This window comes from Schistocerca serialis, chromosome 3 (genome assembly GCF_023864345.2).
Source record: "Schistocerca serialis cubense isolate TAMUIC-IGC-003099 chromosome 3, iqSchSeri2.2, whole genome shotgun sequence".
Lineage (NCBI taxonomy): Eukaryota > Metazoa > Arthropoda > Insecta > Orthoptera > Acrididae > Schistocerca > Schistocerca serialis.
In genome coordinates this window covers 431,328,257-431,572,049 of record NC_064640.1, presented here as the reverse complement: position 1 = coordinate 431,572,049, position 243,793 = coordinate 431,328,257, and the positions used below count along the sequence as shown (strand labels likewise).

General features: G+C 43.7%; 1 protein-coding gene across 1 annotated transcript; it reads right to left on the bottom strand.

Annotated features, from left to right (window-relative positions):
- Positions 1-300: 300 nt before the first annotated feature.
- LOC126470316 (uncharacterized) lies at positions 301-220,169 on the bottom strand. The gene is made up of 5 exons (XM_050098092.1): positions 219,992-220,169; positions 114,784-114,834; positions 23,697-23,927; positions 10,848-12,206; positions 301-2,984 (listed from the first exon to the last, which is right to left on the bottom strand). Exons 1-5 carry the CDS (start codon positions 220,058-220,060, stop codon positions 2,637-2,639), a joined length of 2,058 nt encoding a protein of 685 aa, XP_049954049.1. The 5' UTR covers positions 220,061-220,169; the 3' UTR covers positions 301-2,636.
- Positions 220,170-243,793: the final 23,624 nt, after the last annotated feature.

The following is a 243,793-nucleotide window of genomic DNA, read 5'->3' as shown; positions in this document are numbered from 1 at the left end:
TTATGACAGTTATTTCCTTATCATTATTAAGAAATCTCTAAACCTCTTTACTGACTGGTCAGGAGCAGAGTACACTGAAGCTGTCAGACTTGAACGTGTATCCGTGCTATTCACGGCAGAAGTGTCACGTTTATTAGTCAAACTATGTAGATTGCAAATTTCTAATTTTTTAATTCATAGATTGACAGTCTCTTAGACAAGTAGACTTTCTTATCCATAGTTACACGTGGTACACAAATCATTCGTGTAAATTAGACGAGGCAGTAGGAATAACTTTGGGAAGGCAACTAAAATCAAACATATTTTGGACGTAGTCTTTATTTATATATTTTCATCAATGTGACAGGTCAATTACTATCTGTCGTGAAAAAACAACTGTGATGGCATATTGCCTCTGAAGGTGCGACCACTAACTCACTTCTTTGTGTAACAGTGATTCAGGTAGATATTCTCTTTGGATAACAGTTTTCACACTAAATTCTTTTTAACAGAACACACAAAAATAATTCTCTTACATACAAGGTATCAACGAACTGATTATCATACATATTTACAAAACGATATTGACTGACTAATTATTAGTTACATGTTCATACAATGTAGCATTAATAAATTCCGAAGAACGTGCATTATCTAAAACTCTACTTATAGAGCAGGCAAAATAGTAATTTTCGTTGCACATCATTTCTAAGATTATCACCTACGGGTGATCAAGAGATTTACCAGACAGAACTTTCTGTCCCAAGAGTAGTTTTACTGATGCTAGAGTCAACAGAAATGTTTAGATTTAAGTTTAGAATGATGTCAATAAGCGTGTTTTTCACGCACACTATATAGTTTGTTCACATTCATTAAATAGCACACGGTAGTGGTTCGTTACATAGCAGTAGTAAATTATCTTGCCCGTAATTATGCTTTCAAAACTTTCAGCACCTATTGTATCACTTTCCTCAGCTTGAAAATCAGGAAATATACTTGTATTCGAGTACGAGTGACCGTATTGGTCTAGCGGGTAGAGTGTTGCAGTGCAGTCCTGGAGGTCCCAGCTTCTATCCCGGGTAGAAGCGGGGAGTTTCCAGTCTCTCCAGGGTGGTCCCAGATCCACTCAGACTGTTACCAAATTGATTACGGGGAAGCTTTCTCGGGTGGGTAAAACGCGTCCGGGGCGACGGGCTCGTCACCCTCCACCTTATAGTTCCGCAGCGAACGAAACGGTGCAGTGAGACCAGGAACACGTTCACGGGTTTAGCCCCACAGATTTTACCGTTACTTGACTAGACAGACAGTATGGTGACGATTAGATTAGTTTCTTAAGATAGTTACTCAAATCTGCAGCCAAGCTGAGTCGTCCAATGCATGAGATGTTTTAGAAACTGTTGCATTCCAGCCGATTTAAAACATAGTAGCTGGTCTAATAATAGAAGATAAACAATGTGTGTATCTGGATGCTATAATAGTCAACATAGGAGCCAGGTTTTTTTTTTTTTTCAGGTGGCGATAAATGACAGCAACCAGCCTGTCTGGAATTTCGTTTCAAATATCAAATCAAAGTCAAAAAGTACCTTCTTTTGAAAAAACACTTTTCTACGATATATTTGCAAATGTGCTTCTCACCAATTCTGTTTGGTATTAAATACCATTAATCAGGTATCTACACAAAGGAACAGTGACGTTTTTGCAAAGCATACGAGAGAAGATTACTGTAAAGTGAACCTCGTTAACTTCAGCAATGGCAAGTGAAAAGTCTGAGCTCCCTAAGAGGGACAAGCGACCATAACCAAGGCAGAGCACTTGCTACAACCACATTTGTCATAAATAATGTTTGCTATTATAGTAGCTAATGTCTCAAACTCTTTTTGCCAGAAAACTGAAGAGGGTTCAGAGTCATTTTAATTTTATTACAAAACGTGCATTAACTGCGTAACAGATATAAGATATTGAAATATTGTTATGTAACCAACAGGGGCAAGTGCTAATATATTACGATGAGAATGTTTGTGAAAAAGCAGCGACAGTAGCAAGGACACGCTTCAGAATGATGTGAGGGGATGTCTGTAGTCATGTTATGTAACCAACAGGGGCAAGTGCTAATATATTACGATGAGAATGTTTGTGAAAAAGCAGCGACAGTAGCAAGGACACGCTTCAGAATGATGTGAGGGGATGTCTGTAGTCAGTCTTAATAACCTCTACTGTCCGTAAGCTTCATAGCAGCAACACCTCAAGAAAATTCGCAACATTGTTTAGGATGTGGAACGACCGGCTTGTAGTGTATTCACAGACATACTTGCTCATCAGTACGTAAACATTTCTTTGAGTAGTAAAATGTTCAGAAACGGTAGGGAGGAGGGCGGAAAAAGTAGTCACTGAAACTTCAGCTTATGACTGTTTTGATTCATTCTGTGACCTAATGCACCAGCATTTCCATTAAAGAACGTGCAAGTTGTAAGCTTCCCTTCGTTTAGCTGAAGGAGGGTGGAGAGTGATACAGAATGGTGCTACAGAATCAGTGGCAGTGCCTACCTATCTGCAGATGGAGCTACCGGTAGCAGTTTTGGTCTAGCTGAAACAGCACAGAACTCGGGAACACCGTTGACTCAGCTGAAAGCACTTGTCCGCGGAGGCCAGGCGGGAGTTCAGAGGAAGGGCTCGACCCAGTAGCGCACGAGCGGCGCCGAGTTGCGGTCGCCGCGCAGCACGCGGCTGCGGTGCTTCACGTCCTTGGGCTTGAGCACGCTGCGGTGGTTGGAGAGCAGCCGGCTGGGAGTGAGGATGGCCTTCTGGCTGAGCCCGGTCGCCTCCAGGAAGCTCTCGTACGAGTCGCGCTGCTGCTGCTGCAGCTGCGCCGGCGACGGTGACGGCGGCGCGCGGGCCTCCTCGGCGCCGTCGCCGTCTGCGCGGCCCACGTCGACGTCCACCTCCTCCAGCCGGAACTCCTCGAAGTTGCTCCGCAGCAGCGAGTCGTCACCCACCATCGCCTGCTCCTGCCGGCACACACACACCAATCACATACTTGGCAGACAGTGTAAGCTTTCTCCCGAGAAAATTTGCACGTAGGCTGGATAAGAAGTAGTGACAACACGGCCGTCACGTGATGGATGGGAGTCACACGGCATGCCCGCTCTCTGTAATTGATAGCAGGAAGTCAGCTGAAGTAGTGCAGTGGGCGGCGACGGCTGTGCGAGTCAGCTGCTGCGTCTGAAAGTGCGGGAGGGCAGTTCAAGCGCCGTGACAGTATGTTTAGGAAACACGAATAACGTGCGTGATCAAGATTGAACTGGCACGTGGTCACAGCGCGCAACAAGGTTTCCTTCTGGCACTGCATCCCATCACGCATCGTGACAATGGACTTTTGCACACGACGAACCCCGTGCAGAAGCTCCTGCGTGTGTGGGGGTGGGAGATACTGAAACATCCACCCCATTTACCCGATATGAGTCTGTGCTATTACGACCTGTTCGCCAAAATGAAGAAACCGCTACAACAACAGAGAAGACGACATCCGTGCCATGTTATGGTTTTAGGGCGCAAAACTGCTACGGTCATTAGCGCCCGGTCTGTGTCTTAGGAAAAGGTAAAAAACCAAACTGGAAACCAGCTACAATGGGAGCGAAACTAAAAAAATGGGGAAACTAAAAAAGGAAGGAAAGCTTAAAAAAACACTAGAAGGGGGGCTGTTTGTCCCCAAAAAGAGCTTCAAATGACTGACGTCATCTCACACTAAAACTCGAGAACGCGATCGGCTGAACGCGTGTCATCTGCTAAAATGGAAGATATATCATGCGACAGCTGTAGACGGACGCGTAACGGAGTAAAATAGGGGCACTCAAGTAAAAGGTGTCTCACCGTCCACAGTTGAGAGCAATGGGGACAAAGCGGGGGAGGATCGCCACTTAAAAGATGTCGATGGCTATAAGGACAGTGCCCTATCCAGAGTCCAGTTAAAATTATCTCCTCCCGACGACGAATTCGGGAGGAAGAGGTCCAAGTACAGGGAAGAGCTTTCATGTCCCGCAATTTATTATTGGGAATTGTCGACCAATGTGCATGCCATAAAAGAGCAACACGACGACATAAAACACTCTGTAGATCGGCGAAGGGAACCATGGGAACAGCAGGCTGAAGAAGAGAGACTGCAGACTTGGTCGCTATATCGGCCGCCTCGTTTCCACAGATCCCAACATGTCCTGGGATCCAGAGGAACGCCACAGAGACGCCCCCCAAGTGGAGCAAGTGGAGGCAGTCCTGAATCCGGTGGACCAGAGGGTGGACAGGGTAGAGAGCTGAGAGAATCTGAAAAGATAACATACTGTATCCGCTGATGGCGACGGATGTATTGGACAGCCTGGAGAACAGCGTAAAGCTCCGCAGTAAAAACCGAACACCGGTCGGGAAGCCGAAATCGATTAGGGGTGTCGCCAACAATATAGGCGCTCCCAACACCAAATGATGTTTTTGAGCCATCAGTGTAAATGTTTCATCCTTCATTTGTGCGCATAGAGCAGCAAATTCCCGACGATAAACAAGAGAAGGGGGTACCATCTTTGGGAAACTGACAAAGGTTACGGAGCAGGCAGGTCCGGGGCAGGAGCCAAGGCGGTGCTGTATCCCAAGTTGTCAAGAAAGTTTTAGGAAAGTGGCAGGAAAGAGAACGTAGCAGTTGACGGAAGCGGACTCCCGGTGGTAGCAGAGAGGAAGGGCGGCCTGCATACCCTAAATCCAAGGAGGCGTCGAAAAAAATGTCATGGGCCGGATTATCAGGTATGGAAGACAGATGGCTAGCATAACGGCTCAGAAGGACAGCTCGCCGACTGGACAGCATAAAGGCTTTCCACAGGGCTGGTGTAAAAAGATCCAGACGCTAAACATAATCCACGGTGGTGGACAGAGTCGAGACGCCGGAGAATAGACGGCCGAGCAGAGGAGAGGAGAGGAGTAAACTATGCTTCCATAGTCCAATTTCGAGGGCACTAAGGTGCGATAGAGGCGGAGAAGGACCACTCGGTCCGCTGCCCAGGAGGTACCATTCAGGACACGGAGGGTGTTGAGGGACCGCATACAGCGAGCCGAAAGATAGGAAACGTGGGAGGACCAGCACAGTTTTCTGTCAAACATAAGACCCAAGAATTTAGCGACGTCCGCGAACGAAAGGTTGACACGGCCTAGATGTAAGGAAGGTGGAAGAAACTCCGTACGATTGTTTACTTCTGTCTTTGAAAGTGTGAACGTGGCAATGATAATATTGGGGAGTGAAAGGTTATCTATGTTCTTGGAGATGAGCTCTGTCTATGCAACTAAAGGAGAAGTTTTTTATGCCATACCCATGTCACTTTTTTTTATTTGTGAGGCATCTTCAGTGGTCTGAGCAGGTGTTTATGTATATAAAAACTACTTTATCTATTGATTACACATGTTACAGTGTCACAGTTCTTTTTCTTACTGTTATCTCAGAATCAATCTTATAGAACTTGTGCTCTAGATGTTATTTGGTTCTACTAATGATTTTTGTAGTATTTCCATATGTGTCGTTCGTTCTACAATGTACTCTGTTGGCCTGTGTACACCACGTTTAGATTATAGGCGTTTTCGCACACATTTCTTGTTTTTTCCATTCGCCTTTCGTTTATGTTTGTATGTAGTGTGATATTGGAAGAATTTTTTTAAAAATTTACGTGCCTGTGATGGTGAGGTATTACTTATCCTCCCACCACAAACACTTAAATCTTTCATTGGTATTCCCTCCACTCAAAATTCTCCCCTTTTCGCGGAGCAGGCCTCACTCCACACTAACACATGAACATACAAATAATATCGAACTACATAAAAAACACAAAAAAGGCGAACGAAAAAACACTAACTACATTATATACAGCGTATTCGCATAATCATCACACGTTGAAAGTGTTGTTTTCAACTGAAATGTGTACGAAAACGGCAAAAAATCTGACATCTTGGCGTATACAGGCCAACTTAATACAACTTCATGGCGATACACATGAAATATCACAAAACCGTAAGTAGAACGAAATATTAGCTCAGACTTACGAAACTTGCTCCAAAATTTCTTTCTTACGCAACAGTAAGAGTAACGAAACACTAATATATTAATATACACGGAATCATTGTATAATGCAGTTATACACCAAAAAAAGACCTATGTATTATAGGTCACTGCACACGCCTTACAAACAGAAAGAAGCGAAACACGTATAATACAAGACAGACTTATTTAATTGCATAGACGGACCACATTTCCAAGAACATAGAAGAAACTAAGGATTAAGGAGCGACGGGGAACATGAAGAAAGCTGTTTATCTGCAGTTTGTACAAAAAACTTACTGCATTTGGAAGAGATGAAGGACACGAAAGGAAATCGGTAGTTTAGAAGGGATTGAGACTTGAATGTAGCCTATCTCCAGTGCTATTCGATCTGCACATTAAGCAAACGACATTTAGGAAGAAAGTAGTGTGAGAAGAAATTAAAAGTTTCAAGTTTACTGATGACGTTGTCATTATGCGTGGGACAGCAAAGAACAGTTGAGCATAGTGAGTACTATCTTCAAAGGAGGTTATAAGATAGACATTATCAAAAGTAAAACAAGGGCCATGGAATGTAATCTAATTAAACCATGCGATACTGAGGTAATTAAATTAGGATATGAGAAACGAGAAGTAGACGACTTTTGCTGATCGGAAATAAAAATAACTGAAGACGCCCGAAGTAGAGACGATATAAAATGCAGACAGGTAATAGCAGTAAGAAGTTCCTGAAAGAGAGAAATATATTAACATTGAATATATGTATTTAAATGTCCGGAAGTCTGAATGTATTTGCCTGGATTTTAGCCTTGTATGGTGATTCTGAATCGAAACGGGGAGAAAAAATTTATGACAACTTTACTAAAGTAAGGAATCTGTTGACGGACACATTCTGAGGCGTTAAGGAAGAACAGCTTTGTTAATGGAAGTGAGAATAGTGGCTAAAATTTTAGCAAGAGAGCAAGGCTGTAATACAGTAAGCAGATTTAAGTGTGTGTGTGTGTGTGTGTGTGTGTGTGTGTGTGTGTGTGTGTGTGTGTGTGTTGTATCAAGTTATGGACAGGTGAGGTTTGCATAAGCTGGACAAGTGTGGAGGGCTGCATCGAGTTAGTCTTCCGACTGCAAAGGTGGTGATGACCGAAGTTTTTGATAAGCCTTCGGCAGTGTAGCTAATAATTTAAACCAAGTACTGCACCAATTGTCTTTTTTCATGCGTAGTACGACGTGTTTCAGGAATTTATACCATTTATAAGTGTGCTGAGAATTTACGCTACTATTGGATGTGACATCTCCATATGTGTCGTTGTGCCTGTTTGCCGAAGTTTGGATATGGTCAAGTATGTTCCATTTTAGTCAATTATATCTGTAAATAGGGTGATTCATTATATTTGTAAACAGGATGATTCATAAGGGTTAAGGGATTGGCAGACGAGTCGAAAGTCAAAAACTTCCGAATAGGAACATTTAGTCTTTGAAGTAATCCTGAGCCAATGACAGTTTTGGAACTTCCCGAACAACAAGGACAATTTACGCACACGCATCTCCATGTCATTGGAGATCATGTACTATTTACTCAACAATGTTGTGCATTATAGGTGTTCAAAATAACCGGCACACAATTCCGGCATTGAAAATTCTGGTGCGACCTACTGATCCATCACGCATCGCACGAACGTCTTCAGACCCTGAAAATGTCCTAGCGAGAAGAGTTAGTTTCTGTTTAACTGGTGTCACGGATACCAGGGGTTAACCACTAAGTAGTTTTGGGTGCACAGAAGCTGTAAATCATGTTTGCTCAACTAAAGGGTGTATTCATTAATTGTCTTTTTTGTTCGGGACATTCCAAAGCTTTCAGTGGCTCAAAATTACTTTTAACACCAGAAGTTCCCATTACAAAGTAATAGCATTTCGACTCTATCAGCTCCAATTTGCGCACAGCCTTCGGTATCACGCTGTATACATTAAGCTGCCCCTTCATTTGGTTGCCAGTATGGATCTCCATGGTGCAGGTGACTCGTTCGTTCCTTCTTTCCTTATTAGTTGTTTAGAGCACACGGGAAACCTTACATAAACAAACAGTGTCTTTAAACCGATTGCGGCATCGTGCAGTGCTTTGAGCAGTAGAAGGTGCAGAGATCAACTTTAAAAATCAGACCGCATAGTTACCACTAAATCGCGCCTGCCGAAACAGAACGGAGAACGCCTTTCGTTGGTGTGTCATACGGAACAAGCTAGCTAGGTAGCTACCAGGGATACCCGTACTGGAAACCACACCAACCAAAAACCACCCACTCTTCCTCCAACCCCACCTGAACACCCCACTTCTCTCATTCTCTACAGCTGCTGTGATCTCTCAGTACTGAATCATCTGACCAACAAAATGTTCAGTTTACTGTAGTATAAGCTATGTGCAGAGATGTTTTTGAATGTGGTATCAGTTGGAAGAAACTTGTACTGTGTGCATTTGGTACAGAAATAACCCATGGCTGCAAAAAATGCAAATAAAATTAATCTAATTGTAAAAAACATCATAATGTAGCTCTAAATACAACATATTTAAATGAACTGCCAAGAGTCACTAGCGAGCTATCAAAATATGTGGAGTGCACTTTATTTTTATCGTAGACAGCTAAAAACACCTCGGAGGAATAGGTGAAACGTGTCTGGTACACAAATAAAATAAAATCAATAACTGGGGCGAAATGAATGGAAAGGAAACGGGATGGGAAAAGAGTTTGGAAGGAAATAATGATTTCCAGCCCCACAGGGCATTGCGGCAATGCAACGGCGGGAGCTCAAAATTTGTGCCGGACCGGGCCTCGAAACCGGATGCTCCGCTTCTCTAGATCGGATGGCTGCCTTGACCGCCTCGGCCATCTGGACAAGCTTTCTGTCAGACCCAAATTCCCAATTTCTCGCTCGTTGCACTTCAACGGCCTCGGCCCATAAACCCTCTGTTCTTAGATTTCTGATTCCTGTAGGAGTACGGACGTTGCTTGTGCATCCGCACTGAAAATTTTTCATCTAACAGCGTCGCGCACATAGAATCACTATAGATATGAGTGGTGTCTTTTCTGTCTGATACGTGCGTCCGAACTCCTAGCGGAATCGAAAATCTGCGGGCAGGGCGTTAATAGGCGGGAGTCGTTGCGGTGTGGCAAGCAGGAAGTTAGGAATTTGGGTCTGACGGAAAACGTGTCCAGATGGCGGAGACGGTTAAAGGCAACCGTTCTAGAGAAGCTGAACATTCGGGTTGGAGTCCCGGTCAGACAAATTCTGAACGCTCGCCGTTGCATTGCCGCAATGCCCTGTCTTTCCCATCCCGTTTCCTTTCCATTCCTTTCGTCCAAATCATTTATGTATATGTAGTAGCTGCTTCACCGCAAGTGTTGGTTGTTCTGTCGGACACGCTCGGCACCGCTCATATGTATAATTCTCTTGCAACTTTCAGTTGCAAGAGAATTTTCTTTTTAATACACATGATAAAGCATATCAATCAGCAACTGTGGGGGAAAATGCCTGCATGTCTTAATATGTTTATTTACAAGTTTAAACTTTTGAAATAGGACTTATCTTTTTGGGGCACTGATTTTTAATATCCACAGAACAGTACAGCAGAACTACGTCGAATGATAAAGGGAGTAAAAGAAGACGTTAATTACGATGTATTAAAAAACTAAAAACCCGCCTCGATTGCGAAAAAAAAGCACCTAGTGTTTACCCAGCTTTCGGCGTAGATAACTACACCTTCCTCAGAAGAACAATAAAACCCACAAGTGCCTAAGAAGACCTTTGTCAATGACTAAAAGAACACCATAGCTATACAGTTATAAACGAAAAAGAAAAGGAAAACACAAACAGTACATATGTACAAAGTCAAAACCACTACTTAACTTAATAGTGTACGCTCCAACTCACACCGGCCTATGTTCGATGGGCCATGATCCGCCATAAACCGCAGCTACAAATGGTCGCTCACTTACAAGCACGACCCGCTACGTATGCGTATGCGCAAGACAAATGAAGTTACTTGAATGCGCATGCGCATACGAATACGAGAAAGTTTATACATGGGTCAGGGGTAAATAGCCCATATATTCCCAACCGTGGATAAACGTATATCAAAAAATGGAATTGATAGAATAAGTGACGAGCTAAGTTGGAGATGAAACCTAAAAATAACCGCACCCGGTTGCTCATGCTAGGAGGTGTTCAACGGGCTAAAATCACTTTCATCGTAAAATGAAAATGAGGATAAAAACAAAGATGAACAGCTTGACCAACCGCGCCCTGACCCATGTATAATCTTTCTCGTGTTCGTATGCGCATGCGCATTCAAGTAACTTCACTTGTCTTGCACATGTGCATACGTAGCGGGTCGTGCTTGTAAGTGAGCGACCATTTGTAGCTGCGGTTTATGGCGAGTCATGGCCCATCGAACATAGGCCGGTGTGAGGTGGAGCGTACACTATTAAGTTAAGTAGTGGTTTTGACTTTGTACATATGTACTGTTTGTTTTTTCCTTTTCTTTTTCGTTTATAACTGTATAGCTATGGTGTTCTTGTAATCATTGACAAAGGTCTTCTTAGGCACTTGTGGGTTTTATTGTTCTTCTGAGGAAGGTGTAGTTATCTACGCCGAAACCTGGGTAAACACTAGGTGCTTTTTTCGCAATCGAGGCGGGTTTTTAGTTTTTTAATATATTAACCAACGATTGCCGACGCGCTGCGATGTTGAAGGTTCTTTAATTACGATGGGCTGAGTGATTTACATATTGATCATATGGCCCAAAATGAGCTGCAGTTACCTGGGCTTGTCCGCGAGTGAGCTCGGTGACGATGCTGCCGCCGGCGGAGCCTGTGATGAGCGAGGAGACGGAGCAGCCGACTCTGATGGCCGAGACGTCGTCCGGCGCCAGCTGGCGCGCAGGCCGCGCCGCGCCAGCCGCTGCCGCTGCCGCTGCGTCGTCGTGCGCGCGCGCCACGGCCAGGCTGCCGTTGCTCAGGATCTGGCGCTGAAGTTGCAGCTGGCGAGGCGCGTAGTAGTCCTGGCCGTATCCCTGCGACATCCCGACGCGCGCCGGCCCCAGCTTGCCCTGGCGCCGCATCAGCAAGAGACTGCCCAGCTGTGGCGGTTTCGGAGGCAGCGCCGGGGGAATAGGTCTCTTGGGCAGCGCCGAGGTCGCCTTGCTGTCCTTCAGACTGCTCGAGCCCGTTTTCTGATCGACACAGCTTAGCTTCTCAACCTCTTTCCGTCCACTGTCTGCCGCCGGGCAATCGTTTGCTACTTTTGTATTTTCTTCCTTCAGAACAGACTTACCCACTTCCTTTTTAAGCGTTTCGACGGACTTCTCATCAATTTGGCGAGCTTCGTTTTTGTCCACCTCTTCCAGTTCCACATTCCTGACCAAAGTGAGACCTTGACTCGACATCATTAAACAGGCTTTTTCTTCCAGATGCTGAGCTTTTGTAGGGGGCGACGGTGTCTTCTCCTTTATTGCCCACCTCATCTGTTCGAGCTTCAGTTCGGTAGCCTTCTTGTGCAATGCTGCTACTTTCTCCACCTCCTTCACAATATCGAATTCCTCCTCATTTTTCTTCTCTGTCAGATTTTCCAGCGTTGCAGCTCCTACAGGTGCCTGAGACTTTTCATTCGCGTTTTCCATAACGCCATCGTGTTCTTCCTGGTCTTCTTGTTCTTCTTCGATGCTGGAGCACGTATACGTGAATTTCACCCTCCTTTCCTTTTCATTCAGCTTATCCCTGTTAGAGAATTTGTATTCGTGAGCGTCTCCTTCGTCCTGGTCACGAAGTAGTATTTGATTGACACATTCCAGGACAGGATTGTGATTGTACACTTTGTACAGATCTCTGTCCGCAAAATCCTCGTGCCGCCCGAGATAGCTGTGATCGTGCTCCTCCGTCTGGCAACTCTCGTCGCGTTCTTCTTTCAGAATACTGTTAGTAGGCTCAGCCGGTTTAAGGGCAACAGCAGTGTCACTTTCCGACGTTTTTGAAGAAAGGGACTCCAGTGAATCGTGGTGTCCATTCCATTTCGGAGATTCTTCAGTGGCTAAGGCGGAGCCAGGCGAGTTGGAATTTTCGATGGGTAAAGATAACGTCTTTGTTCTTCTCGCTGCTCTACGTAGCCTTGCAATCTCTAGCGCCTGTAAGAAAGAAAATACATTTATTCTCATAACTTATAGAATTACTGTATCAATAGCCATATGTAGTACTGGCAAATGACTGTGAATTACACAAAACCTCCCGCTGTTCGAACCATTACTTTTGAGTAAACAATCAACTGGACAATACTAAACTGCTTCTTACTCTGCCCAGATGTGTCATGAATCCGTACTTTTAGTACTGACAAGTGTGAAGTACCATCTCAAGTAGTTCTTCCTTGCCACACTGTATGAAAGGAAGTATATATATCCTCTATGGTACGGTGCTGTCATAGCCAAACACGTGGAAGTGACCCTTTACTGAAACTGTACGTTTCATTATACTCTCAACCGAGTCTTAAAGGAAAATATTTATGTACAACTGGAATTTCTCTGTCTCTGACTTAAAATCTTGCAATGGAGACTGTTGAAATTTATTTCTTTCTGCACATTGTTATCTATCGTCCGGATTTAACACATGAGCTGCTAAAACGTCTTAGTAATAAGTTACCAACTTACTACCGTAGAAGATAAGCTGTAAAGTACCGTGATTTAGAGTCAAGGATGCTGATCAGAAGGATGCAGTCTGATCGATCATTCAGAAAGGATGGAAAGATTGTCTTCATGTGGGATGGATGTATTCTGGACATAGAGAATGATGTTCAAATGTTCAAATGTGTGTGAAATCTTATGGGGCTTAACTGCTAAAGTCATCTGTCCCTAAGCTTACACACTACTTAACCTAAATTATCCTAAGGACAAACACACACACCCATGCCCGTGGGAGGACTCGAACCTCCGCCGGGACCATCCGCACAGTCCATGACTGCAGCGCCTGAGACCGCTCGGCTAATCCCGCGCGGCATAGAGAATGATAAGGCTGTTCAGAGGTTCATGTATTTCAGCTAACACTGTTCCTAGTCGAAGATAGATTACACTGTTACTTCAGTAATTCTTCCCATAGTTTCACATTTTCAATTCGTGATACGTGCAAACAGATTAACCCGACGAGATTCTAATCTTTGACATTTTATCCGCATAGTATTTCCAATAAATTATTCATCAAATAATTACTTATTCAGATGAATTGTCTGTTTACTCTCAGATTGCAGAGACAATATTACAGAGTATCTATTTCTAGTAACTGCGTCTGTTCTGTTAGAAATGCTGGAAGACAAAGGAACGCAAATCAAAAGTCAAGGACCTAGTCCTGTAATAAAAATATTGCAAGGGATACATTTTCCTGGACTCGAAAAGTTGCGAAAATAGCTTCTGTAATTACGGACAATGGACAGGGCTGACTCGTAGCGAATCAACAAATTCTGTAGTTTTCTTTAGCGAACTATAGAATAAATCACATTACAAAATGATAAACGCAAATTGCTCGCTAATTTATCGCCATTGTCTGTCTTTACAAATGTATATGGAGAATGTATTAAAAGTTGTGATTGCAGTGCAGATAGGGTTAAAGTGCCCAAATTATGACGTCATCAGTCTCTCCTGCCCATAAGCGTCAAGCTGGGGAACGTCCCCGACAGTAAGGACACAGTCAAAGCCTGAAGAACCCAATAGTAACAGAGTATCAATAAATCCGCTAGACAGAAGCAAGAAGTAGTGAGAAAGCGGTGAGTGTGTAGGTGGGTGAGTTGCTCCGCGCAGAAAGCAGCTGGAGGCCCCTGGGACATGTCATGTGATGTGAGACGCATCCTCTGAATTCGACCAGTGTTTCCTCACTCTCCATTATCACAAGAAAAACTAGAATGCAAAAAGTTAATGTAATCTCAAGAGAGATGACAGTAACAAACTACAGACGTAAAAAAATAAGAAGAATTAGAGGTGGGAAGAGCAGGATCAGGCCGGGCCACTGGGCAACGGCAACCATGGGCCCCCTGGGTTGGAGCAGGTGACGGGGAACCTCAAAAGGATGACGAGGGCAATGTGTCCTACCTCACAGAGAGGAGTTTAAACATGGGAAAAACGTAAAACTCTAACAGCTGGTGTGGCATCGTCCGCTAGCACTAGAGGCAGTGTGTCAGCAAGTTGAAGGTTTCGCTGTAAGGTGATCAAATTGGGACAGTCGAGTACGACGTGGGCCACCATCAGACAGACGCCAAACCGACAGTGGGGTGGTGCCTCATGTCGCTTGACTTGACTGTAGGCGAGCTTTTTGTGGCCAATGCGAAGTCAATTAAACTGTAGATTTTCTATGAAAAATCACGAAGGGAATACTACCAGTGGTCGTGGTCCACCTTCCTGCTAGTAGTACAGAGAAACCAGGGCACAGCTATTCGTGTTCCGAGCCTCAAACTGACGAAAGGTCTGGTACCAGAACCCCAACCTCCTAAATTGACATCCTGGTAGCTTACGTGGCTAAATGGTCAGGTCGTTCGTTCCCTACGACCCTAACGTGACCTGTGGTCCAGACAAAGACGACCGACCATCCAGCTTGATGAAAATCAGACAGGAGATACTGGATGGTGACAACCATTGGGTGTCGAGTGTAGGAACAGTCGATAGCGAGAAGACTACTTTGGGTGGGACGGCCGATTAAGAATGTACCGCCAGTGCAAAAATCAAGAACAAAAGTGACTGAGGACTCACATGATGTCCAACAATTCTGCAGTGAAAGCACTGCATCCGCTCGACAGGGAAATTAGTTCACTGTACCTTGCACTTGTCGGCAAAACCAGTTCGTCTGTCGACCATAGAGCCGTCAGTGTATACCACTTTGTAACCCAGAAATGAAGGACAGCCAGGAACAAATGGCGAGAAACCATGGGGTCAAATCAGCCTTTTGGTTCAAAGAATAGGTCGAGACAGATCCGATGTCGCGGTACACATCCTGAGGGTGCACGCGATTGTTCAAATATGGTTCAAATGTCTCTGAGTACTATGGGACTTAACTGCTGAGGTCATCAGCCCCTAGAACTTAGAACTACTTAAACCTAACTAACCTAAGGACATCACACACATCCATGCCCGAGGCAGGATTCAAACCTGTGACCGTTTCGGTAGCGCGGTTCCAGACTGTCGCGCCTAGAACCGCTCGGCCACTCCGGCCGGCGCACGCGATTGTTCCCTGACAAGAGGTGACAGGTGGGACAGGATCAGAGCTTTGTGAAGTCGCAAAGAGGTAGAGTGGTCTGCACCCCTGCTTATGTTACTGACGCAGCGAAGTGTACTAAGGTGTGACCAGCACGATCACCTTAGTTGGCGAAGTGACATCTGTCGGACATCGAATACCAGTCCCAAAAAGGCTGAAGATTCCATCACACTGAGCAGTTGATCATCGAGGTAGAGTTCTGGTTGTGGAAGGACAGAACAATGGCGACAGAAGTTTATGATGCATGCCTTGGTGGCTGGAAGCCAGAAGCCATGGGTGAGGGCGCAGGACAGCGCCTTTCACATGGCACAGACAAAAATCAGGAGTGGACCATGTGGTGTCTTAAGCGTTTTGTAAGCTGAAGACGGTGATGTGTGTTGGCATTGGGCAAAAACTGACCTAACAGCTGATTCCAGGCAGACGAAATTGTCACAAGTAGAACAGCCTTAGTGAAAACCACCCATGGACGGAGACTAAAGACCCCAAAACTTTAGGTACCAACACAGATGTTGGCTCACCATGCATTCGACCAACTTGCAGAGAACATTAGTAAAAGACTTACTGGGCGATATCTGTCCATCTCAAGGGATGTTCACCCAGTTTCAGTACCAGGACGACCACGCTCTCTCACCACTGACATGAAAACACACCCTTGCTCCACATACATTTGAAAATGGCAAGGACGTGAAGTTGGCTATCCACCAATTGGTAGAATTGAGATAACTATTAAAGATCGTCTTATTAACACCATGAGTTACGCTTTAAATGTTTATTTGTCGAACTGGTAGTCGCGTAAATAACTCATCTACTGCATGTGACAGACAAAAACGACAGAACATACATCAATTTCAACAGTATATACAGTATATACAATAGCAGAAGTATGAGTCTACTTACATTACGTATCTCTACAGAAATGAAACATATGTCAATGAATATGATAGGATAGAATATGATATCCTTCCTAACTGACATGCATGTCACTGCTATAGAGTTACAAGATGTACGTGGGCTTTTATTTCCGCTATTATGTATACAGTAGTTCTGTTGTAAAATGTATTTACATATAGTTGTTTGTTCCTCTGTATCAAATGCCACTGACTATGGTCTACACACCTAAATACAAGTTGGAAAGTAAATATTTCAAGTGCAGCCCATAGTGTTTAGAAGGTATCCTTTATTAAACACTGTCATGTTTTGCTGTGGGTGCAGTCTGACCCTTGAGCCGCGTAAGGGCGAAGGGATAAAGGGAAAAGGCACTAAGGCATTCCACTCACTGACCGTAGTGTTATATGGCGCTAGGTAACATGTAGTGAAACGAAGTGGGTTCACTCCATCTGCAGTTTGAGGACACGAAATGTAAGCTGATAATTATCAAATGCAGAGGCTTGAGCATAATGCAGAACAAAATGTTCAGTATACAGCATCTGTGTCGGTATAGACAATGACATTAAGGGAGACACTGGGTGCACTTGCGGGGGACTGGTGTCCACAGAATAATCGGCCTAGTAACAAACCGTTCCCAGCATTCTTGTTTCTGTCGTTTTATTCGGTGATGAACCCAGGGACAGATCTGTTTAAAGGCACTGGGGTGCTACATTGATGAATGTCTGCTTAGGCTGTAGGATAGCCCATCTGTGCTCTCTAATAGGTATAGCGATTTCTGAAGTTCATCAAGGTACAAGGTACTGTTTTCCAACTGGAGGTTGGCGGTGGGAGAATACAAAGAGAGAGGGGACTACTAACTCCGCTGCCGATGGAATGGCTGCAGTTGTGCTCTTGGCAGCCACATCAATACCTCCACTTGGTGGGGTGCAAAGAGCGACAGCTGAGGCAAAGGCATTCCATTCAGTGTTGTTGAGAGACCATCTCAGGTAGGTGATGCTCAGGAAGGGACAGGTTGATCGTAAATTATCACAGTCACACAGGTCACCGTGGACTCCAAGATGAATGGAGGGAAGAAGACCGGGGTCGAAAATGCAAAGATCAGTTTCGATAGATTTACAACCATCACTGGTTTTAGTTCCAACCCACAAAGGGTTGTGGCCGTTGAAGTTACCCAAAATGAGGGAGGGGGGAGGAGGAGGAGAGGGGGGAGGAGGAGGAGACGAAAAAGCAGTGCAGATAACATTCTGTGACAGTTCACTGTCAGTGAGAGAGATACACATTATTAACAGTAAAATCCAGACATTTCTTCACATGAACAGCCACATCCTCCAAGGTTGTGTGAAGTGACTTGTTGACAGTAGACCATACATGCAAACACCCGATGTTCTGTCATAGTCAGCCTTATTATTATAGGGTTCACACAATGCTGGGAACTAAGGGCAGTGCATAAAGCTAGGGAAATGCGTAAGAGATGTTGCAGCTCAGTTGGGTAGTGGAAGGAACTGCTATAGGTTCACTGGAGTATCATGCTGTCGGTATCTCTTGGGGGTGTGAAGGGTAAGAAGCAACAACAACCTGGTTGATTAACCATCGCTTTGCGTCCCCGTGCCCTAGCCACGAAGGGCACAGACGCCTTCGTGTATGTGTGGAGTTTTACAGGTTACGCACCCATAGTACGACCCTTGTGTGGGCAGGAGGGGGGGGGGGGGAGGGGGGCACCGCCGTGCAGATACTTTACGACTCCTCTCCTCCCCCCTCACAATGGGATCGTCACCTGTGATATAAATTAAGGATGTGAAGATAGACAAGCACAAAAAGAGGGATGTACACCACGTTGGGCGACCTCCCCTGCACGATCCACTCTTCCTTAAGATTTGGAAGAGGAATCGTATATCCAACCCAACAATGGAGACTGTATAGCGAGAAGTGAGAAGTTGTAGAAAGTGTCTGAGGACAGAACAACTTAGTGCCGATCATGTTTTGATTTTGTTAATGATTTTGGATACGAAGACCATCCAATTACAATGCAGAGGGGGAAAAAAAAACCAGGATAGACTTGCTACCACAGAAAGGGAAGTAGCACTGCAAGGGCCGGGACACCCTGGGGGAGCGAAGTACGCTTAAACCACGATGATAGACGTGTGATGATCTTCCGCATGTATCACCTGCGATGCTAATAATCACAGCATTTTACGCACGAGCCATTCGGCTGCAGCATTTAAATGGTTATGTTTTAAGAGAAGATGGAATCTTCTGAAAACTTTTTTCTCCTCTTCGATTGGTGGCGTATTTTACGATGTATCCGAAATCTGTCGCAACATACCAGAGGATACTGTTTTTCCTGCAAAGTCCCTTCCAAATAATGATTTGCTTCTCGTGAATGTACACGGAGTAATGCTGAAGCATGTATCAATTAGTTATCAAGAGCTCCTGTCCTTTCCCTTATATTTCACTCTTTCTTCGAATTCCCTTCTGCCTACAATTTTACCATTTATCGTCCATCTGTTTTCCTCTGTTTCCTGGCCTTATCCTGCGTCTTCACGGGATGGGTATGTTAATCCGGATTTGGCAATTTTAGTGGAGGAGGATGGCTAGATGCTATTCCTGTCGCCATCTCGCGATGGCGGAGGCCGGCATTATTGTCTTCAGTATTTCATATTAATTTTCTTTGTCTTTGAAGAGTTACATTACAATACGATTCTATGTTGGTTTGAATCTGAACAAGCGTTTAGCTTTGTGATATCGACTTCCCTTTGTGAACCCTACTTCCTACAACTTCTCCTATGATCAGGTGACTCTTAGTTAACAAATGTCATCACGAATATACACTCCTGGAAATGGAAAAAAGAACACATTGACACCGGTGTGTCAGACCCACCATACTTGCTCCGGACACTGCGAGAGGGCTGTACAAGCAATGATCACACGCACGGCACAGCGGACACACCAGGAACCGCGGTGTTGGCCGTCGAATGGCGCTAGCTGCGCAGCATTTGTGCACCGCCGCCGTCAGTGTCAGCCAGATTGCCGTGGCATACGGAGCTACATCGCAGTCTTCAACACTGGTAGCATGCCGCGACAGCGTGGACGTGAACCGTATGTGCAGTTGACGGACTTTGAGCGAGGGCGTATAGTGGGCATGCGGGAGGCCGGGTGGACGTACCGCCGAATTGCTCAACACGTGGGGCGTGAGGTCTCCACAGTACATCGATGTTGTCGCCAGTGGTCGGCGGAAGGTGCACGTGCCTGTCGACCTGGGACCGGACCGCAGCGAGGCACGGATGCACGCTAAGACCGTAGGATCCTACACAGTGCCGTAGGGGACCGCACCGCCACTTCCCAGCAAATTAGGGACACTGTTGCTCCTGGGGTATCGGCGAGGACCATTCGCAACCGTCTCCATGAAGCTGGGCTACGGTCCCGCACACCGTTAGGCCGTCTTCCGCTCACGCCCAACATCGTGCAGCCCGCCTCCAGTGGTGTCGCGACAGGCGTGAATGGAGGGACGAATGGAGACGTGTCGTCTTCAGCGATGAGAGTCGCTTCTGCCTTGGTGCCAATGATGGTCGTATGCGTGTTTGGCGCCGTGCAGGTGAGCGCCACAATCAGGACTGCATACGACCGAGGCACACAAGGCCAACACCCGGCATCATGGTGTGGGAAGCGATCTCCTACACTGGCCGTACACCACTGGCGATCGTCGAGGGGACACTGAATAGTGCACGGTACATCCAAACCGTCATCGAACCCATCGTTCTACCATTCCTAGACCGGCAAGGGAACTTGCTGTTCCAACAGGACAATGCACGTCCGCATGTATCCCGTGCCACCCAACGTGCTCTAGAAGGTGTAAGTCAACTACCCTGGCCAGCAAGATCTCCGGATCTGTCCCCCATTGAGCATGTTTGGGACTGGATGAAGCGTCGTCTCACGCGGTCTGCACGTCCAGCACGAACGCTGGTCCAACTGAGGCGCCAGGTGGAAATGGCATGGCAAGCCGTTCCACAGGACTACATCCAGCATCTCTACGATCGTCTCCATGGGAGATTAGCAGCCTGCATTGCTGCGAAAGGTGGATATACACTGTACTAGTGCCGACATTGTGCATGCTCTGTTGCCTGTGTCTCTGTGCCTGTGGTTCTGTCAGTGTGATCATGTCATGTATCTGACCCCAGGAATGTGTCAATAAAGTTTCCCCTTCCTGGGACAATGAATTCACGGTGTTCTTATTTCAATTTCCAGGAGTGTATTAACGCGGTGTTTCTATGTTATGGTGTTCCCGTTGCGCGCAGTGACCAAGTTGTTAATGGAATGTTGCACAACAAGCAAGGGTTTGTATTCTGGTGACGAGTGGGTAGCGCTCGCAGATTTTTATTTCTGAGCTCTCACCATTAGTAACTGCAGTTCAGTTTCATACTGTTAACTCCACGATAACGCCCGTCGCCAAAATGTGAAGTACTGCCGCAGTATTTCCGGTGAGGATATTTAGCGCATTCATCTTACTATCTCAAATCGATGGACTTTCTTATAGTTACGGAGTTTAAGTAATGTAAGAGTGGATATATGTTCCCAGACATCACTGAAATTTAAGTGCTGAAGGAAGAATGGTGGAACATTAGCACAGCGTTTGAATGAAGAATTTTGTTGCCTGTTTCACGTTAGTAGTAATTGTGTTAGAAATGGACTGCACGAAACCAAGGTAATACAATACAAACCTTCAGAAAAATTCCAATATTTTCATCTCCACTTCCTGATACACGTTATACATGAAGCAGCGGCTTAACTAGGTAAGTGGCGCCCAGGGCAAACTTCGACTTAGCACCCCCTCCACTCCTTGCCCATCACACGATTTTACAGTTAAGTAAAGGGTATGCCGTTCTTTTCTGTGCGCTACACACCAAAACATGGCACAACACGATGTTCAAAGTAGCGTTGCTTGGAACAAAAACGCGATTCCTTCCATTGTCAGTCAATGCAAAACTGTAACCAAAGAAAACCACACTTTATGCTTTCGTCGCTTTGGCTCACTTGGCATAACGAAAGTGGTCCATCTATTAGCTGAAAACAACAAAACAGCATATCCGTACTAGCGACACTTACGTCCTACGAAGCAGTTGCTCAACACAGTCCACTAAGACTCTCTTCATTGGTTCCCGCAATCTCAGTCCCCTTTTCCATTCTAGTGCTCTTCTCCTTCATTTTCGTCCACTAATTCTACTTCTGTCTTTCTTCACCCTCTTTATTCCATTTTTGCATTGCTCGTTTGTTCCGCCTGTCACAAAACCGTTGCCCCTTAGGGTAGTAGCGATGAGGGCACGCAATGGGCCGCAAGACCCTGGAATGATTCCGCTATAATTTCCATCTTCCGTATATTCTGTTTTTACGTGGCTTCGTCTCACAAGCAAACTTTACTCATATCTGTGGCACACTGATGGACTTTCGCATATTGACAGCTGCTTCTGCTGCACGAATGTATGTGGCTGAGCTCTTAGAAGCGAGAGTTGGTTCGGCCAATGTGTAGTTATGGCGTGGTCACCGCACGTGGCTTGCCAGTTTGGCAGGAGAACAAGGCGTTCCGCTTCAGCTGTTCCGTTTAGGCTATTTTGGAGTGAAGTTGTGCTTTGATCGTTTATGATATGGTGTGCCTTTGAGGCCGTATTGCATTTACACTGAGAAAGATGGAATGCGATAAATAGAAGCAGTTTATAGTTTGTACTCACGAAGTGGTACTGAGACTCTACGATAATATTTTCTGTACGGCGACTCCTGACCACCAAGTAATTTGTCTGATTATTTTACGACTTTGCGAGCTGTGTCGGAACTGTGCAGTAGCTTAGGCAACATTAACGGATGAATAGCAGAGTGGCAGTTGCTATGATAAATATTGGACAGATTTCTGTCATTTTACTGTTGTATCTTCTATATGACCGGTTTTAGCGAGCTGGTATTTCAGTTGCCAAATAGGTTGTGTGTTTTACATGATTTTCAAATGTATTTTGAAAAACTACTCTTTTCTGGGTGTACTGAGGACAGCATGTGTTTCACGTAACTTGTTTGCTTGAAGCACAATCATAGTCCAAATCTGATACCTTTACTTCAGTTCCATATTCTTCGTGTATTCAGTTAAAGTGCAAATTCGTGAGGTAACAGAGGTGAGCTACTTCACGGCCTTGCATGTATGCCTGTTCGTAAGTAACTGAGCGAAATACTTCCGTGACTAATTCAATTAGTGTTTTACTCTGCATCGGTTTTGCTCGTAACGACTATTCAAAAACAAGCACTCGCTGCAGTAGTAAATTATAAGTTGCGTTCAGTGACTAACGCAACATTTTCCTGAAAGCAGATTGGTTTTATTCAGGATTCCAATACGTCGAATTATTCCCCCCTCCTCTGGCAAAAAAACCATATTTTTTCAACATAAACTCCATTCGATGCGACTGCCTTACGCCACCTTACTAGGAAGGCCTATATTGTACCATTCTACAGGTCGACGTCGAAGTCGAAGTCTTTATGCATCAAAAAACCTCCCCATCATCCACGTACTGCTTCCCGCGGAGTGCATCTTCCATTGGGCCAAACTCTTTGCTCATTATGGTTTTCTGTTAGGCTCCGAGGAACCCGGCAGGTACGCACCTTCGAGTGCACCAGTGTCAGCACTACTAACAGACGTCCATTTGAGCAGCGAGGCGTTTGTCATCCGTCTATCACCTTGAGTGTGCGTGTTCGCACGTTCCAACACTGTACGAGTCACCGCCGTGTGTGGCCGTCCAGCACGCGGGATATAGGACAGGTTTGTGCGACCTTTTTGCGATGACAGACTCCTCGCCTAAAGACTCACGGTGCTTTTGTTCACTGTCTGGTCTCCACAGGCATCCTTCTAGCGCCTATGAATATCTGCATTCTTTTGTTTTCCGCCAAAAGAAACTCAGTGACAGCTCTCTGCTTGGAACGCACCTTCTTTATAGACGCCATTTTGAAGTAATGTGTAGCGCTTCCACTGATCGAAACTTCATGAAACTGTAGGGGCTGACGCGGGAATATTCCACGATGTCCCAGAATAGATCCTACATTTTTTTTATCAGACATTGATCGAGAAAAAGATGTGTTGCATTACTTATTGATAGCGCGTCGTATTTTCAGATCTCGGAAGGTAAGCTCGCCTCGAGAGCTCCAGGGCAGCAGCTGTTTCGTCATCGAAATTATGTTCTATGACGTTACATAACTTGGTCGCAATCAACAGATGATTTTAGATGTCAAGAGAATTTCCGTTGCGTTACTTATGCGTGTCTAACCAACCCGGAGGGCAGTTAGATCGCGGGATAATACGTTCTTCGGGCTTTAATCACTTTTCAGAGATATCTTAGATCAGAGCTATTTAAAGCGGAAATTTGTGTCCACTGCTACTAGCGAAGTCACATCTAATTCAGGCAGACACCATACAACCCTAGTTACGCCACCGGCATTAAGTGGCAAACGTTGAAGAGGTAATGAGCAGTACGTGCCTGTTGTCGGATGAGGTTGTCCCTGGCGGCGAGCTGCGCGCGGATGCTGGCCTGCTCTGAGCGCAGCCGCCGCTCCAGCCCCAGCAGGGCGGTGAGCACGGAGTTGAGCTGTCTCCGACGCAGCCTCGCCTCGGCGCTGAGCAGCTGGCGCCAGCGGGACTCTTGCGTGCTCAGCGCCAGCCGCGCCAGCGACAGTTCGCGACGCGTCTCCGCGCAGCACGCCGCATCTCCCTGAAACACGTCGACCTTACGTCAAAACACGAAGCTTTAGTATAGTAAACAACTAACACTTTATAGTCAACACCCCACCAGCGAATACACCATCTACTCACATTAACACGACCAACGCCTATGTTCGACGTGAACGTGCAATAACCACTCACGGACGGCAGTTGGCAGCACTAGCAGTATAGGGTATCTAATGTGTGTCTGGGGGATGTGGAAAACAGTGCAGCCGTTGTAATACTGAAACAGAGCGATTTATCTGACGTCCAAAAGGGCATGATCACAGGCTTTCGGTCATCTACATCTACATCTACATTTATACTCCGCAAGCCACCCAACGGTGTGTGGCGGAGGGCACTTTACGTGCCACTGTCATTACCTCCCTTTCCTGTTCCAGTCGCGTATGGTTCGCGGGAAGAACGACTGTCTGAAAGCCTCCGTGCGCGCTCTAATCTCTCTAATTTTACATTCGCGATCTCCTCGGGAGGTGTAAGTAGGGGGAAGCAATATATTCGATACCTCATCCAGAAACGCACCCTCTCGAAACCTGGCGAGCAAGCTACACCGCGATGCAGAGCGCCTCTCTTGCAGAGTCTGCCACTTGAGTTTATTAAACATCTCCGTAACGCTATCACGGTTACCAAATAACCCTGTGACGAAACGCGCCGCTCTTCTTTGGATTTTCTCTATCTCCTCCGTCAGACCGATCTGGTACGGATCCCACACTGATGAGCAATACTCAAGTATAGGTCGAACGAGTGTTTTGTAAGCCACCTCCTTTGTTGATGGACTACATTTTCTAAGCACTCTCCCAATGAATCTCAACCTGGTACCCGCCTTACCAACAATTAATTTTATATGATCATTCCACTTCAAATCGTTCCGCACGCATACTCCCAGATATTTTACAGAAGTAACTGCTACCAGTGTTTGTTCCGCTATCATATAATCATACAATAAAGGATCCTTCTTTCTATGTATTCGCAATACATTACATTTGTCTATGTTAAGGGTCAGTTGCCACTCCCTGCACCAAGTGCCTATCCGCTGCAGATCTTCCTGCATTTCGCTACAATTTTCTAATGCTGCAACTTCTCTGTATACTACAGCATCATCCGCGAAAAGCCGCATGGAACTTCCGACACTATCTACTAGGTCAAACGGTGGAAACGGTTAAGTTTCGAAACTGTTAGCGTGCAGCCGTGGTTAGAATATACCGTGCATGGCAAAATGGCGTTTTCCTAAACCGGCACAGAGGGAACTGTAGTTCACCAAGGTCCATAGAAGACAGGGGTGAACGACGGCTGCGATGTGAACGAGCGAAAAGACGTGCAGCTTTCGAGCAACTGTGCACGCAGATAAACCAAGGGGGGCACCGATATTGTCTCCTCAACGAGCGCAGCAAGCACCTGGTTCATGCACCTATGCCGATTGTTGTCCATCGTTGACGAAGGCTGGAATTTGCATGCCAGTACTGCAACTGGAAGCCACTGAGTGACTACAGATGGTCTTTTCAGGTGAATCACGTTTACTGGACAGATGGCCGTTGCCGTGTACGGCGTGAAACGTCCTAAAGCAAATACCCGGAAACAATCGTCGAAAGGGTCAGGGCTATAGGGAATTCTCAGGCTGATGTCATTCTGGAAGATACAGTAGATGAACACAAGTATGCCTCTATCCTTAGGGAGCATGTTCACCCCAACATGCAGTTTGGTTTTCCTCTTGGCACGACAGAATCTACCAGCAGGACAATGCAACGTCTCGCACAGCTCGCGGTGTACATGCGTGGCTCTAAAAGCACCAGGGTGAGTGCATCGTACTCCCTTGGCCACCAGGCTACCCGCATTTAAACTAATCGAAAATCTGTGGGACTACGTCAATCGAGATGTTCGTGCCACAGATTCTTAACCGAGAAACCTAGTGCAGGTGGCCACGAAACTGAAGCGGCATGATAACTACATCCCTGTCGCTACTCACTGACACTCCCTGAACGCCTCGCAGCAGTCCGCGCTGATAGAGGTAGTTATGCAGGCTTTTGACAGATGATCACATGTTACTGGAGAGTGCATTATTGTATGAAAGATGCTTGCGCGCTAACAAGGTTACGTGTCGAGAGCAGCACTCGCTGCCATTACAGAGAACTTCGCAGGAAGCTAATTGTACCGCATTAACTTACTATCTGTCGTGGAGCAGCATTTTTTTCGCAACAAATTTCGTCAGTGTGTTTTGAGATAGACGTCTCAAAAACCAGTGTTAACGGTTAGAATATTTTAAATCGAGCTGTTACAACACCTGACACAGAACAGCTGCAATCGCTTCTGATGGCGAAGCGCTGCATGGACCCAGTGCTCCACAACCGCTGCTAACTGACCCAAGTATGGTATAAACCTGAGAGTTTCCCACGATGTAAAACACACACACACACACACACACACACACACAATAAACGAGTGAGTGAGTGAGTGAGTGAGAGAGTGAGAGAGAGAGAGAGAGAGAGAGAGAGAGAGAGAGAGAGAGAGAGAGGGGTGGGGGAGACCTCATGAGGTGTTCAATTCAACTAACACAGGAAGGGTATTAATTAGAATTGTTAAGTACATTATACTGCGATTCCAACGGATGAACACAGGCAAATTGCCTAATTAATTAAGTCACTTAACTTAATCTGCAAATTTACACATTGTCATCAATTTTCCTAAGCCATCTGGAGCCATCTGTGTGTCGTCTGGGTACAGAGTCATGAAGGCATTGTAATTTTTGCAACCGCCAGTAAGTTGAATTAAGAAAGCCACAAGCTGGCGTAAATCAATAAGATTCGAAACAGCTGCCTTCGAACCTGAACCGCAGACACGTAGTTGCGGAAGGAGACGGTTTTCCCGTTTCTCGGGCGGGTCATTGTTCTGCTTCCACATCAGGTTACTCAACCCAAGCGCGAGGTGTTTATCTCGACCCTCCGGAAAATTAGCCGCAGGAATCGTCACAACTGCTGCCACTGCCGCTCCTCTTGAGGTTAGCTGCAGGAACAACATTTCTCTCCGAGTAGACACACCACTGAGGTGTCCCCGCAGCCATAAAAACCACGGCCATACGCTCTCCAAAACCGTTCGGACATGAGATGCTCGTTCATTTTGTTGCTAGCCTTAGACGATGCTTGTTCGCGACAGTATTGCTTAATAAATAGTTCGGAAGTTGGTACCATCCTTATTAGACATGAACTGGCTCCCATTGCTCTAGAACCAGTCTTGTATAAAATCCGAGGAGTAACAGATTGCGCCACGGAGACTCCACGTGCCTACTGCATCAGCCATAATCGCGTTGCAAGTTGCTTGTACCGTTCACTGGTCGATGCTGATTTAATAATTTTCTTGCGTCCTGCCCTTTCTGTCCATATCACGTATTTCCCATGGCCAGCCACTCTATCCCTTACGAGTTAGTAGTTACTTTGATTCTTCAACAAGTTTCACTGGATGGGATTCCGTAAGGACTATCACTTATTGTGAAATGAGATAGGAGTCTGAGGTCTCCGCGATCAACGGACAGAAGATTATCTTTAGCTGCTAAGAGGGAAATTTTATCAGACACACAGTCAATACACATACATATCTTCGTAATACAAACGCCAGATGACATTTTATGCATACAGTTCTTAGTGCTGTAGATACTCTGAGGAGGATTCAAGCAACTAACAAGATTAAAGTTTTGCTAAGCCCCGTCGAAAATAAATTTAACTTTTTAACGGCAAGTTAATATCATAATGTCTTGTCTCTTTCTTTAAATCCCAACTTCAACTAGCTAATTGCTTCATGCTCTGTAAGAGGCCTCCTACTACTACCTAGCACATGCACTCTAACAGCACTTTTCTAAAGATATGAAACACGACCTGTTTGGAATTTCACGCTCGTGTACGAGAATGCCTTTTTGTCGGATTTTCGTATTGAAAAACTAACTTCCTGGCTCTCTAAGGATCGTTAACTCCTGGCTTCAGAAATATTTAACACTTTTGGGAACATCCCCCACTGAGATGGCCCACAACGTGCCTCCTATACCAAAGAGGTTTGCAGTCGACTTCGCGTAATTCAAGAAACTCGTGGAATTTTACTAACATTCAAGCCTTTCAGCAGGTCATCATCATGAGCAGAAGCTGAATGCACGCAGTTACATTGGTCACTTTCTGGTTGCACTAGCAGACAGAACAACCCATGTGGAAGGTGCTCTTCCCTGTCAGTGCCCTTTGGGAATGCATAAAAGCACCTGTTCTCATGGGTAAAACTCCAGCCCTTAAGCCAGTATAGCAGGGACGGCAAAGAAAACAACCACATAACACGGCCAAGAATGATGCTGCAACAGTTTTCTTGAAGTATTTGTCAATTCAGGTTTCACATGTTAGACTCTTTTCGTGATGTGTAAGAACTTACCATCCGTGCAGCTCCTTTATACAGAATCAAAGTTCGGAACCACATTGGAAATCGTATTCTATTGAGACGAACCCTTACTCTACTACAAAAGCAGTGAGCTGTACAAACACGGACTCTTGTCAATTGTCAGTTAAAGTCTTAAAATAGCATGCAATGAAATAAGGTAATCGTATTCAAGCAGTAAACCTGTAAGTACAATGTTGCATTTCATCGTCTGTCGGAGAAATTAACGGTAAACTCTTGGCAAAAGTAACAAGGAAGATACCCATTCTACAACTGCGCTGACCCGAAAAACCACACGACCGAAATGACCAAGAAATTTGTACCTCTTGTCTCATATGAATCGTGGACGTGTAAATGAGAAGATCCACCAAACTCCCTCGCTAAATAACTGGCTGGCGAATTCGTCCGGCATTTTGTGTTGTCTAGGATGTTTTTTATAGCTTTCGCAAAAATGTATAGAATTTCTTGGAGTGATGTCATTTCGAGAAGAGCTCTTGCAACAACTTGTTCTTGTTCCTGTGGAATTTTATATGCGAGCCTACTCGGCTGCTACCGAAAGAAGTCATTCGCAACGAAATTTCCAAAGTTGAGGGAGCTACATTCGGTAAAAAAAAAAAAAGAGAGAAAAAACTAATTCTTATAGCATTCTTGGCTGGGAGACTCCGGAGCGCAGATTCAGCAGCCTAATTGGAAATTTTTTTTCTGTCCTCCGCGCACAATGGCATCTTTCCTTCGTAAAGGTCAAAGTTACTTTTTTGTGTATGGTAATTGTATGTGACTAATGTGCGTATATAGTGTGGTGTGGTTCCATGCTTTTGTTGGATTATGGTGAGGGGGGGGGGGGGGGGGGACGGAGAACGGGGGCGGTGTCTACACACAGCCTACTCTCTAATAACACCTGAGTGTAGTAGACCTCTAGTGCCACATACCTCCGGAAACCAACAAAGGATTTTTCGCTTCAATACCACGCAAGATCACTGCTGTATTGCGTTCCGCTGAAGGTGGACCAGCACAGTATTAAGCAAGAGGCCACAAGATTTTGGCTCGTCAGTATAACTAATTTCATGCCATGATTTTTTTTCTTCTATTCGTAAGTACGCTATCGTCACCATTTTTCTCTGTAGGATTGTTATCTCTATGATTTAGAAGAACTTTCATTTGCAATCCGACCGCACGTAAACTATGATTTCTTAGCACACATTACAGCAACATATTAATTGGTAATTTTCTATGTGCACTAAACGCGGAGCCTCAGGTTTTTCTATGGTCTGTAATGTCCAAGTGGTATCAGACTGCGAATAGTCAAAAAGAGTAGGCACATAGCTTAAGTATTCTAATGAAACAGAGACCAAATATCTGTTATAAACATGTGAAGTTTTTGTTAAAGGTAAGTCACAAAGGTTCACCTGGAGTCCAGTCTGGTAACCACGTTCGCGATCTGGACCATAGTAACATATTTACATAAACAGACAGTTAAAGAACGGAAATTCTCATGCCGAAACCACAGAACGTCTGCTAGCTTATGACTTGCGGCTGGCAATATGAACTTGTTCCGAATGAACAGAAGCATCCATTCCGCCAACACAAGGGAGACGATCTGTGTTTTGAGCACATCTTTAGCCACTATCTGGGGAAGTGCGCAAATTCATGGAGCGTTCATTTTCAGCTGACAATCACAGACGTTGGAGGCTTCCCTTCAATGGCAAGTTATCACATTTGCCACAGGAATATTTTAGGTCAATTTAACTTCGATGTGGAGACATAATTCGCTGCAAAGGGTAGACCGTAGTCAAACTCTACTCTTAAAAATTAGTACCCTAGGTTACTTGTGGTATAGTATCTACGTCACTGAAATGCGTTGGCAAGTACGGAAGCTGTTTTTGCGTAAATCGGATACAAACGTGCTTGTTTGATTCAGTTATTCAAATTTTTATTTTTCACTACGATTTTCATACAAAATCATTGCAGACAAATTCTAGAATTATATGTATTGATAGCTTTTAGTCGATACATTCCAGTTACACTTACTATTTGAGATTCTAAGAAGTAAGTCAAATTTTACAGGGTGTTTTCTTCTACGTAGTGTTGATTCTGGAATTTCACAGTTATATTTTATCACCGTTTTGTTTTAATGCGGCCTCCGTATGTTTTAACTCATTCTGAGACTCTATCGTCGGTACAGAAGTCCAAACGAGTAGAAAGGAAGCAGTGAGTAGCAGTAGCAGGAAGCAGATCAGAGTCCGCCTTAGTATGGTACGCGCGCAAACGCCGGTGAAGGCCGGCGCAACCGCTGCATGCAAATGTCGTAGGTTGCTCGTTTCTCAATCACGGGCCCCCGCTACAATGTTCAAAACTTTACTAATTCAGGAACCCCTGCGTAAATCAGTTCCACGCAGCGTTTTTTTACAGTTGAATTAAACTTAATACCGTTTAAAAGTATTTTCGGACTGCACCTGTTCATTCGTTCCTGTGGATCGTTTACACTACAGAAAGGAGTTTGCTCCGCCCTGGAGGTAATGGACCGGTATTTTCCTAATCCTCCTAAACGGGTAGTGGTCCGGATGCACCAGGACGGATCAAGATCGAGTGTTTCCAACACTCATTGCAGAGGAACTTGTTAAAACCCTGTCAGGAAGCAGCAAGTTACGGAAGCGCTAGCAGCGAGAACAGAAAATGGCCAATGAAAATACCTGCATTCTGCTCCCGGCTAGGTTCCGCTGGAAAGCCTAAATGTTGAAGCATTTCGTTAAGCGGTATGGAGCCAGCCGACAGCCCTCAGACGCAGGTGTGGTGTGCCCTTAGAAGCGGAGGGACTGTAGCGAAACTTCTTTCTGGACTCAATTGTTGTTGATTCTGAGTAGCCAACGAAGTTCTTCCAGCACTTCAATTCTACAACAACCTCCAATGCGTTTCCGTGAGCTGGTGTGCATTCCTGCTTAGGCACTTCGAGGTTTTCTAGGCGATTTTTGCCTCTGAGTGAACATGCATGCGTCCGATAGGCACACCCCTTGCATAAGATAGCGGAGCCAGAAGCTACCTCGACGGTTGGTGGTTCACTAAACAGAACAGACTTGGTGACGTTTGATTGAAGCAAAGAGATTCGACCGCTTCCGTGGAAATTTGACAGTGGTTTTTGTGACACTTTTTCCTTTATTGACACTAACCTTTATTTCAGTTTTGTTGTGTGGGTATTATTGGCGGAAGTTGCTACGTGTCAGTTCGAGTCCGTGTAGGCACTGCAAACGGCGTACATCTTACATTCCAGTGGTCGGACCTGGGAATATCTCTGAAAGTAGCTAGATTGCTAAAAGCCTCTCGTGATTGACACTGGATTAATGGAAAGTTTAACCCTCTCTCGTGGATCAAAGCGAGACTGGCTTATTTAGAATGATTTTCTTTTGTGTAGCAGGCAGCAAAATTAATACGGTTCCGACAATGAACGTCCCCAATTAAATCCCCGGAGTAATACGTCGCTTTGTCTCATGCGGTAGCATCACCGAGAGCACTTCGATTCAGGCTGCAGCTGCGAGTGTGAAGCAGCGCTACGATACAGAAGCTCTGAGGAAAGGAAGATCTAGCTGTAACACAATTTGAACGCTCTCGCCTTGAAAGAGATTAACGTACTTGGTTTCTATGAATCATCTAAAAAAAATAATAAATAAAAAGCTAGGTTTGGTTCCGAACTTGTGTTATTGTCTGCCAGTGTGTATAAGGGGCAGTCAAATAAAAATAAGACAGATGGAAAAGTGAACCGTTTATTATCTCACTGTGAGACAAGACAGTCAGTGACATCGAAAAGTGATTGCTGTTGTCTACTGAACTAAGAGTGTACCCAGGCTTGCACGTATTCGTCCGAAGGTAACCGACGACCACAGATATATTTTTTCAAGGCTCCACAGACATGAAGTCGGGGCTGTATCGAGACTGTGTAAGGGCTTTCCAGTGAAACTTCTACAGGGTATTCTAAACAGTCTAGAGAAGATGTGGAACCGGTGTAGAAGTTTCAATGGGAAAGTTTCATATCGTACACAGTATCCCGATCTCTTCCCCATGCGGTTTCCACATTAATGGAGCCCTGAAGAAAGACATTCGTGGCAAATTTGCTTCCGACGAAGAAGTACATGCCTGGGTACACTCATGGTTCAGCAAGCAATCGCAAACATTTTCCCATGATTCCAGAATGAGATTTTCACTCTGCAGCGGAGTGTGCTCTGATATGAAACTTCCTGGCAGATTAAAACTGTGTGCCGGACTGAGACTCGAACTCGGGACCTTTGCCTTTCGCGTGCAAGTGCTCTGCCATCTGAGCCACCCAAGCACGACTCACGACCCGTCCTCACAGCTTCAATTCTGCCAGTACCTCGTCTCCTGCAAGGTTCGCAGGAGAGCTTCTGTAAAGTTTGGAAAGTAGGAGTTGAGGTACTGGCAGAACTGAAGCTGTGAGGACGGGTCGTGAGTCGTGCTTGGGTAGCTCAGATGGTAGAGCACTTGCCCGTGAAAGGCAAAGGTCGCGAGTTCGAGTCTCGGTCCGGCACACAATTTTAATCTGCCAGGAAGTTTCATTTTCCCATGATGTTATGGACCGTCTTCTGTCACAGTGGAGTGATTGTATTAACAGTTTTGAAATAATAAACAATTTACTTTTCCCATCTGTCTCGTTTAATTTAACTGCATCTTATATATGCTTGTGACATTGCTTTGCACATTCTTATTGGATGTATAATAAGCTACGCCTAAATTAGTTCATATTGGTTTCTATTATTTTGTTCTTGTTATACACCTTAATGCTTGTTATTTGCCTCTCAGCTTACTCGGCAGCTTCCTTTGAGTGTCAGCTAAGACTGGAACGTGTCAACTGTAGGTAGGAAGGAAGGAAGGAAGGAAGGAAGGAAGGAAGGACCGTTAGGGTTTAACGAGCTATCTACGTGAAGATCATAAGAGATGTAGCACATGCTCGGATACAGGGAAAGTGAGGAAAGAAACAAAGCGTGTTCTTTTGAAAGAAATCATTGCAGCATTTGGTTTGAGGGAGTTAGGGAAACCACGGTAAGCTTGAATTTCTCCGGCCGGTCGGCGATTTCAAAGGCTATCCTCCTGCGCGTTTCCGTCTCGCTCGGTCGTGTCGACTCTAAACTACAAAACTTTAGTTCTTTTTGTCCTCGAAAAGCATTTTTACTAAATGTTTTGGGAGTATATTTTAGGATTATATCGGTAGTTATGTCTTTTGGCCCTCTCACATAAATACTAATTTTAAGTAAACTGAACTGGTGAACTACAGCTCACAAAGGACTTAATACGTGTGTGCCCCATTCCTGGAAAGGAATTTAGGATACCACGTGAAAATGAAAAATGCTAACCGACAAGGAGAGCACATGGCTGATTTGATTATACTATCACATCAGGTATGTGCTCTGGGTGACTGGTTTCAGTATGTTCTTCCGTCTAACCGCCGTACTCTCGCACCGATTGCAGCACCATTTACCACGAATATAAAAGAACTAAAGAACTGGTTCGGATAAACTAGATATTTTTTTGGCATACAATCCGAATCCGCAAAAAAAAGTGGGTTTCCACCTGAAAATACAGACTACTACTCCCCTGGGGGGGGGGGGGGGGGGGGACGGTGTGGGTTAGGGGGTGACCAGTATTAGCATAGACATATCTCCTCTGTAAACATCTTTTCATCTTTTCATCTGAAGCTTTTTTCATACGATGCGTATTTTTTGAGATATTTAGTTGTTCCAACACACACGCTTAGTGAAGACCTAGAAGATTTGGGAAATTTTCTGAGAGATGCAAATGTTTCTCATGGCTTCGAAATGGGGTCCACAGCGTGAACCAAGTGATCAAGTAAAATCGTTTTCCTTTATTTAGCTGGAATCATTTCAGAATATGCAACTGATAGCTCCATGTAAATATGTACATGTAATCTGGACTTTAAATGTTCCTATTCTGAGTTATTCGTACATACTGATCACTTGAAATTTACCACAGTTGTCGATATATGCTGACTGTGTGACATATTTCTTTGTTTAGTAATTATAGCTAAATAGATAAGGTCACGTTAACAATTTCTTATTTACCAATTGCTACTTCTTCCCTCATAGACCTCCCGATGAATCACCATTTGCTATCCACTGTACGTCTGTACTCGCAACAGAAGAGAACACGATGCACTCTCATCAACTATTAGCGAATCCGTCGTGAAATAGAAACGATAGAGTGCCCACAACTCAAAAGTGATCATCGGCACAAAAAACCCAGTTTAGAGATTCGTACTGCGCTGAAAACGGAATGAGAAAATGTCTTTACCCCACTCCAAACCAAGGAAACACTGTATCAACGCCTATGCCTTGTACCATGTTTCGGCAGGTAGGGAGTAAACTTTTCTCGCCAGAACACCTGCACGCAAGGCATACATCATAGTGATAAATGCTGGGCGTTGTCCAACGTGGTCGAAAGAGAAACACCACGGGGCCACGGAACCGTGGAGATGCTAGTGGACTGGAAAAGTTTTTTGTATCATGTAATGTGTCCGATGAAGTGTGTGGGTTGGCAAAGTCTGATGAACGGTGTGTACTGGCGCATTTGACTAAATAATGTGGCACAACTACTATCATCGAACAATTCTCAGACACCACGTCGGCGGCTTATCTCCACAATTTGGGTGAATACAGCTGCAGGTTTCCCACCTCAAAGAAACCAGAGATCGATGCTGGGATCCGAATCCAGGACCTCCATTCAAGAGAGAATGACTAGTTATTAGACTACCGCTCGACTAGGTCTACTGTTACAGGAGCAGATATAATTATAGACTGTTGGTTTCTCAGGGAGAGGGTTTCGCGCTTCTTGCTGCGCAACGTGGCATTGTTTAGGATGAGTGTTACAACGGAATTCTTATAATTTCTTTGATGTGTACAAGCAAACAATGTTCTGGAAGCTACGTTTGTAAACTCAGAAGACTGCACCAACACCGGCGGGGGGCTTGGGAGGAGGAGGCGGCGGCGGCGGCGGCGGCGCGGTTTCTGGCCCCCAGCTTATTGGTTATTAACTGTCATAAGCAGAATTCCGATTTGTATCTAACTTAAATTTTATACAAAGAGCAGCAGCGCTTACTTTATACTCAATAAAAGATGGATACCGTTAAATATCTTAGTTCATTTTCGAAAATGAACTACCTTAGTTCGTATCTGGCGAATTAGTACACCCGCGTGGATCGTGGTTGTTAAAATTAAAGATCCGATCTTCTCCGTTGTAGCAAGGGCTGTCTGACGAACAAGAAATCACCAACCGTAGTTTAACGTTAGTGCTTTGGTGCAGTTGTTATACCAATTCTTCATAGGAAGATTTCCAAGGGAGAGTAAAAGAATTTCAGCTGTGAATGTAACTATGAATAATTTATTTTTCAGTAATTGTGAAAACAATTACCTCTCACTGGAATGAAACGCTTACTTAATTATACCATGATCGATTTACAGACTTCTAAACCTTATCACATCTACCTGTTCACAGTGAGATACAATAAAATGGTGCAATAATTCCTTTACATATTATGTGTGTGCTAACAAATTTGTTAACATCTCCCGGTCATGAGATTAACGAGTCTTACATTAATATTAAGAATGTGTATAACCTACGAATGTTTTTAATGTCTGACAAGCGACGTGTATACCGTGATGTCTAACTTACGTACTGAAGGATAACCTGATTGTGTAGGCAGTTTGTTTATACCATAAATTAGCAGAACAAAGTGGGAACACCACAGGTTTTCTTAAATACGTAATTTAGACAACATCATTATACCGATCTGATACTGATTTGAGGGTCGTTAATCAACCACCGGAGGTGGTAAAATTTGTTAGCACATACAGAATATGTAATGTTATGTAGTGCACTGGTTTGCTGCATACCACTTAACAGGTACATCTGATGAAACCAGTAAGCATCGAAACAAATTATGCTACAATAGCATTTAATTGCAGTTTGAGACGATCTCTCTTTTCCTAACTGATCATACCTGCAGCCCCGATCAACGACACGAAGTTTAATTACATGTATTTCGCCTTCACACTTTCATCGTTCTCAGTATTTACAGTCAATTTCTTCCGACTTGCGTCAGCATGCGTGTCATTTCAGCAACGCCTTACTCACGCGAGGAACCACGAATTTCTTAAAGCGGTTTGATTTGCCTGAAATTGGCTGCAGCACGCGATCGCGCCACACGACTTGCCGACGACCTTGTCCTGCCTTTGGGAGTGCAGCCTGCAGCATGTATCTGATGAAGTAAGCGACTGCCAGGAAGGCCGTCCACAGCAGCTGTCAGCCGCGTGGGGGCGACCTGTGTCCTACCGGATAATGGCTGTTGCTGCTGCTGCTGCAACTTATCTGATCTCAACTGCCTCCAGCCGGAAACACAAATGGTCCGCCTGCATCACGCACACTGCCAACGCGTACTCTAACTTCCGCCGAGACAAAGCGAATTGTCTCAATAAGGCTAGCGGGGAAAATCCATTGCAGAAGATACTGAAGATACTGGCTGTTTATCTAAGAGTCATTTTGAAGGCGGTTTCCCCAAGTCCATCTAGGCAAATGATGAGCTGGTTCCATAATCACGCCTCAGAAAACTCCAATAGGCAACTGATGGACTGCCGAAGTTCTTCGTAGGTGACGCCAATGCAACAATGCAGCTTTCCTGTTCCAAGTTTTACACTTATGCAAGCCCATTGCCACTTTTTGTTAATGCACATTTCTCCGCCACATAAAGGTACAACGGATTGAACCATTAGCATGTGACTAGAAACCGAACGTCTGTCTATAGTGGATTGCGGATCGTAATTGTTACCAAACAAATTATTTTTCCCGATGTGCTGTGGAACTGTTTCGACGCGGAAGAAGTGTGCGCGCATGTGTGTGCGTATTCCAGTGCCTTGCAGCGCTTCCATAGGTTTCTTCTCTCATGGCTGGTATCCATGGATGATATAAATAAAGCTAGTAGGATTTTTTTTTCGTTTGAAGTTTACTGCTGAAGAACCGTTTAACAATTTTTCATCATGACTGTTTTGCTGCACAATACGATTTCTAGCATAACAGTATAGCTTAATCATTTACGAACACTACGCCGAGCATTCAAAACCAAAGTCACGTGTTTTAATGTGTTACAGAAAAAGAACACTGGGAAGTTAGAGATATTATTAGCTTTCTCACATATTAGTTTACTGAAATTCATGACCGATTACGGGGCTGCAGTCATTAGATCCAATGAGTACAGCAGCGACACGTAGACAAGTAGTAAATACATTGGCTACGATTTAATGCACCGACTATGCAGCTGTGTGTCCCTGCTGCACTTTGATCGTGAAATGGCTGCAAAGGAGAAACCAACCATTAACTTTCCGTAATCAATATGTTACAAGGCACTGAATTCTATAGGGTAATCCGTTACAAACGTTATGTTTTCCCACCGCCCTCATTTCGCGACAATGTCAGTAAAACGTGAGTAGCTTAGTCTAAGGAAGCTAGCTAGAATTATTCCTTCAAAGAGACACTAATGTATGTATAGTTTGAACATCGCACTATTGTCTGTTCTATCAATAACATTAATGGAAACATGGGTTTATTATTTTTCCATACTGGACTCCGCTGATTTATTGAGTGTGCATCTGTTCTACACATAAGGTGTTTTATGTAGGATTACAAACACGGAGTTATCAGTCTGATCAATATTTTTCTCGATTCCAAGGCTGAAAGTACGATTTCTCAACGTACTCTCATCGGAAACACATCAGTAGTAACCTTTTTCAAGTATGGTTGCATAATAGGATTACGATTGGAGAGCTAGCTATCAGATGCTGTAATTGTCCGTTCTGCGCCACGTGATAAGAAAGCTGCTACACAGACTTCATTGGTGACGCCTACAATCAGACTGCTGCTTCAAATCACTTTTGTCACGTTTTAGTTCCTTGTTATTTATGTTCCACACTTATCTATTACGATTCTGTTAGTTTTGAGACATCACTAACGTTATCTATATAAATCACACACACAGTATTACCGCAGGTCTAATAAGCCACGTTCGCCACTTGTGTGGTATACTATCGGCGTAACACTCTTGCCCTCTCGCCTTTAGACTTTGTTGCACCTGAAGCACTTCCGACAAACAGCATGTCAGCAGGCTCCCTGGCGGCGTGGCGATTGTAACAGTTCGGCGTGTCACGTGACGTAGTCAAACCTTGTCCCGACCAACGGCAAGCCGATTGAGCTCAAGATGAGCAAAATGTGCGTCTTCAGTGCATTTGATCGCGGGTGCCCGACACAGGGGAAGCTTTCACCGAGGTCATGCACGCACTGGACCTTCCGCTTGTGAAGAGTATACCGTGATTACCTCGATTCGGAAATTAAAAAAAATTTGCAACAATTACAGTCATCTGCTGTGGGTAACTACAAGTTGGCGACAAGGGCCACTGCCGACTACCGCGGACTATAGCGGTGGAAAGATGGAACACAGTGCGATTTATCACAGTGCAACAAACAACTCGCTGGCTCCATGCTGGACGACGACGACGACGACGACGACGACGACGACGACGACGACGGGTCATACCATGACTCGTAATGGGGTACAGGCTGCACTGGTCCAAACTTGTACCTCTACTCACCGGACGCCACGGGTCAGAGATATTAGCGTGTAGTCAGAATATCGACGAATAGCTTGAGAAACTGAGGACACAACTAACGAGTCTTAAGCGTTTGTATTCCCCCATGTTAGGAAGTAGATTTACTTTAAAGGAGACTTTTGGAGGCGATGAAATCAGACACTTGTTGAGTCTACGATTGTCTAGCCAACGAACGGTGTAGAAACCTACTCTCTATTTGTATGCGTCCGTTGGTTCGCCTTCGACACTTCTCAAGGAACCTATAACTTCACCAGGACATTATCCCTTCGTCCCCAGTTGTTAGAACCGTTTTAGCAACACATCGGGTCACGCAAGCGAAGTGTCCCTGGTCACCAGATTACAATCCTATACTGCGCATTTGGGACGCTACAGGGCGAGAGGTGCACACCCCGTTCTGACCGGTCGGTGAAATATGGGCGGATGTGACAGGTCGTAGACTGGGATATCTACCACAAGCTTTCGGCGCTTCGAGGAGTGCATTCCACGGTGCGTCGATGCAGTCATGATTAACGCAAAAATACAGAAAGTAGCATCCTGTGATTACAACGTCAATGAGTCACAATTGGAATCAGTACACTTTTACAAACACCAGGGTCTTGCAACTCTTAGTGATATTAAATGGAATGATCACAAGGTTCAGTCGTACGTAAGGCAGGAGGCAGACTACAGTTCATTGGTGGAATGTGGGGAAAATGCAGTCAATCTACATTTACGAGTCACTTGTGCGTTCTTTCTTAGGAGACTGCTCTCATGTGTGGGACCCATATCAGATTGGTTGATTGGCGACTCCATGGAGTGCTGTGTGCACAACGACCATATATGTTAAATTAAAAGAAAGGTCAGCGTTGGCCGTAATATTGATGTTTTATTGATAGCAGAATCGATTTTCGATCACATAGTGATCATCTTCAGTGCTGTACAAATTAAACTCAGACACTGGTATCAAGTTATCAGTAACCAAAACTGTGATCGCTTCTCAGTTTTGGTTATTGATAACTTGATACCAGTGTCTGAGTTTAATTTGTATAGCACTGAAGATGATCACTATGTGATCGAAAATCGATTCTGCTATCAATAAAACATCAATATTACGGCCAACGCTGACCTTCCTTTTAATATCAGATTGGACTAACAGGGTGTAGTAAATGTACACAAAGGGTGGCACGAATGGTCAGTTGCTTTTACTCGCAGGAGAGCGTTGCGGAAATGTTGAAAAACCTGCTTCGGAAGAGACTTTGAGATATATGCGAACCATCCCGCAAAAGCCTACTTACAAAATTTAAAAAACTGTATTAAGTAAATTATCTACTCTTCAGCTTCCTACGTGTGAAGACTAAGTCTAATAACAGCAAGCACAGTAGCTTTTAAGCATTCATTCTTCCCACGCTTCATGCACGATTGAAACGGGAAGATAACATGTGGCACCATTTATGTATCCTCTCTCGTGCGTTTCATAGTGGTTTGCAAAGGATGGGTTCAGACGTACTTGTAGAGTGGAAAGAGAGGCTAAACGCTATTTGGTAGGTGCCTCTTATTTCAGCTGCACGTAAGATTTTACCATACCGTGATTTGACTATACAGAAGCGCCGCAGCAGCTGTTATGGCTATGTTTAACGCTTCCTCTTACAGGCATTATGTAATGAAATCCAAATTGCTGCTACAGGTGTTTAGTGTTTCTACTGCGAATGAGCCATTATGTTCGATTGCCAGCTTCATATCATCTGCGAAAGTTACATAATATTTTTATTTTGTTTTATTATAATGTTGTTATCGTATTTTTAGATACACATACAAATTTTGTACTTACGTCCACGTAACATCAGTGGTCGCTGTCACTATATTCTGTAATCGCGTGGTGTAGATTTAGGACTTATGTCATAAGAAGATTTGTGGTTTGCTGCTGTTAATCGCCCTTTCCCATAATTTTTATAATTTGACGTTTAACAGTCAGATTTGACAGATTGAAAGGATCAACAGTTGGTCAAAGATTCTATGCGTTATAGTTGCTATGGTAAGTTTATATCATTTTGGGCTGCATGTATGATCTTTTTAATCGGTGTGTATGTAGGTTGTCGTCTGTCTCTATCCGTTGTCTTTGGTTAGGTATTCAATAAAATTTTGTGTGAAATTTTTATGTTTTAAATCTGTTTGTTAATTTAAGATATAGTCAGGAAATTTAATTATTGGACCTTTAGATAACATATATGAAATTTTCATTGCTAACTTTATTTGTTCTGCTTTGCGGTTATTGTTCTTTAAGTAGTTTAAGAATGTAGACGGGTTATTTTCAGATACGTGGATGACACTTGCCCTTATAGATTGACATCCAACATATCCATCAAGCACTAAATAAACCACTTCCTAAAATGCACTTCAACATGGAAACAGGAAAGAGAAAATCAATTTCCAAGACCTCAAATCATTATCAATAATTCACACATTTTCGAAATTTACAGAAAGCACACAACAACTGACAGCATTATAAATGCTAATTCATGCCACCCAAAGGCACCCAAGCTCTCATACTTCCAAGCTGCCATACAGAAAGAAGTCTGTATATTACGTTGTATAGCACAACAAAATGGTTTCACCCCGGACGTAGTAATGCAGACATACAGAAGAAAAACTACACATACACAACCAAAAATTCGTCAGGACATAAAATTATCTAGTTAAACACGAAAAAAGGCTACACCAACATACATACATGTAAAATATTTAGGCACGATATCAAACAAAGTAGAACCCAAGTATCCAGATCGCATATAGAACCAACAACAGTATCCACCATGAACTCCACTCAGGAAAAAACACATTACAAATATACACAAAACCAGGCATATACATAATCGAATGTCAGGATTGCACTGCATTTTACGTAGGACAGACAGGGCGCAACTTCAGTTTAAGATGTCGACAGCACAGGATAACCAAAACGCAGAACGAATGGAGTTATCAATGAAAATTTTGTACACGTTACCTAAAGATCTGATAATGAAAGTACTTTAAGAGCTAGAAATTTGCATACTCTTAATTCAACGCCCTGACGATGTTTAAATTAACAAATATAAAACGTAAAAATTTCACACAAAATTTTATTCAATAACTAACCATAAATAACGCATTGACGCAAACCTACAGCCACACCGGTTATAATGATCAAACATGCAGCCTAAAATGACAACATCAACATCAACATTAATCTGTTTAAAGATATGTCACAAGACAAAATTCGTAAGAAATTTGACAATTTGTGGCAGCGCTTTGTTGCCTGCTATCCTTGTTTTGCGTACAAAGTGTGTAACTTGATCGGCTCATTCGGAATTCTTTTGGATTGCTTGATCCAAACATAGGGGCCTAATCATTTTGTTTCAAATTCGAGTACGTTCCAGAATACTATTGCAGATCGAGTGGTATATGAAAGCAGCTCTGCAGCCCATTTCTGTTGTATTTTATAAACTGGTGCAGCGTGTACTCTTTTCTGCCGGCATGAGTGGCCGAGCGGTTCTAGCGCTACAGTCTGGAACCGCGCGACCGCTACGGTCGCAGGTTTGAATCCTGTCTCGGGCATGAATGTGTGTGTTGTCCTTAGGTTAGTTAGGTTTAAGTAGTTCTAAGTTCTAGGGGGACTGATGACCACAGAAGTTAAGTCCCATAGTGCTCAGAGCCATTTTTTGTACTCTTTTTCTCGCTTTAGGAAAAATCCCTTATTTGAGACGTACGCGTAAAACTGCTCTAGAAGTGGTTAGCCTGTGAGGCTTAAGACCATGGAATAAAGAATTTTACACACACACACACACACACACACACACACACACACACACATACATACATACATACATACATATATACGTCGTTCTACGTAACTGATTTCATATTACTTGGGTGCGAGCGGTATTAAATAAGACACACTTCTAGAAAATCAGCAGTAGGTCTTTAGGAAAAGATTGAAGTATCATATAAGTTGTGGACAACAGCGTCTTCTTGTGTATAGCACAGTTATGGATGCGCATCACATCCGACCAGATTCTTAAATGCAGAAAAGTGCCAAAAGAATAATCATACTGCCTGAACAGTAAACTCTCTCACACTTCGGTAGAACCAATCAACTAGGACATTCATGGTAGCGATACAGTTATTTGAACGTTATGAGAGTGGAAAATAAGTTTAATGCACAGGAGAAACCGAAAGATTAGAGTTTATCATCCTGTAGACAATATCATGAAAAGGGGGAAGCTCCGATAAGACAAAGAAGATAGCAGTTTAATTTTCAAAGGAAACGTAATTCACTGTGACTGATATAGGGAGATGATGGTAGGATGCGGGTTTCTGCTGTTCCAGTTCAATTCGAATCCAATGTCTAAACACTGCGTCACCTCGTATGCTTTGAACCCACACGTTTTGGGAGATTACAAACTGGACACTAGAGCGATGAGTCATTCCATTTAGAGTTCAGTGACTTACTGCAGGGCAGTAATCCAACGGCGGAAGGAGGCACCGACCTTTCAGCCAAAGACCTACCATTAACTGTCGCACACCTGTGTTCGTTGACCGCGTTCACTAAATGGCCTACCGACGATACTTAAAGCTTTCCCGCGTGGGTCGTTAACGACCTATGGAGGACTCTAAGAAAGAGGAGGCTTTCGAGGCTTCGAAAGTTCATTTAGTGTTAATGTGTGAACTGTAACTATTTGAAGGGACAATATTGCCAAATTCAGAACTACAGTTCGAAAGTCAGTCTTAATTTTCGAAATTTTACTGTTGTAATACCTGTATGTTTCCCTATTACTGTACGGAATACCGTCACAGAGTGTGGTGGGTCCTATTCAGGTCGGCCATTCGGAAACTGATCCTATAGTGTGATCTATCATTTTCAGTGCAATTGATGCATTTCATAATTCTGTTATGTCTATATATAGAATATGAAGTGTAACATGTGTTCAGAGAACTTGTGGAAATCTCTAAGACGATACAGTTCTTGGGAAAATCTTTGGGTTGAGTTTAAAGACTACGGCTATGACAGCGACACCAGAGTCGAAGGCACATGCCGTCGTCTCCGTATCCCTCGCTTCATATGCGAACGGTATGCTGCACAGAGTTGCTTGGCTAACTTGGTTGCAAAGTATGTTGGCCACCGCTGTACAGTGCCTGGCTGTATGTTACACACAGCTGCTGAACGACATACCGACAACGTGTTATTTGGGCACGGGAGAATAAGTCAATGGCTTAAGACCGCATTTACATGCAAGGTTAGGAACGATACAATATTTAAATGACAGTAGACCAGAACTGATTGTGGGCTCCTCCAGAATTAGGGCCTACCGTTCCTGTGCATCACTTTGCTTCATAGCAGATACTGCACTAAAGAAAAGACAATTTACAGGGACAAGAATCGAACCAATTGTGGAATCTTTTAGAAAATTTAAGAAGCTTCTCGACCATCAAAATTAAATAACTTTATATTTTTTATGACTACGGTTTCCTCGGGAACACAGTTTATTCACAATCAAACACGGCTTAGTCCACTAGATCGACGAACTTTGTCTTGCTACCCATTAGCTCTGCAACGTAGTAACCCTTGTGTGTAAACATACGTCACACTTTACATAACACTAGCCTTCGCGAACAGAAATCACGTTAATATCAGGTAACCATAGAACAAAACTTAAATTTTTCATTAACGATACACGCTTTAAACGCAACTTCTCCAATCTTTGTCTGAAGACTTGTTACTCCAACCCGCCCGAACTCCTACGCTAATATTACGTATTTAAACGTCGACGAGGCGTACTGTACTTTCACGTTTCCATTTAGTATGACTGCTCTTCATTGATTAACCTCTGTCTAACGAGATCTTTCCGGTATTTTAATATAGACCACTGTTGGACCTTGGCGAACGCTGTCTCTCTACAGTCTGAATCACTTATCGCTGGTACATTGTTCTACACAATTTTAGATTTGGGTTCATTCGGGACTTCGACTGCATGTTATGATTTTAGCCAACTTCGGAGTACTACTTTGTAAGACAATAAAAGTTTCGTATCAGATACAGACTACGTTTTCAATGCTATTGAAATCCCTGTTCTTATAACGATCATATCAGCTGCAATAGTTGCAACGGACTTTTGATGTGCCAATACAAGTTATGTACAAAGCTTCCGTGTAATTTTCATCACATTGGTTGTTACAAACATTGTAATCTCAACTTAGAAGTGATACGCCAACGATGCACTAACTGTAAATCTTCATGACGAGTTCTGCGGATCGATAGCTACGCCGTAGGATGGAGAGAGTTCAACCGTGTACCTTTTTATTTGTAGTGTTGTTACCTCATGCTGTTGTGGTGGCAAGCTATTTCAAGTATCGGAGGAAGGCAACTGCATGCTCTTCCTTCCAGCAGAACAATGGCTGGTGAAGCATTGTGGTTTCCAAACAAATCTTCTGAATTGATATTTTTTTGTTCTTGGGGCCCACAGTGCAAAATATGTCTTGTATCGACATGATTACGATAATGATATACGAGTTACACGTCTTTATATGAGTTTTATTGCGTAAATGATAGTGAGCTCATTTCGGCATGTCTCCATCAACAGGTGTTCCGTAAATACGTTAATAAGTGATAGTCTTAATATTGAAAACCGTAAATATGATCATAAAAATATTTTACATTCCATTGGCGTTTTTACCTTAAGTGCAATATCTGTGTTGCCACATAGATTCCTTATTGGAATTTGTATTTAGAGGTTAATTTGGACGTTCGTTATAGATGTTCTGTTATGTGATTTTTAGATATAGATTAGTCAGTTTTGCGTGTTTTTCTCTCTTGACAGCTTGGTTGACAGTGAATGAGCGATATCAATTGTTTACATAGTCACCACTAGAAGTAATGCGTGTAAATTCGGGTATGTTTTGATTGTTTTCTTAAGTTTGGTTCTGTTTATGTTTTTTACCTGAAATTTCTTCTGATTTGTGTTGAGATTATTATGTTTTATTTTTATCTTTATGTGTTAATTTCTAGTAGTTTATAATTTGTGATTTGTGATTTTTTATAGGTTAGTTTTACTGTACGTATTCAGTAAGTATGAATGTGTTACTTAGTATCTCTGGTTTGTTTATTTTACGCTTTTTCCTGCTTTGCCGAAATGAGCTCATTGCGATTTACCCAATAAAACTCAAAGAGCAATGTAACTGGTATATGATTACAGTAAACTCTGCGTTGCCGTCGTCTTTATCGTATGCATACGCTACTACTGATCTCCAGTCGTTGCGTATTCATAAACGATAGCGCGGTGTGTTGACTTATTACAGAAGAGTTAAAATGTTGCTGAAACTCATTTTTGACACACAGAAACAAACTGTCAGACATGACGACAACGTTTTACATAGTTTATTTGTTTTCTATTGATTCATTAGTCATTTTTGTCACGAGTGTCAAACCTTTATATCGATACAGGTGTATCTAATGTCTTATTTATTGGTTTATTTAACCTGGCAAGACGTGTACGGATGACGATTTTAGTTCAACAATTTTGTTTTCTAATGTGACGTTTTCAAAAATGGCTCTGAGCACTATGGGACTTAACTGCTGTGGTCATCAGTCCCCTAGAACTTAGAACTACTTAAACCTAACTGACCTAAGGACATCACACACATCCATGCCCGAGGCAGAATTCGAACCTGCGACCGCAGCAGTCGCGCGGTTCCAGACTGTAGCGCCTTTAACCGCTCAGTCACTCCGGCCGGCAATGTGACGTTTTGCTTCTTGGCGAGTACAAACTTTCTGACCGTTCCTAATTCCGTCAGTCCCAAGATTTTTTTCTGTTATTTAATGTGGCTGAACCGTTGCAGTACTTCAAGTTAGAGAGAAACTCCGATTCACGCTCGAAAGTAAAGTGCCAGTCCCTTCCCCCACATAAATGGTTCGATGAGCTTGTTCTCTGCACGGAGTTAAGCAAGAATATATCATTTCCAACTGGACCAAGCGCGGGAAAGCAATTTGCTGTTCAAACAGGCTGGAGCATACTTTCGATGTAGATGTTAAAGCTATTTGAAGAGATCACGGCTTATTAGCATTCGTAACCGCAACGTGTTTTTTAAGTCCGTTGTCAGCGAGACGGCGAGGACTGACAGTGACCTCGGGCCCTTCCCGCTTTGATAATCCACAAGATGGCGGAGAGTTTCGCCGGACAATGCCTCAGCAGACCGGTTCCCAGCCGGCGCCGACGCCACCGCGGCCGTAATTTATAGATAATTCGGCCGGCTGCAGTCCCACTGTACGCCGGTTCCCATGGCGCGCTCCTCGTTACTGACTGCGCTGTCGGTCTCCGGCCGCAAATAACCTGCCGATATGCTCCTACTGACCAATACAGTGAGACAGCGGTAATAAGCTTTTGCTGCTCCGCGTTGGACCCGTGTTCCTCCTTGTCTCTGATGTGGAAGGGGTTGGGGGTTGGGTTGTTTTGGGGAAGAGACCAAACTGCGAGGTCATCGGTCTCATTGGTTTAGGGAAGGACGGGGAAGGAAGTCGGCCGCGCCCTTTCAAAGGAACCATCCCGGCATTTGCCTGGAGCGATTTAGGGAAATCACGGAAAACCTAAATCAGGATGGCCGGACGCGGGATTGAACCGTCGTCCTCCCGAATGCGAGTCCAGTGTGCTAACCACTGCGCCACCTCGCTCGGTGATGTGGAAGAAATGGCATACTTTATCGTATCTTCTCCTGCCATCCCTCTATCATACACAGCAACGCAAACCTTTTTCTTAATTTTAACAACGCGAGTCAGTGTGTTCACCATTTTATTGCCTAATCGTGTAGGTTTTATGTGATGTGAAGTTCGGGAATGGGTAAGCTCAACCTCTCAATGTTAATTGAAGCTGCGAAAATAAATAACCAATGACACTGGCAAGCCTGAGTAGTGGCATCAGTTTTACACCTTTGTACAGTATGATGAGACAGTTAAAGACTTTTTCATTTACACCGAAATGAGGCGTTACGAGATGAATACCAAAAGTAAAACGAACGTAATGGCATGTAATATAAACAAGTCGAACTATGTTGAGGGAATTAGGGTAAGAAATATGACAGTAAGAATACTAGATGAGTTATTATTTGGGCTGCGAAGTAACTGATAAGGGCGGAAGCTGGGACTATATAAAATGCAGGCTGGCAACAACATGAAGGGCGTTTCTGAGAAAAAGAGAAATTTGTTGACATTTAACACAAATTTATGAATAAAGAAGTCTTTTCTCTCGGTATTTGACGTTAGTGTAGCCTTGTCTGGATTGTTAATCATCGGCGTTTCAAGTTCATGGAAGTAGAGAATAGAAGCATTTGAAATTCTGAAGGTTATGTAAGTATATCGGATAACAAACCAGGGAGAACTGAATCGAACTAAGGAGAAAATAAATGTACGACGCAGTTTGCTTGAAAGAAGGGATCGGTTGGTAAAACACATTTTGAGATACCAAGGAATTAATTTGGTTATTGATTAAATTGTGGGGGTTGGGGTGGGGGTGGTAAACATTTTAGAGGACGAGGGGGAGCAAGGCTTAAGTACAGTGGACAGGTTTCAATGGCTGTAGGTTGCAGCAGTGATAGAGAGGTTTGGACAGAATGTACTATCGCAAGGAGCTACATACGGAAATTTGGCAGAAAGGATATGGTGCTGAACGGATTAAAATACTATAAAAACTAGGTAGGTAGAGCGAAAATAGCACCAAATGTACTTTTGCAGTAAGTGGACATATTACAAGGGTTTTCGAGTTTTCTTGATGCATGAAACGAATGTCAGTGTCAAATGTTTGCTTGTGCTTTTGGGTGTTGGTGAGTATAACTGTAGCCGATTAGAAAAGAATCGCCGACTGACTTTTTTCCCTAGCAGATCACTCACCTGCAGGGCTTCTGTCCCAGGCGCCAGATTTCGTTCCTTACGGCAGGCGTTTCATCTCCTAGTAATGACTATTTACAAAAGGGGCAATAGGGAAGCTACAGACAACGAAAGTCGAGATTACGTGGGAAACATATATTCAAAAATGGGCACATAAATGAGAGGTAGCACTGTCACAATTTTCCAAAAATTTTCACTATCAGAATGTAGAGGCCGGGCGAGTAATGGACTTTATCTAGGACAAGTTGAAAGTATACCGGCTGTCACAACAAAACCGTCTTCATTCTGAAGACCAGTCCCCAGAGAGAGGGCACAGAAATGAAATAATGGATATCACTGTAACAGAAGAAACTAACCATCGGTCTGTCTCACTGTAACAGTAACAGGGGGCCGGCCAAAACAGCCCACCACGCCACATGTCGACCTGCAGCGCCAGTACCTTGCGGCGCAGACGTAGCGGTAGTACAATCGCAACCATTGTAACTGCTAACTGCAATTTTCTTAGTAACTCTAAACAACGTAAGTGGTTCGCTGATGACTATCCTAGGCTGTTCCCAACGTAACAAGAAGCAGTAGCCACTAAATGGCGGTAACTGCCGCACACCGAACCTCGCGATGTTGACATCTCTAGCAAGTGGAACGGAATGGGCTGGAGATCAGTTCCCCAGGTTATTTATAGGCTCGGTCGATGAACTACGGAAGAACTCCGCGGTACACGAAAAGGTCCTTGTATCCGAAGTAGCAGGGGGGAGGAGGGGGGGGGGGAGGTGGAATCGTTCTTGCTGTCTCGGCCGCCTGGAGTGACCGAGTTTCGGCCGTCAAGTTGGGTGACCTGAACTGGCGCGAATTCTCAGAACGTGGGAAAACTGTGTGCCTCCGCCACCGCGTGGCTTCATCGAAGATTCGAAATAACACCCAGAAAACCAAGCTAGATTTCACCCTCTTTGGCGTTTCTGTGTTAACTAAACGGGGAATGTTAAATTTGCCCCGCCCCTCAAACCGATGGTCTTCTATGTAGACAATACCTCGATTGCTTCTGTGGAATTGGGAAAATTAATTTAGTGGTATAAATCATTAAGTTTGGTGAACTGTTAATTAATCGACTGGTCTCAGTTAGGAGTCATCTTAATCGGAATTTTATTTGGAGTTCGAATGTGATCAGGATTAAAGGATTAATTTTATTGCTCTCTCTTCCTTTGTGGTGAGGTCTGGTCTGGACAGATGTGGCCTTACCAGGTGTGTTTTATCCTTTAAGTCACTGCCTTGATGCAGTCAGTTATTTCATCAACACCCTGAAAGTGGGATTTCCAGCTTTTTTCAAAACTCACTTCAATAGTTTGATCTCTTCGAAATATAGCGTTTCTCGCAACTTCATCCTGTGCCACTGTTTTAGTTTCCGAGTAACCCTGTTATGGTCTAGTTACACGTGTCTTTTTTATTGCCATTCAAGTATTAATTTCAGATATAAGTGAGAAGAAATATTTTGCCCCACTTTATCTGAGTGACGGGAGAAGGGCAGTAAGTGGGGAAGAATCATTTTATTAGATTTTTTTCAATAAATCTGTTTCGGGTTTTGAACCAAATTTCCGAAACGTCACCGAACTTCGAGTTCCAGGGAATGTAGTACCCGAAAGAACATGTGAATACGTCGAGCGACTAGTCAGACAGCTGTTGCAATGCCGAAACAAAAAAAAAAAAAAAAAAAAAATCAAAATGTCTACTTCAGTCTTCGTTTTGTATCCATTTTGGCTGACATATTTATGGTTGCGTCAAGCTAAGGCGACTTAAGTTCACCAAGCAGTTGTTTAACAGCAAAGTTTAATATTACGATGCGCAATACCTGTAATTTTTTTAGAAGACTTATTTAATTTTTTCTCAGTACTTCGCTTTCATTTACTAACTAAATGAAGTGAAAGTGAGATCGTTTTCTTTTTAATTAATTGCAGAGTGTGCAGTTTCTTTATATTAGTGACTACTGCGTGAAGCTGGAAACATTCATTACTCTTAGTTTTATTAGTTACCATTCTCTGGAGTGACGCCGGAGTCTCGGAACATTGTTGTTTGAGTCAGATGGGTAGTCTACAGCCCCAGTCACCTTTATGCTGATAAATTAATATTCCCATGAGATTCTGACTAAGCTCCTAATGGCGGCTGCTTACCCGAGTCAAATTATACAAAAACTTTAATTTTCAAATTTTACCTCCTTCACATTATTAGAGTCCTGAGCCACTGCAACCGTTTCCAATCTCCGTACTAGATTCTAGTTCAAAACATCTCCGTGTAGTTGGTTAGTGTGAATTGCATCGGCACCAGCACCAAACAAAGACGTTACTAAACGCACAACCTTATTTGGCATGATCACGTTACACGTCAATTGGAAAGCAGGCCTTTTTCGCACATGACTGATGCTGACTTGCACCGTGGAAAACCGCAACGCATCCTGCCTCCGCATCTACGGGGATGTGTGTCACTACCTTCCTCCTACCTAGTTAGTATGCTGGTCTCTCCCTGTCAGTTCGATGGACATCCAGTCTCATGAAAGACTTCGGGTACAGGTTACACTAGACCTATCTAGAATTATAATAGGCGCAAGAACTGGGCTCACTGATAGGGAAGCGTTAACCGAACACCGCATTCGCCATACTACTTAACTCTGTTTTATTCTTCGTAGTCATTTATGCAGAAAATACTGACATGCTTCCTCAGATGGACACTGCCAATTCCTCCGCCGTATGGTTAGTACTACTGAGACCACCTTCCAATACCACGCGTCCTACATCCTCCCCGCTCCTTCGATCGACCAGCACGGCTCCTGTATGCAGTGACACTAACCGGCAATATTCGTAGGATCAATGGGCGTATCAGGAATATTGCCGTTCAGCTTCCAAATTCTCCAGACATTATTAAATTAAACGTCGTATGGTATTGTTGGCTGGGATTTCCCTCGGGGTGGGCTCAGCCGCCTGGCAGGAGGGGTTCTCTCTCTCTCTCTCTCTCTCTCTCTCTCTCTGCGTACAATGGTCCTTACTGTTATGTGATAGTTGGGTGTGGGTGTGAGCGTGCAGTTTAGTGCCACCTCATAGGCGACCACGACTACGGAGATGAGTTGTCCGCTTGACAGATTTTAGTGAACAATCATAAGAAACCAAGAACTGAACGGATGGCGCAGTGTATATCTGGAAGTCAGAGGAAATGTACGTATAAGTCATTTTTTAGGACGAAAATAGACGCACGGTGCGACTGGGGAACGTCAGATCATCTGAGTATCAAGTAAATTTTGTATTACGGTAGGACAGCACCAAGCAAAGACGTTACTAAACCCACAACCGTATGTTGGCTGGCCACACCAAAGCGCACAATTAGATTGATTTTTTACGGCCTCAGATTTTGTTTTTGCGTCAACAGAATTCCGAGGGTTACCCGGAATAAGTCTAGATTAATGCGAGTTCGGTTTCTCAGCAGGTGTTCGAGTAAATTCTTTGCTTAGAATCTCTCTCTTCAACTACAGTTTAAAAACTGTACTTAATGAGACGTAGCGCTGAGCAGACTGAACTGCTCCCAGACGATTTTGGCCTGTTTCGTGCACTCTAAACTTAAGGAAAGCAATGTTCAGATTCTGATCTCTTTCAACGGTAATATTCACAGAATTTAGCGCCTCTGAAACCCACTTATCCAACGATGCAAAGAAATTTGTGGGTAGCAGTCGTTTCGGGTCCAGTGAATAGGGTGAATAGATGACTTCTCAGAATCTGCAGTTCAGGAATTGAACGTATTCAGTGTAGAAACATTAACGAAAGAGGAACTACAGGGACTGCTTTAAGATACTTTGTTGAAGGAAGTCATTTTCCTGAGTGGCTGTTTCCTGTTTGGAACTAACGTTCTTGCCGATTAGCCGTTTTCAATCTCTTGGGCATTACTTATCAAGCAACATCAATCAAAAATTACATTGTCAGCTGTATCCATCTACATAAAATCACAGAATTTAAACTGAGTGTTCTTGCTTGACTTCAGCAAGGCGTTTGATACAATTAAGCACTGCTGCCAAATGAACAAAATACGGGCGTGCGGAGTAGCAGACCAACTGTGTGACTGGACTGACGAGTTTCTAGCAAATGGAACACACCACATAGTTTTCAACGAAGAAAAATCTTCGGACGCACCCCAGGTCCATTACTTTTAACTAATCTACACACACACACACACACACACACACACACACACACACACACACATACACGTGTGTGTGTGTGTGTGTGTGTGTGTGTGTGTGTGTGTGTGTGTGTGTATCACATAGTAGACAACATCGGAAGTTCCACGAGGCTTTTCGTGAATGATGCTATTGTAAACAGAGAAGCCGCGATGCTAGAAAAATTGTAGCGAAATGCAGAAAACTTGTAAAGAATTGACGCCTGGTGCAGGAAGTGACAACTGACCCTCAACATAAACAAATGTATAGCTTACACATAGACAAAGACCTATCATTGTATTATTACTCGATTGCAAAAGTATCGTTGGAAGCATATACTTTCATAAAATATCTAGATAAATGCATACAGAACGATTCAAAGTGGATCGACCACATGAAACTAATCGCACGAAAAGCAAATGCCAGACAGATTCATTGTAAAAATACTCAGGACAAAAGAGGCAGCTTATAAAACCCTTGTTCAACAAATACTTAAATATTGCCCGTCAGTATGGGATCCATACCAGATACGGTTGATAGAGGAAATAGGTAAGATCCAAAAAAAGTGGCGCGTTTTATTTCAGTTTCATTTATTAACCACAAAAGCATCACGGAGATGATCAACCAACTACAGTGGCAGACGCTGCGAGAGGCGTTTTGCATCACGATGTGTTGTGCTGTTAAAATTCTGAGAGTATACTTCCCTAGAAGAAACAAAAAATGTATCGCTTCCTCCTACGTGTATCTCGTGTAAAGTCCACGAAGAAAAAAATTAGAGAGAATCGAGCCCACACCGTGTCTTCCCGGCAATCTGTTTCCTTTCCAAGAACCGTTCGCAACTGGAACAGGAAAGGGGGAAGTGACGGTGGTACTCACAATAAAATGGTTCAAATGGCTCTGAGCACTTTCGACTTAACTTCTGAGGTCATAAGTCCCCTAGAACTTAGAAATACTTAAACCTAACTAACCTAAGGACATCACACACACCCATGCCCGAGGCAGGATTCGAACCTGTGACCGTAGCAGTCCCGCGGTTCCGGACTGCAGCGCCAGAACCGCTAGACCACCGCGGCCGGCAGGTACACACAATACTTTCCGCCACACACAGCAAGGTAGCTTGCGGAGTACAGATGTATATAATGCCCAGAGGGCTGAAACTGGCTAATCCCTAATCAAACAATGAGATTTTTAAAAATAAAAACAGCTGAACACAAAAAATTACTTATTTAAAGAAATTTAATGCAGCCTCTAACATTCGGCCCAAAAAGTTTTCCTCCTACCCTTGTATGCTGCAAAAAATAAGAGGTTGCGTTTTCTCTGGGTATTCTTGGTTCTCGGGAAAGTAACTCCAACACTAGCCCGACTGTTGAGTCGACAGCAACCTGTAAGATGTGGGCTGCTATGACCCCTTCATAGCTTTAAAGTTTGGGCGCCAAGTTCAATGGACCTTCCGTTCAGGTGAAGCAGCTGCTTATCTGACTCCAGCGTTATATCAGTGCAGTCATAGGACATGTTGTTCTAGACACCACATGCAATTACAATTATTCAGCTGCATTGTAACACGTCACCACCGAACGAGGTGCCTTAGTGGTTAGCACACTGGACTCTCATTCAGGAGGACGATTCAAACCGCGTCCCGCCATCCTCATTCAGATTTTCAGTGATTTCCCTGAATCGCTTCAGGCAAGTGCTGGAATGATTCCTTTGAAAGAGCACGGCTGGCTTCCTTCCCCATCCTTCCGTGACCCGATGGGTCCGATGATTTCGCTATATGGTCCCCTTCCCCGAATAAACCCCAACGAATCATAACACGTCATGAAATTTTGCGCTCAGAAAAGAAGCCTGAAAACTGAGGACACGACTTAAAAAAGCAGCATTTTACAGCTCCAAAAATTTGGGTGTAAGTTGCTGCAAATAACAAAGCAAAACTTGAGAATACGTCCAGACTTCTCATCAGAATTCATTATCAATGGACAGCTGTCATCCGTTACAGCTCATAACTTAAGAGTCACAGATTTACGTACCTGTTATAGAGAAATAATGAACTGTATAATATCTGTTGAAGAAATCCGCCAGAAAAATTAGAGTTTGCTAGCAAGAAGTCCGTATCTGGAGTTCAGCATATCGTGATCAAATCTTCATTAATTGTCACGAAGTGTATCAGGGTGCCAAAACAAATTATTTAAGAACAATAATCTAAAGCGTACCACTCATTAAATTTATGTTTTACGCACCTTTCTTAAAAAGGTGTACTGTACGTACAAGTACATCGTAACTGGTGGCGAATACGAAAAACACTGGAGAACTAAATACAACGATTTAATAATCTCATTTATCATCACACTTGTTAGGCAGCTATGTGATTGTCACCATGCTCCTGTGGAGTTTCATGTTTGTGTGATCTCGTATTTGTTTTCGAGAACTATTTTCTCGTAGCTCGCGTGTCAATTGCTATGGTAAACTGCAGAGGACCTGCTTTTATTAAGGAAATGACCCTTAATAGAAACGAAAATTCACTCTTCGTGCGTAAGAGACTACCAGAAACGAATATACTTTTCGAACTTCCTAAAAAAATCTTGGAGAAGTACTACATCTTCTGTATGAATGATAATGTTTCGCGTCGCGTTTCTGTGTCTGTACGTGAAGGCTAACCTCAGGAGCTACTGAGAAGGGTTTCGTCACAGGATTCATTGAGACAGACCGATTCACAATGAAGCTTTTTATACATAATATATTACCGCTACGCCAGACAAGTCGCCAAACTAAAGATACTTAGTGTTATCCCTGCGAAGTCAGAGCAGCTCTAGTGTTAATGTGTTTGTTTTGTCTGAAACCGATCATCCACCTTCGATTAATGTTATGTTCTTTGTCGAGGAAATTAACTGTAATAAACGGTGACAGTTACACAGTAAATAATCGTAAGGAATCCAGTAACAGTGAAATGATTCGAAAGTTAGTCAAGTACGATGTGGCTCTTGGAACAGGGCTAGTTGTAAATTTAAAGTAATTACCATTATCCAGCACGGCTCTTTATCAGTATCTCATCCTCGAACTACACCTGATCTAAGATTTTTCGTTTTAGATTTTAATGTAACCCTGGTCTTTGAGCCAGTAGCTCAAGCTGGCCTAGTATAGCTAAGAAACGGAGTTAAATACCTGTCACCTGAAACAGATTCAATGGAGTAAGGAAAAAATCTACATGGCCACCGCCGATTCCAACCATCTTCCTCTCTCAGCTGACCAAGTACATCTAATGAGTTCAATATCGACGAGCCGGTAAATTTTAACTATCCTTTCTGCTTTTAATCACTATCCAAATTTATTTAATTTATCGAAAATTTAGAGACACAGTGACAGTGTGATTCACTTTTAATTCATACCTAAATTATTTTTGTTGGTGGAAGTGTACACCTCTTCCGTGCTGCAATCTGTTTTGTGAATGCCAACATGTAGATTTACTTCGCCCGCTCTCGACAGACTGTATGCAAAGACTTCTTTAATATTAGGATGCAGGTTTGGCTCTGCGATGCTGTGTGTCCAACGGTACGAGATAAGCTTAACCTTAGTCTTTGACGACGTTTTCTGCCAGTGTCACAGCCCAATATTAGAAATAAGGAACTAGATCATTAACCTAGAAACCATTCGCTTTTAAGTCTAGTAGTAAGGCAGTCTTGACGATGCGGCAGCTCAAACGTGTGCTTGAATGTTGAGAATTCCACCTAGCGATGTGTTTTTGTTGAACCGATCAAGTAATTAGGAGCAAATTAGATTTTAATGTTCCCAGAGAAAGTGGTTCTATGAGTCACGTAAGAGGTCGCCGACTGCATTCTGTTGCGGTCGACAACGACTAACATCAGAGGAGTTGACACTTTAATGAATTTATTATCTGCACCAGATTTCTTTCAACCCAGGTCGCTCACCGCTACTCTTGAGAACAGATAATTTCAGTGATCGTCTTTACCACTGGAAGAATGCAGTTCAGCTGGAAACGAGAGGAAAGCACATTAGGTGGAAGATACAATGTAGATAACGTCCTTGAGAAGGATATCCCGCAGCAAATTAGTTGTGGAAGTGGTAAACGTGTGTGACTTGCTCTATAACATACGAAGAAACACCACGGGTTCCAATGAAAAACTATCACAAACCTATTATTGAATCTTGTTTCTCCCTTTGTGCGTTCATTCGCAAATTAGCATCTAAATTTAGTAGTATTTGTTGTCCAAAGACAGCTATGCTTCTAGATAATTACGTTAGATTATTTCGAAAAACAACCATCTCTTAAATTATTTGCGTTTAGCGCATTCTGAAGAGGGAAAGAATACAGTTTACGACCTCAAGAATGTTGCCAAGTTTCTGCAGTTGCTCACATCGCTTTGATATCTTACTATAATGCCACAGCCATTTAAAACGGATGGAAAGCGTGTAATCAGCAGTAGGGGTGACGGATGGAAGACATTGATTAAGGAAACTACATACAAGGGTTGGTTGGATTGTTTTGGGGAAGGAGACCAGACAGCGAGGTCATCGGTCTCACCGAATTAGGGACGGAAGGGGAAGGAAGTCGGCCGTGACCTTTCAAAGGAACCATCCCGGCATTTGGCTGGATCGATTTAGGGAAATCACGGAAAACCTAAATCAGGATGGCTGGACGCGGGATTGAACCGTCGATCTCCCAAATGCGAGCCCAGTATACTAGCCACTGCGCCACCTCGCTCGGTAAACTACGTATAAGACTATATGAAAAATGTAAGGCGCTACTCCTGTATTTAGAGTGCTTATCAAGTAGTTAAAAGAGCAAAGACCGATCGGATTCATTGATGCTCTCTTATTTGGTTGCAACAGGTAGGTACACCCAAAACGAGATGCTCGGGGAACTGAAACGGAGAATATTTTGAAGATAAGCGACGTTCTCGCTTAACACTGTTGCGGTATATGATGAATACCGTGCAACAATTCAACTGCCTCCACATTTATTTCATGTACGAACAGTGGGATTAAGACGAGAGATTAAAGTAAATACGGTGGCATAACGAATTTTATTTTCCTTGCTTCACTGACGAATCAAGGAGGACAGAATGACTAACAATGGTACGACATACCCTCCACGAAAAACTGTTTGTGGGCTTTGCGCGTACAGCCCTAAGCAATGGATACTAAGTAGTATGCTGTACTGACGGCTGCAAAGGTGCATGAATTTCACAGAACGAAAACGTCTGGATGACTATTTAGAGCTACCCAGAATTCGGCTCAGCTCACGGAGATTGGCCGCAGCTGAGTACAATTTGCGCTCGGTAGTAGCTTTTCTGTTGAAATTCCAGAGCGATTAGGTGGTGCATTGTCTTTCTGAAAGCGTGGGTGATATTTAGAGCGCTCCGACAGCACATATATCGGTGATTCATTCCTCTCATGCGAATATCCCCCACACGATAACACCAATGCCATCTGCCTGAACAGTGCCCTACTGAAGGGGAAACTTTCGAACAGGTGTGTGTGTGTGTGTGTGTGTGTGTGTGTGTGTGGGGGGGGGGGGGGATAACTTCTACATCGCATAGTGAGGTGGTGGTTCTGGATGGTACGGCTGATTATTGTTTACCAAAGACGAAATGGGGAGCTACTTACTGCACTGTGGTCCTACCATTCGCTGTTACTATTTGTTATAGTCTGTTGCACATGTCAACGGCACGATAACGTCCACTGCAGTTTACTCTGGTAACTGCAGTTTTCCTCAAACTGAGGTACTCGTAGCGCACCCTTGACACGACGACACGTGCAAAGTCCTAAGGCAAATGACTGCACGGTTATGGAGATGGAGTGATCCTGCATCTGAAATGCTTGCTCTACAGTAGCGCTCTCGTTCCGAAACAACAGAAATAGATCTAAGTCAGTTCCTCACCTGCGAATATCTATAGATTTAGGAAAATAGTTTCAACAATACAGTTAGTGTCAGATATTCAACAGCTATAACCACTTCAGCTTACCAAAAGAAAAAAAGGAAAAATCTGCAGGTGACGTTTGAGGTTTGGTTGTTTACACACGATAAATTTTTTTTTCCGACAGATTTGACAAGATGCTGAACAGCGATACAGACCGTGTTTTTCAATACTCATAATGTGGTTTGAATTAGTTGGCACCAGACGAATACGGGCCAAAGTTGCGACGTTATCGCAAACCATGAAGCCACATCGGCGCTCCCCTCTGCGGCGATGGATAATCGCTTGAAAGTCCATACTTTACAGAAATCAAATAAAGCCGAAATTCGTGTGTCTATGCATTCCAGAAATCTGCTCTTAATTTTAATGGTGGCAGAAATTGTTTTACTTGAAACACAAAACTGTCACATTAGGAAAAGTTTCCCCCACCTGAGAGCTAATATCCAAATGCTTTTCGCGGCGGAGGTGGTAATATAGTGGTAGGCGACGATGCCCGACTGTCATTGGTGTAGCAGCGAAGCCAACTCACTGTCAAATGGCAACTAATTTAAATCAGTCTATACAGCCAGTGATCAACGAACTGTCTGCAGCGACAGCGCGGAAGCTAGAACGCACTGGATGGTACCGTTGGACATTTTATAGAGGCTGTCTCTCCTAAGAGTCATCAGGCACCTTTCCTCTGGTCTTTCGGCAGATATATCCAATTCCGTTTTTTTCAGCGTGTAGTTTGAGTCAGACCAAACAAGTATTACTCACCACGTCTTTCTTGCAGCGCCTCGTATCGTAGTGAAGCGTCGGTTTGTCTCGCTTTACGAACAAAAGGATTTTTTAAAGCGGAATTTTGGGTGCTCATTCGATAGCGCGGTCCCAGATTAGTCTAACGCGATATTCTTTTTATCGATATGTATTAACAGGGGCAGTACAACACGAATAACAGCCAGTACTCCAACAGTGACATCTGTCTCTGCCACCGCCATGCAGCAGTACTGCCGGTCAGGCGCTCCTTAAGTTAGAATGTAGTAGGAAGTAAATAGCCTAATTTTTCCTTCGCTTCATTCTAGACTGAAGGTCTCCGAGTCAATTCCACCAGTTTAAAAGTGACCAGATAAGTGAATGAGTTAACGATGATTTACAATATCTTAGCAGACTACATTCTCTTAATACGAATAAAATTGAACTGAGTTGGAAATGAACGGAAGTTCTCGGCACAATAAACTGATCACAGCAATGAAAAGCGTAAACAAGAATGTACTAAGTAGGAGAGAAAGTATGTTTTCCGAGGAAAGAAAAACAGTTTATGGTTCAAATGGCTCTAAGCACTATGGGACTTAACTTCTGAGGTCGTCAGTCCCCTAGACTTAGAACTACTTAAACCTAACTAGCCAATGGACATCACACACATCCATGCCCGAGGCAGGATTCGAACCTGCGACCGTAGCGGTCGCGCGGTTCCAGACTGTAGCGCCTAGAACCGCTCGGCCACTCCGGCCGGCTCGGATATTGGGAAAATGCAGCGAGTCTACTAAGGTGCTTGCTTACAAATCGCTCATGCAACCCATCCTGAAATACTGTGCAGTTGTGTGAGACCAGTACCAAATAGCACATATTAAACTTATGAGTAGGTCCTTGGGCTTCGGGACGCGCACAGCTTCTGAAAAACTTGATTTAGCAGACGCTTGAAAATATACGCCAACTATTTCATGAAAGCTTACTTACAAAATTTGAGGAACCAGTATTAAACTAGAAATTTTGAATACGTAGTACAACTCCCGTTGTACCACTCCAGCAGGGACCAAAGAGACGCGACTAGAATGGATAATAACGCGCACATCCGCATTGAAGCCGTCATTATTCCTGCGCTCCTTACGGGGGTGCAATTGGCAGTACAGTTTGCCCCACATTTCACACTGGTTTGCAGAGTATGAGTATAAGCAAATGCAGATAAAGTAGTGAAAAATATTTACAGCTATAAGGAGCGATCAAAAAGTTTGCATTTGAGGGCCATTGTTGCAGCGTATATGCAACGTAGTGCGATTCCGAAGTGGTTCTATCAGCACCGACATGTAGACAAGGGATTTGTGTGGCATCCGTCTCTTTCGGCGTGTACGCCGTAAATGGGAAACGTCGACTACGGCGACGTCATTACAATGTGCGTCCAAACAGGACCAACGTGCCGCTGTTCTTTTCTTGGCTGCTGAAGGACAAACACCGGTAAACATCCATCAGCTAATGAAGATATAAAGCTTGCATTTGGTTAAAAAAATGGTTCAAATGGCTCTGAGCGCTATGGGACTTACCATCTGAGGTCATCAGTCCCCTAGAACTCCGAATTACTTAAACTCAACTAACCTAAGGACATCACTCACATCCATGCCCGAGGCAGGATTCGAACCTGCGACCGCAGCGGTCACGCGGTTCCAGACTGAAGCGCCTAGAACCGCACGGCCACACCGGCCGGCCATTTATATCAGTACGGTCTATCACTTTTAATGATTTCGTCACGGCATTGCACGTTTCACCGTCAGTGAAGTGTATGCAAACCGGCTCGAGCTTGGGAGCCGCTGAGAGTGGCGTTGCGCGGGAGGAGCAGCTGGCCGAGGGGCGGGTATGACGCAGCCGCAGCGGCGGCGGCGGTGGCGAGGAAGCGGGCGAGGCGAGGCGAGGCGTCTGGCAGGTTAGCAATGCGCCCGTGTCAGTGGGTCAGAGTGCGTGACGCGGGTACAGTTAGCCGCAACCCGCCTCTCTCCAGCCCAGTCTGGCCACCGTAACCCTCTTTCCCAATATCAGGTCGCTGCACATCACATTTCCGCTTACGGGATGCACTAACCGGGAAACCACGTGGCAGGGACAGCGCGTGGACCGAAATCCGTCACGAAAATCTTTGTTCTACCACTGAAGTAAGATCGCAGACGAAAAGGCCAGATATACGACACAGACCATCTGACACACTACGTGTTAAACATTTTCTTTACCAGCGTTAAAGTCTTCGTTACAATTATTTTCGCAACATAGGCACAAAAAAAAGAGTGCTTTATGGTATTTTCGTAACATTATCAAGTGAGACAACTTTGTCATCCGGGATAAACTGTAACCGTTTTTGCAAACTATTTTATTTGGCCCTCTATCTAGTTCCTCAACTAACCAAATAGCGGTGTCACTGAGCATCTTGACGTTTTAGCTTCCAAATAATTGGTACGTAAAATTTTTGAGAGTGCAGCCTCAGAATCTTTATTTCTCTTTGTTATACTTCGGTCGTATCCCTTACGGCCATCATCAGAGTGATACATCGATATCGCAGTATTTGTCTACACACTGTTACAGATTCACTTTATGAGTAATCCATGCTGCTTATTGACGTCTCTGGCGCTTCCACGTGGTTGAAAACGACGAGAGAGTACTGTAGCTTCCGTCTGTTGGCTCACTCTCAAAGTGGCCAAAAGGTGTGTGCCGAAATACTAGAACAACGTAGTTTCGCCGGCCGTTGTGGCCGAGCGGTTCTAGGCGCTTCAGTCGGAAACTGCGCTGCTGCTACTGTCGCAGGTTCGAATACTGCCTCGGGCATGGATGTGTGTGATGTCCTTAGGTTAGTTAGGTTTAAGCAGTTCTAAGTTCTAGAGGACTGATGATCTCAGACGTTAAGTCCCATAGTGCTTAGAGCAATGTGAGCCAACGTAGTTTCTGTGGCTGCACTCCCAATAAACTGAGATGACTGAAGTCATGGGATACCTCCTAATATCGTTTTCCTCAGTGTAGTGCTGCAACACTCCGTGGCATGGACTCAAGTGGTTGGAAGTCTTGCAGAAATATTGGACTATGGTGCCCCTATAGCCGTCCAATACTGCGGAAGTCTTGTTGAAACAGGATGTTGTGCACGAACTGACCTCTCGTCTTTCTCACATGAATGTTCGATTGTATTCATTTCGGGTGATCTGAGTGCCCAAATCATTCATTAGTTATGTCCATAATGTTCTTCAAATGAATTGCGAACATATGCGGCCCGTTGAAATGTCGCACTGTCATCCATAACAACTCCATCGTTTTTTTGCGAATACCAAGTCCACGAACAGTTGAAACTGGTCTCCAAGTAGCCGATATAACCAACTGCCGTGAATTACCGGTGCGGTTGGACCAGGGGACCCACTTCATTCCATGTAAACGTAACACACAACATTATGGAGCCACCACCAGCATGCACAGTGCCTTTTTGAGAACTTGGGTACATGGCTTCTTTGAGTCTACGCCACACTAACTCTACAATCAACTCTTAATAAATGAAATCGGTACTCATCTGACCAGCCCACGGTTTGCCAGTCGTCTATGGTCCAACCAATATGGTCAACGAGTCCAGGAGAGGCGCTGCAGCCGATGTCGTGCTGTTAGTAAAAGCACTCTTGTCGGTCGTATGCTGCTATAGCCCAAGTAACGTCACATTTAGTCGCACTGTCCTAACAGATACATTTGTCGTTCTTCCCACAATTTCTGCGGTTATTTCATGCAGTGCTGCTTGTCTGTTAGCCCTGTAACTCTGGACAAACGCCGCCGCTCTCGGTCGATAAGTGAAAGCCGTCGGCCACTGTGTTGTCCATGGTGATAGGCGATGCCTGAAATTTGGTATTCTCGGCACACTCTTAACACTATGAATCTCGGAATATTGAATTCCCTAATGATTTCCGATATGCGTCTAGCTCCAACTACTACCCCGCGTTCGAAGTTGTCAATTCCCGCCGGGCGGCCACAATCACGTCAGTAACCTCTTCACAAGAATCACATGAGACCAAACGACGGCTCCTCCAATGCACTGAAGCAGGCCGGAGTGGCCGAACGGTTCTAGGCGCTACAGTCTGGAACCGCGCGACCGCTACGGTCCCAGGTTCGAATCCTGCCTCGGGCGTGGATGTGTGTGATGTCCTTAGGTTAGTTAGGTTTCAGTAGTTCTAAGTTCTAGGGGACTGACGATCTCAAAAGTTAAGTTCCATAGTGCTCAGAGCCATTTGAACCAATGCACTGACCTTTTTTCTGCCTTGTCTGCACATCGCTATCCCGTGCTTGTCACCTCAGCGAATATACAAATTATGACGATATTACTCTGCAACTTGGTGTCTCTGTAGTGATTTCAAAGGTAACTTTACCATCGCTGTTTGGTGTTTTAAGGTATTAATGTTTTCTTACTCCACGAGTCTGGTGTGACAAGGAACGATATTCAGCCAACCAAGGAATACTTTTCTATATATCCAAGGTCTCGTTTCAGTGATCCAGTGCCCACTGGAATCTTTATTGATGATGTTGGGTCATCATGGGAATACGCAGGGGTCGCCTGGTACGGAGACCTTCGTCCAGTAATGTACGTTGAATGGTGCAATCTATTTTCAAAATGATCTACTGAGGATTAATGTATGGTACAGGCTGAGGCAGTTTATCTTAAACGTAAATGCGAGTAAATGAAACATATTGCGCATACACAAGAAAAGCAATCCACTACTGTGCAACTACACTATTGATGAAAACTTGCTGGAAATAGTATGTGCTGTAAAATATTTATGAGTACCTATCCAGAGCAACCTGAAATTTAATCATCGCACAATAGAAAAAGCAGATGCCAGACAAATTCGTAGGATGTACCTTAAGAAGATTTTACTTATCCATGAAGGAAGTGGCTTAAAAAGCGCTTGTTCGATCGATTCTAGAGTACTTATCATCAATTAGATTTCTACACACACACACACACACACACACACGACAGAGAGAGAGAGAGAGAGAGAGAGAGAGAGAGAGAGAGAGAGAGAGAGAGAGAGAGAGGACGGACGCTACAAGAATTGTATTTTGCCTCACGGGGAGGTTTACTATTTAGATTTCCAGAGGGTACTTTCCTGGAAGAGTTGGACAAAATGTTACTTCCTCCAACATACATCTCGCGAAATGACCACGATGAGAAAATTCGAGACATTAGATCTAATACAGAGGCTTACCGACAATCATTCTTCCCACGCGCCATTTGTGAGTGGAACAGTGAATGGGGGCGGGGGCTTGGGGGTGGGGGAGGGTATGGAAATCAGTGGTACCGGAAGTCACACACCATGAAGTGGCTTGAGGATAACTGACATAGGTTCAAAATTAAAAGCATTTGTGCCTGCACCAGCGTTGTATTCTGTCAGTGGATTTGCGACGGACCGCCGCCCATCCTGCCTTACACAACTGGCATACCTCCGACCTCCCCATTCTTTGAAAGTCTGATACCTCGTCACCCACACATGGTTTCAAAAATGGTTCAAATGGCTCTGAGCACTATGAGACCTGACTTCTGAGGTCATCAGTCCCCTAGAACTTAGAACTTCTTAAACCTAACTAACCTAAGGACATCACACACATCCATGCCCGAGGCAGGATTCGAACCTGCGACCGTAGCGGTCGCGCAGTTCCAGACTGTAGCGCCTAGAGCCGCTCGGCCACTCCGGCCGGCACGTGGTTTCACCGTCCGACCATTTTCCATTTATGATCACGACAGTGGCACGCCTATAGCCAACCAGCTTCGCCGTTTGCGAGACGCTCGTTTCCAGGCACCGGCTCATAATAATCTGCGTTTGTCGAAGTCACTAAGTAAGTAGTGTTTCCCATTTGCGGCCCGTATCGTCGCTATCAAGATGCTCCTTTCGTCACTGTTTCACTTATACACTTCTCTTAACCGCGTCAAGTACTCCACACCACAAAGCGGCATTCAGTCTCGCTGTGGGCAACGGTCGTAATGTTTTTTCTAATCAGTGTGAGGAGAGAAAACGATATTTGCTTGACCTTTCTTACAAGCTACATACGATTATATTTTTTAGTACGAGAAATCTGGTAGTAACGCAGTACAAAAAAACTTTAAACCAAAAACACGTCAACACTTATCAGTAACCGAGGTTCTATAAATTTTATAATTACAAACCAAAAGTAACTTACACCCTGCGGAGCACACAATAAGATATGACTTATGATGTTAATCGTCAAGCGTGGAAAGGCGGAAAATGAGTGAACTTCGGCACTGAGCATTGCGTAAGGCTATTGCAGGTCAGTAGGTACCAGTAAACAAAATGTTTCTTGGAACATACTACTCTTAAACAAAAACTCTAACATATGATTCAATTTTGATCAGATGATTCGATTTTTAATTCTCTCTGTTGGGGCGAGGTTTTATTAATAGACACCTGTAGTAAGTACGACCTCTCCATGTATCAAATTAGCGATGACACGGAAGTAACAATGTATGTACCTTATTGCGCAGTTTGTGCTTCTATAAAAATTTTGCAGGCTAAGCACGTTTTGATATTTGCGTTACTGTGAACCTTGTCAACTTTAATCACGGCTGGTCTGAGTGTGTATATTGGAGTCTTAGTTTTTCGTATTTGCGTGGACCTGTAACTTGGCGTTAAACGGATATTACATCATAACCGAAGCTGCCTTTTTCTTTTCTTTTTTGCCGACATGCTGATGAAATCCAAGAGCACATACAGAAAGCTGTCCTTAAACCGAGGAACAAGGGAGCCTAGAGATGTGCTGCTCTTGTTATGCAAACGAGTGGAACGCCGAGTACTTGACGCTACATTCCTGACAGACGTAACTATTAGTTTACTAAGAGTTAGGAGGCCTCTAGTGTTCCACAGGCTCTCCATATATGAACAGATTTCGCCTCCATTGTGCTGAACACATCTCTTAACTAAATGATATGTTGTGCGCATAAAGGATTAGCAAACGTATCGATGTTAGAAAGTGCTAACGGTTTACTAGCCATACCTCGCTAAGCGTTTCTGGAGACAGAATGTACTTCCTCAGAAGACGTGGGCACCGTGCGAATTGATGCAGTTCGTAACCAAGTTTATTTTAATGCAAGTGTGTTTTACGTACGTTGATCGTTTGTCGAAGAAAATATTCTAGAACGAAGCAGCTGCCAACATTTTTGAGTAATCTCAAGTCTCCAATACCTACCCACTACTGAAAGTTACTTAAAGCACTGACATATTTGACAAAGCCAAATCCAAATCTTAACAAGCCGACCCCGTGACGATACAGAAAAAAGGCGAGGAAAATAAAGGTCAATCTAGTGAGTTGGTTGGTTCAAATGGCTCTGAGCACTATGGGACCTGACTTCTGAGGTCATCAGTCCCCTATAACTTAGAACTACTTAAACCTAACTAACCTAAGGACATCACACACATCCATGCCCGAGGCAGGATTCGAACCTGCGACCGTAGCAGTCGCGCGGTTCCGGACTGCGCGCCTAGAATCGCGAGACCACCGCGGCCGGCAATCTAGTGAGTTATCAGGATATTCTTGTTACTGTACAAGTTGTCATTTCACTGTGGCGAAAGTGCGGTATCAGTCATCCATAAACAAACTGGGTTTCATATGTGGAGAGTACCTTCCTCCATTCACTCTTGTCAATCCCCATGTTGGTGATATACAGTAAGCATGGATAGCCATAGATGTACAACAGTGAACTGACACTCACTTGTAAACTTATGAAACAATGACTAACATCCACTCCTTAGTTTACTAAGCTCTCCAAACAATTTTATTCCCGACATTGTTGGATTCTGTTGTGTGGTTAACGCCAGGTATACATCCAATGGTTGATGTTACTTTTCGTCTATGTTCTGGAGACCACGGTTGATATCCCCGTATTTCGGAACCGGTATCAAAGGTGTGAAATGTCACCGTAGCACATTCGTCATTGCCAAGATCGCGAGCTAATCAGTTGTGTCAAGATGTCCAGAGATTGTCTTGCAGAACATGATCCACATGGTGTCTTGATGTACACTACATACTGTCGCAGTTACACCACATACACTACGAACAATTGACTTAACGAGTGCAACTTCTTACTTCCATTTTTTAAGTCTCGTTTCTATCTGAAGCCGTATTCCATAGAAACACGAAAATTCTGGTGTGTTGTTAAACCTTTACTTAGTTTCAGTGACTTATGATATTCTAACTATATTCCCCTTTTTACGATTATGCTTAGATTTTTAGGGCTTAACCTGAATGAGCTGGGTTGGCGCGAGAGAGCAAACTTTATGGTGAACGAATGGTACTACGAAGTACCGAGGTGCAATCCAGTGGCAGGTAACCATGTTTTAATAGTACGTGTCGATGATGATGCGCCGGCCGCGGTGGTCTAGCGGTTCTGGCGCTGCAGTCCGGAACCGCGGGACTGCTACGGTCGCAGGTTCGAATCCTGCCTCGGGCATGGGTGTGTGTGATGTCTTTAGGTTAGTTAGGTTTAAGTAGTTCTAAGTTCTAGGGGACTTATGACCTAAGATGTTCAGTCCCATAGTGCTCAGAGCCATTTGAACCATTTTTTTGATGATGATGCACACTTTTCAGCCGGCGAACGATGTGGCTGTGCGGCTCCTTGCTTATAAAGGCAATTTTGCCTATAGTGGCGTGACCAGATGACGTAGTGGGAGCACCGCCTATCGTCAGTTGCCAGGTTCAAAAAAATGGCTCTGAGCACTATGGGACTTAACTTCTGAGGTCATCAGTCCCCTAGAACTTAGAAATACTTAAACCTAACTAACCTGAGGACATCACACACATCCATGCCTGAGGCAGGATTCGAACCTGCGACCGTAGCGGTCGCGCGGCTCCACACTGTAGCGCCGAGAACCGCTCGGCCACTCCGAGTTGCCAGGATCTCGCAACTTCTCTACTTGCATAACGTCAATATTTTCCTCAGCGGAATCGACGTCACTATCCGGTCTAAGTACTACAAACATTGTTTACTTAAAATTTTGTTGGCATACGTCTTTCTGAAGATACGTGGGAACACCGAACGTAAAGGAGCTGGCAACTAATGATACATGTTAGACAATCACTTGGTACATTCAAGCCACGATTTGGACGTATTCGTTCACCGGCTTACTACAGTTACAAGACTTGCTTAACTGTACTGTTGTCAGAAATGTTTGTGGTGAGAATTCCGAATAAGATCATCTTATGCCACAATCCGTTCAGTCCGTTTGCAGTCTCCACTTCGGGCATGCTACATCGAGCGCTTCATGTGCCACTACAGGAAACCATTCAATGAGGATGTGAAGACCACGCTACCCGACTCATCTGCCAGAATGGCTGCTGAATTTCTGGATGATATCGTCGAACCACATGACGTTTCCCCTAGTTATTCCTGGGTTTCCACATTGAAGCCCCAAATAAACTGGTATAGGCATGCGTATTCAAATACAGATACATGTAAACAGATTACGGCCCTGCGGTCGGCAATGTCGATATAAGACAACAAGTGTCTGGTGCAGTTGTCAGGTCGGTTACTGCTGCTACTATGGCAGGTTATCAAGATTTAAGTGAGATTGAATGTGGTGTTACAGTCGGCGCACGAGCGATGGGACACAGCACTTTAAATGTAGCGACGAAATGGGGATTTTCCCGTAAGACCATTTCACGAGTGTACCGTGAATATCAGGAATCCGGAAAACATCAAATATCTGACATCGCTGTGGCCGGAAAAAGATCCTGCAAGAACGGGACCAACGACGACTGAAGAGAATCGTTCAACGTAACAGAAGTACAACCCTTCCGCAAATTGCTGCACATTTTAGTGCTAGGTCATTGACAAGTGTAAGCGTGCGAACCATTCAACGAAATATCATCGATATGGGTTTTAGGAGCCGAAGGCCCTCTCGTGTACCCTTGACTACTGCACGACACAAAACGTTACGCCTGTCCTGGGCCCCTCAACACCGACATTGAACTGTTGGTGACGAAACGTCTTGCCTCGTTGGACGAGTCTCGTTTCAAGTTTTATCGAGCGGAGGGAAGTGTACGGGCATGGGGACAACCTCATGAATCCATAGACCCTGCATGTCAGCAGAGGACTGTTCAAGCTGGTGGATGCTCTGTAATTGTGTGCGGCGTGTGCATCTGGAGTGATATGGGACCCCTGACACGTCTAGGTACGGCTCTGACAGGTGACACGTACGTGTTAACACCTGCATCCATTCGTGTCCATTGTGCATTCCGATGGGCTTGGACAATTCCAGCAGGACAATATGACACCCCCGATATCCAGAATTGCTACATAGTCGCTCTAGGAACGCTCTTCCGAGTTTAAACACTTCCGCTGGCCACCAAACTCCCCAGACATGAAAATTATTGAGGATATCTGGGATGCCACGCAACGTGCTGTTCAGGAGAGATCTCCATCCCCTCGTACTCTTACTGATTTATGGACAGCCCTGTAGAATTCGTGGTGTCAGTTCACTCCAGCGCTACTTCAGACAGTAGTCGAGTCCATGCCACGTCGTGTTGCAGCACTTCTGCGTGCTCTCGGGGGCTCTACGCGATATTAGGCAGGTGTACCAGTTTCGCTGTCTCTTCAGTGTAGAAGTTTAGACTTATTATTTTTTTTTTAGGTAGTTGAGATGAAAGTGTTGTCTAAACAATTACGGTATATCTGTAAACCTGTTGGGCGACCTTAGGTAACACACCACCAATTGCCAATGAATAAAATTCAGTCGTTTATCCTATGCCTGACGTGCGCATGTTAAATCTTATGCGACGTGTTTTTCATATGAATGAAACGTTGGTGGAGAAAGAGAATGATTTAGCTGAAGATGAATTAGTCGTGCATACGTAAATCTTCGATGATGTGCGTGCATAAAACATACGAAGGAGATTACGCCTAGTCACAAGATGAAATTTTTGGTCTATGTTAGTTACAGCAGTAAAGATTGAGCGTAGGTTTCCATAAAAATATACTGCTTGGAAGTGAATTGATCCAGTTGCGTCAAGTGACACCATGAAGTGTATATGCCACATGTTACTTCAATAATGAGCCTGTTTCCTTTTTAACGCCACTACAGTGAGCTGTCTCAACTAAAATATAATAATGAAAACTAAGTATTTCCGAAAACTATAGCCAGAAATTTGTTATTACTGGTACAGAACGTTTATCACGACATTTAATAGAGCAACATGAGACTAACGTTATCAGACTTCCAAATGATTTTTCTGTTACACATCCCATGTGGTGACAGCTCATTTCTTCAAGCTTACACATTTTGTCTTTGAGACCCAGTCCTTCCTCCCTCAAACCACAATTCTATTTATTTTGTTTTTAAGTACCACTGCCTTAGCATGAAACCACTGACACTACGAAAGCCTTTGCATCGGTAGTTTCACGCTAAAGACACTGGTTCTTAAAAATAAAACTAATAAAATGGTGGTTTGAGGCAGAAACCACTGGGGCTCCAAGGGATAAGAAGCCAGAGTGAAAAGGCAGCTACTACGCTGTCGTTCAGTGGAAGCTTCATATATATATGGTTCATATGGCTCTGAGCAATATGGGACTTAACTTCTAAGGTCATCAGTCCCCTAGAACTTAGAACTACTTAAACCTAACTAACCTAAGGACATCACACACATCCATGCCCAAGGCGTGATTCGAACCTGCGACCGTAGCAGTCGCGTGGTTCCGGAATGAAGCGCCTAGAACCGCTCGGCCACCCTGGCCGGCAGTGGAAGATTCCGTCTACATCTCGGTTCTACTAAAATCATTACAGCACAAAGACTTACCACGCTTTAAGAGGTCTAAAGGTTAGTAACATTTTAAATCATCTCCGTAAGACACCCAGCAGCGAAAATAAAGTAGCTGGTGATGACTAGCTTCTCTTGACACGTTACTTTCGTCCTGGCCTCTGTGCTGCTGTGGCGTCGCACCGAGGTAAACTCGCGCCGGTGGTCTGAAACCACCCACTCTCTAAGATGCGCGAAGTGGCAGACAGATTAAGCGACGTACTGCTCTCCGGATTTAATAGGAAACATGTAATGGATTAATTCTCTACACTCATAGACTATGAAATCAATGTAAATCAGACGCCAGCCTTGATTTGAGCTGCCGGACAGGGTTAAAATTCTCACTACTCCAGTGTCAATAATTGCAGCCCTGTATCAACCCACCTATGATGAAAATGTTTCTGAGATGCGACAAGTTGACTGGAAAGTACACGGAATGAGTGGGGGTGGTGGCGGGGGGGGGGGGGGGGGCAGAGAGGGGAATAATTGGGTATACGATACACTGAGGTGACAAAATTAATGGAATAACTATATGCACATGTACAGATGAATGTATTATTGCGTACACAGGTATAAAGGGCAGTGCATTGGCGGAGCTAGCATATGTACACAGGCGTTCCACGTGAAAATTTTTTCGAACGTGATTGTGGGCGCACGTCGGGAATTAACAGACTTTGTACGCGATATGGTAGTTGGAGCTAGACAAATGGGAAGTCCTATTTCGGAAATCTTTAGAGAATTCAATATTCCGACATCCACAGTGTCAAGAGTGTGTCAGGCATTACCTATCACAAGTAACACAGTGGCCGACCGGAAGGTGCGGAGTTTGCGCAAAGTTGTCGATGCTAACAGACAAGCTACACTAAGCGAGAAATAACCACAGAAATCAATGTAGGACGTACGACGAATGTATCCGTTAGGGCAGCGCGACGAAATTTGGCGTTAATGGGCTATGGCAACCAACGACCGACGCAAGTGGCTTTGCTAACACATCGCCTGCAGCGCCTCTCCTGGGCTCATGATCATATTTGTTGGAATCTAGAAGAATGGAAAACTGTAGTCTTGTCAGATGAGTCTCGATTTCAGTTGGTAAGAGCTAATGGTAGGGTTCGGGCGTGGCGTAGACCCTACAAAACCATCGTCTCAGGCTGTCAACAAGGCAGTATGCAAGCTGGTAGTGGCTCCATAATTGCGTGGATTGTGTTTACATGGGTCTCTGGTTGGGAATCGTTATCTACGACTACTTTGAGACCATTTTCAGCCATTAATGCATTTAATGTTCCCAAACAACCATGAATTTTTTTATGGATGTCAATACGCCATGTAACTGCGCTTCAATTGATCACGATTGATTTAAGAACATTTTGGGTAATTCGAGCGAATGATTTGGCCACCCAGATCGCTCGACATGAATCCCATCGTACATTATCGTGAAATAATCGGGAGGCCAAAATGTCTTCCTTTGCACTCTGTGTGGTTCTTTACTCGATACGGGAACGAGGTATTGATATCGTTCATAAACAGAAAATTGATATATTAATTTATTCTTCGTCTAATATCAAATAGCAAAAATAATACATGTCTTCGTTGCTTTATTTGCAGCGTCAGTTGCTAACAGGAGAATGTCTTCGTCTAATATCAAATAGTAAAAATAATACATGTCTTCGTTGCTTTATTTGCAGCGTCAGTTGCTAACAGGAGAATGAATGTAGAAATATCTACGGATACAAAAGATTTATAAATCTGTCACTCTTCAATACAATGTATTCAGATGATGTGGGGCCCTGGTCACTATGAAAGTCTGTAAATATTATTCAGCTGTCAAACACAAAATGGAGCTCAGTGCATAAATGTTCGAACGTAAGTACACCGGCCGCTGGAGTCCCGGAGAAGGGACGCTTGCCGGCCGCTTGGGCCAAGCGGTTATTGGCGCTTCAGTCCGAAACCGCGATGCTGCGGTCGCAGGTTCGAATCCTGCCTCGGGCATGGATGTGTATGATGTCCTTAGGTTAGTTAGGTTTAAGTAGTTCTGAGTCTAGGGGACTGATGACCTCAGATGTTAGGTCCCATAGGGTTTACAGCCATCTGAACCATTTGAAGGGATGCTTGCAGCTCATTGGCAGCGGCGCAATCATTCGTAGCAACGCTGTCGTGCCGCTGAAAGTGCAGCCGACCGGATAACGGCCGATACCGCATTAACAAGGTGACCACGCGGCAATCAAATTTTTAAATTTTTTATAATTACGATACGTAAACTTTAGTATTCAACTAATGATCCCCATAATAGTTCGTTTTAACTCAAAAGTTCTCGAGAAATTTTAATTTGAAGTTTTCCAAACGTCTTCAGTAAGCTAAATGAAGATCAATTTTTATCGACAGGCCGTGTGGATGTGTGATGGGTTACACGCCTACCACGTAGGCTGATGTAAATTTCCAAACAGAGGTGCACATTCAACTAGCAGTTTCGTGAAGTTTAAAACACAATTCGGTCACTTTTGTTTTTATCCGTATATTCGAATACCTACGACATTTAAATACAAATGTCATCATATACATGTCAGCTAATATATCTAATTACGATTTTTATGGAAAATGTATTTTATTTCTAAATAAATACCACACACAAAAATCCAGTTTTCATTGCAAATATAAGTTCTTAATTACTGGGCTTTTGTAAACGATTGTTTAAATTTAAAAAATTAAGTGTCTCTTTCATCCTTACGTCTTTCATGCCTCATGAATATGTTCATGCAACGTGAACCGTTGCTTAAAATTTTCACAGGATTGGGAGTCTGACCTGTGGCGAGCGCTCTGTCGCACAGCCATACGACACGTCTAAATAAACTGACCATGCTTTAACATATTAAAGACGGTCGGAATACTTCAAAGTCTATTTTCTCGAGAATGTTTGACTGTTCTATCTATTTAGGGATAATTAATATTTGAGATCGGAAATTCACGTCCTACAAATTTAAAAAACATCCAAAAGCCGATTGCCGTGTGGTTCCCTTGTCATTATATACTTACGTAACGGCTGTACAGTCAAGGCTCCAGAAGCTGATTAAGAAAAAACGTTTGTTAAACTACTTAGATTCTCAGTCTCTAATGCTCAGACACTAACACAGCACCATCAGGAGCCACATAAAGCATTCTTTCAATGTATCACATCTGGACCGTACTGTGCGTTATACTAATCTTATTTCATTCACATCTACTCATTAGTTTCGAACTGACTCCCAGTTTTAATTGCATCTGTTCTGCACACTTTTTTTTGTCATCAGTCTACTGACTGGTTTGATGCGGCCCGCCACAAATTCCTTTCCTGTGCTAACCTCTTCATCTCAGTAACACTTGCAACCTACGTCCTCAATTATTTGCTTGACGTATTCCAATCTCTGTCTTCCTCTACAGTTTTTGCCCTCTACAGCTCCCTCTAGTACCATGGAAGTCATTCCCTCATGTCTTAGCAGATGTCCTATCATCCTGTCCCTTCTCCTTATCAGTGTTTTCCACGTATTCCTTTCCTCTCCGATTCTGCGTAGAACCTCCTCATTCCTTACCTTACCAGTCCACCTAATATTCAACATTTGTCTATAGCACCACATCTCAAATGCTTCGATTCTCTTCTGTTCCGGTTTTCCCACAGTCCATGTTTCACTACCATACAATCCTGTACTCCAGACGTACATCCTCAGAAATTTCTTCCTCAAATTAAGGCCGGTATTTGATATTAGTAGACTTCTCTTGGCCAGAAATGCCTTTTTTGCCATAGCGAGTCTACTTTTGCTGTCCTCCTTGCTCCGTCCGTCATTGGTTATTTTACTGCCTAGGTAGCAGAATTCCTTAACTTCATTGACTTCGTGACCACCAATCCTGATGTTAAGTTTCTCGCTGTTCTCATTTCTACTACTTCTCATTACCTTCGTCTTTCTCCGATTTACTCTCAAACCATACTGTGTACTCATTAGACTGTTCATTCCGTTCAGCAGATCATTTAATTCTTCTTCACTTTCACTCAGGATAGCAATGTCATCAGCGAATCGTATCATTGATATCCTTTCACCTTGTATTCCTTGTATTTTAATTCCACTCCTGAACCTTTCTTTTATTTCCATCATTGCTTCCTCGATGTACAGATTGAAGAGTAGGGCGAAAGGCTACAGCCTTGTCTTACACCCTTCTTAATACGAGCACTTCGTTCTTGATCGTCCACTCTTATTATTCCCTCTTGGTTGTTGTACATATTGTATATGACCCGTGTCTCCCTATAGCTTACCCTTACTTTTTTCAGAATCTCGAACAGCTTGCACCATTTTATATTGTCGAACGCTTTTTCCAGGTCGACAAATCCTATGAAAGTGTCTTGATTTTTCTTTAGCCTTGCTTCCATTATTAGCCGTAACGTCAGAATTGCCTCTCTCTTCCCTTTACTTTTCCTAAAGCCAAACTGACCGTCACCTAGCGCATTCTCAATTTTCTTTTCCTTTCTTCTGTATATTATTCTTGTAAGCAGCTTCGATGCATGAGCTGTTAAGCTGATTGTGCGATAATTCTCGCACTTGTCAGCTCTTGCCGTCTTCGGAATTGTGTGGATGATGCTTTTCCGGAAGTCGGATGGTATATCGCCAGACTCATATATTCTACACACCAACGTGAATAGTCGTTTTGTTGCCACTTCCCCCAATGATTTTAGAAATTCTGATGGAATGTTATCTATCCCTTCTGCCTTATTTGACCGTAAGTCCTCCAAAGCTCTGTTAAATTCCGATTCTAATACTGGATCCCCTATCTCTACTAAATCGACTCCTGTTTCTTCTTCTATCACATCAGACAAATCTTCACCCTCATAGAGGTTTTCAATGTATTTTTTCCACCTATCTGCTCTCTCCTCTGCATTTAACAGTGGAATTCCCATTGCACTCTTAATGTTACCACCATTGCTTTTAATGTCACCAAAGGTTTCCAGAATGAGATTTTCACTCTGCAGCGGAGTGTGCGCTGGTATGAAACTTCCTGGCAGATTAAAACTGTGTGCCCGACAGAGACTCGAACTCGGGACCTTTGCGTTTCGCGGGAGAGCTTCTGTAAAGTTTGGAAGGTAGGAGACGAGATACTGGCAGAAGTAAAGCTGTGGGTACCGGGCGTGAGTCGTGCTTCGGTAGCTCAGTTGGTAGAGCACTTGCCCGCGAAAGGCAAAGGTCCCAAGTTCGAGTCTCGGTCCGGCACACAGTTTTAATCTGCCAGGAAGTTTCATACCAGCGCACACTCCGCTGCAGAGTGAAAATCTCATTCTGGAAACATCCCCCAGACTGTGGCTAAGCCATGTCTCCGCTATATCCTTCCTTTCAGGAGTGCTAGTTCTGCAAGGTTCGCGGGAGAGCTTCTGCAAAGTTTGGAAGGTAGGAGACGAGATACTGGCAGAAGTAAAGCTGTGGGTACCGGGCGTGAGTCGTGCTTCGGTAGCTCAGTTGGTAGAGCACTTGCCCGCGAAAGGCAAAGGTCCCGAGTTCGAGTCTCGGTCGGGCACCCAGTTTTAATCTGCCAGGAAGTCTCACCAAAGGTAGTTTTGACTTTCCTGTATTCTGAGTCTGTCCTTCCGACAATCATATCTTTTTCGATGTCTTCACATTTTTACTGCAGCTATTTCGTCTTAGCTTCCCTGCACTTCCTATTTATTTCATTCCTCAGCGACTTGTATTTCTGTATTCCCTATTTTCCCGGAACATGTTTGTACTTCCTCCTTTCATCAATCAACTAAAGTATTTCTTCTGATACCCATGGTTTCTTCGCAGCTACCTTCTTCCTTCCCAACTTCTGTGATGGCCCTTTTTAGAGATGTCCATTCCTCTTCAACTGTACTGCCTACTGCGCTATTCCTTATTGCTGTATCTATAGCGTTAGAGAACTTCAAACGCATCTCGTCATTCCTTAGTACTTCCGTATCCCACTTCTTTGCGTATTGATTCTTCCTGACTAATGTCTTGAACTTCAGCCTACTCTTCATCACTACTGTATTGTGATCTGAGTTTATATCTGCTCCTGGGTACGCCTTACAATCCAGTATCTGATTTCGGAATCTCTGTCTGACCATGATGTAATCTAATTGAAATCTTCCCGTATCTCCCGGCTTTTTCCAAGTATACCTCCTCCTCTTGTGATTCTTGACCAGGGTATTCGCTATTACTAGCTGAAACTTGTTACAGAACTCAATTAGTCTTTCTCCTCTTTCATTCCGTGTCCCAAGCCCATATTCTCCTGTAACCTTTTCTTCTACTCCTTCCCCTACAACTGCATTCCAGTCGCCCTTGACTATTAGATTTTCGTCCCCCTTTACATACTGCATTACCCTTTCAATATCCTCATACACTTTCTCTATCTGTTCATCTTCAGCTTGCGACGTCGGCATGTATACCTGAACTATCGTTGTCGGTGTTGGCCTGCTGTCGATTCTGATTAGAACAACCCGGCCACTGAATTGTTCACAATAACACGCCCTCTGCCCTACCTTCCTATTCATAACGAATCCTATACCTGTTATACCATTTTCTGCTGCTGTTGATATTACCCGATACTCATCTGACCAGAAATCCCTGTCTTCCTTCCACTTCACTTCAATGACCCCTATTATATCTAGATTGAGCCCTTGCATTTCGCTTTTCAGATTTTCTAGTTTCCCTACCACGTTCAAGCTTCTGACATTCCACGCCCCGACTCGTAGAACGTTATCCTTCCGTTGATTATTCAATCTTTTTCTCCTGGTAACCTCCCCCTTGGCAGTCCCCTCCCGGGGATCCGAATGGGGGACTATTCCGGAATCTTTTGCCAATGGAGAGATCATCATGACACTTCTTCAAATACAGGCCACATGTCCAGTGGATACACGTTACGTGTCTTTAATGCAGTGGTTTCCATTGCCTTCTGCATCCTCATGTCGTTGATCATTGCTGATTCTTCGGCCTTTAGGGGCAATTTCCCACCCCTAGGACAAGAGAGTGCCCTGAACCTCTATCCGCTCCTCCGCCCTCTTTGACAAGGCCGTTGGCAGAATGAGGCTGACTTCTTATGCCGGAAGTCTTCGGCCGCCAATGCTGATTATTTATCAAAATTTAGGCAGTGGCGTTCATAATTGGCTGATGGCGGCAATCCGTTTTAGGACTTGATGCGTCCAGATATACTGAGCCTGAACGTTATACCCAGTGCATGGAACAGATAGAGGAGATATAGAGACAGAAACTGTCGGCGACATGCCTTGCTCAGGGCGCCCAAGGGCTACTACTGCAGTGGACGACCGTTACCTACGGATTATAGCTCGGAGGAACCCTGACAGCAACGCCACCATGTTGAATAATTCTTTTCATGCAGCCACAGGACGTCGTGTTACGACTCAAACTGTGCGTAATAGGCTGCATGATAGGCAACTTCACTCCCGACGTCCATGGCGAGGTCCATCCTTGCAACCACGACACCATGCAGCGCGGTAGATGGGCCCAGCAACATGTCGAATGGACCGCTCAGGATTGGCATCACGTTCTCTTCACCGATGAGTGTCCCATATGCCTTCAACCAGACAAACGTCGGAGACGTGTTTGGGGGCAACCCAGTCAGGCTGAACGCCTTAGACACACTGTCCAGCGAGTGCAGCAAGGTGGAGGTTCCCTGCTGTTTTGGGGTGACATTATGTGGGGCCGACGTACGCCGCTGGTGGTCATGCAAGGCGCCGTAATGGCTGTACCATACGTGAAAGCCATATTGGCGAGGCATTCGTCTTCATGGACGACAATTCGCGCTCCCATCGTGCACATATTGTGAATGACTTCTTTCAAGATAACGACATCGCTCGACTAGAGTGGCCAGCATGTTCTCCAGGCGTGAACCATATCGAACATGCCTGGGATAGATTGAAAAGGGCTGTTTATGGATGATGTGACCCACCAACCACTCTGGGGGATCTACGCAGAATCGCCGTTGAGGAGTAGGACAATCTGGACCAACAGTGCCTTGATGAACTTATGGATAGTATGCTACGACGAATACAGTCATGCATCAATCCAAGAGGACGTGCTACTGGGTATTAGAGGTACTGGTGTATACAGCAATCTGGACCACCACCACTGAAGGTCTCGCTGTGTGGTGATACAACAAGCAGTATGTGGTTTTCATGATCAATAAAAAGGGCGGAAATGATGTTTATGTTGATCTCTGTTCCAGTTTTCTGTACTTGTTCCGGAACTCTCCGAACCGAGGCGATGCAAAACTTTTTTTGATGAGTGTATACGCTCGTACGTTCTTTAACAGCCTGTAACATAGCACCGTGTCTAACGCTTTCCGGAAATACAGAAATATTTAATCTGCCTGTGGACCTCCTTCCACGGTTTGCTGTGTATCATGTGGAAAAAAAGGGCCAGGTGCTCTTCTTACGAACGATGCTTTCCAAAATTATACTGATTATGGAAATAAGCTTCTCGGTCTCAAGAAAATTGTTGGTACTCTTCAGCATTTCTTGCAAATACGTCGACTGCATACATATTGTCGGTATGGTATGTGAGATACCCTCTCACAGAAATACTGTATACATCATCTCTCATTTTTTGGACAGGGTCATCACCATAGTCCAATCTAATACAACCCGCTAGGCCAGCGCCCTCTGGTCTTTGGCGGTGTTTTCAGGGCAACAATTGTTCGACAAAAGCCGTCATGTGTTATTTAGACAGATTTGAAACCCAAGAGCGAACTATCCATGTGCCAACACCACATGAAACGCAGCGAGCGCATGCCTTTAGAAAAACAACTAAAATCGGCTGGTCGGTGGGTGACATCGACACTTGACTCGTTTCAACGTCAATCACAAAGTTATTTTAATCGAAGTATAGCCACACGACACACGTCACTTAATTCACAGGTAGTGGTCAGGTAGTCATCTTCGAGCCCAGCCGTGTGTGGACAGGTATTCTCTATCATGTGAAGCCCAGTACAATATGCAACGCAGAAAGTATGTACATACCGTTACAGCACGTTATCCCTACAAATGTCAGCTGTCAGAGTAGTCCTAGGAAAATCATGCAATGGTCTACATGCTGTAAACAAGGCACTGCCCCACTATTCGTGAATTCTTTTTTTTTTGGGGGGGGGGGGGAGAGACTATGTGTTTATGGAAGGGTACCACCCACCCTGATGTTTTTGTTTCCATTTGGAGGAGTTATATGCAATTCGGAATCGTTCGCTGTATCTAATGGTGCTACGAACCATTATGCCACGTGTTCGTTCCGTATGACTTTGGATAACATGGATGCGTTTTACGGACTACCGTGTATTACTGTAATCCATAGCGTGAGCTGGATTAACAGTAACAGACTGTTGCCAAGCTACACACTCCACCCTAGACTGAACCGTATAATGTCAGCGATATCTTGAGCAAAGTCGTAAGCGTAGCAGTTGGCTGCGCACTAAAGAGACAAACAATGGAAACACATGGCAGAGCAGCAAATGAGGTGGAAGTTTATAGTCCCCCACTACCTCGCTTAGGCCTCTTCCAGTTTTTTGGCTCGTAGCTGCCACATTTGGCGTCGACGAGGGACTGAATTAGCATATTAGGTTTGCAGCTGGCAGAGAATATACAAAGATTCTTCACAGCCTTTTACTTATCTTACTGTAGCTATTCAAATGATTTACTAACAATGGAACAGCTATTGCTGTGTATTTCGAATTTGTGTCTAAGAAAAAAAAAAGTATTCTGAAACTTCTCGGTTCGAAATGTAAACGAAATATGACCTGTGTTTTGTTATAAAGGGTCCTTAGGGACTAATGAGACTAATATGATCGACACCCCAAATTTATTCCAACCTAAAACACACGTGACATGTTAACGTGCTAGGGAAGTACGCTACGAGCTACCAGTTACGTTTTACCTATAGCACGTGCTGCGAATAAAAAATCCCTTCTTGTCATGTTACTGGAAATAGCTTACAAACGAAGATTTGCTCGGAGCCTGGATCCTATTTAAAATTTAATGCAATCTTCATAAGGAATTGTGCAAACTCCTAATAGGTCTGTTTGGAGTATCTACGACGGAATGGATCGCAAGGGACTCCAAAAATAAAGCTTAGTAAGGGAAACTGACATGGGCAGTACCACATTAGATACTGGGACACTTGATTGTGGCTGAAACAGAATCCCATGATTAATTCTCTTCCACTGAGTTATTTTATTCTCTTGTGTAGAAGTATAGTTTACAGATTTGACTAGTATGAAGCAGAATGAATAATCATCTTGCAATTAGGAAACAAAACGGATTTTTAGAATTGCTTCTGAAGAGTCTTCTCACATTCTCCATGAAATACTAAATTACGTTAGCCTATGTGAAATGCGTAATTTTCAGACACGAAAACAATTTTAAAATCTTTTCATTTATTGGACCGTATACGCTGCAGCGTGAGAAGAATACGCTACTGTAGCCCATTTATTTTCAACTTTAAATTTTGGAGGTGCTTCTGTACTTAGAAAACATTCACTAAAATGTGGACTACGCTTTCGCTTAAAGTATATTCGCGTACTTACAGCAGGTGTGCGTTTGGGCACAATAGAACCGCTCACGAAAAAAGGAATCATTTCCATCTGAACAATGAGAGGCACACAAACCTGAAGACTAAGAAATTTATTGCCACACGTAGGCTCCGAATCAGACATATATTTTAACCTATGGATTTTAATACAGTTCCATAATTAGGCATTACCTTCGAATCCCTCTTAAGATGTGATCACATTTCAGGTCAACGGAACTTTAAGCTGGCAATCAATTGCAGAGATCCTAAGTATGATCAACAGAATGAAAAATCACTAAGTCAGTGACTAAGTACAGAGAGCACAGAATGAAGCTAAGCATTTAATTACTTGTATTAAAAATTGTAATTACTTGTGTCCATCTTTAACACTGTTGACGTGTCTAATGGATGACCTTTATTCACTCTAATAAGGTGTCGCACAGAACTCTACATCACATGACTGGACAATATTAAGGGGTACTAATGGAACACCAATTTACGTAGTTTACATAATAAACTAAATGATCCCCGTCCGGAATTTAACAACAGCAACTGCACCGCCTTCAGCTCATAATTGAATGACTTAGAATGATTATTCCTTGCAGATAGATGTACGATGATACATTATCTTGCTTTAGTTGGTATTGCGTGTTCCACAATATTCGGAGCTGTGAACTTTTACCTGTTCTTGTACTGTTGACAATGTCCAAATACCTTCAAGACCATGCACTTTCATTTTATGCGCTACTCCGCATGCCTGGTAATTTTCACATCATTGGCATTCTTTTTTAATTATCTCAAGTTTAACAGTAATGCTGCCGATTTTGGTGTCTGTGGGACTCTCCTTTAACATTCCTGGGGTCCGAAGTGTTCCTTCACACCTGCCATCCATTTCCTAGGCAGTAGACCTAGTTTCCTGTTTCCTTCTGGGATCCACCTTCACATCATCTTTGTCTGGATATTGTCAACCACTCTTTGTAAATGGCCATACCATAGTTACCTCTGCCTGTCCACAGCTATTATGTTCCCTTCCAATTCGATCATTTTTCTTATTTCTTCGTTTCCGATGTGGTCCAATCTTGAGACCGCAGCGCTTCGTCTTCACTGATCCGTTTCTACGGATAGCAATCTGTCTTCCCTATTTCCTGTCTATGTCCATTGGTAATTATTTGTAATTTCTCTGCTAACACATAGTAATTCATCACGTTCATGCACAGTTCATTTAATGACATTTTAAGGATTAAATTAAAATTACAGTTTCAAAATCAGGGAACCACATTACTTTAAAATAATTTTCAGGTAATCTAGTAAGACAGTGTCTTTTGACTGCACCGAGTTATCGGAAGAAGATTTGGTTAAACTTTATTGTACCCCAGGTGTACGCGGGACGCCGACTGACCGCTGTTTAATCCTCTACCGCCGAGGGACCATTGGAGGTTTATGTGGTTTGTATCTTGCTCTCCTTGTTAACGTCAGCTTACTGTATCAGCCTCACTACTACATGACGTAAATCAGTGGTCTTTACGAGGCTGATTGAGTCCTATTCCAGTAAAAAGTAGTAAAAACCCTTTGCGCTATAGGATACCTCTGCACGGTCCCCCGCGCGGCGATAAAACGCTGAACGCTCAGCAGCTAAGGAGAGGAACATCCTTACAATAGCCCTAAATTCAAATACATTATATTTCCACCATATCAACGAACCTGTTTCTTTTCCCACTCTTCCCCCTCCCTCCCATCCCATCCCTCTCCTTCGGCGATGCACGTTACGTGCGCCCGGTGTGTAACACTTCAGATCTCTAGATGATAATCCCTGTCTCAGCCAATCCTGTAGATGACCTGATACAACGTTCTCCTGTAATGCCCATTTCACTTCTGGCATCGTTGCTAGAAGTGGAGGAATGTGAACTTAGTTCCTTAGCGTATTTCGTGTTTTACAGAAAGAAATCTCACACGGATCCAGGTAGCGAAATTGCCTTGTGCAGAAGATGATGTCCAACGGTTCTTTCGGACTAAAACGTTTTGCGACACACACACACACACACACACACACACACACACACACACACACACACCTTATCGACCCGGACCCGTTTGTTTGGTTAGAACTGCGACAAAGCAGTATTTCTAACGTAAATATCTAGACATCGTCTCTATTTTTTTGCAGATGTCACCCCACCCCTTACCCACATTCTCACAAAATCTGCGTATTTACAGGTTTGTGCTGCAGGTATTGAGGAATCTACTGAATTTATTTCAGTACATCCCTGATGTCAGTTCATGACACCCGCTACCGGATTTATACTACTATGATTTTTGCGGCGGCTCCATTAAGAAGACTACCTTCACTTACACTTCGTCTGCCAGTGTGTCCTCTTTTACTACAGGTGCATTCTCTGACTTAAAGTTGTTCGTATGGACTTCAAACGAGATAGAGATCACTTGGAAATTGCCTCTTAAACCCAAACACCAACTGCGTTCAGTACGTATCTCGTTACATGTTGTTATTCATTGAATTTTTATTTAGTTGTTTCTCTGTGTCACAGAGAAAGAAGTCAATGAAAACGTTATCAAATATCCATTGAATTACAGTTTGAAAAAGAGTAACTGTTGAATTACAAAATTAATAGTGGTTAGAGTAGGCAAGCTATCGGACATGGCCTATTTTATCCAACATTGTCTAAACTTTAAAACATAAACAATCTTTTGAGATGAAACTTCCTGGCGGGTTAAAACTGTGTGTCGGACCGAGACTCGAACTCGGGACCTTTGCGCACACTCCGCTGCAGAGTGAAAATCTCGTTCTGGAAACATCCCCAAGGCTGTGGCTAAGCCATGTCTCCTCAATATCCTTTCTTTCAGGAGTGCTAGTTCTGCAAGGTTCGCAGGAGAGCTGCTGTAAAGTTTGGAAGGTATGAGACGAGGTACTGGCAGAAGTAAAGCTGTGAGGACGGGGCGTGTGAGTCGTGCTTGGGTAGCACAGTTGGTAGAGCACTTGCCCGCGAAAGGCAAAGGTCCCGAGTTCGAGTCTCGGTCCGGCACACAGTTTTAATCTGCCAGGAAGTTTCATATAAGCGCACACTCCACTGCAGAGTGAAAATCTCGTTCTGGAATCTTTTGAGATGGTGGTAATGTGTACCTCCAGTGATGAAAACTGTTAGAGGTTTTTCCTTTGTAGTTTGTAGGACAGGAACAGGGAGCACTCAGCTTCTTGATACCGTCTGAGGTGCTATTTGACAGTGTGGTAGAAGCTCCAGATCATGAAAACTAACAACGGCGAGGAGAGCGGCGTGCTGACCCTCGCCCCTCCATAACGCATCCAATGACACCATTGGCAGATGATGACGCGGTGGTCGGTTGGTACCGACGGGCCGGCCAGGGCCTTTGGGCGCCGTTTATGTTTTACGACCCTTTTTATTACAGTCTTCGGTCTCAAGTCACACACGTCAACCTGTCTCGACTCCTTAGTAAGTCACCAGACTTTTTTTTTTAATGCAGTGAAGTAGTCCGAGCATAAAAATCAAACTACTACTATACACCACTATACGCGCCTTAATACTCTACAATTAAACACACTGGGAGAGGTGCCTGTTCAGTTGTACTTCAACGAGTTAATAGGGGAAGTATTTCAGTGCTTACCGTTGTGAACAGAAATTTTATTTTGTAATTTAGTTTCCCAGTATTTCAGTATATTTTGTCTTTCTGTTTGGGTAGTTCTGGTGACTTGCTAAGAAATCTAAACCTCTTATGACTATATGTGAGAGATGAGGCAGGAAAATATATTTTTATAAAATTCGTTGTCAAGACGGTCACAAGGCAGTGTGTCTAGCCTGTACGTCCGACATCTTTTTTGCACGGAACCATTGGACAGTAATGCTAGTATCTTACTTGGTAGACAAATATTTAGCGCACTGTTTTGCACTACACTTATTACGCGTAGCCAAAACGTTGCAAGTGAAACTACCTGCCATTTGACCGACAAAGTAACTGCGTCAACACGTGAAGGAGAGTAATTTAGACTTCCCACGCTTTTCACAGTAACTCAGTACAGATGAAGCAGGTATAGACCCACAAGCAATCAGGGGAAACATCGAAGTCAAGTTGTTCTCAGTTACACTTCTCGCTGGCCACTAATTGAGGCATAGGTGGCTCGGCCGTGTTGTGTGATTAGGAGCGGTATTGTGGACGAGGTGGCGGCCGGGACAATGGCGGGCGCTGTGACTGCGGCCGTTTGTCTAGGAGGGCGCACGGCACTGTGATGCTATCGCCCCTAACAGATGAGCGGCCCAGCGCCGGCTGCGCCTCTTCACAAAGTCGCCGTAAATATTCTGTCGCAGTAGGTATCAGGTATATTTCAAAATTAACAACGCTTTGACTCTTGAGACATTTATTGCGCATCATCTGTCACTTGAGCAGGAACATTTCTTTCCAGCTCGATTTCATTGTACCCGGATCGTTATCGGGTGATAGTGGGAGATCCACTCTGTTAACGCGCGCTTACGATGTTCTGTCTAAAACTTATATGGTATAGTGAGTACAAATGTGCGTGGGCGCTCCCATGCAACGTATCGGTTTGGTACGCCACTATTACGAAACAGAGCCCACGAATTTTTCAGCGTTCAGGGCCACAAATGACACCACGTTATGGATGGCTAACGTAAATGGCACGCCTGACTAGTATGCGTGGTTAAGACTTTTGTGGAAGTTTGCTTGAGGCTAAGTTCACGCAGACTGCTTGAAGCTTGATCAATTTTTATCCACGCAAGTCAGCAGAAATTAAGGTTGAAACACATTCTTGAACAAGTGTGTGAACTACATTTGGACTTTTAACAACTCGTAAATATGCTAAGCATTTTTCGTAGCTTCATCGCTTAGCCCTATCTGAAGCAAATCAGCTTCGCACTGTCAAAATAGATTATTCGAATGAAGTCAGTCTGATCCTGGACTTTAAATCTAATTACGCAATAAGGGACGCTACATTTAGTCTGCTTTAACAAAATATGAAGCACTTTACCTATGAGACAACTAGGAGCAAGTCGCATGATTAATATGAAAGCTGAAAACGAAAAAGTTTGTCAATAATCGTATAGAAAAACATTTCTCACTGATAGAATTTGATGTTCAAATGACCAGAGGCTGAGTACGACGAGAATAATGTACTAGAAACATCGAAGAATGCAGCCGCTGGTGTGACTGTATGGTGGTTAATGTGTGTGTTCAGCACAGGGAAATTAGTCTCCATTATAGAGGGTGAGTCACTAACTATTGCTACCTAGAGTAATTCCCGAAGTATGATAATAGCTGAAAAGTTTGTGGGACAAATGTTGCATGGGACAACGGGGACCATAATATGACGTTGGTTTTTTGTTGCTATGTGGGGTCGCTTCAGACATATGAAGGTCAACATTGTTTTTTTAAATGGGATGCTATAGCTTGGTACTTATTTTCTGATAGCGGCTATCGAGACGAATCCAATTATGTGTAACAGTAAGGTCTTTGAAGGTCAACGCAGATAAAAAAAAAGTGGCATGAACGTCCATTTACAGAATGTGTTCGAAGTACTGCAATCTTCCTATCATGGATCGAGGGATATTCCTCATCACTTCGGCAGTTATCGAAGCACATGCTCTCACAATTCTCTCTCGTATATCGTGCAAATAGTAAATATTCGCCGAATACGGCGTATCCATCTAACGTGCCATTGGCATTTAAACACCATTCGACGGTATCGCAATATAACACTAATATTAACGGTAAGACTAATATCATCGAATAAAGCGAATGTAAATGACGTATTCCTTCGAAGAACAAGTCAATATTCTTCTCATTTACGGAGAATGTCAACGAAATTCAGTGAGAGCTGGAGACTTGTACGCTGAAAGATATCTCAACGTACTCACCCTACACGTTGTGCATTTAAATGTGTGTCTGATAAATTGAGAACGGATCTTTAACGCATCGGAAACATATACGGCGCAGGAATGTTAGTAATAAGGAAACTGGTACTCTTGCCACTGTGGTTCGAGATCCTTGTGTTAGTTCGCGTCAAATCGCAAGGGAATCTGGCATGAGCCAGAGTAGTGTTGTTCGGGTTCTGCATCGTCATAAATATCATCCATACCATATCAGTCTACACCAAGAATTAACTGGTACGGATTGTATGCATCGCGTTGAATTCTATCGATGGACTCAACTTCAGATTCAGAGGGATGACACGTTTATTACGTAATTTGATTTTATTTACTGACGAGACTACATTCCCAAACCATGGAAATGTTGATTTGCCTAACATGCACTATTGGGTAGCTGAAAATCCATGCTGGCTGCGGCAAGTTTCACAGAAAAAACCGTCGTCGGTGAATGTACGGAGTGGGATTCTGGAGGACAGTATTATAGGCCCCTATTTCATCGAAGGAAATCTTAATGGTAGGAAGTACACCACATTCCTGCAAGAAACATTAGGTCTCTTATTGGAAGAAATACCTTTAGGAACAAGGTACAGAATGTGGTAACAACACCAATGGGTGTCCGGCACATTTTTCGCTGATGGCTACAAATGAGTTGCAGAGACAATTCCCACATCGCTGGATTGGACACGGAGGAGATGTGTCGTGGCCGGCTCGTTCGCCAGACTTGACGCCTCTGGATTCTTTCTTGTGGGGATTCGTAAAAGACTGTTTATAAAGACGTTCCAACTTCACCTGAAGATATCAGAGAGAGAATTGTCAGATGCCGATGTGATAAGGAATACCAGTCAATGCATGATAAGAAGCCGGCCGGAGTGGCCGAGCGGTTCTAGGCGCTACAGTCTGGAACCGAGCGACCGCTACGGTCGCAGGTTCGAATCTTGCCTCGGGCATGGATGTGTGTGATGTCCTTAGGTTGGTTAGGTTAAGTAGTTCTAAGTTCTAAGGGACTGATGACCACAGCAGTTAAGTCCCATAGTGCTCAGAACCGTTTGAACCATGATAAGAAAATTGCAGTACTGCATTGATACCAATGGTCATCGCTTCGAACACCTTTTGTAAATGGACGTTCATGCCACTTTTTTGACCTCCGTTGAGCTTCTAAGACCTTACTGTTACACATCATTGGATTCGTCTCGATAGCCGCTATAATTTGATACTTATTAGTATCAAATTATAGCATCCCATTTAAAAAGAAACGAAGTTGACCTTGATATCTCTGAAGTGACCCCACCTAGCAACAAAAAACCAACGTCATATTATGGCCCCATTGCCCCATTCAACTTTTGTCCAAAAACTTTTCAGGTCAACTTTGGAAGTTGTTCTTGGTGGCAACAGTTAGTGACTCACCCTGTATAAACACCGATCACATCCTTTGTTTTAAGAAACAAGGACGGAGAAACAACAAGCTCAGAGTATAAGATTTCTACTTCCAGGAGGACAACCATCTCGAACGTAAGACAATCAGCATGAGGCTGCTGTTTAATGCCCTATTTTTTCATAGTCTCCAGATGCCATCTTCGTCGAAAATATATGGAATGAGCTCTATAGCCGATTTCGAAGGAAGTACTACTACGAAGGAAGTAGGAATCAGAGGCAGGCATGGAGTATTGTCCGTGACATTCACCGAGCGAGGTGGCGCAGTGGTTAGCACACTGGACTCGCATTCGGGAGGACGACGGTTCAGTCCCGCGTCCGGCCATCCTGATTTAGGTTTTCCGTAATTTCCATAAATCGCTCCAGGCAAATGCCGGAATGGTTCCTTTGAAAGGACACGGCCGACTTCCTTCCCCATCCTTCCTCAATCCGATGAGACCGATGACCTCTCTGTTTGGTCTCTTCCCCCAAACAACCCAACCCAACCGTGACATTCACATATAGCGGCCGGACCTAACAGATTTCGTTGTATTTCGCGAGCAGACCTTATCTTAGTCTGTAAACACTCAGTTAAGCACTGACAACGTAGATTCCTGAAAAACATGGTTGCAAATGGTTCAAATGGCTCTGAGCACTATGGGACTTAACATCTATGGTCATCAGTCCCCGAGAACTATCACACACATCCATGCCCGAGGCAGGATTCGAGCCTGCGACCGTAGCAGTCGCGCGGCTCCGGACTGAGCGCCTAGAACCGCTAGACCACCGCGGCCGGCAACATGGTTGCAGAAACTAGTTTAAAATTACCTTCAACTTCAGCGTAACCCTCCGTTAAGTGTCCATTCACATCCAGTACTGTACATCATTTGCTTTAAAGGTAATCCTTTAGAATTCTTTTTACTACAAGCGTACAGTGAATGTCATGAACGTTACGTCTTGTGGAACAGAGTAATGGTCGCGAGCGCTTACTTTGTAGTACCTGGTGCTTTTATGTACTCATGCGAATCTTCGTGAAGAATAAATGCTTTAATAACTCTGGCGTAACTTTTCTGTAAGCATTATGGACGACATACGCAATTATCTCTATTATTTGCTAAATAGTAGTCTATTAACAGTCAAATGTGTTTCTTAATTATAATTAGAGTGGTTTAATCTATCAAAGTGGCTTTCGTAGGTATATCTGTACTGCTGTTAAGGCCATTTATAACCTTTTACTAGATTCTTTACTGGCAGTTTTAGAGCCAAGTGACCTTTACTAACTATTTATCTGCTGCAGATGATTTGTTCCGCCCCTAATCCACAGAGTCTGCTACCCATAGGATTAATGACAGAGAAATTAAGTGGTGCGCACGATATTATGGCTTCAACTGGCGACAAGAAAATTTTCACACGCGTTTGCTTTGTTTTACGACATGACGAAACAGACTGCTTGGAAACACACCAATCGCCTGCCATCCGTGTTGAGAGAAGCACGTCGGTAACGCTCTCGCGAATACTGAACAGATTTAGGACAAAATGTATTGCTCTTCTCTGCTTTTTTTCGTCTACTCCAGGGTACCAGGTTCAAATGGCTCTGAGTACTATGGGACTTAACATCTGTGGTCATCAGTCCCCTAGAACTTAGAACTACTTAAACCTAACTAACCTAAGGACATCACACACATCCATGCCCGAGGCAGGATTCGAACCTGCGACCGTAGCGGTCACGCGGTTCCAGACTGAAGCGCCTTGAACCGCACGGCCACACCGGCCGGCTCCAGGGTACCAGACTCTCTACCATTGGTCAGTTGTAAGTCAACTGATGGTTTGGTAAGCAAGCTCTATCGTGAATGTATTACATTTGGTTAGCACTCCTTCAAGTAATCTTAATCTTCCCTGCGAGTAGTTTTTGCGACTGCCCTATTTAAAATCTTTGGGGTGCACTCAGCCTCGTGATGCCAATTGAGGAGCTACCCGACCGAATAGTAGCGGCCCCGGTCACAGAAAACCATCGTAACGACCGGGAGAGCGGTGTGCTGACCACACGCCGCTCCTATCCGCAGCCTCAGCTGAGGATGACTCGGCGGTCGGATTGTCCCGATGGGGCACTTGTGGCCTTAAGACTGAGTGCTATTTAAAATCAACCCAGGTGTGTGCTCTGATATTTAACTGTATTGACTGAAGGTAGTGACTAATGAATGATGTGATCAGTGAGCTGCGTATTTGCGGGCTATACATTGCATTTGTTTATTTTGTCGGCCAATTGGAAATCCCTGCACGAAGTGGAAGCATGTCTTCCAAAAATAATCCTCCTTTGTGACTTCCTTGTATACAACAGCATCATGCAGTAACAACTTCACCATGTTTAAGTTTATAGTCAACATCAACGGTTCCGTAACACTCCTCAGGGGACCACCCGAAGCTGCTTATGTAGCTGACTACATTAAGAGTGGAAATATTGTGTCAGCTCTCATTTTTAAGGAAAAATCAAAGAACGCATCTTTTTTACCTAACTTATTTGTATCAAAAGCTGATGTTATCTGATAATACAGAATTATGCTGCTCACCTCATCACTGCAAAAAATAATGAAACTAATTATAAAATAAACGATTTGTTGAGAACCTTCTGAGTGCCATTCCAAGAATCTGACTAGTTCTAAGTGCTAGTAAGAAAGTTTTTGTTCGAAGTGCCATTAATACTGAGGCCTCAAGTTTTATTTGTGATAAAACGAGAACAAAAATTCAGCAGTAGTGTTTTAACTAGCATAACTGCAGTCAACAAAAACCGCTTCTCTGATCTTTTAAATTTTTTGTAAGAGATTAACAAAATTAAATTGAAGAAGAAATTTCTCAGTATTAACTCCTGTTTCTTTCACAATTACTTTTTTTGGGTCAGATGTTGCAAAGTTTACTGAAGAGCCCTTGTCCTACAGAGGAACTCTTGTCTCATTTTCGTAACTTTTACAGACTTTGTCACTTCTCCAGATATTTTTGAAACCCAAATTATCTCCTGTCATTGAAGAAGCTGCTTTACTGATGCAAACAGGAGCTTAAATGCGCTCTGCTTATCCCACAAACCTTGCATAAACTAAATGGAGGAGACCTCGACGCATGGCACTTTTAAACTCCAGCGGGAAGCAGCGCTTGGCACAAAGATCGTTCGCCATCTATCAATGTTTGGAACGTTTTCTCCACGATACGATACTCTGGACAAATCATGAGACATGCAACGGAGTATCGAGAACACAATAGCTCTTAAAACGCCTTGTGTGAAAATATGGCACTTAGAACGTAATGAACGTTGTCTCCACTGCCGTCACAACCAATCTATTTAAAAATAAATGCGGAAATACAAATCTGTACTGCGGATCTATATGATTTTTTTTTTATGACTTAGCGGTCTGACAACTAAATGCAAAGGAGATTATTTCGCTACCATGAGTACTGTACTCAAGTACTGTACTCATTAAAACAACGAAATAGTAGTGAGACTAACGACAGAGTTTACCAATCCAGACCACTATCTCAATAACCTTTGAAATTACTGGTCGACTACAGGATGGATGGCACTGACATTTTAGTTACACGTGCCTTCATTACTTGCAAATCAATACGATAGTGAAACAGCGATACATAAAGAAAATAAATCAGATCATTAGTATACTCTCCGATTCATTGTTTCATTGCTTTCACACAATCTCTCTTAACCATTGATAAGTATCTGCCACAATAATTAGACTGATCCTTAAGAAAGCAATATAGATGGCTGAAACTAGTTACAGCTTTTGAACTCTATGAGAGTTATCTCGACAATCTCTGAGAAATTTGTCATTAAGCGATAATGATGAGGGTGCAGTTGAATAATTGTTTCTTAGAGGCCATTTTAAAGCATATATCACCTGATAACATTTTCGTCGGATGTTGGGCAGTCTCCATCGTTCACATCACAGACCTGTTTTTCGATCTTTAGCCGATTATTCCGATTTTCCTCCTCTCATTCCGTTCATACTCAACATCAGGTATTTCCGATGGTGACATCTCGGCTGTTTGGGCTTTTTCACATCTATGTATTTATAGATACGTCCTTGCGTCACGCACCTGCCAAATTATAGAATAAAGTTCTGTACCCTCATGTAAATTACCCAAGAATGCACATCGTGACAAGTCAGTACTCAGTTACATGATAAAAAATTAATAATTCAATTCAGAATCATTTTTTACGTGTTGTTATGAAGTTAACAGTTTTCCCTAGAGGGAGCAGCACAGACTAGACGCTACTTTTCTTTCTATAAAGATTATACAGATTTCTCTGCAGGTTCAAGTAAAAGTACAAGTTTGTACGAAACAAAATTCGTATCCGTGGAAATGGAAGCCTGTATCGTTACATAATTTTCAGTCGATCCTCTATTCCGTGAACCCTTATTTTATTCACTGGGCGACAGTGCAGAGCTGCATAGGAAGCCTTCCGCAAGTAATACCAGAGTATTCCTTTCACTTGAGACGTAGCTCACCCAGCTGAAGGGGGAAGAGTGTAAAGCGTAGCAGACTGTCACTGTAACATTGAATAAAAACCGCGGTGCTAATTGGCATCCTTCATATTCACCAAGTGTGACAAAGATACGATAGCGTTCTAGGAATGGAGAGCTTCCTTTCAATTAAGAATTTGATACTATTAGTAACTATTCCTAACGACAGCTTCTAACATGCTAACTAGCTACACATGCAGACTGAAATCTACATGAAAATTTGATATGAAGTCTAGGTTATTCTTTCATTCGTTTCGCACAAATGCATCTTAAGTAATTGACAAGTACAATGTTTGCTTAAAGGCTCAAACTATTCGAAAAATATATAAAATAAATTTTAGACTACTTGTTACATATTGCTGAACTATTATTAGAACTGAATACTTTTTTAAAATCAAATCCAAATGTTCACCTATTTTCGAGGTTGCAGTGGTATCAGCAAGCAATTGATTGATTTTTTTGCAGCAACAGGCTAATCGCAAAGGAAGACTCCATGAGTGGACGACTGAGACACTTAACGAATTTGCTTTTGTTTTAGTTACTGACTGCAATGTTGCTCAAAGGTGAAACTATAAACTCTTAACAATTTTTTGTAAAGGCAATTTACTTTGAAACCTTGACAATGCGTAACGTAATCCGATATTGTATCTTAATTTACTGATTTGACACACTAATCCCAACTGCCATGAACGTGTTATCGAACCAAATCTGAAGAGAGATTCAGTCTAACTTTTTTGTGACAGTTCGGAAGATATTTTCAAAATTGACGGCGTTTACGTAGCTTTGGCGAAAACGGACCGTTAATGGGGCGTTTCATTTACAGCTGAGATTTTTTTTGTTCTGATCATCAAAACGTTTTGTATTTTTTGTTTGTCTGTCCAGTATACCATACACTGCGTGACTAGAAAAGTGTCACCCAGAAGACACGGTCGGATGTCAGTGTGAAGTGCAGGTGCACAACAGTGGCGGCTACATAAATGATGGGAGTAACCATTTTCTGTAAAAGGTAGAAACGGCCACCAGAATGCATTAGAGTTGTTCGCATTTGGTATTGGTATCAGACCTGGTAGGATATGCAAAGGATGTGTCAGATGTTAAGTGATCACAGAGAAAGGGATATAAATGTCGCATACTTTAGCGAAGCAGCATTATCACCACCTGACAAGTCCAAAGAGGCCTTGTTTTGAGTCTCCATTTGGTCGACTAAACGAATCGTGCAATATGCAGCTTCGTGGGGCATTCCGATGTGACAATGGCCGGATGTCTGACAGTATGGGAATGGGCAAACATACTCGTCATCCAGGTTCCAGCCGACCACGTCTGACCACCACAAGCGCGGACACCTGTATTGTGCACCAAGTACATCTTAGTCCTTTCACATATGTGCTTGCCATTCGAGCACAAGTCATCAATCCCTGCAACACACTGTCACCCCGCCCTATGGTTCGGAGTCCAGCAGCAACTGCACTAGGGAATTACCGTCCCATGCGTGGTCTCCTGTCAACACCACAATGCCAACAGCCGCGTCTGGAATGGTGGCATGGCTGGGAAGTATGGACTGCTGATGAACAGCGTCACAGAATGTTCAGCGATGAATCTTTGTTCAGCATTATCTCGGATGACAGTCATCGAGTATGCAGGCGACTTTGGGGGAGATCCCATTCTTCCAATGTTAGTCTTGGCGTCACGGTATGGAGAACCATTGGGCATTGACTACGTCACGGCTGGTAGGGGTTGAAGGAATCGACGGCACAACGGTCCGTTATGAACAACTTGTGACCTCTTGTGTTACCCCACATGCGACAGTATCGTGGCGTCATTTTTCAACAGGACCATACATGGCACGTGTCTCTATGAACTGCCAGCGTGATTTTGAGGTGCATCTGTGGACAACAGAATTCCCAAATCTGTCCTCGACAGAATATGTATGAACCAGCTCGGACTTTCCGGTACTAGCATCCCAGATATTAAGGACTAAATTCATCAGTTGTTGACCATCTTGTCTCAGGAGAGGATATAATGGCCTTAGCTTAAGACAGCCATACAAACGTAGCCAGTGTAGGCATCCAGACAACGTCCATGGAGTGCAACATCATAATGGTAAGTGGACTCATACTGCCAAGTTCTTTGTAAATTTGACTCGATTTTGTAATTCTTGTAGTAATTTCGCATACCCACGCAACCTCGAGTTTTCATTTTGTTTCCTCTTTTCCTTCTGGGTGTTTCACTTTTTTTGTCAGGTAGTGTATGTAGTTATTGGGGTGACACCGGTATCTACATGTAGCACGTACAAAGGAACGCCTCATTAAAAATACACCTGAGACGCTACACAAACCCGCAATCTCCGCCTTGCGATGCAGCAGCGCTACCCCGAGACTATGGAGGCCGGCCATTCTAACTTGGTACACAGCCTGCTCCGGAATTTGCATTCCGCCTTGAGACGCACTTCCGGCCGGCTTTCCTGTTTTGCAAGTCGATGGCGCCTCCTTCCTGCCACGGTCGACCACGTTTGTCGGCCAGCGGCCTTCCTTGACGTACCAGACGTGCCCGGCGCCGCAGCAGACTGCGTCCCGTTCACTTCGAGGTTAATTGACGCGTAGCATTGTAGCGGCGTGGCTACCGACATTGACGGCTTTGGCCGTGGCCTTTGCGAAGAAGCAATCGAGCCTCTGCAACGGTGCACCTCTTACAAGTAGGCCCGTTTGAACATGAAGGCCCGCAAACTGTTACCAATCAAAATATACTTTGTGCATTCAGCTGTCTTTCGCAAAGACATCATTTTCTGAATATTCCCCATTCTATAGAAAAAAATGTGGTTGACACAAAACTGATGGCATTCTCTCTGTTCAAGGCCAAGAAACAACAACTTGGCTAGATTTCGAAGTGTGGAAAAGCATGTAGTGGTCATCAGTCCGAAGGCTGGTTTAATGCAGATCTCCACGCTAGTCTATACTGCATAGGCCTATTCATCCCAGCCTAACTACCAAATTCTACATCCGTTTCAGCCGGCTTATTGTATTCAGTCCATATCTTCTCCTACAATTTTTACCCCGAAACTTTCTTCCATTACCATATTGAGAATTCCATGAAACCTCATGATGTCCCGCGCACGAGCCGAGCCCTTCTTTTAGTCAGGTTCTGCCACGAAATTCTTTTTTCCTCAGGCCGATTCTGTACCCCCTCAATTTTTATTCGATGTGCCCATCTAATATTCAGCGTTCTTCTGTCGTACCTCATTGCAAATGCTTCTTTTCTCTTCCGATCTGTACTGCTAATCGTCCACGTTTCACTTCCATAGAAGGCTAGACTCCAGACAAATCCCTTCAAGAAATACTCCCAAACACTTAAATCTATATTTGATCTTAATAAATTCATCTTTTTCAGAAATTATTTTCTTGCTACTGGCAGTTTGCGTCTTATATCCTCTCTACTTCCACCATGATCAGTTACTTTACTTCTTAATTATCAAAACTCATTACTACCTTCAGTTTCGCATTAATTTATACCTCCAGCACAGCCTGATTTAATTCTACTACAGTCCATTACCCCCGATTTCCTTTACACCATGATCAATGTAAAGACTGCATATTTTCAGGAAGTGGCAATAACCCGTCTTACTTCCTTCTCAAACACAGTTTCCCTTTCATGTCCTTGACTCTCCTAACTGCAGTCTGGTTCTTGTACCTAGTTCTAAACAATCTTCTGCTCAATGTATTTTATCCCTGTATTTTTATCTACGAGTGTACTCCATTCTACATTGTCAAAAAACTTTATCTAAATCTACAAATACAATAAACGTAGGGTTGCCTTTCTTCAACCAGTCTTCTAAGGTAGTTCGTAGGGTAAATACTGTCTCGCATGTTTATGCTCTACAACTGGAAGATAGGCCAGGTTGAGCACATACGGATACAAGGCTGAATTATTCGCAAAACTAAATTTGATATAGAAACTTGCCTTCTTTAAAGCCCACAGCATTTTAAATGCAGAAACTATTAATTTACTAATTAGAGCAAACACATGTTCCGTTTTTGCAGCAATTTAGTGGTCTCTCTAAAGAAGGAAGACGCGTGTGAGCGGCTAGACAAAACATATTGTCCTCATAGATTTTCTAAACCACACCAGGCGAATGCTGACATTAATATAATACCTATCAAATATCTGCGTTCATCTTTGTTCAACAGACTTGAGACCTCGACATCGTCGGTGTATTCAAATTTTACATGAAAACTATTACAATACTTCTTAGTTATTACAATTAAGAGAAGCCGCATCTATTTAGCTTCCTTAGAAACATTAAAATATGTGTAAATACTTGTACTTAGATGCAGTCAGTATAAATATGTCAGATATGGGAGGGAAAACACTTGTATGGCTTAATTTCTGCCACGACAGAGCTTAATAGAGTTAAGCAGCAACGACATTTCATACGAGGGACAGCTTAAGTATTGAGGGCATTCTTTTCTCGATGCATTGGAACTCCGTGGAACGTGACAGTAAGCACAACTTATACGGTTGCCAACACGAATAGGAAGCCAGAAGAGATTTACTGAAGCCGTAATTCAAGTTGAGGATCCGGAGGAAACCGAAAGCCGTACGAGCGCCATGGCGGTGCAAGAGGACATTGGGTGCCGGTGTGTAAACTGCTGTCGAAAGAAAACCGGTCGGCTACAGCTCACTGCTTTACTGCACCTCCACTCTCCCACTCCACAGCCAGTGACCTAGTACTGAGCCAGCAACAGTCTGTATGCACTCCGTACCACGTTTTTGAGCCGCTTATCACAAGAATATGAGGGGGACTAACTCCATCCTACCGAGTCTTTATACAGTCTGGAAAATGTGAGAAGTACTCTGCTATTGACGAGGTCTCTTAAGGTTAAAAGGCACATTTATAGAGGTAATTCTTTTTATGTCTATCAACTTCGTGCAGTTATTTTTTAATAACGCTGGCATTAAACTTGCCGGCAGATGACAGTCTTCGTCTTTTTTTTTTTGTACACATGCAGCAGCTTTCAGCAACTTGTTTCATTGTCACTCCTTTCGGCTGTTATCTGGAGGAGCAAATAACGAATTGGAGCACAAAAATTAGTGCTCTTTAAAAAAAATCCAGGTTATCAGTAAGAATCGTGCACCGGTAGCGAAGTGAGGGCAGGTTTGGAACTTTCTGCCGGACAAATACTCTGCCAGGCCGGGACTCTGGACCCGGAACCTTGTCTTTCTGAAACAAGCCACGACTCACGACCCACCCTGATGGCTGTACTCGCACCACTATCTCTCTCCTACGTTCTGAACTTTGTAGATAAGTGATCAATAGTATCTAAACAGCTATTAGTGGACATTGTATGGGATGTGTCCACCCTTCACCTTCAAGACGGCTTCAGTTCTGCTGAGGACATATTCAGTGAGATGTCAATGTCTGATGGAATAGACCATTCTTCACCAAGAGCGAAGGTAGTGATTTAGAACTCGGGGGTCTGCAGAGAATAATAATTTATATGTCATTCCAAAGCCCTTTCATTGAGTTTAGGTCGAGTCTTTGCGCAGTCCAGTCCATTTCAGGAACGTTACTATCCACAAATCGTTGCCTCACAGATGCCGTTTTATGACAGGATTCATTGTCATGCTAATACAATCAATCATCTTTTACGAGTTGTTCCTCTTCTGTACGCCGTACACTGTGTTCATATCCGTCCACATTTATAGTTTTCACTAGTACTGTAATCACGATGAACACACGCATGCCGTACCACCACCACCACCACCACCACCACCACCACCACCACCACCACCACACTATCACACTTCACTTCACTGTTGGTACTACTCATCATAGGTAAACATTTTCCAGTCGTTCATCAGATCCAAAACCTTTCATTGCATTGTCACAGGGCATACTATGATTCATCACTTATCACTCGTTTCCAGTCATCCTCACTCCAATGCCATCGCTCTGAGGAGCTGTTCGACCATTGCACCCCATTCTTTTAAATCTCTACACACCTTCATCAAGCTATGTGGACCGCTAGTGGCACTTTGGAACTCACGAGTTTCAGCCCTTGAGGGATGGACTGCCATTCCACCACAGTCATTCAGACACCTCATTGATCGTGTCCCCAGCAGAATTCAAGCCTTTATGAAGGCGAAGGATGGACGTACCCCATATGAATGTCCACTAATAGATACAGGGATATCTTTTTGTTAAATAGTATGTCACTAGCAACAGCTCACAATTACTTTTCTCCGTTTGTGTATTTGTCCACTCTAATACTAGGCACAAAATCCTTTATTGATTGAATACACGATTGGTGATCAGTCACTAGAAACCGTCATATGCCTAAGAGCGAGTGTCTTGAGCGATTTAATATAGATCGTCAGCGAAAAACTAGTTTTATTAATAGCGGTTGCCGGGCACAGTGAAACTATCAATCTCGAGGAAATTATCTTTATCTAAGAATGAATTAGCTTACAGAACATCCCTACGACCACCTCATACTGCTCTTCAGTATGTTGTGCATACCTGATGGGATACGGAAGATACAGAAACGTGCAATACATTTCTTCTTTTAGCAAGTGCGGGAGTGCCACGGAGATGCCCCAATAACTCTAGTGGAGGATGCTGCAAATTCTGAATATGTCACTGTAGATTCCTATTAAAACGCAAGATCATACATTCAGAGAGCAGTAGAGGAACTTACTAATTCTATTTGTTACTTCTCGAGAAATAAATGACGATTGTAAAACAAAACATCTTCAAATCGCTACTGAGGGTTGTTTACAGTCGTTCATCCCGTGCGCGATTAGCAAATGGAACAGCAGAGAAGGAGAAACTATAATGGCACGCGTAGCACCCTTCGCCACTGATCTTCAGGAGGTTGGCAGAGTGCAGGGTCGTAAACTGTAGCAAACAGATTCACAGGTGGTGCGTATTACCTGCGCTGTTGCCACTGCAGAGGGACAGCTGTAGATTATACGCGAGTAGTCACCACCCCATTTTCTACACATCGTGCGTCAGCACCTTACCGCAACGTTTCATAGGCGATGGATTGGTCGAGGAAGTCTGGTTGTACGGTCTCCTTCACCGGGCCTGAATCCGTTGTAATTTTGGCTGTGGAGAAATTTGAAGGTATCGTTTTATGCCCAGCCCATCGATGATGTGCATACGTTACAGAACACTGCGATAAATGTATGTGACTCAATTAGAATGGAGCCAGGTGTATTTGAAGAAGTGTGATTCACTGTCGGGATGCGTGATAACCACATGCAGCAGTGTCTCTAGTGTCAGGAAAGAAGTCAGTTTGGTCCATATATCAACATGTGTGTCTCCAGACACATGATTACAGGAACCTTTGTGCTACTTTTGACCAATTATACCTTCTGTAGGAACATGAGACTCTTCACATTCCGTATGGCGTTAATGTTGCAGCCTGTGGCTCCCTTTAACTTTTGGTACTTTGACATTAGAAGCTGAGTTGTCAGCGTGGCTGACTGCCATGCGGGGGACCCAGGTTCGATTCACGGTATTTCCAGCGATTTATTCTTTGGTGGGAGAAGTGTAACGGGGTGCACTCAGCCTAATGAGGCCAACAGAGGAGCTACTTGACCAAGTAGCGGCTGTTCCAAGGTCAAGAAACCCGACAACGACCTGGAGGACGGTATGCTGACCACATACCCCTCCATAACACATCTAATGATGTCATGGGCAGAGGATGACATGTCGGCTGGTCGGGACCGATTGCCCCGCCTATGGCCAGAGCGCGGAAAATCCAAAACTAATGAACTCCGTATGCTTTCTTGAATACTATTACACAAACACTGGACAAATCAGTCTCTCAGAATTTGCAGATCGTACCTAATAAACAGTCGAGGCGCATAAAAGGGAAGCAGTGGTTCAGTGGGGAGTGAGAGAGTGCTGTAGCCTATCCCCAGTGTTATTCAATCTGTATATTGAGCGAACAGTACAGGAAACAAAAGAAAAATTTCGAGTAGGAATTAAAATCCATGGAGAAGAAATAAAAACATTGAGGTTTGCCGACGACATTGGAATTCTGTCAGAGACAGCAAAGGACCTGGAAGAGCAACTGAACGGAGTGGACGGTGCCTTGAAAGAAGGATATAAGATGAACATAAACAAAAGAAAAACGATAGTAATGGAATGTAGTCTAATTAAATTAGGTTACGCCGAGGGAATTATATTAGGAAATGAGGTTCAAATGGCTCTGAGTACTATGGGACTTAACATCTGAGGCCATCAGTCCCCTAGTCTTAGAACTACTTAAACCTAACTAACCTAAGGAAATCACACACATCCACGTGCGAGGTAGGATTCGAACCTGCGACCGTAGCAGCAGCGCGGTTCCGGAATGAAGCGCCTAGAACCGCTGGGCCACAATGGCCGGCAGGAAATGAGGCACTTAAAGTAGATTAGTTTTGCTGTTTGGAGAGCAAAATAACTGATAATGGCCGGAGTAGAAAGGATATAAAATGTAGACTGGCTACGGCAAGGAAAGCGTTTCTGAAGAGAAATTTGTTAACATCGAGTATAGATTGAATGTTAGGAAGTCTTTTCTGAAAATATTTGTATGGAGTGTAGCCATGTATGGAGGTGGAACATGGACGATAAACAGTGTAGACAGGAAGAGAATAGAAACTTTCGAAATGTAGTGCTACAGAATAATGCTGAAAATTAGACGGGGGAGGTCACGTAACTAATGAGGAGGTACTGAATAGAATTGGGGAGAAAAGGAATTTGGGGCAGAACTTGACTAGAAGAAGGGATAGGTTGGTAGAACACGTTCTGAGGTTTCAAGGGAGCACCAATTTAGTATTGGAGGGAAGCGTGGATGCTAAAGATCGTAGAGGGAGACCAAGAGATGAATACACTAAGCACATTCAGAAGGATGTAGGTTGTAGTAGTTATTCGGAGATTAAGAGGCTTGCACAGGATAGAGTAGCATGAAGAGCTGCATCAAACCAGTCTCTGGACTGAAGACCACAACAGCAACCAAATTTACAGTTCATTATAATTCTGAAACAGAATAGCTGGTCGAGATACTGAAGTGTTTACAAAATTAACATTGAAATGCAGCGCCTCCACTAAACTACAGAAATGGCAGTTCACACCAACAACACCACATTATTTCAGTCTAGTAGTTACCAATAAGGTTTTTAGAAACTGACTGAGCATTGCGTAACTAATACTGCTTCTATTGTAAATTATGTATAATCACTCTGTTGTTCTAAACTGCCACGAAATCTAATGTACAATTGCTTATCTTTATACTGTAGGTGCGCTAGAAATACTCCTGACAGTTCGCTGTACTCTGCAACTTGTGCAGTCCTGGGGCTCTTGTCTATTTTCCTAGGACATACACAAGAATTTCAGCTCATACTGCGAAAATTTTTCTTTATGTTTAACTTAACGTATTCAGTTACAGAACCGTAAGCGCGTTAACTCATTCTGAATGGTTTTTACTGACATTACGTCTAAATAAAATGCAGATGTGATTACAACACCAATTTAATATTTTGATATTTCCTTTACGTTAGTCAAAAGACGCGAAGCGTTAAAATGTATGGCAAGTAACAACAAATTCAAAGAAAGAAAAAGTGACCTTAAAGGTCATAGCTCATGCTCTCCTGCGCAAGCTGTTAAACGAATGAGATAGAGGTGGAGGCAGTTGAAGTACAGTTGAAGCCCCGATTTAAATGAAGTTATTTCTCAGATAATTCAACTATTCATAATTTACTGGTACTGTTTCTGCAGCCGTTGCGAACTTTTTGACTGGGACGTACAGATTTCCTTACGATCGCTAACTGCATCATGCTTATTCAGAGAAGTTATTTGACTCGTGTTTAATCCTGGCCACAGGCGCTGTAATAGCTAATTAGTGACTAGATTACCTGGAGTGGGTTTCTAGCACTAACGTCATACAACAGCCTGTTCGGTATACGTGTAATAGTGTTTCTGCAGTTTTCTTTTGGCCGCCTCACTATGTAAGCGTTTCGCCATCGCAAACTGATGTAGGATATCCTCTTCCACTTGTCACGGCTATAGTTAACAACCCATGCCATTACACTTGACAGAAAAACAATAACAGACTTGGCTCTCAGCCCGATCAAGTTAATCTTTGCTTTAATCACCCTTCCATCGTGTCCATTTCTTCTTAGCTTTAAGGTGATATTACTGTAATTTTCAAGGCTTACTTGCCGAAATGTTTGCAACAAGAAATCCAACTAAATAATTCTAATTTTAGGTAAAAGCTATTCTACACAAAAAAATTTCCTTTAAGATACCAAAATATGGCATGTTTTCTTGACTAAGTGCTCCATGAATGTGGCTTGCTGCGAACGGTCACATCCGGTGCCAAGTATGAGTTGCTTAAGATCAGTTAAGAACGATTTGTTCATTTCGTCTGCAATGAATGCGAAAGATTTAACAGCAGTGAAACATCTCCATACATTTCTGAATGAAGAAAATGGTCACGTTACTTTTCAGTACGTCTTCAGAGCACTTATGCAAATAAATAACCGAACAGGAAAATCGTTTTACAATATAAAACCGGTTCTATTAATTTACCCAGCAGGCTTGTCTGAATAACGTCGTCTATAGTTCAAGAATCTTCAGTTATGACACTATCATGTGTCTCAATACAGCGTCTTTCTTCATTAATCTTAGAGGTAGCAAACATTTAATAATACGAAAGACTTCCTCAGAATTCTTTAAAGACTGAATTACAGCGTTTCTCAACGATTTATCTGCGATTACTTACTACAATTAATTTACAATTTACTACGTCAACGCCACGATATTGGGAAAAAAAGCATATCCAAAGCGAAGCTTGGAACGTCAGTGCATGTTTTCCAGTTTGACAGCTTTTACTCTGCAGTAAATGAGACTACAAGGATTTTTTTTTTTTTTTTTTTTTTTTTTTTACTGTTTGTCACAGAGACAATCATTTAAATAGTCAGTTCATCTTTGCTCGAGTACCAGCGACACTGTTTTTCGTTGCATATAATTTTTTTTAGGAAATATTGTGAAATCTGGGAATATGAGAATGAATATTACACGTACGTAATATGATCTACCACAAATTGGTAATCATGTCTGAATATATTGAATAACTGTCGAGTCAAGTAACACCAAACCCTTATTAAAGGGAAAGGTTAATGAAGTGCAGCGTAGATTTCTTTCATAGTGTCAAAAACGGACTATCCTGCTTCCCAAGGAGGTTGTGTTCACTAGCTTACTACCACTACCACTACTACTACACCATCACCATCACCATCACCATCACCATCACCATCACCATCACCATCAAGTCTTCATGCAATAGTACTTGCAGCTTACTAATTATCACCTACTTGTGTACTCTATCCAGGAAACCATAGCATGCGAATAGATGAAAAAGAGAACAAGAAGTTCTAAGCTGTGTCAGGTCTGATGACTTTACCCTAACTGAGTGCGAAACCCGTCTGTCTGGTCTAAATCACTAGTACGTCGCCACGCTTTTTAACACAGAACGGATCAATATCCTTCGTTAACTGACTAAAAAAGTAACAAAAGATGAAAAACACCAATCATTAATAACGTTCACTCACATTGTCATGCGTTTCTATATTTTACAGCTTTATGCAACCTCTTCAGAGATGAAATTGTGTCGAGATACAAATTTTGGCCATACATACATTTTGCAAGCGCTTAATGACGTAAGCGTGTTACATAATTCCTTTAAGAATACGGTTTAGTAAGATTCAAGACACCACAACAGTTGAGAATAGTAGTATGAAGCTACATTAAAAAAATATTTCGCACGAAAATCGGAGTGAAACGATGGTCTTTGGAGGTGACGTCGAAACTACACTGCGGTTTCGTGAAAGGTAAGATTCAATCCGTACACAACAGGAATTGCGCTCTAGCGCAGCGATAATAAAAGTACTCGGGACAATGGGCTTCACATGTATTTCGGCTCTCGCAACATCGCTGTCCCGTTGTAAAACTCAGGCAAAGAGAAACGCGAAGGCATCTAACGAAGTGACGCAAGCAACATGCAAGAGGCAAACCGTGGTAACCTCTTGCTGAAAGTTTTTTCCAGGAAACATTTGGACTGACTAGTCTGATCAATTGGTCCATTACATACTTCTGCAGACAGCGCGAACCTATTCCGGACAATCTGCAAGTCCCCATCCTGTCATCCAGAGAGGCTGATTCCTTTAATCCCAGCACTCGAGTGTTAGGAGCCTCGGAAAAATCCCCAAGTGCCTAGTTTTTCGTATTCCTATGCAAAATAGCACAGGAACGTTTTTGAATTTGCATATTTGTAATCTCCGATTCGAACACCTCGCTACACGTTTCTAGAATATATATCGTCTAATAGACAGTGCCCTTTTTATGGTTATAACTCTGCTATATATACGAGTAGTTCACAAAGGACAGGAACATCATGATTAATCATCTGTTATTTCCTGTTATTTCATTTTACAGTGTGTAAGAGGAATACAGCTGAACACGTTCAAATGTATCGTCTCATCTCCGTTATAGCTTGTCGGCAGTTCATCTCCTATGAGATGATGTGTGCGTTACCTCGCCAGAATTCAGGTTTACGGAAGTAGTACGCAAGACATGTCTTCATTTCAGTTCGTATAATAGTTATTTCATTTCCTAGAGATTTCTTTCCTGCCCTGCGCCCGGTATCATATTTACGCTACGTCATCAGCAGGCTGACGCTATATTGTATAATCAACATTCCACAATAGTTTTTATTTATACTTTATACTCTCGTGATTAATTTTTAAGAGCAATAGTAGTTACTGTGATGTAAACGATACCGTTACTTTTCTTTACCCCCAAAACTCCAAGCAGAGGCAAAGCAGTATCGTAAATGTGAATTTAACACTTACATAAAGGCAGTTCGGCATTCTCAGAATGTGATATCAAACGTATAGCTATACAGCAGACATATTACAATGTATGTGATTCACCGACATCTAAAATACATTCTAATAACCAGATGTATCGATTGCATAATCTGCTGCAAAACTTTACTACTAGATCTACCACAAAACAAGCTTTAAGAAATCTAATTAAGGAGAATAACTGCTCCACACGTAACGCTCGTAACTATTGAAGATCCATGACAGTTGATTTTATGCATTTCGTACACATCAGATACATTTTACAAACTAAGTCCGCTGAAAGTTGTTTCATTACAGAGTGAGGCCGGTCGGAGTGGCCGTGCGGTTCTAGGCGCTGCAGTCAGGAACCGCGTGACCGCTACGGTCGCAGGTTCGAATCCTGCCTCGGGCATGGATGTGTGTGATGTCCTTAGGTTAGTTAGGTTCAAGTAGTTCTAAGTTCTAGGGGACTGATGACCTCAGCAGTTAAGTCCCATAGTGCTCAGAGCCATTTGAACCATTTTTGAACAGAGTGAGGACTTCAGATGGGCTACAGTAAGGAAAGAAAGGGAGATCATAGGAATCAAGGAATCACCCCGGTTCTGTTCATTCTTGCTTTGCCATTGGGGGGTGAGGCAGAGGAGGGGGCGGGAGGGGAGGAAGAGGGTGAGGGTGATGGGAGGGGAGGAAGCACAAAAAATCCGGATGGAGGTGGGGTTGGATGAGTCTCCGCTTTAACAAAAGAAGCATTTTAACACACTAGCCATTTTTTAGTATTCTCTCTTGAGAGTATGTCTCGGCTGAATTGAATGTCTGGTACGTGTTAGATTGGTCCCATAGCAGTTTAATAGCACTTGCAAGTTTGTGCAGGAATTCTGGTAGTACGCACAGATGTTCGGTTCAGGTCAGGTCAGAAGCTGGAAATTTTGGGGCCAGGGAAGTAGTTTTGAAACGTTGAACGCGTTGTTACAGACATTCGATGGCACTTGTAGCCATGCGACAGGAGACAATGTCTTGCTGCAAAATTCCGTTCTCAGGAAAGACTACATGTACAGGAAAGCCTCACATTTTAATGTTATAGGAAATACCATGAAAACATTCTGACCACAACGCTGTCGCAACGCGTTTTTTTCTTCCCCTTGGGTTATAAAAGGCATTTTCTGAGATTCGTCGCTGGCACCCCAACTGCCATTCTTTATGTTAGGCAGAAATCGTGATCCGCCGGTCAATAAAAAGCAGTTATTTCCATACAGCCCGTTATCTATAGGATTTTGAGTCCCGCACACACAAGAGTTCGCTGACTTCTTTGACAGGAGTCGCACTGCCCCGATTTATTCGAATGTTTACCTGATTCACTGTAGCATTCTGACTGACATACACGCACCTACGTCATCAACATTACCAGAAGTAGATCATGGAGCTCAGTTGTTTGTAGTATCACCACTGGTACCACTAGCCCACTCACAGCACAATTTTACACAGAGACTCCCAGCTCTCAGATTTCATTGTTCCAAAAACACTGTCCCTTTCTCAAGAAAGCCGGCGTTTCTTTTTTTCACCTCTGATGAAATGATTTATTTACTAATGACAGCAATGAGAAAATTTCTTACCGGCTACCTGTCCGTCCCGTTTTAAGCTAATTTTGCTACCGTACATCAAGTGCCGCAAATATAAGTATACGCTGCAACCGTGGCACATCGATGAATATGGCCATAAGGGAATTCAGATTGGTATGAAAGATTATAGAAGTAGAAATAGTCAGGATTTGCCATTTCTTTAAAGGGAAAGTAAGGAAGGCAATTCCTCAGTGGAAATACCAAAAGACGGTGAGGAAGATACACTCCTGGAAATTGAAATAAGAACACCGTGAATTCATTGTCCCAGGAAGGGGAAACTTTATTGACACATTCCTGGGGTCAGATACATCACATGATCACACTGACAGAACCACAGGCACATAGACACAGGCAACAGAGCATGCACAATGTCGGCACTAGTACAGTGTATATCCACCTTTCGCAGCAATGCAGGCTGCTATTCTCCCATGGAGACGATCGTAGAGATGCTGGATGTAGTCCTGTGGAACGGCTTGCCATGCCATTTCCACCTGGCGCCTCAGTTGGACCAGCGTTCGTGCTGGACGTGCAGACCGCGTGAGACGACGCTTCATCCAGTCCCAAACATGCTCAATGGGGGACAGATCCGGAGATCTTGCTGGCCAGGGTAGTTGACTTACACCTTCTAGAGCACGTTGGGTGGCACGGGATACATGCGGACGTGCATTGTCCTGTTGGAACAGCAAGTTCCCTTGCCGGTCTAGGAATGGTAGAACGATGGGTTCGATGACGGTTTGGATGTACCGTGCACTATTCAGTGTCCCCTCGACGATCACCAGTGGTGTACGGCCAGTGTAGGAGATCGCTCCCCACACCATGATGCCGGGTGTTGGCCCTGTGTGCCTCGGTCGTATGCAGTCCTGATTGTGGCGCTCACCTGCACGGCGCCAAACACGCATACGACCATCATTGGCACCAAGGCAGAAGCGACTCTCATCGCTGAAGACGACACGTCTCCATTCGTCCCTCCATTCACGCCTGTCGCGACACCACTGGAGGCGGGCTGCACGATGTTGGGGCGTGAGCGGAAGACGGCCTAACGGTGTGCGGGACCGTAGCCCAGCTTCATGGAGACGGTTGCGAATGGTCCTCGCCGATACCCCAGGAGCAACAGTGTCCCTAATTTGCTGGGAAGTGGCGGTGCGGTCCCCTACGGCACTGCGTAGGATCCTACGGTCTTGGCGTGCATCCGTGCGTCGCTGCGGTCCGGTCCCAGGTCGACGGGCACGTGCACCTTCCGCCGACCACTGGCGACAACATCGATGTACTGGAGACCTCACGCCCCACGTGTTGAGCAGTTCGGCGGTACGTCCACCCGGCCTCCCACATGCCCACTATACGCCCTCGCTCAAAGTCCGTCAACTGCACATACGGTTCACGTCCACGCTGTCGCGGCATGCTACCAGTGTTAAAGACTGCGATGGAGCTCCGTATGCCACGGCAAACTGGCTGACACTGACGGCGGCGGTGCACAAATGCTGCGCAGCTAGCGCCATTCGACGGCCAACACCGCGGTTCCTGGTGTGTCCGCTGTGCCGTGCGTGTGATCATTGCTTGTACAGCCCTCTCGCAGTGTCCGGAGCAAGTATGGTGGGTCTGACACACCGGTGTCAATGTGTACTTTTTTCCATTTCCAGGAGTGTATAATGCACGTAGGCAAAATAATATACTTTTCACCCACGAAAAACTGAATGTTTTCTCATAAGATGGTATTTAAATTTTACTAAAAAATAGAAGACACAAATGTAATTTGCCGTATATATTTATTACTTCTCGTATTTGCTCTGAACAATAACGTACTAATCGTATTTTGACTTCAGCTCACGTGGTCAACCATGCAACTCCAGGACATTTCAGCCAGACTGAGGGCATTGAGGATTAATCAGTGAAGAGTTTACCATCATAATGTTCATTGTACGTGACGAATGAAAGTTTGATCAAGCAAGATATGTATTGCTTTTTGTACGAACTTGTGCTAACTAAGAAAAAAAAATCTGGCAAACATGTCTGTGATTATATCAGTGCTACCAAAGATTAACAATCACTTTAGAATACTGCACGCAATCTTCAGTCATTCACTAGTGTCTGCAATAAATGTCCCAAGACCTCAAGTATTCCGTCTACAGAAACCTAATCTCACCTCGCGTTGAAGTTATGGTGCTGGGAATCGAGTCGTTCATTGTCGCGATTTGACTAGGTCTATGGTACAAACAGCACTACTGTGAGGTTTGGAAGGTAGGAGACTAGTTACTGGCAGAATAGAAGCTGTGAGGCTGGATCGCGAGTCGTGCTTGGATAGCTCAGATGGTAGAGCACTTGCCCGCAAAAGATAAAGGTCCCGAGTTCGAGTCTCGGTCCGGTACACAGTTTTGATCTTCCAGGAAATGTCAGCTCTAGGAAGGGCTCTACACTTGTGTGTTAATACACATGAGTGGCTGGCTGACAAGAAATCGCTCCGCGAAGTGCTTGAATTAACGTTCCTTGCTTTCAGAAAGACCTTTACGTTACTGCTTTATCGTTCTAGGACTGCAGATCGACAGTCTAGAGTACAATCAACGACTGGACGTAATTTTTGAGATTTTCTTCGGGTTAATGACGGTATATATTACGTTCTGGTTTCGAGGTGTCGGGTGACTCCGTTACTATGCCAAACATTTTCCATGAAGAACTTCGTTTCCATCAAGTGCTGCGAGCTGTGGTTTAGTGTACTTTCTCTGCTTAGTTTTAAATGTCAGATATTGTTTGTGTCACGCTCCTATTTATAGAAGAGTTAGACTGTTTGCTACTCTATTTCATGTGTGTTTTTTACACGTTCACACCGTTACGCCGTAAAATCCAAATTCCTGTAGTGTTTACTAGATCTGCCTGATGCGATAACTAGCGAAATAATGGACTGAGCTATTCCAAGTCTCGATTAAATCGAATTCATTATCCCTGTTCATGTTCATGGATATCCTTACTTAGACTAACTTATTACACAGCTCTTGGATCACGATACAGATTGTAATATTGGTATTGTTCTAGCACATTTCACGGTAATATTCCAGGCAGTCTCACATGCGAGGGGTCACACCGGCATGGGATGTGTTATACATACGGCTGTGTGATCTGAATCGTCTTCAACAACAAGTATCAGACGTTTCATCGTTGATTGCGGGGGTTACAGTGCAGCATTGGCTGGGGTCTTCCCGTGAGAGTATACCAATTTTTTACAGAGACTGTATTAGCAGAGAGCAGCTAAGTGAATTGTGGAGGAAGACATAGCTGTCTTTGAGCGGCACTGATCTGACGAAATTTTATGAATATTTGGACAAATTAATTAATACGAGGTGTGATCAAAAAGTAATAGGAATATTTGTTTTTCTTAAAGAATCTTTATCAACATCAACTTTGACGCCTCCAAAATAATCTCCGCCATCAGATACAATACACACCTGTCAGCGTTTCTCTATTCTTGGAAGCACTTGTGGAACTCACTAATCGTCATGGCGTTCAGTTCCTTCAGTGACTGTTTCTATCTCATCAATGGTGGCAAAATGACTTCCTTTCGTGATTCTCTTCAGCCTTGGAAACAGAAATCACAGAGGGCCATGTCCGGCGAATAAGGTGGCTGAGGCAATATAACGGTTTTGTTTTTGCCAAAAATTCACGAACAGGCATTGAGGTGTGGGAGGGATCATTGGCGTGATGTAATTTCAACGACTGGTTTTGCCACAATTCTAGTTTTTTCTTTGGATTTGTTCACGCAAGCGACGCCTAACTTTTAGGTAGCACTCCTTATTGACCGTACGACCACAAGGCACGAACTCATGATGTCATGATGGACTATCCCACAGTAATCGAAAGAAACACAAGAACATCCACATGTGCTCGAACTTATCTACTTCTTTCGGTCTTGGCTATGTCCCATCGAGCAGATTGAGCCTTTGCTTTGACGTCATACCCGTACCACATGCTTCATACCCTTTTACAGCATTCTAAAGAAGTTCTGGATCGTTGTTGACTTCATTCAGCAGTTAGTGAGCGACTTGTACGCGACGTTTTTGGTCGAAATTCAACTATTTCGGAACACACTTTGCTGCTATACGTTTCATGACCAAAATATCCGAAAAAGTTCTTCAGCATGAGCCAAAGGATATGCCAGTATCATCAGCAACATCTCTGACAGCGATTCGGTAATTTTCCAGAAGCATTTTCTTCACTTCTTCCACAACGTCGTCAGTAACTTGTGTGCTAGGACTTTACGTCGTCGTCATCTTTGAAACGTTTATACCACTCGTAAATACTGTCTTAATCACAGTAGATTCGCCAAAAGCCACAATCAACATTTCGAATGCAGTATAGCACTTTACTCGATTTTTGGAGCAAAATGTAATGCAAATTTTTTGATCCATCTTTTTCGAAAGTAAAAATTCGCCGAGCACTCGGCCGAGCATCCTTTTTGACTTAACAATAAATAAAATATTCAAAATAACTGAAAATGCAATCATACATCAGGAACACGTGTATCAACAAGATAAAAAACACTTTTAAAATCTGATGTATAAAGCCCGTGAAACGAAAAAAATTCCGTTGCATTTTAATCACACGTCGTATGAATATAAAAGAAGTAACAGCTTGCACAGTGAACTGCACTCAGGAGGATCTGGCTTCAAATCTCCATCTGACCATCCAGATTCAGGTTTTTCGTTGTTCCGCTAAATCACTGAAGGAAAATACCTGGTTGATTCTTTTGAGAAATAGATTGCAGATTTCCTTACCCACCAGTATTGTTCCTAAGGTTATGCATTCCGTCTTCTGACCCTCGAGCCGGCCGGAGTGGCCGAGCGGTTCTAGGCGCTACAGTCTGGAACCGCGCGACCGCTACGGTCGCAGGTTCGAATCCTGCCTCGGGCATGGATGTGTGTGATGTCCTTAGGTTAGTTAGGTTTAAGTAGTTCTAAGTTCTAGGGGACTGATGACCTCAGAAGTTAAGTCCCATAGTGCTCAGAGCCATTTGAACCATTTTTCTGACCCTCCGTCACGAACGACACAAACCCCTATCTGCATTCCTTACTGCTGTCCTTTAAGACGATAGTACCTCGTTATCTTACGTCAGTTGTGGGGTAATGCTTTCCGATAGCCTAGTCAAAGACGAACATTTAATGACCAAAATCCGCAACAAGGGAAGTTCTTTGCAATTTATTCTTAGATTTCACTAGTCGGCAGAGAGTGCGGCAACATTGTCGGGCATGGCGTGCGCGCAGCAAGGTCGCCGCCCAAATTACGGAGCGGGGCGAGCAGGCCGGTATTAAGCGAGGCACGCGAGTACGGCGCCGTCGTTGCGCAACCCGCCTACTGTGGCGGGTCGTCTTTCTGGCGAGGCAAACACACAGTGCGCTGACGTCAGGCGGGCGACGGCAGGCTCCTAATTGCGAAAGCTTGCCTTACACAGAAAGCGCCAGGCGAGCCAAAGGAACCGCTCATTGTCACGAGCGCCGCAGCCCTACGTAAACACCCTCAGCGGAAATAGCCACCTCGGCCGACCGTCATGGCTATTTGTCTTATTCGACGTTCTTTATCCTTTTTTTTTGAAAGATGACTAACGCCGCCGGCAGCGGTGGTCTCGCGGTTAAGGCGCTCAGTCCGGAACCGTGCGACTGCTACGGTCGCAGGTTCGAATCCTGCCTCGGGCATGGATGTGTGTGATGTCCTTAGGTTAGTTAGGTTTAAGTAGTTTTAAGTTCTAGGGGACTGATGACCACAGAAGTTAAGTCCCATAGTGCTCAGAGCCATTTGAACCATTTTTTTTTTACTAACGCCTTGCGTCTTTTTGATAAACGAAACAAAAGCCTTCGAAAGTAATTCAATATCGTTTGGTCACTTCGTGAGCAAAATTTCCCGGAACCGGCCTCAAACGTTCTTGAGCAAACTATGCTCCATAGCTGATGAGTTTGTTAAAGCTGTGCTTGTGGTGAAGAAGGAATCCAAAATGCACACGGTGAATTTCAGGGTCCTCTCTAAATCAGTATCAAAATTGCAGGGACGAGGACTTAGTGAGATTAGCGGACTTTATGAAATTTACGCACACATCTGTTCCCAACGAGAGAGCCATTTATTCTGTTCTGTTGTATTGCTGTCGGTATTTTATTACTATGACGCATGTATATGAAGTCTGAGAAATTCCGCAGACACAGACGTACGGAAAAGCGATGGCCCAAAAATTTTGAAGACGAAATCGAAATGAGAAATATCGTTTTCCTATTTAGCATATATTCTAAGAACTCGAAGTCTGATCTGTAACCGTTTAAATAACTAAGCTAAAAATTAGGAGTTGACACTCACCCTTTGGTTCCTTGCTTTGGTGGGCTCCGTCTCTTTCTCCGGTAGTTTGATCTGAAACAGGAAAAAAAAATTCTCATTATCAGGGAACGACATGCATTACAAGACTCAACTGGACTGTGTTGAATTCATTTCCTAATGAAAGAAAAGCAATAACAACAATTATTTGCGAATACTAGTGACCATCAAACAATCTACTTCGTTATTGGACATATAATTGTTATGTTTCTTCTTCTTGAAGCATTAGGAATAACTGCTATATATATCATGACTATTAAGGTAAATACATTGTTTGTTCTCTATTAAAATCTTTCATTTGATAACTATGCCTATCAGTAGTTAGTGCCTTCCGTAGTTTGAATCTTTTATTTAGCTGGCAGTAGTGGCGCTCGCTGTATTGCAGTAGTTCGAGTAACGAAGATTTTTGTCAGGTAAGTGATTTGTGAAACGTATAGATTAATTTAGTCAGGGCCATTCTCTTGCAGGGATTACTTAAAGTCAGATTGCGTTGCGCTAAAAAAAAAAAAAAAAATAATTATATATATATATATATATATATATATATATATATATATATATATATATATATATATATTGTGTGTCAGTTTAAGCACAGTCATCTATAATTGTTCCAAGGGGACGTTTCAATCTTAAGACCACAATACCAATGAGTCACAATGAAAATTAGTCAACTCAAACAACTGTGTGCAACAGATTGTTGTGCTATTAAATATAATGATTACGTGGACTCAGTCGTAGATAAAGCTAATGGCGGACTTCGGTTCGTTGGTAAGAGACTTTGAAAATGTTGCTTTAAGGTAGACACCAACTATCCCGCGCGATTCATCTTACTAGAATTTAATGAGGAATCTAGGAACACAGAACAACTATGTTGTGTTTCCGCAGGGACCGCCAAGGAAAGATTTGTCTAACAACATCGCATACAGAAGCATTTAAACAGAGATGCATCCTCTGCTCCCCTTTTGACTGGAACTGGGTGAAATCCGAATCCGTGGTCTTCTGCCAGATATTTCACAGCCGTTTGCAGAATACAGATGCAGACGTAAATGTAGACTTATTGAAGATCTGAAGACAGTCATGTGCTACAGTTTCAGGACGCTGCGCATGAAATGTATTCGCAGTTGCGAGTATGGACGGACCACCATCAGCTGTATAATAAAGTGACAATGAAAAATTTTGCCGGAGAGGGACTCAAAACCAGATTTCCCGTTTATGGAGAGCGATCGCCTTAGCATTAGGCTATGCGAGAACGACTCAGGGCCAGAACCAAACTTTCACATGTCCTGAACCACGTGTCTACTATCTGCACTCTTACATCCATGTGTATTCCCGTACAGGGAAACATTTTAAATTAAAGTCTCTTGCCCAGTGTCGGCGGATAAATACGACATTGCAGAGTGTGTTTTTCCTAAGTACGATGCAATATTCCTTCGGGAATAATGGGCTGTGCGTAACGAAGTGCAAAAGTGTAGCTTGGGAGTAGAGTTCCCTAAACACATGTACAGTGTTTCTATGTGCATTTTCACAATAGAAGGGCACAGACACGAGAAAGATTACTTTTAAAATAACTTTTTTATGACAAACAATAATGTGAAGCAAGCAAGAAGGTAAAGAGGGTCCTACAGAACCCAACAATGTTTAAAAGAACTACACACACAACCATGGTATGTGTGAATGATATCAAGAATAATAGCTGGCAGCCACTGCTGGAGAAACTGTCGCTGGAGCTGTTTCCCCTACAGTGCGTGGGGCCGACGCGGCATTGACCCTAATACTGGCTAACTGGCTGCGAATTGCTTGCCATGTCTGATGGAGCCACGTCCTCGGAACGAAGGCAATTGGTTTCTACCCGCACAATCAGCAGGAAGGCTGTGTATGCTACCCGCATACCCGGACAATTTATCGCGAAGTCCTAACGGTGTCTGCCACCGGTCGCTGCGTTCTTTGTGCTAAGCAAGCCGGAACTCGCACCTATCAAGTTGAACGTAACTATCCATAAAGAGAAACATACCGGATGTAGGACGTAGGCCATTCTGGGAGATGTCTGCCGCAGAACAGTGCAGTCCCGATGAATTCTTCGTCTGAATTTTTGGAAGTGCCTGATTTGTCACCTTGCAACAGATCACACCCTTATATATGTAAATAATTTATATAGCTATAGACTGTCTTACCTGTACTGAAAACGATGTGATGTTAGTTTAAGTTAATTGAGTGAGGTGGAGGGAGGGAGATTATATATATATATATATATATATATATATATATATATATATATATATATATAGAGAGAGAGAGAGAGAGAGAGAGAGAGAGAGAGAGAGCGAGCGAGGAAAATCGGCCCTATACTTTGACTTTTGAAAGCAGCCGTCCTCCAAAGTACAAGTCCACTGTCCTACTTCTGCACCACTTCGCCAGGTAAATTTATCCAGGTCTGTTGTTCATTCTTGCTTATATTCTGCATTTTAGAGTCCTTCCAAAAATGATTTCGAATAGCTTTATTTCTTACAAATCATCTTTGCTACTAACAAAGAACCCCTTGAGTGCGAGGTCGCTGTTTTGGCATTTGACGCCTCCACATATTGTCTGCCATTGGCTGCTAATGGCAACAGGGGGCGGGACTGGAGGTATCCAGTGGGGAGCACAGCATCAGGCTAAGGAGCCTAGACGATCTGCTTAGTCGATGAGTGACTTACAATAGTACACAGTGCTAGTGGTGTTGATAAAGCAGAATAGCAAACATAAACAAAGCAAACACTGCATTATGTCTGCAACAGCTGCCGAAGATGAATTGTCGTCAGAAAAGATTGGTTGGTTGGTATGTGGGATTAAAGGGACCAGACTGCGACGGTCATCGGTCCCTTTTTCCAAAAAATTAAAACCGCCCAAAGAGAATAAAAACGAACAGCAGGAAAGACGTCAGACGACACGGGACTAGAAAGACTCCGACATAGATCAGACAAAACAAATTAAAACACACAGAGTGTGACGGTGGTTGGCCGACCATAGAGAAAAAAAAGGAAAAGCCAACCACCAAGAACACATTAAAAACTCAGTTTAAAATCAGAGGCTAAAAGCCAGAATCAACACTAAAAAACATAAACACTCAGATTAAACAATAAAAAACCCCTGCCCGAATAAAACGCAAAACTAAGTCCACCATGGCAGAGTCATCTATTAAAAGTGCAGAGAGCGTGTCAGGCAGCGCAAACGTCTGCCTGAGCACAGATAAAAGTGGACAGACCAACAAAATGTGGACTACTGTCAATGCCGAGCCGCAGCGACAGAGAGGGGGGTCCTCACGGCGCAATAAGTGGCCGTGGGTCATCCGCGTGTGCCCAATACGCAGTCGGCAGAGGACGACAGACTCCTTGCGAGAGACTCGCAAGGAGGAGTGCCACACAGTCGTCGTCTCCTTGACGGCACGGAGTTTGTTAGGGGTGGCCAGACCGCGCCATTCAGCGTCCCAAAGCGAGATAACTTTGCGGCGTAAGACTGCCCTCAAATCAGTCTCCGGAAGGCCAGTGTCTAGAGTGGGTTCACTGGTGGCCTGTTTGGCCAGGCGGTCAACACGTTCATTGCCCGGGATACCGACATGACCGGGGGTCCACACAAAGACCACAGAGCGGCCGCAGCGGGCAAGAGTATGCAGGGACTCCTAGATAGCCATCACCAGACGAGAACGAGGGAAACACTGGTCGAGAGCTCGTAAACCGCTCAGGGAATCGCTACAGATCACGAAGGACTCACCTGAGCAGGAGCGGATGTACTCTAGGGTACGAAAGATGGCGACCAGCTCAGCAGTGTAAACGCTGCAGCCAGCCGGCAACGAACGTTGTTCGGAATGGTCCCCTAGAGTTAGCGCATAACCGACACGACCAGCAACCATCGAACCGTCAGTGTAAACAATGCCAGAGCCCTGATACGTTGCGAGGATGGAAAAAAAAAGCGGCGGCGGAAAGCCTCAGGAGGGACTGAGTCCTTCGGGCCCTGTGCCAATTCCAGCCGAAGGCGAGGGCGAGGCACACACCACGGGGGCGTATGCAGAGGTGCCCGGAAAGGAGGCCGAAGAGGTAAAGCCCCAAGCCCGGAGAGAAGCTCTCGGACGCGGACCGCGATCGTACATCCAGTCCTGGGCCTGTGTTCTGGGAGATGGACGTGCGACTTTGGGAATAGTAGCCGATAGTTAGGATGCCCGGGCAAGCTGAAAACATGGGCAGCATAAGAAGCCAGCAAACTTGTGGAGGCGGGTGGCCCTCCACTGCGATTACGCCGCCCAAGTATGCTGTCCACTGGGCTGGTCCGGAAAGCACCAGTGGCAAGGCGTATCCCGCTATGGAGGATTGGGTCCAGCACCCGCAACGCAGACGGGGATGCTGAGCCATAAGCCAGGCTCCCATAATCCAGACGGAACTGGATTAACGCCTGGTAGAGCCGTAAGAGGGTAGATCGGTCGGCGCCCCAGCGGGTGTGGCTCAAGCACCTCAGAGCGTTGAGATGCCGCCAACACGCCTGTTTCAGCTGCCGAATATGAGGCAGCCAAGTCAACCGGGCATCAAAACTACCCCCAAAAACCTGTGGGTCTCCACCACAGCAAGGAGTGCGTCGGCAAGATAAAGCCGCGGCTCAGGATGGACTGTTCGGCGCCGGCAGAAATGCATAACGCGGGTCTTGGCAGCCGAAAACTGAAAACCATGCGCTACAGCCCAAGACTGCGCCTTGCGGATAGCGCCCTGTAGCTGACGTTCAACAGCTGCAATGCCAGTAGAACTGTAGTAAAGGCAGAAGTCGTCAGCGTATAGGGAGGAGGAGACAGAATTTCCCACCGCCGTAGCGAGCCCGTTTATTGCGATTAAAAACAGGCAGACACTGAGGACAGATCCCTGTGGTACCCCGTTCTCCTGGACTCGGGAGGAACTATGAGAGGCCGCGACTTGCACGCGGAAGGTACAATACGACAGAAAATTTCGGATAAAGATCAGCAGAGGGCCCCAAAGACCCCATCCATGAAGCGTAGAAAGTATGTGATGACGCCATGTCGTATCGTACGCCTTCCGCATGTCGAAAAAGACAGCGACCAGGTGCTGACGGCGGGCAAAGGCAGTACGGATGGCCGACTCCAGACTCACCAGATTGTCGGTGGCGGAGCGGCCTTTACGGAACCCACCCTGAGACGGAGCCAGAAGGCCCCGAGACTCCAGTACCCAATTCAAGCGCCGGCTCACCATCCGTTCGAGAAGCTTGCAAAGAGCATTGGTATGGCTAATGGGGCGGTAGCTGTCCACCTCCAAACGGCTCTTGCCCGATTTCAAAACGGGGATGACAATGCTTTCCCGCCATTGCGACGGAAACTCACCCTCGACCCAGAGACGGTTGTAAAGGTCGAGGAGGTGTCGCTTGCAGTCCACTGAAAGGTGTTTCAGCATCTGACAGTGAATGCGATCTGGCCCAGGAGCGGTATCAAGGCAATCGGCGAGGGCACTGTGAAATTCCCACTCACTGAATGGAGCATTGAAGGATTCAGAATGGTGGGTGCGAAAAGAAAGGCTCCGACGTTCCATCCGCTCTTTAATGGAGCGGAAGGCCAGTGGGTAATTGGAAGAAGCGGAACTAAGAGCAAAATGCTCTGCCAAGCTGTTGGCAATTTCGTCGGAGTCTGTACAAACTGCTCCATTCAGTGAGAGCGCAGGGACGCTGACAGGGGTCCGATAGCCGTAGAGGCGTCGGATCTTGGCCCAGACCTGCGATGGAGAGACATGGAGGCCAATGGTGGACACATACCGCTCCCAGCACTCCTGCTCGCTTTGGCGGATAAGGCGGCGGGCCCGCGCACGCAGCCGTTTGAAGGTGATGAGGTGTTCAATGCAGGGATGTCGCTTGTGACGCTGTAGCGCCCGCCGGCGATCTTTAATCGCCTCAGCGATTTCAGGCGACCACCAAGGCACAGTCCGCCGCCGAGGGGACCCAGAAGAACTGGGAATGTCAGATTCTGCGGCAGTAACGATGCTGGTGGTGACTGAGTGAACCACCGCATCAATGTCGTCATTAGAGAGAGGCTCAATAGCGGCAATGGAGGAGAACAAGTCCCAGTCAGCCTTATTCATAGCCCATCTGCTGGGGCGCCCAGAAGAGTGACGTTGTGGCAGTGACAGAAGGATTTGAAAGTGGTCACTGCCACAGAAGTCGTAATGCACACTCCATTGGACAGACGGTAAGAGGCGAGGGCTACATATCGAAAGGTCGATGGCAGAGTACGTGCCATGCGCCACGCTGAAGTGTGTGAAGGAACCATCATTTAAAAGTGAAAGATCGAGCTGTGCTAATAAATGCTCAATGGTGGCGCCTCGACCTGTCGCCACCGACCCACCCCACAGAGGGTTATGGGCGTTGAAGTCGCCCAGTAACAGGAAAGGGGGCGGCAATTGGGCTATCAGCGCAGCCAGGACATGCTGCGCAACATCATCATCCGGTGGAAGGTAAAGACTGCAGACGGTAACAGCCTGTGGCGTCCACATCCGAACAGCGACAGCCTCTAAATGTGTTTGTAGGGGGACAGACTCGCTGTGAAGAGAGTTAAGGACGTATATGCAGACGCCGCCAGACACCCTTTCATTAACTGCCGGGATCTTATAATAACCCCGATAGCCACGGAGGGCAGGGGTTCGCATTGCTGGAAACAAAGTTTCCTGAAGAGCAATGCAGAAGAAAGGGTGAAGGCTGATAAGTTGTCGGAGCTCAGCTAGATGGTGGAAAAAAACCGCTGCAGTTCCACTGGAGTATGAAATTGTCCATGGCTGAGAAGGCGTGAAGGGACTAGGAAGGCAATTTACGCCGCTTGTTCACTCGCTGCCACCGATTCACAACCCGCACGAGTGACATCCATGGTGTCTGAGGGACCGGCGAGATCCAGGTCTTCAGCAGACGCCAGAATCTCGACCTCATCCTCAGACACTGAGCTTGTTGGAAGCGGTGGGACGGGTGCCACCGCAATGTCGGGATTCTTGGGTACCTTTTTCTTTTTCAGCTTACTTAGCTCTGCCTTCGGCGGTTCAGGCTGGGATGGCTTCACTGGGTCAGTCTCAGGGACGGACGACGACCGTGAGGCCCTACGACCAGGGACCGGTGGTTGTTTGAGCCACTTGCGGCTGTCTGCTTTTGTACCGGTCGGAACCTGCGAAGGGAGGTCCCCAAGGGACCCCTTCCTGGCAACAGGAGCCGAAGAAGTCTTACGCTTCTCTGGCTGGGAAGGGGGAACTGATGTCCCCGATGGTTGGGGGGGGGGGGGGCATTGCTCCTGAAGTATATGGAGCAGGAGTGACAGGGAGTGTAGTGCCCCCCACCATCGAGGGGGCAGGTGTGGTTCTCTGGCTCTGAGAGCTAACGGTGTGTGGTGCAGCTATAGGAACTGTAACAGGAGCGACAGTGGCAGCATAAGTGGACGTCATTCGTACTGGATGCAGTCGTTCAAATTTACACTTAGCCTCAGTGTAGGTCAGCCTATCCAGGGTCTTGTATTCCATTATTTTCCGCTCCTTCTGGAGAATCTTACAGTCCGGCGAGCAAGGGGGATGGTGCTCCCTGCAGTTGACACAGATGGGAGGCGGGGCACATGGAGTATCAGGATGGGACGGTCGACCATAATCGCGACAAATGAGGCTGGAAGCACAGCGAGAAGACATATGGCCGACTTCCAACACTTGAAGCACCGCATCGGGGGAGGGATATAGGGCTTGACATCACAACGGTATACCATCACCTTGACCTTCTCAGGTAACGTGTCAACCTCGAAGGCCAAGATAAAGGCACCGGTTGCAACTTGGTGATCCCTCAGACCCCGGTGGACGCGCCGGACGAAATGGCGCGCAGCTCGTCATCGGACTGTAAAAGGAGATCTCTGTGAAAAATAATTCCCTGGACCATATTTAAGCTTTTATGTGGGGTGATAGTAACAGAAACATCACCCAGCTTCGTACAAGCGAGCAAGGCTCGTGACTGGACAGAGGATGCTGTTTTTATTAAGACTGACCCTGACCGCATCTTGGACAAGCCCTCCACCTCCCTGAACTTGTCCTCTAAATGTTCGACAAAGAACTGAGGCTTCACAGACACAAATGATTCCCCGTCAGCTCTGGTACAGACGAAATACCGGGGCGAATACCTGTCGCTTTCATTCATAGCCTTTCGTTCCTCCCATGGTGTGGCGAGGGAGGGGAACGATTTGGGGTCATAAACGTTACCTTTAAAAATGGGCCCTCGAACGCTTAGAGACTGCTGGTGGCTGGCCACCAGCAAGAGAAGATGTGCCACGCTTCATTGCGTGTCATCCACCCTGATACCACCTACTCCGACCAAGGGCCCTCCCCACGGGCGCCACCCAGCCACAGCAAAGGCCACCTGGCAGGATGGCCATTGCCGGGAGTCCCGATGCCCCAGGGAGATGGGCATCTACTCCTTGGCATACGTAGGGAGTTAACGGCGCAGGCATCAGTAGAGCGATCCCTGTGTTGTCAGGGGGCTACAACCAACAGGGTACATGGCGGCCCCACCACAACGGACTGGCTACCGTGTTGGATGTTAGGTGACATGTGGTCCATGGTCGCTGTCAGTGCAGAAAGTGGCCCTGCACATTGCTTGGCAGAAAGTGCACGCAGGAGCGTATCCATGCCCAAGAGATGTAGAACGGGCAGGACTGCAACGCAACGACGAATAAGCTGGCGAAAGTTCTCAACGCAAGATGGACACAATGCACCAAGTAAGGCGCCCTTCCCCAATCGGCTCGCTCTTCGGAAAAATTTTGAGATATGGAGGTCAAACCCGACAGGGGACCACCACATAAGGCCGAAACGTTTGAGACTCCTTTTAGTCGCCTCTTACGACAGGCAGGAATACCGCGGGCCTATTCTTACCCCCGAACCCGCAGGGGGTGTCAGAAAAGAACCCAAGGAATTTCGCAGAGCTATAAGCAAGTGGCAGATCAAATATTGGAATCTCTCCAAGATGATTCAGTGGAACGTGTGGTGTCTTATACCGCTCGAGTCTACGGACAATGTACATGAAGAGTACAATGACGACGATAAGCATTTAACAATTGAAAGTGATACTGAAACAGGCGTCGAGCCATGTGGTTCATCATCCTTGTCAGACGGGGGCCACAAATCCAGTTTCCAGTGAAACGTATGAAACGACATTTGTTGTCCAAGGAGCGGGTACTAGACATAATTACGAAGTAGTGCACAAGAAAAACTGCGGATAGTAAAGGGAGGACATGACGCACTTGTTAAAAGACTGGTATTTGCTCGTTTTAAGGACGGTCGATACAATTTATAAGACGTGCACGATAGCGATCTATTTCGTTATGCACATCAAATTTGGTGTAAGAAACTACAAAGATTTCAAGGGAAGTAGTGGATGTTGCGTAACTTCAAACAGTACTACAGAATTTTAAGATGCAAGATAACGAAATTTCGAACAAAACATCAACTAGACGATGCACAGCAAACTGCGGAATCGGCCTGAAAATTTGTAGAAGAGATAAATGAACGTACCCCATCGTTCCGTAAGGGATTTATTTTCAACTGTGACCAATTGGGATTTGAGAGGAAATGCATAAGAAAGGAACCCTGGAAATTAGACGTACGAGGAGAGTTTTATCAAGATCAACTAACATCAGTGCCTTAACGCATTCACATATAATTATGCCGACTATTAATCAGGATGGCAAATTGGCTGGAAAGTTATTTATTGTGCTGCAAGAAATTGGAGGTCCTCTGCCCCCTAGGATTCTTCCTCGTGTGCGTGATCTTACAAGGGCAGTAGGGAATATTCACGTCACAACCAGCAACAGTGGGATAATAGGCGTAAGAGAACTATAACTATGGTATGAGCGATGATTTTGACTAATAGTTGGCCAAAATAACTTGATTTTGCTTGATTCCTGGTCTGCGTACAAAAAGCATACTGATTTAGAGCAAACTACTCCTCCTAAAAAGAGTGTGACATTGTAATTCATACCACCTAGAAACGCAGGGCAAATGCAGCCTCTGGATGTTTGCTTTTTCCGTGCCTACAAAACTTATTATAGCACTATCTGCAGCTATGCCTTACAGGATAGCCAGTTTAGCGATACGCTCCACGACAGACTTTCGCATTCGGTTGCATGCCATCACATTCCTCTAGTTCTCATAACCCTGTTACACCAACATGATTCTACATGCATTAGAGTCGATTCCTAGCTGAACGTCTTTCACTGTTTCAACTCCAAAGGAGTTCGCCTTTGATTTTGATGGTGCGAACCTATGTGATCACTGTGGCGCGCTATTTTTCATTCGGTGTTCATGGTGCAAGTTAATGGTTTTGCTTTGAATATTTCTTGAATGTCGACGCTGTCCATTTCGTGAAGTTTAATACATACATCCCATAGAAGGTTGATCTCTGCACTTCCCAGACATTTTTTGTCGCTCTCCTGATGCACATGGTAAGTCATTAGCAGCTAGTATTTCTCATGTCATAATTGTTAACTCAACGCTTTCAAATGAGCCTTAGTAAAGACCGAACTTGCGACGTCGCACTGAAGGGTTGCTGACAAATACCGTATTTATATTTGTTCTGTGAGTAATTTTGTACATCATTTAGTAGTTTAAGTCTAACTAAATCCAATTCTTACACTGTATATGTGATGAAGGGAAGCATACTGTGCATTTGGCAGCAGGAGAGCAAGCTTTGGGGATTAAAATACAAGCGTTTGTGTATTACGCTCAAAATACTTCTTAAAAAGAATCCTTAGAATGACTTTCAGGTTCCACTACATTAATTTTTTAGTTAAAGAAAGATTCTGTCTTGCATTTGAAATTTACACATCTACACTTTACACCAGTAACACGAAATGTGCTACCCGATCTGAAGTATCAGGACACAAATTAGTGGAAATTAATATGTGGTGTTTAGCCTTCTCCTTTTAGACGGCTTGAATTCTGCTGGGGAACATTTTCAATGAGGCGCCTATGTTTGGAGGAATAGCAGCCCACTCCCCCTCTAGAGCCGAAAGCTGAGGAGGTAGTTATGTTGGACGCTGGGGTGTGGAGCAAAGTTTACGTTACAACTCCTCTGAAAGGTGTTCCACTGGGTTCGGATCGGGACTCTGGACAGGCTACTCCATTTCAGTGATGTTACTGTCCACATACCAGTGCCTCACATGTGCTGCCTTATGACAAGCTGCATGAACATGCTAATACTATCGTTGCTGAACTGTTCCACTACTGTACAGAGTGCACAGTGGTGTAAAATATGTTTCACAGCCTTCTGCATATAGGAGTTTCTTAAGCGCAATAAGGGAATCACAGTGTAGCCACGAAAACACTCCCATAGCCGAACACCACTTCCGTACTTCACTGTTCGCACTACATTTGATCGCAGATAACGTTTCTCCAGGCATTCGCCGAACCCAGGCCCTTCCATCGGGTTGACACAATGTATGCTAAGATTCACCACTCCAAATCGCTCGTTTCCAGTCATTCAGTGTCCACTGGCGTCGCTCTTTACACCATCTCAAGCGTTGTTTATCCTTTTCAGAATAGTGTGCTTAGGAGCTGCTCGACCATTGTACGCTGTTCTTTCGAATTCCGTATGTACAATAACTTTCTTAGCTGGATCGTTGGTAGGACTTTGGAACTCACGAGTGATATCTTCAGCTGATTTCACGCTATTTCTTTTTCCAACTACCGATCGTAAATGCTGGGCGATCCCTGTACTCAAGTACATGGAGTCTGCCTGGCCCCGGTTTCGTTGTTTGTTCTTTCGTGTTTCCACTTCATAATCACATCAGCAGTAGACTTCGGCAGCTTTAGAAGGGATGAATGTTCCCGATGTATTTGTTGCTCAGGTGACACCCGATGACTTATCTACGTTCGAAGCCACTGAGCTATCCTGAAGGACCCATTCTGTTGTTACTACTTCTAGACTGACAACAACACAACCCTCTTTTTGTACTGACAGGCTGGCCTCTCGTGACAACTAGCGATAAATTATGCATTACATAGGGTGTCCGGACAATTTTGTAGATCTACATCGATACTCTGCAAATTACATTTAAGTGCCGGCAGAGTGTTCATCGAACCACGTTCACAATTATCTATTATTTCAATCTCGTATAGCGCGCGGAAAGAATGAACACCTATCTTTCCGTAGGAGCTCTGATTTCCCTTATTTTATCTTGGTGATCGTTCCTCCCTATGTAAGTCTGTGTCAACAAAATATTTTCGCATTCGGAGGAGAAAGTTGGTGATTGGAATTTCGTGAGAAGATTCCGTCGCAACGAAAAACGCCTTTCTTTCAGTGATGTCCATCCCAAATCGTGTATCATTTCTGTGACACTCTCTCACATATTTCGCGATAATACAAAACGTGCTGCCTTTCTTTGAACTTTTCCGATGTACTCCGTCAGTACTATCTGATAAGGATCCCACACCGCGCAGCAGTATTCTAAAAGAGGACGGACAAGCGTAGTGTAGGCAGTCTCCTTAGTAGGTCTGTTACATTTTCGAAGTGTCCTGCCAATAAAACGCAGTCTTTGGTTAGCCTTCCCCACAACATTTTCTGTCTGTTCATTCCAATTTAAGTTGTTCGTAACTGTAATTCCTAGGTATTTAGTTGAATTTACGGCATTTAGATTAGACTGATTTATCGTGTAACCGAAGTTTAACGAGTTCCTTTTAGCACTCATGTGGATGACCTCACACTTTTCGTTATTTAAGGTCAACTGCCACTTTTCGTACCATTCCGATATTTCTTCTAAATCGTTTTGCAGTTTGTTTTGATCTTATGATGATTTTATTAGTCGATAAACGACAGCGTCATCCGCAAACAACCGAAGACAATTGATCTGATAATTTGTGTAACTTACTTCCTGAAAGTTTTAGAAATATTTTCAGAAAGAATTGAATCGTTAACGCAGCTGGAAACTAACATATCGAGCATTGAGTCCATCCCACGAAGTAGAGATCAGCTTTCGTCGTATATGGAACCCCCGCTGGTAATCTTACCACTGTGTGGCGTAACGGAGATACTCGCACAGCAAGACTAAGGTGGCAGGCAATGTACGTAACAATATACGAGCTCTGATAAGATTACGTACAATGCTCTACAGCGCGCTAGGTCGTTTCGCTTTCCCAGATAAGGAATATGTCACCCATTAAAAATTACAAGCGACCCCATTCCGCTGCGCTGCACGACAGTTTGATCTTGCCTATTCAAACTTTTAACTCTGTTTCAGACAGAACTGTTTCATTATTTGCAGGGGGAATAGCGTCTACCAGCTGCTTCAAACGAGCAATTTTTCAACACAAACAGCAGCACAGCGAAAATTGCTTTATTTGAAATTTAAGTTCCTCATGAAAGATTGACGCGGGGGTGAGGGCAGAGGGAAAACGAGCCAGTGACAAGGAAATTTTCAGGTGCCTCTGACACGTGTAGTTTTATAGTCCATCTGACGAGCGTGTTCTACCTGCAACGGTTGTGTACCCAGATTTGTACTAAGCCACTTTTCAAAAGTTATAAAAAGTATTCAATAATGCTAGAAGGTAATAAAATGTACTAATTCTTCCATTATTAAAGCACCCAGCTGGAAGAAACGTACGCACTGCTGGTGTGTCGTCATGATCCTAAATTCTTAATACACAGTGTCCCAGGAGGAATGGGCAGTATTCAGGGGTATGACAAACGATCATTCGAAGAAAAAAAGACTGGTAAACATAGGCTTTAAAAATGCATTCCTTAAGAGCTATGAGCAGTTTTTCCATCATCGATACTGTGAAACAAATGTCTCCTGCTGAAGTGCTCATCGTTCTTAAAGTATGCAATTTAGAGCCCATATTTACTAGAATTTGTTTCGAATGATTGTTTCTGTCATATCCTTCACAACTAAATGTTGTGGATTGGCAAGAGAGCCAACTCACTATCAGAGGAAGCCGAAAGGCACGCGTTTTAGCTCACGCAGGCTGGTGTGAGGTCTGGAACAGGTCAAGGAAATGAGACTAACAAAAAACGTATGTAGCTGCTGGAATACTTAACTTTAATCCATAATTGGTGAACATCGCTCTTGACGGTACGTGTTTTACAGCATCAATAGTAACTGGTAATGGCGCCTTGCTAGGTCGTAGCAAATGACGTAGCTGAAGGCTATGCTAACTATCGTCTCGGCAAATGAGAGCGTATTTTGTCAGTGAACCATCGCTAGCAAAGTCGGCTGTACAACTGGGGCGAGTGCTAGGAAGTCTTCCTAGACCTGCCGTGTGGCGGCGCTCGGTCTGCAATCACTGATAGTGGCGACACGCGGGTCCGACGTATACAAACGGACCGCGGCCGATTCAAAGGCTACCACCTAGCAAGTGGGGTGTCTGGCGGTGACACCACACTAAACATACCTCCTGAGGCACCCTGTATGGACTCTGTAATATACTGACAATGAAACCATTACATATTTAACCAATTAGTGACGAAGAGGGGGATCAAACCAATTTGTTTTGTTTTAAAAATTAGCATCGCGTTCGTCTGCTGTTACAGAAATTCATCAAGAATCTTTTTTTTTTTTACTTTAGTATAACGTGCATTGCAGTGTCACGATATTATTCAGCAACACTAACGGCGCTTTATCTCAAATTCAACATGAAAGTGGAGTAAACAAAAACTTATTACCAAATCGAGCTGTTGAATTTTAAACATAAACGGGAGAGGCTGTTTAGATCTGAAATACGAGTATAGTATCTTTTTAAATATCTGTTTACAGTGAATCACCAATAACTCCTTTCAAAATTCTATGAAATGAAATAAGACATTCGACCAGCTTACGTTCAGAGGCATGCTGCAGAATCTAAGACTCTACGTAACCCTCCAAAGGAAGAAAGTACACTCCTGGAAATGGAAAAAAGAACACATTGACACCGGTGTGCCAGACCCACCATACTTGCTCCGGACACTGCGAGAGGGCTGTACAAGCAATGATCACACGCACGGCACAGCGGACACACCAGGAACCGCGGTGTTGGCCGTCGAATGGCGCTAGCTGCGCAGCATTTGTGCACCGCTGCCGTCAGTGTCAGCCAGTTTGCCGTGGCATACGGAGCTCCATCGCAGTCTTTAACACTGGTAGCATGCCGCGACAGAGTGGACGCGAACCGTATGTGCAGTTGACGGTCTTTGAGCGAGGGCGTATAGTGGGCATGCGGGAGGCCGGGTGGACGTACCGCCGAATTGTTCAACACGTGGGGCGTGAGGTCTCCACAGTACATCGATGTTGTCGCCAGTGGTCGGCGGAAGGTGCACGTGCCCGTCGACCTGGGACCGGACCGCAGCGACGCACGGATGCACGCCAAGACCGTAGGATCCTACGCAGTGCCGTAGGGGACCGCACCGCCACTTCCCAGCAAATTAGGGACACTGTTGCTTCTGGGGTATCGGCGAGGACCATTCGCAACCGTCTCCATGAAGCTGGGCTACGGTCCCGCACACCGTTAGGCCGTCTTCCGCTCACGCCCCAACATCGTGCAGCCCGCCTCCAGTGGTGTCGCGACAGGCGTGAATGGAGGGACGAATGGAGACGTGTCGTCTTCAGCGATGAGAGTCGCTTCTGCCTTGGTGCCAATGATGGTCGTACGCGTGTTTGGCGCCGTGCAGGTGAGCGCCACAATCAGGACTGCATACGACCGAGGCACACAGGGCCAACACCCGGCATCATGGTGCGGGGAGCGATCTCCTACACTGGCCGTACACCACTGGTGATCGTCGAGGGGACACTGAATAGTGCACGGTACATCCAAACCGTCATCGAACCCATCGTTCTACCATTCCTAGACCGGCAAGGGAACTTGCTGTTCCAACAGGACAATGCACGTCCGCATGTATCCCGTGCCACCCAACGTGCTCTAGAAGGTGTAAGTCAACTACACTGGCCAGCAAGATCTCCGGATCTGTCCCCCATTGAGCATGTTTGGGACTGGATGAAGCGTCGTCTCACGCGGTCTGCACGTCCAGCACGAACGCTGGTCCAACTGAGGCGCCAGGTGGAAATGGCATGGCAAGCCGTTCCACAGGACTACATCCAGCATCTCTACGATCGTCTCCATGGGAGAATAGCAGCCTGCATTGCTGCGAAAGGTGGATATACACTGTACTAGTGCCGACATTGTGCATGCTCTGTTGCCTGTGTCTATGTGCCTGTGGTTCTGTCAGTGTGATCATGTGATGTATCTGACCCCAGGAATGTGTCAATAAAGTTTCCCCTTCCTGGGACAATGAATTCACGGTGTTCTTATTTCAATTTCCAGGAGTGTAGATGGAGAAACCAGAGGATTTGATTACCGCAAGGGATCTTCCCCCATTCTGTACAATATATACAGAAATGACCAGACACGCCAGCCAGAAATTAACAGACTCATATACGCAGACATCGCCATCACTGCTCAAGGAAGAACATCGAAAGAGATTGAAAGAAAACTGACAGGGGCTTTGGAAATCTTGTGGAACCACTGAGAGGAAATTATATGCGACCTGATCCAGGAGAAACTCGAGTATGCCAATTTCATCTGCGTAATAGAGAAGCCACAAGACAGTTGGAACCAGAATCGAGGGGGTTGGGTTTGAGCCAGCCCAAGATACTTTTGAGTCAATCTAGATCTGCCACTTAAAAAACATTGCACCGACATAAAACGAAAAATATACGCAAGAAGCAATATTATACTTAAACTGACTGGATCAACATGGGGACCGCAGGCTGAAGTTCTCAGATCAGCAGCAGTCTACCCACTTGCGGCAATAGCACCACGAAATGTCAGACGCAAAGTAGCCTGTGAAACAGAGGGGAAAAAAGAACAGCAAGCCGACACACGACACTATATGTATAGCAACCGAAGAACTCCAACTCGTCTGAAGTCAAGGAAGAATTTCAGCCAGCTGACAGTACTGTTACAAGGAAGACCTGCGACCCGCCACGTACCTTCATGGTTGGGCTGTGCAAAACACAAATCTGCACCCAAAGAGGAAATAAAACAAAGGTGGCAGCTCCAGTATAGTACATGGAGAGCACTCTATAGATTAAGTACAGGAGCTGCAAAATGCGAAATAGACATGGATAAGTTGTGCTACTCGGAAGATGACCAGTGTGAATGCAGGGAAACAGACGTTTGAACATTTTCTCACGTGCCCAAGAATGGAGTTTGTTTACACAGCGAAAGACATTTTATGCAATAAAAATGCCATTAAGGCAGCAGAGTTTTGGAAGAAAAGTGTTTAGATGTTCCCGGCCGGACAGAGAAAGTAGGTATAAAAATCTAATTAAGAAAGCCAAAATGTATCAAAAACGCTACAAGGGTTTATGTGCGATAGTTTATTATTCGTTTAACTTTTACCTACTCTGACATTTTTTATTAGATATGAAGCTGTGAAACTTTAATCAGGCGAAGTCTTCCGAGAGTTTAACAGACTGCTGAGGAGAGAGGTAGTAGTTCTTCGTAGTATTTTGTTCCTGTTTGCGTATTAGAAGTTATCAGCTCCAGAAGCTCGTAATTGAGACAACCGAAATGGAACGGGATCTTCTCTCAAAGTTCGTAAGGTTTATCTAGTAAGGATGTTTATTAAAAAAACCTTTGCAATCGAGCATGAAATAAAAAAGTGAAGAGGGCAAGTTATTTAGCATTTAGCACAAAGGTCTCCGTTGTACAAACTTAATCGTCTGAGGTTGTGTTGGCGTCAATATGTGGAAAGGTCGCAACTTCCCCTGAAGCCTTTTTAGCGCTTCCTACATCGCGCGGTCGCTTCCATTCAGATGTACTGTTTATGAATCAGAGCAACAGCACTTACAAAGAAGACTTTGTGACGCATTATCTCGTACGCAGCAGGAAACGGCGATACGCTGCTTCTACGAAACCTCTTGCGGACAGTGTCGGATGAATGAAGCGTTTATTTTAATCGGAAAAAAGAATTTAGTGATGAAGTGCTGCTGGGATACTGAAGTGGCGAATATGCTTGACAGACAGATGAGAGGCACCGTATACGAGCCAGAACAGATTCCTCCGACAAAACATTATTTCCAACAACACTGAAGAACCAGATACTAAACTAAAATCACAAAAAGCTACCGACTTGTTAACTTCCGTTTCTTCGATGCGGCCTAACACTAAACTTAACATGTTTTAATTAATGGCGTGAAACAAGTGTAGGAAGTGTTACATTTGTGTTCGAATTAGTGAATTCAGTGGACTTAACCGAACTCTAAAAGGGGTTTCAGAAGTTATTTGAATTTTGAAGTATGTTCCTATATCAGATCAAGGGGTAAATGAGACGAAAACATGTCCAGAAACGCTTTATTTTTTAGTTGCTGAAATGGCATTCTACAGAGGAACATCTGCCATTTGTAGTCATCAGTTCGCAGTAACTATTACAAGTGTCATCAGCTCAAATAAATTAAGAACTATCTCAAAATGGCATCGCTTTATTCTCCATACGCCGTAACTCTTCATGGGCGGTAGTGCAATTTTAAAAGACACCCGAACGGGATTGAAAGCTCTCTCAGCTTTCCGTGACGTGTTGATCAAGTGTGTTTGGAATTCCCGTTCCATGAACTAATTCTTCTGCCCACAATATTTAGTTAATACACAAGCCGGCGAGGACTGGTTCAACTAGTACTTATTATCTACCTGGTGAGGTAGGCGTCAAATACTGGCCACAGCAAAATCTGAGTAAAACGTTCTGCAGCCCCATAATATGGAAGCCTTATGCTTCTTAATGTCCCGGAAGATTTTTTGGAACGTGCTAACAATCGACAGCATGTCTACCTTTATTTGTAAATTCACGTAACGTTAAATTTTCGTGATTACCTAAAAGTCCTGACTGTCCGGATAACTGTTTACATGTCATCCATTGTTTTGATATCTGGAACTTGCTCGAAAAATTGACGTTTTCGTTTACAGCCTGTAAAAGAATTGATCGTACGGACAAACTACAGAAAGCCAGATTAAAGCAGGTTACAAAGTTTACGTCTTCACTTACGAATATTTTGAATCACGCTCAGTGTCAATTTTTATTTAGTGGGCATCCTTCGGTTCAGTGCTGCAATTTGTAAGAACATAGGTTGTTCTTGATTAATTACGGAATTTAGTGTTCTACAGAACCCTTGTTAACAGACGTAAAAAAATTATCAACAAGCATGTAGGCACTGCGAAATTCAGAACATCGGATTATTGAGCAGAGGGTCCGAATCATCGTCGTCTGCGACTGAACAAATCATCATCAGTGTCTAAAAATTGAATTTTGATTGCTAAAGTTGCAATTGTTTAAACTAGGGGTGCTCCACCTTTTTAGTCTTAAGATCTACTGTATGCAATTTAGTCCACTTAGACATGATCTGACTAAAAAAATTCACACAGGTTTAAGCACAAATCATAGCCAAAAATCGAACATTTTAAGTACATAATGTAGATAAAATTCTCTCTCCATCAAAATTTGTGGTCTACTAAATTTTCAACATATACACACGAAAAAAACACACGATCATAAATGTTGATTGAAAGCTTAGTGAGATACCTGACTTTGCACGTCATTGGCAAGTTGTTATAACTGATTAATAATTTGTCAGGCCCAACTGTCAGTTTGGATTTCACTATGTTCATCGTTTAAAACGCTGCCTCACAGGTAAGTGGATCCAAAAAACGATGAAACATTCGCTGTTACTTTTACAATGTTAGGGTAGGTCTTACTAATTTCCAAAATTTATCTTCATTGTATTCTGACTTTAAGGAGACGCTACTTTGAAATCTAATTACTTCCTCTTTAAGTTCACTCTCACTGCAAGAGAAAATATTACTCATTTTACTTTAAATATTTTCCACATCCGCGTTTTGGAAAGGCTGAGCTATGAAAGCTCTAACAGGTTCAGTTGCCTTGAAATCTGGAAATCTCTTTACAAATTCTGTCTTTAGTGCTGCCGGGTTGACCGTGTACTTCTTTGCCGCTTCTTGATCAAATTATATTTGTTGAATAGATAGTTGTGACTATTGAAGGAAAGCATTTCTCAGTTTCTGTAAGGGTGCTAGCCAAAGGTGAAGGCTTTGCATGAAACAACTTACAGAAGACTTTAGAAGATTTTGTTTTTCCTTGAAATTCATTGTTTATCTTATTTGGTTTAACTGTCATATCAGTTACAGATGGCAACCACCTCAAATCATACAGTTGTGAGTAACCTACCTTACTTTCACATAAAAGACTTAATAGATGGCAGAAGTTCTCTAGATCTGTTCACAACCATACCTCTACTCGGCCATTTAACTTTTGTGTGCAACAGCATGTCTGCATACTGACTATGCAATTCTCCTAATAGCACTCTAAACTTTCTTCTCCGTGGTGATTGTGAGCAAATTGAATTCACAGTTTTTGTGAAAATAAAACGTGTATCTTTTTCAAAATATGCCAACAAGTACTTGCTGGTGCACGATACAAAGATACTTTAAGAAATGCGGCAGAGATTCGTCATTCGCACACTCGGTATCAACTCCTTTGTGTCTGCCTGGCAAGAAATGCGCTTAGTCAGTAGTAATGAACGCAAGCTTCTGAACTGGCCAATCATATTCGGAACAGAAGGATTTGATTACGCTGTAAAAATAATTTCATGTGACGTCTTTACGAAAATCATAACTTTAGGCGAATCGTCTCCATTTTCTGACTTGTTCAACTGCAGTGAGGAACAAGTAGGACTACGAATCTATCAGTTGACTTTTCTATTTTCCGCCATTAATTCCATATTTCTTAGAGTAGATCTTGACATAAGCGTGTGTCTGATGGGTGATGTTACTTTTTTTTTTTTTACAGTGGGGAAAACGAGGACTCACTAGCTGCGAGAACGCACTTCAACAATCGTGCCATCGTCAAATGGTTTTGCATGTTTCATCAGTACTTTTGATACACGAAACGATGGTATGTTCGATGAAAGACTTTAGTACATGCTTTTAAAAAAACGACTGCTGTGACTAATTTACTTTCAAAATCAAACAGTTTTTTCCTCTTCAACTCACTACCAACAGCAGCTTCCGAGTCAAGGTCTTTGTGAACCGTTGTAAAACGGCGTTCAGTATTTCCCTTTTTAGGTATAACTGAAGTAGCATCGCATATCAAACATACGACCCTATCCTTATGCATTTTAACAAAAGAACTGTTTTTTCCTCTCACCATGAAAGTTTTCTCTCTTCCTGTGTTTAGTTGCATTCATTTTTTACGAACACGTTGCTAAATGACAACTTGGCGTATGGGCTCCCTAGTTCTGATCGATACTCTTGGCAGCGGTCGGGAGATTTCGTCTCTCAGTGGTTTGGAGATGTTCGTTACCAAGGTTGTGTTTCGATAACACAAGGTATTTGACTGATCATTACCTCCGTCGTGCACATTTTTGTTCCGTGGAAACTCTAAAACATGGGTTGTGTTGCCTACTGGAGGCGGAGCTTATGAGTAAACACTCTACAAAGCGTGCAGTTTAAGATGATTTTATCCGTTAATGCAGTTTGCTAAGGGTCCCATAAAAACACTCAAGGAAACTTCCGCTACAGTTTTTGTCATACTTTAACTCCATCGTGGATGAACAACACTTCTTTAGGTTTCTTGTCTAACCGTCTCAGCCAGGCACACACCTTCCCACAGCCAAGTTTATATCGTCGTCCACTTTAAATCGCTTGGGTCATATGTCCTGTGATAACTGATATTTTTGACGATTCCAGGGACTGACCGACATTCGTGAATTCCGACCGCACTGCCTGACAAACAACATGAAGCACCCAGAACACATGATGGGGCGTGTTGCTCGTGTTTAGTGTTAGTACCAGACCTGTTACGGTATATAAAGGCGTGAGCAACGTAATATGTTGAGTTATCCCTGAAGGAGACGGCGATTCTGCGTACTATTTTGAGACGGCGTTATCAGCACCTGACGGAATTTGAAAGAAGCCTCCTTGTGGATTTCAAGTTGCCCAGCTGGCCGAAACGTTCATTATCCAGGTTCGTGGACGTTTGGATATGGCAATGGCCAGTTGTTTGACTGCATGGGAACGAGGAGACAGGCAAACCCACCTTCATTATTTCGGATGACCACAGCAAGGAACGATCGCCTTATTGTGCACCAGGCATATCGTACCCTAGTCATATCTGCACCTGTCATCCAAGAACATGTACGGTTTCCTTAGAATATTCCATGTCATCCCGCACCATTGGTCGAAGGCTATCAGCAGACAGAATATGGAATTACCGCCCCTATGCGTAGACTGCCGTTAACACTGCCGTGCCGAGATCGAGAAGTATGGACTGCTAAAGAATGGCATAGTGTTGTTTTCAGAGTTATATAACGATTCTGCACTCCCTCAGATGACCTCCGCCAAGTATGGTAGTGACCTGGGGACAGGTCCCATTCTTCCAATAATCCGGAGAGGCATCATGGCGAGGGGTGCCATCAGGTATGACTTCAGGTCACGGCTGGTTGGATTGACGGATCTCTGATGGTACAACGGTACGTTAGGGACATTCCGAGTCATGTTACCTCTCATGCGACCGTATCTTAGTGCAATTTTTCAACAGGACAATGCTCGTCCACACATGGGAAGTGTGTGTGATGTTGAGTTACTCCCATGGCCAGCAATATCCCTAGGTTTGTCACCGATGGAACGAGTGTGCTACCAACTCTGACGTCAACTACGTCCCAGTGTCAGTGTCCAGGATATCAAGAGCAAGTTCCAATATATGTGGGCCAGCTTGCCCCAGGGAAGACTGCAACGGCTTTATGACACTTTCAAATCCAGCCAGGCCAGAGAGCGTGCTACGTCAACTGGTAAGTGGTCTCATACTACCAAGTTTTTCGCAAATTTCACTCCGTCTCGTAACCACTGAAATATCGCCACTCACACTCACAGCCCATGAAGTTTCGATTTGTTTCCTCTTCCCCTTCCGGGAGCTTCATTTTTTTGTGAGGCAGTTTACTATTTAAGACCTTCCTTTCGTTTATGCGCAGTACACTGATTTATGTTGAGAGTAGCTCCCAGTCTTTAGAGTGACCCTGTGGCTGTAGGCGGAAATTCTGACTGGCTAACTTTTTTGAATGAAACCTGCTGTGGGACCGGCCGTCCGCACATGGTGCCAATTTCCATTCAACATTGGTCTCTCTGTTTGGGAAACAGACACTGCTAGTTCCGAATGAGCGCTCCGTCCAAGCCCAAGAGGAAATACAGACGCCTTACAGTCTGCTCGAAGGTAGCTCTTCCGGAGAAACAAATTAGATCTCAGATTATGTTGCAGAAGCCCATTCAGAGAGACTTCTAAGAGCCACGAGGTTTTGCGCAGCAGCCGGTACAGCTTAAGGCGGCCATGCGAAAGGCTCAGCTGGCACGCGCCTAACCACAAGTAGGTCGTTTGTGAAGCATCACGAATGCCAGTGCTGTAATTTCTTCGCTCGTTAGAAGTAACTTTATACAACCAAATATATTTTCGGACTACTTGCAGTACTGCACCACACGCAAATTTTTACAGACCGACATCGGTGAACTCAAGTTTTCTGATGCAGGATACAAATAAATAATTAGCAGCCACAACAACAAATTTTGTTTTATTTCATGCAAATGTCTAAAGCAATACAAACATTCTTGATAGTGTTTTCCGGTCTATTGTTGCTGCTACTATATCCTTTGAATTTGCTTTAGGCCCTGAAGTGTAAAAAACATATACTGACACGATTTTTTTTGCAGCTTCTCATATTGTCGTCTGTAAGATTACATTAACACAAAATCACCACGTGGCATGAGTAAACGCCACTATGAATTAGTATGGACAGGAAATTAACATTAACAGTGATTGGAAGCTGTTTGTATGTACTGAGCGATGATATTTAACTGTTAACTACTCCAGTCTTAATTTCATTCAGAAAATTAAACAACAAAATGTCAATTAAAGCATTTTGCTACAACTTCGAGAAAAACTTAGTACAGTTGAAATAAATTATATAAAATAGGCCGGTCTTATTGTAGCAGCTTTAAATAACACATGCATATTCTGCAAACAATTCAGTAAACACTAAATGCTGGCACAGATTGTGTAGGCTCCGTACTTAAAGAAGAGACATTCACTTCATTTTAGTTAAAACTGAATCACAGAATTAGCCATGGATGACTAAAATCATTTGACTTTACGTAATTCGTGAACCTATCATGTAACGGAGATGTAAAAAAAAACTCCTATACAGTACGATAACAGAAGAACGTAAACAGGATGAGCATGCATCAGCAACCACTGACGAAGTGCGATAGCTAATGAAGGCAACTGAAGCAATCTTATCTATGACGTCATTGCGCGTTACCCACAATTTTACAACGTTACACAGCCTCTTTATAAATGTCTTTCTAGTGTTTCGTATCACGGGAACAAATGAGAACATTGATTGTATAAATTACATGGAATGAAATATACGTGCGCTTAATGACCTTGTAAAACGCCTTGGTGAGCCATGCGAAGATTGCCCATGTTTTTTCTGCTAAACGTTTCCTGAACAGCCCCGGTAATAATCTACTTACAAATTTAGTTATTTTAGACAGTGTCAAATATTAGAAATAAAGTAACTGTTACTACAGACTTCAATTCAAAATTTATCTTCAACGATGCTGAATTGATGCTGTAATGTTTCGTGGAATAAACATTTTGTACTCTATGGCACCCGTTTTCTATGAGGTCCTTTCCATCAAGTTAATGTTCCTCAGTCTAATACACGTTCTAGTACCCAAGTGTGCTATAAAATGTATCTCTGGAGGAATGCGGACCGTAGTGACGCGGCCATCTAGATTGCCGACTTGAAATCAACGTGAACTTACTTCATGTACGAACGAGTACCGCGTTGCTCTCTGTTTCAAAAACTCGTTGTTGGGCATCATGTTAAAGAAATTCTCATTTATTTCTCCGGGCAAGATACGTGCCTCTAGGCCCTCTTACATCTAAACAGACGCCCTTAGTTAACATTGCATTATGCATATTAAGTGAACAGGTACTAATAATAATGAAAATTCTGAAATAATTATTCATTACTATATTATTTTTTATTATTATTATTTTTTATTATTATTATTTTTTATTATTATTATTTTTTATTATTATTATTATTATTTCTTTCTATTCTCAGACGTTATGTCTGGTCAAAAATGGACAGTGACGCGAACCTCGATCAAGCGTGACTTCCTTTTAACTGTACGGTATATGTTATATTGCATTTAGGAACTTTCGGGTCATTGAACATGTATCAATAATTACAGATTTTTGTAGTTGTATATATATGTTTGGATGTAGCTGTATTGCGTTGATGTACTGGTGGATATTGTGTGGTATGACTCCTGTAGTTGATAGTATAATTGGTATAATGGTAGCTTTATCCTGATGCCACATGTCCTTGATTTCCTCAGCCAGTTGGATGTGTTTTTCAATTTTTTCTCCTGTTTTCTTTTGTATATTTGTTGTGTTGGGTATGGATATTTCAATTAGTTGTGTTAATTTCTTCTTTTTATTGGTGAGTATGATGTTCGGTTTGTTTTGTGGTGTTGTTTTATCTGTTATAATCGTTCTGTTCCAGTATAATTTGTATTCATCATTCTCCAGTACATTTTGTGGTGTGTACTTGTATGTGGGAACGTGTTGTTTTATTAGTTTATGTTGTATGGCAAGTTGTTGATGTATTATTTTTGCTACATTGTCATGTCTTCTGGGGTATTCTGTATTTGCTAGTATTGTACATCCACTTGTGATGTGATCTACTGTTTCTATTTGTTGTTTGCAAAGTCTGCATTTATCTGTTGTGGTATTGGGATCTTTAATAATATGCTTGCTGTAATATCTGGTGTTTATTGTTTGATCCTGTATTGCAATCATGAATCCTTCCGTCTCACTGTACATATTGCCTTTTCTTAGCCATGTGTCGGATGCGTCTTGATCGATGTGTGGCTGTGTTAGATGATACGGGTGCTTGCCATGTAGTGTTTTCTTTTTCCAATTTACTTTCTTCGTATCTGTTGATGTTATGTGATCTAAAGGGTTGTAGAAGTGGTTATGAAATTGCAATGGTGTAGCCGATGTATTTACATGAGTGATTGCTTTGTGGATTTTGCTAGTTTCTGATCGTTCTAGAAAGAATTTTCTTAAATTGTCTACCTGTCCATAATGTAGGTTTTTTATATCTATAAATCCCCTTCCTCCTTCCTTTCTGCTTAATGTGAATCTTTCTGTTGCTGAATGTATGTGATGTATTCTATATTTGTGGCATTGTGATTGTGTAAGTGTATTGAGTGCTTCTAGGTCTGTGTCACTCCATTTCACTACTCCAAATGAGTAGGTCAATACTGGTATAGCATAAGTATTTATAGCTTTTGTCTTGTTTCTTGCTGTCAATTCTGTTTTCAGTATTTTTGTTAGTCTTTGTCTATATTTTTCTTTTAGTTCTTCTTTAATATTTGTATTATCTATTCCTATTTTTTGTCTGTATCCTAGATATTTATAGGCATCTGGTTTTTCCATCGCTTCTATGCAATCGCTGTGGTTATCCAGTATGTAATCTTCTTGTTTAGTGTGTTTTCCCTTGACTATGCTATTTTTCTTACATTTGTCTGTTCCAAAAACCATATTTATATCATTGCTGAATACTTCTGTTATCTTTAGTAATTGTTTGAGTTGTTGATTTGTTGCTGCCAGTAGTTTTAGATCATCCATGTATAGCAAATGTGTGAATTTGTGTGGGTATGTTCCAGTAATATTGTATCCATAATTTGTATTATTTAGCATGTTGGATAGTGGGTTCAGAGCAAGACAGAACCAGAAAGGACTTAATGAGTCTCCTTGGTATATTCCACGCTTAATCTGTATTGGCTGTGATGTGATGTTATCTGAATTTGTTTGGATATTAAGTGTGGTTTTCCAGTTTTTCATTACTATGTTTAGAAACTGTATCAATTTAGGATCTACTTTGTATATTTCCAATATCTGTAGTAACCATGAGTGGGGTACACTATCAAAGGCTTTTTGGTAATCAATGTATGCGTAGTGTAGCGACCTTTGCTTGGTTTTAGCTTGATATGTCACCTCTGTATCAATTATCAGTTGCTCTTTACATCCTCGTGCTCCTTTGCAGCAGCCTTTCTGTTCTTCATTTATAATTTTGTTCTGTGTTGTATGTGTCATTAATTTCTGTGTAATGACTGAAGTCAATATTTTGTAGATTGTTGGTAGGCATGTTATGGGGCGATATTTAGCTGGGTTTGCTGTGTCTGCTTGATCTTTAGGTTTCAGATAGGTTATTCCATGTGTAAGTGTATCAGGGAATGTGTATGGGTCTGCAATGTAACTGTTAAATAATTTAGTGAGATGTGAATGTGTTGAGGTGAACTTCTTTAGCCAGTAATTTGCTATTTTATCATTTCCAGGGGCTTTCCAATTGTGTGTAAAATTAATTGCTCGGGTGACTTCATGTTGCAAAATTATCACTTCAGGCATTTGTGGTATCATCTTGTATGAGTGTTTCTGCTTGTATCCACCGTGCATGCCTGTTATGTTGTACCGGGTTTGACCATATGTTGCTCCAGAAGTGTTCCATGTCTGTTATGTTTGGTGGATTGTCTATTTTAATGTGTGTGTTATCTATTGTTTGGTAAAATCTCTTTTGGTTTGTGTTGAATGTTTGGTTTTGTTTCCGTCTATTTTCACTTTTTTTGTATCTTCTAAGTCGTTTGGCCAATGCTTGTAATTTCTGCTTCTTTTCATCTAATTGCTCTATTGCTTCTTGTTGTGAGATTTTACCTAACCTTTTTCGTTTTTTGTCTGATATTTCATTTCTTATAAATTGTGTTAGCTGTCCGATGTCTTTTCTCAGTTTTTCTATTCTGATCTGTGTTGCCATGCTGGTTTTGTGGGTTTCTTCTGTGTGTTGGTTGGTTCTGATCTCTGCCTAGTGTGTATATTTAGTGTAGTGAGTGCTCCTACATAAACCAGTAGTTGTAACTCTTCCATAGTTTTATTTTCATTTATTTTGTTGTGTATGATTGTGTTGATAGTTTTTATTGTTGTTTCGACTTGTGGGTTATTTGGCGGTCTATGCAAGAATGGTCTAATGTCTGTATTTGTGTCTTTGTATTCTATATATGTCAGCTGAAATTTCTCTTCTATATCTAACACGTGTCTCTCTTCGTGTTCTATTTGTGCTTGTTCTGGTGGCTGTCTTAAGATTTCATTTTCCTCTGATTGTTTAATTGATGCGTGTTGGTCTTTGTTTGTTTGCTCTGGGATGTTTGAGTCCATTACTGTATTTTCTTCTTCTTCTTCTGATTGCACATTATTTTGTTCCAGTATTTGTTGTACTTGTTGTTTGATGTTTTCTAATTCTGACTGGGGTATCCTGTTATTTTTTACTATTACACGGATCTGATCAGCTAGTCGTTGTTCTGTTAAAAATTTTAATTCCGGGTATCTGGTAATAAATGTCTTGTATACTTGTGATCTGTATCCAGTTGTGTTTGTTCCTAGGTTTGTTGCTTGGTAATAACAGAACATGAGGTATCGATTAACTTCATCTGACCATCTCATCCTCTGTCTTTGTTTTCCTTCTAGGGTGGTTGCAGGAAGCATATCCTGCAAAACACCTCTATTTGGATTTAAATCATTTTCCAGTTGGCTAGCAGTGTCGTTACCATTGTGGGCGGGCATAGGGTTCAAGCATCGTCCCCGACCATGACGGCGCTTGTCCGAGGCTTCTTTAGTTCTGTCCTGAACCAAGTAATCACACTAAAAGGGGGGTTAGCCCTATTAGTGGTTTGTTCTTTTCGTCGCCTTTTACGACTCGCAGAACATACCGGAGGCCTTTTCTTTTCCCGGGCCTCCACGGGGATTATTATTATTATTATTATTATTATTTCCTTCACTTTCTCAGACGTTAAGTCCGGTTAAAAATGGAGCGACACGGACCTTGATCAAGCGTCACTTCCTTTTAACTGTACGGTATGTGTTATATTGCATTTAGGAACTTTCGGGTAATTGAACATGTATCAATAATTACGGATTTCTGTAGCTGTATATATATGTTTGGATGTAGCTGTATTGCATTGATGTACTGGTGGATATTGTGTGGTATGGCTCCTGTAGTTGATAGTATAATTGGTATGATGTCAACTTTATCCTGATGCCACATGTCTTTGACTTTCTCAGCCAGTTGGATGTATTTTTCAATTTTTTCTCCTGTTTTCTTTTGTATATTTGTTGTATTGGGTATAGATATTTCGATTAGTTGTGTTAATTTCTTCTTTTTATTGGTGAGTATGATGTCAGGTTTGTTATATGGCGTTGTTTTATCTGTTATAATGGTTCTGTTCCAGTATAATTTGTATTCATCATTCTCCAGTACATTTTGGGGTGTATACTTGTATGTAGGAACGTGTTGTTTTAAAAGTTTATGTTGTAAGGCAAGCTGTTGATGTATTATTTTTATTTTTATTTTTATTATTATTATTATATTATTATTATATTATTATTATTATATTATTATTATATTATTATTATATTATTATTATTATTATTATTTTATTATTATTATTTATTATTATTATATTATTATTATATTATTATTATGATTATTATTTTTATTATTATTATTATTATTATTAACAATATAGTAATGAATAATTATTATTTCAGAATTTTCAGCCTTTCTAACTTTGTGTTAAGCAATTTCCTCACTACATTCATATATGCAACACCAAATGTATGGCAGCAAAACATACGTAATCAAGTCTGGAGAAGAAATAATATGAGGGAGAACTGAATAGTAATGCCTCCGATTTTTTTGTGATAATTCGGAAAGCTTTTTAAACAAAACAAACAATATTCTAAATCTTCACTCTCCATGTCTAAATATTGATCTCTAAACATAGTCAACCTGGCGACGAAAATATTCCTCCCAACGAGAAACCAGTTAGTTTAAATACCGCCACTGTAGAATGTTCGACTTTGACGACGGAGCCACAACCTCATCACTGCTTACACCGCTTCATCACTATCGAAGTGAAGTCCTCAAAGGCGTTCTTTAATTTTTGGAAACAGATGAAAACCTGATACGGCAAAGTCCGGACTGTGTGGAGGATGTCGATGAAAATGAACCCAAGGCGTCTGATTGTTGCCCATGTCGCAGCGCTCGTGTGTTGTCCGGCGTTTCCATGATGGAGAGGTGTTGGACGATCTCTTCGGATTCTGAACTCCATTACAGTACGCTTTTTCTCAAGCACCGACATAGTTACGTTACACGGCGCCATGTTACATGCTACAATTCTGAGCCGTCTAGCGGCAGAGGGCTTCAAACACGTAGACATTAGGAATGAAGATTTAGACTATTAACAACATTTCTTTTTGTAAAACTTTAGAGTTTTCACACAAAAATTCGGAGGCATTTCTTTTCAGTGAGCCCACGTAGGTTAAGGCTAGTAAATGAGATGAAGTAAGAAAACAAGTAGTGAATAATGCAAGGTGTCGACAGTGTAAGGGCTTTTCCACATTTTTTTTTTTATAAATCAAATCTGTTTCCAATTTTATGGCTGGAGTATTGGTTCTAACGTAACGTGAGAGACTTCAGCCGTGGACTGGTCGGCCTCTAATAAGCGAGCGAAACTATTTTCATCGCACCGCACTTCGAAACTGCCAGAAATCTAACCAACTGATGTATCCTCTGGTTGGTGTTAGCAGTTAACACTGTAAACTAAAAGAAGGTATTACGCTACTTTCGCCTTCGCACCGAATACATGCAGCGCTCATACAGACTGCGTAGTTGCACAAAGTTTGACTTGATCAATACCTCTAGATAGTAATACCTATTGTGGTGTCACCGCCAGACACCACACTTGCTAGGTGGTAGCCTTTAAATCGGCCGCGGTCTGGTAGTATACGTCGGACCCGCGTGTCGCCACTGTCAGTGATTGCAGACCGAGCGCCGCCACACGGCAGGTCTAGAGAGACGTCCTAGCACTCGCCCCAGTTGTACAGCCGACTTTGCTAGCGATGGTTCACTGACAAATTACGCTCTCATTTGCCGAGACGATAGTTAGCATAGCCTTCAGCTACGTCATTTGCTACGACCTAGCAGGGCGCCATTATCAATTGCTATTTATCTTGTGATGCATGTACCGTCAGACCGATGTTCACCAATTATGGATTAAAGTTAAGTATTCCAGAAGCTACGTACTATTTTTGCTACAATAAGGACCTTGTCATTTTCCAGACCTCACGCCAGCCTGCGTGAGCTTAAACGCGTGCCCTTCGGCCTCCCGTCCTCGTGGATTGGCTGTCTTGCCAGTCCACAAAACCTATTATCCTTTAATTTCAGTTTCAATTCACTAGATTTCTTTTAAATCTATATAGAAGTGTGGGTGAATATCATGCTACAAATCCTAAGTTGCCACGCTCCTCTCCCATGACTTCTATTCATTATCGCTTTTATAGACTTATTAATGTGAAAATACGAAGTTGCACAGTGATTCCCGTAGTACGTCAAACTTTAGAACACCCCTCCCTTTCACACTTTATACTGGTTGGATAAGTCCTTTACAGAAACAAAGAAGGCAAGGGCGTACCACCATTTGGGCTATACGTAGTAAAGTATTGTGGTGTTCAAACCAAACTTCAAGTTGAGGATAGCCTTTCCTTTAGAGTCAATTTTGAAACCTGTAATGCTACAACCGTTACGAAACTCTCGTACGCGTTTTAAGAAAATGTAAGTTTCATATATAAAAACGGGATGCTTGCAAAGAGGGCAGTGCGTAATACGCCTACTGCGAATTGTAAGTCGATTGCGACATGACTCTTCAGACATTGGAATAGAAGTAGGGGGACAATTGAAGTGGGGCCTTTACGAAGCAGTGTAAAGAAATAACACGTCAATAAAAGCAGACGGAATATGCTTATGTCAGGAAGGCTATTGTCTGACGTGCTTCTCACTAGCATGACTTCACCTTTTACTGCATCCTGTGGACAACGTTGGTATTAAAAGGAAAGTGATATGGCAATGCTCGTCACTTTCCTGGAACAGCAGCGTGTAGGGGAGTGCGAGAAAGCAATGTCCCTCCATTACACCCGCATGGAGGCGACGAATACAGAGCCGGATACGCGTAGCGCATGGTGGGCAAGTGTGCCACATTTTTAGGACAGCATCACATTCCAGCCGAACTATACAGGCGTGATTCAGACATGGCGCGACCGATCCGGTCAGCCGTGACCCCAGCCAAGGAAGTCTGCCCACACTTTGCTTCCCGCTCACGTCGCGTCGGCAGGCCCAGCAAAGCGCGTTAAGTGGTCGTTCCTTCCTTCTGGAGAGGGGTACGCGGCGTGCGATTAGGTTCAATGACTTGAACGCAGGCACATTCTAGTCTTGCCTGCAAAGCGCACTGCGGTTATCGGTTGGTTCCCAAAGTTATTAACAGCGCGGATACGGAGCTCGTGAATAGCTCACCACACCTATAATTTATTTGAAATGGTGTTAGAGTCCTTACTAATAGTGTTGAGTCCCAACTCTGCAACTCTCGTGGATACACGTATCTTATGACCGTTTGTTTTCCGGTATTGCAGGTCCACGGCTACATACTGAATGAAGTTTCTGAAATTTGTAATTAACAAAGAAAAACTATAAATGATGTTTATTTTCCTTCCAAAATAAAAGTGACACTAGTGATCTGCACTTAACTACCTCGTTGCATCAATGTCTTCTCTACGCTACGCAATAACAATACAGTGCCGTCTAAAAAAAAGCACATCTGCAACTGTCAACACGTCTGCTCGGTACTTTTGACAGCTTGCCAAAACACTCCACATAATTGCTACCACTGCCTAAATGCCCAATCTGAGCTCGGCCTGTGGCCTGTGACGTCATTTCAAGTGAGGGTCACCAGCGTTGATTTGAAGCGCTAATAATTAAACGACTATCAGACTACTCTCTGGGAGATTCCAAAATCCGACCCCCGTCTTGTAATATGTACACCGCTTACAATTCATACACCGCCTCCCCGCTCTTACCTACGCCGATAAACAACATCAACGAAACAAGAATATAGTTCTGCTAATATGGAGAAATCTCACAAAAACGCAACTCCGGTTTCTGCGCATCTGGCGAATTCCGCTTTGTTTAATAAACACAAACCCCAGCTAGCTACTGGATCCGTAATCGGATTTAAGACCTGTGCAGATTCAGGAAGTACGCGCTTACTCAAACTCTATACTAACATACAAAAGACTGAAGGAAACTAAACAGTACCATGCCTGCGCATGGGCTCTTACTTCCAGTTCTTTTAATCTTTCTGTGTTTAAAAACTAGCTTGATTGGTGATTGTGGTTAAGAGATTATCAGTGAGCTCATCAGTCCATCGGTCATGACATAGTTCAGCTGGAGTTAGTGACGTCCGCCAGGAATGGGATTGGAAGATGAAAGTACGCAGGAGTGGTAAAATCTAGGCACTAAGAGCAGTACTGATACCAGAACTAAGAAATAATTTACGGAGGAGTAAAATGACATCGATCGGGTTTATACGTAGGTCAGGGCAGCCTAGAGCTCCTTCAGGACTGTGGGAATCTGATCTGTATCCGAACCCCGTCGAACCGATCAATAGCGAAGATCGTTACTCATTAAAGAACTCCTTGTCGGTAGATTCACAACAGTGTAAGTGAGAAGTTTAAAAACCGAATGGACATCAATTGGTCCTTCAAGAATAAACCGAAGTGAGATAAATAAGGTAGCTGGCGCGTGGGGCCAGGGCGGACGTCCCCCGTGACTCTGCATGCGACTGGAGTGATCGCTCCCACAGCCAAACCGGTTAATGACCGGAAACCAGTCACTCGCCAAAAGGTACACTATAATCGTCAGCAGGGCTACCGGCCGCCTCCGATTTCGCGATTTTGAAATAGCCCCTGTAAATTCCACTGAAGGAGAAAAATCGCAACATCAAAAAATAATGTACATTCAAGAAATTTCATGAATACAATTATCTAGGTAACACATTTAAGTGATTAACACTACAAGATCACAGGTTAATGTAAGCGCAAGATAAGCCATTGCAAATGTGGAATGCTCCTACATTAGTAACTTGTGTAACCGCCAGAATGTTGAATGCAAGGATACAAACGTGTATACACTGCCCTGTACGCGTGACAGATGTCAGTTTGTGGAATGGAGTTCCATGCCTGCTGACCCTGATCTGTCAATGCAGGGACCGTTAATGCTATTTGTGTATGACGCTGGAGCTTACGTCCGATCATGTCCCATATGGGCTCAGTTGGAGACAGATCTGGTTATCGAGCAGGCTAGCAGATCATGTTGGGTTACAACAACAGTATATGAGCGAGCGTTATCCTTTTGGGAAATACCCTTGGAATGCTGTTCATGAATGACTGCACAACAGGTCGAACTACAGACTAACGTACAAATTTGCAAACTGTTTGTGTGTGATAACCTCGAAATTACTCTTGATGTCCCATGAAGTCGCGACCCAGACCGTAACTCCAAGTGGAAGTGCAGTGTATCTAGCACGCAGACAGGTTGATTGCAGGCCCTTAACTGGCCTCCTCCTAACCAACACACGGCCATCACCCGTACCGAGCAGAATCAACTTCAATCACAAAACACAACAGATTTCCACCCTGCCCTCCAATGAGCTCTCGCTTGACACCACTGAATTCGCAGATAGCAGTGGTTTGGGGTTCGTGGAATGCACGCTACAGCGCGTCTGGCTCGGAGCTGTCTTTGAAGTAACCGATTTTTAACTGGTCGTTGAAGCGCTATGTTGACAACCGCTGCTCAAATTGCTACTGCAGATGCAGTACGATGCGCAAGACCCATACGCCGAACATGACGGTCTTCCGTCTAGGTAGTTCCACGTGGCCGTCCAGAAACCAGTCCTCTCGCGATCCTACATTCTCGTGATCACCGCTGCCAGTAATCATGCACTGTGGCTATATTCCTGCCAAGCCATTCTGCAGTATCGCAGAATGAACATCCAGCTTCTCGTAGACCTGTTACACGACCTCATTCAAACTCCTTGAGTTGTTCATAATAGCGTCTTTGAAACTTCCTGGCAGATTAAAACTGCGTGCCGGACCGAGCCATGTCTCCGCAATATCCTTTCTTTCAGGAGTGCAAGGTTCGCAGGAGAACTTCTGTAAAGTTTGGAAGCTAGGAGGCGAGGTACTGGCGGAATTAAAGCTGTGAGGACGGGGCGAGAGTCGTGCTTGGGTAGCTCAGTTGGTAGAGCACTTGCCCGCGAAAGGCAAAGGTCCCGAGTTCGAGTCTCGGTCCGGCACACAGTTTCAATCTGCCACGAAGTTTCATATCAGCGCACACTTCGCTGCAGAGTGAAAATCTCATTCTGAATAGCGTCTTTGTCACCTTACTGGCATTCTTGACTAGCATCAACTCATCAAGAGAAATCTCACAGGCAACTGAACTAACGCTTACGACTGTTAAAGTGCGATTTTAAAGCGCATATGATTTGCATGCTCTTAGTGGCGCTACAAGCGCAGCTCTTATACGACTGGCGTGAAATATGAATAATCATCAACTTTCAGTTGGAGGAACACGTCTACCAACTTTTGTTTACGTCTCAGCAGCAGAGTTCAGGCGTTCTCATTGCCCGTTACCTGCTTCCGCTAATAGAGCTTTTTCAAGAAGTCGTTGCTTCATGTCACGACCTTCAGAAGTTGTTGGAAAATATCTGCCATTGTGAACAAAGCTCACACTCTCCCGGCTACTGGAAAATGAAATCTGAAATTTGTGTCCGCAGCAGGACGAATACACGGCCGCCGCCAGTGAATGATGTTACAACACACGTGAAATTAGGACCAGACCCTAGGATTCCGTCGTAAGAAGTCAAGGCTCCTGTTCACTCTAAGTCACAGCAACGACCTCCGAAAGAGGGTTGTGAAATGGAGAAGGAACCTGAATTGGGTTATGTGACAGCGAGTCCAGGCACGAGCGTGCGGCCGCGGAGGAATGCGAAGACGCGCGACCATCGGTATGCAGCGCCAACGCAGAGGCACAAGGCCGCGCTGCGCCGCCGACAAATATGATTGTCCGGGGCTTGCGGACCTGCCCTGCCCTGCCCTGCCGCCATGAATTATTCAGCGCTCTCTGCGCACCACTACGACCCTCATTACAACACCTCTAACCTAGTAGTATCGAAGTGTTACTCCAGACAGGGTATTTTCAGGTATGGCGAAAGAAAAACTAACGTTGCCTCTTGAACGGCCACCTTTAACTTTTCATTATATAATGATGAACTTTCAGTAACGCGTGAACGTGTCTTGGATAATACTTTTTGAAGCTGTTTCTGTAGCCAATATCGATATATGAAGGACAGATTGAGTTGTCAGATGTTCGGAAGCCTTTAGTCACCAGTTTCCGGGCAGTGGGCCTATCAGCGTATAGGCGATTGGTTTGCTATTAAATCATTCGTGTGGTTTTCGTATCCCACGGCTACTTTTCACTAATTTCGTATGCTGAACTTGCTATGAATTGCGTAATTTAACTGGTTGCCATGGGCGTGGTGTTCCAAAGGTCTCTAGTCTTTGTGAATTCCGTAGGCTGATTACAGGCTCCTGCTCTTCTCGTTTAATCCGAAGTATTGTGCTTTCAGTTCAGTCACACTCCTGTTCAATTTATTTTGTTTCATGGTTTTCTGAAAGTCTTTCACTCTGTTACTCCGTAACACTTTTGGAGATAATCTAATCATTGGCTGAATGTTTCAAACGGCGAGGCCAACAATATCACCAGGTTTGAAGCCTCTCATGTGGAAATGTAATTGTGTTTCTTTCAGTGGCATTTGTTATTTCTATTTCTCATGTCACTACAAATGTGTCCATTGTCCTACAATCTCACTTTTTCAAGGGGACCCTCAAGTAGCCAAACTTTCATTTTAACTACCTCGTATATTCGACTTTCGTTGCACGTGTCTTCAAATGGCTCTGAGCACTAGGCGACTTAACTTCTGAGGTCATCAGTCGCCTAGAACTTAGAACTAATTAAACCTAACTAACCTAAGGACATCACACACATCCATGCCCGAGGCAGGATTCGAACCTGCGACCGTAGCGGTCGCTCGGTTCCAGACTGTAGCGCTTAGAACTGCACGGCCACTCGGGCCGGCTGCACGTGTCTTTCGAATGTTGAATGACATATTACTGATTATTCGATTAAGGGGGAAACCACATTAGGAGGTTCAAAAAATCCGATATTTTTTATTGCATAAATCGTTAGCTTAACTATCCAAGAATACGCTGTCAAAATTTCAAGGCAAAATTCGCATTCGTTTAGATTTTATGAGCATAGTATCTTTATGGCGATGATCATCAAGTTTTAAAAAGCGAATGTATAGGTCACGTCCAGAAGAGAATGGGGACTCGACTCCTAAACATTCTAAAAACTAAAAAGCTTGATGGAAAAGGTAAACTCACATAATCATTAGTGAAAACGCTCAATACTTATGAGCTAGCGATTCGAAGGCATATAGATAGTGTACAAGACATGAAAAAAGCAATTATGGTGACATACTGTCATATGATTTCCACGGAGTATTGCCCGGAGGGAGAAGACAGCTGGTGCGAGTGGCAGAAACGAAAAGCCCTTGGAAGGGAACATGAACCGCAACCTACTCCATTGCACCCCCACGTACAGAGGGTACTTCTTCCAATATATGAAGATTTCTCAAGGGATGAATTACTGGAGAGATTTTTAGGTGGCCACACAGAAAATGAGAATCAAAGTTTTAATTCCACTATTTGGCGATTAGCTCCTAAACACTTGCACTCCGGACTAAAAGTCGTTGAATTGGCATTGTATTTAGCAGCTGGTTTATTCAATGAAGGAAATTCATCCCTTCTGATGGTCATGAACAAGGCAGCAAATTTAGTAGGCACGCAAAGCTTCAATTATGTCGAACAAATGGATAACCAGCGCGCGAGCCGGCAGAATCGACGTAGTTCATTGGAATCGGAGGAAGGTCACAAAATTTGGAAAGCAGTGCTGCAAGCGCAAAACGAAGCGTATGAGGAAGAGGGGATTACTATATGGAGCTGGAATCGCAGATTAATCGGTAAGCATTTTACATTGTTGTTAACTTCCTTTAATTTCTAGTTTCGGGAAATTTGTTTTTCAAACGCGTTTAGCTCGAAATGACTTTCACATTTGCAAGCAGTTTAACTCAAAAAGTATAGAACCGATCATTATGAAAATTGATAGTACGATTCTTTATAAAATTAAGAATTATATGAACCAACCTGTGAGATATTTTTCTTTGCATAATTAGACAAAAAATCGTGAAAATCGAAGTAAATTGTTCCAACGCCTGCAAAATTTTTAATTTTCATTATTTTCACCTGCATTGAGGCTCATATTCTTAGAAAATAAGTTTCTAATGTAAAATCAAAACTTCTTGATTTCAAATGAAAATCGGAATGGCTACGGAGCACGCAGTGGGATAACTATACTCTCAACCTTCAGCGGACATCACAGCGTAACTTTGTTATTTTTGGCTGAAATTATTCAAAAAAATTGACAAAAACTGTTCGAAGTATGAATGAAATGATGCAAAATTTGATTAAATTCTCATTAATTCATCCCACTAAAATTCCAAGAAATCGGTGTCAAACAGCCTCCTAATGTGGTTTCCCCCCTTAAGCAGTGGCATATCCCTTGTCTATCGCTATTTCGTGATCATGTCTTACAAGGCGCTACCTCTGTATCAACTAACCATTGCAGACGTTACAATTTGCTGTATTTAATATGTCAGAATTTCCCCTATTTTTAACTGTATGTACCACGTTCTTATGCATTATTATTTCAGTAGAAAAGGTCAGTCTTAACGTCGGTCGCTGAGCTGAGAGATGATGTGTCTGATTCTGTGAAGCGTTTTTGTTCGTGTTGCACAAATTAAAATACATCGTGTTACTTCGATGCGGCTAATATTACCTGGCAACAAAAGCATATTCGAATCCTTCGCACGGGAACCTCATTCAACCGACTAAGTTATCTTAATATGTATGTTAGTTGCATTACGGGCGTCGCTCTCCATTGCACACTGTTCGCCTGTAAGTTGTTAGCATCACACTTTGGTGTTTTTATGCTCATTCATGTTCTATTTTCATACAATACTTGCTATTTATTAAGTAACACGAATTAGGTAAGTTTCTCCTTCAACTGTTTTCCGTATCGTAGATAGCGTTCTGTAACTGATTTTTGGGTCACTAGTTTGTTTATAAGAAGATACAGTTTCACTAATTCAGGAAGTGATGGTTCTACGTTCACTAGTAGTTCAATAAAAAGAGCAGCCACCTTAAAAACTAGGTGAGAAGTCCAATAAACAATTTAACTGTATTATGTCCTAGCATATAGCAAACATATTTAAATTCGAAGTGTTTCCCATCAAGAATACGCTGACGGAAATGAGAAGTGACATGAAAACGTCATCCGAACGTTATCAAAGAACTGTGAGGATGCAAAAGTCATGGGATAACTCCAAACATCGTGTAGCAACACGACGTGGCATGATCTCAGGTCATTGGAAGTCGCCTCCAGAAATTCTAAGTCATGCTGCCTCTATAGCTGTCCATAATTGCGAAAGAATTGCCGGTGCAGGATTATGTGCACGAACTACATCTCTATTCCGTCCCATGAATGTTCGAAGGGATTAATGGAGGGCAATCTGGGTGGCCAAATCAATCTTTCGAATTGTCCAGAACCTTCTTCAAGCCAGTCGCGAACAATTCTGGTCCAATGACATTGTGCAATGTCAGCCACAAAAATTCCATCGTTGTTCGGTAATATGAAGTCCATGAATGGTTGTAAATGGTCTGAAAGTAACCGAACACAGCCTATCCAAATCAATGGCTGTTCAGTTTGACCAAAGGACCCAGACCCTTTCACGTAAACACAGATCACACCATTATGGAGCCCTCACCAGCTTGCACAGTCCCTTGTTGACAATCTGGGTCCATGGCTTCGTGAGTTCTGCGCCACACTAACCCTACTATCAGCTCTTACCAAATTGAATCGGGGCTCATCTGACCAAGTCACTGTTTTTAAGTCTTCTAGGGTCCAACCGATATGGTCACGAGCCCAGGAGAGGCGCTGCAGGCGATGTCGTGCTGTTAGGAAAAGCACTTGCGTCGGCTGTCTGCTGCCATAGCCCATTCACACTACATTTCGCCGCACTGTCCTAACGGATACGTTCATCATACGCACCACATTGATATTTGAGGTTATTCCACGCAGTGTTGCTTGTCTGTCAGCACTGACAACTCTACGCAGTCGCCGCTGCTGTAGGTCGTTAAGTGAAGGCCGTCGGCGACTGCGTTGTCTGTGCTGAGAGGTAATGCCTGAAATTTGGTATTATTGACACATACTTTACACTGTGGGTTTCGGAAAATTGAATTTCTTTACGATTTCCGAAATTTAATGTCCCTTGCGTCTAGCTGCAACTATCATTCCTCTTTCGGAGTCTTAATTCCCGTCGTGCAGCCATAGTCACGTCGAAAACCTTTTCACATTAATCACCTGAGTACAAATGATGGCTCGGCCAATGCACTGCCCTTTTATAACCCGTGTACCCAATACTATTGCCATGTAGGCATATCGCAATCCCACGACTTTAGTGACCCCAGTACACTATAATACTTTCATGCCTGAGATATGTTGCTTGAATTTTAATCCTTATGCTAACTTTCAGTACAGGAAAATGCCGTTCCTATAAATGAAGAATGTTGCGGCTACATAATGGTTATTGGGTGCATTTAACGTTATTGGACCTTTTGAGGACAATATCGCAACACAGACTTTCCAGAGGGTACGGACGTGCAGCTTATCGCCACCTTTCTGACTTTGAAAACTTTGTCACAAGGCTGCATCATCCTGGCAGACAGCTGGCTGTTATGCAGTGACTACAAACCGACTGTTAACGAGGTATACACAGGACAACAGTGTGGCAAGGAGAATCGGTATGGACTCTTCCAGAAGGACTACACCAGAAATCCTTTGGATTATTCAACTGGCTTCGACAAAAAGTCGGACGAAACAGCTGCAGTTAGGGCATGTCACCATGAACTATCGTCCGATTGCGTAGTTGGAGCGATCTACGGGGCTGACTGCCGTACGGCTGACCCAGGTTAGATTCCAGTTACTGAAAGCTATTTTTTGGTAGGAGGACTAGCACGGAGCTTCCTCAGCCGCGTGAGACCACCTGAGGAGCTACTCGACCGAGTAGTAGTGGTTCCAAAGTCAAGATCGCCGATAACAACTCGAGATCAGTGTATTAAACATGTGCCCCCCATACCACAGTCAATGATGCCATTGTCAGAGGACGACACGGCGGTCGGTTGGGCCTGATTGACAAGTCTATGACCAGAACGCGGAACGTTACCTTACTTTACATTACCACGAACTGTTTGGAACATTACTGTGTACTGGGTTGTGATCACCGAGTTGCCGTGTCTTGTTTACCACTGACGTATCACAGACAACAGACTTGCATGATATAGATCCCGAATCTTGGGCATTGCGTGCCATTCTGTGATGTTTAGAGATGAGTCTCTTCTGTTTGTGGTGGTAAGATCGAAGCCAATCTGTTCGTAGGCCATCTGCTGAATGGTCACAACGAGCAACGATTCTTTAGAACAATCTCTCTCCAATTTCTTTTATCATTGTGGGGGAGCTGTTGGGTGTGGGGATATCTTAACAGGACTGAATTGATAATTCCCGAAGAGGCTGAATGCTCACCAGTATGTGGCAAAATGATAAACTCTACACTTTTCACATCAGGAACGTCTTGAGGAAGATACGGAATCTTCCATGGCCTGCGCGGCCCCTTCATGAGCCGTGGGGCACGTCTGGAGTGTGATGAGAACACACACAGTAATTTCATAACTTGTCTCCAGCCAGCTATCTTCAGGAACTAACGCAGCGCGTGCATTCCTCAAGATAACATGCGTGGGCTATTTTAATGATTGCCTCAACGAATACGGGAGTATACGCATGCTCGTGGAGGCACTGACCCATACTCATGAAAATGGACTTGAGTCATCATTCAATATCCGTTATGGATAAGTTTGATAAATATCAGACTGGAGCTTGCTTGTGTAACTTTCCTTTTCCGTCCGTGTATTTTTTATCTCGTTTTTGTAAGTTAAAACTGCGCCAAACGGCAGTTTCACCTAATTTGCATTCTACCTCAAGACTGTAGCGCAACCATTTTTATTACACGTTTGTAACTGTGAATAATTGTTTATCTTAGGCCAACTCACCAGTCAAGCAATTAATCAAGTATTTTGATGAAAACATGAAAGCCGTATAATGACGAATTGTAGAGATTCTGAAATGGTAACGGTGCTTTTTGAATGAAGTAACCTAAAACCAATTAGTTGTTAGTTGATGTACACAAACATCCTACTGCTCTGGACACGATATTTCAGTGAACTAGGTCCCCGCATCAGTTATAGAGAGCTAAGGTACTCTTGTAGAGAAGGGAAGGCGTTTTCCCGGAGGAAAGCCTGTATCTGATTATGTCCAAGAGAAAGAATAATCTTTAGGGCTCGTTCTACACCGAGCTGATTACAATGCCATCACGAGTCTTTCTGGGGAGTAGGGGCTACAGACGCAAGTAGAAAACGCCTGTGGCGGGCTTAACGAACAATTGCGGAATTAATATGAATTGAATCGTGAAATTCGTTATTTACGTATTTAAACAAGTTACGATTTATATATAATTTCGCTCGTTTATTTTCCAGCAGAATATTTGTAAAATCTTTCTTGCAGGTGAAATCAGTCACATAAATAGTAGAAAGTTGGTTACAAAATTATTCAGGTAAGAGTGTACATATGTCGACGGTTTTTTAACATCCAATAGTTCCCAAATCATTAAAGACCGAGTGAAAGGGAAAAGTATTAATAAGTGGATACTGTACAACTGAGTCAAATTTATTAAAAAAGTTGTTGGTAGCTAGACTGCGTGATGGTGAGAGAAGCTTTTTCACAGAGTCCAAGGATCTAGGGGCTGAGGTTCAATCGATTGAAGCAATGCACCTTCGCGAGTGCCTTTGCCAGCAGCACATCGCCTTAATTTCGACACACTGTCGTAACGGATTCGTTCATCGTACGTTCCACAATGATTTCTGCAGTTATTCCGCGCAGTGTTGCTCGTTTATTAGCACTGACAACTTAATGACCGAGAGCAGCTGCGTTTGCATAAAGTGAAGGCCGTCGGCAGCCGAGTTATACGTGGTGAGAGGTAATGCCTGAAATTTGGTATTCTCGGCATGCTATTGACACTGTGAATCTCGGAATTCCCTAACGATTTCCGAAACGATATGTGACATGTTTCTAGCTCCATCTATCATTCTGCGTTCAAAGTCTTAATTCCCGTCGTGCGGATGAAAGCCCCGCCAATGCAATGCCCTTTCATAGCTTGTGCACGCGATACTACCGCCATCTGTATGTGCATATCGCTATATCATGACTTGTCCACTCAGTGTACTTCATAGGAAAGCTACAACCCATCACTCCGATGCCTGGGGAGGAACAACGCTGGAAGGAATTCACTAGAGCGAGGTGGAGAACTAGTTAGAGCGCACAGTCGCGGCAGGAAGCGGCTAGCAACGGACTCCGTAAAGAGCTGGCAAGGGAAACAAAAAGAAAGCTGGCCAGGGAGCAAACAATGCGCCACGGCTGAGCTCCGCCCAGGTTTCACTTTCCGTACCAATTACGGCGCTGGCTCGCCGCCCAGCCACAGGCTACCTGCTACCACCGCCTACGCCGCAACTGGCATGCGCGGAATGCCCCTGCCCTAGCCAGTTCCTGGATCACCATTTCCGTGATACACTGGTGGAAGCTCGTTTAACGCACCGTAACATGTTATGTAACTGCTATACCCTATATTCCATATAATGAGGATAAGTGGCAATGATTAGGATGGTTGTTTGGGGGTTGTGGGACTAAACAGTGAGGTCACCATTACCTCGGTCAGGAGTTAGTGACATTCACCAGAAATTTAACATAATTATGATAGTACGTATAAATGGTAAGTTAGCGGCACTGAAGAAAAATGTTGTCAGAGTTGAGAAATAAGTCAGGATAAATAAGGGTATATTGGCCGGGTCGGTACGTAGGTCGGAGCAGACTAAGCATCTCTCAGTGCTCATCTGCATCGAGATAAATCCTACCTGCAGCAGTGATTACGAAACAACTCGTTCAATATCTAAGGTATTAGAGAATTGAACAATAAGAAGTCTTTACTGTTACTTCAATAGCGTATTTTTACTTAATAAATGCACCTTTTGAAGCATAGCATTATCAGAGCTTCGGCTGGTTATCTAAAGACCATTGGCAAAGTAAAAACGTTGAAATACAGCAGATAGACTTAATGAAGTTTTACATCACTTCACCTTGTTTCGCCATGAACAGTCACTACGGCTACCATGAAACAATATTTATTACTTAGTGGCACATTTGTACAGTACGAGTTCAGAACTTAACGATGACTGACCACTTTGGGCGGGCTCACTACTAGCGAGGCGGACCCACCAGTATGAAAGGAAGGGAGGGGTGTTCTGTTAGCAGAGCAGTAACAGCATAATGGGTAGGTCAGAAGAGCGTAGTTACTTCGAACGTGGTCTATTGATTGGATGTCACCTAGGTAACAAATGCATCAGGGAGATTTAAACCCTTCTAAAGTTACCCAGGTCGTCTGCTGATTGAAGTGGAACATGAAGGAGCATCCACAGATAACTGTTACTAGGGAAACTTTACATAATGACGGATAGGGATAGTAGAGCATTGCAGAGGGTGGTTGTAGAAAATCTCATGGAATCACTGGAAGCAACCACTCTGTAATTCTGAAGTGCTAGCAACAGTCCAAACAAGCACAATTACTATATTTATTGAGTTAAAAAGAGTGAGGTATAGTGGTTGAGCAGCTCCCCATAAACCACGTATCTATAGTCAGTGGTAAGCGATCCTTGAGGTGGATGACGAAACAGGTGATTCGCAGTGATTACTCACGCTGTACCCTGTGCAATCCGATGGAAACGTTCGGTATGGCGAATGTCTGCAGAACGTTACCTACCATGACGTGTAGTGCCAACAGAAGTGCAGAGTCCCACCAGATACAGTATGGGGCTGATATGCTTCGTTAGCGTGTGGTTCTTTTATTGTGGTTAAGTAAATGCTAAATGCGGAAGGGTATGAATATATTTTACAGTACTGTACCTTGTGCAGTAGATGCACAGTTCGGAGACTGGCTGCATCAACATGAAAAGGCACCCTGTCAAAGCAGCATCTTTTAGGTAATGGTTTGTGAACAATTATAGTCCTGAAATAGTCTGGCCTGCCAGGAGTCCTCAACTGAACCCAATGCACCAGCTTTGGGACGAGTTAGAACACGTACTTCGCTCTAGCCCCCAGTGTCCAACATCGGTACACACACACACACACACACACACACACACACACACACACACACACACACACTCACTCACTAAGAGTCACAGATTTTGCTACTGTTCCTTACCGAAGGAACAATTCGTTGCAGTGAGATGAAGATTCAGTGCGACTTGAACGCAGTACGTGCGGAGTTGTGGTGGGCCGGTTGGGCTGACGTCTGTGCCAGACGGGTGGCGCTGCGGTATAGTACTGAACGGATTCCAAAGATTTCAGACCTCTCTTTATCGTTCCAAGCAAATTTTGGGTATGCCGCGTTCCGACGTGCATTTAATCTTTAATAATCATATCAGACAACCCCTTGTTAACACCTAAAAACAAAGTCATGTCAGATTTAATTTTTGACTATAAACGTAAGTATTTCAGCTTGAAGTGTGAATACCGGTGCCATCAATTCGAGCAGTACCAGGAAAAGAATTTTAATGTAGTCTCCACGATCCGGTATGTCTATACGGCCCGCGACACCTTTAAAAGTATTATGTGAGCTGTTTAGGCAATATTTAACTTGGCTACAGAAATATACATTGTAAGGCAGACAACTGTGTCACGTCAAAATATCCACGGGTGTACTGTCGGTCTACAGTCTCCAACGGGCACAATATTTCGCCGATCATACATGTCGCCATCATCAGGTGAACTGACGGACTGAGCTCCGGTGAACGTGCCGGCACGGAGATCCATACGCTATGGCTGCTCAGAGGGAATTGGGTTCATCACCTGGTGATGGCGACATGTATGATCGCCGAAATATTGTGCCCGTTGGACACTGTAGACCGGCAGTACACCCGTGGATATTTTGATTATCAAATACGCCGGGAGAAACTCAAGAATCACAACTGTGTCACGATTCCTTATGTCTCCTATACCTCGCCATGAATGTACAACAAAGATCGTTATTACTGTTCCTTTCTGAAGACGCTTGATTCGTTGTTGCGAAGTAAGTGCTCGGGGGAAAACTAGAATTTAAAAAATTGCACGCTGCATTAGCTGGTTGTGCTAAAGCCCCATTTTGGGCCACGTTTTCTCAAAATCGCCTCAGAAGCACTTTTTACTAGAGCAGGATTCGTTATATTACGTATGTAATTACGTATGTATTACAGTCTTATCATAGATAATTATAATCTGTGACCTGTTGGATGTATGCTTCTCTTAATAGTTAGACGATATTTGTTCCCGGTGAGGGACTGGAAAACAGGTGCCGACCAACTAGGTCCACAGTCTTGAGTCTGAGAAATTGAAGGGCCGTAAGGCGTGCTCACATACGCGACTAGATATGGTGGGAGGACATGAGTGGTAGCTAAGGATTTACGACCACGCGTCATTGTTTCCTTATTGGATGATGGAAGCGATCGTGAGATGTATTTGATTGTTCCCCTACCATAGCGCCTGATGTCAGTCCTGAACGGTGGGAGCTCACCACTTACTAGACCATCTAGAGACACGAAAACGACTCTCTCTGTCCAGGATAGAACCCGCTCACGCCTAAATACTTACATTTCAGTTCTCGATTGCTCACCCTGTTGACTACACCTGCGCTGTAGCCAATGAACCGCTGTCAATGACAAATACACTATGGGAACGCTGGGACGGAAATGTGGAGCCAACTATTGTTTATGCTTCGTGCAGAGACACGGGAGGCCACTGTGGCGGTCTCCGCCCCTCGGCCAGGGCCGCCTTGAAGAGCCCGTCCTCAGTCGCTCAGCCAACACCGCCGGAGAGCGCCTGCGCATGTTACCACGGTCTCCACATCACAAGTTACGCGTGCTTCAGTTCTGCTGAACCACCAACAGACCTCTCGCAACTGCATTATTCGTCAACTCAAAGCCGATTAATTGCGCTTCAGAAGCTTGCAATAGATCTTTTAGTTTCCGTGATCCATACACAACGGTTCAAAAATGGTTCAAATGGCTCTGAGCACTATGGGACTTAACATCTGAGGTCATCAGTCGCCTAAAACTTAGAACTAATTAAATCTAACTAACCTAAGGACATCACACACATCCATGCCCGGGGCAGGATTCGAACCTGCGACCGTAGCGGTCGCGCGTTTCCAGACTGAAGCGCCTAGAACCGCATGGCCACTGCGGCCGGCCATACACAATGGAAGCTCGCTTTTAAATACTATTCACGCAACTAGGTAACATTACTGTCACATGTTACCATGCCAGTCTCGTGGACTATACTCAGTATTTTTGTATGGGGAGCGCAACAATTCTTGTTGTGAACAACCTAATTTGGCCAATTTCATTGCTACTTTTGTACACCATTATGAATTCAAAAAGCGTTTTCTGCCAACTGTTTCGGCAACAGCGGATTTCGTACAAAAAACCCAAATGTTTGAAAGAAGTTCGAAGAGAGAAGTACACAGCCACTTAAAGCTAGTTTTTCGGGATTGTCATAACCGCGTAAAATGTTGCTTATTTCTGTGGAACCTTACTGAAATGGTGTGAGTCGTTAATACATCACTGTACAGAGCTGTGATAATGGTGGTCGAGGTGTTTAACATCAGTTTTATGGAACAAGTTGTATATTTCAACCCAACAAGTACGAGATTTTCTTGGGGGTTCTTAATCATGCACTTTGAGAGTTTGTGCGTCGCTGTACAGTACTCAGATCCCAGCTGAATTCAGAAAACCTCTTCGAGGAAGACTGACAACTGTGCTGCCTCCGTCTTTTGGATAGCGTTGAGTGGATGAGAAGGTGAGGGATTGGAATGTGTACTGAGACAGACTTTCATGCTGTCCCTCGCTCAATACACGATTTGAATGGGACGAAAGTTGTATTGGTACGAAGTACCGTCCGTCACGCATTGTATATTAACATGTTCACCTTATGTGTAGAAGCAGTTTATTTATTTACTGTGAACAACAGCCCTATCCATCAGTTTCGGAGACGTTTGCTGCCGGCCGGGGTGGCCGAGCGGTTCTAGGCGCTACAGTCTGGAACCGCGTGACCGCTACGGTCGCAGGTTCGAATCCTGCCTCGGACTTGGTTGTGTGTTGATGTCCTTAGGTTAGTTAGGTTTAAATAGTTCTAAGTTCTAGGGGATTTATGACCTCAGAAGTTAAGTCCCATAGTGCTCAGAGCCATTTGAACCATTTGAGACGTTTACTGACCACTAGATTCCACGACTTACTTGCATCAAACCACTCATGAGACATGCATAGTGTACATACAGAATTGTTGTAATTGACGTTCCAATTTCAAAACGCTGTAAAACAAGAATCACTGCTTAGACTGACGTCAAATTTGAACGTAATATTATCGAAGAAAGGGGAAACGTTATGATAATAAAAAAAATTAACAAAAGTTTTAAAACTACATGGGGCTATGAGTGGCAGAATATGCAAAATGAAAGACGCGGGGTACACACGCCTCTTCCCGAGTTTGTGTCTCAGACACTTGGCATGGCTGTCTCAAGGAAGGATCACGCACTGCTGATAAAGCTCTTTTACAAGAACGGTGACTTTGCGCCAGTAGCTGTGGATAAGTTCCGGATATGGAAAAAAAAGGTCTGGAGAAAATGATTACTAAGCTGGAAAAGACAGATTCGTTAGAAGTGCAATGTGACAGGAGGAGTAAAACGATCCGACGTCAGTATAAATGTGGCCACAGCATTGCAGGAGGAGTCTAGCGGTGGTGTTGACACGTGCAGTGCACAAGGAATTGCGCGAACTTGGGACATTCCTGTGAGCACGGTGTCTGAAGTTCTACGGCACATCCTGCAATGCCATCGACACAAAATCACATATTCAGGCATTGGTTCATGCTCTGCTAGTAAGACAAACGTTTGCCCTAGAATTTCATACTCGCGTGAAAGCGGACAGTGAATTGCCATGGAACATTCTGTTAACAGACGAAGCCCATTTCCATCCCAACGACTTGCCAATACACAGAACTGTAGCCGAACCTATTTGTTATGTTGCTTCCAGAGCCATCTGCAAATTTTTGTTTCCTTGACGTCATTCTGAGCAATAGTTCTTGTTTTACAGCATTTTGAAATTGGAACATTAATTGTTAATGACCCTGTACATTCAGAATTTTTCACTCATTGCGTCACGCTTTCTTTTGCCATTGATTTCTAAAACTTCGTACTTCTTATACAATAGTGGTCGGTTTTAATTTCACGAATCAGTATGCAACTATCACCGTTCGCTATTTTAAGAAGGACTAAACGTAGCACACTGTTACTAGCTTAATTTGATGCAGAATCAGTTACGACCCTGTTTTCACGGTCATTGAAAAAAGCAGCTGAAATAACGAAATATTTTCGAACCATTAAATGTTATAACCCCAGCACAAAAATTGAAAAATTTCGTATCGGAATAGGAGAGAACAAAACTAAGTACCACCAAGGGACGAACCTTCCGTTCCTTAGTTCAATCTTTTTGGTTCCTGCAAATTGCAGAAAATATTTTTAGTTTGTACTCAGTGTCAGCTACGTTCTTTCCAGTCACAGTCTGGCTGCACATACAGCCACAGGTCCCCACTGTTTAAGACTGATCGGATTTGTGTATTTACCATCCTCTAAGTACATTGTCGTGTTACGTAATAACTGATGACACTTGCACACGGGGTTCACTGGAGCATCACATCGCTGGAATCATTTTTCGGTATTTAGACACAGCTACATGTTTTACGCGTGTTCTGTCGCTCAAGCCACTTTTCCTACATTTCAGTGAAATCTGTACTCTTAGTAACAATGGAGTCGTGCAATTTTCGTTGTATGTTTATCATCATTTATGAGCCCTTGACTGTTTCCTCGCCTGCTACATTCACATAACAGGCACTGTCAGTGTATCATATACAAATGTATCCACTGCTTAGAGACGTTTGGAAATATCTGAAGCACAATTTCTCTACATTCATTTAATTTTTAAAGAAGCTCAGAGGTGGCTTGTTATGTTTTTCGTTGGAAGCACAAGGTCATAAAGGACACTTCACTCTTCACAGATACTGAATCGTGGAACAAATCTTTAATATTTGCGATACGAAACACACTAAATGTAACTTGACAGTCGCCCCCTCCTCTTCATCCCATCTTCACCAGAAAAGGAGATATAGCTCACTACCCAAGAGCGACATTACTTTTTATACACGTGCGTTGAAATCTAAGATTGTGTGTTACTTTACCAACTGGTTTTCTGGCATTACTTCTGTTGTAAGAATCTATATCACTGATGCTAACCGTTTAGAGAGTAGTTCGAGATACAAGCTATTGGAAATTTTATAGGACGATAAAAAATATAGTACGATAGTGCTTGTAAAACATGCGACGATGTTTAGTCATTCCCGTTTATAAGGTTTCTGTTCGCTTTACACAGTAATGAGAAAGGAACCCGTACTAAAATTAATAACTGAGGTAATATCATGGTTCAAAGTCCCGTTGTTAGACGGACTGTCAGCATAATCATCAATTAACACTGTAAAAGGATTGTTAAATTTTTTTCTAAGTATCGCTTGTGCATTATATACAGCGTTGCTAACTGACCATTTTTCACACTAACGCTGATTTGTCGGAGGCGGAAAATTTAAATAAATTCATATAATTATTCTTCCAACTCGAGGTCGCAGCTGGAAAGATAGAATGCTATCCACTGATTCAGATGTGCAGACGAAAAAATTTTAATGAAAGGGGAAGGAATTCCATTAGGCTGGTGAGGACGCAGGTAGTGAGACCGGCGGTCCGGGTCCAGAGCCTGAATCTACCTGCGCGGTCCATAGCAGTGCGTAGAAACCGTCTCCGCACGTTGACTATTCCTAGTAACCGCATTCACTGTTAACAGTCTCAGCGTATCAGCTTAAAACAAACATAAAAAATAACATGACTATTTCTCGTTGATAGCGTGTTCTACCGAGTAAAGAGACCTAATATTAGTTCCTTAGGAAACGTATGAAGGAAACAGTGTGTCTCCGTCACTTCAGAGGAGCGATCCCAGTATTCACCGGACTATTTTTGGAATCTACGAGAAAGTGTCAATCAGAATATACTGGGTCAGCACGCTGTTCCTCCCGAATAAGATGAGACATGTAATGGATTTGAATTCTGTTACTGTAACGTTATTATGATCTCAACCGTACTTCGTCCTCAGCCTCCCTGAGCGAGGAGAGAGAAAACAAACACTGGAATTTTATTCTCGAGGAGCAGCCATCCAGACTTAAGTGTACCGAGGTTCCCTTTAATCGCTTAAGGCTAACGCCTGGTTGGTATCTTCTGAAAGAATAGCGCCAATTCCTTTCCTCATTTCGAACATTGGCTCGATCTCTAATGGCATCGTTGTTGAAACGTATAACCCTATTATTCCGTCACTTAAAATCTCTCATGAGATGTGGATAACATTTAAAACTGAAGAAACAAACATTTGATTTCTTGCGGTATTTTGAAATAAGTCTTATGTAAAATTTGTTAAACACTGACGATGACTGCAGCTGCTTTTATTTAAATATGAAAGGCCAAGAACTTAATTATATCCAAAGACAATTCTCGAGAAACTGTTTCTATACTGTTGATGAGCACCATCGATGTAATCTCTGAACTGTGGTGAATCATGGGAGTAAATATTCTATTTGCTACTAAATTCTGGAAAATCGAATTCATGGTAACGAATGATAACTTTCTATTCTCGTTATTTGGAATAATTTGCACCGCACTTCACCGGAGGTCGAAGTATTTATGCTGCACCAATAGCCATGGGGATCTGGAGAAAGAGAGAACTCCCGTTTTCCATTACGTCGACGATTAGGTTCTTGCACGCATAACTCGTGCTCTGGCTTCGCAAGGATAGGGAAGACGATCGGGCGTGCCTTCTTCAAATGAATAAGACATCTGAATTACGCGACCTTCGAAAACCATAAGGAAACTTCCATTTGGATGACGGGACTGGCATTTAAAACCCACACCTCCCGAATGCGAGGCCAACGCTTTAACGTCTCTCGGCGATACTCAGATCACATTTTCCATATAAATTACTGATCTGGTTACTTTAAATTTTTTTAGCATGTATTAAGTTGTCTTCAGAAATACTCGCAGACGACGGGACATTTCGGAAAGTGCAGTAACACGACGTTATCGGTACTAAACCACGGGAGCGGGTTTTTAGATTGCTCTCAGGGAAGTTACATGTGATAGCGCAAGCGAGCCTTGCGGAAGACGGACGAGGCTGTTGGGTACAGTCACCGAGTTCAGACGACAAAAAATTTCGAGGAAACGGTTAGTCACGGTTTCCGCGTGTCACATCCCGTTGACTTAACTCCATTTCTTTCCGACAAGAGTAGTAGGAAATATCAAACAAGGGAAGGAGATGCCGGGAGTAAGTAACACTGTCGATCATAAGGTCGTTAAGAAGAGCACAAGCTTGGATGAGACAAAGTGGTGGGGACCCATGTAGAATACCACAGTGATCATTTCGTGGTAGATAGTTCATTACGTTTCAGATGAGATTTATATCACAGTTGGAGGCCAGTACATCTTTCAGTCACAATCATTAAAGGTGTATTTAACAAATAGTAAAATAAACCTAAGAAAAATTTGGAAAGGGAAATAAAGTTCAAGGAGGTGGTCTAAAAATATCTAATTTGGCCAATGAAGTTGTGTAAGGGGGCGATCAAAAAGTTTCTGTTCGAGGTCGTACGTTTCAGAATCGGTATACCAGCCAGGCAAAATTGCCGTGAGCATTGAGGCAATGATTCCACCGATACAACAGGTTGAAGATAAACATTTCATAAAATGCTGTGTCCTGCTGCGTGAAGAAGTCCGTAACTGCCTGCAACACATTCTCGTGAGACAGTCATCGCTGACCTTTCAACGTCTTTATTAAATGACCTAAGGCCCAGTAATCTCGTGGGGAGACATCAGGAACATAGGGCAGGTGCTCGAGTGTCTTCCACTTGAGTGGGCTTAACTTCCGCGTTACGTCGTTTTCGATAGTTTAGTTTTAGGTTTAGTGTAGTTTAGTTAGTCGTCACATTAAGCAGCAGCACCCCTTTCACAGCTTTCCCCAACGTTTCGCATTAATTGCACGCCGTAGATGTTAGTGGTATACACTCAATTCATTTCCCAGGGGGTTGTCTACCGGTGTTTGTCCTTCGGCGGTCAAGGAAAGAACAAAACGTTGGTCCTGTTTGGACGCATTTGATAATAATGTCACTACAGTTCACGTTTCCGCATTTACCGCATGCACGTCGGAAAGGCACGAATGTCAAACTAATCCCTCCCCTTCATGTGGGTGCTTATACGTTGTATATACGCTGCAGCAACGCCCTCAAACGGGAATTTACGTCGCCCCTTGTAATTATGTCAGAGGCAGAAAAGGACTTTAAAGATCAGTTGAGTGGAATGGATGTTTTTGAAAGTGGTTGTAAGACGAGTATCAACGATAGTATAACAAGGATAATGGAGTGTTGTTGGATTTAAATTAGGCGATACAGAGAGAATTAGATTAGGAAATGAGACACTAAAAGTTGAGATATTACTTGGGCAGTAAAATAACTGATGGCTACTTAAGTAAAGATATAAAATGCAGCTTGGCAATAGCAAGGAAAGCATTTCTCGGCAAAGTATTTTTTTTTTAACATTGAAATGTGCATGTGAGTGCGTCATTTCTGAAAGTATTTGGTGTGGAGTCTTGCACGGCAGTAAAAGATGGATGATAAACGGTAGAAATAAGAACATACAAGATAATGAAAGGATGACTTTTTAAAGGAACTATCTTGTCATTTTAAAAAATGGTTCAAATGGCTCTGAGCACTATGGGACTTAACTGCTGTGGTTATCAGTCCCCTAGACCTTAGAACTACTTAAACCTAACTAACCTAAGGACATCACACACATCCATGCCCGAGGCAGGATTCGAACCTGCGACCGTAGCGGTCACGCGGTTCCAGACTGTAGCGCCTAGAACCGCACGGCCACTCCGGCCGGCTGTCATTTTCATGGAGCGATTGAAGGAAATCACAGAAAACTGAACCATGATGGCTGCACAGGGATTTGAACTGCCTTCCTCCCGAATGCGAGTTCAGTGCGCCAAACACTGCGCCACCTCGTTCGATGACTTGCCAGTTTGATAATGCATGGAAGAGAGGCAGGGGGGGGGGGGGGGGGGGGAAGGGGATCACGAGGAACGCTTCTGTTCAGTACGCAGGTTCAAATCTAAGTTTTATGCAGAGATGATGTGACTTTCACAGGATATACTCGTGTACAGAGCTGCACCAAACCAGTCCTCGGACTGAAGCTGACATGAATTAATAGTGTGTGCCCGTGGATACCAGCTTTATTTACTTAAAGCCAAGCAAAAGGTTCCTATCAACAAATTTCATGGCCTTTATTCTACCATCTCAACAATTACATAAGAAAAGCAGCACAGATGAAACACCACCGGCAGTTCGACAGCCAGCCAGAACAGGAACAAACCGTTACTTGCAATTACTCGTGTAACGTAATGAGAGTTTTTAACACACAAAATTCGTTTCTTGTGTTCTACTAGGTAGAACAGTAGGTGACATGAACTTTTTCCGTTTTCCTTGTGTTTAAGAAAAACCACGACAGCCACGCAGTACTGGCGATTCCATACATTTCTAAATTTCAACGAGTGTAATGACGCAGAAATTGTCCGCGAACCACAAATACACGAGGAAACAAGGAAATCGGTAATTTCCTATATCCCTTTTCCTTCTTAATCTGCTTTCAGGCTGTCGGTTAAGCACCATTTCAAGAGGAAGCATTCCTTAGTTTAGTCTGTTGTTGAGGATGGAGAGACGTTTATTAAGCTTAGGTACTATCGTCGTGCCGTGGGATCTTACAGCTGTTGCAGGAATTCTGAGGGCGATGTCTCATTTTGAACGCGCTCGTAGCGAGGCACGCCCATTGGTAATGTCGGAGGTGAAAAGTGAAACCATGAGCAACGCACAACAGCAACTAAGCAGACTACGTGGAGTCCGATCTCTTTCAGAACGTATCGCTGAAATTTTGCCCAGGGCTATCCGTACGAGGGAGGTAGTGGACTGTCTGCATCATACTACTGCGACGAAGAAGTAAGATGTCAGTGGGAGCTAAGTTCTATCTGCGGTAAGTACCACTTGCTGTCGGCAGGCGCACTTCAAATCTGCATGAAGCTGTTACCCACCGCCCTGAAGCCTGGACTGAAGGCCAATTACTATTATACGAATATTGAAATGTGTCCTTTATTCCATGTGTGCCTCACACCTAAAATGTATCTTGGAAGGAAGCTTTGTATTGTCCGGTGGAAAACTACGGCTCTGCCGATTGTAGTGAAGGGCTTATTTGGGAGTAAGAAGGGCGAGCGTTCTTGCGTGCATTGCTTTTTGTAGCCAATAATCCCAAAAGATCTCTCCTCTTAGTACCATACAATACGAAAACTCATCGTAAAATAGCCCGCTTTCTTGCGAATTACGTGGCAATTTGGATGAAACACTATGTAACTACGAGTGTTTTAATGTTCTAGTTTGAACTGTCTGTTCTGCCAGATTCGCAGTCTTGATAGCTTTCGTAAATGAAATCCGCTATATACTCAAAGGGAATGCTAGGAACTCTTCAGTAATGTGAGTAAATTGACTGTGCTATTCTTTGTGAAACAGCACGAAGTGTAGTTGTGTCTCAGTTTTGTCTGATCTAGACATAAAGGTGCTGAGTTTGAAGACTTCGTCTGTTATGAAACGCTGCCATGTTTTACGGTGCATGTTGGAGAATTGGAAACATGAGACGCTGTTCAATGTTTAGTGTTGCTGAACGGCTGTACTGGAATTATCTAAGGCGGCACAGTCAAGCGACTATCGAATTTAGGACATCGTCCAAACCCGATAAGTGCAGTCAGAGCACACACCTTGTAACTGAAGCTGTAATTCTTATAAACTTCGTTAGAGCTTCACTCTTCTAGTTTATCAGTTGTTATAGTTCCGCCGACAACGATACGAAATCGCAGATAAATGTTTTAACATTGCGTACATAATGCTTTCGAAAAGAAGTGGAAAATTATTTACTAAATCACATTCTTTTATTGAAACTGTAGTCGTTGGAAACCAATTAGAGTACGCCTGACCATAAAGAAGTACTGTATGGTCACTCGGTATTCAGAAGTACCTCTTTAAAGGAAAGAACTTCAAACCTAGGTAGTCAAGCTACTATCCAAATACTCAAACTTACCACAAGCATGTGCTCTGGGAGAAGTTGCAAATTTAAGCTTAAAGCAAAACTTTTTTTTAATGAGAATGTTTCGTCGCCTTGACATGGAAAATCTAATAATGAACAAATTCGCGGTTGTCAAGTTTCCGTAACAACTTATCCAACCAACCAATCTATATAGAGAGAAAATGTTTGCTTACTCTCCATTTTTAAGTACTCTGTTCTGTCCGCTGGTTTGATGCCCTCGCACACTGTTCTTGTGTTGTGCTAGACTGTTCATCTCTACATAGTAAGTACACTCAAAGCATCTTTTGGTCATGTGTGTTTGTTATGAAGAAAACGAAATGGGAAATGATAGTTTATGTACCAGAGCTTTTTTGCGATTTATTTAGCCAGGAGCGGTAATCCAAGAAATCCGTTTACCGAATGTCTAACGTAAACCGATATGCAACGGGGAAAAACATTTTCCGAATGTGCAGGGTGATTATAACTCAAGTTCCAGTTTCACAACGCTGTAAGAACACTAACAGCTGCTCAGATTGACGTCCAAACTGAACGTAATTTTATCTAAAGAGGGGGAAACGTTATGGAAACAAAATGTAACGAAAATTTTACGACTAAATGGGGTTGTAAACAGAAGTATATGCATAAGTTGTCATTGTTGATCTTTATGAAATTTTTGTCTTAGGGCAACTAAAAACCCGTTTTCCCCATCCAATGTGGTACGACGTTGCCGTGGATTGTCTTAACTAACAGTGCCACAACTTTTGAATTCTAAACTCGGGCGGTCATGAACGTTGCACAGTACGGTTGATTTGATGTGCAACTCAGCCCACAGCTGTCTGTTTCGATAGTATTCCGTTTAAATTTTAAGTCACTTTGAGCAGCGGTTGTTTTGTATAACTTTTTGAAACTGTAACTTTAATTATAATCACTCTGTATTTTTTTCGTTGATTTAACTGAACTGTAGTTTTATAGCTAATGCTCCACTAGTGAAGGCTGTCGTGAGTGCGCAAACATTTTTTGGCAGCAGACCTCGGGTCGTCACGTTGCTTTTCGCTGTGCGGCAAACGCAGCTAGGGGAAAAAAACGAAGTTAAATTGGCGCTTGCGTAGGAAGGTCAAATTCATTCCCCTCGTGATGGTGGTTCTTCGAAACGTTGTGCATTACGTGTTGGCAAAGTTATCTCCTGGTGAATCTTTTACAATTCAGAGTAACTCCCTCGCACGAGCGCCCTCCCAACTAAGCGTTTCCGGTGTGCTGTCGGGATGGTGTCATCACTATCTTGACACGGTCCTATTAAACATCTACTTTACATTTGCCCGACAGTAGTCCATGGTAAGTTCAACGGACAAAACGTTAGTAATCTCCTTAAAGGAGCGAAATGGTCGATTAGACCTGCACATGACCATAGCGTGAATGAAGTACACCGATTTATTTGTGTATGAACGCAATATGTCCAACGTGCCTGCAGTAAGTACTAGTCGCAAACATGTAATAAGGTATTTTCCGAGGAAACATTGTTAAGGAACTGGATGCAGTGGACGTTGGAGACTAGTACCTCGCAAAAAGACATTGCTTGCAGCGACACGTCATCAATGGCCCTAACATGTGATCCTATGCGACGCTATTTTCTTTCCTTATGATACAAGATACCGAACGCACCGACGGCTCAGTTAAGTGTTTAAGCCTCAATGTATAGAGAGAGAGTAGGTGAAGCAGGATGTAGTACTGTGACATTCTGGCGATGCTTCTCTTAGCACTTGGGCCCACTGACGCAAGTAATCGCGAATAAAAATTCTCTTTCAGATTTCTTGGTTACTAAATATTGCCTTTTCCCTGTATCCTCTTGAGTATGCTGTGGACACACCCGTCTTCCAAGGTAAAGACAGCCATTTTCACAGGGCTGCACGCGTATCGAATACCCTATCGCACCTCAATTCGAAACCATCCGATCTTGTTCTCTCACAAAATCTAACCATTTGGAACAGCGAATGAAAAGAAGGAATCAATAGCCCAAAACTGTGGTAGCCCTACAGTATGTTGTCGATCAGTGGCTGCAGCTGGCTATAGCATATGAAGAAACTGACTCGTTCCTCACCGAAACGTGTTCATTATCAAAGCTAGAGGCGGTATTTCAGGATATTAGCGTAGAAGGAACCTGTAACAGCAAATGGAAAGGTCATACAAAGGTATTGGTTTTTGAACAATTTCGGTTACTAGTATTTGCGTGCTTTTGTTGTGCCCACGTTAGAGTATTTCACTCTTAACGTTTCCATATTTCATTTTTAAAACGATTCCTAAAAATAAAAGGGGCTGCAGGTCTACGGCCCCGTCTACGATGGGGTCATCAGATACGAAGTGCATTGTAGTTTAATGGGAGCACAAATATAATCATTTTCTTTTTGGATGAGCCACCGTGGTAAGAGCGCGAAGTGATTCAAAGAAACCGTGGGAGACGCAAATCCGTATGGTTAAACTGCGATCTGAAACTCGTTCCTCCCGATGTAGCGTAACTACTGTGCCTATGACTCACTGAACAATTGGTGTCTAACTATATACCGGAAGACTTACTTTTTATAATTACACTTCCGCTTTATACCAGATCTACACATATATGCGAAACACAAATGTTGAAGGTAGAAATTTATATGGCTGACAGGAGCTTTTTCCACGTTGACATTTTCACCATCGACCAGGTGAATGATCGTGTATCGCCGTGTCTACATATAACTAATGGAGGAAGACTTTACAGGTATTAACCCTAGAAAGAGCCCAGAGGACCACGTGATTCCGACTGGCCGCCGTGTCGTCTCAGCCACATGGAGTCATTTGCATGCGGTTCGGAGGGACATGGGGTCAGCACACTGCTCTCCCGGTCTGTCAGCTAACCAGACTTTGGAATAGCTGCTTCTCATTCAAGTGGCTACTGAAATAGTCTATGTGGCTGAGTGCATCTCTTTCCAGTCGTATCAAGGAAATGTCTCTGCAGTACTGGGAACTGAACCCAGGTCCTCCACAAGTCAGTCATACGTATGGACAGTTCAGCTATGAAGGAAGAAGAAAAATGTCTCATGCTGACAGTTTTAACGTTAGTGGTTGCAGAGAGGAAATATAGCACCGCGCACAATGATAAATTTGGAAAGTAGACTTTACGTTAAGGATTTGTATCATTACAGTCCACGCTTCTCAGTAATGGAAGTTATGTCTAATAGTGGTAAATTCTGATCGCTTTAAACTCATTGATGAAGAATTGCGTCGCCTATATCTATCACTGTGTGACCAGCATCACCGACAGCAACCATTGGCTAGGTAAAGCCTACCTTTTCATTTGCGAATTTAGTAACCGACCCTGTTATTTCCTCCCTTACGTTTCCCTCTCTTCGTTAGTTTTCCGTAGATACCGTGGAACATCATATTTCAACAGGAGCCTAAGTTAACATGAGAGTGTGGCAAAAGGCGTCCGCTAGCTATATAGATTTCTACCTTTTTTAACATGTCTGCGTTTTCATGTTTGTAGAGTTTGGATTTCATGTGTAAGTAGTCTATTAGCCAACTGTTCGCAGAATTATTTGAAAAAGTAAGCTCAATAAAATTATCACCACCTTCACATGGAATGACCGATGCCAACGAGGTACCATATTTTTATTGTCGTCGGTCCACTGATAGCCCTATATAATGAGTTCAGGTGAGGCTAGAATTTTCCTTTGTACGAACAAACTAAGCAGCCAGTAAGGAAGAGATGTTAACAACCTGAAAGGCGAAATTAAAACGGGAATGAGGCATTCTCAATGGAGATAACGAATTCCAATAAAGCCCTTGCTGTTTGGTTTAAGTTGTACGTAGTTCCGTCAAATCTCTAAATCCATGTTACAGATTTTAGAAAACTAAGGTCCATTTCTCATCTGGTTCAAGTCCAAATGTTTTTTTATATGAAATACTGAACACTATAGACGAAGAGACTGCGTATAAATAATGCTACAGCACACGAATATTGATGCGCTATCGGTGTTTCATCGCCAAATTCCGTGGGAGTGTGCTTACACAGAGTCGCCAAACAGAGACAGTTTTATACTTCAGCACGATCCGCAGGAATCAAGTTGCTTTGTAACTACTTATTTGCAATGAAGTATAGGAACAACTCCGTTCATTTTGCCCTATGGCTACTTGAGTCAAGTTTGGCACGCAATTAAATAGTGATATCATGAGCAGTATAATAAACTACTTCGTGTTAAATTTGTTTCACAGGTAACGTGATAAATGTCCGTGACTAATATGTTCACTTGTAATAATTTTAAGCTGTTCATATAGCCATGGTTTCATGAATTACTCTTAAGTTAAATCACTTCCTAGCTTATCGAAACTATGTGGAACGAATCAGTTTATTGGTTGTATATACGTGATTTTTACCTTTATGGTTCATTGTAGCCAGATTACTATTCCACTGACCTAACATCACTGTATCTTTGTTCTCCATATGTATAGGGCCATCACTGGTGCAGTTATACGAGATTTAACAATATGCATTCTAATTGAATACATGTTTTGCAAAAAATCATCTTTTGTGCTGTATATTCACACTGCACGTTTATAGGAATTAGCTGAGAAGCAAGGAAATATTTAAAGTCATGACAGACTGTTGTAGGACATCATGAGAACGCTTTCATCTGTACGATATACTAAATGGTCTGAGAATGCTCTTCCCTTTACTCAAGAGGAACTCGCTGAAATATTTCTACAAAGAACTTTGCAGCGAATACGAGTCAGCTTAGAATATGTGCTTTAGTTTCATTCTGCGCTTGTCGACAATTTTTCTTGCAAAAGACAAAGTTCGAGTTGTAAAACTGGCAGTACGAAACAGTTTTTAACATCAATAACGATGCGATCTCCCATTAAATCAACTCTTTGTCAAAAAATTATCCAGCGTGGAGATTCCATCCCTCAGCTGCAGATTTTGGAAGTGTGCCGAATACTCACCTACTGTTGGCATTAGATCTTCATTATATTCAAAGTGTTTAAAACTATATGCTTCTTTAGATGTGGGACCACGCGGAAGCGAGGAGAAAAGGTTTGATGTTCCAGGAACTCAGACTTCAGTTAGAAACAAGTAGAATAGCGGTTAGTATACTTAAGTACACAGGACGATCGGAGGTCCAGATCCCCATCCGGCCTTTATGACTCAGGTTTTTCGTGGTTTCATCAAATCTATTAAGGTGAACATCATTGGAGAGCTTTTTCATATCATTTAATATCCTCGTTCTTGACTGCACGATCAACCACGATCTTGATTTCTGGAGCCTACACGAACGAGAGATGTTGGGTGATCGAACTCTTAAGAAGGGTGTCTTCCTTCGTTTCACATTGCCAAAAAACTTTTCTTTGTCCTGATGACATTCTTTAGCAGTTCGGATCTCTTCAGATATATTCAGTGCAGTTGGTCTAGAAGACTTTCATAGTTTACGCCAATTATCATTTCCTCCTTCTCAAGGTAAACCATGAAAAGACGTCCTTTTTCTTCCGAATAAACACTAACCATCTTCTCTGTGAGGTGAAATTGACTGTCTCTTGATACAGGGCCACCGATTTCCACAGATTTAATAGCTGTTTCGTTTCTGGTGTCTGTTGGTCGACCCACATCTCTTCCATAGTAACAAATCCGTTCATTAGCTCCGTTTTATTAGTCTTCAAAACTATTGCTGATAAATTCTTTCCGGCATTTCCTTTTTGCCAGCACTGAACAAATGCTGCTCCCACCTTGAACAAATCTTTCTTGTTGTTCACTCTTTGGGTAAAATGTAATGTATTATTCCTTCTTATATGCTATTGGCGTCAAATATCTCAAACCTTTGATCATCGATCGTCCAATATCAGACTATGCACTTCGTGTTTCCATTTGTAGCTGCTGTTTCTGGGCGCACATCGTGAGAATCCTTCGAGAGATTAACTGCCACGTAAAAGTTCAATCACAGATTTCTTAATCCATCTTGGCAGAACTAATTTGTGTTGACGATAATCTGTACAACATAATAAATTTTGTCTTTACGGTGTTTCAGTTTATCCACTTAGCCAAAACAAACGGCGACTACTTTAAATAGTCGCATATGAGTGTGTGTGTGTGTGTGTGTGTGTGTGTGTGTGTGTGTTCCCTTAATTACAATAGGATTTTATATTTGCCTCTCCAGCATAGAAATAGCAACATTCTGAAAGTCGCGTTGTAGCTGAACATCCAGTATAACGAGAATTGGTTTTTACTGTACGAGAGTTGGATGAAAATGTGGAAACACAGCGAGAAATCTATGCTTGAACATAAATACAGACGCTAGCCAAGCCTGCAAGTTGCGTGTTTTATTTGATCACGAACGGCACTTGTGCAATGGGCTCAAGACGTTGCAAGTGTCAGCAGTGGTCAGAACAGTGTTCTGTGTAGCTGCGAGTGCATTATGCTGGAGCTAAGTGAATTCGAGCATGGGCAAATTGTTAGTGCCCGTAATGTGGCTGTTTCCGTAACGAAGGTGAGTCCGTAGAAGAGGTAGGTGTGTGTGTGTGTGTGTGTGTGTGTGTGTGTGTGTGTGTGTGTGTAGGGTTTTAATAGAAACCATATCGAAGGCTTATATCGAATACAGGGACAGCGTAACAACATATCCAGTAAGTCAGAACGCGGACGAAAACGTGTTGGGTGATCGTGAAATACTGTCATTGAAGAGGATTGCGACAAAAAATCTGGTCGACATAAGAAAAAGCGAATCCAGAAGTGAACGTCGCTCCCATGAACGATGTCGGCATCAGAACACGAAGGGAGCTCCATAGACGTAACTGTATCGCGACCTGGAATTCCTAAACAGCTCATCAGTGGTGCAAATGCCCGTAACAGGAATATGTGGAGCCGAAGACATCAAACCTGGACAATTGAAGAAAGAAGTTTGGTCATATCTCTGTTTCGCGCTGTTTCCAACTTCTGGCCGAGTTTACGTTCCAAGAGGGAAGCACGGCGAGGGTTCGTTGATGATTTGAGCAGTCATATCGTGGTATTCCACGGGCCCCAGGGTTACTCTGCAAAGTCGCATTACTGCCAAGAATTATGTGACCATTTTGGTTTACCAGCTCCATCCCATGACACAATGTTTGTTCCCCAATGGTGATGCTGTGTTCCAAGACGACGGGACCCCTGTTTACTCAGCTCGCATTGCTCAAGACCGGTTTTGTGGCCACGAGGATGAATTTTCGCACCTCCCCTAGCCACCGCAGGCACGAGAACTTATTACTGAGCCTTTGTGGTCTACTTAGAGAGAAGGTTATGTGGTCGCTATCCACCTCCATCACAGTTACCTGAACTGCAACTATTTTGCAGGACGAATTGCGTAAGATTCCTTCTAAAACCGTTCAGGGCCTGTATTTATCAGTTTCGCGACGGCTGTAAGCTGTTATGAATGCCAAAGGGTTTCCCAGTCTGTAAAATGATGTGTTTTCGGTGTTTCCTTACTTTTGTCTACCTCCTGTAGATCTGTACAGTAGTAATTGTTGGAGTAGCGTTCTACCAACAGCGACGGCTCCCACTGGGCTCAGTGTGACGCGAAAGGTGCAGAAAGTAATGCCATTGTGGTGCGGGTTACGGCAGCTGGTTTCCCCGCCACGGCTCGCTTCCCCGTCTGCCCCACAGCCGCAGCAGGCTGTTGCACAAGCTGCCTCACCTATCGCTGCTGCGCTCACTCCAGCTCTCAACCTTTGCGGCTGACTCAGACAAATTTCGGCGAAAACAGGTCTTCTAGGCGGACATCGAGCACTTCCAACACATGCACCGACAGAAATGTTCAACGCAACCAGAATCTTTAAAAAGAGCAGAATTGAAGCATTTCTGTGATCTGGAACATCACTTGGGTACTTTTATTCACAGTAACCTCAGAAAAAACTGAATTAGAAAATTTAATACTATAGCATTAACGGGTGGGTTGCAGATACTAAACAAATTACGTGTTGCTAATCAGACCAACCAGTGCGCCTGTTTCAGGGTGAATCAGCTAGTACTCGTCACGTTGTACGTTAATGCCGCCTCCTTTCTTCTTTCTCCTGGCCTGATTCCGTTTCTTCACGGGGTCAGGATGTTGATCTGGACTTGGGAATGGCAATGGTAGTTGTAGAGGATATCCGGATGCCCTTTCTGTTGTGAGGTGGTCACATTTGTCCGAGAACATCACTGGGCATGTAATTAAATATGAATAAGGAAGGAAGGTACTGTTTAAATCCCTTTCGACGGCAACGTCTGTTGGGACCTAACACAATCTCGGATTCAGGAATGAAATCGGCAGTACCCTTTAATGGTATAATCGCGAAATTCACTTCAAGAATTTTGGGGAGATCACAGAAAACTTTTATTTCTACTACAGGACGAATATCAATACCGTTTCTTCCTGCCACTTCACCACGCTTCATAATTCGCTTTCAGTAAGAATGATTCAGATTCTGTCTTACCATTCAGATTGAAGTTTTTCGTTTTTCTCTAAAACGTTTACGGCGAATACCAGGATGGTCACTGCGTGAAGCGTAAGAACGGCTCCCAGGCCGACCTTTTCCTAAATTGGGCCCGTGTCTCGGCTCTAGGAACATCACCGTCGACGGGACGTTGGACACATCTCTGAAGCTTTCGGTAGTTAATTATGGTCATCTCACGTTGCTGAGTGCACGCATTTCTTTTGGGGGCCACCATTTGTTATGTGTGTGAAGTTAGAATTTCGATTTCGTTAACCGATGTCTATACTTAAAATATGGCTTTCGCGGTTTGAGTAGTAGCGATCTAGCATTTGTGTCGTGCCTAGGCTCAAATCTACATCTTTGTCAAATCCGCCTCACAGATGCAGACCACCACGACTGTTGAACGAAGAAAGAATTTTGTTAAGAAAATGTTGAACTTCATTTTATCGTTCCTTCCGGCCGTGCCAGTCCCTGCGTGAAAGCTGCTCGTAATTCAGGCTTGAAACTCTAGATTATCGACTGACACATACTCGGACTGAATATAACCGCACTGATTACAGTACGGTAAACTTCTGCAGTTTGACGCACCGATAGTTGCACATTCGGATACAATTCGCGCATTTTGAGACGGCATTACCATCAAACTTCCTAGCAGACCTACAGGACCAGTGTTCGAACCTGAACTTTTGTTCTAACGTCTTAGCCACATGATTACACCGCCATATGTGAAGAATTTGATGAAATGTATGATGAGATAAAAGAAATTATTCAGGTAGTGAAGGGAGATGAAAATTTAATAGTCATGCGTGACTGGAATTCGACAGTAGGAAAAGGAAGAGAAGGAAACGTAGTAGGTGAATATGGATTGGGGCTAAGAAATGAAAGAGGAAGCCGCCTGGTAGAATTTTGCACAGAGCATAACTTAATCATAGCTAACACTTGGTTCAAGAATAAGGAAAGAAGGTTGTATACATGGAAGAACCCTGGAGATATTAGAAGGTTTCAGGTAGATTATATAATGGTAAGACAGAGATTTAGGAACCAGGTTTTAAATTGTAAGACATTTCCAGGGGCAGATGTGGACTCTGACCACCATCTATTGGTTATAACCTGTAGATTAAAACTGCAAAAAGGTGGGAATTTAAGGAGATGGCACCTGGATAAACTGAAAGAACCAGAGGTTGTACAGGGTTTCAGGGAGAGCATAAGGGAACAATTGACAGGAATGGGGGAAAGAAATACAGTAGAAGAAGAATGGGTAGCTTTGAGGGATGAAATAGTGAAGACATCAGAGGATCAAATAGGTAAAAAGACGAGGGCTAGTAGAAACCCTTGGGTAACAGAAGAGATACTGAATTTAATTGATGAAAGGAGAAAATACAAAAATTCAGTGAGTGAAGCAGGCAAAAAGGAATACAAACGTCTAAAAAATGAGAACGACAGGAAGTGCAAAATGGCTAAGCAGGGATGGCTAGAGAACAAATGTAAGGATGTAGAGGCTTATCTCACGAGGGGTAAGATAGATACTGCCTACAGGAAAATTGAAGAGACCTCTGTAGAAAAGAGAACCACTTGCATGAATATCAAGAGCTCAGATGGAAACCCAGTTCTAAGCAAAGAAGGGAAAGCAGAAAGGTGGAAGGAGTATATAGAGGGTCTATACAGGGGCGATGTTCATGCGGACAATATTATGGAAATGGAAGAGGATGTACATGAAGATGAAATGGGAGATATGATACTGCGTGAAGAGTTTAACAGAGCACCGAAAGACCTAAGTCGAAACAAGGCCCCGGGAGTAGACAACATTCCATTAGAACTACTGACAGCCTTGGGAGAGCCAGTCCTGACAAAACTCTACCATCTGGTGAGCAAGATGTATGAGACAGCCGAAATTCCCTCAGACTTCAAGACGAATATAATAATTTCAATCCCAAAGAAAGCAGGTGTTGACAGATGTGAAAATTACCGAACTATCAGTTTAATAAGTCACAGCTGCAAAATACTAACACGAATTCTTTACAGACAAATGGAAAAACTGGTAGAAGCCGACCTCGGGGAAGATCAGTTTGGATTCCGTAGAAAAGTTGGAACACGTGAGGCAATACTGACCCTACGACCTATCTTAGAAGATAGATTAAGGAAAGACAAACCTACGTTTCTAGCATTTTTAGACTTAGAGAAAGCTTTTGACAATGTTGACTGGAATACTCTCTTTCAAATTCTGAAGGTGGCAGGGGTAAAATACAGGGAGCGGAAGGCTATTTACAATTTGTACAGAAAGCAGATGGCAGTTATAAGAGTCGAGGGACATGAAAGGGAAGCAGTGGTTGGGAAGGAAGTGAGACAGGGTTGTAGCCTCTCCCTGATGCTACTCAATTTGTATATTGAGCATGCAGTAAAGAAAACAAAAGAATAATTCGGAGTAGGTATTAAAATCCATGGAGAGGAAATAAAAACTTTGAGGTTCGCTGATGACATTGTAATTCTGTCAGAGACAGCAAAGGACTTGGAAGAGCAGTTGAACGGAATGGACAGTGTCTTGAAAGGAGGATATAAGATGAACGTCAACAAAAACAAAACGAGGATAATGGAATGTAGTCGAATTAAGTCTGATGATGCGGAGGGATCTAGATTAGGAAATGAGACAAAGTAGTAAAGGAGTTTTGCTATTTGGGGAGCAAAATAACTGATGACGGTCGAAGTAGAGAGGATATAAAATGTAGACTGGCAATGGCAAGAAAAAAGCATTTCTGAAAAAAAGAGATTTGTTAACATCGAGTACAGATTTAAGTGTCAGGAAGTCGTTTCTAAAAGTATTTGTATGGAGTGTAGCCATTTATGGAAGTGAAACGTGGACGATAAATAGTTTAGACAAGAAGTGAATAGAAGGTTTCGAAATGTGGTGCTACAGAAGAATGCTGAAGATTAGATGGGTAGATCACATAACTAATGAGGAGGTATTGAATAGAATTGAGGAGAAGAGGAATTTGTGGCACAACTTGACTAGAAGAAGGGATCGGTTGGTAGGACATGTTCTGAGGCATCAAGGGATCGCCAATTTAGTACTGGAGGGCAGCGTGGAGGGTAAAAATCGTAGAGGCAGACCAAGAGATGAATACACTAAGCAGATTCAGAAGGATGTAGGCTGCAGAAGGTACTGGGAGATGAAGAAGCTTGCACAAGAGAGAGTAGCATGGAGAGCTGCATTAAACCAGTCTCAGGACTGAAGACCACAACAACAACATGTAAAAACATTCAGCCCATCAGTAGTTTGTGCTTATACTTTTCCAGCTCTGCAGTGGCTTTTCTGCTACCTTTTTGGACTGTTACTGCTAGGAAAATACACGGAACAGCCAAAGAAACTGGCATACCTGCCTAATAACGTGTAGTGATGCAACACAACGTGCCATGGACGCGACTATTGTCTGAAGTAGTGCTGGATGGAATTGACACCATGAATCCTGCAGCACTGTCCATAAATCCGTAAGAGTACGAGGATGTGGAGATCTCTTCTGAACAGCACGTTGCTAGGCATCCCAAATATGCTCAATAATGTTCATGTCTGGGGAGTTTGGTGGCCAGCGGAAGTGTTTAAACTGAGAAGAGTGTTCTTGGAGCCACTCTGTAGCAATTCTGACCGTCTGAGGTGTCGCATTATCCTGCTGGAATTGCAGAAGTCCATCGGAATGCACAATGGACATGAATGGATGCAGGTGATCGTTCAGGATGCTTACGTACGTGTCACGTGGCAGAGTCTTATAGAGACAAGTGCACATGCCCCACACCATTATAGAGCCTTCACCAGTTTTAACTGTCCCCTGCTGACATGCAGTGTCCTTGGATTCAAGAGGTTGTCTCCATATCTGTACACGTCCATACTCGTACGACCACGCATGTTTCCAATCGCCAACAGTCCAATGTCGGTGTTGACGGGCCCAGGCGTAGCGTAAAGCTTTGTGTCGTGCAGACATCAGGGGTGCACGAGTGGGTCTTCGGCTCCGAAAGCCCATACCGATGATTCGTTTAATGGTTCGCATGCTGGCACTTTATGATGGCCCATCATTGAAATCTGCAGCAATTTGCGGAAGGGTTGTACTTCTGTCACGTCGAACGATTCTCTTCAGTCGTCGTTGGTCCCGTTCTTGCAGGACCTCTTTCGGCCGCAGCGATGTCTGAGATTTGATGTTTTACCGGATTCCTCATATCTACGGTACACTCGTGGAATCGCCGTACGGGAAAATCCCCACTTCACCGCTACCTCGGAGATTCTATGTCCCATCGCTCGTGCGCCGACTGTAACACCACGTTCAAAATCTCTTAAAACTTGATAATCTGCCATTGTAACAGCAGTAACCGATCTAAAAACTATGCCAGACCATTGCTGTCATATAGGCGTTGCCGACCGCAGGGCCGTATTCTGCCCGTTTACATATCTATGTATTTGAATACTCATGGCTATACCATTTAGTTTGGCGCTTCAGTGTAGTTATGGCAGAAAGTTACGTAACCTTAACCGACGGTATTTTCCAAAAGGAAAAATCTGAGTTTTCCGTACTCATGAAGTACCAGCCCAAACTCCGTCCCCAATTGGAAGCTCCAGTATAGTAGTAGCAGCCTATACTGTAGCTGGCAGGCGGCACTATACTGTTTATTCTCCTCTATGTCAGTAGAAGTATTAGCAAACTGGTAAAGGGTCAAAAGTGAACTATGCCTTACCACAACGTGTGTTTAGAAGGGATTGGTCCTGTACTGCGTGATGATCGTTTTAAATCACTTCGGTAAATATGATGGTGGGAGTTTACCTCCAGACAGAGAACGTCTCCAATTTCCTGCAGCCACACTTCCTACGATTTTGCGAGTGCCTTCGGGTAATTTCTTTTGTGTCCTTAATGAGATAACTGCTAAATAAATGCAGTGCTGCAATTCAAGGTTATGCGATATACACTCTTGAAAATTAGTAAAAGCCTTCCTTACAGTTTAGGATCAATCATCAAAACCTAGTCAACGAATGCTCAGACTTAAATTCAAATGGCTCTAAGCACTATAGGACTTCACGTCTGAAGTCATCAAAATGACTCTGAGCACTATGCGACTGAACTTCTGAGGTCATCAGTCGCCCAGGACTTAGAACTAATTAAACCTAACCAACCTAAGGACATCACACACATCCATGCCCGAGGCAGGATTCGAACCTGCGACCGTAAGCTCAGACTCAAGTTTCTTTCAAACTGAAATTTGTAGACATGTTCGTAAACAATCTTAAGACGTCAGTTTGACCAGTGCAACAAGTTCTGAACACAGCAGTCACAGCAACACCGTAACCAATACTGCTGCCAGTCAACACTTGCCCACTCTCCCAAGAACACCAGTCTTCGTTCAAGGACAAGCACGTGGTTTCAACAACGAAAACACTCCTACATATCTCTCTGAAGCCAGAACCTATAAACTGAGAAGAAATAATGTAATTCCGGGGCGAAGCAGAATTTAATCCCAAGACATCTGGTGTACGATGTCGGCAACAAGTTAGTAGGAAGTCTGAAACACAAAACAATTTTTGAAACCTGTAAAACGCGAGATCTGACACAACCGACGGTATAATAGGGTATACGACTATTCTAAGTCGCTGTCAATCATGTGTGACAGCGAAGGATGACCTGGGTAACCATAACTTGTCCTTGTGGGAGAGCAACGAATTGTTATCCATTTTTAAATAATAATGGCTTCTACTACCCATTTATTCTAAATTACGAATTTTTAATCATTCTATACACTATCACTTTTGATTAAGTTTCACTCTTCCTTAACCCAACACACGCCTTCGGCGGATATCCTCCTGTTTTTGTTATGCTACACCTTTGGACACTGGCGTAGTGATGCAAATATGGCATACTAATTTTCAGTAATAGTGATAGCTTTTATCTACAACGTACTGAACTTTTACCTTCCTTATCAATTTTCAGTACATCATGACCTAGCTACAGTTCTGCATGAACGTTAAAATTTCGTGCAATCATTTCACATAAAAAAATCTATGCTACAATTTTCTGCATTTACTACATTACCACACAGTGGCAAAACCTTTCAATATTTATATTTTGTCGAGTTACTGCAACAGTTGTGTCTCATACCACTGTGTGTCTCTTCATTTTATCACTTGCTATGCATTCGCAGCCCAGTTTTCCTGAAAGCTAACAGTACTTACTGCCTATTAACGTACAAATGCCTTCCGCTGACTCCGCGAAAGCCAATGTAAATTTCACTGAATCTGAATACTCTTCCAACAAAATAAATCTCTCTCCCGTGAAGGAAGAAGACGCAGTTTAAATATAGACTAATATATTTCGGTGGTACTGAAGTTATGCAGTATTCGAGATTCCCCAGTTTAGAAAGCATACCCAAATAGCAATGAAAGAGCTGTATGAGGAAAGTATCATGTCTAAGGTAATGTCTGCCATGTACCTCACTGTGTTATTAGTGGCTACATTTAAAGTTACGTGTTCTCGTAAAATGTCCTAAAGTTTGCGAGTCGTGTAATTTCATCGCTAATAAAACAAAAGGTGACTACACTGCCGAGTCAAAGCAAAATTATCAGCTGCGTAGTAGCGTGTTGGTCCACTTTTGGAACGCAATGCAGCAGCGATTATGCGCGACGTGGATTCGGTAGGTCCTTGTAAGGTTCCTGGATGTACGTGGCAGCAGACGTCCTTAACTCCCGGGTGTTTCTGGGCGCAGAGTTGACAAGCGTCCCACATGTGCTCCACTGGCTTCAAATCGCGTGAATTTGGTGGCCAAGACATCAACGTGAGTTCACTATCAAGCTACTGCAGCACGATTCTGACTTCTAGATACCAAGAGTTATCCTGCTGGAAGATGCAATCGCCGTCGGAGGAGACAATCAGTATGAAAGGCTGCACGTGGTTCGCAGTAATGTTCACGTATTCATCAGCTATCATGATGCCTTCGATTAGTATCACAGATCCATTTAAGCGTAGGAGAAGTGCGGTTCATGTTTCGAGCAACCGTTCGACTGGACGAAGTGTCCAGCGGACACAGCCATCGACCAGATGTAACGAGAAACAATCACCCGACCAGCCGACAAATTTTCGTTGATCCACGGTCCAGTCTCTAAGATACCGTACCCATTGTGATCTTAACTGACAAAGTCTTTGGTCAACTTGGAAACAAGTTGGAATAGTCGGCTGCGGAACGCAATGCCGAACAATGTGCGATGAATGGCGTGCTCCGAAACAACTGTAGTTGCATCACATTTCCGTTCAGATCGTCCCCCCCCCCCCAACCCGCCTCATCCTACTTTACAGAGCAGATTAACCTCTTTCTCCACCTTCTGTGATGAGGTATGGACGTCTAAGCCTTGTCGCTTTCTCGTGGTTCCACCGTCTAACAACTTTCCATGGATGTTCACGCCAACAGCCGACCAGCTCCACCTTTTCCGAGATATTTGTACCCAGTTACCGGGCAATAACAATCTGCCCTTTGTCAAATTCGCTTATTTAATTTTATGTCCGCCCCTGGTAGCTGAATGGTCAGCGCGACTGAATGTCATGCCTAAAGGCCCGGGTTCGATCCCCTGCTGAGTCGAAGACTTCCTCCGCTCAGGGACTGGGTTTTGTGTTGCCCTTATCATCATTTCATCCCCATCGACACGCAGGTCGCCGAAATGACGTCAACTCTAAAGACTTCCAACAGGCGAACGGTCTACATGACGGGAGGCCTTAGCCGCAAGCATTTCCATATAATTTTACTTATTTGTTACCCCAGGAATCGTCTCACGATGATATAGAATTTGTTCTATCCAAATAGCAATGTAAGAGCTGTATGAGGAAGCTATCACGCCTTAAGTAATGCTGGTTAATTACGTAGGTTCATTTTCACCCATTTGCGATCAGTATCGTCGCTACAGCGATTCTCCATCGTCTATGTTTCGCTTGTTTACTTACCTTACCGTGCCACGTGCCCGCGACGTTACAGACAATATTCAGTCCCGCAACGGACTGATTATAACGTTTTGGTTTGGCAGTGTTTATCAGAGCCGAAGTACGAACCTGGAAAAGTTTGTATACAGACATGTGAACACTGACTAGAAGAGGGCTATTTGTCAGTTACACCGAGGAAGGAAGTGTGTGTTTAGAAGCTCAAATCTCACGCCCTTCAGTTGCTCCGCTCATTGCTATTGTGAACACGCCAGTCGAGGGAGAGTACAGGTATGTGTTCCCACAGGTTAACAATACACAGGGTCAGCAACCGGTTTCGTTTGCCCTTTCAGGACGAAAAAACTGTTCTGTATTTTCTGTGGAACTCCTTGTTGCAATCAATTTTTCACATCAATCATTTTCGTTTAATTTAACTCTTAAAATGCAATAACCATATGTAGAACCCTGGTATGAACTTTACCATACTGTCCACCAGCCTCCATGAGAACATTTTCGGGACGAGCAGGTCTCAAATCCTCGTCCGTTGTTCATGTCATTGTCTGATGATCTCTTTCACCAGACTATCTCTGCAGTGATTCTTCCGAAGTCAACAGAATTTTTTTTTTATCCTCTGTTAGCCATAACTGAGATGGTCCTTCATACTGAATAACCCGTCTGTCAATGGAAAGACGACATTTTAACAACCTTCCAGCTAAATCTAACAATAAATTATAATATCATTTGTAGACTTTAGCTCATGGACGGCTGTTGCAGATTGTTTCTTGGTGTGTAACAATTTCCTGTAGCTATCGGTGTGTTTCCGTGTTTCGCCATGAATCTAATTTGTAGCCTGGTTTCCCCAATAGCTTTCATCCTTTCGTAGGCCAGTGGGCCTTTCCGTTTTCTGGAGTACGGCGTGTCTTGTTGATTTCTTGGAAGACAATAGACATACTTTCTTGTTATTAGATAAGACGAGACCGTGAGGAAGGAAAGGCTTTACCGTCCAGTTGATCTTCGAGCTCAGGCTCGGATTTGACAAGTATCGCTACGGGTATCGAATGTGTCCTTTTCGAAGAAACAGGCTTCTCTCTTAAGCAACTTAGAATAATCGCGTACAACGTCAACTCTGGAGGCAAGACGGGGATTCTGATTGCCCCATCTTCCACATAATAGTACTAGTACCTAGTTCGGTTTAACAGAAAACATGCAAGGGACGTCACTTTGTGCTTCTGAGTGAAAGCAAAATTCTCGGACCAACAGGGATCGAACCTCTGTGGATTTCCCATCTGACACCTAAAAACATAGCCAATGAACTGACCGATCTAATATCCAATGAAGTATAGTTCTGGATATCGTACGAACTCAGTATTAAATTAATCATGATGTAATAGCGTTTCTCTTTGGCAGCGACTTGAAATAAGTTGTGTCCCTCACTTGGCATTATTATAACTTGACACCTTGACCGTTAGTGAGACAGTGCTGACGCAGCAGCAGGCAACACGCAGTCACACAGTCGTCACACGGTGAAGTCGGCGTCCCTCCAACGGGTCCTTGAACAATGAATAAAGTCAGATGAGACTGTAGTGAAGCGCAGTATTGACCATACAGTCCACACACGAAAGTACGCTCCTTACCATGAATTCAGTCACAAATTTCGCTTTATTTCCGATCATTTCATTCCATCTGCCTGTATACGCTGTATTCTGTCATGTTCCATGTTACAGTATTCAGCAGTTTCACATATAAAGTCAAATAATGAGGTATTCCCATAGTATTCACGTAACTGATGCTATGTGTCTCTAACTCACGGAGGCTGTTCATGTTGCCCGACGGTTTATAGTGAATTCAGCAAACAAATATTGTCCAGCGTTGCGTACTCGCACGTTTGGGAAGTTAATATTGAACGCAACTTGTCACCTAAACAAACAGAGTAAACATACTACGTTAAAATACATTGTGTGTGTACAATGCCAGATCCACAATTTTTGCTTTATTTTGCTCATTAGTGATCGGATTTAAGTCATTAAGGAAACATTGCACTTATCACAGTAGTAATATTCGATGCTGCTGGCAATAGCTATAAAAAAACTTACAGCGATGGAAAGGTAAAACGCAACGACACTCTTTTCGAAGGAAGAAGCGCTGTATCCTGCGGGAAGACGTTCTATGGCATGACCGTGTGCCATTGATGAGAAAAGCTACTTCTTATACACAATCTACATCGGTTTTATTTCGATATTTATGCTGTCTCTATCACTAAGCGTGATATGACAAATGACAATTTAGTTCGCACCGTACGACGATTGACAAGTATCTACAGCAGACGCAGAATCCGCTCTCACATAGTCGTCTTCTGTGACAAACTGCTTCACTATACGCAGCTGTTGGGACCAGTTCAGCGGTCGTTGTTAAGCGCAACAGTCCTGCATACGAGCGTAAAAAAAGAATGCAGCTGCAGAGCATATGACAGGCAACATCAAAGAGTGGAAGTGGTGTTCGTCAGGAGATTATGAACGGTAGTTTCAACTATAGCACTCCGCCCTCTTCATATATGAGTCATCGATATTCTGCTATCTTCTACAATCTTACACTAGATACATTTACATGATGTATCAGTGAATATTTTGGGTAGATTATATTCGATCCGTTTCCTTCAAGATACAAAGGAGCAATGCAACGCTACGATGATCAGTAGGAAAGATGTTCACTCTGAGGTACACGAGGGAAGGCGCTTTACTTACGAGCTAAGCTATACAGTTGTGAAGGCCGTGGGTTCATAGGAGGAGAGCAGTTTAACTGCTGTTTGTCCACCGTAAAGATCTTAACAGGCCATTGCGGAAAATGATGGCACGAGACCTCACTAAGGTTAGGAAAGAGAGAAGTCTTAGTTCACCCTTCACCTAAGTCAACAGAAACAGTACAAGCTCGCGTTGGAGAAATATGGAATAGTAAATCGACTGTGGTATCTTTACAGACTGCATCGCGCCATTAGTCTAAAATATTTTAGGGAAACCGTGGAGAACAAACCGTGACATCCGCTAGGAAATTTTAAATCCGTTACTCCTGAAAATTTTCTTTTCCAGCTCTGTATAGACTGGATATCAAATTTACATCTACATCTTCATTTGTACTCCTCAAGCCACCCAACGGTGTGTGGCGGAGGGCACTTTACGTTCCACTTTACGTTTCCAATGTGTCTCATCTACATTATAAAATGTTTAGCGCAATATATATAGATTCGTTTGCACGTTTTCTAAGTTGAAAGCGAATCTTATTTAAGGTAATCGTACTTTTTAATTTTAATTGTATATTCCGCATCGTTTAACCCTTTGAGATCGAACGATGTAAGAAAATTAAAATTTTTCACAAAATTGACTTATCATAGTAGGCAACGAATAAGAGAATAAATTGGCGAAAACTAAATAATTAGATGTTTTACGATTGTGGTCTCACTTTGGAGACACAGGGACAGTTTTCAACGTCCCATGATTTCATGAGATACACCTAAATGCAATTTCGCATTTCTTTAGACACAACCACACATTTTGAAACTTCCATAAACTCTTAATGCCTAAAATTATAGTCCTAAGCAACTAGCAAAAACGGGCCTAGAATTTAATACATTTACATTAAAAGTATTTACTGCTCCAGTGGTTTCATTTCGAAACCAATCGTACCAGTACTAGTACAAAATCAATTTTACGTTACAATAGCGTCTGATATACTTATTTTCACTGTCAGCGTCTCAATATGATGACTAAAAAGCCACATGTCACAGTCTCTTACAATCACGTAGCAATCACCGCGCCGACGACAAGGTTTGACACATAGTTTTGTTTTGTTTCGCTTTAGGAGCAAAAACTAACTGTGGTCATACGTGACCAAGTCGCAACTATAGAACACGAACACAGAGAGTAGTTAAACGACTGTACGTCATTCCCAACTGACAGAAGAGAAGATAGCTTAAAACAGGCATGTGGAAAAAGGGCTAAAAAGACACCATACAGAAACGGAGGTCCAAAACTAAAAATTAAATAGCATTCGCCATAATGCTTCGGTGGATAAAAAGTAAAACGCGGTAGACAGCCCGCTTGTTATTCGCTAAAACGGCTGATAAATCAGACAGTAAAGCCAAGCTGGAACGTCAATGGTTAAAAAAAATGGGCAGTCCATCTGTGGAAGTGGCGGACAGTTAAAATTTGGGCGCACTATGTACAAAGTGGTGGGGTAGCGCCACTTAACAAATGACGATGGCTAGAAAGGCAGTGCCCAATACGCAGCCGAGTTAAAATAATCTCCTCCCGGCGGGAGGGCCGAGACGAGGTCGGCCAAGGCGCTGGGCAAGGCCCACAGAAACATGACACTGGCTCCACCAAGAGTGAACAACTGACAGTTTCCCTGGACCCACTGTACTAAGGGATGGGTGGTGTACAGCGCACATAGACTTTGTAGGGCACTGAGTGAGTCTGAGCACAGGACACGATTCAAAAGGCTATGTCACCGGATGTACTCTGTGGCCTGAAACAGGGCGAAGAACTCGGCTGTAAATACTGAGCAGTGTGCCGGTAGCCGATATCGAAAGACACGCCTGCCAATGACGAAGGCACACCCGACCCCACGGTCAATCCGAGAGCCATCAGTGCATACAAATGTACTATCACGAAGTTCGATGCGAAGGTTGTGAAACTGAAGGAGACAGACCGAGGCTGGAGTAGTGTTCTTAGGAAGCGATTGAAGGCCAATGTTAACATGGGCCGCTTACGAAGCCAAGGTAGTGAAGGGTTCAAAAAATGGTTCAAATGATTAAGCTCTATGGGACTTATCTGAGGTCATCAGTCCCCTAGAACTTAGAACTACTTAAACCTAACTAACCTAAGGACATCACACACCCATGCCCGAGGCAGGATTCGAACCTGCGACCGTAGCGGTCGCGCGGTTCAAGACAAGCGCCTAGAATCCGCCCTGATGCCAGACTGAAGCGCCTAGAACCGCTCGGTCACAACGGCCAGCAAACTGCAAAAGAAGGCCCCCTGTGGAATATAATACCCTGGACCATATTTAAGCTCTTATGAGGTGTGATGGTAACAAACATCCCGCAACTTGCCAAAAGCGTGTAATGCCCGTGACTGGGCAGAGGATGCTCTTTTTATTAAGACCGACCTAGAGCTCATTTTGGACAAGCCATCCACCTTCCCAAACTTGTCCTCCAAATGCTCCACAAAAACTGAGGCTTCATGGACATGAAAGATTTTCATCGACCCTTGTACATACGATATACTGGAGCGAATAAGCTTCACTGCTGTTCTTAGCCTGGCGTTCCTCCCATGGTGTGGCCAGGGAGGGGAACGACTTGGGCTCAAATTTCGTAGTATTGAAGTTAGGCTTTGCCCGCTTAGATACTACTAGTGGCGGACCACCAGCAAGAGATGACGTACTACGCTTCATGGCGTGTCATCCGCCCTGATGCCACCCACTCCGACTAGGGGCCCTCCCCACGGGCGCCACCCAGCCTCAGCAAAGGCCAGCTGGCAGTATGGCCATTGCCTGGAGTTCCGATGCCCCAGGGTGACGGACATCTACTCCTTGGCATACGTGGGGAGTTAACGGCGCAGGCATCAGCAGAGCGATCCCTGTGATATCAGGGGGCTACTACCAACAGGGTACATGGCGGCCCCACTACAACGGACTGGATATGAGGTACAAAGAAGTCCATGGCCATCGTCGGCACAATGTGATACTGCATAGTGCATGGTGGAAAACGTACCCAGGAAGGTGTCCTCACCCAAGAGATGGAGAATGGCCGGAACTGCAATGCGACGACGAGAAACTGGACTAAAGATCTCAAAGCACGATGGACACGATGCACCATGTAAGGCGCCCTTTCCCAATTGGCTCGCTCTTCTGGAAAATTTTGAAAAATGGAGGTCAAACCCTACAGGGGACCATCACATAAAGGCCGAAACGTGTGAGACTCCTTTTAGTCGCCTCTTACGACAGTCAGGAATACCTCAGGCCTGTTCTAAACCCCGGACCCGCAGGGGTGCTACCTGGAGGAGATGCTTTACCAGGGAAAGATTCACAAATGGGCTGATTTGCAGCGCAGCATGTAAAGAGATTTCGGCAGCATAACTACGGACATACTTCGTTCTGCTATGCACAATGCAATCCTGCTCTTTCAGAGTCTTCTGGACACTGATGGGCGCCAAATTGAGCCCCTTTGGAGCAGTAATGGTACCGGTATGTAATGGTATGATGTACTGTAGCAGCACATTAAAAGTGTTTCTACTGAACTGATTCTACAATATTTCTCTTCCCCATGTCCTTGACATTAATGCTACCAAGTTTGGTAGAATTCATTAGTTTCCGTGCTATAACGTGTTAAATAGGCAAAGTTTCGTTATAACCACCCGGTATATAGTTCGGACCGGTACGTAGCTCAGATCGCAAACGAGGCTCCCCAGGGCTCATCTCTGGCGAGAAAAAGCCCACCTATATCTGACACCACGCCAACTCTGTCTCAATCGAGTTGGCGCAGTTAAAGTAAAGACTGCATCCAAGCCGGAAAATTCGTACAGTAGAAGTGAAGGGGGGCTAAAAACAATGATTAACAATTGGACCGACCAAAATAAAATAAAGTGAGAGAACTAATCAGGTCAGCAGATGGGTGGGGCCAGGTGAGTCTTCCAGGACTCTGCATGCGACGGGGCTGTCCCTCCCACTGTCGTCCCGCAGCCGATCCGTTAAGTGCTAATGAAGAGAACAGCACCCAATATTCAGCGGAGTGCCAGCCATAAAACAGAAAATGGAGTGCAGCAGAAAAGAGGACTCGCTTCTTCTAGAAGCAATTAAAGCAGAGTAAAAGGCAGTTGACGAACAAGGCAGGGTTCGAGGGCCCCCAGACCCAGCGCGCGGTGAGGGACACGCTAACCCCGACCACTCTGCCGCCCACCCGGAAGTAGTTAAAACGTACCTGAGAATAAAAACTTTCTCTGAGAAAATGAAGCAGCCCAACTGTCCGTGTGTCGTTCGCAGATCTGAGGCAAAGAATCCAGAACATAATACCTAGCATGTAGAATCAGTATGTAGGTTACTGTCTCTAAGGCTCAGCAACCACAACGTGCAGGTGGCACATTACATAAAATAAAGCTGTGGGTTAATCTGCTACGATCAATGCAGAGACGACATAGGAAAGTGGATTTCTTCAGAGAGGAACGGAAGGAGGAGCGCCACGCAGTAATAGTCTCCTTGACTGTGCGCCATAGCCCCCAGATGCTTCATCTCAGAGTGAGGAAATGTTATATATGCACCCGCAAATCCGCATCTGGGTTCGTCAAAGCGAATGGGGGGGAAGGAGGGTCGAATAATCGCTTCTCTAGCTATACCTACCTGACTTGCCATCCAGAGAAAGACAGCTGAACAGGCAGTGTGACGAAGATCAGAGAGAAGATCACGAATAGGCGATAAAGGATGACATGGGTAACATCTATCAGTAAGCCTGGAGACAGCTCACAATCACTAAGAACTAAAATACTGTCGAGGGAAGTTTGTTTTATTTATCGTAGGGACCTCTTAATGGCGATCAGTTCTGCCATGAACATGGTACACATTCCTGACAACGAATGTTCGTAACCTTCGGGACATCTAAAGGCAAATCTGTCCTATCCACGGTTTTAGAGCCATCACTGTACATAACGGTAGCACCCTGACACTCCTGAAGAACAGAGAAACAGGCTCCGAAAGGTCATGCAGGTGACAAACTTTAAATCCATGAAACAGATCGGTTCTAATTAGTTGATTGATTTGAGATTATGGTATTAAACGGCGATGTCACCAGTCCCTAAGTTAAGAGAGAGATCTGAAGTTAGTTGCTGTCTGCCAGTAATTTGAGTTATGAATGTACGTAGGAGTAGTTAAATACCTAACAAATACCAGTTAAACCGACAGCAAAAAGTATTAAATTAAGGCGAGGCAAATAACGAAGACAGTAAGAAGGTGGGGCAAGGCGGGTGTCGGCAGGGGTTTGTATGCGACGGAGGCAGACCCTCACACAGCCACCCCACCCCCGATCCGTTACAGTCAAAGCGTGTGAGCCCCCATGGGAGACGGGCCGCTACGGAAGATAAAGGATCGACTGCTACCGTAAAATTGAAGGGAGCGCTTGTTTGCAGTTAAAAAACCTGCGTGAATGAATACGATACAACTTACCTAAACTACCATTTCAAAATTTCCGAACATTCCACGAAATTAGAGTCAGCATAAAGACACTAGTTGAGAAAGAAGTGATGAAATAACATTACTGCACTCGCTGTCTCCCCTGCGAAGTTTAAAATGAAAGTTAAAACCGCAATTTTTTCCTCGTCTAAGAAATAAACGCTGCTTGCAGTCGCGTCAGATGCTACTGTGTCTAAACTGAGTCCTTATGATGTCAGATTTCCTCCTCGTTAGACAGTGAGAAGCTTTTCACCGCGAAATCCGCCAAAGGGTATAAGCAGGCACCTGTTCGTGTCGAGCAACCCGAATCCCTATTAATAAGGATTCTATGTGTGGAAAACTTGCACTCCGCTGGCTTCACAGCTGCTGCTGCTAAATGTAGTTCACTAAGACAGTCTGTTCAAAACTTTCCTTTCCGACACAAATCACTACTGCTTTACGATAATTATGCAAATGCGGTTGGTTGGTTGGTTTAGGGAAGGAGACCAGACAGCGTGGTCATCGGTCTCATCGGATTAGGGAAGGATGGGGATGGAAGTCGGCCGTGCCCTTTCAGAGGAACCATCCCGGCATTTGCCTGGAGTGATGTAGGGAAATCACGGAAAACCTAAATCAGGATGGCCGGACGCGGGATTGAACCGTCGTCCTTCCGAATGCGAGTCCAGTGTGTAACCACTGCGCCACTTCGCTCGGTATATGCAAATGCGCATCACCGTACTGGCTAAATGTGTAATGGAAGCAGGTTGTCACGTGTACCCTCTGCGTAACGCTACTGAGTCTAAAAACCACGGAAGGAGGCATTTTCTATGGCCTTTAAGGTTTCAGTATTGTTTACTTACGCGATCGAATGCTTTCTACCACCTTAGCAACTAAATTTTCTAGAAACATTAAGAAAACAGTATTTTCATCTACAAGCATACACGTCGTAACTAGTTAAAGTACGATTTATTTTTGATCTACCTGTAAAGCACTAATTAACTTACAAAGGTAGCTGCTCCGGTGCAGTTTGTAGTATCTCAGACTAACGTAAAAACAGTGATACTTCCTTTACTTGTCAGCAGAATAGCAGACTAATTGTTTTACGTTCTACTATTTTTTATTGGCGTTACAAGCTAAACTACTCAATTTCAGTTTAAGTAAGGTTCTGTATTTTAGTTTTCATACGCAGATCATGATAAATAATTACTACTTCCATTCAGTGATGCGTATCTTATGATCATTGTACTGACGATGGCTTTTACCGATAGGAACAGGTCATTTATTTGAACACGGAGTTTAATACTGGTGTAAATAAACTTTTCAACAAGTCTTTGATCACTCCCGTCATCCACGGTGACAATGTATTTTATCAGTGTCACACGTACTAGCCATGACAAGCATGACTGTCTGGCAATCATACGAAATGAGGTTAACTTTGAAGTGTTAATCTTATTACGTAATTTTCTAACTTTCGCATGTGGTCATGTCTTTGATGATAACCGCGAATGATATCATTACAATGGCTGTGTCATCGAATGTGAATAAATCTTTGCACATCTACAGTTCAGTTTTGAAGATTAAAAGTATCACCGCTGAATTTTAGTATGGTCTTGCACCTTTGTGTTCATTAGCTTATGTATGTCTTGCGTCGACGAATGAAAGGAAAATTTATACTGCTATTGTAAGATCTATGCAAGCTGTTGAGGTTTGACACAGAAGTACAAGGTACAACGCTTACTTCTGCCAAGTGATCTGACTTTGGGACCACGAGGTACTGGTTTTGAATGAAGTCAGAGTCCTGAAATGATAGAGGGCGAGCTGAAAAGAAATGCCTCAGAATTTACGTGGAAACTGAAAATATTTTTAATAAATCAAACGTTATTAACATTTTAAATCTTTATTCTTTATATCAACATATTTATTTAGCAACATAGGCACCCTAGCGACGAACGTATTCCTCCCAACGAGAGAAAAGTTTGTTGATTCCGTCACTGCAGTAGTTTGACTTATTGACGGAGCCACAACCTCACCTCTGCTTGCACGATTTCATCACTATCAAAATGAAGTTCTCGATGGTGTTCTTTAAGTTTTAGAAACATGGAAGTCGGTTAGGGCCAATTCGGGACTGTATGGAGGATGATGAATGGCAATGAACCCAAGGCGTCTGATTATTGCAGGTGTCGCAGCCTTCATGTGTGGTCTGCCGTTGTCTAGCTGAGGGACAAGGAGCTCCATGAGTAGACGAACTCTTACTTTGAAACTATTACAGCACGCTGTTTCTCACGCACCGATGTAGTTACGTTACACACCGCCATTTTACATGCTGCAGTTCGGAGTCCTCTAGTTGCAATTGTGTAGATATGAAGAATAAACATGTAGAATGTTAATAACGTTTGTTTTATTTAAAAGGCTTTATGAATTTTATCATAAAAATTCAGACATTTCTTTTCAGCACGCCCACTTATTCAGTCGCTCAGTGACCAGGCTGCTACCGAAACGAAGAATAACCGACGACTGAAATACTGGACACGGTCTTCCGAAACTGTTTCACGGCGTAAGATCGTAATATTGTCCCTACGTTCAATCACTGCACGAATGTCGAAATGGTAGATATTTATGTAAATAATGGAGCAACGGAAAAGCAGCTAAAGCCGCTTAATAGTGGAAAGGCACTGAGTGGTACGAGGGACCTGTGAGATTCTACAGAACATATGCTGAAGAACTTACCGCCTTCTGGGGGCAGTACTTTTAGGTCGCTGGAGCAAAATATAACCATGCGATTGGAGAAATGTACAAGCCATTATTGTTTTCAACAAAGGTAGTAGGACATGTTTGTAATTAGAAACCTATATCGCTGACTCAGTGCTTTAGAATTACGAAACATGTTTTATACTCTATTTAGACGTTTTTGGAGAGAGAAAATCTCTTCTATATATGTCAACATGGGTCGCACAGACAGACATATTGCGAAAGTTAGCTTGTTCTGTTCGTCCGTGATACCCAGAGCGCTTACTTGCGGCCTGTCAGGTTCATGCCGTGTTGTTGGACTTCAGGAATGCATTTGATACAGTTCCGTACTGTCGTCTAGTAAAGATAATAGCTTAGTGGTTCACTTTGTCATGTTCAGCGTAGTTATTTCCGCATAATATTTCGACGACCGAATCAGTCGTCTTCAGGTGCTACGCGTTTCGACTGCTCTTATGTTTACACACTGCCTAGAATCCAACCACGCTGTAAGTACGCAGAACAGCATAGTTCGCAGCACCTGAAGAAAATCTTTTTTGGTGGTCGAAATACTACGTATAAACGTTGGTTGGTGTTTAAGTGACTGAATAGCAAGGTAATCAGTCCCCAATCCAGTGGTAGTTCGTCCGGAATTAGTAACATACGCGAAGAATATGTTCTGGTGATGGAAGTATGTAAGCGCCGTGAGACCGACGTACTGAAGGCAATACTGTTTCCAGAGCTGAGAAAGAATTGACGGGGAAGTGTATGGATTGGGCCGCTACGTAAGTAAGAACAGACGAGGGATCTCCCAGGGCTCATCCACTGGTGAGATAAATCACACACTACATCCTAGCCCTATCAACCTGATGAAGGGCAAAACAGTTACAGAACGAAGAATGTCTTCTATTCGGCACATTCAGAACAGAAAAAGTGTGAAGACTAAAAATGTTGTACACATCAGTTGGACCAATGATAAAAACAGGAGGGGTGGAACAGTTAGGGCAACAGATGGGCATCCCTGAGGCTCTGCGCTCTGCATGTGATGGGAGTCCTCCTCCTCCTCCTCCTCCTCCTCCTCCTCTCCCCCCCCCCCCCTCTACCCAGCCGTCCCACCCCTGCTCCAGTGTACTCAAGACGTTGAAGGGCACTCAGTATGAAACAGAGTGCTACCTCTAAAACAAAGTATGGTACGGCAGAAAAGGAGACGAACCGCATCTAAAATCAATTAAAAGAGAATTAGAGAGGGGTGAAAGCGTGAGCTGGTTAAGGAAGGAGGATCTGGGGAACGCCCCAGCCCAAATCCCAACCACCCCACCCTGCCCTACCCTGAATGCAGTTTAAAGCCTTACATCTGAAAATAGAAAGCACTTTCACGGAAAAGCAGTTCAACCCTCCTCGAATCTGCTGTCAGTACCAGAAGCAAAGAATTCGGAACGCCATGCTTAGCATGGAGGGCTAGAAGAGGGCCTTCCACCAGGATCTGAGCTACAGTCTCTAAGGCTCCACAACCACACTGAGGGAGTGGCTCGTTACCTAAAATGAAACTATGGGCTAGCTTGGTATGGCCAATTCAGAGGCAACGTAGCACGGTGAATTCATTCTGGGAGGAACGGAAAGAGAAACGCCATGCAGCAGTATTCTCCATGATAGTGCGGAATTTATTAGAGGGGATAGCACACAACCAGATGTCATTCAATCTTCGAGTGAGCAGAGATCGTATTTGCACTCGCAAATCTGCACCTGTGACAGCCAAAGAGAATGGAGGTGAATAATCACACCTCTAGCCAAACGGTCAGCCAGTTCATTCCCTGGGATATCCACATAACTTGGGACCCAGAGAAAGACAACTGAGCAGTCAGTATGACTAAGTTCAGCGACAAGATCATGGATAGCAGAGACGACAGGTTTAGAAGAGTAACAGTAGACAATGGCCAGGAAACTGGTCCTTGTATCACTACATATTAAAACGTGGCCCAGGGAGGCCAGTTCATTGAAGTTTAGAGCTCGTAGCAGTTATCAGCTCTGCTGTAAAAACTCTGCTAGTCCCTGGCAAGGAATGGTGTTGCTGACCGCCAGTGAATGTAAAAGCATATACCCGGAAGTACAAGATCCAGAAGGGTTGTTGATCATTGGTACCCCAGAAGACTACGAAGCTTGGCTCACACCTGGGATGAAGAGGCATACGTCCCCTGGGAGGAGACACTCTGTACTCCTTTTTACTGCCTTTCATTAGATAGCAAGCGTTAGCACGAAGTCGCTTAAAGCTTGGTCTGTAAAGGATGTTGCTTGAAGTGTTGTAGGGTTCTTTGGCGACGCTGGACAGCTAGTGCAATGTCTTTGGTCTACCATCGCACCGGCCGTTGGTGGAAGTGACCTTATGGAAAGGGAATAGCTGGTGTGACTTCCGCATAGTTGGTGTTCATATGAACAGCATACAGGCGTTCATGTGTTCCACATGAAACTGTATGACAGGCAGTCAATAGATTTTTATGCCTGTATTTTATTTTCTTCCTTGAAGACTGGGCAAACTGGTGAAGGTGCAAGCTAGTATTCCATGCAATTTACACACGAAGTTGGTGTTCGTAAGGACTACCTTCGCGGTGTAATCGTCCACAGTTACCACATTTTGGATTTGCCGTGCAGCGGGAAGACGTATTGTCAAAGTACAAGCTTCGGGAGCACCTTATGTGCAGTGGGACGTAACGTTTCCCTTTCTGGGAATACATTCCCTTCAAAGGCTAGGATAAAGGCAACTGCATCGATCCTATTATCCTTGGAACCTCCTTGAACACAATGCACGATATGTACGCCTCGCCGCTTTTAATCCATAGCCCTTCGTCTGGGGCGTAAGGTCTCTGTGCAAGATGATTCCTTAGACCATATTCAGCGTCTTGTGTTGGACAATGTTAACTGGATATCACAGCGACGTTCATACGCCAGTAGAGGTGTAGATGGTCAAGCGGAAGAGGATATAATCAATAGCGATCAATCATTTTTCTGACAACTTCTCCAAATTTACCTTCCCTATACTCCACAAAAAAATAACAGTTTAGTCGCAGTGAAAGTTCGAGGACATTAAGTACTGAATAAATTGTTTCCCACGTGGTAGCCAGGGTTGGTAAATCAGTAGGATTTTAACTGTTAGCATTGAAGTTTCGATTCCTGTCTGAAGTGACTGCCAGATGAGAACGTCTGTTGTTCTGCTGCAATTTAATACATTTCTTGTGCGGAACGTCCATCCTGATGCTACCTAGTCCAATCAAGGGCTCTCTCCACAGGCGCCACCGAGCCGCAGCAAGTCATCCAGTACGACGGCCATTGCTGCGAGTCCTGATGCCCCAGGAAGACAGTCCTCCTTGGCCTGTGTGGGGAGGTTGCAGTCAGGCTGCATCAGTGTGATCCCTGTCTTGTCCGGGGATCGGCCGAAAGATCACATAACGACGAACAGGCCACCGTGTTGGCTTTGAAGCGCAAGTAAGAGCCTACACCGGTACTGTGCACAGATGATCTTTAACACCGCATATAGTAGGCGCTATTTAAGGTGTTCTTCCTAAGTGAGCCCACACTACAGGAAATATTAGGAAATGAAGGTGAAACCCATAAGGAGACCACAAATTACTTCAACCGAAAGATGGTGAACGAAATAACATTCCAAGAAATTAAGGCAGAACGTAGGGAATAGCCAGATCGACATCAAAGGCTGGCTGGCACCATGAGAAAGAGCAAGAAAGTGAAGGATTGTCTGAGAAGATGCTGCAGCAGAAGAAAGCAAGTAGGTGCTGCAATAGCCTTTTTTTTTTTTTTTTTTTTGTTTGTGGTTTTAGGGCGCAAAACGTCTATGGTCATTAGCGCCCAGCCCGTGACGTAGAAAACAGGAAAAAAACGAAATTTAAAATCAGCAGCAATGGAAACAAAGTCAGAAAATTTGAGAAACTAAAGGCAGAAGGAATGCTTAAAAGTCCACTATAGAAAGGGGTTGGTTGTCCCCCAAAAAAAAGCTTCAAATGACTGACGTCATTTCACTGTCTCTAATAAACTGTAGAACGCGGTCAGCTGAGCGCGTGTCATCTGCTAAAAACGACGATAGATCAGGCGATAGCTGTAGACGGGAGCGTAACGGATTAAAATAGGGGCATTCAATTAAAAGGTGTCTGACCGTCCACAGCTGAGAGCAGTGGGGACAGAGTGGGGGAGGATCACCGCTTAAAAGATGTCGATGACTAAAAAGACAGTGCCCTATCCGGAGTCGGGCTAAAATTACCTCCTCCCGACGACGCGTTCGGGAGGAAGAGGTCCAAGCGCAAGGAACGGCTTTCACTTCCCGCAATTTATTGTGGGGAAGTGTTGACCAATGCGCATGCCATAAATGAGTGACTTGGCGACATAAACCGCTCCGTAGATCGGTAAACGGAAGAGACTGAAGAGCTGGCCGAGGAAGAGAGACTGCAGCCTTGGCTGCTATATCGGCCGCCTCATTTCCACAGATACCAGCGTGTCCCGGGAGCCAGAGGAACGCCACTGAGACGCCCCCCAGGTGGAGCAAGCGCAGACAGTCCTGAATCCGGTGGACCAGAGGGTGCACAGGGTAAAGAGCTTGGAGACTGAGGAGAGAGCTGAGAGAATCTGAGCAGATTACGTACTGTATCCGCTGATGGCGGCGGATGTAGTGGACAGCCTGGAGAACAGCGTAAAGCTCCGCAGTATAAACCGAACACTGGTCGGGAAGCCGAAAGTGATTTGGGGTGTCGCCAACAATATAGGCACTCCCTACACCTAACGATGTTTTCGAGCCATCGGTGTAAATAAATGTGGCTTCCGTCATTTGTGCACATAGAGCAGCAAATGCCCGACGGTAAACAAGTGTAGGGGTACCATCCTTGGGAAATTGACATAGGTCTCTGAGCAAGTCGATCCGGGGACGGAGCCAAGGCGGTGCTGTACCCCAAGTTGTCAAGAAGGTTTTAGAAAAGCGGAAGGAAAGAGAATGGAGCAGTTGACGGAAGCGGACTCCCGGGGGTAGGAGGGAGGAGGAGCGGCCTGCATACTCGACATCAAAGGAGGCGTCGAAAAAAAGGTTATAGGCTGGATTAGCAGGCATGGAAGACAGATGGCTAGCATAACGACTCAGAAGGACTGCCCGCCGATTGGACAGTGGAGGTTCAGCAGTCTCAGCATAAAGGCTTTCCACAGGGCTGGTGTAAAAAGCTCCAGACACTAAACGTAATCCACGGTGGTGGATAGAGTCGAGACGCCGAAGAATAGACGGCCGAGCAGAGGAGTAGACTATGCTTCCATAATCCAATTTCGAGCGCACTAAGGCGCGATAGAGGCGGAGAAGGACCACCCGGTCCGCTCCCCAAGAGGTACCATTCAGGACACGGAGGGTGTTAAGGGAACGCAGACAGCGAGCCGAAAGATAGGAAACGTGGGAGGACCAGCACAGTTTTCTGTCAAACATAAGACCCAAGAATTTTGCGACGTCGGAAAACGGAAGGTTGACAGGACCTAGATGTAAGGAGGGCGGAAGAAACTCCTTACGTCGCCAAAAATTTACACAAACGGTCTTACTGGGTGAGAAACGGAAGCCGGTTTCGATGCTCCACGAGTGGAGGCGATCGAGACATCCTTGAAGACGTCTTTCAAGATGGCTGGTCCGTTGAGAGCTGTAGTAGATCGCAAAATCGTCCACAAAGAGGGAGCCCGAGACATCAGGAAGGAGACAATCCATAATTGGATTAATGGCGATGGCAAACAGTACAACACTCAGCACGGAGCCCTGGGGTACCCCGTTTTCTTGGGAGAAAGTACGGGAGAGAGTAGTGTTCACCCGCACCCTAAATGTGCGCTCTGCCATAAATTCGCGAAGAAAAAGGGGCAGCCGGCCTCTAAAGCCCCAAGAGAACAGTGTGCGGAGGATGCCTGTCCTCCAACAGGTATCGTACGCTCTCTCCAGATCAAAAAATATTGCTACCGTTTGGCGTTTCCGGAGAAAATTGTTCATGATATAAGTGGAGAGAGCAACAAGATGGTCAACAGCAGAACGATGCTTTCGGAATCCGCATTGGGCTGGTGTTAAAAGACTGCGGGACTCCAGCCACCAAGCTAAACGGTAATTCACCATACGCTCCAAAACCTTACAGACACTACTCGTGAGAGAAATGGGGCGATAGCTAGAGGGGAGATGTTTGTCCTTTCCAGGTTTCGGAACGGGAACGACGATAGCTTCCCGCCATCGCCTGGGAAAGGTACTGTCGGTCCAAATTCGATTATAAAGGCGAAGGAGGTAACGCAGGCTATGGGTTGATAAATGCAGCAACATTTGGACATGGATACCATCCGGTCCTGGGGCGCAGGAGCGAGAAGAAGAGAGTGCATGTTGGAGTTCGCGCATGGAGAAAACAGTATTGTAGCTTTCGCGATTTTGAGAGGAGAAAGCAAGATGTCGCACTTCCGCTGCACGTTTCTTCGGGAGAAACGCTGGCGGGTAGTTTGAAGAGCTCGAAATCTCAGCAAAGTGCTGACCCAATGAGTTAGAAATTGCGACGGGGTCCACTAAGGTATCATGCGCGACAGTGAGCCCAGAGACCGGGGAGAAACTAGGCGCGCCTGAGAACCGTCGAAGCCGACTCCAAACTTCCGAGGAGGGAGTGAAGTTGTTAAATGAGCTAGTAAAGAATTTCCAGCTTGCCTTCTTGCTATCGCGGATGACGCGACGGCATCGCGCACGGAGCTGCTTATATCGGATACAGTTGGACAAAGTTGGATGGTGACGGAAAATGCGAAGAGCACGTCGCCGCTCACGTATTGCGTCACGGCATGCCTCGTTCCACCAAGGAACTGGAGGGCGCCGGGGCAATTCGGAGGTGCGTGGTATTGAACGTTCCGCAGCTGTGAGAATAACGTCGGTAAAATGTGTGACCTCATCGTCGACGCTGGGAAAGCGACGGTCATCGAATGTCGCTAGAGACGAAAAAAAGTGTCCAATCGGCTTGGGCAAACTTCCAGCGTCGCGAGCGCATATATGGCAGTTGAGGCTGCAGTCGAAGAACACATGGAAAGTGGTCACTCGAGTGTGTATCATCAAGGGCGAACCATTCGAAGCGCCGAGCTAGCGGAACAGTACCGACCGCAAGGTCCAAATGGGATAAATTTGCCGTGGAGGCAGACAAAAATGTGGGGACCCCAGTGTTGAGGCAGACTAGATCCGCTTGGTGGAAGACGTCTAGCAATAGTGAGCCACGTGGACAAGGATGTGGAGATCCCCAAAGCGGGTGGTGGGCATTTAAGTCCCCAACCAGCAAGTAGGGGGGTGGAAGCTGATCAAGAAGATGAAGGAGATCAGCTCGTTCCATTGGAGTAGACGATGGAATGTATACCGTACAAAGAGAGAACGTGTATCCAGAAAGGGAAAGACGGACGGCGACAGCTTGGAAGGAAGTGTTTAAGGGGATTGGGTGATAATGGAGAGTATCATGGAGCAGAATCATGAGTCCTCCATGGGCTGGAGTGCCTTCAACAGAGGGGAGGTCATATCGGACGGACTGAAAATGAGGGAGAACAAAGCGGTCATGGGGACGCAGCTTTGTTTCCTGAAGACAGAAGATGACCGGCGAGTAGGATCGTAAGAGGATCGACAATTCCTCCCGATTGGCGCGAATGCCGCGGATATTCCAGTGGATAATGGACATAGGGTGAACAGAAAATGGAGGAACGTCACCAAGGGTGCTGTCAACTCAACGACTGCTCAGAGCTTGCGACCGACAGGATGGAATGGCATTCAGTCGAAGGCAGAAGATCCTGATCCATAGGTTGGTCAGGAGCAGCTCCTGCCACCAACGATCGGCCAGTTGACCGGCCACCAACAGTGCGCCTCGGCGACACAGAAGATGGCCGAGGGCGATTTCCGCCAGGTGGTGCTGTAGATGGGACACGCCGTGGCGGAGAAGGAGAGGAACTGTGTTTCTTCGTAGCCTTCTTGGAGGTATGTTTAGATGAAGGAGGAACCGATGGTTGTGAAGTTGCAGTACGTAAAAACTCTTCACGAGAATGCTCTTTTTTTGAAGACTTGGCGTCTGACTTTTGGGCTCGAGATTTAGCAGAACTCGACGAAGGGTGAGCCATAGAGTGGGCAGGCGAAAGAGGTGAGGTTGAACGGGCGATCTTTGCGCTGGCCGATCTGACGACCGTGGTACTAAATGTGAGGTCGCAAGTCTGCGTGGCCGCCTCCTTTGTTGGCCGAGGAGAAGCAAGGACAGCGCTGTATTTTCCTTTCTGAGGCACGGTGGGCTGTCGACTGGCGAGTAACTTTCGAGCAGCAAAGGTCGACACCTTTTCCTTCACTCTTATTTCCTGGATCAGCTTTTCGTCCTTAAAAACAGGGCAATCTCGAGAGGAAGCAGCGTGGTCACCCATACAGTTGATGCAGCGAGGGGATGGAGGTGGACAAGCACCCTCATGGGCATCCCTGCCACACGTAACACATTTGGCCGGATTGGAACAGGACTGGCTGGTGTGATTGAACCGCTGACATCGATAGCAACGCGTAGGGTTCGGGACATAAGGGCGAACGGAAATTATCTCATAGCCTGCTTTGATTTTTGATGGGAGTTGAACTTTGTCAAATGTCAAGAAGACAGTGCGGGTTGGAATGATGTTCGAGTCAACCCTTTTCGTAACCCGATGAACAGCGGTGACGCCCTGGTCAGACAGGTAGTGCTGAATTTCTTCGTCAGACAATCCATCGAGGGAGCGTGTATAAACGACTCCACGCGAGGAATTTAAGGTACGGTGCGGTTCCACCCGGACAGGGAAGGTGTGGAGCAGAGAAGTACGCAGCAATTTTTGAGCCTGGAGGGCACTGTGTGTTTCCAACAACAGGGTGCCATTCCGTAATCTGGAACAAGACTTTACAGGACCCGCAATTGCGTCGACACCTTTCTGAATAATGAAAGGGTTGACCGTGGAAAAGTCGTGACCTTCGTCAGACCGAGAAACAACAAGGAACTGTGGCAACGATGGAAGAACCGTCTGTGGCTGAGACTCAGTGAACTTACGTTTGTGAGCAGACATAGTGGAAGGTGAGGAAACCATTGCGGAAGAATCCCCCATGATTACCGGCGTCTCCGATGGCGCGCTCCTCCCTTGTGGGGGCCCTCACCGAGGACACACCCGCCTTAGGTGATTGTTCACACCTCAGGTCACACCTCCCGACAAACGGACGGAGGGACCAATCGGCACTTTCGGAAGGTATCAGCTCGGGTAATCACCCCTCCCTGGGCCTGGCCTTTACCAGGGGGTACGTACGTGTCCTACCTGTCTACCCGGGGCGGGGAATTACGCGTTACCCCGTCACCGGCTACGCATGGAAGTGCGTGGGTCGGCCTTCAGACACGCACAGGGAGGAAGAAAGAGAAAGGGAAAGGAAAGAAGAGGGGGTCTCAAACGCCGCAGCGGAGAAAAGGGTAAAGAGAAGAGGTAAGGAATGGAGAAGGACAAAGGAAGGAAGAAGACATACAAGCAAGGAAGAAGAAGAATGCGGTACATTGACAAGCGTCCGTCTCCGGACGTAGGCGCAAACCATACTCCCAGAGGGGGAGAAAGTGAAGGAAAGAGCCAGAGGTGAGGGGGGGGGGTGAAGACAGGGGATGGGGAAGGATGCGGAAAGGGAAGGTATGCAGCCCGGAAAGGAAGGAAGGCCACATTAGCTCGGAGCCCCGTGCTCGCTACGCACGTATCCACAAAAGAGTTGTGGATCCCCTGGGGGGGCTGCAATAGCCTGCTCACCACGATCGTATTCATGAATCAGGAGTGAGACAACCACTAGAGTTGGTTCAATGAGGATGTTTGCAGATGATTATGTTCATAATATGGTAGCAACGCCGGAAGACTAGCTAATTGCAGGAAGGAAGATAGATGATTAGAGTGAAATAATGGTTCAAATGGCTCTAAGCACTATGGGACTTAACAGCTGAGGTCATCAGTCCCCTAAACTTAGAACTACTTAAACCTAACTAACCTAAGGGCATCACACACATCCATGCCCGAGGCAGGATTCGAACCTGCGACCGTAGCAGCCGCATGGTTCCGGACTGAAGCGCCTAGAACGGCTCGGCCACCGCGGCCGGCCTGATAGGTGACCCTGGATGTTAACGTAATACATTTCAAATGAATAAACGATAAATCCGCCACTGTACGGTCACACTAATGGTGACAAATCAATGTAAACAGTAACTGTGTCAGTGACCTAGGAATAGCCATGGAAGTGACAGTGGAATAACCCTACAACAAATTGAAGGAAAAACAGATGGCAGGGCGATACAAGAATCTTAAGGAAATGTTCAGCCACGAAAGAAGAGATTTACAAAATATTGTTAGACCAATTCCTGAGTACTTCTCATCTGTCTGGCCCACTTACCAGGTTAGGTTGACAAATGAAAGACAAGATTCAACGATAAAGTGGCGCTTCACGAGCGGAATAGTTTAGTCGCAGCGAGAGTGTTGAAGAGATTCTCAACAAATTCCCGTGGAAGACGCTACAAGCTAGGCGTCGTGCTTCGTGGAGAGGTTTAATGTCGAATTTTCAAGGTGATACATCCCGAGAAAAAGTCTGGCAACATTTTACTTCTTACTGTATACGTCTCGAGAAATTATCACAGCGGATCAGTCAGAGAAATGAGTGCCAATACAGATGCTTACCGACAATCTTCTCCTTAACACGCAACGTAACTGGAAATGGATAAGAATAGTGGTACGAGAAGAATACTCCGCCACCTGCCGTATGGTAGCTTGCGGAACGCTGATGTGTATTTAGATTTGGCGAGATTTGAATCGCAGACAATGATCCAGCAGAAAAACATCGTTCTTACCCTGATTGTGAGCCGCTATCGTGGCTGGTATTAGAGTGACGGCGCAGAGGCGCTCTGCACTAAGTTAAACCGTTTGAATCAAAGAGGAGTATGTCTTCACCAGAAATTGTCCGCTAAGTGCTACTGTGTGCATCTATAAACCGAGTTTAGCCCTAAGCCTTTCCGCAGTGTTATCCTGAACAGAGAAGCTGCTGAGAACCGCGAATCGGATGGTGGCGTAAGACGAACAATCCCTCCTTGCTCCCCCCCCTCCCCCTCCGAGTCAATAGTGCAGTGTGCTGACACACTTCACAGTTCAAGTAGGCATCAGACACCGATATGCAGCGATACATAAATACATTACTCATTTAAGTGTTGCTATGTTAAAAAAACATACGTAAAGCTGTGTGCTATAAGAAAAGTAAGCCAGCCCGCTTACAAACTGTGCGAAATTCCATTCCAATAGCACGCTTCGGTATCCTGATGTTCCCGAAAGTCCTGTAGCCTCGAAACTACCACTGCAAAGTTAGTCGTTTCCATCTCCTAGTTTCAAACGGACATGACATGGTTATTTAAGTAGAAGGCGTTTGTCGTTCTGTGTTTAGGACAGTAAAACCAAACAAGACCTAGGAAAAAAGAGCCTCGTTAACCCTCAGTGTTGTTTGAGCAACGAGAAACACTGTCACTGAAATGGAAACTGCACGGTTAACAGGCGCCCTTACCGCTCGTAACTTCCTGGAATTAAAACACGCGACGAAACAACATGTCCATAAACATATAAGTAAACTCTTGCGTCCTGGCGCGTAAATTTTATGGACTGACTGTGCAAGTAGCTGAGACAGTTTATACTCTATTTCAACGTCTCCATTTGTACTCTGCAGGCTTCTGCCAAGAGTACAGTAAAATGCACGAGGTACCAGTATTTTTTCCCTGGCTTCCACTTTATGGTGGAGCAGGGAACAACCTTCTTGTAGGACTCCCAACTTTCCTACTGAAACCTTTGCTAGAAATTTCTCTAGATTTCTTTAGATTAAAACTAACTGTAGCTGAAAAGGAAAATCTAATATAAAGCTCCATTCAAAGCCGTTTTCGTAAAACAAGAACAGAATCGTGTGTAAGCAAACTTTGCTTCCCCTCTGTGTTGCCGATTAAGTCCAACGATTCACTTAGGTCAGCTCTGTCGGCCTCTGATCGTAACCATCATGCGTTGGACTTCCTGTAGCCTACGTTTTATGGAAGGACTGAAGGGAAAACATAATTCGTTCTTGCAAACATTTAATACATTTTATCAAAAATTGTGCTTTAAGACTTCTCGATTTTCGACATAGGATTTAATGTATCCACAGCAGCTACATCATTAAAGACGGCAGCCTTTTTCCGACAAGAATGTGAGAACACTGCCACGGCCTTGTTCAAAAAAACAACCTCGACAATCACACGCTATGATTTACCTGACACATAGTCGTGTGAATGTTTTTGGGGAACATCCAAACAGACACGATGCCTAACATATTACGTCCACATCTAAACTCAAAAGTAAATTTCCTAATAAACGGGATACAACCACATGCCAGCGCTTTAAAGGGCTTATATCTGCGTTACCCCTTGAAGTATGACAGGATAAATATTTGGAAAGCAATTGAAAATAAAGTTGAGAGACTAGGTTTTATTCATGTTAGACAATTTTTGCACTAGGTTCGGAGTAACACGAAAGGCACTAACTCTCCGCTGGTTTTGGTTATAATCAGCCTAGAGCCGATTTTTTTTTTTTTTTTTACTTTTTTTCAATGTTGTCGACTCTACACATTGCCTCAAAAAGGTAGCAGGGTTTCTCTAGACGATATTTGTATCTAAGTAATGTATCAGTTTACGATAACAAACCTTCCTGTCCTAGAGGTGTACTCAAATTATGCAGCTATTATTCTTTACTCCGTGATTAAAATGTGTCCACATCGTAGCAGCAGCAGCAGCAGCATCAAAATCAAGACTAAGAACCTTGGCGTAGTTCCATCTTAATGCGAACAGGGATATGAAATATCGCGTGACAAGGATGAAGTATAAAGGTGAGTGCACTTACATAGTGTCTAAACTAGGGATATACTACTCAGAATAGCTACGGAATCGGACAAAACACTTCATACAGTAAAATATCCCGTATTAAGTGCTCCACATTTCAGTTGGGCATTTCTATTACACTAAGCAAATTGGTGACGAATCATGCAACTGTTCCTTCTTTTTTTTCGTTTATCTAGCTTCAGGCTACCGGACCGATGAACAGTATTGAAGAAACGGCTAATGAGCGTTTTGCAAGTAACATATTTCGTACGTGAATTACATTTTCTTCAGATTTTTCCAATAAACCTGTGTTATCTGCCTTCTCCACTGCTAAGTTTATGTGAATGTTCCACCTTAAATTATTCCCGCAGAAACTCAGGTACTTCAAGGTTGAGATTAATTGCAGTGAGTGATAGTGGATCACCTAGTAACTATATATATATATATATATATATATATATATATATATATATATATATATATGAAGATCTCCTAGTCTGTTTAAAAGCACTGAATTACATTTATGTCTAAATTCAGCTGGCAACCTTCGAACCAGGCGTTGATCCCGTGAAAAATTGTACATTTCGTAACACTTTTCTAACGATTTCATCTATCCGCGCCGAACTTCCGCGACCACGTTCACGGGGTAACACAGCAAAATAATTGATGAAGCATTTACTGTTGGCTTTTGTCTCTGGGTCTTCGGTCGACGTTTGGCTGACGATTTTTCGGGCGTTTCGTCTGCACGAGTGGCTGACAACTTTCACCACCGATCGCTGCTTGCTCCATGGCACACACTCGTGTTGGCAAAACGTCAGATAAATCGTCAAACACTAGCCGAAGATCCCGAGACGAAAGCCAGCAGGTGGTGTCAAGTGGCCAACGGAAGCCGAAGTAATTTTTAATTGTTGAAGCATTCGTTCAAGCTAGGCCTACCTCCAAGAATAGTTTTAATGCACCGAGCTTATAACAATGTACCTCACTGAGAGGTACTACTTTATTTAATTTTATACTTCTTTAGATCACTTTAGAAGCTTCGGTGCCCTTAATTTCATTTAATTCTCAACAACTGGTAATTTCGGGAAAATAATTTGATGGACGTCTTCAAAATCCATAACCACTGACAATAACAACGAGACCATGAAACGGTTCCGTGACAATTTACTACTGTGAAACGTACAAGTGGTGCGCCACCAACTGCTCATTAGCGCTGCTCCTTGCTCATTTAACAATCTGAGTTGTGCTGCCTGGGGATGAGGCTGAAGGGCTGGGGATAATGATGGCTCCCTGCTGCCTCCAGCCTACGAATGCATTTGTAGCGCAGTATGAATGTAAATGTACGGTTGGAGACTCCGAAATACGAGACAGCCGGCAGATAGCGCGCTCTAAAAGTGGACCATTTCACGGCAGAGCCATCTGTGACTGCTACAATCATCTGTGCGTTGGAAACAACGCTGGGGTCCCACGGCGCTGTCCTGAAGCAAATAAAATGTCGAATTCAAAATCCGGCGTGGTTTATCCATAAAATACCAACGAAAGAGTAATCGGAAAACTCAGGTGGCTGATATACACTATTTAGCCGCGTAGATGAAAAAAGTTTTGGTTTTGTAGTGTTTTAATACACATAAATTTAACCGTGTTGCTTGTAACTGAGATCGGTGACCGTATTATAAATATGTGGAATATTTTTTACTGTTCCTGTCACTTTTTACTAATATTTTTTAGCACGGCGCGTTATGGTAGCAGGCTGTTAGATGCATTACAGTGAGACGTATGTTCATCTGAAGCGTGAAGTTGATTATTTCCTCGATGTGACAGTGAAGTTACATATCGAAATTTAACAACTGTTGGTAGAAAATAGTCTGGCACACTGAGCACAGTAATGAACAAAACGTCACTTAACACTTTTACACTACAGGCCATTAAAATTGCTACACCACGAAGATGAAGTGCTACAGACGCGAAATTTAACCGACAGGACGAAGATGCTGTGATATGCAAATTATTAGCTTTTCAGAGCATTCACATAAGGTTGGCGCCGGTGACGACACCTACAACGTGCTGACATGACGAAAGTTTCCAACCGATTTCTCATACACAAACAGCAGTTGACCGGCGTTGCCTGGTGAATCGCTGTTGTGATGCCTCGTGTAAGGAGGAGAAATGCGTACCTTCACGTTTCCGACTTTGACAAAGGTCGGATTGTAGCCTATCGCGATTGCGGTTTATCGTATAGCGACATTGCTGCTCGCGTTGGTCGAAATCCAATGACTCTTAGCAGAATATGGAATCGGTGGGTTCGGGAGGGTAATACGGAACGCCGTGCTGGATCCCAACGGCCTCGTATCACTAGCAGTCGAGATGACAGGCATCATATCCGCATGACTGTAACGGATTGTGCAGCCACGTCTCGATCCCTGAGTCAACAGATGGGGACGTCTGCAAGACAAGCATCTGCACGTTTGCAGCAGCACGGACGATCATCTCTGAGACCATGGCTGTGGTTACCCTTGACGCTGCATCACAGACAGGAGCGCCTGCGATGGTGTACTCAACGACGAACCTGGGTGCACGAATGGCAAAAATTCATTTTTTCGGATGAATCCAGGTTGAGTTTACAGCATCATGATGGTTGCATCCGTGTTTGGCGACATCGTGGTGAATGCACATTGGAAGCGTGTATTCGTCATCGCCATACTGGCATATCACCCAGCGTGATGATATGGGGTGCCATTGGTTACATGTCTGTCATCTCTTGCTCGCATTGACGGCACTTTGAACAGTGGAAGTTACATTTCAAATGTGTTACGACCCGTGGCTCTACCCTTAATTCGATCCCTCCGAAACCCTACGTTTCAGCAGGATAATGCACGACCGCATGTTGCAGGTCCTATACGGGCCTTTCTGGATACAGAAAATGTTCGACTGCTGCCCTGGTCAGCACATTCTCCAGATCTCTCGCCAACTGAAAACGACTGGTGAATGGTGGCCGAGCAACTGGCTCGTTACAATACACCAGTCACTGCTCTTTATGAACTGTGGTATCGTGTTGAAGCTGCATGGGCAGCTGTACCTGTACACGCCATCCAAGCTCTGACTCAATGCCCAGGCGTATCAAGGCCGTTATTACGGCCAAGGGTGGTAGTTCTGGGTACTGATTTCTCAGGATCTATGCACCCAAATTGGGTGAAAATGTAATCACATGTCAGTTCTAGTATAATATAGTTGTCCAATGAATACCCGTTTATCATCTGCATTTCTTCTTGGTGTAGCAATTTTAACGGCCAGTAGTGTACATTCAGATGTTTACATTCCACTGGTCTTTGTGACGTAAACGTCGGAGTGTTTACGTGTTAAGTGGTGAAGGTGTGTATATTACTGTGCTCAGCGTGCCAGATAAATTTCCAGAAAAGATGGTTAAATTTCAGTACGTAACCTCACTGACATACCCAGGAAACAATCATCACACTTCTGATTAATGTAATGTGTAAGCAGCTGTACTACATCTGATGACAGCTTGCTGCTAAAACGCACCGTGCTAATAAACATTAGCAAAAAGAGACAAATGGCAGAAATTATTTCAAAAATTTTAGTAAGGACGCCTAATGCAACGTCTTTTTCGATGAGATACACTCAGGGTTTACGAAATGTCAACGTGCTGTCACTACATTAGGGGCTGCAGCCATAGCGCGCACAAGAGAAGAATATGGATGTTTCTGAAAGTGTTAGAAAGTATTTTAACATCCTTCAGAAACATACATACTTCTACAATTACGGGCACAGAACGCAGCATAGAGAGAAACAGTCTTCCCGTTATCGCTCATAAACCGAGTAGAGTAGCTGGAACCCATTTTGACTATTTGAAGTAGTCTGAACAGTGATAATTGAGACATTTTCTTCTGGCAACTAAAGGAGATTTATTAATGTGTATCCACACCTTTTCACGTCGACTGTCGTGCGAGCTATTTCTTCTTCTGCCCGGCTACGGAATGTCAGTACGATTGCATACCCTCTTCATAAAAACCGTTACTAACCACTGCTTGACGTTAAACAAAGAGTGCTTCGCGTAGTAGTCCACGAGGTACGCACATTAAAATCACATTTTACTGCTCTGTCGTCTGTTTTCACAGAAAAGCTTTATGAATGGAAACAAAGGACTATTCCAAGCCGAGTAAGAGTTCTTTCATGTCAAAATAACGACACAGCCTGAGAAATTCTGCGCAGTAGGAATTGGCGTTTCACCTGCGTCGGCTAACTCTGATATTTGAGTGGAAACATTGCTGCAAACGTTGATGTGGTCATTCTTACCTGCCGCTCGAGGGATTCCTCTTGCCTGTTTCGTTACTAGCATGTTGGATCGCTTTCTAAAGCAGCTAAGTTTTAACACTGGCACACGAGGTACCAGTCTCGATTATTTGCTTTCTGGAAATTCAAACAGTTATCAGCGCTGCCTTTATCTTCATCATATTGCATTTTCTCCGGACAGTGTTCAGTTAAGCTACTGCCACTGCACGTGAGTTTGCAGCATCCCATTACGTTAGGGGCAGGAAACTCCCTTGGGAAAACATCTGTTCGTGGATAATGAGAAATTCAAACTTAATCCTTATCGACTACGAGATTTATGTCCCCGCAATCAGTAATAAACTGCTGTGAGTAAAATTTTAACGCAGCCGAAGTATCCTCTGAAACAGCAGGCGATTTCTTAAATGAATAAAGTACACAGAAATAAAATAATTAAACTCGATCAATTACAATTTCATTCAATAACCACAACGTATTACGAACACCGTGCTCGTACGGGTAGCGGAATAGTATATTTTGGATGACTTCACAATACTTTGGCTACGTTAGAGTAGTTATTTCAGACTGATCGTTCTTTTTTTAACATAATGCCAAAGAATGGTACATGCAAACTCTATACTCCCACACTCCTAACAGACAACTGTGTGACTTAAGTATTAAGCTGCCTAATCCGTATCAATGGAACACCAACGCAGTCCACATAAAGTATATATAGTTCACGCAGTACCTCTGTTCCTTATAAACAATGAAAATCGATGACTCCTAAATGAATTAAAATACAAAGCCAGCCTTTAAAATATTTCTTTGAGACGATATTTGCGGGCTATGCACTGAGTTGATCATTTATGAAAAGAAATCTTGTTTGCCGCTCTACATTCTTATTAGGAGCACACACATGTCTCTATCAGCGAATGCACCCCGTGGTGATATAAAATAAGGAATCCATGCGTCAGGTGTGTTCGGTTTCGAGCCTCCTGGCCTGACAGCTTGAACTTTCCTAAAATATGTCTAATCTGAGACGATCATCTGTACATAGCTCTCAATTACTCTACTGTGCTGTCATATCAGCGAGCAAAGAAATGACGATGTACGTCATGAGACAAGAGCACACCAATTTAGGTACGCGGTTCACCAGCTGTTAAACTTTTTACCTTGCATTAACAGCACAGGGGTTCCTGCAGTAAAACTTTCAACTGAAAGATTTACAAACATAAGAAAAACTCTCATATGAGGCAGATGAGCTGTGTTCCTTACAAAGGAGCAGTGAATTCAAACCGTAACAAGTCTGTAAACCAATCGACGCGTGATCGTTGAGGAGATGCTCAACATATTAGTGACAGACGCTACAACAGGTATTTGCTGTTGCAGTTTCAGGAGCGTGTGCTCCAAGAAGAGCAGATTAGCTTATTACTTCCTCCCATATACTTCTCGAGAAATAGCCAAGAAAAAAATCAGATAAATTAGAGCTCATACCGAAGTTTAAATAGTCGTTCGTTCCAAGAACTATCTGCGAGTGAAAGAGCACAGACTGTGAAACAACTCATTTGTCTCACATGCCGTGAATCAAGGCTGTCGGGCAGATGCAGTATTTCTCGATTTCAGGGAAAGTATTTGACTCGGTACTACACCTACGCTTATTATCGCAAATACTATCGTATGGGGGTATCAACTGGATTGTGACTGGATTGAGGATTTTTTGGTAGGTAGGACGCAGCAAGATCTCAAGAGTCATCGACAGATTAAATAACTAAAGGCGTGCCCCAGGTGAACGTGTTGTGTCCCTTTCCGTTTATGTTTTATGTGCATGACCTTGCGGGAAATAATTGTAACCGGAGATTTTCCACACCATGCAATTACCTATAACTAAAACAGTCAGAGAAGCTGCGCAAATATTCAGTCAGTTCTTGATGAGATTTCAAAGTGATGCAAAGATTGGAAACTTGCTTTAAATGTTAATAAATGTAAAACTGAGCAATTCGCAAAACAAAAATGACTAATATCAGCGAGTTGCAGTTGGATTCTGTTGATGCATACAAATGCCTGGGTGTAACACTGCAGGGACGTGAAGTGGAACGATCACATAGGCCTAGTCGATGGTAAAGCGGGTAGAAGACTTAGGATTATTCGTAGAATATCAGGGAAACTTATTCAGTCTAACTAAGAACACAGCTGAAGTGTGTGTGAGCTGTACCACATAGGACTCGCAGGGGACATTGGAAGTATACAGAGAAGGGCATCACGAATGGCTGCAGGTTTGTCTGACGCGTGGGAGAGTGTCAGAGATGTTGATGTAATTTAAATAACAGACACTCGAAACAGACGCTAACCATCACGAGAAAGCCTACTTACATTGTTTTAATAATAGGCTTAAATGAAAACTCTAGGAATATATTACAATCCTCTACGTATCGCAACCCGTAGGTACCGTGAAGACGAGATTAGAGTAATTACAGCACGCACAGAGGCATTTAAACATTCATTCTTCTCGAGCTCCATTCGTGAATTTAACGGGAAAAAGCTCTAAAAACTGGTACGTACCCTCTACCACGCACTTAACGGCTCTTTGCAGAGTATTGTAGTAGACGTATACGAAAAGAGGAAAATGGCAATGGTACCAAACCTACTCTCCGCCGCCCACCATATGGTGGTTGGCGGAGTCTCTAGATAAAGACAGAATTTGACTAGTATACCTAACCTTTTCTCTTTCATTCGATATTGCAATAACATTTGTTGACATATGTAACTGCCCATAATAAACTTTATATCAGTCTGTAATATTTCAAATATTTAACACTCACTGAACTAAATACATCAATAATAATTCAGAGCCGATTCCACTTTTCACTCTGACTTCAGATCTTAAATCTATGAAGCGAATGAAAGCCACTTAATAATTTACGAGATGTGGAGCGCGATTAATCGCTATTCAAGCTCTCCAGATTTGGGGGTCTATTATTGTGAAACATTACGTTGGTGCTACCTGAGTAGTCTCATCCACGTTTGTGGAAAACCACCTGAACGTCGCACTCGAGATAGTATCCTCTCAGAAGTACGCCGAAATGCGTTGCACAGACGACGATAAAGCCATAAAATTAGAGAGTAAGTTCAGTAGTCGCAAAATCTTCCACAGGAGACTTCAGCGTTAATACAGAATAAATTTCGGTTTTCTTACTGCTGTCATAAATCGGAGCGCGCACGTATAAGTTGACTTATGTGTGTGACAAGGCAGAGGAAAGAAGCTGAGAGGAGTCAGCGAGCGGGCGCCACCAGAGGTGTGGGCCAGGGAAGCGGAACAGGCGCGGCGCGTCCAAAAAGCGAGAGCACAAACCTGTGGCTGCTGGAAGCAGCTTTTTCAAAGCCGTGGCGGGAACGAGGGGGGGAAGCGAAGGCAGCTGGCCCGGGGAAGGCGAGCCGACCCAAGGCGTCTAACGAATGCAAAAGCCAGCCGCTCAACCAGTTCTCCTCACTTTTGTGGCATTCGACGGCTCCGCCTCGATGCCAAGTCAATCCTGCAGTAGCGCTGCCCACTTGGCTAGTGTTCGATGACAAACTGCATTTCAGCTACGTTTAATTCCGGTGCGTACAGAAAACTAAGATACTTACCTACTTCTGTCAAACGTTACGCCAAAACCTATGAAACTGTGGAGCTTTCATTTGTCTGCACGAATGTCCGATTTGCATAGCCTTCCGGGAAAAATTCTCCTCGCCCTAATTGTTGTGAATAAAACAAATGTATTCCCCAATTTCTGTTATTAGGAGCATTGTAGCCACTGAACCACGCAGCCAGATAAATTCGTAAATTACTTTTAATTCGAAGGGAACAAAAACAAGGAAGAGCTGTGTACATGAAAAGCTTCGGTATGGTACACGAATAAAACCAATAAATACATACATTAAATATCTTAGAAAAAATAATTGTTTCTGTAGCTGTAAATTTTCAAAATTTGAAGAAAATCCCCGCAGAGAATTTCAGTTACAATTAATTATTCTAGTGGAGCGTTACCTTGTTTTCGGAGAACTCCCCTTCCGTGAATATGTTGAGGGTGGAGGTATTTTCTGTACTGAATTTCATTTCACACGAGTTACACGAGTCAGGGCAGCAGCTCACACAACACAAGCAAGGGCAACTGCGGTCACATCGCGGCCGCGCGCCGAACTGACGGAATGCCAAACGACGCCCTGCGCCAGTGGCAGCCGGCAGCCGGCAGCCGGCAGCGCCAGCGCGCTCTCGCGCAGCGCGAACAAACTAGGCGCGCGCTCGAGGACCCTGCCTCCCCACTCGCAGGCACAAAAACATTCCACAGCCACACTGGTAGGCGCCCTTCCCAGTTACTGAACTCCAACTCTTAGTCATCCTCCCTGTTTTCGTGCTGCCGAGCCTCGGCCGCTTATTGTGTCCTCAATTCCGGCGCCCCCATTACGCGAAACTGGCAGTAGCTTCCGTTTTGGTAGGAGTCTTTCACATGTCTTGTATCTCCAGCATTCTTCACACTCATCATTAAGCTCCAAAACTCCCCACATCCTTCCACTGCACAGAACACCTAAATCCTCTTAATTTCTTGTGATCATCGTTACCGATGGATGCAAACTATGTGACCAAAGACTCCTTACAAATTTTCAAGATCCCTTATTACTTGAGGACTCTAGGAATACACTACAAACTAGGGACCGCGAAGGCAACGCGCGCAGATAGATTTAGTAATTCTTTCCGCACTCCATACGCGAAACGGAAAGAAACTTCAATAGATAGCACAATAGGAGGTACTCTCTGTCATACACTTCAGAGAGGTTTGCAAAACGTAGATTTAGATGTAGACGTAGATGCAGATCGTCGGTTTCCTGTCGCAAGTACGCGTATCTCCAGGATTACGAACTGGACAGCCGTAAAGTTTTCAAATACCAATTGGCAATTACGGTAAAAAATAGGAAAAACCTTAATATAAGCTCTGGAATCACCACTGGTGGATCATGGACTGTGCGGCTGATACCGATGGAGTTTCGAGTCCTCCCTCGGGCATGGGTGTGTGTGTTTGTCCTTAGGATAATTTAGGTTTAGCAGTGTGTAAGCTTAGGGACTGATGATCTTAGCAGTTAAGTCCCATAAGATTTCACAAACATTTGAATTTTTGAACCACTGGTGGGGATACATTAATCCTTAACGTCCAGGTGCGCTCTCACAGACCGCTATCGTTTATTGTCACTCCGTTGCTAGCGTGGGGTAGGAATTTACGGCGTTGTCTAGTTGTTCTGTCTCGACGCTGCCGTGTTTTCCTTTGTCAGTAGTCACTTCAGCGTGATGTGGACCGATACTATTACTGCTTCTTTCGTGCTAGCGGTCTCTGAGACCGCACCTGAGACTTTTTCGTTACGGATTTAGTGGCCAGGCCTTCGACTACTGTTCGTGTTACAGGCCCTGACTTTGAGGATGCTGTTTTAAAGTGGTTTGAAGATAGTTTATGAAGTGATTTTCTATCAGATGGAGACAGCGAATTTGAAAGTGATCATAATACAGAATCGAAACAGAGTGAAAGTGAATACGAATTTGTTTTTCCACCTTTGAATTCCTCAAATGTAACAAGTGGTCAAAGTGATGAAGACAAAAGTTAAAGGTTTTGTCAGAAATGTATTTGGTGAAACAAATATCGCTGGTTGTCGAAGCCTCCTCTCAACCAATTTCATGTTTGGCGGCGTAATATCATTAATTTGCCAACAGTGCGACCATCAGCTTAAGTCGGTAATAATCCACATCCTCTTAGTATTTGTAATTTGTAAATTACTGACAATGTTAGAATATCGTACTGAAAGGGGCTAATCTAAAAATAACAAAGCAACATCTGAGAATGATCGAGATGTTCAGTATGAAGCTGATTTATGTGAACTAAAAACATTTTTCGTGCATCCATTTGCCGTGGTTTGCGTATAGCGGAACCAAGATGATGATGTTTGGTTTGTGGGGCGCTCAACTGCGGGGTCATCAGCGCCCGACGGAACCTAGAACTGAAGTCGTTGCAGACCGAATCGAAAAACGCAAAACATGCACCACCTATGACGCAAAAAAAGAAGAGGAAGACGTCTTATGTTTTCCATCGTTGCAAGAAGCCAATCTGTCTTCACTACTCGACAAAAATTTGCAGCAAGTGCAAAGAAAAACTTCTGAGAAGGAAACTAAGAACCTAAAAAGTAGTAGCGTAGCTTTTAGTTTTTTGAATTTGTTTTGGGAGTTTATTATGCTTTTACTATTACATGTATTAATAATCAATAAACATACAGCAAAAAGTAAAATTTAGATTTCAGGGTGTTTAAGTTTTTATAGCACTAGCATTATCATGTAATGTTATGCTCATTTTGTGCATTTTTCTCTTTAAATGCGTCTCACTCGTAAAAATAAACTATAAAATTTGTTTGAATATTTTTTTAACCTTTTACGTAGAAAACTAAATTGTTTCAGTGAAACCGCTGAATGTAATTATTATGGCTATTTAAATATAACGGTCTGCCAGATCGTATCTAGGAGAAAGTGTGACAAAAAAATGACTTGCGAAGCTAAGCTTTAATATCAGGTCATTGAAGTCTCGGCTACAAACGTCACCCCAGACCTGTTCCTTTGTCAATCACTCACGTAATGTGGTTGACACCCATCTGCCTTCGCGATAGTAAACGCTGGTTTCAATATCTGTACAGTGACGTGCGCTGCTTTTATTGTATTACTTTGGTGCCATTATTCAGATGAGACATGAAACTTACTAAACGAGATATCAATTGTAATAATGACTGTAGTATTAGAGGGCGTGCTGAAAAGTAGTACCTTCGTATTTAAAAACTGTTAAACATTTTTAAATAAAAAACCTTATTAACATTCTACATCTTTATTCTTCACGCCTGCGTAATTATTGCTCAACATAGAAAGCCTGATAACGAATACTTCTTCCAACGAGAGACCAGTTTGTTGATGCCGTCACTGTAGAATGTTCGACTTTGTTGACGGAGCCACAACCTCACCTCTGCTTGCACCGCTTCGTCACTATCAAAGTGAAGTCCTCGAAGCTGTTCTTTAAGCTTCGGAAACAGCTGAAAATCGGACGGGACCAAGTGGGGACGACATGGAGGACGATTGATGACTGTAAACCAAAGGCGTCGGATTGTTGCAGATGTCGCCGCTGTCGTGTGTGGTCTGGCATTGTCATACCAAGGAGAGGGAGCTCCATGTGTGGACGAACTCTTCGTATTCAAAACTCGATAACAGCACTTTGTTTCTCTCGTACCGGCATAGTTACGTCACATACCGCCATACTACACTGCACCATTCGGAGCCCCTTAGCGGCAGAGGGTTGCAAATGTGTGGACATGAAGAATAAAAATGGAGAATGTTAATAACGTTAGTTTTATTCAAAAAGTTCTAAGAGTTTTCACATAAAAAATTTGCAGGCATTGCTTTTCAGCACACCCTCGTAATTTGGTTTACGTTATTTGTCGTTTATAGCCTTAAAATTTGTCACTACCCTCAAAATCTCGTGGCTTCTCACAGTTAAACATCATGACGCGCTGTCCAGGCTAACATGCACCCGCTGGCGTTTCCCTGGTTGTTATCACGGAAAAATAAACGCCCCTTTGATTTTGATAGGTAGGATCTGTACGAAATATCCACATCATTTTGTAAGCCCTGCGGCAAGTCGGATCCACTTATCCACAAATGCAAAGCAACAGCTCCACTCGCTAGACCTAAACTGACTGTTCTGATCAAAATTCTCCGGTCTCCGTTTCGTCAAAGCAGTTAACTACACCTTCCCCTGACTTCAGAAGACGGGAAGGAAAATTAGGCTTTAACGTCCCGTTGACGAGTAGATCGTAGTTGATCGAACACAAGTTCGGACTGGACAAGGACGGGGAAGAAAGCCACCAGAATATTTTCCGAAGTACCTGTCTCACAATTCGAATTAATAGTTTTAGAGAATCCACGGAAAAAAATGGCTCTGAGCACTATGCGACTTAACTTCTGAGGTCATCAGTCGCCTAGAACTTAGAACTAATTAGACCTAACTACCCTAAGGACATCACACACATCCATGCCCGAGGCAGGATTCGAACCTGCGACCGTAGCGGTCGCGCGATTCCAGACTGTAGCGCCTAGAACCGCACGGCCACTCCGGCCGGCAATCCACGGAAAATCCAAACCTAGATGGCTAGAGGGTCATATGAACAACACTCATTCCCACAATAAGGCAAATGCAGTAACCACGTAATTAGTAACTGAATAGTCGTGATTGTGCGACGTATTACTCAGTCCTGCCACGAAAGAACCAGCTATGGCGAAAGAGGATCTCGCTCGAATTTTAAACTAATTAGAAATAACCGTACTCCTGCAATAACAGTTTAGCCACCTCCTCGATCTCATGTGCGTAAGGTGCAGGTAACTGAAACCAAGAATATTTAACTTATCCTAGGATTAATTGAATACTACACTCATACAGTTTAAGGTGACTAATAATCCCTACAGCATACGCAGGCTAAGCTTAGAAAAAACTAACATGGCGAGTACTGATAATAAACTCAAAACTTCCCCTTACCAGATTACTTCCCAATGGGACACTTTTGTTATTTGTGATTGGCTGCTGTCTGCTACTTTAATGGCGGACCCTACACACCGCGCGTATTTTTCTAACATACGACGATAATCAATGAAAATTGTCTCAATACACAAGGCAACATGCAAATGCAGAAAATAATACTAGCAAACAACTCAAAATTCATACATGCAATGAAAGAGAACAAAAAAATAGTGGTGGCTTTAGTATCAATAATAATAATACTCATGTGCAATACTGATGCTGGTATCGGAAAGGACTTGCAAAAAATGTAACAATTCACTAGCAATCTCTTTAATGAATGAAACTGATTTTAATGTTTAATTTTGAAAGTAACAGGAAAATGCTATTGAACGGTTAAGTGGAATTTCAATTATTTGGAATACAGTGACAATAAAAAACTAATACAACTTTAACATAATTGATGACTTAAATGAGAAACTTTCCAGTAACAGTGCGCGTGCGCTGAATTTTTATGAGTCTGCACAAAGTCATTCTCCACTTAAGTGGTGCTGTCGGTGTGTCGTCCGTCGTCCTGTTCCGTGCTGTCTGTCCATATTCAAAGAATGTGCAGTCCAGTAATTATCGTCGTGGTGCTACTCCTTTTGATTGTAGCTGCCCGTTCGTGGATGCAACAGGAACGTTCGATGTTTATAGAATACCTTCAGTTAGCGTATTTGCAATCGGCAACGCAGTTATGACACACTTCATTCAATTTACATTTGCCGAATCACGGTGTAATAACGTTTATTACCCGCTGATAGTCACAGTTTTGAATTTGCCGTTTCCCTTTCGATCGCGACTCGGAAGCCCAATCCACAATAACAAAGTACATTACTATAATTGTATTTTGATTTAACAGTGGGCAGTATGCGCCAAACAGTCCTTACTGTTCACAATAATCACCATATGCTCACAGCAATCATGCGCCGATCGGAATATCGTACACTCAATATTAACGAATTTCTAGCTTAATTTGACAGTCAACGTTACAATACACAGCCCGTGCGTTTCGCACTAGATACCTTACGCATATTCGAGTTTAACATGAAAGTTCACGGTACACTATATAGTCCATGCTTTCACACTGCGTACCGTACACACACAGTATTCACGCGGGTTGGCGCATTGTACTTTTAAGATCAATGTCTTGCATGTCAGTTCACAATGAAAATCAAGGCAATACGTCCCGTTGTTAGTTCTTTGTACTTGGTACATAAATAAAAACATGTACCACGGATAAAGCAATTTTAACATCGGCCAAGGACACAGCACACTCGCACTCACACGACATGACACTCAACCGCTCTCGATCTCCAGACTCCATGTTGTGCTTGCCCTTTAGACGTATCGACATATTTCTACAGCTCAACACAGCTCACTTACCATTACATTGATTACAACGATTTACAATTTCATACTCAACTAGAACTCGACATTATCATGTTCATAAAAAATAATTTTAAATAACAATGTAATAAACGTGTAAATACAGCCAGCAAAAATACGTGGAAAGTAACGCCCTCGAATTTTTTATGTGAGAACTCTTCAAGCTTCTGAAGTAAAACAACCTTTATTAACATTCTACATCTTTGTTCTTCATGTTTACATACTTAATTCTCAACACAGTCACCCTGGCGACGAACACATTTCTCCCAACAAGAGATCAGTTTGTTGATACTGTCACTGTAGAATGTTTGAGTTTATTGACGGAGCCACAAACTCACCTCTGCTTGCACCGCTTAATCAGTATCAAAGTGCAGTCCTCGAAGGCGTTCTTTAAATTTTGGAAACAGATGGAAGTTGGATGGATCCACGTCGAGACTATATGGAGGATAATCGATTACCAGTGAAGCCAAGACGCCGGATTGTAGCAGATGTCGCAGCGCTCGTGTGTGGTCTGGCGTTGTCATGCTGAAGGAGAGATTGCTCCATGCGTCGACGAACTCTTCCAGTTCGAAATTCGATTACAGCACTCTGTTTCTAACGCACCGATACAGATATGTTACACACCGCCATGTTACTCGGTATAATTCGGAGCCCTCTAGCGGCAGGCGGCTGCAAATAGGTAGATATGAAGAATAAGGATTTATAATGTTAATAACATTTGTCTTATTTAAAAGGCTTTAAGAGTTTTCACATAAAAAATTCGCAGGTATTACTTTTCAGCTCACCCTCGTAGCAAATCCATATATAGCAATTCCGTGACGCAGACAGAAACAAAGTTTCACAATGAAATGAAGTTGCCCAAAGAACCAAGTTTACAACCACAAAATGGTTCAAATGGCTCTGAGCACTATGGGACTTAACTGCTGTGGTCATCAGTCCCCTAGAACTTAGAACGACTTAAACCTAACTAACCTAAAGGACATCACACACATCCATGCCCGAGGCAGGATTCGAACCTGGGACCGTAGCGGTCGCGCGGTTCCAGACTGTAGCTCCTAGAACCGCTCGGCCACTCCGGCCGGAAAGTTTACAATGCATCCTATAATATATCTTCCAACGTACTGAGAAAAGAAAGTAGAAAACAACGAAAGAAGGAAGGATAGGAAAAAAGGAAAAAAGTTAACTTACTGTAATGTTATCTTGGTAACTCAAATCCTGATTTTCATTTCCTGTGTTTTCTTAGATCACTTCGCGCCAATCCGAGATAGTTTCCTCTTCTGGCACTCAACTGAGCTGCATCTTTCACCCCCTCATCCTTACCCCTCCTAAATCCCACTAGCCCCAGATTTTTTTTACATCCGATGTAACTTAAGTTACAGAACCCAGTATGCTGTCCTCGACGGCGATGTTCATTAGAAACAAGTGTATCGTCAGGAGCGCCCCAGGGAAGTGTGATAGAACTGCTTCTATTTTCAATACACAATAATGTTTTGGCGGACAGGGTGGGCAGGAATCTGCGGTTCTTTGCTGATGATGCCGTTGTGTACGGTAAGGTGTCAAAGTTGAATGACTTTAGGAGGACACAAGATGACTTAGACAAAATTACTGGTTGGTGGTATGAATGGCAGCTAGCTCTAAATGTAGAAAAATGTAAAGTAATTTGGATGAGTAGGAAAAACAAACCTCTACTGTCGCGATACAGCATTGGCAGTGTCCTGCCTGACACACTTTGAACCAGCTAAATAAAAGATTCAAACTATGGAAAGCACTAACTACTGATAGGGATAGTTAGCAAATGAAAGATATTAATAGAGAACAAACAATGTATTTACCTTGATATCATCATATATAAATATAGCAGTTCATGACAAATTTCAAAACTCCGCCATCTCTCTCCCCACATCCACCACTGCTGGCGGCTCACCTCCAACTGCGCAACGCTACGCGCTGTTCACATCCAGCTGCCTAACACTACAATGGCGAGTATTACAACAATGCAAAGCAGCCACAGACTGCACACAGCACAGCCAGTGATTTTCATATTGAGCGCTACGTAACGTTGCCAATAAGAAAACATAAACAGCTTACTTACAACTTATGTCGTTCAAATATCTGGTCGTAATGTTGCAAAGCGGTATGAAGTGGAACGAGCGTGTGAGAACTGTGGTAGAGAAGCAGAATCCTGGGTTTCGGTTTATTGGAAGAAATCTAGGAAAGTGTGGTCGTTTCTGTAAAGGAGATCGCATATAAGACGCTAGTGTGACATATTCCTTGGGATCCATACCAGGTCGGATTAAAGAAGGACATCGAAGCAATTCAGAGGCGGGCTGCTAGATTTGTTACTAATAGGTTCGAATAACACGCAAGTGACACGAAGCAGCTTCCGGAACTCAAATGGGAATCCCTGGAGGAAAAGCGAAGTTCTTTTGGAGGAACACTATTGAGAAAATTCAGAGAACCGGCAGTTGAAGCTGACTGCAGAACGATTCTACTGCCTGCAACATACATTGCGCGTAAGGACCACGAAGATAAGATACCAGAAATTAGGGCTCATACAGAGGCACATAGATAGTCGTTTTACCCTAATTGTATTTACGAGTGGATCACGAAAGAGAATGACTAGTAGTGGTACAAGGTACCCTCCCCCATGCGCCGTACGGCGGATTGCGGACTGTCGAAGCAGTCCATTTTTCTACAGATTTCGGTGTAAACGGGGCGTTAAACTATAACCCCCCTGTCTTATTACATCATCACATCCCTATTAATTTTTAATGTTCGTAATACTTACGAACTGTGTAGTGTTCGACAAGAACTGATACAAAAGTGTAAACATCGTTTTCCACATAGACCTGTATAGGCGTTTCATAGGAATCGGTCATTCGCACTTCTCGTTCGATAATGTGTAGGGAATTGTCTATTGCAGTCCATATCGCGTCCGATTCGCGTGGGTAATTGAAATGATTGTCAGTACAACGATAAACCCGTCCAAAGTTGCAAATTTTACTTTTTTTATTCACTCGATCACTAGTTTCGGGGCGAGACCCATTTTCAAATCATCGTAACATGGTCAAAAATGGTATTTTCGAAGATGTGAACCATGTCAAAAACGTGCAACGAACAGTTACAGCGCAAACAGATAAAAATAACATCTGTATGCGCTGTAACTGTTCGTTGCACATTTTTGACATGGTTTTCACATCTTCAGAAATACCGTTTTTGACCATGTTACGATGATTTCAAAATGGGTCTTGGCCCGAAACTAGTCATCGAGTGAATAAAAAAAGTAAAATTTGCAACTCTGGACTGGTTTTTCGTTGTACTGATTAACAGAACTTGCTGACCCACAGCTATTCCAGCGTCTCGGAAGTTCGTGAAATGATTGCGATAATGAAAGATTTCGAACGGAGCCGTGTGTGAAATGCTAGAAGTGAATAATTTTTTTCCAGACAGACATTTGTAAATCCAGAGAAATTCATCAGAAGCTTCTCGAAACTTATGGCCAGGATTTTAGGTGTGACCAGTCTCAGGAAGTAGTGTCTAATGTTTAAGAATAACCGAATAGATTATTGCTCTGAGAGAACGGGACGAACCTTGGAGGCATTTGATCATCTTCCCCACTCTCCGAACCTTTTTTTTATTTTAATACGTTAGCTGGTTAACGCACTGAAGATGATGAGGACCTCCTGTAGGCATACCAAGTGGTGACACTGTCAGGATGGTGCTGCGGACCTGTACAGCATTTTTCGGCGTTATTAAAACATGATTAGTGTTTAATATTTATTGGTTCAGATTTACAGCTCAGTGGCTTGTTGTCAGCCTTGGCTGACACCTCGTGCCAGCGGCATAGCGGAATTCTGCTACTCCTGTTGTCGGCTTGGTTCAACTGGTCACCAAGGCCACTTCTCAAGCAATGTGACTGAAATCTTGTGGGCTGCCATCTAGCAGTCTGCAGGGAAGGCCATGGCGTGAGATTGGGCCCACCCTCTCCCACACACGCACACACACACACACACACACACACACACATACACACACACATACACACACACACACACACACACACGCCGTTTAGAGCGTCCTGGATCGTGCTCTGGAAGATGACGAAGTCGTTTAGTTGGATGATCCTGGCCCCACCATAGAGGTAGGCCCTGGCACCCAAAAGTGCTTGCAGCGATGATTTGGAACAGAGGCAGTGGACAGGCCATTCACCCACTCACCCAGCAGTGATGATGCTCAATGCTGTTAGTGTGACAATCACCGTGAGATGTGCTGGTGTTGAAAGACCTTTAGTCTCCCCATAGTGTCGGAAGTTCCATGCGGCTTTTCGCGGATGATGCTGTAGTATACAGAGAAGTTGCAGCATTAGAAAATTGTAGCGAAATGCAGGAAGATCTGCAGCGGATAGGTACTTGGTGCAGGGAGTGGCAACTGACCCTTAACATAGACAAATGTAATGTATTGCGAATACATAGAAAGAAGGATCCTTTACTGTATGATTATATGATAGCGGAACAAACACTGGTAGCAGTTACTTCTGTAAAATATCTGGGAGTATGCGTGCGGAACGATTTGAAGTGGAATGATCATATAAAACTAATTGTTGGTAAGGCGGGTACCAGGTTGAGATTCATTGGGAGAGTGCTTAGAAAATGTAGTCCATCAACAAAGGAGGTGGCTTACAAAACACTCGTTCGACCTATACTTGAGTATTGCTCATCAGTGTGGGATCCGTACCAGATCGGTTTGACGGAGGAGATAGAGAAGATCCAAAGAAGAGCGGAGCGTTTCGTCACAGGGTTATTTGGTAACCGTGATAGCGTTACGGAGATGTTTAATAAACTCAAGTGGCAGACTCTGCAAGAGAGGCGCTCTGCATTGCGGTGTAGCTTGCTCGCCAGGTTTCGAGAGGGTGCGTTTCTGGATGAGGTATCGAATATATTGCTTCCCCCTACTTATACCTCCCGAGGAGATCACGAATGTAAAATTAGAGAGATTAGAGCGCGCACGGAGGCTTTCAGACAGTCGTTCTTCCCGCGAACCATACGCGACTGGAACAGGAAAGGGAGGTAATGACAGTGGCACGTAAAGTGCCCTCCGCCACACACCGTTGGGTGGCTTGCGGAGTATAAATGTAGATGTAGATGTAGAAGGTAGGTGGCGACCAACACAAAATTCCTCGAATGGCAGCTCCTAGGTTTTTGGATGGTGTCATCTCGGGAATGGCAAACAGCAAGTTCACAAGAAGTGCTGGAACATCTAACACATGGATGTCACTACATGACAATAATCATTGAATTGAGTGCTGTTGGTATGAACACCATCGATCCTAATGACCAACTGACTTCAGAGCTGGAGAACTGGGGTATCTATGGAGCCTGGCATGGAGTAAAAACATGAGGCTCAGCTCATTGTGACCATATGTGGCCTACTTCTTTGCTAGTTGTTAACAGTCCTCGTTCTGCTGTGTTTGCTTAACGGTTTGTTACAGTCTCTTAACTGCACTTTCATGTCTCTGAAATGTGTTAGTGTGTCTGAGGTAATACTTGTTGCATCACATCACAAGAGCTAACGAATACATCTCCGTCCATATCTCCTAGTTTGCTGTAAGTATAATTTGTGCTTGGCGATTGATGTTGATGTAGCTGTGTGTGTTCATGCACATAACTGACTTACAGTGTTGACTGTTCCTTTCTGCTGCATGGCTATGTCACCATTTCTTCTTGGTGTCACCTGTGGCTATGCTTGTGTGAGCTTAAAAAAATTTAACTTCTTACCCATTTTTACTATGTGGCATAACGATCCGGTATTTCCATGCCTTTGGGATACATTGATTAAAAATTCATCCCTCACTGATAGTATTTCCAGTACAGAAAAAAGCCATTCCTAGAGATGAAGAACGCATGTGAATACATGTTTGCAATTGGGTGTGTCTAATGTTACATTTTTCAGGGGGTGATCACAACAAAGCATGCCAGGAAGATGTGCATGTGCCGTTCATCACCATCTTTTTGACTTTGAGGAAGTTCGAATCATTAGCATGAGGAACATGGGACCATCAAACTGACAGATTGCACAGACAGCTGGTTGTAGTGAAATGACTGCATAATGAATGGTGATGAGATGGACTCAGGGCAATACGAATGAAGTGGCACAATGACTAGCACACTGGACTTGCATTTAGGATGACAACAGTTCTGATCTATCCATCAAGATTTAGGTTCTCTACTATTTCCCTAAATTGCTCCAGGCAAATGTAGGCGTGGTTCCTTTCAAAGGGCATAGCCGATTTTCTTCCCCATCCTTGAAACATTCCAAACTTATGTTTCATCTCTAATGACATCGTTAAATGTTAATCTTCCTTCTGTTTCTCATGACAACAATTTGGCAAGGTTAGTCACGGATACTTCCTAAAGAACTACACCACAACATGCCAGGATTGTTCAATTGGCTATGACGGACAGACAAATGGCAACAGCTGAAATACGGGTGAAGGTTACTACCAGAGTGTCGGCATCAACTGTCGGCAATGGATTACTGGAAGCTAAGTGAGGATCTTGAGTTTCTATTCAACGTTCATCACGAATAATATACCTGAAGATGACACTGACTTGCAAGATGCAGAACCAGACTCAACTGGAACACTGAGAGGCACTCTATGGTGTTCAGTGATGAGTTTCGCTATGTTTGCGGTAGCAGATCAATTCTGACATACCCATACACCACTTGGTGAAATGTTTCAGCAAGCAATGATTCTCCAGAACCATAAACGTCTAGCTCTGGGAATCACAGCGTGGATTTGGTAAATATTGAATGAAAACTAAATGCTTGTCCGTACGTGGTAAGAGTAGCAAGCCCTGTTGTCATACCTTTTATGACCAGAATGCCAAATGGCATATTCCAGCAGGATAATGCAAGTCCAGACGATGCAGTTCATAGCACAAACGCCTTGAGGAATGTATAGATCCTTGACATGCCTGACTGGTCTCCTGATTTCTTACCCTAGAGCAGGTGTGAGGGGCAATGGGAAGATGCCTTAAACCAGCATGTGTCTCAAGCTTGGCAAGAAATACCTCAGGATGACATTCGGAGGCTGTTTGCCCAACGAATACATGAGTGTATTTTTACCCGTGGTGGTCATTTCATACTGATGTTAATGACGGACATCACTTTCGAATTGAATGGAAGCTCCATAATTTAAAACTCGTGATGTGATGAACAGATCCATAAAGTTTGATAAATTTTGGCCTGGTGATTCTTTCTGTCACACTTCCCGTTTCTGTCAGTGTGATTTTGTCTTCATATTAGAAAATACTGTTGAACCTCCGCAACATTTATATTTTACTGTCGCTATAGTTTTTTCTTGTGCTAGAGGGAGTGGATTGCAATTTACGTAGAAGCAGAAGGTGCTTCAGTGTGATAAAATTCGATATGGTTGGAAAAAAAAGCAATGTTGAACCATTGATATCTTGTCGTTATTGTGGGGTAAGAGCAACTAGATCGTTGCGTGCGTGAGTTTACCACAGCGACACTGAATTACAGCTTCCATACTTTCCTTCTGTAATCGACAACTCTGTTTGACTGTTTGAATTTTGTGACAATTAGAACGAAAATGAAAACGAGGGTATAAAATCTACCAGACAGGCTATTCACAACAGACATTCAATTAAGTTCGTACACAGTAGGAAGCAAGAATTAAGGTTGATAGAAGTTCTCCACACTGCGGCACGGTGCTTGGTTGGAAACGTTGCTGAATCTTCTCATGGAGAGGGAACTCCCATTTTGCATGAATGTAGATCCGTAGTCGGTCGATGTAACGTTTATCGCGCTCAAGGGACAAGTCTATCAGCAAACAACCCCAGCAGAAGATCAGAAAAAGGACATGGACGCTACGCAATGTTGGGATTCCAGCTGTCGACCGTTGATCACTTGGCCAGTTCGCGCCATATAGCTGAGAATCAGCTACCTGGAGTATGAGACTAGGATGATGGTACAAAATAACGCTGCTTCTTTCATTGCAATATTCTCAGAACACCACTGAGGGATGTGATGAAACATTCACCAGCGCATCCCAGGTTGAATCACGAATCGCACCATCCGCGACATCATACCATGGCTGAAGGCGTAATACTGCTTAGTGTTCATAAAGGTGTTCTACTGATGGACATCCTGCAACTTGCTAAAGTATACATCTGCTGTCCTATAACAGTAAAAGAGACACTGTACGTGACAGCCATGCAACTAAGATGTTTTTTTCTTCCATGCAGCCTTGAGTAACGGTTCTGTGCGATATTTTCGATGGGGCGCATCCTGACTGAACAGGGACGCATGCTGCGGCCGCATAACATGCACTCAATGGGATGAACTAAATGTAAATGTCGTGTGATTAGGGCCTCCCATCGGGTAGACCGTTCGTGGGTAGAAGTCTTTCGATTTGACGCCACTTCGGCGACTTGTACGTCGATGGGGATGAAATGATGATGGTTAGGGCAACACAACACCCAGTCCCTGTGCGGAGAAAATCTCCGACCAGCCGAGAATCGAACCCGGGCCCTTGGGATTGACATTCTGTCGCGCTGACCACTCAACTACTGAGGGCAGACAGTGAGACGAAATGAATAGACATGTCTTGAGTTCGTAACAGGGCGCGATGGTGCAGTGGTTGAGAAGCTGGACTTGCAGTCGGCAGGAACGATTTCAAATCCCTGCCCAACTAAGGCGACAGGTTTCCCATAGTTTTCTAAATTAGACGTCGGTGTGAGAAACGATCATTTCCTTCCTTCCACTGTTGGTAATGCATTCTGCGTCTGCTTCTCCTACAGTCGGAGAGTTTATGTTTGGCTATATTCCCATTCCGAGGTCTTAATTAAATGGTTGGTTCAAATGGCTCTGAGCACTATGGGACTCAACTGCTGTGGTCATAAGTCCCCTACAACTTAGAACTACTTAAACCTAACTAACCTAAGGACATCACACACATCCATGCCCGAGGTAGGATTCGAACCTGCGACCGTAGCGGTCGTGCAGTTCCAGACTGTAGCGCCTTTAACCGCTCGGCCACTCCAGCCGGCTTAATTAAATGACTACTGAAGTCATCACCCTGAACATTGGTACTTTCACATTTGAAGTTATGCCCTTTCCAACTGTCAGAGTTACTCAAGAAAAGCAATGTATGATCAACCCATACCGCTTCCTTTATAGAAAATTAAATCAGTACTTGAGAGATCCTTATATGAACTGTCACCATTAGAAAGGGAAATTGTAAGTGTTGTCGGGACTGCTAGGCGTACATAATCTGATCAAAAGTATTTTTCCGGACATTACTACGTAATGCATAATTGACCACAAGATGTCACGAGATACTGATCAGAAAGTAGAAAAGGAGGCGGTGAGTACTGTATGTTCAGTGGAGAAGCAGTGACAGTGGAATGTGCCAGACGAGAAAGCTCAATGACTTCGAACGTGAACTATTCATCTATCCTGAGTAACAAATCCGTCAGGGACATTTCAATCCTTCTAAACCTGCCCAACCCGACTGTTTGTGACATGATAGCTAAATCTAGATCAGACAGACCTCATGTGCTGACGGACAGGGACCGTCGAGTATTGCGAAGGGTCGTTATAAAAAAAAGGCATGAAATCAGTGAAAGAATCACTGCTCAACTCAAAGTGCAGTCCAGTTAGCACAATGACTGCTTACGGAGTTAAGAAGCATGTGGTACAGTTTTCCGCAGGTCCTCATAAGCCACACATCCCTCTACCTTTGCTAAGCGACGCTCGAAGTAGTGTAAAGGGCGATTCCACTAGACAGTGAATGATTGGAAAAGAGCGATTCGGAGTGACGAATCACGCTATAAAAGTGTCAATCCCATGGAAGGGCTCGATTTGGCGAACACCTGTACAACGTCACCTGCCATCACGTGTAATGCCCACAGTGAAGTACGGAGGAAACGATGTTACGGTATGGGGATGTTATTCGTCGTTAGGGTGTGGTTCACGTATTGCGCTTAAGAAAACTCTCAAAGCGGAAGGATGTAAAAACATTTTACAGCATTGTGTGCGACGTATAGTAGAAGAACAATCCGGAGACAACGACTGTTCGTTACAGCACGAAAATGCACCCTGTCACAAAGCAGCATTTGCGAGGCAATGGTTTTTCGTCAATGGCATCCCTGAAATGGACTGGCTGCCCAGTGTCCCGCTCTGAACGGAATAACTTTGGGATGGGTCAGAACGTCTCCGTCGCTCCAAACTCCAGTGTCCGACATCACTATCTTGCTTCGTTTCGGCTCTTTAGTAAGAACGGACTCTCATTCCTCCACAGCTGTTCAGCCTCCTCGCTGAAAGTGCCCTCAGCACAGTCCAAGTCGTTATAATGACGTTGGATGGACGCACACTTCGTATTAGAATCCTCTAATAGGTGTCTGGATAGTTTTGATCATATAGTATATAGCTGTCACAAAAATTCGATTTCGATGATACGTTAAACCGCAGCCTTCGTTCAGTTTTTCGTAGCTACATCTCTCCCTGAATTTGTACTCCGAAAGTAGCATTTCGAGGTCATCGGTCCCTAGGCTCACACACTACTTAATCTAACTTAAACTAACTTACGCTAAGAACAACACACACACACCCCTCCTCCGACGGGGGGGGGGGGGGGGGGGTGGAGCGACGCGAACCGTGGCAAGGCACATCAGACCATGCGCGGCAGCATTTCGATGTGTATCCTAAAGGACACTATAATTTCCCTTCCTTCTTATTCTATTCCCGGCTGATACGCCAAATGAACAATTGTCACTACACTCGAATTATTCCAATGTTATTGCCGTACTCATACACAAATTACATTTTAAAAAGTAACGTAGATCTGAAACATGAGCTTCCGGTATTATTGTATTTAGGCACTACATTACAATGTCTTTAGTGTTGTATCCTCCGTCGGAGTTTGTTGACTAGTTACATGTCTGTCTTGCATCGATAAAACAAACTAGTCACAAATTACCAACTATTCTCTGAATGATATCTTTCTCTTACTTCGGGACTAATTTTGGGATCGTCCCAGAGCGCCTATCTATATTCCAAACGTGGCTAAACTATGATTTTTCACGTATCGTTTCAGCTTCAATCGTTCTCCACATATTAACGGTTCTTGAAAGAGGGCTGTCTAAGTCTACTTTCATTTTGTTTCTCATATGCCTTTGCTTGGTTACCTTGCTTATATGTTGCTGATGGTTTTCTCTGTATTGTAGTCCCATGGAAAAAGAATACGTTTGATGCATCAATATTTGGTGTAATAACTAACAACCTCTCTTAATCTACTCCATATCGAAGATTATCTCTAATAGTGTCAATATGTGGGTGTATGTATTTAAATCTGCTGTTGACGGTAACAGAGACTTTCTTCTGCCTCCTGTTTGTGTAGTGCAACCTTTACAATTTTCTCCAGAGAAGTCTGGCAAAGTTGCTTATTTTCGAGTCGGGGCATTTCCCGCTTTTTCTCTCCAAACTATTAGATATGAGGTCCTCGCCTACAGCCTTCCAGAAAACAGGTCTTTGAGGCAACCGCCTCTGGCTGGTATTCTTGGTGGCACTCTGTGTTCAGTCACCGAACTGGTAAGCACGAATGTTTCTTGGAACACGCTTTGGTACGATTCCTATCTCGGATAGCGAGGGTAGATACTTGTCTGTTGATAGGAAATCGCTTCATCAGTTTCATTACATGAATGAGAGTGTTCCTTATTTCCAGTTGTGGAGTTTTTTCATTAATTTTCACGAGTGATGTCTGAACCTCAGTTCTCCCTCTGTTCATAGCAGTAACAGCTCAGGTGTTTCGTTATTTGAGAGTCTTTCTGCGTTTATTGTGTTTTCTTCAGTTTGTGAGCAAAATGATGTTGATGTAAATTAATTTCTTGCAACATAAAGAGATTGATGATTTCGTATAATGTGTCTCATATAGAAATAAGACAAAGTTTACAACTGCTTAATCAAAGTTATCACTTTCAGGAACTTCAGCTCACAGTCATGATGTGTATTTGCTTGAAACTGATTGCGGAATTTGGAGTTGTTTCCCTGTTACTGACTTAAGAACCTGTACATGGCTCGTCCGCCACATGTGAACAAAGTAAAGGTACTGCAAAAAAAAAAACTTCTGTTGAGTAGAGGAACGATTCTACACAGAATGTGTTGTGACCAGGCGAAACCACTTTCGTCCGGTCACACTTACTGTGTGTTCTATGTCTGCTCAGCGAGAAGGATCATCAATCTAGAACGCATGAAATATTAGTTCACTTTATTACATAAATGAATAACAGATTTACGTAACTTTGACACACTTCTCTGTCATATGAGTACTGGGTAATTTACAACTGCCATCGACTATCAGTTGACCATTAATTAACAAGCTGTTCTCCTGAGGTACAATGCTCAACATTATCAACACAACAAGTTTACCTGAAATTTTAATACTCGTTGGTTCAAGACGATCGTGTTGACTGCTATACTATTTGTCTCGAATTAGGGACGAGCTCTTGTATGCTCAACACCATATTGACCTCGGCCTGAGGGCGCTGCTATTGCTGAGAGGGAGGGATGGACATGTGGAGCGCCTCACATACGTCTCTGCGGATTGCAACGAGCCCTCGCTAAAGTCTATGGTAACGATTCGCGTTGTCGACTTTGATTTGGCACTGCGATCTCTAGATGACATCACAGAATGGATCCTAATTTCATAAAGTTTTTCAGATGTAATGTTAGTTATGGTATTTATTACTTTTCGTTGGAAGGCTCTGACTTGGATTTCAGTCAGTTTGTAGCTCAGTTTCTTGTATCTGTATGGTTCAATGGTTATGGACGAGCTGTCTCTTTCGGCCACTGCTTGTGTCTGATCATTCTAACGTCAGAACAGGATTCTTCTTCTCTTTGGGTGGTCTCTCAGTTTTCATGTCCTTGCTTACGAAGTCATTCGTGCTGGTTTTCCCCTGCAATTTTAATTAAGCATGGTTATCATACGAGTTAGGAACGGGATAATTTTATTATTGGTTTGATGTTAGTTCACATGTTTCTTGTGGATTATTAATCACTATGATAACTCACCAGTTACAATCAGAGTTGCTTTCCAAATATTCGTCCTCATGGAAAACTCCCATATCCTATAGTTGTTAACCTAATCAGAGAAAAATCAAATCCTTTCACATTCAAAATTACATTTAATCAGGCTTCATGTGTAATGGGTGTTTATGTGACGTGCGCTATGTCTCTGTGTAGTTGGATCAGATCACAGAGACTTAACTGTTTCCTTATAAAATATCAGGGTTCTGATGAAGTCTGTAAATCGCCCTGGACTATCGACATTGCACGTACGGTGGGCAAGAGAGAGACCAAAGTTACGTAAATTACTTGCTTTATCTATTCATTACTCTAGGGCAAGTATCAAAGTCCATGATGATATGGTAGGTAGCTTAACTACTCAAGTATAACGATAGGCAGTCTTCAAGGATTAACTACGCGCAAATTTCGTGATACGAGGGTTGTCCAGAAAGTAAGTTACGATCGGTAGCGAAATGGAAACCTCTGGGAAAATCTGGTAAAGCTTCGCGCAGATGTGTTGGGCAGTGTCTCTAGTATGCCCGTCGACCGTGTCGCGTCGCTCTTTTTAGTTTTGAGTGAAAAGTGAGCACGTAAGGATGCGTAGGGAATAGCGTCTTCCGCCAAATATGAGGGCATGTTTAGGGATTTCGCCTGTGTCATGCAGCCCACATAACACAACTGTCGAGCAGTTCCTTCTTCATGCCAATTCCCGGCGGCACACTGCAGGGGCAATGAAGACGCTCCTGCAGCGTTTCCGATGAGAAGTGTTTGATCACCCACAATACAGTCCGTAATTAGCTCCCCCTGTGTCTCATCTCTGCTCACAAGAACCCCTGGCTATGAAGACAAATCTTTTCCACAGACAACGAGCTGCAGGCCAGCGCTGATAACTGGCTCAAAGCACAGGCGGCTGCTTTCTATGACGAGGATATTGGAAAGTTGATACAACATTACGACAAAACTCGGAGTTGGAGCGGCGACTACGTACAGAAGTAGGTGGAAGGTGTACCTAACTGTTGCGAATAAACGTTTCTGGTTTTCACTGTGGTTTCCATTTCGCGACCGATCGGAACTTACTTTCTGAACAACCCTCATTGAATCCAAACAAAAGTATTACTAGTATGCTTGCATTCGGTCTAAATCGACGTATTCGTGCACAGAATTTGACGTGTAACCCCGAGTACCGCAACTCATCAGTCCAAGTACGACGGAAGATTAGGGTCTAACGTACTGTTTATCACGAAGTCATTACAGGTGGACGTACACTCGGATTAGGGAAGGATTGGGAAGGAAATTGAGTGTACCACTTTCAGTGGAACCATCCCAGCATTTGGCTTAAGTCATGGAGAGAAACTGTGCAAAACCTAAATTTGGATGGGCAGGCGGGAATTTGAATCGCCATCCGCGAGAGCATGAGTCTGATCTTCCTCTTCATCTTCTTCTGCATCAAGATCTATATTTACGTCTACACCTAGATCTATACTCCACAAACCACCATACACAGTATGGCGGAGGGTACCTCCGCCGCTGCTATAATCTTCAGCGTTTCCTGTTCCATTCGCAGGTAATCCAACAATACGTTTTTGTCCACGGCAGTCGGCCCTAGTGGCGACTGTTTCCCCCGCATCAATATACTCTCCGTACACCCACTAACTGTGTCATGTGAAAACGGCAGATATTGCATTGTATCAGAAACGGAGAGTTCTATCCGACCTGGTGGTGTTATTGGTGCACCTTCCCCACCCTGCAAGCGACAACTGCCAGTATTGTACAAGACCTGACAGCATGCCAGTCAAGTGACACTCACATATGTTCCAGGGATACTCTCTCTCTAATACAGTACTTGCCTCTAATTTATTTTCTCACAACTGTATATGTCGTAAACAGACATCGTCACGTTTCCTTACGAGACCCCGAAGGTGATGATCACTTCTGACATTACAATGGGAATCATACAGCCAACCAGTTGCACGTCAAAAGTTCATTCAAACTTTTACTTATGTTTCGACGGATATAATAAGGCTTTCTCAGAAGGAGTAATAACACGTGTCACATATTACGAGCAAAGTGAAACGAAGTCATCTGACTTCGTTAACAATAAAATGAACACTATAAATGCTATGGCACAGCCATATGCCTCGGTCAACAGTAAAAATGAGCCACGTAAAATCTACGATAGACGTGCATCATACACACAAACAGACAACTTGTGTGTATGATGCACGTCTACCTTCGACTTTACGTAGGTCATTTTTACTGTTGACTGAGCCATATCACTGTGCCATAACATTTACACGGATCATTTTATTGATGACTAAGCCCAGTGACTTAGTTTCACTTTTCACGCAATATATGACACGTGTTATTACTTCTTCTGAGGAAGAAAAGTGTATAATGGTAATGGTTTCACTAAACTTTTGAGGTGCAACAGGTTGGCTACATGATTCCCAGTGTGTCCATAATTCTACAGTTGCTGACTGCGCCATGTTAAAATTTTGAACTTCCGGCGATGCCTCACCATTAAGACGTGTATTATAGTTCTGACTGCTAGGAAGTCTTTGGTTCAATAGCATACATTTCCTCATAACATATATTAAATAACTTTATTCCTAGACGACGGTGCAAAACTGTATCGTAGGCACTCTGGAAGTCAAGAAACACCAAGAAGCTTGATCTACTGCCACTAATCATGATAACTTAAAGTTTCAGTTGTTGATAAAACTGTCTGAAGCTATGTGATCAATAATAATCTGTTAGCCTTGTAGTTTTGTTACTATGAAAGTCATGGAGATGAAGGCAGCTGAAATATTTCGCCCAAGGGTAGTAGTGATTGGAAGTATGCCAAGGAGAGAGATAGTTCCTTTCCAATTCTTTATATTTACAAGTTATTCACCTCATGACTTGACAGAAGCGGCAGTGATATTGCTTGTGGATGACACTAACCATGTTACTGACAGATGCAGAGAAGATGATTTACAATGACAATCTGCTGTCGGCGTTAGCTACCGCTGACGCCACAGCCACCAACAATACAGTCGTGTACCGTGGGTTGCCGCATTTCCTGCCCGCCTACAACTAATTCCGCCAGAGACTGAACACAATCCTTATCTGCAGACACAAGCAGAGTAGTTTACAACCGGACCTCCAGCAGCCACAGAGGTACCCAGTGGCGCCAACCTCACCACCAGAGCATAATCACTGCCACAAACGCCGCTGCCATCTCGGCACTACCTCGCATCTGTGACTCGTGTTCCTCCACCCATATCCTCGGTCAGGCGAGTTTTCAGGACGCCAACCGGCAAATCCGCAGCCAGTCTTCTTATGTCAGGTCTTACGCTGACCGGGCCTAGCGGTTCCTCGTTCGGAGTTCCCGTCGCTGAGCCGATGAAGAGACTCTCACCACAGCATCTACGGACTAAGTCCCTCTTCGAGCACCCTATCACTCAATACGGACTATAACTTCCACGGTCTACATCCCTCCTTGAGCACCTGACCGCTTGTAGCCGATCAAAGCGCCACAGACTGTATACATTCTTGAGCAACCTAGCCTCGTCACCGCTACGGCCTTTGCAGATTACGTCCATTATCAAGCGCCCTACACCCGTCGCCAACCTAAGTGTCACTCACAGATTGTCAGCCTGAACGAAGTACTGAACCTATGTTCATCCTCGAGCTCTCTGCACTCACCACCGTCTTCGATCTACATGTACTATATCCTACCCCGAACACCTGACGTCTCACCACTGGCCATGGCCTTGAACACCTAACTACCAAGGCCTCATACGTCCATACTCGAGCGGCTTACACATACCACCACTTACGATCTCCATTGATCATGCCCATAATGAAGCATCTTACATTCGTCGCCCATCAAGGCCTCACTCACGGACTGTCAGGCGGAACCAAAAAGTAGTGCAACTCATGTTCTAAATATCGCTATTGTATTTTGTTACATGGACTTAATACACATACAATAGTTTTTTGCTGTCTGAGGACTTCAGTTGTAGAAACAAGTGTCAAAAACACTAAAGAAACAATACAACAAGAGGAAAAGCAGAGGAATTATAAGTTTGGGGCTGATGGATGTGTTGTAGATTGGTTCACTTATATCAGATTTGTGTGGACTTTGTTTATAATCTGGGATAAATGGAGTGTCAATGCTTGTTGATTTGTAGGAATGTTTTTGGAGTTAAATTTTTGAAGCAATTGATTGTTCGGCGGAATAGGATTTGTGATGGCTAGATGTCATGACTGATTTGATTTAGTTAGGGACACAAAACAACATTGGACTTAGCTCTCTATTGCCCATATCAAAATTAAGTTCATTATGTGATATTTCTCCCTGCTGTTCTAGTAAGGCCAACAAGAACCCTTGAAGTGTAGTAGGAGCGCCTGTATTAGATCTTTGTTAGACAAGGTCTCTTTAGGAATTAATGACCCAAATATTATGTACCTTTTGCCTTCCAATGCTTTGCATTGGAAGATAAATGTGGAGTGGTTTCACGCCCCTTACCATACAGTCTGCGCTTAGGGGCTTTTCTACTCCATCGCGTATAGATGTGTCTAGAAGTTCTCATGGCCAGTCATTATGCTTATCATGAGTCACCTGTTTAAGTCCATTATTACAGAACTTATTTTAAACATGGTTTCGGTATCACTATCTCGCCATGTTTCTGCTTTTGGGTATTGTTCAGAGTTCTGCATACTGCTTTCTAGCCCAACTATTTAGTTTGTTCTTACCATCACTTTAA

Excerpts from the sequence above, each read along its gene's own strand:
- LOC126470316 (XM_050098092.1), bottom strand. The coding sequence starts at position 220,060 with ATGAAATTCAGTACAGAAAATACCTCCACCCTCAACATATTCACGGAA. Across the intron at positions 12,207-23,696 it reads ACAACCTCATCCGACAACAG|GCGCTAGAGATTGCAAGGCT; the intron begins GCACGTACTGCT and ends TCTTTCTTACAG. Across the intron at positions 2,985-10,847 it reads TCACTCGCGGACAAGCCCAG|GAGCAGGCGATGGTGGGTGA; the intron begins GTAACTGCAGCT and ends GTGTGCCGGCAG.